At 47.1% G+C, this 267906-nt stretch overlaps 2 protein-coding genes across 2 annotated transcripts; one reads left to right on the top strand and one right to left on the bottom strand.

Moving 5' to 3' along the window:
• Positions 1–60072: 60072 nt before the first annotated feature.
• On the bottom strand, positions 60073–240026 carry LOC120927566 (inactive peptidyl-prolyl cis-trans isomerase FKBP6-like). Its single transcript, XM_040338332.1, has 7 exons — positions 239884–240026; positions 187385–187474; positions 187106–187308; positions 186802–186921; positions 126986–127180; positions 111561–111670; positions 60073–61152 (listed from the first exon to the last, which is right to left on the bottom strand). The coding sequence occupies exons 1-7, from the start codon at positions 239972–239974 to the stop codon at positions 61074–61076; spliced, it is 888 nt and encodes a 295-aa protein (XP_040194266.1). The 5' UTR covers positions 239975–240026; the 3' UTR covers positions 60073–61073.
• LOC120928742 (golgin subfamily A member 6-like protein 22) lies at positions 83933–103588 on the top strand (the record flags this gene model as incomplete). The annotated part of the gene is made up of 3 exons (XM_040339732.1): positions 83933–84046; positions 96456–97343; positions 103163–103588. Coding segments are annotated over exons 1-3 (1428 nt in total), but the record flags the coding sequence as incomplete, so codon positions are not given.
• Positions 240027–267906: the final 27880 nt, after the last annotated feature.

The following is a 267906-nucleotide window of genomic DNA, read 5'->3' on the forward strand; positions in this document are numbered from 1 at the left end:
CCAAGGTAAGAAAGGCTGAAAGACGATGACCACTGAACAAGACACACAAGCTGCAACGTCAAGACTGTGCCAATAAATATCTCAAGAAAGATTTTTCTAAGGTTTTATGGACTGCTGAAATGAGAGTGAGTCTTGATGGGCCAGATGGAAGAGCCCGTGGCTGGATTGGTAAAGGGCAGGGAGCTCCAGTCCGACTCAGACGCCAGCAAGGTGGTGGTGGAGTACTGGTTTGGGCTGGTATCATCAAAGATGAGCTTGTGGGGCCTTTTCGGATTGAGGATGGAGTCAAGCTCAACTCCCAGTCCTACTGCCAGATTATGGAAGAGACCTTCTTCAAGCAGTGGTACAGGAAAAAGTCACCATCCTTCAAGAAAAACATGATTTTCATGCAGGACAATGCTCCATCACACGTGTCAAAGTACTCCACAGCGTGGCTGGCAAGAAAGGGTATTAAATAAAAAAAAGTAATGACATGGCCTCCTTGTTCACCTGATCTGAACCCCATTGAGAACCTGTGGTCCATCATCAAATGTGGGATTTACAAGGAGGGAAAACAGTACACCTCTCTGAACAGTGTCTGGCAGGCTGTGGTTGCTGCTGCACGCAATGTTGATGGTGAACAGATCAAAACACTGACAGAATCCATGGATGTCAGGCTTTTGAGTGTCCTTGCAAAGAAAGGTGGCTATATTGGTCACTGATTTGTTTTTGTTTTGTTTTTAAATGTCAGAAATGTGTATTTGTGAATGTTGAGATGTTATATTGGTTTCACTGTTAAAAATAAATCATTGAAATGGCTATCTATTTATTTTTTGGTTAAGTTGCCTAATAATTCTGCACAGTAATAGTAGTCACCTGCACACACAGATATCCCCCGAAAATAACTAACACTAAAAACAAACTAAAAACTACTTCCAAAAAAATTCAGCTTTGATATTAATGAGTTTTTGGGGTTCATTGAGAACATGGTTGTTGTTCAATAATAAAATGAATCCTCAAAAAATACAACTTGCCTAATAATTATGCACTACCTGTATACTTCTAGCATCAATACCATATTATGGTTATACAATCTGACAGGTGCGCTTTATATGTTGTCCATTTTTATATCTACATTTTGTTGTTGAAATGTTATTAATCATTGTGCACATATTTACCTTCCTGAATGAGGCTCACAGGACCACTCTCTTCCTCCTGCTCTTCTGCTTGAGAAGTTGGGGTGGTGGGGGGGGGAAGCTCCTCAGCTTGCTCCTCAACAGGAGCTGGGGTTGGGGAGTGGGAGGGCCCTGGCTGCTCCTCCTCATCCATGTCCTCCTCTGCCGCATCCTCCTCTGCCGCATCCTCCTCCTCCTCCTCATCGGCCTGGCGCCTTCTGCGCTTGGCGCGGACAACTGGCATTGGAGCTCCTATAATAACACAATGTTCATATATTATAAAAATGTTTTCTAATGACGTATGCAAATTCTGTGTACTGTGCTGTATTGTATATGAATACAAATTGATTTATATAGACAGTTAACCAATGGGACAATGTTATATTAAAGGGTCTTGTGGGCACTACAGGGGACTGAGCGTGAGCTGGGATGCAACCATGTTAAAATGAGCTGTTTTTGTCTCCTTTGTTTTGTTCAGACCATCTCATGTTAAAAAAAGGGCCTGATGGAGCACACGGGATTACTATAACAACCCCACTCCTAACACAGGAATTTAGTGGTAATCTATATATATAAAACTCAACGTGTGTGTGTGCATAAATGTATGTATGTATGTATGTATGTATGTATGTTCCAGCATCACGTACAAACGGCTAAAGATATTTATATGAAACTTGGCACACAGGTTACTTATATGTCAGCCACAAACATAGGATAGGTGGTTTAAACCTTACCCACCCCCACTTGCCATGGTCGGGGTTTTTCTTTAAAGTCCCATGCAAAGCAATGGGAAAATTATGTTCCCACATAACTTCTGTGTTCCTGTCTGCTGCCCCATGTCTTTTTTCAACAGTACTATGAATACCTTGGCCGGTGGTGATATATGTTAGCACAACATGGCATCTTGGTTAACAACATCTGACCTTACATGAATTACATATGACCTTACATAACTGTCACCAAAGGAGCTGCGGTGGCTCCACGCGATTGCCACTGCACTGACAACTGATTCACCTCTGCAGCTAGGGGTTCGGATCCCGCTCTCGGCTACCTGTGAATTGAGTTTGGTGGTCTCAGCCCCGCCACTGGTGGGTGTGCTATGCGAGGTTGGGTTGGGAGGACCCCCTCACACCCGCCATTGCCAACCGGGGCATGGAGAAAGGTGGCAGATTGCCTCTGGGGGAGGCCTCCCAACTCCTGCAGGCCGGCTCCTCTCTCTTTCGAGTTCACGCACAAAATACACTTTTTTAAAAAAAAACATAACTGTCAACAATAACTTACCTGGATGATATTTAGCCCGAAGACGTCTGACATTACCCATTTGGCGCCTCTTGAGGTCAGACCACTTCTTAACAATGGCCTTGTGGTCATGTTGGCCGCCAAAGTCAGCGATTAGGGCGCTGACCACAGCCCTTTTCTGTGGCTGCCGCCGCAGGTCATCATATCCTGTTTCCAGGAACTTCTGCAAGATGAAGAACAAAGTATATTGTAATACTTCTGTTGACAGCCTTATGGATATATGACGTAAATGTATGCTATTCAACAATTGGAAGCATTCTCGCCTTATTAATCAATGACAGGGGTAACATGAAAGATTTTATATCCTGCCATTTCGGTCGCCACCTTTTTTGCATAAATATAGCAGCCATTATCATTTGCATAATTATGAATATATTATTAACAACACAGGATACACGTATAGGGGAGATATGCGTTGCTAACTCTTTTCCCTGTCAGGAGCCTAACGCCCCGGGGGGTCAGAGACGGGACCTTTTTCGGAGGACCACTGACGTATGTACCAGTCGCAGTTTTTTGTGATGTCACTCTTTAGGTGTGTGCACATTTTTCACTGCATCCGGGTGGAGTTTTTGGGTTGTGTTTTGCACGCCACAGGCTTTTCAACAGGAAAAAAACAGCTGGAGGCAGAATGGTTGCAAAACACTACGTGTTTGTTACTTAACTCTGGGTTTCAAGACCAGTCCACCTCCAGCTGTTGCAAAACTACTACTCCCATCAGCCACGGTCTGTCAGTGCATGCTAAGAATTTTACTTTTGCTGCATTTAGGGTGCCACAGTTTAGAGACCCGTGCATAAAGGCCTGAAAAATGGGGGCCTGCAGAACTTACAATACTAGAAGTGCCAGCATTCCCAGGCATGCTGGAAGTTGTAGTTCTGCAACATCTAAAGGGCAATATGTATTCGAACGTCCTTGGGCCTTGAGGACACTGAAGTCAGGACGTTCGCATACGTCCTATGTCCAAAAAATTTTTAAATTCATTATGCTAAATAACAAGGAAAAGTGCCAATATACACATTTGCCAACCAGGGTGTCTGCAGCTGTCCAGGCATGCTGGGACTTGTAGTTTTGTAAAAGCAGGAGACACATTTTTTGTGAAATACTAATATATGATCATATATACTAACTTTTAAACTAGACTTAAATGCTGGGCTGGGCTGGGACTTGTAGTTTTGTAAAAGCAGGAGACACATTTTTGGTTAAATACTAATATCTGATCATATATACTAACTTTTAAACTAGACTTAAATGCAGTTGAAGATGATGAAATAACAGTGGTCAAAATACTTACACAAATCAGCAACTTTTCCTCAGACTTAGTGAAATTGCTTCCAACCATGTTGCTGTGTGATTGCGCTGCGATCATAAGTTGGAAACTGGCAAGGCTCCAGGAAATGGTCGCGTGTTGTTCGCGTGTTGATTGCGCTGCTTGGACCGAGATGGGTCCATATGGCTTCGGCTGTATGGACCACAGTAACTCTTTTCCCTGTCAGGAGCCTAGGAGCCTAACGCCCCGGGGGGTCAGAGACGGGACCTTTTCGGAGGACCACTGACGTATGCAACCGTCGCAGTTTTTTGTGATGTCACTCTTTAGGTGTGTGCAAATTTTTCCTTGCACCGGGTGGAGTTTTTGGGTTGTGTTTTGCACGCCACAGGCTTTTCAACAGAAAATAACCAGCTGGAGGCAGAATGGTTGCAAAACACTACGGGTTTGTTACCTAACTCTGGGTTTCAAGACCAGTCCACCTCCAGCTGTTGCAAAACTACTACTCCCATCAGCCACGGTCTTTCAGTGCATGCTAAGATTTTTACTTTTGCTGCATCTAGGGTGCCACAGTTTAGAGACCCGTGCATAAAGGCCTGAAAAATGTGGGCCTGCAGAACTTACAATACTAGAAGTGCCAGCATTCCCAGGCATGCTGGAAGTTGTAGTTCTGCAACATCTAAAGGGCAATATGTATTCGAACGTCCTTGGGCCTTGAGGACACTGAAGTCAGGACGTTCGCATACGTCCTATGTCCAAAAAAATTTTAAATTCATTATGCTAAATAACAAGGAAAAGTGCCTAAATACACATTTGCCAACCAGGGTGTCTGCAGCTGTCCAGGCATGCTGGGACTTGTAGTTTTGTAAAAGCAGGAGACACATTTTTGGTTAAATACTAATATCTGATCATATATACTAACTTTTAAACTAGACTTAAATGCAGTTGAAGATGATGAAATAACAGTGGTCAAAATACTTACACAAATCAGCAACTTTTCCTCAGACTTTGAGAAATTGCTTCCCACCATGTTGCTGTAATATTGGGAAACTGGCAAGGCTCCAGGAAATGGTCGCGTGTTGTTCGCGCAATTGCGCATGCGCGATCGAAAAATCGCAATCGCAATATGTATTTTGGTTAAAATATCATACATATTCGATTTCAGAGTGCTGCTACAGCAGTTTTCGAAATATCTGCAATAAATTTCGCATTCGCATGTTGCGATATTTCGATAAAATATCAGGAATATTCTGAGCCAATCAGAGCGCTCCTCCAGCATATCTCGAAATTGCGCAATAAATATCGCATTCGCATGTTGCGATATTTCGATAAAATATCACGAATATTCTGAGCCAATCAGAGCGCTCCTCCAGCATATCTCGAAATTGCGCAATAAATATCGCATTCGCATGTTGCGATATTTCGATAAAATATCACGAATATTCTGAGCCAATCAGAGCGCTCCTCCAGCATATCTCGAAATTGCGCAATAAATATCGCATTCGCATGTTGCGATATTTCGATAAAATATCACGAATATTCTAAGCCAATCAGAGCGCTCCTACCGCAGTTATTAAAAAATCGCAATTATTTTCGCATTCGCAATAGCGAAAAATCGCATTCAATTAATTTCGATAAAATATCACGAATATTCGAATTTAGCGAATATATCTCGAATATTCGAATATATATTCGAGATATATCGCGAAATCGAATATGGCATATTCTGCTCAACACTATCTAGGATCCCAATCGACTCCAATGTTGAATAGGTCTATGGAACTCCTAAGGCATTCATATGGATATTACGAAACCAATTCATAGGAAGCCCGCCAGATGGTAATAATGGACACTTCCAAATGATGATGATAAATCATCCAGGCAATTCAGGATGTGCAAAACAAGAAAAAATAGACAAGGGTGCACATAGCGTGAATCCGTAAAACGTTACCTTGCAGTATTTATTAAAAGTTTACACTCACATTTAGGTGAACATAACAAGCGCTTTAAAATAAGTCCAGCAGTGGGGTCAATGTTCTGTCCCGACGCGTTTTGTTCCCTTGAACGTCATCTGGGGCATCTGACCTTTACAGACTTAATTAGTACAATAGACACAAAACAGTATTAGCATCACACAATGGACAATGGAATATCTTAGGAGCCTGACTCCATTAACACATCAACAGTCCATTGACCTGTTCATAAGGAACAACTTGTAATATTTCAAGATCTCCTGCAAAACATGAATTATCATTAATGTCCCATCTCATGTAATCCGAGATATCAGTTCTCAGTCATCCTATGCCCAAAAGGGACTAGACCCAAGAGTCATTGCTGAAGCTGGCACAGGAGTACCCCACATCCTTCAAATGTCTCTGGGTGTCACGGGCCATTCCGTTACATCTCTCCCCTTCCGGTGGGAGACAAACACAGGAGGGAACCCCAAACGGGTTGACTCCGAAGTTAGTCAGTAGTTCCAGTCCTCCAATGCTGGTATCCATACAGTACCCCAAATAAATTTCTCCAAACAGAGCATTACTTACCCATCTAACCTCTGCCTCTCTCAGAGAACATGCCTGCCACTGGGGAGAGGCCTGGACTGGCCCTTCTCCCTGGAGTCCTTTCAGCCACTGGAGAGAAGACAGGGTGACTGGGCTCAGTCCATCATGCTGTTGGGGGATCTGGGCCAACTGCCCCCCCATCCCTGGGGTATACCAGTGGAGACTGAAGTCCCATCCACTGGTGGTAGGTGAAAATCCCCCGGTGCTTGCAAAGCAAAGCTGACATCCTCCTGTCTCAGTGCCGAACCATTTTCTGGGGTTGTGTCAGTGAAGACTGAAGTCCTATCCACTACCCCAGGAACTCCCTCTTCAGTTAGTTGAGAGCAGAGGCTTGTGGCACTCTGCTCTGTTGCCAGCTCTTCTGCTGGGTTGCTGTGAGGGGAGACCACAGTCCCATCCACTACTACAGGAACTCCCTCTTCTGCTAGTTGAGAGCAGAGGCTTGTGACACTCTGCTCTGTTGCCAGCTCTTCTGCTGGGTTGCTGTGAGGCAGCGGTCAGCAGCATCCTGCCCGGCTGCCAGTGATTCGGCTGGGAGTAAAAGCTTTACAACCTCAGCTTGTTGCTGGAGAGAGGGGCCAACCGCCCTGTCTCCCTGCAACTCCACATCATCCGCTTCGGCTTTAGGGATGACAATTTCCATATTTTCCACTGCCGATTCATCAGCCAGGACTTCAGATTTGTCATCTGAAATTTCCTCCTGGTTCCAGGCAAAGGGAGCCTCAACCTGCTGCTGAGCAGAGTCTAGCAGCTGTCTGTAGGCGATCTCCAGCTCCCATTCCTGAATGGTCAGAAACTCCAAATCTTTCTGTAACCAGTGCCCTTCCGAGACATTCAATTTTTGCTCTCTGTGCTCCATTATTTCCTCCAAGCGCCACTCCCGGTCATCCCTAAAGTCAGGATCACTGGTCATCCTCCAATACAATAATCCCAGGCCATCATAGTCAAAGCCTTACGTGGAGCTGTCATCTGCTGACCACGGGAACTCTTGGGCTACATACCACCGGAGGGCTCTGTAGCTTTCGTCCAACCGCATCTCTGCCCGGATCAGCCTGCTTAACTCTGCTGTCCACTCCTGCTTCGGATGTTCCCCCTAACAATGGAATTCGTACGTCATACTGCGGCCAGTACCTTACATGGATGGAGGGGAGGACCTTTCCCTGGTGTTGCTGCTCAAGAGCTAGCGCTTCCTTCCAGAGTTGGCAACGAATGAAATCCGACCATCCCAGCAGGGCCTCCTCTGATACTGGTCCTCTGTGCTGTATCCGCATCTCTTGTAACCTCCTTCTGCATTCCTCTTCCATGGAGACTGGTATCTGTACCTCTCCTCTCTCTTCAGTTGGTGCTGCTGTGACTTCTGCTGCTGCAGCACCTCTTTGATGTAGCCAAGTGGCATCCACAGCCGCTATAACCAGGTCTACGATCTCCGGTGGAGGATTAGGACCATACTGTGCCAGTCCTCGTTTAACAGCCCGATCAAAACTTTCTTTCTCGGGTGTCCTGTCTGTTACGCTGGGCCTCTCAGCTCTATCCATTTCGACAAGTTCTGCGATAATGTCACTTTTCTTACGGTTGCTGGCCGGTCTGCCCCGGCTCTCCAGTAAGTCCTTGAGGGAAGAGAGCTTCAGACGTGCATACTGAGCATCCATTGTCCTGTGTCCTTGTAGCTGTTCTTCTGGCGATGGAACCATCCCACTGCTGTGCCACCACTTGTAAACGGTCACCACCGTTTACGATATTCCATTCCATCGCCCCATGACAGCTTATCCGACAATCCAGCCGACAGGCACGACCCATTCCATTTACCAGAATAACGAGACAACACACAGCTATGTTACTGGTTCCAAAATGAATGAATACTTTTAATTTTAACTTAGCTTTCTTATATACAGTTACAAAGCATGCTACAGTAGTTACAGGGACAATGAAACTCTCCACCCCCAATATCACACAATGGGGCTTCAGTACACATTCAGATGGGCTAATTACTAATCATTATCCAGACATTCTGGCTCCGCATTTAGAGGAGGTAATTACTACAAGTTGAGAAGTCACATTCCACATCCTATCATTAATAGACTTTTCACATAAAACAGTGTCATTAGCATCCACAATAAAAGGTCTTTCTGAAGCCAGACTCAATTAGCACCTCAAAAAGTTAGGCATTCATATGGATATTACGAAACCAATTCATAGGAAGCCCGCCAGATGGTAATAATGGACACTTCCAAATGATGATGATAAATCATCCAGGCAATTCAGGATGTGCAAAACAAGAAAAAATAGACAAGGGTGCACATAGCGTGAATCCGTAAAACGTTACCTTGCAGTATTTATTAAAAGTTTACACTCACATTTAGGTGAACATAACAAGCGCTTTAAAATAAGTCCAGCAGTGGGGTCAATGTTCTGTCCCGACGCGTTTCGTTCCCTTGAACGTCATCTGGGGCATCTGACCTTTACAGACTTAATTAGTACAATAGACACAAAACAGTATTAGCATCACACAATGGACAATGGAATATCTTAGGAGCCCTACTCCATTAACACCTCAACAGTCCATTGACCTGTTCAACTTGTGTATTTCAAGATCTCCTGCAAAACATGAATTATCATTAATGTCCCATCTCATGTAATCCGAGATATCAGTTCTCAGTCATCCTATGCCCAAAAGGGACATAGGATGACCCTAGACCCAAGAGTCATTGCTGAAGCTGGCACAGGAGTACCCCACATCCTTCAAAAGTCCCTGGGTGTCACGGGCCATTCCGCTACACACGCCGTTTACCGTAGATGGGGAAATTGATAGATTTCCATTGTTCAGTCCCATAAGACATCTTACAGAGACCAAACATAAAATGTTAATCTCTCTGTATTTTACAGGATATTGCAATTAATATTTGTCAAAGCAACCATTGTTTGGCAACAGCAACTCAACATTCTAAAACAAATTCAGCTAAAGGTATAGGCAACGCACAGATTTACATTAAAGAATACCCATTATAACCTGCTTATATTGAAAAGTACGACCGAAAATGCTGTGTAAACACATGGACCCGGATTCTCAGAGGACTTACGATGGCGCAGCGCCATGTAAGCCGTTGTAAGTCCTAATCCGAGCCGTCGTATCTATGTGCCTGATTCATAGAATCAGTTACGCATAGATATCCATTAGATCCGACAGGCGTAAGTCTCTTACGCCGTCAGATCTAAACTGCATTTTTTTTGACGGCTAGGTGGCGCTTCCGTCGAAATCCGCGTCGAATATGCAAATTAGCCAGATACGCGAATTTCCGAAAGTACGCGCGGCCGACGCAGTAAAGTTACAACGTTTACGTTAGGCTTTTCTCAGCGTATAGTTGCCCCTGCTATATGAGGCGCAGCCAATGTTAAGTATGGCCGTCGTTCCCGCGTCGAAATTTGAAAAAGTTACGTCGTTTGCGTAAGTCGTCCGTGAATGGGGCTGGACGGCATTTACGTTCACGTCGAAACCTTGCAACGTCTTTTGGAGCAATGCACACTGGGATATTTTACGGATGGCGCATGCGCAGTTCGTTCGGCGCGGGGACACGCTTAATTTAAATGCTACACGCCCCCTACCCGCCAAATTTGAATTCCGCCGGGTGATTTACGCTACGCCGCCGCAACTTACGGAGCAAGTGCTTTGAGAATACAGCACTTGCACATGTAAGTTGCGGCGGCGTAACGTAAATCGGATACGTTACGCCGCCGCAACAGATACGCCGATCTACGAGAATCTGGGCCATGATATCAGACTAACTACTATTAGAACCCAGATCCAAAAAAACAATGCAGATGCAGTAAAGACTTGTTATTCATTGCAAATTATCAGCAAACGTGCCTCTTAAAGCAGAGTTCCACCCTAAAGTGGAACTTCCGCTCACCGGATTCCTCCCCCCCTCTGGTGCCACAATTGCCACCTTTCAGGGGGTGCAGATACCTGTATAAATACTGGTATTTGCACCCAGTTCCGGATAGAGATATCCACAGGATCATGCCCCCCCCCCCCCGCTGTGTTCTGGGAAACACACAGTTCCCTGAACACAACAGGGACCAGTGAAAATGCGCAGCGGGAGCAGCCGAGAGATGAGCGATTGCTTGTCTTCTGCTGCCGACATCGCAGGCACCCTGGACAGGTAAGTGTGCATTTATTATCAATAACAATTTTATTGGTCAAAGGTTCAAGTGTACATAACATACAGCCATTCAGTGTTATTAAAAGTCAGTAGCTGCAGCATTTGTAGCTGCTGGCTTTTCATATTTTGTGTTTAGGTGGACCTCCGTTTTATCAGCTCAAGCATCAGAATGGGATTTAGGGCCCATTTGGACTTCTGCGCTTTGATAAAATGTGTATTTTACCGTAGTGCGCAGCAGCACACATACTGCAGCACATTTAGCAGTAATGGCCAACACAAACTAATGTTAAAGCATCACAAAGCACATGTCGTGCGCAGTGGTGCACTGGTTTCCCAAAAAGGGTTGTGTGCGTTTTTGGTGTGTTGCATCTGCAGCCCATTCATAATGAATGGGCTGCCTTAACATAATACAAGATGATGCACTCTAACAAACCCTAATAAAATCTAAATGAGCCCTTAAAACCCAACTCAAGCCTAATTTTGAAATTGTGAAGAAAATCGATTAATTTGAACCGCGCTCTCTCTCAAAAAAAACTTAAAGTGCAAATGCTAAAAGTGCATCAAACAGTGTCAGCAAACACAATCGTAAATGATACATAATAAATATATATATATATATATATATAATTAGGCAGATTCAGAGAGACTTACGCCAAAGTATCAGTAGATACGCCGCCGTAAGTCTGAATGTGCGCCGTCGTATCTATGCGCTCATTCTTAAAATGAGATACGCCTGAATATTGCCAAGATACGACCGACGTAAGTCTCCTACGCCGTCGTATCTTGGGTGCATATTTACGCTGGCCGCAAGGGGCGCTTCCGTTGATTTACGCGTTGAATATGTAAATTAGCTAGATACGCCGATTCACAAACGTACTTGCGCCAGTCGCTGTAATCTACGTAGTTTTTCCGGCGTAAAGTTAAACCACCAAAAAGCTGGTCTAAGTCGTTTAGCATATGGACGTCGGAAGTGCCGTCGGATTTTACATTGTTTACATAAGTCGTACGTAAATGGGGCTGGGTGTAAGTTAGGTTCATGTCGTACGCATTGAGCCGTCGTATCGTAGGGAGTATTTGCGACGTGATTCTGAGCATGCGCACGCATGCGCCGTTCGTTCAGCCATGCATTCACATGGGGTCACGATTCATTTGAATACAACATGCCCACTGCCTTGCTACTTTGAATTACACGGGCTTACGCCGGCCCATTTACGTTACGCCGGCGCACATATGGGAGCAAGTGCTTTGTGAATACAGTACTTGCCTCTCAATGTTACGTCGGCGTAGCGCATATGAGATGCGCTACGCCTAACTTAAGATGCGCCTGTCTCTCTGAATATGGCTAAATATATATATAATGCCAGCATGGAAATTCTCACAACCTCAGCGATGATCCGAACAGATGTCAAATAATTAGTGGAAAAGAGCAAAGAAAAGGAGAAGTATATTGCGATTTATTAAAAAAATATATTAAAAACAAGTCTCACTTGCAGCTTGAACATTCATCTGTTGGAAATGCCGTATGCGCTCCAGCTGCGTTACAAATGGCGGAAGAGATGTATCACGATTAAGCGACCCTACGCGTTACATTAGCACGCTCTGATGTCATCAGGGGTCATGTGATCGTATACGTCACTTCTCTATTTATACAAGTCCGCCGAATAAGGATCTAGTTCAATCCTTACATCATTTTCCATAAAGAGCTCTTATATCATACAAGTGTATATAACAATAAAAACTAATTAAATCAGAGTGAATTAATTACATTTAAATTAGAAATTAAAAAAGTATATTTTATGCATTTTCTTTAAATACAGCCATCTTGTGGACAAAAAAACAAATGGTAGGAGAATATTTTAAGAAGAAAAAAAAAAGATTACCAATTCAGCCATCTAGTGGCGAAAAAAGAGAATGGATTCAAATAGAATGGATTCACATTTTACAATATAAAGTTATACAAACACACATTCTTAATAATTAGATAAATAATTTAAATCTAGATCTACATGTATTCCCGCAGGAGTGAGTGTGTTTAATTTATAGATCCATTCAGTTGAATTTTTTTTATATTTTCTGGATCATATTCCCTCCCCTCCAGTCTATTTTATCAATCCCAAAAAATGTTGCCACGCTAGGATCCTTGTTATGATATATCCTGAAGTGGTTGGAATGGCTGTGTTTTGGGAACCAGTTTTCAATATTGTTTAAATGTTTATTAACCACTTCCATACCGGGCACTTACGCCCCTTCCTGCCCAAGCCAATTTTCAGCTTTCAGCACTGTCGCACTTTGAATGACAATTGCGCGGTCGTGCTACACTGTACCCAAACAATTTTTTTATCATTTTGTTCCCACAAATAGAGCTTTCTTTTGGTGGTATTTGATCACCTCTGCGGTTTTTATTTTTTGCGCTATAAACAAAAGAAGAGTGACAATTTAAAAAAAAAAACACTATTTTTTACTTTTTTATTTAATAAATATCACAATTTTTTAAAAAAAAAACGTTTTTTTTCCCTCAGTTTAGGCCGATACGTATTCTTCTACATATTTTTGGTAAAAAAAATCGCAATGATCATATATTGATTGGTTTGCGCAAAAGTTATAGCGTTTACAAAATAGCTGATAGATTTATGGCATTTTTATTTTATACATTTTTTTACTAGTATTGGCGGCGATTTGCGATTTTTTTACTGTCACTGTGACATTGCGGCGAACACATCGGACACTTTTGACACGTTTTTGGCGCCATTCACATTTATACAGCGATTAATGCGATAAATATGCACTAATTACTGTATAAATGTGACTGGCATTCAAGGGGTTAACACTAGGGGGTGAGGGAGGGGTTAATATGTATACCTGTATTGTGTTCTAACTGTGGGGGAAGGGGGTGACTGGGGGAGGTGACCGATCTATGTCCCTATGTACAAGGAACACAGATCGGTCTCCTCTCTCCCCTGACAGGACGTGGAGCTCTGTGTTTACACACAGAGCTCCACGTCCCTGCTCTGTCGTTACCGATCGCGGGTACCTGGCGGACATCGCGACCGCCAGGCACGCGCATCGGCATCTCGGGGACGCGCGCGCGCCCCCCAGTGGCCGCAGGAATACAGGACGTCAATTGACGTCCTGTTGAATATTCAGAGTCACCGTGGAGCCGTCATTTGACGATGGCCCGGTACTCTAGTGGTTAATGCGGGTACATAAGTTCCTTTTAGTGCATCCCACGTATTGTAGCCCGCATGGGCAAATAATGAGGCAAGTTACATAGGTCGATTTACATGTGATGAATTTATCAATTTTATATTCACTACCTGTGCTAAATTATGTGAATTTTGATACTTTTCTAACATTTTTCCTCGCCAATTTACATGCTTTACATTTTTTACAGTACTAAAACCGTTACATCCAAGAAAGTACCAATTTTCTTTGGAGGGTTTAATACATTTAGATAAACCTAGGGCGGTTAGGAAACAAGTTAAATAATGTCTTATCTCTCAACAGTAATGGCCAAAGTTTCAAAATGATCTTCTCTAGACTTTTATAATCTCAACAAAAATTTGTCAAAAAAGCTATAAAATCCAATTCTGATTTATTTTTAGGTTTGTCCTCTAAAAGTCATTTTCTGTCCATCTCCAAGGTCTGCAATTGAATAGACCTAAGGTCTTGATCACGATATCCCTTTTCTTTAAATTTATTAACCCCAATCTCGTACTGGTGATCACAATTGCGTCTGATCCTTATTAGTTGGCCTTTTGGAACCCCACCCAACCACCTAGGGTGGTGACAACTAGCCATGGGGATATAGCTATTTCTGTCAGTCCCTTTGAAATAGGTCTTGGTTTGGATGCGCCCATTCACCTTTACCAAGACTAAACCAAGGAAATGTATTTTGGACGGATCACAATTACCTGTACATTTTAATTCATAACAATTGTTGTTTATGTTTCACATGAATGTTTCCAACGTCTCCACTGTATTATTCCAAAGAATGACAATGTCATCAATGTACCTTTTGTATAAAGAAATTTCAGGTATGGGGGCCCCAAATATACTATGCTCTTCCCATTGACTCATTAATATATTTGCTATACTGGGAGCATATTTAGCTCCCGTAGCCATTCCTTTCACCTGTTTAAAGCATGATCCCTCATGCCAAAAAATTATTATTAGACATGGCTAGTTCCAATCAGGAACCGCTTTTGTTCCCTTTTAAGGTCGTACTTAAAATCAAAGGCTCTTTTTGTGGTTAATAAAATAAGTATAATTGTATAAGATTGATATAAAGTGATTTAACATCAATGGTGACAATTAATGTACTATCATATATTGGAACATTTTTTAGCAGATTCATGAGATGCTTACTATCTCTCAAGTAGGAGGGATATGTTTGAATGATGGGCTGTAAAAAATAGTCAATATATTCACCTATTCTAGAGAAAATGGAGTTAATGCCACTAATAATTGGTCTGCCCGGTGGACATTCCAAATTTTTGTGTATTTTCGGCAATAGATAAATGACAGGAAGCTTCAGAGCATCAGGAATAAGGTATCTAGCCTCTTTTTCAGTGACGATCCCTTTTACTTTATTGTATTGTACGTATTTTAGAGAGGCTTTAAGTTTTTCGGTGGGGTCTCCCTTTATTTTCTAATAGGTATTGGTGTCACCTACCAGTCTATTAAGTTCTCCGATTTAATCCTCTTTTTTAAAAACCACAATACCACCACCTTTATCTGCTGGTCGAATAGCTATATTTCTTCTTTTTTCTAATGCCTCTATTCCTTTTTGAATGTTGCCTTTCCTATTGCCACTTTTGGTTTTTATCAATTGAATGTCCTGCTCAACCATAACTTTAAACGTCTCCAAAAAAAATGATTGGACAACTTTTAGGATTAAATAAGGTTTTCAGCAAAAAAATAATAATTTTAATATTACGTTTTCTGACAAATTTATCCGTATCAAAAAAAGCATCAAGTTTATTTAGTCCCCTATCAGGGGCATATTTTAGACCTAACTCAAGAACCCTTAATTAAAGCGAATGTCCGCTGAAAAAAAAATATTAAAAGCCAGCAGCTACAAATACTGCAGCTGCTGACTTTTAATATTAGGACACTTATCTGTCCTGGAGTCCAGCGCCGTCTGCAGCAGAGGACGAGCAATCGCTCGTCACTCTGCTGCCCCCCCCCCCCGCCATCCTCAGTGAGGGAACCAGGAAGTGAAGCACTCCGGCTTCACTGCCCGGTTCCCTACGGCGCATGCGCGAGTCGCGATACGCCTGCCGATTGTACTGGGAGCCGAGTGTTCCCAGAACACAACGGGGGGGGGGGGGGGGAGGCGACGTCATTCCCGCAGTCTGCCTGAGACTGTGTGGCCGGAAGTGGGTGCAAATACCTGTCTTTAGAAAGGTGTCAAATGTGACACCGGAGGGGGAAGGGTTCCGATCAGCGGGAGTTCGACTTTAGGGTGGAGCTCCGCTTTAATTCATTTAGAGTAAACACTTCCTCACTTAAATTAAATATCCCTTTTCCCACTACTCTCTCTTTCTTTTTAGTCTTCCTTCCTCCTCTCTTTTCTCTGTGCGGATTCTTTGTGCCCCTTGTTGCTGCCAGATAGGTGTCTCCCATTGTTGCCAATGTGGAGCCGGCTGCTGGCCATAATGGGTTCACTGGTACTGATTGAACCCTCCAATTCCCTCTCTGACCAGAGTATCCCCTGTTTGGATTCCAGCCCCCTCTTGTGGATGGATCTCCAAGTCCTCTCCTCTGAAAACCCCTATAGGGGTGATGACCTCTGTGGGAGTCCTCATCTTGGTAAAGGGGCTGGGAACGATTCTGTACAGGGACTTCATAATCCACATAATTATTTCCATAATGATTCCTATTGGGGGTAGGGTAAGATGGGACATTTGAATTCACCATCGCTCCTCTTCCACCATCACCTTCCCGATTGGAATACCTGAGGGCTGGATGTGTTCCAACCTCTCTGAAGAAGAATCCATAGACTGAGTCAGAGCCACTTCAATCAATTCCTCCTGCCATTTATATACTCTATTTTCCCTATAATCTTTTAAATCTCTTTGGTATTTCTTTAATTTCTTTCATTTGGTGTCTTTATCTAATTTTTTTAACTGTTTTTGTACCTGAATATTTTTTTTTCTTTATATAACAAATTTTGAAATTACAGAAGTACAGAAGGAGCAATAAAATCCTGACAAAGAATCTCACCCACTAAACTAGAAAAAAATATTTTCTCTTGTTTGTGTCCCTATTGAAGAGATCTCTCCTCATATTCTGCCTAAGGGAGAAATTTCCGAAATGGGGTCACAAAGAGCAATGTAACAACTGTTTCCTACTTTATAAAAAAAAAATCGTTTTACTGATATATTTCCCACCCTTTGTTTTTGACACTGCTTGGGGACGTCCCACTTGTCAAGATTTAAGGAGCTGTGTCCGTCCATGGACGATAAGAGAAAATAGGATTTTTTGTACTCACCGTAAAATCCCTTTCCCTGAGTCCATGGACGGACACAGCACCCACCCCTCCTTTTTAGGTTTGTACTGCTTGTTACAAACTGAGGCTGCATGCTGCAGTGAGGAGGGTTATCTCTGGATGGACCGCCCCCTGGGCGGGGCTGTTCAACTCTGTTAATGTAACATGTATTTAATTATCTAACATGTTTCTGCCTAGTCCTCTCCTGTAAACAGGGAACATAACCCACTTGTCAAGAGTACAAAAAATCCTATTTTAACTTCACCCCAAAAGAAGCAGAGCTCCTCAACGGAGGAGGTGCAACTTTAAACAGCCACCTGCAATAACTAGCAGCCGAAAGAAGCATCAGAAGATGCACTCACAGCAACCATGTAAATTCTGGAAAAAGCGTGAACCGACGACCAAGTCGCCGCCTCGCACACCTGTGAGAACGACGCATGATGTCGGAAAAAAACCAGGAAGCACCAATTACCCTGGTCGCAAGTGCCGTGACCAGAAAGGGGGGGCCCGCCCCTTAAGAGCATAGGCCTGTATGACAGCCTGCCTGATCCACCAAGAAATGGTGGTCGACGAGACGGCCAGGCCCTTTTGTGGACCAGACACAGACACAAAAGAGAGTCAGATCGCCGAAACAGAGCCGTAGCAGGCTGGTATACCCGTAAAGCGCATACCACGCCTAAAGTATGAAAGGCAACCTCCGTAGGATGCGTCGGCCTAAGACATAAGGATGGAAGAACAATGTCCTTATTCCGGCGAAAGGCCGAAACCACCTTCGGAAGAAGGGAAGGTCGCGGGCGCATCACCACCTAATCCTTATGGAGGATCAAGCATGGCGGCTTGCAAGACAAGACCGCCAACTCAGAAACCCCTCTAACAGAGGTAAAGGCCACTAAAGGGGCCACCTTGTGAGATAGTGTCAAGAGAAAATCTCTCTGATGTTTCCAAAAGGAAGGTTCCTCGAGAACTGAGAGCACCAGAGTTAAAACTCATGGGTGAAGAGATGGGCCAAGAGGGGAAAGTATATGACAAACCCCCTGCACAAAAAAGGGACCCACCAGGAAACGGGCCGCAAAATCTGCCCCCAAACGGTGCTTAAAGCAATTTTTAGATCCACTCTAAGCTGTAAAAACAGCAGGACCCTGGACACCGAGTACGTCCGTGGCGTCATTCTATCTTTACGCACCAAGAGATGTAGGCCTGCCAGGTGCGACGGTAGATCCTCCGGAAGAAGAGTAGCGTGCCCTCAGCATTGTTGAGATGACCGAGTCGGAAAGACCCCGTTCTCTTAAAGTCTGGCTTCCAATAGCCAGTGACTGTACAACAGGAGGAAGTATGGGACCTCGAGACAGAGGGACCTCACGCCCTGGCAATCGCAAGGGTACCTCCGCTACCAGGCGCCCGATATCGGTGTACCAAGGACGCGGAGGCCAATCTGGAGCGATTAGAATCATCGGGATCTCTTCAGCCTCCACTCTGTGGAGCAGCCGAGGAAGCAACTAAGGAAGCCACTACAATAGAGGAACGGCAAAAAGTCGCCGATACAGACCCCACAGGGCCACCAGCACGACTGACGCGTCTGTACCAGATCACCAGACCTGGCCACTAACTTTGACACCCTTGCGGTGGAGACGAGCGGCCAGGAGATCCATGCCCTGTAAGGCTCACCTCCTGCAAGGGAGCCGAAACACCCCAAGCACAAAGACCAGTCACCCTGGTCCAGCATCTGGCGACTCCAGTAGTCCGCCTGCCGGTATACCTGATGGTAGACCGAAGCCACGGCCGTGGCGTTGTCTGGCTGAAACCAGATCGGACGACATTGCAACCTCCTCGACCACGAGGAGAAGCATAGCCTGATTGCCTATAATAGTAGGACAATGAATGGTAGACAGGGTCCACAGCACCTGCTATTCCCAGGCGGGCTCCCCTCTCATCACGAAGAACAGAAAAAACACAGTGACATGCGCAAAACAGGACATGCATGTATGCGTCCCTGATGTCCGAGGACGCCAGGAGATACCCCAGATGGAGCGCAGCTACCACCGAACGAATGTATTCCATGCGGAACTACCCGACGTTCACAAAGGTATTCAGGGCCTGGGGCCAATAGAAAACCCCCAAACCTCTCGTCCTGCAGGAAAGGTAAAATTACCCCGCAACTTAGCAAGTCCCACACTGCCCAAGGCAGACCGACGGGCCGGGAGAGAAAGACACGAGGAAAGAACTTTGTTCTGTGGATAGGAGGAAACCCTATCTAGTACTCCGAAGAGACCACCTCGCAGACCCCCTGGTCCGAGAGCAGGGAGGTTTCACTGAATTCTGAACCTGCAAGCCGCCCCCCCACCTAGAGACAGGGAGGGAAGGCTACATACATTGGCGGGATTTGGGTGCCGGTGTGATTGGCTTATGCACCCAGGGACGGATTAGTCCCCCAGCTGGGCCTTTGTCGGCCTGGGAGGGTTGCCCATAAATAATACATACACATTTAGCCAGATTCAGAGAGACTAGATACGCCGCGTAAGTCCATGGATGCGCCGTCTTCTTGTAATAAGATACGCCTGAATTTCAGGTTCCTATGACCGACGTAAGTCTCCTACGCCGTTGTATCTTGGGTGCATATTTACGATGACCGCTAGGGGCGCTTCCATTAATTTACGCGTTAAATATGTAAATGAGCTAGATACGCCGATTCACGAATGTAATTGCGCCCGGCGCATGAGTATACGCCTTTTATGTAAGGCGTATGTCCGGCGTAAAGATAAACCACCTCTATAGGTGGTGCAGCCAATGCAAAGGTATGGACAACGGAACAGCCGTCGGATTTTACATCGTTTACGTAAGTCGTACGTGAATGGGGCTGGGCGTAGGTTACGTTCACGTCATTACCATTGAGCCGTCGTATCTTACGGCGTAAATTCGACGTGATTGTGAGCATGCGCCGTTTGTTCGGGGCTTCATTTACATGGGGTCAAGATTAATTTAAATACAACACGCCCACTACCTGCCTACGTTGAATTAGGCGGGCTTACGCCGGCCTATTTACGCTACGCCGACGTAACTTAGGGAGCAAGTGCTTTGTGAATACTGTACTTGCCTCTCTATTTTACGTTGGAGTATAGCATATGAGCTGCGCTACGCCCGCTTAACTATACGCCGCTGTACCTGAATCCGGCTAATAGTGTGTATGTATATTATGTAGGTGTATGCACACATACCTTTGGAGGAAACCGGAGTACCCGGAGGAAACCCACGCACACACAGGGAGCGACAATGCAAGCTTTAGGCAGATTGGTGTCAGTGTCCGGATTCGAACCAATGACTCTCTTGCTGCCAAGTAATGTAGTTAACCACTACACCACTGTGTGCATAAAACCATTCTGAAACAGAAGTCCTGGATAACAAGGGCACAGCATTCAATAAAGCATCACAGACCTATATGAGGCCCTGGACCAGCTGGTCCGCTAGCCTAATAACTTCGGGAGAGAGTCGGTGCTCCTTCACTGTCTGGTGCAAAATGCTCACTCTGTGAGTGACTGAGACCCCAGAGTAGTGGCCACAAGACAGACCCCAGCATGGTAAACATGGAAAGGGTCAATAATTCGGATCTTCTATCAGTCAGATACACACAAGCAGAGCCTCTCGCAATAGGGAGAGTGGTCACCTATACATGACACCTGGAGGGTCCACCACTGGAGAAGAAGCCCACCTCTTGAAAGGGCTCTCCTCAAAGGGGCACTGAACCGCCCGGTGGTGAGGGACTACAAAAGCCCTCAGCGGCTTTTCTCATTCCGCATCTAAGAAATTAACAAAGAAGGGCACAGAAGGAAAAAACCTACACAGAGCGGTCTGATTTGTGTGATCCAAAAAAGACCGAGCCCTCGGCGGAAACCCAGCTGCACTATCCAGCAGTGAGAAGCGCACCCATAAATGCCTTATCCTGCACCGACCCAGGTACCTGGTCCGCGGCTCCATAACAGAGCATTCCCCAGGGGATAACGGGGGGAGGGGGCACTCTTTTAACCCCCGCCCGTCTGCAGTCAGCCCCCACCCTAGCACAAAAGTGTCCAAGGCTAACAATAAAGCCTATGTGGGAATCCCAGGTGCTAACACCTGCTGCTACCACCAGCATGCTGGGGAAGGACCCAAATACTGACTCCAAATATTAAAATATTTACATAGTGTGAATGTACAACATGTAGGTGCATCAGCATGCAGCCTCCACCTGTCCTTACAATAAACTGAAGCCCCTAAGGCAATATTCAGGGCATCTCACCCACTTGCTGCGCTGACCAGGGGTACCCAGGGGACTCAACTCAGGAGGAGACTGCCCAGTGCTGCCGACCGCTCTCAGCACACGGCACGTGGAGAGGAAAAGAACCGTGAAGGACTTTGCGGCATCTGAAGGGACCTGTGTGCGCCGTAGGATACAGCACTAGGGGTCAGGACTGCACAAAGATGGCCACTGAGCGTTCAGAACGTGGCCACAGGAAAATGGCTGACCGCAATGTAACCTGCGCAATAGCGTGGCTACGACAAAATGGCCACCAATGGAAGTTTTCAATGTAATTGAAAACCTCCCAAAACGCTGCATTTAAACAGGAAAAGCCTCCTAGGGCTTTTACAGTGAAAACCCCTCACATGAAAGTACCCAGTACAACAAGAAAAAACGCTAGATAACACAGCCCCCTCAGGAAGGCCCCCCGGACAGCGGCTTTAGCAATGCAGCAGAGAGAAAGGAGCAGGGAAGGGAGGAGAAAAGGACCCCCGAACCCCAGGAATGCCCAGCCGTACCAACCCACCGAAGCGGGAGGGACTGTACTTACCCATTGAAGCGAGGACTCACTGACGCATTCCTGACAGAACTACAAACACAATGGAGGTAGCTGTCGGAGACAACACCACAGCACAGTCATATGTGGACCTCGGAGCAAAGCTCGCCGGCCACCCCAGGAGCCATGGAGTATAGCGTGGCAGACCCAGCCTCTTTGAAAAGGTGTGCCCACGCTCGCTGGTCAGACTGAGTAGACTACAAGGATCTATATTATCCAGCCTGTCTCTCAGCCGACAGTTGAAAGAAGATTCTTCAAGAAAAAGTACAAAAATAATAAAATAAAATAAAGTTTCTCCAAAAGGGCGCTGGGCCCAAAGGGAGCCATACGTCAATCTCCTTTGCTAGGCAGAACGAAACAAAGTGCACTTGAAATTGAAATCGCTGTAGATCCGAGGGGGAGATGCAAGGCAAATAAAAAACAGCATTTTAGCCTGCACATGATTAGATAATAAAATCAGCAGAGCTGCCCCTCATTTCAGATCTACAGCACTTGTAGTGCAACGTGAATTTGCCTTTCATAAATGTAACGGGAGGGCCGCGGGACCCAGAAGCTCTTAGAAAGCATGAGCCAGAAAATAATGGACAGTCAGAATATATCTTGGACTACCTGAGTTGGGACTATTATGTAATTATTATCCACAATATATTCCAGGATATCTGTGGAGAACTGGTTGCTGTTTGTTGATTCTGAACTCAACAGGTTAATTGAAAGAGTGACTCATTCATAATGTGAGGACACATACTGTTAGGTGTTAATGTCATCAAATCCAGCCCACTTGTCTGTCTTGTGTGATGTAAATGAATCTAGGGTGGCTTCTGAGGATCTTTCATTGTGGCTTGTGCTTAATGACCCTGTATTGTGTGAAGGTCTATTGATGATAAGTGTGTATTGTGAGTTAGCAGACAGCCTAAAGGTCAGGTGTCTGAATTATCAGCTGTAGTTAATTGGCTCATGTAAATTATGTCAGAGCTGGAGCCAGAATGTCTACTTAAAGATGTGTATTGGGGCTCGTTAGGAACCGTTGTGTGATGATGTGGGTGGAGTTGGGTCAATGTTTATTTGGTTACTGCAGTATTCTTTTTGTGTATATGAGCCTGCTTTCTCAATAAAGATGGTATTTTCTGTTGAATCCCAAACAGAGCTGTGACTCGTATGGGGGAATTTGTATGGGTCGTGTTTACCGGATTGTGGAGTGTCGATAGCTGCCTTGGGTTCAGGAATGGAATATCCTAAACGGCTTTAACCCCTGTCCCATTTGGGGTTCCGTTACAATAAATAACCCCCAGTATCTTTGTATTTCCCTTATGTTTCCTAGTTGTGTGATTTATACTGAAGCCAAGTGACCTGTGATCAGTGTTTCATAAATTGCCCTGTATTTCCACATCCGTGATCAGGACTGTACTGTTGGTAATCATTAGATCTAGTAAGGATTTATTTCTAGTTGGTGCATCTACCATCTGACCCATGAAATTGTCCTGCAAGACATTTAGGAACTGGCGAGCCTTAGCCTTAAAAGTGTGAAGGTAGGAATCTTATAAGTACTAAGTCACTAGCCAGAGATGAACTTTTGGTAGCGAGTTTGAGAAAAAAAAAGGTAAATACTAGATTAAAAACTATAAGACCGAATAAAGCAAGACAAAATTGGCTAAGAAAAAAAAAAACACTAAAGTTTAAAAGTACCCTATAACCTATATCTTCAAAACTTCTTGTGTGCTTAGCACTGTGGTGTGTCTTGTAGCAAAAAAGGATATAATGTAGTATATATTAAAAGATCCAAGGAAATTATCCACCAAGATTATATATATATATTGTGGTAATGGGACCCCGTGCTACCTTAAAGATTGCTGGTTTACGCCAGATTTTGGAGAGAAAGACACACTGATTACACAGCTGTGTGTTTGGCTATTTAGTTCTGACCTCACTATGGCTCAGAGCCCCACCCAACAGACAGGAAGTCTGTTCCTGGGAGTCACGTGGACTCCTATCCCTTTGAGAAGAGTCAGAGGCTGTATGCATGTCTGCAGGAGGCAGATGTCATTGGTGATTAAGCAGCAAGGCCTTGATCAGGAGTAAGCTAGGTGTGAGCTTGTCATGATTTGTGTAGTGGCTTCGGTCACCTGCTGGTGGCACTATTACTTCCAGCAACAAAGGGTGCAATTCTGGTGGCCACCAGCGGGTGTCTCCCAGTAGATGGACTTCATTAATCAAGCTGCACTTGATGTGAGCTGCTGGAAGTATATAAGGCCCCCCTTCACTGAGGTTCAGGGCTTCAGTATCCTCTCTGCTAGCCTTGTTCCTGCCTGAATATGTTTCTGATCCGCTTTCTGCCCTGTCCTGGACTCTGTTTCCTGTACCTTGTACCCAGTCCCTGAGTCTTGTCCCCTGATTCCAGCTTCCCCTTGCCACTGCTCCCTCCATTTGGCTGCCTTGTCTCTTCGCTCATTCCTGCTTTGATTATGTATATATGCTCTTGTTTTTGTATATATTAGTTAGTTAGTTAGATTAGGTGTTTTGAGGGTTGCTGTGTTTTCTTGTATGCTTTGCTTGTTTTTGGTTTGCTGTTGTTTGGTTTGCACGTGTGCCTTTTATCTTTAATAAATATATATTTCTCATCTACTTTTGTGCCTGTTTCCTTAAGTGCAGCCCACTGATCTGTTTAAACCTGTGTTGGATATCCCTCACAGAATACTGAAGCCCTACAAACAGGTCGGCTGCACTTGGGAATTGGTTCTGGGCACTTGCTATTGCAAAAAAAAAAATGCATCTGGAAGATATTCTGTATCTGTCGCTCCTGGCAACAGATGACAGAAATTTCTGTTATCAGGAATTGAGTGAATACACTAGAGAGCAGTTATTGGAATGTATCCGTATAGCTCATGTTTTTGTTGATCAAGGCAGTTTTCTGTTTGAGGACGTGCATCCATTGGTTCGGATCTGTACAGAGTTGGCCCTATCTGATGCCTCTCCTGGACGTGATCACTATACACCTCCTTTTAGTGCAGCTCAGGTAGAGTCTTTGGTGTGGCTGTTGGAAGATGACTCAGCCTTTTTCCATGAGCAGTACTCAGCTTGTCCTCAACAGGTGCTTGCAGCATGCATTGATTCTGTGCAGTCTCTGGTCAGACAAGCAGCGTGCAAACCTGATTTTGTGAAACCATTATTACAGGCCTGGTCAAGTTTGTTGTAATCAGCCCCTGTCAGCTCCCAACCATCCATTTCTTTGTCTAGACACCAGCCTGCTGGGATGTCTTCCTCTCCTGTACCCCCAATTCCCACTTTCGCTGAACAATACACCCTGCTTACGATGAAGTACCAGACCCTTGTTTCCTCCTGCTGCACTTACCCTGCCTTTAACTCTTCTGCTTCTTCTAGGCTGCCTCCATGAGTTCCACCAAAATCCCCTTCAAAGTCTGCACCCTGTTTCACCATCCCTCCGCTCTTCACCTCTACCAGCTGTATCCATTACCTCCAGTGCTACATCCATATACAAATCCTCAGTGGCGAAACCAAAGAAAGTTTTTTTCCAACCCATTCAATCCTGCCACTATCCCAATCTGCATCCACATCAGCCAACTTGCTTCAGCCTGTTCTCGTATCAGCGGAGTTGCTCCAGCCTGAATCCTTGCCAGCCAACCTGCCCCGGTCCATCCTCACGTCAGCTGATCCAGAACATGACGACCCACCTTATCCTGCCAACTCTTTGCCTGCTGTCCAGTCTGAAATCCCAGTACCTGCTGCCCAGTTTGAAGTTCCAGTACCTGTTATCCAGTCCGATGTACCTGCTGTTCTGCCAGCACCTGCTCTTCTGTCTGATGTGCCAGTGCCTGTGCCTGTTGCCCAGTCTCAAGTTCCAGTACCTGCTGTCCGGTTTGAAGTTCCAGTACCTGCTCTCCAGTTCGATGCACCCGTTGTTCTGCCTGATGTGCCAGCGCCTGTGCCTGCTGCCCAGTCTAAAGTTCCAGGCCCTGCTGCCCGGTTTGAAGTTCCAGTACCCGCTATACAGTCCGATGCACCTGCTGTTCAGCCTGTTGTGCCAGCACCTGCTGTTCAGCCTGTTGTGCCAGCACCTGCTGTTCAGCCTGTTGTGCCAGCACCTGCTGTTCAGCCTGTTGTGCCAGCACCTGCTGTTCAGCTTGTTGTGCCAGCACCTGCTGTTCTGCCTGATGTGCCAACACCTGTGCAAACTGCCCAGTCTGAAGTTCCAGTTCCCGCAATCCAGTCCGATGCACCCGCTGTTCAGTCTGCTGCCCAGCTTGATGAGCCGTCTGCTGCCCAGCCTGATCTGCCACCGTCTGCTGCCCAGCCTGATCTGCCACTGTCTGCTGACCAGCCTGAGGTGTTCCTGTCTGCTGCCCAGCCTGGCGTCCCGGTGCCTGTCTTCCAGCCTGGTGTCCCGGTGCCTGTCTTCCAGCCTGGCGTCCCGGTTTCTGCCTCACGGCCTGATTCCTGCTATCCGGCCTGGCATCCCGGTTCCTGCCTTCCAGCCTGGCATCTCGGTTCCTGCCTTCCAGCTTGGCGTCCTGAATCCTGCCTTCCAGCCTGATGTGCCTGTCTTCCAGCCTGGTGTCCCGGTTCCTGCCTTCCAGCCTGGTGTCCCCGTTCCTGCCTTCCAGCCTGGTTCGTGCCTTCCAGCCTGATGTGCCAGTCTTCCAGCCTGATGCGCCTGCTTTCCAGTTCCTGGTGCTCAGCTTGCCGCTGATTCTCCCATTTGATTTTCAGCCTGACTATGATGCTCTTGTGTTGTCGGCCCCCGAGAGGTTTATACATGTTGCCCTGCCTGTTTTCATCTCCAGATCCAAACTTCCAGACCCTGGTGGGGGCATGTCTCCCAATGGATTAAGAGACTCTGACTGGAAAAGTGCACAGTCATAGGGAAGACTTTTCCGCATCCACATGCACTACCAGGTAAAGGGCAGAATGGAGTGTCCGGAGGTCACTTCTTGGGGGGGACTGTCATGATCCGTGTTGTGGCTTTGGTCACCTGCTGGTGGCACTATTACTTCCAGCAACAAAGGGTGCCATTCTGGTGGCCACCAGCAGGTGTCTCCCAGTAGATGGACTCTTCATTAATCAAGCTGCACTTGATGTGAGCTGCTGGAAGTATATAAGGCCGCCCTTCACTGAGGTTCATGGCTTCAGTATCCTCTCTGCTAGCCTTGTTCCTGCCTGACCTGATCTGTTGCCTGAATATGTTTCTGATCCGCTTTCTGCCCTGTCCTGGACTTTGTTTACTTTACCTTGTACCCAGTCCCTGAGTCTTGTCCCCTGATTCCAGCTCCCCCTTGCCACTGCTAACTCCATCTGGCTGCCTGTTCCCTCTTGTCTCTCATCCCTGCTTTGATTATGTATATAAGCTCTTGTTTTTGTATATATTAGTTAGATTAGGTGTTTTGAGGGCTGCTGTGTTTTCTTGTATGCTTTGCTTGTTTTTGGTTTGCACGTGTGCCTTTATCTTTAATAAATATATATTTCTCACCTACCTTTGTGCCTGTTTCTCTAAGTGCAGCCCACTGATCTTTTTAAACCTGTGTTGGATGCCTGTGTTAGGCATCCCTGACAGAGCTTAACTCTAGAAAACGCTGTTTGTTCTGAGGAGCAGACTAAAGGCCTGAAACAGCCGGATTGCAAGAATGAAAGCCAGGAGGCTAAAGTGTTAAGTATGCAAGATACAGTAATGGTGGAATCCCCTGTGAGGGTTACTGATGTATTTGTGAACTTTTTGTGCTTTTAAATAAAAGTGGGCTACCAGGCCCTTAAAAATTCAGTTCTGGACTGGCGTACTCACTAAAAACGCACCTACCGCTGGAGTCTGATCACCCCAATCTTACATATGGTGGACATCTTACATATTGCTTCGGGCAGTTTTGGAGAAGTTCCAGATCCTCGCATACCGAAAAAACAGTGAGTAGAAAGAAACTGTGTATTGCAGCAATACTGTGATGAGCAGCCAATGTGAATGAAAAGTCAATGTTTTTTTCGGTGAACTGCTGTTAGCTGTGTGTGGCAGCCAGGTGAACTGCATTGCACAGCTCAATTGATGGACAGTGTTGCATACGGGTGGTGTACCTGTGGAAGTGAGCTCAGCATGGCCTTAGGAAGGTCCAGTGAATGGATGGTTCAAGCGGAATCGCAAAGAGTAAAGTCTGCATGTGAAAGTGTGCTGTTTGCAAGTCTTCGAGACAGTACCTCAAATTTTCCTGTGTTAAAAGGAACTGTTGAAAAACGTTGTTGGCCTGATTGCAGAGATGGGGCGGTCAAAACGCAAAAAGGAAGCAATGTTTGCTGAGATGAGAGACAGAACCTTGTGGCTGGAGGGGTTGTAACCGACAGAACAAGCCCCAGACTGGTGCAAGATGCACTTGGCCGCACTGAACGAAGCTAAAGGGGAAGTGCATGCTGTTGCCCCTAGCAACGCTGGTGCAAGCTGGCCAGCTATCAATGTGCAAAGTGTTAAGAACCAAGTGCGCTGTTTGCGGTGCAGTGAGTGGGGGCATGAAGTTTCCAAGTGCCCTTTGTCCCAGGCTTCAGCAAAGCAAAGGTATGAGAAGCCTGCTCTGAGTGTAAAAAGTGAGCAGATGGGTGCAGTTGCCCATAGCAAAACGCCTATGATATCAGGTCGATGGACCGCAAGACAAAGATATTGCCTACAGAGGGTCGTAGCAAGTTTAAAGCATCACCGCTTTCTAGAGAGAGGAATCTACGTGTGTGGGAGAGCCAGCAAAGTGCAGCTGGGAGAGCACCGTTTCCATTAGCAACAGGAGAAAGTCGCCAAACACCATGCCTGGAATGTGGTCAACTGGGACATGGAATATTTACTTGCCCAAGGCTCCGGAACACCACCAGCGAGTCTGGAAAGGCTGCAGTGTCACCTTGTGGCCACTTGGAGGCAGTATAGTTTGTGTGGATGCAGCTGAGAGACAGCGCACTCAAATGAAGCCAGAGTTACCTGCTGCAGGATATGGTAAGACTGTTGCAGTTTGTGGGACTGTTCCAAGTGAAGTGGCAGTGTGTCCGGTGGGGAGATCTGCAGAAGGTGTAAAAATGGACTTGCTGCAGTGTGCTACCCAGATCAGTAGGGAGACACGGGTGAAAACCCTGCTTGCAGCAAGGTCAAGGACTAAAAAGGACATATGGACTCTGTGTGCACCTAAGGTAATCAAGCAGAGTGCTAGGGGTGACCAAAACAGTTGGTGTGCCATGTTCCCTAGGGACAGTGACATGTGCTGCAGAGTTGCCCAGGGAAACCTCCAAGGAGCCTGCAGTGGTGAGGCCAGTGGTTTCCCAGGGAAACTGTGAAGCTGCCTGTCATGGACCTTGGAGTAATGGAGTGGTTACTGAGCTATATTGAGACATTTCCATTATGAGATAAGCCTGTTTAAAGCCTTTGTGATTATCAGGTGTGGGTGTCTTCTGTCGGAGACAGCCCGTCTGAAGATGTATGTGTTTATGCTAAGGGACTTTGTATTGTTCTAAAGGTCAGAAGCCTGTCAGCTGTATTGAATTAGCATTCTATTGTCTAAAGCAATGTAACCTCTCAGAGGTAGTAATTAAGTAGACCGGGTTATTGTGTTCATTGATTACTCCCTGGGGCTTCTGTCTCAATACACAAGTCTTTCTATCCAAGCTATTGGACCAATCCCTGTTGACAATTTCAAGTCCTCATTTGCATGGTCAAGGAGGACTTGAGTGAAGACTGCATATACTTTACAATTGACCAATAGGAAAGCGGTTGTTGGGAGTGGGATGTTCCAAAATTCTGTATAAAAGTGTGCTGTGTACTTGAAAATAAAGAGTCCTGTTTGAACTTACATACAGCCTGCCTGGTGTTTGTTCTTAATGGGTCTGAACGGCACATAGCTGTAGTTTGGATCCTGGAACCTTGGATGACTGGACCATCAGACGCTGCAATCTGCAAGCTGACTCACTGGTAGTAGAGGAGTGTCGGGAGAGCAGGACCTGGGCGAGCAAGGATCTTGTCACACTGCCCTAATGGGCAGAAGGATTCCTTTGGAGAGGAAGGGTGGTGTGCTGAGTGGCACGCAGGGTGCCATGTTTTATGACAAAAGAAAACCCGATAGAGCTTATAAAACTGCTGTTTATGAAGATATTGCTGATTATACATGTACTTATGGTGATGTGTTCGCTAGTAATGAGGTAGGGGGATCGCTAAGCAGGATATGCGATTCCCCTTAGCAAAAGTATAGAAGGCTGCAGAGGTGTCCTTAGAAACCTCCAGGGAGCTCTGTGTGTTGGAGCCAGAGGTTGTCTGGGACAACTGTGATGCCGCTCTGATGGATAAGAGGGTACTTGACCATGGTGATGAGAAAAATGTTAAAACTCAAATGTTTGAAATTACTTGTAGTGATAATGGGTTACTGCGGTCTGTCACTGCTGCCAGAAAAAGTCCTTATGAGTTTAATGAAGCGCCACCCAAGCAAAGTGGTGAAGTTATGTTATTGCAGCCTGCTGTGTTTAAAAATGTGTCTGCTGTGGAGCCACTCTGTCTTGTGTCTCCTTTGGCAGTTGGAGCCGTACTGCATAGTACCTCTGATGGGAGCACAGAAAAAGTAGACTGGGACAGATGGGCCATAAGTTTGTTGGCTTTATTGAAAGAAGGCTCAGTGGGTAACAGTGGAGTGGACACAAGTTCTGCTATGCTAAATGGAGGCTGCAGGGCCAGTAGACACAGGTGCGTTGGCATTTGCAGAAGTTAACCCTCTCCAGTTGGAAGGATCTGAAAAGGGCGCATACATGGCAGAGGTTTTGTCCACAGCAAAAGAGATGAGGAATGTTGAGCGTCAGGTTGATGGGGTAATGGATAGCGATTTGGAATCGCTCAGTGTTGCTGAAAGTGAGAGGATGAATGTGATACATGCGACTTAGGTAGTCTGCTTGCCAGTTTTCTACGCCCGGAATGTACATGGCCGATAGAGCCGACACGCGTCGCTCTGCCCACTGCAGGATGTGTGCGACTTCCAAAGCTGCAGCCTCGTTTTTCCTTGATGGTTGACATTCGCTACTGCTGTGGCATTGTCCGACTGGATCCTGACTGGGCGCCGCTGCAGCTTCCGTGACCATGTGGAGAGGCACCGCCTGATCACCCGAAGTTCCAGCACATTGATCGGCAGACAGGATTCCTCCTGCATCCAGCACTGCCTTAAAAGTGGCCACCATGAGACTCAGGACACGCATGCAAAAGCAAAGTGACGACCACTTGCGGGATGCCAACAGCTTCACCGCAGCCTGAAGAGTCTGTAGCTTTGCAAACCCACTGGTCAAAAAGGAGGGACGGCAACCGAGTTGCAAACTCCAGAAGGCGACCCTCCACCCGAGCGGGGGCAAACCTTCATGCAGTCGTAGATTTGCTTGCAGGATTGCGAAACCAGGGACGCTTCTGTCCCTCAGCAGGTACCTTGTCGGCCTGGGAACGCTTACCTGCAGACCTGGGCTGACGGGAAAAAAAACGCTTCTGATCGGAAAAGGAGGGGCCTGGCCTACGGCGAGGCTCCTTACCTTTTCTGGATTGTGGGAGCAGCATACGCTTACCTTCAGTAACATTCTTAATAATGTCAACCAGCGAGGCTCCAATTAGCCCCTCCCCCTTGAAGGGAAAATCTGCCAGGGCCTTCTTAGATGCCTGATCCGCAGACCAGCATTTTAGCCAAATTTGGCGAAGTAGCACCACAGCAGATACTGAGGCTCTAGAAAGCAAAGGAGCATAAAGCTGCATCGCAGACATACTTAAGGCCATGCACCAACTGGTCTGGCAGTTCCAAGCAGATTGGGGAAGCCTGTTGCTTTTCCAACTCTTGGTGCAACAATTTTGCTCATTCAGTAAATGTCTGGGACACCAGGGCCATGGCCAATATTGGCCGCAATGCTGAACCCACCACCGTGAACATGGACCGGGCGACCGCCTCAGCTCTCCTATCGTCGGGGTCCCCTCCACCGGAATCTTGGTTACCTTGTTTAACCTGGAGCCCGGGGGAGATGTCCATTTCTTCAGGAAACTCTCCTCAAAGGGGTACCGTACCGCCATGCGTTTTGGGACCGAAAAAGTCCACTGCAGCCATTCCCATTCTTTGTAAATAAACTTATCAAAGATAGGCAGGGAAACACCCGAACCGTGGGGGTCGGCTTGTGGGACCCAAAAGGGACCGGACAACTCTGTAGATGCCCCTGCTGTATCCTCCATTTTTAGGGTATCCCGCACCGGTGTGATAAGTGCTCCTACAAGTGCCCTTTGCTGTGCTGACCCGGACACGGATTCATCCTCACTGTTTCCTCTGAAACGTCAGAACAGGGGCCGTGTGCCATAGCTAGGCCCGAGTCTGAATCGGAGCTTTCCCGCACAGAGCTTCCACCCTGGCAACAAAGGACTCCAGGACTGCCGACAAAGCGTCCCTAGGCACCGCAGGGGAACCGGTTGCCACCGCAGAGATGTCTGGGGAAGAAGCGACAGCTCCTGACACCATGCTGACCCACCCCCACCTGACACCCGTTAGGGACCACAGGCCAGGTACACCAAAAGTACACCCTCCTAGCTGCCACAAACTGAGGAGACCCCCCGCAGGACTCACCACCCTGGCCCAGGTACTGCGCTGTGCCGTCCGCTCTCCCTCACAAGGTGTTCTGTGCATTTTGCGTCGTTCCAGAGGGATAACCAGTGCTAGAGGCAAAAACAAACTGACACTACAAAAAAATGGCTGTCGGCCGCCTCAGCAAGAAGATGGCTCCAGAAAGATGGCCGCCGAACTTCCTGACTTAAGGCTACATGAAAATGGCCGCCGGACTTCCCGACTAATACTCCAGGAAAATGGTGCGGCCACGCTGACCCTCCGCGCAGCGGTCTGACACAATGTGCACACCAGAACACCCCACTATGCCCAAATATAGGAAAGTGAACTGCGGAACCCAAACACCCAGCGGAGACCCCCGTTCAGACGCGCAGCAGCCCAAGCATGGGGAGGAGGGAAGGCACGGGAAGAGAAGAAGAGGAGAATGAGAGACCCCCAATTTGACCTTCCAGGGAATGCCCAGCTGCTCTGTCCTGCCGAGGCAGACGGAACCATACTTCCCCTCCCGTAAAGGACTGCTGGACACATTCCGTGGACAGACCTATCACCCGAGTGGTACGGAGTGGCTGTCGGCCACGGCACACTGTGACACGGACAGCAGTAGCCCGGTCATATGCGTGCCTCGAAGCATATAGCTCGCCGGCCGCCCCTGCATCAGGCGGGGCCTGTCGTGGCCGACCTAATGTGTAAATAAGACCTGCTCACGCTCGATGGCCGGGCTGGGGAGACTACCAGGATCTATATTATCCAGCCCCTCACCCAGCCCGGCTGTTGATAGTAGATCACAGGAATCAAAAAGCAGAAACAATTTTAAATCTCCAGGACCAATGGTCCCCACCGGGAGCCAGCTCCTTCTCCTACACTAGGCAGAAAAAAAATGAGCTGCTGGATGTAGTGTGAGGGGTTATAGCCAGTAGGACCACCCCCATGGCGGTACTGTGCAATTTTGCTGTTTTTAACATGTTCTGCCTAATCCTCTCCTGAAGATGGCAATATAACCCTAAGGTCAAGATTAAAGTGCTCCATCTCCTGGTCCGATCACGCCCCCATCAATTTGTCCCCTGACCTGAACGCCCCCGCCCTCAGGCCCTATAACTGGCGACTGAACGACTTCCTACTGAAACATGCCCCCTCGAGGACGGAATTAGAGAATACCCTGCAGTTTTACTTTAACGAGAATGACACGCCTGATGTCTCCACCGCCACGCTGTGGGCTTCCCATAAGTGATCAGAGGGCACTGTATGGCTCTCCCCTCGGCCCTCAAGAGGGACGCTGAGTCTGCCAAAAAGCAGGCGGAAGTGCAGCTTCAGGCCTTAGAATCCCGCCTGCAATCCTCCCCTTCTATTACACTCCTTAAACGCATCGCCTTCGTGCGGTCGATGCTTCGGGACCTTGCGCTGGGCCGCGTCGAGAAAGCTCCGTTTCGCCTTCGGCAGGTGTATTATGACAAAGGCAACAAGGCGCAAGCACTACTAGCAAGGAAACTCTCAGATCGCTCGCTCGCTTGTATCCACCCCATACCAGGTACAAGACAGATCGGGTAACATCCCCAAAGTATAGCGGACGCATTCGCTGAATTCTATGCAGACCTGTATAATAGACCGGAAGTTCCCCACACCCCCCCCTGACTTGCCCGACAGGATGACGCAATACCTCACCCATGCGGGCATCCCCCGGTTACAGCCGGCTGACCTTGTCGCTCTCAACGCCCCTATCACTGACGAAGAACTGACCCTGTCCATTAAGGCCTTGCCTGCCCACAAATCCCCGGGCCCGGACGAGTTGCCGTACGAATACTACAAGACCTTTCTTCCCATACTTCTCCCGTGCATGACCAAGCTTTTCAACGCATTCCTTCAGCAGACCCCTATTCCGCCGGACATGCAACGCTCCTACATTACCCTGATCCCCAAACCCGACAAAGATCCCTCATTATGCGCCAGTTACAGGCCGATAGCCCTGCTGAACTCGGACCTTAAGATATTTACAAAGGTCCTCTCGCTCCGTCTAAACGTAGTCTTACCCTCCTTGGTCCATAAAGACCAGGTGGGTTTTGTCCCCCTCTGTCTTATTGATGTGGCGGGCAGGGAGGGCTCAGAATCTCTGCTCCTGAGCCTAGACGCGGAAAAGGCATTTGACCGCCTTGGCTGGCCCTTCATGCTTGCCACATTGAGACACATGGGGTTCAGGGGACCTTTCCTTCAGGCGGTCCGGCACCTTTATACCAACCCAGTCTCGCAGATGAAGACCCCTTTCGCTACCTCGTCCACCTTTCCCGTCACCAACGGGACCCGCCAAGGGTGCCCGCTCTCCCCCCTTCTTTTTGCCCTTTGCGTCGACGATTCACGGCAACCCGAGCATTCAGGGAATCCCAGTGAAAGGGAGGGAGTTTAAAATCTCCCTCTTTGCTGATGACATTATTCTTACCCTGACACACCCTCGCATCTCCCTACCTAACCTTCACGTGGAACTTGAACGCTACGGGGCCCTCTCGGGATACAAAACTAACACCTCCAAGTCTATGGCCATGCCGCTTAATTTGCCCGAACCGGAGATCCTCCATCTGCAGTCAGTTTTCCCGTACCACTGGGAGCGAGCCTCCTTGAAATATCTGGGGGTCCACCTGACCCCGACCTTCGCTTCTTTATACCAGGCCAATTTCCCTCCTCTATATAGTTCGATCAGGGGGTTGATCCATAAATGGAAACCCCACCAGATATCCCTCCTGGGCCGGATAGCGGCTGTCAAAATGGTCATTCTCCCCAAATTGTTGTATCTCTTCCAGTCCCGGTCCCCTATGCCCATTTGTGCACCCTGCAGGCGGATCTCCTCCGATACGTGTGGAACTACAAACGCCACAGGATCCCACGCTCGGTCATGATGGCTGCGCGAACTGAGGGAGGCTTGGCGTTCCCCGACCTGGTTAAATATTACCAAGCATCCCAATTGCGGGCGGTAGTATCGTGGTTTCCCCAGAGGTCCTACAACAAGTGGACAGAGGTGGAAAAAATCTGGTTAGCACCGGTACACCATAACAACCTTCTCTGGAATGCGAATGTGGAGGTCGAGCCCGGAATGTTGCTGGGCTCCATGCAGCAGCTCCGTCGTCTATGGAAAAAACTGGCTCATGACTATAAACTTAAGTCTGATAGCTCTCTGCTGACCTCCTTTCTCTATAACCCCAGAATCCCAACGAGTCTCACCCACCCGATGTCGTGGCCCTGGGCCTCGCGAAATCTCATTCATTTTGGACACCTGGTGGACCCTAGGTCTCGCACCCTGCACTCCTTTACTGACCTCCAAGCCAAACATAACCTCCCACGACAGGCTTTTTTCAGCTACTTACAGATCCGCCACTACGCCCACACAATAGCCCCTCGTTTCCAATTCTTGAAACCATCCCCATTTGAGCGTATTATGCTTGAGGGCACAGCACGTAAGGGCCTAATATCAGACATATACCGAATCCTGAATGAGTACTCCATACAAGACAGGGGTAAACACGCCTACATGCTTCGCTGGGAGAGGTGATCTCGGAGGAGGCGTGGGGGGCGGTCTGAAGGCAGGCGGCCAAAAGTTCTATATGTACCCTTTACAGGGAGAACACGTACAAAGTGCTTTCCTTTTGGTACCTGACTCCGGACGTACTCCACAGGATTTACCCTTCTACCTCTGCAGCCAATCCCGGGACACTTAGTTCCACATATATTGGACTTGTCCCCTGATTGTCCCGTTTTGGACTCCGACACAGGAGCTCCTGTCCCGCCTCTTTGAGGTACCCATACCCCTCTCCCCGAAGCTATTTCTTCTAGGCATTTCTCAACCTCACATAGCCAAACCCTATAAGAAGCTACTTAGACTTATTCTTACAGCTGCGAGGTGCTTGATTGCTCTCCACTGGAAGAAGCCACTACCCTCATCCTAAGAGGCCCTCTATGCCAGGGTCAAGGATGTAGAACTCATGGAAAAGATGACGGCCAGGATCCGGGACAGGTTGGATGACCATGACCTTGTCTGGGAGAGGTGGCATGTCAGGGAGGACCCGCCGTGAGCCGATGACCAGACCACCGAGGTACATTGCCACCTTCACTCCTCTAGCCTGCCTTCTCTCCCCCCCCCCCCTTTGCTCTGTTTCCTTTTCTTGTTTTCCTTCTCTTTGATTCTCAGCTACTTTAGAAGTTTCTAAGTGTATGAATAACCATGAAACTACTATGGCACGGTCCCGTACCATTTGACTCTATTGAGATATCTCCGCTACTGGTGGAGGGGCCGGCGGTGGATAGTGAGGGTGTTAGTCCTTCCCCTTTAGTATGCTGGCCCAGCCTTGGACTGGCGCTAGCACTTATTGTTGAATTTTTGTACTCTTTCCTACGTTTGGAATGCTACTATGTTTTGTATTGAACTTTTACAAAATAAAAAATTGTTATTTGAAAAAAATAAAAATAAAAAGATTAAAGTGCTGTGTCAGTCAATGAACGAAAGAGAAAACTTTTGTAGTGCACCTGTCCCCCAAAGCTCCCCTTTTACTTACCTGACCCCGGTCTTTCCAGCGACGAGAACGAGCCCAGCAGCTCCAGCCATTGGCTCTCACTGCTGTCAATCAAATCCAGTGACACAAAAGACGGGGGCGGGGCCAAGTCCTGCTGTCTGTGTCAAAGGACATAGCAGCAGGACTCGGGAGTGCGCCCGTATGAGTGCCCACATGGAAAGCGGCTCTCCGTAGGGGCACTCAATGCGGCGGAGGGGGATCCAGGAGCAGTAAGTATAACATGTTTGTAAAGTTTTTTTTTTTCTCTAAATAACAATCACTTTAAGGACAACAAAACTGGAGCTTTATGGAATGTGTCCAATCACATGAAGGTAGCGATATGTAACCCATGATCTAAGAATACATACCATATCTTGAAATACTGTACAGGACACAGGTAACCTATTCGTACACCGTGGGTTACAGGCATGTAACTTCAGGCGATAGGACACTGTCAAGCTTTTGAGGACCTAGCCCCCTGAGGCACCTACCCTAAAACTCTGCCCCGCTTTGGGAGTTGTCACCTCTGTAACAAGCAATACAGAATAAACCAAGGAGAAGAAAGAGTGGCCTGTGTCCTGTACTGCCAAAAGGTCCAAAAACTCAACAGGGTTCAAGGACCCAAGTCCAGAGTGACACTGAAAAAACCTTGTGGCCAAAATGTGGCCTGATGGGAAGATGCCAGGGTCTGTCTGCTAAAAGTCTGAGTAGGTCTGTGTACCAGGATCTTCTGGGCCAGTTCAGTGTTAATTACAGTCTTCCTCTCTTGCTCCATTTTGTGGAGAAGCGGAGGCAGAATATGCAGTGTATACTAGAGGATCCCTGGTACTGGCAACAATTAGGAGGTAGCTTCTTGTTGTATATGGAGACTAGGCAGTCCACATCAGTAATCCCCCATCTTTGGCATATCAGAATCAACATTTCTGGTTGAAGAGACTATTCCCCTTGGTCCAAGAGGTGGCAGCTGAGATAATCCGATGGCCATTTGTCCAATTCTGGGATGTGACTGACTCAAAATGAAATAACCATTAAGCCAAATCTTACTGTGGGATTTCTCTTGGATCTCAGTTGTCGAGCATGAGCTCATAGAGAAAGAACTTTCTTTTCTGGGGGAAAGAATTTCGTCTGGGATGTGTCCAGGATCAGACCCAAGTAGCCAAAGAGAAGGGTAGATATCAGATTTGTTGAAATTAACCACCTAGGCAAAAGCTTGGAGCAGCTGAATTGCCTTGCAGACATCTTGTTATAGCTGCAAGGGACACAAATCCTTCAGAAGATCATCTAGATAGCCTGTGACGTGGATGCCCTGAGTAGGGCAAGCAAGGGTGCCAAGACCTTTGTAAACACCAAGAAAGCAAGGAATAGACAGGAGACTGTCCGCCACTGCAAAGTGTAGAAATCACTGAGGAGGTGGGTAAATAGGATCTTGTATATCCACGGATGTCATGCATTCCCATTGCCTCACAGAGACAATAAATTACAAGTGAAATGCTGGAATTTGCAAGAATTTGTTAAGGGATGTTAAGGCCAGAATAGGACGGATGACACCATTGGGCTTTGGTACTGTTAACAAGTTTAAGTGGAATCCTTTGAACCTGTCTTATGGCGGTACAGACACAACTCCCTGGCACAATAGGTAGTTCAGGGCATTCTGTAAATCTAACTGAGGTTGTAAAGGTTGTTGTTTGTTTACAACTTTTTATTAACCAGTTGGTAACCGCCCTATAGCCAAAATACGGCTACAGAGCGGTTACTGTACTCTAGGAGGGCGTCAATGTACGTCCTCCCAGAGACTGCGTTGTGCGCGCCCGAGCGGGCGCGCACACGCGATCGCCGGTGCTCGCCGGGTCTACGGGACCCGCAGCAACAGCACTCGCGGTAAGGAGCCAATGGACGCGGCTCCTTACCACGTGATCGCGCCGTCCAATGACGGCGCGATCACATTTGTAAACAAACCCTGCGGCTGGGTCAGATGCAGGTCATTTCTCTCCTCTCCTCACACCGTTGCAGCGTGAGAGGAGAGGAGAGAGATTTTTCAAATCAATAGTAAGTGCCCAGCAATCCCCAGCAGTCCCCAGCAGTGCCCAGCAGTGCCCCAGCAGTGCCCCAGCAGTGCCATCTGTCCCCTAGGAAGTGCCATCTGTCCCCCAGGAAGTGCCATCTGTGCCCCAGGCAGTGCCATCTGTGCCCCACTAGTGCCATCTGTGCCCCACTAGTGCCATCTGTGCCACCTGTGCCCCACAAGTGCCCCAACAGTGCCACCTGTCCTACACCAGTGAACACCAGTGCCACAAAAGTAAAAAGTAAAAGTAAAAACACTGCCACATCAGTGCCACAACACTGCCACCTGTGCCCATAAGTGCCACCTGTGCCCATAAGTGCCACCTGTGCCCATAAGTGCCCACAAGTGCCGCCTGTGCCCACGAGTGCCGCCTGTGCCCACGAGTGCCGCCTGTGCCACACCAGTGCCGCCTGTGCCACACCAGTGCCGCCTGTGCCACACCAGTGCCGCCTGTACCAAACCAGTGCCGCACCAGTGTCATCTGAGCCACACCAGTGTCATCTGAACCACATCAGTGCCGCCTGTGCCCATCAGTGCCACCTGTGCCCATCAGTGCCGCCTGTGCCCATCAGTGCCACCTGTGCCACACCAGTGCCGCCTGTACCAAACCAGTGCCGCCTGTACCAAACCAGTGCCGCACCAGTGTCATCTGAGCCACACCAGTGCCACACCAGTGTCATCTTTGCCACATCAGTGCCGCCTGTTCCCATCAGTGCCACCTGTGCCCATCAGTGCCGCCTGTGCCCATCAGTGCCACCTGTGCCACACCAGTGCCGCCTGTACCAAACCAGTGCCGCCTGTACCAAACCAGTGCCGCACCAGTGTCATCTGAGCCACACCAGTGCCACACCAGTGTCATCTGAGCCACATCAGTGCCGCCTGTGCCCATCAGTGCCACCTGTGCCCATCAGTGCCACCTGTGCCCACCAGTGCTCATCTGCACCCCACCAGTGCTCATCTGCACCCCACCAGTGCTCATCTGCACCCCACCAGTGCTCATCTGCGCCCCACCAGTGCCATCTGCGCCCCACCAGTGCCATCTGCGCCCCACCAGTGCCATCTGTGCCCCACCAGTGCCATCTGTGCCCCACCAGTGCCACACCAGTTCCACCTGCACCACTGCAGTGACGCCTGTGCCCACCAGTGCCGCCTGCTAATCAGTGACCCCAGAGCCACAGCAGTGCAACCAGAGCCACACCAGTGCCACATTTGCCCATCAGTTACACCTGCGCCACTGCAGTGCCACTAGTGCCCACCAGTGTTCTGCAGTCCAGCCTCACTAGCCACCAGTATGGCAAAAAATTTTTTTACCACCGAGCAGGCCTTCCAGAAACTATGGGCGTCTGATGACAGCTGTGAGGAGTCTCTGTCCGATTCCGATTCGGCCTATGAGCCCGTAACAGGAAGCGGGTCTGATACTGATTCAGAGGAGGAACCTGTGCCCGTTAAAAGAAGGCGTTCTGGCGTGGAGCAGCCTACTACTAGTGCAGTGCCGTCCACCTCGCAAGCAGTGCCGTCCACCTCGCGAGCAGTGCCGTCCACCTCGCAAGCAGTGCCGTCCACCCCGCAAGCAGTGCCGTCCACCCCGCAAGCAGTGCCGTCCACCCCGCAAGCAGTGCCGTCCACCCCGCAAGCAGTGCCGTCCACCCCGCAAGCAGTGCAACAAAGGTCAGGCACCAGTAGGGTGTCCTCTCTGCCCCAAAGGGATAGGGGCCATGCCAGCCTTCCCTATGGCCTTCAAAACCCCCTGTGGCTGCCTTCGAATTCTGGAGCATCAAGTATCCCCCCTTTCACCGCCCAACCAGGTGTACAGGTGAACACCGATAATTTTGACACGATTGATTTTTTTCATTTAGTTTTTACAGACGAATTATTGTCATCTATTGTGGCCCAGTGCAATCTCTACGCTCAGCAATTTATTCTAAGCAACCCCGATTCCAGCTATGCCCGCCCCTTTCATTGGAGAGACCTGACCGTAGAGGAGTTTAAAATATTCTTAGGCCTGACCTTCAATATGGGTCTCTCAAAAAAAAACAAAGGGTACGCCTATTGGTCTACCAAAGCCATCCACCACATGCCCGTCTTCTCATCCCGTATGCCCAGATCCCGATACTTCATGATTCTACGGTTCCTCCACTATAATGACAACACCCAGTGCCCTCCCCGAAATGACCCTGCCTTTGACAAATTATTTAAAATTCGGCCACTTCTAAATTTTTTTTCTGAAAAATTCCCCCAGTTATATACCCCTCAACAAAATATTTCAATAGATGAGTCCCTTGTAAAATTCCACGGCAGGCTGGGCTTTAAACAATTCATCCCAAGCAAAAGGGCCCGATATGGGGTGAAGATGTACAAACTGTGTGACCGAGACACGGGGTACATCTACTCCTTCATTGTTTACGAAGGGAAGGACTCCCAACTACATCCCCCCGAATACATCGGAACAAGTGGAAAAGTCGTCTGGGAGCTCATCTATCCACTACTTGGAAAAGGATACCACCTTTACGTGGACAATTTTTATACTAGCTTGCCCCTGTTTAGAAATCTTTACCGGAGAGACACCCCAGCATGTGGCACAGTGAGAATAAACAGAAAGGGCTTCCCCCAAAAATTGGTGAATCAGAAGCTGAGACGAGGAGAGACGACGTCTTTACGGAACCAGGAGCTATTGGCTGTCAAGTGGAGGGACAGACGAGATGTCCACATGCTCACCACCATCCACAATGACACCTACGTGGAAGTCCCCAAAAGAAGCGGCCCAGTGCAGAAACCATCTTGTGTCTACGACTACAATTTATTTATGGGTGGCGTAGACTTCAATGACCAGATGATTGAACCCTATCTTCCCTCCCGAAAATCCCGTCACTGGTATAAAAAAGTGTCCATTTACTTTTTCAGTTTGGCCTTCTATAACTCTTATGTTATCTACAAAAAAGCAACACAGAATCCCGTTCCATATCTACTCTACCAAGAAGACGTTATCACCGCCCTTTTGTTCCCTGAAATGCCACCAGACATTCTTCGCACTGATTGCGTGAGCAGACTTCACGAACGGCACTTTCCTGACAAAATCCCCCCCCGTCGAACAGGTGCAGCCCGTCAGAAGAAATGTCGGGTGTGCGCCAGAGGAGGAGTCAGAAGAGACACAACAGTTTATTGTCCCGATTGTCCCTCCCAACCAGGCCTCTGTTTAGGTGCATGTTTCCGCCGTTACCACACTATTGAAAATTATTAGATAAACAAAATTCAAATTCCCTGTCATTTTCCTCCACACCCCTTATGCCACTGCACTGTACCTACCTCTGCCTTCTCCGTTACCGACCCTGGACTGTTTTATACGACCACGATTTTGCCTAATGCTAAAAATACCTCTGCTTTCTCTGGAACTGACCCTGGCTTGTTATACGACCACTCTTTTGCCTAACCCTAAACTGTACCTACATCTGCCTGCTCTGGAATTGACCCTGGACTGTTTGACCACGTTTTTTGCCTGCCCCTTGGATTGATCTTTTACCCTGCTATGCTAGTGGGAACACAGGAGTCTCACACATGTGAGGGGCTCCAGAATTGTTTTTCTGGATGAAAAAAATAATTTTTTAGTTTTCTCATTCCCAGATTAGGGTCTGGTTGCCCGGAGGCTTCAAAGAGATTTGGGTGGGAGAAGCCTCTACCCCTGTCCCCATTCTTTCCTGGCCTTACTACCAGGACCAATATTTTGGCACTGCTGGCTATGTACCGACTATGAACAATATTGCTGCCTGGACAATTCCATTCATTGTCGCTGACCACGTTCCTGCCTGCTGCCTGGATCAGGGCTCTCCTCCTGTGGACAATTGCACTACTAAAAACACAGGTAATCCTTTTTTTTTGTACCCATTACTCAGCAGAATGTATTTTAGGGTGTAATTCTTGGTATGTACATGCTGTGTTAGAAATATGAAGGGCCTTCAAAAATGTGATAGATTGTAAGGAAATTGGATGTGTAATTTGTGTCCCTACAACACCTGATGGTGCTTCTTGGATGTTGGGTCTCTATGTGGCCAGGCTGTGTAAAAGTCTCACACATGTGGTATCGCCATACTCAGGAGGAGCAGCAGAATATATTTTGGGGTGTAATTTTTGCTATGTACATGCTATGTGTTGGAAATATCCTATAAATGGACAACTTTGTGTAAAAAAAATGCGTTTTCATTTTTTTTCCACATTTTCCAAAAACATCTGCAAAAAAATGAACTGTTCAAAAGACTCATTATGCCTCATAGATTATACGTTGGGGTGTTAGCTTTCCAAAATGGGGTCACTTTGTGGGCGTTTCCATTGTCCTGGTGCTCCAGGGCCTTCAAAAGTGTAATAGGTGGTTGAGAGATTAGATGTGTAATTTATGCTCCTAGAATGCTTGAAGTTGCTACTTCGGTGTTGGGCCTCTGTATGTGGCCACGCTGTGTAAAAGTCTCACACATGTGGTATCGCCATACTCAGGAGGAGCAGCAGAATACATTTTGGGGTGTAATTTTTGCTATGTACATGCTATGTGTTGGAAATATCCTATAAATGGACAACTTTGTGTAAAAAAAATGCGTTTTAATTTTTTTTCCACATTTTCCAAAAACATCTGCAAAAAAATAAACTGTTCAAAAGACTCATTATGCCTCATAGATTATACGTTGGGGTGTTAGCTTTCCAAAATGGGGTCACTTTGTGGGCGTTTCCATTGTCCTGGTGCTCCAGGGCCTTCAAAAGTGTAATAGGTGGTTGAGAGATTAGATGTGTAATTTATGCTCCTAGAATGCTTGAAGTTGCTACTTCGGTGTTGGGCCTCTGTATGTGGCCACGCTGTGTAAAAGTCTCACACATGTGGTATCGCCATACTCAGGAGGAGCAGCAGAATATATTTTGGGGTGTAATTTTTGCTATGTACATGCTATGTGTTGGAAATATCCTATAAATGGACAACTTTGTGTAAAAAAAATGCGTTTTCATTTTTTTTTCCACATTTTCCAAAAACATCTGCAAAAAAATGAACTGTTCAAAAGACTCATTATGCCTCATAGATTATACGTTGGGGTGTTAGCTTTCCAAAATGGGGTCACTTTGTGGGCGTTTCCATTGTCCTGGTGCTCCAGGGCCTTCAAAAGTGTAATAGGTGGTTGAGAGATTAGATGTGTAATTTATGCTCCTAGAATGCTTGAAGTTGCTACTTCGGTGTTGGGCCTCTGTATGTGGCCACGCTGTGTAAAAGTCTCACACATGTGGTATCGCCATACTCAGGAGGAGCAGCAGAATATATTTTGGGGTGTAATTTTTGCTATGTACATGCTATGTGTTGGAAATATCCTATAAATGGACAACTTTGTGTAAAAAAAATGCGTTTTCATTTTTTTTCCACATTTTCCAAAAACATCTGCAAAAAAATGAACTGTTCAAAAGACTCATTATGCCTCATAGATTATATGTTGGGGTGTTAGCTTTCCAAAATGGGGTCACTTTGTGGGCGTTTCCATTGTCCTGGTGCTCCAGGGCCTTCAAAAGTGTAATAGGTGGTTGAGAGATTAGATGTGTAATTTATGCTCCTAGAATGCTTGAAGTTGCTACTTCGGTGTTGGGCCTCTGTATGTGGCCACGCTGTGTAAAAGTCTCACACATGTGGTATCGCCATACTCAGGAGGAGCAGCAGAATATATTTTGGGGTGTAATTTTTGCTATGTACATGCTATGTGTTGGAAATATCCTATAAATGGACAACTTTGTGTAAAAAAAATGCGTTTTCATTTTTTTTCCACATTTTCCAAAAACATCTGCAAAAAAATGAACTGTTCAAAAGACTCATTATGCCTCATAGATTATACGTTGGGGTGTTAGCTTTCCAAAATGGGGTCACTTTGTGGGCGTTTCCATTGTCCTGGTGCTCCAGGGCCTTCAAAAGTGTAATAGGTGGTTGAGAGATTAGATGTGTAATTTATGCTCCTAGAATGCTTGAAGTTGCTACTTCGGTGTTGGGCCTCTGTATGTGGCCACGCTGTGTAAAAGTCTCACACATGTGGTATCGCCATACTCAGGAGGAGCAGCAGAATATATTTTGGGGTGTCATTTGTGGAATATACATGCCATGTGAGAGAAATAACCTGTTATAATGACAATATTGGTATGAAAAAAAAAAAAAAAAAAAAATCTTAATTTTGCAAAGAATTGTGGGAAAAAATGGCAACTTCAAAAAACTAACTATGACTCTTACTAACTACCTTGGAATGTCTACTTTCCAAAAAGGGGTCATTTGGGGGGTATTTGTACTTTATTGGCTTGTTAGGGTCTCAAGAAATGAGAGAAGCTGTCAGTACTTCAGGTGTGATCAAATTGTTCAATTTTCAGAAATTGGTACCAAAGCTTGTAGACCCTATAACTTTCACCCAGACTAAATAATATCCAAATTTTTTTTTTTTTTTTACCAAAAATATGTAGCAGTATGCATTTTAGGCCAAATGTATGAGGAAAATTACTTTTTTACAAAATGATATGATAGAAATGAAGAAAAATTCATTTTTTTACAAAATTTTCGTTCTTTTTTCATTAATAGCGGGGAAAAAAAAAACGCAGAGGTGATCAAATACCACCAAAAGAAAGCTCTATTTGTGGGAAAAAAAGGACAAAAATTTCATTTGGTTACAGTGTTGTATGACTGAGTTATTGTCATTCAAAACGTGAGAGCACCAAAAGCTGAAAATTGGTCTGGTTATTAAGGGTGTTTAAGTGCCCAGTTGTCAAGTGGTTAAGGTTTAAACGTAATAAAAGAAGTACAAAACATAGCCAATTGGGAATACACTGGCTCTAAAAGAGGCACTGCAGTCCACTCATATAATTTGTAATAAAAACATCTTTGCCATTCTGAAGCTTCCCTCCAACCACTTTGCATATTTTATATATATACTGTGATTCTGTACTTTCCAAATATACTGCAGAAAGCTACCTCCACTGAGTCTAGCGGCAGCCATTTTAAATGTGGGCAGCTGAAGCTGCTGCTTGTTCACTTCCTGGATTTACACAGGAGGTACCCCTCCAGCTCTCATTGGCCCCCTTATGACTCATCACCCCCTACCATCCTGGCAAACTCTCACAGGAGTGAGGGAGAGAGTGGGCTGAATAAGGTATTTACTGGCAGAAAAAAAAAATTCTTACTATCTGAAATTAAAAAACAAGGGCAGACGATTTAATTGATGGAAAGATGAAAAAATTACTGAAGGTCCACTTTAAGTACAAAAGTGAAAAAAAAAACATAACTTTACTAGGTCCTAAAGGCACTCTATACACCACTGCACACCGAGGATGAGGCCAGTGATCTAAATCTTAGGCTGATGTATCCCCTGTGGTAAGGTTGAGATACACTGCCCTAGATTCGTAGGTAAATATATAAAGAAGAATGGCAGCGTTGACTAAATACCAGGAATCCAAAAGAGACTGGTGGAACATTTCCATTTAAAGAGAATAGCTTTCCTTGCATAAGGTAAAAAGAGACCTAACAGGGTTCTAAGCAACCTAATAGGGGCCAAGGAGTTGACCAGTCCCAGTATACATGTCTCTCTACTGTTAATGGTACCGGTATAGTCGTTATTGTGAAAATTAAATGTGAGAACTCACCCCCAAGGAGTTCTAATCCCTTGACAAAGCCAGAATATGTGGTTAAAGTCAGCCGTGCATCTCCAGGAACTCGAAAGAATGGAGGGGTATATCCTGTGCAAGAGTTTTAATTGGATTAAACAGGCCCTGGTGGAAACTATCTGCAACATGGGATAATCGAAATTCTCACTTTCAAGCTCTGGAGCCTCTTTACGTCATCTAGCAAGTAAACAAACCCGTCATGTATAGAGGGCAATAAGGCCTTATAAATGGTAAATAGCGCTTTATGAAGGGAGTTGTCGTGTAGGAGGTTTTCCAGCCCAGATAAGGTGAGAGATAACTAGGATGTATCAAATTGGACGAGGTTGTAACTAGGATGTATCAAATTGGACGAGGTTGTAGAGTTCTGGGCCCAGATTCACGTATCTGGGCGTATCTTTGTGCGGGCGTAGCGTATCCCATTTACGATACGCCGCCGCAAGTTAGACAAGCAAGTGCAGTATTCACAAAGCAATTGCTCCGTAAGTTGTGGCGGCGTAGTGTAAATGGGCCGGCGTAATTCAAAGTAGGCTGGTAGGGGGCGTGTTGTATGGAAATGAATCGTGACCCCACGTAAATGACGTGCCTAACGAACGGGGCGCATGCTCAGTATCACGTCGAATTTACTCCCTAAGATACGCCGGCTCAATGCCTGTGACGTGAACGTAACCTACGCACAGCCCCATTCACGTTCGACTTACGTAAACGACGTAAAAAGATACGCTTGTTCCGACGCCCATACTTTGCATTACCTGCGCCTCATATAGCAGGGGTAACTTTACGCCGGACGTAAGCGGCGTAGCGGGCGCAAGTACGTTCGTGAATCGGCGTATCTAGCTCATTTGCATATTCGACGCGGAAATATACGGAAGCGCCCCTAGCGGCCAGTGTAAATATGCACCCCAAGATACGACTGCGTAGGAGACTTACGTCGCTCTTATCTTGCCCGAATTCTAGCGCAACTGATTCTAAGAATCAGGCGCATAGATACGACGGCGCACATTCGGACATACGACGGCATATCAGTAGATACGCCATCGTAAGTCCTTTGAGAATCTGGCCCCAGAACTCTAATTTTGCACTTCTTAGAAACCACTGATTGAACCCACAGGTTCTAGGACATCTGTGACTCAGAGAGAGGCAAACTGTAACAGATGTTCAACACCTCCCCCCCCTTTAGGAGAGCTCCCTTTCATTTTGAAGCGGGAAGTCTTGTGCCGAATGGAAGAAATGTACTAACCTGGGTTTCATAAAACAAGAAATTTGCGCTAACCCTATATGATAAAAAAAATTGTGGTAATCTAAACTAGAAGGCTGCAATAAACAGTGTATACACACATAGAATACATGAACAAAGGAAAAAACTGCACCAACTTTCACCTAGCAAGCGTGCCAGATGTACATAACATAAAATAACATATGAATCAATCATAAAAAATGTCCCAAGAGTGAATAGGCTTGTTAGTGTTAATCAACTGAGACGAACAGCACCGCAGTGAAATTTCAACCATCCGTGAACCGCCACCACATAGACGGCCTCTTACCAGATTGATAAGAAAAATCAGCCTCAAGCAGATATCATCTCCATCAGTGGGTTTAAACACAAGGTTATACACAGGGTCCAGGAATCGCCAGATCAAATCCTCCAATAAGAGACAGCTACCTCCTTCACCAGAATGGTCCGTGGATCATAAATGAAAGAACGGACCATAGCATAATACCGCTTAAGAGGTTTTTAATAAGAATAAAAGATTGTACTTACAAACAAGCAAATCGTAAAAACATGTAAAACAATGCCGGCCGGCACTAGTGGAGCCCTTCCTCCTTCGCATCGAGCGCGGTGACGTCCCAGGCGCGTTTCGTCATAGGTTGACGTTTTAGACGTCATAGGTTGACATTTTTGGGACTGATGCACCATCCTTTTCACATGTCATTGAGCGTGCCCACCGCACCCCTCCGCGTCCCCCACCTTCTGGAGCAGACCCACGATCCATTATAGCAAGGATCCTCAACTTCCAAGACAAAGTTGCTATTATGCGCCTGGCCCGGGAAAAGGGTCCACTTAAATACAATGGCAACACCATCTCAGTGTACCCCGATTTTTTAGCAGATGTCCAGCGATAACGCACCTCCTTTGCGGCAGTGAAGGCCCACCTGCGTACGGAGGGCCTCTCCTACGCCATGCTTTTTCCCGCCAAGCTGCACGTCATTTATGAGGGTAAAGCGCATTTCTACAACAACCCCAAGGAGGCTATGGCCTGGCTCAATGATCGATACAGAGTTCTTCCTGGGCACAGGGCTGCCTAATATCTGTGGTCCTAGGCCCCTGCATTCTCCTCTATGTTTGCCTTGAACTGATTATGGATATGTCCATCCTTCCATTTTGGAGAACTCATTTGCCTTGACTGCACTGTCTGATCCGAATTTTCATGAAGGTATGGTACGCCTCCCTGCAATAGGCCCGAGAACTATTACCCTGTCATTTTGAATCCTATTAGACTGAACTTCCTCCTTATTAACAGGCCTATTCCCCTACAGCTTCTGCCGGTTGTTTACTCTGCAATCTACTGCACCCGCTGTTGGACTGTGATGCTTTTCACCCCTACAATGCTGCTCGGAAGTCACTCTGGACTCCACTACACCCCCCATACCAGTTAGTAGCGAGGCCACAGTACAGCTCTCCCTCAGTTTAAGGAGGGGGGTTTTCATTTTACAGTTCAGGGATCCAAGGCTCGCTATGTTGGGGTTGGCCGAGCGGGGAGGGGGGGCAAGGGATTTTATCTAGACTTTCTTGGTGTTTTTTTCTCTTTTTTTTCTGTTTCTTTTTGCACTTTTTGACTCCTATATTTTTTCTCAGGTTGCTGCCTATGGCAGACTTTTAATGTTTTTTATTATTTTATTGCTGGCTCATGATGTTCTGATGGCGGATCCACGCACTTTTTTTACTCATGTGCGTGTATGTGCTTCAGATGGCGCGGCCTGTCTGGTCATTCATATTTTTGTATGCATGTTACTTTGTGCTTATTTACTACTGTATGTTTTACAATGGCAAAGCCCCTAAGGATAGTCTCCTGGAATACTAGAGGTCTGAATGCACCCCAGAAGAGATCCCTGGTCTTTTCAGTATTAAAACAATGTCGCCCGCACATCATCTGCCTCCAAGAGCCTCACCTTGAAGGTTCTAAAACAAGGGCCCTAAAACACCCGAGGTTGTCGAACTCCTATCATGCCACTCATACTAATTACTCCAGGGGGTTTCCATCCTTCTAGCCAAATCTCTCCCGGCTGAGACGGTACAAGTTAAAACCGACCCCTACGGGCGGTTTATTGTTCTTACTTTGCAAATTTCTACTGTGACCTTTACCCTGGTGAACATTTATGTGCTCCCCCACCCCCCGTTTCCGGTGGAGGTACTCTCTAGCCCAGTGTTTTTCAACTCCGGTCCTCAAGGCACACCAACAGGTCATGTTTTCAGGATTTCCTTTAGATGAAACGGCTGTGGTGATTACTAAGGCAGTGAAACTGATCAAATCACCTGTGCAAAATAATGGAAAGCCTGAAAACATGACCTGTTGGTGTGCCTTGAGGGGTTTCTGATCATGCCCCTCTCTCAGTGGACCTCCTCCTCCTCCCAGGTTTGGGACCTGCTATTTGGCGCCTGAACTCATACTGGTTGGAGGACGAGGTAGTGCAGGGAGAATGCAGGACAGGCATCAAACTATTGGAGGGATAATCTGGGAAAAGTAGACCCTTCCACTGAATGGGACGCGTTTAAGACAACTCTGAGGGGCACTTTCATGTCCATCACAGGGGTCTTGCGCAAAAATAATCAGATGCTTACAGAGGAACTTGAGACTGTTATGGTACGTGCTGAGTCTGCTTATGCCTCTAACACGAGGGAGGCATGGTTACAGAGCCGTAGGGAGTATGAACTCTGTCTGTTAGATCTCACGCAAAAACGCATGTTGCATGCCACACAAAAATCGTTTGAACATGGTAATAAAGCCGGACGTCTCTTGGCATATCTGACTAGACCTGACCACTCTCCCATTTCCATCCCACGTATCCTTACTGCTCAAGGCCCCATCAGTGACAACCCAGGGGATATCCTGGACTCCTTTTTATGCTTTTACAAAGACCTGTATACCTCCCAATTGAATGACTACTTGGTTGACTTATCTCTCCCCTCCTTGTCAACGGAGAGGCGTGAAGTGCTGGATGCACCCAACTCGGTTGAGGAAATTGCTGCAGCCAATTCACAAATGCCTGCACATAAGACTCCGGGCTTAGACGGTTTCTCGACTGAATGGTACTCACAATTTAAAGACCTTTTGTGCCCCTTTCTTTTGCGAACCTATAACAAAGCTCTAGATGTCGGGATCCTCCCCCCAACGATGCGAGAGGCTTTGATTGTACTTCTATTAAAACCCCGTAAGGACCCACTTAAATGCGAATCTTACCGTCCAATTTCTCCTATTAATGTGGACGTTAAGATTCTGGCAAAAATATTGGCAAATCGTTTGAACACTGTAGTCACGTCCTCGGTCAATAGTGACCAAGGGGGCTTTATCGCCGGCAGGTCCACCAGAATGAATATCCGCAGGCTGTTTCAAAACCTGCAATATCCACACGACTGTCCTCCTACTCGTGCTATTGTGTCTTTGGACACTTGCAAGGCATTCGACAGTGTGGAATGGCCATATCTTTTTCAGGTGTTACAGATGTATGGCTTTGGCCCCCGTGCTGTAGCATGGATAAAACGCCTTTACACCTCCCCTGTAGCTCGGGTGTGGGTCAATTCCTCTATCACTGGCCCCTTTCCGATTACTAGGAGCACGCGACAGGGGTGCCCGTTGTCGCCCCTCTTGTTTTCCCTGGCCATGGAGCCGCTTGCGGTTCGCATTCGCTCCTCCCCTTCGATTAAAGGACTCCCAATTGCTAATATAGAGGAGCGCATTTCACTTTATCACTTTATGATACTAATGAATCACTTCAGGCCCTGTTGGTGGAGATTAATACCTTTGGAGACTATTCTGGCTTCCGGGTGAATTGGGATAAGTCTAGTCTTTTCCTCCTAGATGTGGCTGAGCCTCCCCTGATTCACCCGGATTCCAAGCTTCAAGTGGTATCCTCCTTTAGGTACCTTGGGGTTCTGGTACAGACCCCTTTATCTTTATATGTCGCCAATAACTTAGATCCTCTATTGGTCCGCCTTCGGGAGCAGACCAAGCAGTGGATGGATCTGCCTCTGGATCTTATGGGGAGGGCCAACGTCCTCAAAATGATCTACCTACAGAGATTACTCTATATCCTTGCCAATTCCCCTTGCAAAATACCTAAATCTATTTTAAACGCATAGATTCAATATGTACTACTTTTCTGTGGAAGGGTGGCTCCCCCAAGGTAGCACTTTAAACACTACGGTTGCCAGTGCACTTGGCAGGCCTGGCATTTCCCAACTTTTCTATATTATTTGGCATCCCAGTTGGTGCACATCCACGATTGGCTGTGCCCGGTTCCGGCCAATGCCTGTACCTCCACGGAGGGAGCCATCGCATCTTCTCTGGAAACCCTACATAATATTATCTACAGAGGCCAGGTCCCCGATCGCCCCGGAACCTCCCTACTTGCCACTTCTCTTTCCTCTTTTCGTTATATTGTCACTAAAATATCCAGGTACACCTGGCTAAAATCTCCCAACAACCCCCTGTGGTTTAACCCCAATCTGCAGGAACTATACTCCCTTCCTGATCCAAATCGCTGGTACTCCAAGGGGGTTAAATATTTATGCCTCCTGTACAATGCTCAGGGCTTAAAATCTTTTTCTCAGCTACGTTTAGATTTCGATTTACCAAGATCGTACCTATTTTATTACTACCAGCTCAGGCACGCTATCCGTGCCCAGTTTGGCTTCCTGGATGATCCCACTGACCTATATGGGAAAATATGAAATATGAAAATATGGGATGACGCTCTAGAGGCCACAGATGAAGGAGAATCTTGTCTCCTGATACTGCTGGACCTAAGCGCGGCTTTTGACACTGTAGACCACGGACTACTACTGGCTAGGCTAGCTGAAGTAGCCGGAGTCGCTGAATGTGTTTTACCCTGGTTCTCCTCCTTCTTGGAAAACCGATCACAAATAGTGAAACTGGGGTCTTTCACTTCTGAAAAACGTACGGTGTCATGCGGAGTCCCTCAGGGATCTCCCTCATCGCCCGTATTGTTTAATATCTATCTTCGCCCTCTCTTTGAAATCATCAGTAACCAGAAGTTACCGTATTTATCGGCGTATACCGCGCACTATTTTGCCCTGAAAATCAGGGCAAAATCGTGGGTGCGCGATATACGCCGATACCCGATTTCCCGCCATGAGTTTGAATACTGCGCCCGCATATAGCGAGCGCAGTACACTCGTGAATCTTCGGCCAGTCTCGGCGCCTCTCGTACTGACGTCCTGACGTCCTGAGCGTTCAGGACGTCAGTGCGAGAGGCGCCCGAGCCTGCCCGAAGATTCACGAGTGTACTGCGCTCGCTATATGCGGGCGCAGTATTCAAAGTCGTGGCGGGAAACGAGCGGGAGGACGCCGCCGAAGGACGCCGGACCCGCCGAAGATGGACACCGAACCCGCCGAAGATGGACACCGGACCCGCCGAAGATGGACACCGGACCCGCCGAAGATGGACGCCCGACCCGCCGAAGACGGACGCCCGACCCGCCGAAGACGGACGCCCGACCCGCCGAAGACGGACGCCCGACCCGCCGAAGAGGACACCCGACGAGGCCGCAGAAGGACGCCGCGCAAGACATCAAAACTAAGTACAAAACAACAAAAAATCTTTTTTTCCCACAGGATTGGGGGCCACTTTGGGGGTGCGCGGTATACGCCAGAGCGCGTTATACCGCGATAAATACGGTACTTTATCACTCCTATGCAGACGACACACAACTGTATTTCCGCATCTGCAACAAAAAGGATCATTCTCTTGGACTAGAGAAATGCCTCACTCTAATAGATAACTGGATGACAAACAGTTATCTTAAACTCAATGGTTCGAAAACAGAACTTCTCCTGTTTCACGCTAACCGGAAAAATCACCCCGCGTCAACATGGACTCCCCCACCCATTCTGGGTAAAACTATCACCCCTAGCACCAAAGTCAAAAGTCTCGGAGTCATTTTCGATACCTACATGACAATGGATGCACAAATAGGGTCAGTAGTCAGCGGATCCCACCATCTGCTGCGCCTACTACGCAGACTCACGCCCTTTATCCCGAAAGAGGACATTGCAGTCGTGGTGGGAACAATCATCAATTCCAGACTCGACTACGCAAATGCCCTCTATCTAGGACTCCCCAAATACCAAATCACTCGTCTGCAAGTCGTTCAAAATACGGCCGCTCGACTAGTGACTGAGAAAAAACAATGGGAATCAATCTCACCTTCACTGAGATCCCTTCATTGGTTGCCAGTAAAAGACAGAATCACTTTCAAGGCACTCTGCCTAATACATAAGTGTATTCAAGGCAACGCCCCACAATATCTATGCGAAAAAATAAAAGCCCATAAAAGTACAAATCATTAGTAAGACCTCATCTGGAATATGCAGTTCAGTTTTGGGCACCAGTTCTCAAAAAGGACATCGGAGAACTGGAGAAAGTGCAGAGAAGGGCAACCAAACTGATAAGAGGCATGGAGGAGCTCAGCTATGAGGAAAGATTAGAGGAACTGAATTTATTCACTCTTGAGAAGAGGAGAATAAGGGGGGATATGATCAACATGTACAAATATATAAGAGGTCCATACAGTGAACTTGGTGTTGAGTTATTCACTTTACGGTCAACACTGAGGACAAGGGGGCACTCTTTACGTCTAGAGGAAAAGAGATTTCACCTCCAAATACGGAAAGGTTTCTTCACAGTAAGAGCTGTGAAAATGTGGAACAGACTCCCTCCAGAGGTGGTTCTGGCCAGCTCAGTAGATTGCTTTAAGAAAGGCCTGGATTCTTTCCTAAATGTACAGAATATAACTTGAGTATTAAGATTTGTAGGTAAAGTTGATCCAGGGTAAATCCGATTGCCTCTCGGGGGATCAGGAAGGAATTTTTTCCCCTGCTGTAGCAAATTGGATCATGCTCTGCTGGGGTTTTTTGCCTTCCTCTGGATCAACTGTGGGAATGGAGTTGGGTGTATAGGATTTTACTGTGTTTTTTATTTTTGTTTTTTTATTTTTTGTGGTTGAACTGGATGGACTTGTGTCTTTTTTCAACCTGACTAACTATGTAACTATGTAACCCCAATCGCATTCTGCGATCCACCAATCAAAACCTCCTCCAGATACAAGTCCAAAGGAGATCGAAGATTTGCAGTCCAGGGACCTCGCCTGTGGAATGCACTACCAACCACCATCCGACTGGAGTCAGACCACTTGGCCTTCAGGAGAAAGATTAAAACCCATCTCTTCTTAGGTCAAGGGGTTCCTTACCCATGAAATGGATACAGTGCCCAGAGGCGATTCAGTTCGCATGTGTTGCGCTTTACAAGTCTCTCTCTCTCACCTGCCCCCATTGAAAAAACTGCTCAGACAGATCCCACTAAACTTGTCTCCACCTATTATGCAGCCCTAATGACTGACTTTAACCCCAGGTTTCACAAAGCTTAGGTAAAATGGACCTCTCTGGACATCTCCCTGGTAGACGAGGACTGGTCAGAATTTAGTGATACATATAAAACCTCTGTTATTGCTTCCCGGGACCGCATCATACAGGTCAAAATTTTCCATCAAACCCACCTCACTCCGGCTAGGTTACACAGGATGGGTCTCCTGCCCTCAGCTGCCTGTTTCCGCAGCTGTGGCCCGGTAGTCCAGGACTTCTGGGAAGAAGTGGGTGCTTTCATCTCATCGGCGCTAGGCCTCCCAAACATAATCCACCCCAAGAACTGCCTATTAGGCATTTTTGGCGAATTACACCCATCATCACATGCCAAGAGACTGCTCCGTATACTCTATGTTAAAAAAGCAATTTTACTGTCCTGGAAGGGCACACAGACCTCTCTGAAATCCCTCTGGTTAAAACGTATTAATGACGCTATCCCACTGTATAAACGTACTTTTGAACTCCGGAAACGGAACAAAACCTTCCACAAAATTTGGGGTAGATGGTTGGCTAGACCGCTAACCCTCTCCCAGCACTGATTGTACTACACTTGCTTGACCATTGATGGGCCGTGCCTCACGGATCTCTAATGTCTGGACCTCCGCTTTTGCTATATCCAGGTATTATACCTGAGCCTTTTACCACTGTGCCTACTTTATATTTTGCACTGATGTCAGTTTCTATGTATGAGCGTATTGCCTAACGTTTATGACCAGGTTGTCTGGTGGGGTTTTTTTTTGTATGTTTTTCTGTTTGTTGGTTTGTCTTAAACCTAATAAAAAAAAAAGCTGATAGACTTTCAACAAAATTCAAGTAGTTCTGAAACCTGCTAGAAGCTTGTTTAAAGTGACAATGAGCACACCCATTAGGATTTGTGTTCAACATTTACAAACTGGAGCTGAATGGTACTTTAACCACATCCCGCCCAGTCAATAGTAAATCGACGTCCGGGAAGTGGTTGTTATCCTGACTGGACGTCTACTGACGTCCAGCAGGATAACATGCCGGCACGCGCCCATGGGGGTGCGCAGGGCGGCGATCGGTGATGAGGGGTGTCAGTCTGATACCCTGCATCTCCGATCTCGGTAAAGAGCCTCCGGCGGAGGCTCTTTACCACGTGATCAGCCGTGTCCAATCACGGCTGATCACGATGTAAACAGGAAGAGCCGTTGATCGGCTCTTCCTCACTCGCGTCTCACATACGCGAGTAGAGGAGAGCAGATCGGCGGCTCTCTTGACAGGGGGGGTTTGCGCTCATTGTTTATCAGCGCAGCCCCCCCCCTCGAATACCCACACTGGACCACCAGGGAAGAGGATGGCCAGGAACATCCCCCATGGCCATCAAAAATGTAAAAAAAAAAAAAAAGCACAATAGATGCCAATCAGTGCCCACAAATGGGCACTGATTGGCAACATGGGCACTGATTGTCAAAAATTAGTAAATAGACAAGTGATGCCCAGCAATGCCATCAGTGCCACCCCTCAGTGCCCATCCATGCCCAGTGCCCATCTGTGCCACCCATGAGTGCCACCTGAGTGCCCATCAGTGCCACCTATGAGAGCTCATCGGTGCCGCCATATCAGTGCCTGTAATTGAAGAAGAAAACACTTATTTACACTACTTCTATCTACTTTATTTTCCACATTTTTTAGTTGTTGTGCAAAAAATAAAAATCGCAGAGGTGATCAAATCCCACCAAAAGAAAGCTCGATTTGTGGGAACAAAATTATAAAAAAAATAGTTTGGGTACAGTGTAGCATGACCGCGCAATTGTCATTCAAAGTGTGACAGAGCTGAAAGCTAAAAATTGGCTTGGGCAGGAAGGTGCGTAAGTGCCTGGTATGGAAGTGGTTAAAAGCTTCAACGTTTTCTGGGAGCTCTGCAAAGCTTGCTGTTTACACTGCTGAAGCCCAGGTGAATCATAGGTTTTGAAGTTAGAGCCTACAGGAGCTCTGCATTTAGAAAAGCTAGGGGCAACGGAGGAGGATGGTTTGAAAGTTTTATACCTTTGACCTCTTTTATGAATTGGTCAAATGCCTCACCATACAGATATTTTCCTTGTCTCATGTTGGTTGAGCATTTATCTAGTCCAGTTAGCTGCAGATTGGCACATAGAAATAGCAGCAAGAGCTGGTTGCAGGGCTGGGCTTTTAGAAGCGTCTCAAATGGTCTATCTGCAGGACCTTTGGAAAAAAAAAACATCTTTAACAAGTGACATGTTTGGTTAGAAGAGAAACTGCAGGGTCAACCATAGGAACAGCCTACTTATTTGCAAGCTTTTTCCCCTGGATAGAGTTCAGCAAAGATTGTGGGGCGAGCGAGAATTCTTTCAGAAGTGACCCAATTGTCATAGACTGCAAATTCTACCTGTTCATGAACAGGGAATGTTTTACAGGTCTCTGTGCCAAAGGGGGCATTGAGAGAGTTAGGAGTGTCAGGTTGTACAATGGCAAGCCTTTTATGAAAAGAGGCAATGAGCATTTCAAAGTTTGCAAGCAAGTTGCATGTAGCTCCCTCTTCAAAATAGTGACAATGTGGGGGAAAAAGTATCTGTGGCTTCGTCTAATACTGCCTCAATATCCTCTTCATCCCCTTCTAGGTCTGCGTCTTCCAAGACTGGTACATATTGGGATCCGATTTCAGTTGAGAAATGGGAGTGGGACATTCTTGAGTCCTGGACAAAGCTCCTTAACATGCAGTATATTTAAAGGGTCACTAAAGGAAAAAAATTGTTTAGCGGAAATGACTTTACAGGGTATAGAGACATAATAGTTAATGGTTTGTAAAACGAAACTGGATTGGTGCTGAGGGGTCTTAGACACACAGTAATCACACCTCCTTGATTAGTCACCACAGTGAGAAATCTCCCAGTACTGTGGTGATCAGAAAACAGACAACCAGGAAGTGTCCAGAACAGAGAGGAATTACAGCAACATCAAAGCAAAAACGAACAATGAGGACATGAAACCAGAACTGCAGTAAGGTAAAGGAAGCTATTTAGCTAAAAAAAAAAAAAAATTCTTTAGTGACCCTTTAAGGCTGAAATCTGTACAATAAATTGTGACATAGATGCAGAGAATTGTTTTAGTCAAATAAGCCGCTTGCATGCCTGACTGGTCATGCTCTGGTGCAAGGGACGTATCGGTGCTCTCAAGTTGAGTGGGCCTTCAGAACAAAATGTTCACCTGCTGTTTTTCTTTGGCTTCCATTTGCTGAACAAGGCCCAACTGTCAGAGTTACAGGATCACCCTGTGAGACTTGTCCACGAAGCAAAGCTTTGCCCTTCACAGTGGGTATACCATAGAAGGGGCCTTTAAGGACTGGGTTCCACAGCAATGAACCACAGCCCTGGACTTGTACAGCACTTGCGGCTGACTAAATGCATTGCACCAAGTGTTAAGGTGAACACCCAGATCAAGTACATTAACCACTTCCTTACTAGGCACTTGAACCCCCCCTCCTGCCCAGACCTATTGTCAGCTTTCAGCGCTGATGCATTTTGAATGACAATTGCGCAGTCATACAACACTGTACCCATCACTGTCTCAGTGACTCGGGTGATCATGCAAAGGGGAGGACGTCTGACGTCCTCCCGGAATTTGGGGTCTGCACTGTGGCCTTCATTCAGATATAGCGCATGCGCCAAGTGGTTAAGCAACATTGCAGGCCATCCTCACAGCATGGGATCTGGGTATGGCTCCCAAAGTTTTATGGATGTTGCACAGATCCAGATACATTGCTTTTGCATAAGCATTAAAAGGACACTGTCCTCAAATGCTTACCAGTGTCCAATCATCTGAAGGTACCCACCTATAATCCATGGCATATGAATAAGTTGCCTGTGTTCTGTACTGTACGATTAAGATAGTAAATTTAGGCTGAAGCTGGAGTTTTAAGGAATTGTTCACTTCCAAACGTTTTCATTCTTTTAACTAGGTATTAATGTAGTTTTATTCCTCGTGTATGCCTTACCTTGTAACGATGGGCTTAGACGCTGTGGCAGCAGTTTGTAATGTCATGGCTGATCATTCTCGCTTTGTACATGTGTTACTTTAGCTACCTTGGTCCTATGTACCAAAGGAACAGGACGACTTCATATTATGTTTTTTACAGCATCCAATGCATTCCTCATCCCCTCTGCGTTGCATCACAAATGTAGGAGTGCTACTGTGCAAACACATCATCTAGCTGCAAAAAATTAACTGTCTGAATGCTCTGCCTGCTCGTGTATGTGTGAGATTTAATAACTGTGCAACTCTCATCTGCACCAGTGCTAAACGAAGTGACTAATGGATTGTGGGAAATATAGTTCCTTCACAGAATGGTTAAGTCCCACACTACACTACATACAGGGCAACAAATGACATTCTGAAACTAGATGATCAATGCAAATCGAATGCAGGTAAAAATAAAGTGTAAGTAGGTAAGTTTACCATGTCTATAAAGCTATGATGTTAAGGTGTGGTGCAAAGCATGGGGTTTGCCCATTGACATTCATTTTCAATAGCATCTCAGTGCGCATAACACAGATAAAACAAACCCAACTGACAATTAGTGTACTGAAACATGTGATAAACACTTATTTGTGGAGTGCTGAAAAAAGGCAGGGATGTTTCTGTTATATGGACACACATTGAGGGCCAATATAAAATTAAAGGGCATGTTCAAATGTACATGCCAAACACACACGCAAAAACAAGTGCACACATGTGAATGGGTCCCGAAGGTACTATGCACTCCAAGTTGAAGCAATTGGGAATTTCTTTATTTGTGTTTACCATAGTCTGTAGGAGATATTTAGTATCAAAATCTGAAACAAAAGACTCACCAAGCACACAATATATTCATAAATGCCTAACAGATGCAACGTTTATTATTCTTTGCAAAAATCAATTTTAAACAAAATATTTGAAATTGACAAAATGGTTTGCAGTTTCTGCTTTTTCAGACAAGAATGTCAAGGAGACAGAACTACTAAACAAAAAACATTTTAAGTGGACCAAACAAACATGCCTGTACATATTGCTCTCGGGCATACTGAAAAGTCATGTCGACCAAATTAGCCAGTCAGAATTTATCTTTTACTAGCCTGACTGCAGTACACTAAAATTTACTGATGTGTGCCACTTCACCTAAAGACTGTTTCACATAAAGAATTCTCTGTAAATTGCTCTTTGAATAAGTCTATTATGTGTCACTGGGAAAAATGTAGGAAGTCATCAATTATAGGATATGCATACCAATAGATGGTATATTTCTAAAGACATCTGAAAATAGAGTTACATTTAGTGTTATTGATCACCGAACTCAACGAAGGAGCATGGAGAAAAACAATTGCCCCAACATGTACTTATTAGGTAAAGCTCTCATGTAAGAGGCATACGTCGTGAAATCATGGAATTTTTAGAGGATGACGATAAAAAGAAGAAAACAAAAAAAAAAAAAAAACATAACTTGAATATAACCATCTTTCAAGACATAAAAAATGTTAAGTCACCTATACACTCTACTTTAGAAAAGAGTGGAAATAAAAAAATACTAAAATTTACAAAAAACTACACCAATCGTAGTAGAAAAGGTAACATGAGGACTGCAACATCCACTCTCTGCTCTCTTATTGTTATGACACAATACACAACATTATATATACCTTGAAATTTAGGTATTAATGCAAGGTAACAAGAACACTGTTGTCTTAAGAAAAAACTATGAACATATACTGTCCCCTTAAAGTTGTCAAGTCTTTGTAACTTGACAGGTGAACTCCAAAGAAGCAAGGCGCAGAGAAGCAAACGACTGTACTGCTTGATCTTACTTGATGATGACCTTCAGCATTATAACATTATGCAGTTTTGGATGACTTTGGGGCAAACATACGAAGACAGAGTGCTCTCTGTTGATCCATGTATTCCCTGTAACAACTGAAGGAGAGAAAGTATAGCATGAGAGAGGAGCAACAGCAATGAAAATGTTATTACAGAAAATTGTGAAAACTTTTTTATTCACCCACAAAAAATAAAAATACAAATTTACTTAACCACTTAAGGACCGGACCAATATGTTGCTAAATGACCCAAGGGTTTTTTACAATTCGGCACTGCGTCGCTTTAACAGACGATTGCGCGGTCGTGCGACGTGGCTCCCAAACAAAATTGGCGTTGTTTTTTTCCCACAAATAGAGCTTTCTTTTGGTGGTATTTGATCACCTCTGCGGTTTTTATTTTTTGCGCTATAAACAAAAATAGAGCGACAATTTTGAAAAAAATGCAATATTTTTTACTTTTTGCTATAATAAATATCCCCCAAAAACATATATAATTTAATTTTTTTTCCTCAGTTTAGGCCGATACGTATTCTTCTACCTATTTTTGGTAAAAAAAAAAAAAAATTGCAATAAGCTTTTATCGATTGGTTTGCGCAAAATTTATAGCGTTTACAAAATAGGGGATAGTTTTATTATTTTTTTTTTTTTTTTACTACTAATGGCGGACACTTCGGACAATTTTGACACATTTTTGGGACCATTGTCATTTTCACAGCAAAAAATGCATTTAAATTGCATTGTTTATTGTGAAAATGACAGTTGCCGATTCGGAGTTAACCACAGGGGGCGCTGTAGGAGTTAGGGTTCACCTAGTGTGTGTTTTCAACTGTAGGGGGGTGTGGCTGTAGGACTGACGTCATCGATCGAGTCTCCCTATAAAAGGGATCACTCGATCGATGCAGCCGCCACAGTGAAGCACGGGGAAGCCGTGTTTACATACGGCTCTCCCCGTTCTTCATCTCCGGGGAGCGACTATAAACGAATAGCCACGCCGTCGTCCCGGATCGCTCCCCGCGGGTATCCGACCACCGCATGTAGCGGGGGGGGGGGGGGGGGCCCGATCCTGTGAGGATCCGTATATGTCTTATCCACTTGCTCAGCGGGGATCGCTCCGTTGATCCCCGCTGAGCCGGCAGATGACAGGGCGGTTCCCGCACACTGTGCAGGGACCGCCCTGTCAGAGCTCTCCCCTATGGGGGGGGATCGGATGAACACGGACCGTCTGTCCGTGTTCACACGATCAGCTCTGCAGACGGATGGAAAAATAGGATTTTCCTCAGTTTGCAGAATCAGAGCATTGCGGACACCGATGAGATCGGGTGTCAGCGGATGTGCTATCTCACAAGGATTAATGTATTTCCCTTTTTCTTCCGTAAATGGATGGATGAAAAAGCGGACATACGGTCTGCATGTGTGAAAGGGGCCTTAGGCAGAAAGAATGGGTGAGGACGCAACACCACCTTGTCCTTATGAATAATTAAGTATAGCTCTTTACAGGAAAAAGCAGCCAATTCTGATACGCTTCTTGCAGGGGTTTCCACAATTAAGAACACCAATTTCCTTGTCAAAAGAAGCAAAAGAACATTCTGCATCGGATCAAAAGGCTGTCTCTGTAAAACGGACAGAACCAAATTCAAATCCCATGGGCACAAGGGTGACCTAATTGGCGGCACTATACACGTTACCCCTTGTATAAAAGGCCCGGATAAAAGAATTCGAAGCAAGCGGCCTTTGAAAAAGCACTGACAAGGCCGAAACCTGACCCTTGATAGTGTTCAAGGCCAGCTTAATTTCTACCCCCAACTGAATTCTACCTATGACATACTTCCGAGGATGCCATCTTTTGGTTCGACACCAAGAAACATAGGCTTTCCAGACCCTATAATAAATGGTCCTGAAGACTAGCTTCATTGCATTAATCAAGAAAGTCACTACTGAACCTGAAAGCCCCTGACTCTTTAAAACGTGTGTTTTTGTAAGGCAGGATGGAACACCGAGAGCAGGTCCAGTCAAAAGGAAGAGTCCAATGATTCCCTACTGCCATCTTTACGATCTGTGCATACCAGGATCTTCTGGGCCATGCCGGGGCAACTAGAATTACCAACTTCCGTTCCTCTTTGATTCTGTGAAGAAGCGCGGTAGTAGCTGGACTCTGGGAACCTATAAATCGGTAAAAAACCGATTGCACTGGGTCACCAACGCATCTGTCCCGTATGCGAGTGGATCCCTTGAACTTGACACAAAGCAGGAACAAAAATTGGCTCTGGACAGCCGCACTCTGACTAAGCACTGACTAAGCACTAGCGAAACACGTCAGAAGTCGGGTTTTATTTTATTTTGCTGTGACTTGAAGTGCTGTCCTCCTTTTAATGAAGGCTACAATTTGTTCAGAGTGCGGCTGTCCAGAGACAATTTTTGTTCCTGCTTTGCTAAGTGCATTGCCTGCATCTGAGTTGTCGGCAGCGGAGGATATTCATCTGGGTTCCCACCTGGAGAGGCTACTCCCTTTTTTCCCAGATCTATGTCCGGGGTACCCCATTTTTGGCATATGGCGGGGTGTAGAGCCCATTTACCCCGGAGAAATTTGTTGACGGCTCAAAAGATCCGCCAGCCAATTCTCCACCCCTGGAATGAAGACTGCAGATAGACAAGGTGCATGCTCCTCTGCCCGGGCTACAATATGATTCACTTCCTTCTGAGCTGCCCGGCTTCTGGTGCCCCCTTGGCTATTGATATAGGCCACAGCTGTGGCATTGTCGGACTGTATCCTAACAGGACATCCCAGCAACCTGAATGTCCAGGCTATTAGGGCCAGACATGCCGCCCGAATCTCTAGGATGTTGATGGGCAGAGTCAACCACCAATTGAGAATCTGGCACACCCTTATGCAGCGTGCACACGACCGTTATAAAGTTGGAAAAACGACGAGAAAAAATCGTCCAGAAAAATGCTCTGGCGCATATACACGACCGTTTTTCACGACCAATTAAAAAAACAGTCGTGTGTACGCGGTATAAGGGTCAGACACATGGGGTAATCCAAGGTATGAGTCTCCTTGTTCCAGGCGGACAGAATGCTGTTCTGTAACGAATGAATGAAACTGGGCATAGAGAACCGATTTGAACAATGCTACCATTTTCCCTAGCAACCTCATGCAAAAACGAATGGAAGGACCCTTCCTTGTCCTGACCACCTCTCTTATAGCGTTGACCTTTGTCTGAGGCAAAAAACACTGTTCTTTGAGCGGTGTCTATAATCAGACCAAGATAAGCCAGCCTACGTATCGGACACAGGAATGATTTTTCTAGGTTGAGAATCCAACTCGGATGCTCCAGGTACTTGACCGTGCTGGACACACCCTGGTTTAACCGAGATACTGGCTGGTCTACCAGCAGCAGGTCGTTCAGGTATGCCATTATCGCTATACCATGGCCCCTTAGTCTTGCTAGAACCGGGGCCAGAACTTAAATATAGAACAGGAACATAACCCACAAGTCAAGAATATAAGCAGCCGTGTCAGTCCATGGATGAAAGAGAAAATTAATGCCCCATCGTTTGTGTCAGTGGTAGCAATTGTGCCCCATCATTGGTGGCATTGGGAGGAATGGTGTTCCAGCACTGGTGTCATTGGGCCCCATTGTTGGTGTCATTGGGAGGAATTGTGCCCCATCATTGGGAGGAATTGTGTTCTAGAATTGGTGTAATTGGGAGGAATTGTGTGCCATCATTGGGAGGAACTGTGCCCCTTCATTATGCCCCACTGTTGGAATTATTGGATGAAATAGTGCCCCAAGGGCTGGATAAAAGCAAGCAATGGGCCACATCTGTTCCCCCAGGCCACTGTTTGGAGACCACTAAACTCACAGCAAGAGGTTCTGGGTTTGGGAAAACCCAGGAGGGCAGGAGAAGGTCTGTTAATCTGTGTGATGGCACAGGACAGAAAAGAGGGAGCAGCTGAATGTGCCTGAGGCAAGGGATTAACATGTTCCTAGAGAGCTTGTGGGTTGACGGAGTCAAGCTTAGTGGGCCTGGTTAAGACAGAAGCAGATGAAGAAAACCATCACAATTTTAAGTGTTATGCCGCGTACAGACGGTCATTTTTTGTGATGAAAAAAAATGACGTTTTATGTGATTAAAAAAAACCGACATTTTTGAAACTTCATTTTCAAAAACGATGTAGCATACACACTATCTTTTTTCACAATGCTCTAGCAAAGCGAGGTTACGTTTCACCACTTTTTTCCATTGAAGCTCGCTTCATAACTAGCTTCTGGGCATGCGCGGGTTGAAAAACGTAATTTTAAACGACGTTTTTTGCTACACACGGTCAATTTCTGTGAAGTAAAAAATGACGTTTTGAAAAACGACACAAAAAATTCAAGCATGTTCGAATTTTTTTTGGTCGTTTTTTTTAAGACATAAACAACGTTTTTGCCCACACATGATCATTTTAAATGACGTTTTTTAAAATGTCGTTTTTTTTCATCACAAAAAACGACCGTCTGTATGCGGCATAAGGATTCAGACATCTATCCAACATGCTCTTTTAGGAAGATCTAACCCAGTGGTGCAGAGAGAATTTGTAAAGGGCCCTAACTCGCTCCGTTACGGTTTGACTGATAAAAAAAAAAAAATCACAACCAACAGAAGACAAGCACAGAACCTGCCAGAAAACAATAGGAATTTTGACCAACCTATAAATTCCTCATGTTGATATACAGTACACAGGATCTATAGTCATACACCATGGGTTATATGTCGCTATCCTGGGGTAGTTGGACACTGGCAACACCCTTTGCTGGAAACACCCTCCAGCGCACGCTCATAAACCTACCCACCCAGTAAGAGCAATAAGGAAAGGGAAGGACCTGTGCTCTGTACGGTTCTAGAATTTTCAGGGAAAATCCCCATCTTAAGAATACAGGATTTGTAGAGGATCTGTACAGGATCTCGGAGTCATCTTCGACACCTACATGACAATGGATGCACAAATAGGGTCAGTAGTGGAGACTCACTCCCTTTATCCCCAAAAAAGACATAGCAGTCGTAGTGGGGACACTTATCAACTACAGACTTGACTATGCAAATGCCCTCTATCTTGGACTCCCAAAATACCAAATCACTCGTCTGCAAGTCGTTCAAAATACGGCCGCTCGACTTGTGACTGGGAAAAAAACATGGGAATCAATCTCACCTTCGTTGAGATCCCTTCGTTGGTTGCCCGTAAAAGACAGAATCACTTTCAAAGCACTCTGTCAAACGCATAAGTGTATTCTGAGAAATGCCCCCCAATATCTATGCAAGAAACTAAAATCTCACAACACCAATTGCATTCTGCAATCCACCAACCAAAATCTACTCCAGATACCCAAAGCCAGATACAAGTCCAAAGGAGAACGAAGATTTGCGGTCCAAGGACCCAGACTATGGAACGCTCTACCAACCACCATCCGATTGGAGGTAAACCACCTGGCCTTCAGGAGAAAGATCAAGACCCATCTCTTCTGAGGCCCCAGGAAAGGATACCAAGCGCTCAGAGGCGATTCAGTTTGCATGTGTTGCGCTATAAGTTACTCACTCACTGTAGTCATTGGGATGTCCCCAATCAATAACCTGAGAGATGAGCAACAAATTTAACAAACAATTTAACAAACAACTGCAAAGATGCCCACAAGAAAACAAAGGTCAACAGACTCAAAACACTATTCATATGACAGATTGAAGTACATTGTGGTCGAAGCCAACATCAGTAGAGACCTGAAAATTCACCTGGTAAAACTTTGAGAGGGTATGGACCGAAAACCTGGTGGTGGCTCCTGTGAAACAGATGCCTGACACTGAAAGAGCCAAGAAACACCAACAGATCCGGAGCAGTGGGCCCTGATAGAGAAGGTGTGAATGACAGAATCAGTAATGCCCCTGTTTTTTAGAACCTAGAATTCAATAGCAATGCTGTTAAAGCCAACAAATGAGAAGCATGGTAGAATAGAGAGCCTTGTGATCGTTTTGAAGAAGTCAAGGCTTGCCGATCAGGAGTCTGAGTATGTCTGTGTAGGACGTTCTCTTGGGCCAGTTTGGGACGATAAGGATCACTGGAATGTGTGTGTCCTCTGTTGAAGCCAGTGGTGCAACAGATCACCATTGATCCGAACGGGTCACCCCCTTCGGATCGGCACACACTGTGATCCGCGCATCGGCCTGGCTCCGGAGCCGTGGCCATAACATTAGGAAAGGCCGCGGCTTCGGCCTAGCTCTGGAGCCGCGGCCATCTTGGTACACCCGGCGGCAGCCCTCCTTTCCGTTTACACCCACAGAGGAGGAGCCCGGACTCGTGGGACACACACACCGCTGGAAGTCATACTACTGGGGGGGGGGGGGTGTCTGTACTACCTGGGGGGGGGGTGTCTGTACTACCTGGGGGGGGGGGGTGTCTGCACTACCTGGGGGGGGTGTCTGCACTACCTGGGGGGGGGTGTGTCTGCACTACCTGGGGGGGGGGTGTCTGCACTACCTGGGGGGGGGGGTGTCTGCACTACCTGGGGGGGGGGGGTCTGTACCAAGGGGGTTCTTTAATGCACCGGGTGACACCGACCCTAGTGACGCCACTGCAGTGGGGGAGATGTGAAAATTACAGTGGGGGGGGGGGGTGTGGATATTGCAGTGGGGGGGGGGGGGAGATGTGGATATTAGTGGGGAGATGTGGATATTTCAGTGGGGGGGTGGGGGGTATGTGGATTTTACTGTGGGGCGGGGGATATTACAGTGGGGGAGAGATGTGGATATTACAGTGGGGGAGAATTTTTTTTTTTAACGATCCGAAAAATGATCCGATCCGTCACTCTGATCCGAGGAACGATCCGAACCGTGAGTTTTTTGATCCGTTGCACCCCTAGTTGAAGCCATCAATCCATATTCCTGCTGGCCACATGGAATAACACACCACATTCCTATTTATAACCTCTACAAAAAAATGTTTTTGATACTGGGACAGGGAACTATACATATTGATCTTCACATTAGAACACTTTTCATTTTTATTTTTAAATCAACTAAAAATTATTAGATCCCCATTAAAAAGTAAAATTCTTTTTTTCTTTATAAAAGGGTATTTATAAGGCCACTATAATTCAACATATAATTACAACAAATATAAATTGTAAAAACAAATGCTCAAATATACAATCTTTCACCAGGGAACACCATGTGATGAGCATGCAAGATACTACTGATAAAGAAAACAAATCTTTCAGATATACATAAAATACGCTGAAGGGTGTGGCTTTTGTCTGGAACGCACCATATGATCAGCGTGTGGAAAACGTACTTGTTAATGTGGATATAGCAATTTTTAATTGATTCAAAAATAAATACAAAAAGTTTTAGGATGCGAAGATAAATATGCATGGTTCATTTATTAGATTTAGCGCCTTAGAAGTTCCAATATCAAAATCGAAGATTTTTGCCTGGCTGGACAGAAGTGGTAGACGAACAAGAGGAGGGTTCCGTTTGTCCCACATTATGAGAATGCTGAGCTACAGGAGTCTGGGTGGAGCGGAGTGAAGGAAACCATCTCAAAAAGGGGGCCACTATGAGGTCCAGAACCCTCATGCAAAGCAAGCCCAGAGATAAATGGCTTTGAGAATGTCAGGTTTCTGTTGTAGTAAGCCCTCTTAGAATGTCAACCCAGGGTTTCCCAGGGCATGAAGCCCGAGCCTGCTTCTTCATCAGGGCCCCAGATGGTTCGGATGGACTTGCAGCAAGCTGGAAACAGGTCGTCTCCACCTTGATTCAGCAGTGGGCAGCAGAGAGGATGACAGAACTCTTACAGATTTTGCACCCCTCTGTGCAACCGCAGCACCCCCTCGTTTCTGCCTCCCCTGGTCTTGGCAAACTCTGGGAGGTGACGCCAGCCCTCCTCCAGACCCTGCAAATTTTGCTTTCCAGCTCCACCCCCAGCTCAGGTAAGGGGAGTGCTCTTTGATATAACAGCGGGTGGGGGGTTCAACTTCTGATCGTGTGGGGGGCTCTTGACATCTGCTTAGAATGAGAATAAATCAATTCTATGCCAGTTGAAATGGAGATTTGCACACGGCTGGCATAATATATTATTAATACCAGCCAGTAATAATCAAATGCAGAGGCAATTATTTAATATGATAAAGAGTAGATACATTTATATTATCTTACAGATACAACCAGCCTTTTGAGGGCAACCATAACGCTGATTCGGCCTGTATTGAATATGAGTTTGACACCCCTGCTTTAAATTTTGAAAGAAAAGACTGTGGCTGAAGAGTCTTTCAGCATTAGCATCAGCATCAGGAAGTTAGGCATTGCATTACATGGATGCCCCGAGATCTTCCCAGGAGCAGTACAAGAGTCTTTGTGAATACTCTTGGTGCAAAAGAGGAGCAATATTTGCTGTCACGCAGCTATCTGTTCAGGGTTTTTTAAGTCCTAAATGTGGTATATGCCTCAGTTCAGTTTTGGGATCATGAAAAGGTTAGAGGAAATTAAAGATTAGACCCAAAAGTCTGGGATTTCTCTGATCCAGAATCTCACAAAGTCCAACAGTTGCCAAGCCTGGAGACACACACACACACACACACACACACACACAAGAGTGAGGATGCCCCTTCATTTTGAAGAGGGCTTCTGGGCAGGCTTGGAGGATTTTTTAGGGCTCAAGGTTTTGGGATGATGAGATGGACTCTTACTTTTAAAACGACGCCTCTGGGAATAGCAGAAGGACCCCTTTCAGTGAGAAGAGGCAACAGCCATAGTAGTAGCTTTAGGCTGCGTTTTTTGTTTTTGTGGTAGAAGTACTTACCTCCCAGTAACTTTCTAGATAAAGGAAAACCAAGCCAAAAAAATAAAAATAAAATAAACCTTAGCTATACTTGCCAGTAACGGTATTTTTACGAGTCTTTCAGCACAGCCCCTGGAGAGAGCACAGCTCCACCCACTTTCCAGGAAACACTGCAGTAATTTCTTTAAAGCCTGGCCACTGCCACCATGGCCTCAGTCGTTATTGATCACCTCCAGCCAGGCTGAAATTATATAATCAGAACATAGAAATAACACCATATTAACATTCATAAACAAGGGAGGGTCATCGGTGCTGTCCTGAAAGTCATAGAAATACCATTACCGGTAAGTCTAAGGTTTTCTCACCTTGTCTTTCAGGACAGCACTTGGAGATAAGCGCATACTTACTCTTAGGGTGGGACCGCCGCCTGCAGGACCTTTCTGCCAAACGATTGCTCTGCTGCCAAGAGCAGGTCCATCCTATAGTGATGAGTGAAGATGGAAAAACTCATCCATGTGGCCGCCTTGCAGATTCGCCCTAGTAAAGCTCTAGCTCATTCCGCCCAAGACGTTGCTACAGCCTGTGTTGAAGGTACCACTATCCCTGCAGCCCTATAGGCGGCTTTGTGAATAGCCATCTGAAGCAAACTTCCAATCATGCTTTTAGAAGCTTCGTAACCCTTACACGCCACCGAAAACAAAAAACAGAGAATTGGACTTTCTAAACTCTTACCTTCAGATAGTGTAGAACGCATCTCTTTACGTCCAGATTAGGATATGCTCTCTCTTTATGGCATGTTGGAATCTGACAGAACGTTGGCAGAACTATTTCTTGGGATCTGTGAAAAACTAACGCGACCTTCAGCAAAAACCCTGGGTCTGTCCTCAGCACTACCCCGTCTGGAAAAACGATCAAAAAAGGCTCAATGATAGATAATGCCTGTAGTTCGCTGACTCTTCTAGCTGAGGTGACTGCTACCAACAGTGTTCGTTTTAATGACCAATATTTAATTGTGGCTTCTTCTGGTGGTTCAAAAGGTCTTCTAGTCAGACCCTGCAAAACTACTGAAAATTCCATTTGGGGAAAAACTTAAATGGTACTGGCCTAGCCCTAGCTAGTGCCTTAAAAAACCTGATGATCAAAGGGTCTTGCGATAACCTTCCCCCTAAAAAAACTGACAGCGCAGCTACCTGAACTTTTTAAAAGGTACTGGCTGCCAAACCCTTCTCCATTCTGCCATGAAGAAATTCAAAAACAGAAATGTCCTCCTGTGGAGAGCAACTTTTTGACACACATAAAGCATTTCCACATTTTAAAATAAATGGTCCTTGTGACCTTCTTCCTGATATTTAGCAGGGTACAAACTAAACCTTCGGACAAGCCCTTTCTCCTCAGGATTTGCTCCTCAGAATGACACAGGAGGCCCTGAAATGTCAGGAGTTATTGACAGTTATTTTGTATTTCTTCCATCGCACCAACTGTTGTCACCATCTCACCAAGCTGCTTGCCGATGGTCTTGTAGCCCATTCCAACCTTGTGTAGGTGTACAATATTGTCCATGACATCCTTGAACAGCTCTTTGGTCTTGGCCATTGGGGGGAGATTGCTTCTCTTGACAGGTGTCTTTTATACAGGCAACAAGCTGAGATTAAAGAGTACTTCCTTTAGGAGAGCACTCCTAATTTCAGTTTGTTATCTGTATAGAAGACTTCTGGGAGCCATAAAATAGGATTTTTGTACTCACCGTAAAAACCATTTCTCTGAGTTCATGGACGGACACAGCAGCATTGACCTTAGGGTTATATATCCTTCCTTTCAGGAGAGACTAGGCAGAAAAAACAGCACTTCAAGTGTTAAAAACACTTCTCAGTATAGCACCTCCCAGGGGGCAGGTCCCCCGGGTACATCCCACTCTGCATCATGCAGCCCCAGTTCGTAAACAAGCAGTACAAACAAAGGAGGGGAGGGTGCTGTGTCCGTCCATGAACTCCGAGAAATGGATTTTACGGTGAGTACAAAAATCCTATTTTCTCTTCCGTTCATGGACGGACACAGCAGCATTGACCTTAGGGACGTCCCCAAAGGGTAAATCCACCAAGGCCTTCTTTGAGGACTAGTCCGTAGACCAGCACTTCAGCCACACAAGGCGGCGCAGTACCACCGCATAGGCGGAAGCCCTGGGAAGCAAGAGCGTAACCAGGACCGACTCAGACAAATTTTAGACCCAGAACTAATTGTTCAGCCATGTCCTTGCAGGTCTCGGAAGCCTCCAGCTCCTGCAGCAAAAACGTTGCCCGTACAGTCAGAGTCCGTGACACCAGAGCCCCGGCCAAAACCGGTCTCACAGCCGAACCCCCTACCGTGAAGATGGAGCGGGCCACAGCCTCCATTCTCCCATCCGCGGGGTCCTCAAAGGCAGGAGCTCCATCCACATGGTGGTTAGCTCAACCTGGACACGGGAGGGTCCACGAACGGAGGAGAGACACACTTTACTAAAAAGGTCCTCCACAAAGGGATAACGGGTCGCAATGCAAAAACTGTCTGCGACGTATCCCATTCCTTGTAGAACTGTCCCAAAAAAGGAACACAAGGAAAACATTGTCATTGCGTGGCGGTTTACGGGACCCAAATAGGACTGGCACAGCAGGTGCCCCCGCCCCATCCTCAAGTACTGAGTATCACGCCTGCAGAAAAAATAGCTCCAACAATTCCAATCAGTAAGCGACCCTGAATCAGAGTCGCTCTCACTGTGCGCGTGGGTTAAGCCCGCATCATCTGACAATACAAAGTGTCAGAGATATCCCCAGAAGCAGGCCAGGGAGGGGGGCGCTAATATACCCCCCATCCGGCCACCAGTCGCTTCAAACCTGGCTAGAAAAAACGCCACCGACATTGCCATAGCAGATGTGGCAGGGGGAGGGGCAGCAAGGGTTAACTCAGGCGTTCAGGGGAAGAAGTACCTGTCCAGGCTCCATAATGCCCCCCCACTGTGTCACCTAACTGCAAAGCAGAAATACCCACGGTCAACACCCGGCCGTTACAGAGTATGGGGGCCCCCAGGGAAACTTACCACCTCACCCGGTGCAGCGCGGTCTGAGAGGAGCCTAAGTTGTGCTGAGAAGCCGGCTGCGCTGCGTCTGTCCCTCAGGCAGATTCGCGGTCATTTCTGCAGCGCTAAAGCGGCCACACGAGGCCAAACGAAATTTCAAGATGGCCGCCGAATGTGTAAAAAACAGCACAGGACCACAAGAACATGGCCGCCGAGCTACATAAAGCAGGACTCCGGCAAAATGGCGGCCATTGCGCATTTAAAAAGACAGTGACACAGCATAACAGCACAGCACAAAATTCACACCACAGCCACAAAAAGGCCCTGCAGTGAACACACACAGGCCCTGCTACGCACACAGGTCTAGGTGTACCAGAGACCCCAGAAAAATCCCCCCTCACAGCCGCTACCCAAATGGGAAAGGAGGGAGAGGAAATAAGGGAGAGAGGAAAGCAGGGCAAGCCCTCAGTCGACCTCCCAGGGGAAAATTCCAGCCAGACCACTTACCTGAGTAAGGGGCCACTACTTACCCGTCCTGCGACCACCGGCTGGAGGTATCCCAGACAGATCCAACGTCCGCTAAACGGCATGGCTGTCGGCCAGACACACTGACAAAGCCATAAAAGACTGGTCATATGTGTGCCCTAGAACAAGATGTTCCCCGGCCGCCCCTGGAGCAACGGGGCCTGTCGTGGACATCCCAAAGCTGAGCTAAGGGCCGGCACACGCTCGATGGCCGAACATGGGGGGACTACAAGAGTCAAGACCCAGTCGGCTGTTGATAGAAGAATCACAGGACTCAAAATGCAGGAACAAAATAATAAAAAGCGAGAAAAGTTGCAAGGAAAAAATCAGGACTGGACTCCAGAAGTGCCTGACCTCTCCTGTCGTTAGGCAGGAAAAAAACTGAGGCTGCTAGAGCAGGGTGTGGGTTATACCCGGGGGGCCACGCCCCCTGGGAGGAGCTGCATTGAGGAATGTGTTAACACTTAAAGTGCTTTTTTTCTGCCTAAACTCTCCTAAAGGAAGCGGATATAACCCTACTGTCAAAGGATGCTGTGTCCGTCCATGAACGGAAGAGAAAACACCACAGCAAACCAAGCTTCACCCCAAACTAGAGTTCAACGGAGGAACTTCAACCTTAAACAGCCGCCTGTAAAACCTTGCGGCATCCGAAGATGCACTCACATCCACCTTGTAAAACTTTGAGAAGGTGTGGATTGACGACCAGGTTGCTGCCTTACACTCCTGTAAAACAGACGCTTTATGGCGGAAAGCCCAAGAGGCACCAATCGCCCTGGTCGAATGCGCCGTAACCTGAAAGGGAGGCAGCCGCCCCTTTAGGGCATAGGCCTCGAGCACAACCTGTCTGATCCAACTAGAAATGGTGGCCGACGAGACCACCAGACCTTTCTTAGGACCAGTCACCGTCACGAACAGTGAGTCCGACTTCCAAAACGGAGCCGTAGCAGACAAGTACACCCGTAGGGCCCGAACCACGTCCAAGGAATGCAAAGTGGCCTCCTTTGGATTTTTCAGCCGAGGACATAAGGATGGCAAAACAATGTCCTCATTAATATGAAAAGCCGAAACAACCTTTGGAAGGAATGATGGCTGCGGCCGCAGCACCACCTTATCCTCATGGATGACTAAGTAAGGAGCCTTGCAAGACAAGGCCGCCAGTTCAGAAACCTGTCTGACCGAAGTAATTGCCACCAGAAAAACCACCTTCTGAGACAAAGTCAGTAAAGGAATCTTCCGAATGTCCTTAAACAAAGCTTCTTGAAGCACCAAAATAACTAAATTCAAGTCCCATGGAGGCAGTGGAGGACTCACAGGAGGGGCCACATGCCGAACCCCCTGCACAAACGTATGCACCAAGGAGTGCGCCGCCAAGGGTCGCTGAAAGTAAACAGCTAGAGCCGAGATCTGACTCTTAACCGTACTTAAGGCGAGAGCCTGATCCACTCCACGCTGTAAAAACAGCAGAATCCGGGATATCACGTATGTACGGGGGTGCCACTTCATCTCTTCACACAGAGATGTAGGCCTTCCATGTAGGATGGTAAATCTTTCGTGAAGTAGACTTCCGTGCTCGTAGCATGGTAGAGATCACAGAGCCCAACAGACCTCAGTCCTTCAGCACCTGGCTCTCAACAGCCACCCCGTCAAAGCCAGCGACTGTAAAGCAGGGTGAAAGATGGGACCTTGCGACAGAAGGTCTTCTCTCAATCTGGGGCGATCAGGATTATTGGTATTCCCGCGGCTTCCACCCTGCGCAGCAGGCGAGGAAGAAGCTGAAGGGGAGGAAAAGCGTATATTAGGCGATAGCGACCCCAAGGCACCACCAGCGCGTCTGACGCGTCCGCCCACGGGTCCTTCGACCTGGTCACAAATCGTGACACCTTCCGACTGAGACGAGACGCTAGAAGGTCCACGTCTGGAGTGCCCCATTTTTGGCACAGACTCTGAAACACCCAGAACCCTCATGCAAAAGCGAAGCTACGCCCATCTCTGGGTCGTCAACCGCTGCACTGCAGATTGCAGAGTCTGCAGCTTTTCCGCTGGGAGAAAAACTCGCCTACGAGGAATCCAGGACCAAGCCTAGATATTCCAGCCGCTGAGATGGTACCAGCACTGACTTCTGGATATTCAGCAGCCAACCGAATTCTTGGAGGGTCCGACAGGCAATAGACACGTCCTCTTCTAATTCTGAGCTTGAGAAAGCTCTCAGAAGAAGGTCGTCCAGGTGTCCCACGTTAGCGATCCCGCGCTGCCGCAGCAGGGCCAGGATCGGGGCGAGCACCTTGGTGAAAACCCGTGGTGCCGAAGCCAGGCCGAACGGGAGGGCCACAAATTGAAAATGGTCCTCCCCGACCGCAAAACACAGAAACCTCTGGTGTTTCCTGCATATTGGGATATGCAGGTACGCATCCTTGATATCCAAGGATGCTAGGAAATCCCCCTGATGGAGCGCTGCCATTACTGAGCGAATCGACTCCATCCTGAATTTTTGCACTTTGACAAAGCAATTGAGGGCCATGAGGTCCAGGACTAGACGAACCCCATCCTTCTTGGGGACTACAAACAGATTGGAGTAAAACCCCTGAAACCGTTCCGTTGAGGGAACCGGTACAACCACCCCCCTGCCCAGCAGATCCTGGACAGCTCCTGACAGGTCCTTCAGGCGATCCGGAGAAAGCCGGAGGTTGGAGGGAAAAAATCTGTTTGGTGGACAAGAGAGAAACTCTAAGGCCCCGTACACACGACCGAGTTTCTCGGCAGAATTCAGCCAGAAACTCGGTCGGAGCTGGATTCTGCCGAGAAACTCGGTCGTGTGTACACTTTTCAGCGAGGAAGCCGACGAGGAACTCGTCGGGCCGAAAAGAGAACATGTTCTCTATTTCCTCGTTTTTCAATGAGGAAAGTCGGCCCGCCGAGATCTCGGCGGCTTCCACACTGAACTCGACGAGGAACTCGATGTGTTTGGCACGTCGAGTTCCTTGGACGTGTGTACAGGGCCTATCTTGTACCCCGAGGAAACTACTTCGCAAACCCAAACCCAGGGGCGCTTTTGCCCTTCAGTGGACTTGGCAGTGCACTTGGCAGGCGAAAAAAAAACCGCCTGGGGGCAGTAAATGAGGGCCCTTGCTTACTGCGAGGCTCCTTACCCTTCCCAGATTGCGGGAGCAGAGTGCTCTTACCGCCTGTGGCATCTTTTATGATGTCATCCAGGGACGCCCCAAAAAGCCGTTGACCCTTAAAGGGTAAGTCCACCAGGGACTTCTTAGAGGACTGGTCCGCAGACCAACACTTTAGGCACACATGGCGTAGTACCACCGCGTATGGCGGAGGCCCAGGAGAGCAAGGGGAGCGTATCCAGGGCTGACTCACAGACGAATTTCAGACCTTGCACCAACTGGTCGGCCAGGTCCACACAGCTCAGAAGCATTATGCGCCTCCAGCTCCTGTACCAGGGACTTAGCACGTTCGGTAAGTGTCTGCGACACCAGAGCCCCGTCCAAAACCGGTCTCACTGACAACCCCACCACTGTGAATAAGGAGCGGGCCACAGCCTCAGCTCTCTTATTTGCGGGGTCCTTAAAGGCGGGAGCCCCTTCCACAGGCAGCGTGGTGGCCTTGTTCAGCCTGAACACCGGAGGGTCCACTGACGAAGGACATACCCTTTTGAGGAGGATTTCCTAAAAAAGTGGGTAACGGACCGCAAAGTATTTTGGTACTGCAAAAACTTTTTGCGGCCGATCCCATTCCTTGTATAACAGTTCGTCCAGATACGGAACACAAGGAAACACTTTTGCGGTGCAGGGTGGCTTGCGCAACCCAAAAGGGACGGGCATGTCTGATGCCTCCGCCAAATCCTCCAGTTTTTGAGTTTCCCGCACCGCAGTGATAAGAGCTTCAACAAATTCCTTATCCTGCTTCGACCCTGAAGCAGAGTCATCCTCACTGTCCGCGTGGGCCAAGTCTGCATCATCTGACACGACAGAACCAGGGCCAAATGCAGAAGCAGCACCTGATTCTGCGTCAGAGACATCCCCAGAAGCAGGCTCAGGGAGGGGGCGCATTTTACCCCCCTTCTGGCCACTTGCCGCTTCAATCCTGGCAACAAACGCCTCCAGGACTGCCATCATAGCATCCAACGAGGCCACAGGAGCAGGGGCAGTAAGGGTTAACTCTGGCATGGTTGGGGTAGAAGCCTCTGGTTCAGACTCCATGCTGTCCCACCTAAATATGCCACCCTAGTACTGCAGAAAAAACGTGACCCACTGGCCACCCTCCCGGCTTTCACAGAGAGCAGGGGACCCCCGGGGACTCACCACCCAGAACCAGGCTGTACCACTGTGCAGAGCTGAGTGCTGTCCGTGCTGTGTCGTTCCCTCAGGAAGAAAAAACTGCGGTGTTGGCGCCGTTATTCCAGACACTAGAGGCCAAAACTTTTTCAAGATGGCCGCCGACATGGAGAAAAACAGAATGCGGGCTACAAGAAAATGGCCGCCAACATATAGAACCGCGGCTCCGGCAAAATGGTGGCCGTACACGTGTTAAACACACAGTGAAACACAGCAGACACTGTCACAGCACCATCACAATAAAAACACACAGCACCAGCACAATAAAAAATACAGTGCAGCACAGCCCCCCGGCAGTAGCAGAGCACCCCCTCAGGTGGACCCCCCACCTCACAGCCGCCATCCAGAACGGGGAAGGAGGGAGAGAGGAAAGCAGGGCGGACCCTCAGTCGACCTCCCCAGGAATGCACCAGCCGAAAACACCCTACCGAGGCAAGGGGATACTACTTGCCAATCCTGCGACCACCGGCTGGAGGCATTCCAGACAGACCCAACGTCCGCAGGTAGATATGGCATGGCTTTCGGCCCGGCACACTGTGACACAGCCATAGAGACCGGTCATATGTGTGCCCTGTAGCATATAGCTCACCGGCCGCCCCTGGAGCAACGGGGCATGTCGTGAACGGCCTAGCTAAAGACCGGCACACGCACGATGGCCGAACATGGGGGGACTACAAGGATCAAGATCCAGCCTGTCACCCAGTCGGCAGTTGATAGTAGATCCCAGGATCCAAAAATGCAGGAACAAAATCAAATAAAGCGGAAAAACGCTAAAAATCTCCAGAGCACATGGGCTACAGAAAGGCCATGTCCTCTCCTGACGCTAGGCAGATTAAAATTGAGGCTGGATGTTCCAGAGAGTGGGATGTACCCAGGGGACACGCCCCCTGGGAGGTGCTGTACTGAGAGACGTGTTTTTAACACTTAAAGTGCTGTTTTTTTCTGCCTAGTCTCTCCTAGAAGGAAGGTATATAACCTAAAGTCAATGCTGCTGTGTCCGTCCATGAACGGAAAAGAAATAAACATTTTAAAAAGTGTAAAAAAAATAAATAAATAATACAAGCTAAAGCGCCCCAGTCCCCACATGTTCGCACGCTGACGATAACGTATATATGTACGTCGCGCCAGCATATGTAAAAGATGTTAAAACCACACGTCAGGAATCACTGCAAACGTTAGAGCAAGAGCAATAATTCTAGCCCAGGACCACCTCTGTAACTCTAATCACCGCCCCATAGCCGAATTACGATTACAAGGCAGTTCCTTAACCGTGCCCCGTGGGGCGCGCACACGGATCGCGGTAAAATTCTGCTGAAAGCGGACGTTTACCACATGATCGCTCCGTCCAATGACGGAGTGATCACATGTAAACAAACCGGCGTCATTTGATGACGCCGGTTCCTCCCTCCTCTCTCTGTACCGATCGGTACAGTGTGAGAGGAGAGAGCGGGTGTCAGCAGCGCTGTGGGCTGGATCTGTGACTATTGCAGTCACAAATCCAGCCATTCCTTCAATACCCCCTGCGCAGTACTCTGCAATACCCCCTGCGCAATATACTCTGCAATACCCCCTGCGCAATATACTCTGCAATACCCCCTGCGCAATATACTCTGCAATACCCCCTGCGCAATATACTCTGCAATACCCCCTGCGCAATATACTCTGCAATACCCCCTGCGCAATATACTCTGCAATACCCCCTGCGCAATATACTCTGCAATACCCCCTGCGCAATATACTCTGCAATACCCCCTGCGCAATATACTCTGCAATACCCCCTGCGCAATATACTCTGCAATACCCCCTGCGCAATATACTCTGCAATACCCCCTGCGCAATATACTCTGCAATACCCCCTGCGCAATATACTCTGCAATACCCCCTGCGCAATATACTCTGCAATACCCCCTGCGCAATATACTCTGCAATACCCCCTGCGCAATATACTCTGCAATACCCCCTGCGCAATATACTCTGCAATACCCCCTGCGCAATATACTCTGCAATACCCCCTGCGCAATATACTCTGCAATACCCCCTGCGCAATATACTCTGCAATACCCCCTGCGCAATACTCTGCAATACCCCCTGCGCAATACTCTGCAATACCCCCTGCGCAATACCCCCTGGGCAATAATATGCAATACCCCCTGCGCAATAATATGCAATACCCCCTGCGCAATATACTCTGCAATACCCCCTGCGCAATATATTCTGCAATACCCCCTGCGCAATACTCTGCAATACCCCCTGCGCAATACTCTGCAATAACCCCTGCGCAATACTCTGCAATAACCCCTGCGCAATACTCTGCAATAACCCCTGCGCAATATACTCTGCAATACCCCCTGCGCAATATACTCTGCAATACCCCCTGCGCAATATACTCTGCAATACCCCCTGCGCAATATACTCTGCAATACCCCCTGGGCAATAATATGCAATACCCCCTGGGCAATAATATGCAATACCCCCTGCGCAATATACTCTGCAGTACCCCCTGCGCAATACTCTGCAATACCCCCTGGGCAATACTCTGCAATACCCCCTGGGCAATACTCTGCAATACCCCCTGGGCAATATACTCTGCAATACCCCCTGCGCAATATACTCTGCAATACCCCCTGGGCAATACTCTGCAATACCCCCTGCGCAATAATATGCAATACCCCCTGCGCAATATACTCTGCATCACCCCCTGCGCAATAATATGCAATACCCCCTGCGCAATATACTCTGCAATACCCCCTGCGCAATATACTCTGCAATACCCCCTGGGCAATACTCTGCAATACCCCCTGCGCAATAATATGCAATACCCCCTGCGCAATATACTCTGCATCACCCCCTGCGCAATAATATGCAATACCCCCTGCGCAATATACTCTGCAATACCCCCAGCGCAATATACTCTGCAATACCCCCTGCGCAATATACTCTGCAATACCCCCTGCGCAATATACTCTGCAATACTCCCTGCGCAATATACTCTGCAATACCCCCTGCGCAATATACTCTGCAATACCCCCTGGGCAATAATATGCAATACCCCTTGGGCAATACTCTGCAATACCCCCTGCACAATACTCTGCAATACCCCCTGCACAATACTCTGCAATACCCCCTGCACAATACTCTGCAATACCCCCTGCACAATACTCTGCAATACCCCCTGCACAATACTCTGCAATACCCCCTGCACAATACTCTGCAATACCCCCTGCACAATACTCTGCAATACCCCCCGCACAATACTCTGCAATACCCCCTGCACAATACTCTGCAATACCCCCTGCACAATACTCTGCAATACCCCCTGCACAATACTCTGCAATACCCCCTGCAATACCCCTGCACAATTTTCAGATATTGGCACCATAGCTTGTGGACGCTATAACTTTCACAAAGACCAAATAATATTCACCAACTTGTACTTATTTTTATCAAAGATATGTAGCAGTATACATTTTGGCCAAAATTTATGAAGAAAAATTACAAATTTGCTAAATTTTACATCAGTCTTTTTTTTTCTTTTATAGCGCAAAAAATAAAAAACCCAAACGGTGATTAAATATCACCAAAACAAAGCTCTATTTGTGGGGAAAAAAGGACGAAAATGTAATTTGGGTACAGTGTTGTATGTCTAAGTAATTGTCATTCAAAATGTGAGAGCACCGAAAGCTGAAAATTGGTCTGGTTATTAAGGGGGTTTAAGTGCCCAGTGGTCAAGTGGTTAATATTCTAGAAAAAATATATTTTACATGTAGGAGCAAAAAGCCAGACTACGCCTGGGCTGGAAGTGTTTAATCATGTCTGATGATTGAATTGACCAGAAAAATGTGGCCTTTGGAGTCATCCTTAATGGTTGCAACAAGATCGGCACAAATGGATGGAGACTCCTTCTTGACTAAATCCGTGATACAATCAGCAGAAAAAAAAAAAAGTTTTATCCAGGATTCGCTTAACTTTTCTTTGCAAACAGGACACTTTCTTTACCGGAGCTCTTAGCCTTGACAAACAGAAGCATTAACCACAGAACCACGCTTAAAACAGCAGGCTACAAATGTAAAACACCCCAGTGCACCTCAGTCCACAATAAATCCCTCTGCTTAACCAGTTCCCGACCCCCGCATGTACATATACGTCCACAATATGGCACGTACAGGCACATGGGCGTACACGTACGTCCTCGCCTATTAGCGGGTGGGGGGTCCGATCGGGACCCCCCCCGCTACATGCGGAGGTCGGGTCCGCTCGGGGAGCGATCCGGGACCACGGCGCGGCTATTTGTTTATAGCCGCTCCGTCGCGATCGCTCCCCGGAGCTGAAGAACGAGGAGAGCCGTGTGTAAACACGGCTTCCCCGTCCTTCACTATGGCGGCGCATCGATCGCGTCATTCCCTTTATAGGGAAGACACGATCGATGACGTCATTCCTACAGCCACACCCCCAAACAGTTGTAAACACATACTAGGTGCACCCTAACTCCTACAGCGCCACCTGTGGTTAACTCCCAAACTGCAACTGTCATTTGCACAATAAAGAATGCAATTTAAATGCATTTTTTGCTGTGAAAATGACAATGGTCCCAAAAATGTGTCAAAATTGTCCGAAGTGTCCGCCATAATGTCGCAGTCACGAAAAAAATTGCTGATCGCCGCCATTAGTAGTAAAAAAAAAATAAAAAATAAAAATGCAATAAAACTATCCCCTATTTTGTAAACACTATAAATTTTGCGCAAACCAATCGATAAACGCTTATTGCGATTTTTTTTACTAAAAATAGGTAGAAGAATATGTATCGGCCTAAACTGAGGAAAAAAAATGTTTTTATATATGTTTTTGGGGGATATTTATTACAGCAAAAAGTAAAAAATATTGCTTTTTTTTCAAAATTGTCGCTCTATTTTTGTTTATAGCGCAAAAACTAAAAACCGCAGATGTGATCAAATACCACCAAAAGAAATCTCTATTTGTGGGGAAAAAAGGACGCCAATTTTGTTTGGGAGCCACGTCGCACGACCGCGCAATTGTCTGTTAAAGCGACGCAGTCCCGAACTGTAAAAACACCTTGGGTCTTTAGGCTGCATATTGGTCCGGGGCTTAAGTGGTTAAAAGGTGTGGGTGTGTATGGGGGGGTGATAACCCAGAAGAGAAAACGGCCCACAGTTAAAAATAAAATAAAAAAAAAAAAAAATTGGCCTTGATGGTGCCTTGGCTTGCCCCCTTATCCACTGCACTTTCCTCCATTGCAGGGCACACTGCGGTCACCTGGCTGGGAGAAAGCTGGTTCGCAAAAAAAAAAAAAAAAAACGCAGCTGTGCCGACCAGGAACCGGAAAGAAAAGCACCAGGTGACCCTGCCTGCTCTTCCTGTGCACTGTACTGGATGTGGTCGAGGGCCTTCCCCAGCCACCAGAACAATGGCGGCTACTCAGCCTTACGCCGCCACTGACCCGTAATGCGGGAGACAAGCGGGGGGCCTCCGCACGACCACTGCCCATCTGACAAAAATTGGGCAGCACTCATGGGCAGTACAGGCTTTTCCCCCTAGCACAGAAGGGGGAGAGAAAGCCCACGGGGACAAGTGGGAGGATCACAGTCTCCTTGAACAAAAGAAAAAACAGGTGAGAACCTCTTGTCTCCCAAGATAGCCCTGAGAGATCATGGCTCCTACCGGCTGGAAAAAATTGAAGGAAGCTGCGTGGAAGTCTCCTGTTAAAGATTTTGATAAGGCTTTTCCTGTTGTGGGAGGAGCCACGAAATCTCAGTTGCTGTCCTGAGAGACATTTTTAGGAAATTCGATTTTTTCTTTTTTGGGGGGGTGATTTAGCAGAAAGTAAAGCGATTGTTAAACAACCCATCCAGTTTAAAATAAAAATAGAAGGCAGCGACAGTGAGAGAGAACAAAAATATCCAGGAAAACCCATTTAAAAAAGTTATAAATTGATTTGCTTTTTAATGCGTGAAATAATCAAATATTTGATCCCCTTTTAATCAGCTAGATTGCTGGTTTCCAGGTGTCTTCTATACAGGCAACAAGCTCAGATTAGAGGCACTCTCTTAAAAGAAAGTGCTACTATTCTCAGCTTGTTACCTGTATAAAAGACATCTGTCCACAAAAGCCATTAGATTCCAATCTCTCCACCATGACCAAAACCAAAGCGCTATCCAAGGATGTCAGGGACAAGATTGTAGACCTACACAAGGGTGGAATGGGCTACATGACCATCGTCAAACAGCTTGATGAGAGGATGACTACAGTTGGTGTGATTAGTAGCAAATAGAAGAAACAAAAAATACCTGTCAATTTCCCTCGGTCTGGGTCTCCATGCAATATCCACCTCGTGGAGTTTCAATGATCAAGAGAACCGTGTGGAATCAGCCCAGAACTACACGGAAGAATCTTGTCAATGAACTCAAGGCAGCTGGGACTACAGTAGTACCTTGGATTACGAGCATAATCTGTTCCAGAATCATCCAAAGCTGCGGAGGAGGGAGGGAAGGCATAAATTAGGCGATAGTGACCCCAAGGTGCCACCAACGCGTCTGACGCATCCGCCCACGGGGCTCTCGACCTGGCCACGAACCGTGGCACCTTCCGGTTGAGACGGGATGCTAGAAGGTCCACGTCTGGAGTGCCCCACTTTTGGCACAGACTCTGAAACACCTCCGGGTGGAGAGACCACTCCCCTTGGTCCAGAGTTGTGCGACTTAGGAAGTCGGCTTGCCAATTCTGAACTCCCGGAATGTACACGGCCGATAGAGCCGGAACGGACCTTTCGGCCCACCGAAGGATGTGTGCGACCTCTGTCGCTGCAGCTGAGCTCCTTGTGCCTCCCTGATGATTGACGTACGCCACGGCTGCGGCGTTGTCGGACTGGATCCTGCAGCTCCAGGGACCACCTGGCAAGGCACAGCTTGATTGCTCGGAGCTCCAGAATATTGATCGGTAGGCGGGATTCCTCCTGAGTCCAACGCCCCTGGGCTGACTGGGTGCCCCAAACGCCCCCCCAACCGGAGAGGCTGGCATCCGTCGTAACCACTGTCCAGCGGCGCGGTAGAAAAGACTTACCGGTCCGAAGCGCCGGAGATGTCAGCCACCACACCAGGGAAGACTTGACCAGATGGCTAAACTGAATCTGGTAATCCAGAGAAGACGGGAGCTTGTCCCAACGAGACAGAACTTCCTTCTGTCGCTCCCTGGTGTGGAATTGGGCATACGGGACCGCCTCGAAAGAGGCCACCATCAGACCCAGAAATCTCATGCAGAAACGAAGAGACGACCACTTCTGGGTCGACAACTGCGTCACTGCAGATTGCAGGGTCTTCAGTTTTTCCGTTTGGAGGAATACTCTCTCCTCCGCGGAGTCCAGGACTAGTCCCAAGTATTCCAGTCTCTGGGACGGAACTAACACTGACTTCTGGATATTCAGAAGCCAGCCAAACTCTTGGAGAGTCTGACACGTGATAGACACGTCTTATTCTAATTCTGAGGAAGCTCCCAGGAGAAGGTCGTCCAGATATCCCACGATAGCGATCCCTCGCTGCCTCAGCAGGGCTAGTATCGGGGCGAGCACCTTGGTGAAAACCCGCGGTGCCGAGGCCAAGCCGAACGGGAGGGCCACAAATTGAAAATGGTCCTCCCCGATTTGTCCAAATAAGGAACACAGGGAAAACACTTTTGCAGGGCGTGGCGTTTTGCGGAACACAAAAGGGACTGGCACATCAGGTGCCTCCGCCACATCCTCAAGTTTCTGAGTATCACGCACCGCAGAAATAAGAGCTCCAACAAATTTCTTATCAGCGACTGACCCTGAAGCAGAGCCATCGTCACTGTCCACGTGGGTTAAGCCCGCATCATCTGACATTACAGAACCAGAGGCCGAAGCCAATTTCCTAATACCAAATGAAACTATTGAGAGGCTATGTTTTAGTGCAGAGACTGCACAGACATGACCATCACATAATATACCAGCAAAAAAACTGGAGCATTGCTGGAGGGGTTATGCCTGGGAGGAGGATTTCCTGTCTTTAATTGCCAGTATCTAATCACCTAAAGGTGGCAGCATAATCCCATCGTAATAGACATAACAAGAATATTCTGTGTCCTGGGATGATGTATGAAAAAGAAAAATACAAAACAATAGGGACACAGGTCATTGCTTTAGTCCATTGCTTTAATACTTTGATTTATTGCTCAGATTTTTCATTATAAACTATCAAATGGAAATTTTTTAAAAAATACAGTCACTTAACTTGTATAAAAGACCTCTGTAAATCAATAGTGATAATAACTTGAAGTAAGCAGCAAAACAATATTGCGTCCGATTACACAAACACTATCAATGTTAATTATATAGATGCGCTAACCCACTCAGTGAACAAAATGAAACAATTTTATAGTTATAACACAAAGTGCAAAGCTAATGAAATTACAAAAGGGCAAAGTAAAAGTGATACGTGCAATAAACTAATTAAGAGCCCATATATATTACTGTATTTATTGGCGTATAACACTCACTTTTTTACCCTGAAAATAGAGGGTAAACTGTGCCTGCGTTTTATACGCACCTCCCTCTTAAAGTTAGGGTGCGTATTATACGCCGATAAATACGGTATATAAATCAGCAGAGCAAGTCCAGCCTATTAGATGCTACTTCAATGTCCATCCACCAAAAAGTGACTTGTACAATAAAGTTAATCTGGACAGTATGGATCAATGCTGATCTCTTACTGCCTCTTTACCACCACTTCGGTGCACCTCCACCACACCTGTGAGCACACTTACCAGAAGGTGCAGCAACAAAATATTGTCTCAACCATGTATATTGTTGTCTTCGGGTAGCACCAGCCCCTCCCACATGTTCCAGAAGGTAACGGATCTTGCCACAGATAATACACTTTTGAATTCCAAACCTCTCACCACCCAGGGTTGCCACACAATAGCCACAATCAAATTACATGCAATAATAAAAAGCCTCCATAGATTTATGCACTAACAGGCTTTTATTCGCATACAAATAGTGCACTTGCATATAAAAGACAATTGGGCCGATTTACCAAGCCTTTGCGCCATGAATCATGGAGCAAAGGCAGGAGTAACAGCCATTTTGACATTTACTAAAGAAATACGCCGACAGAGCAGTGTATTTCTTTATTTACTATAATGCCTAGTGCGCCCAGGAGAGGGCGCATGGTGCGCCTCTATAGAGCTGGCGTACGGCATTTAGAAATGTAAATAGGAGTTAGGGCGGGAGTGTATTAGGGGGAGGGTGTGGGTTGATGTCAGGAAGTGTAGTGACATGTGTTTGTTGATGTTTTATGGGCCGAATTGAAAGTGAAAGTGATTTTTCTGAAAACATCGCAACACGCGGCAAGTACGCCTAAACACTCGGGGAGGTTTATTTGGATACTGCGCATGCGTGCACGGCAATTACGTCCTTCCACGTACGCTGTCTCACTACGCCGGGAAAATCTTGGTAAATTCCAAGCGGCGTAGCTGTATTTGCGCTGGTTGAGACGGCGCATGTGAATGGCCGAACTGTTTTCAGCTCACGCTGACCATGAAGGGGAACTCAGCGCCAAATTTCAAACAAAAAAACGGCGCAGGTTCCCCTGCAGTGGCACATCAGGCCCTTCAGTTTGGTCTGGATCATAAGGGGTTAACCTACGCTGAAAAAAACAGCATGGGGTTCCCCTAAGATCCAGACCAAACCCTTAGCCAAAGCACACAGTCTGGCCGGACAGGAATGGGGGTGGGGACGAGCGAGCGCCCCCCCCCTCCTGAGCCGTTCCAGACCGCATGCCCTCAACATGGGGGAGTGTGTGCTTTGGGGCAGGGTGCCCCCCCACCCCAAAACACTCTTGTCCCCATGTCGATAGGGACAAGGGCCTCTTCCCGACAACCCTTGCCGTTGGTTGTCGGGGAATGCGGGCGGGGGCTTATCGGAATCTGGGAGCCCCCTTCAATAAGGTGGCCCCCAGATGCCGGTCCCCCACCCTATATGAATGAGTATGGGATAATTTATTAGTCAGCTGGGGGGTCTTCTGCCGGGCCCCCCCCCTTTCTTCTTTAAGCTCTTTTACAAGGGGGGGTGTAGGCACAGTCTTCTCTCTTCCTCCGGGCTTCGTAGTTTTCTGCCGGGGGGGGGGGGGGGGCTACTCATCCGGGCTTTTCTGCTGCCTTCCGCCGGGGCCCCCCACCCCCTTTAAGCTCTTTTTGATTCGGGGGGGGCATCCGGGCTTCGTCGTTTTCTGCCGGGGGCCAGGGCTTCTCTTCGCTGTGTTCTCTGTTCCCTCTTCTGCCTGTCTCCTCCACGGTGCCCAGGGCTTCTTTCCGCTATCTTCTTCCTTCTTCTGTTCCATTCGATGTTGACACGACGAGCTCTCCCTCTGTAATGGCGTCTGAACGGACCACGTCGACTTATATAGGCATAGGGCGTGGTCACCGGGTGATGCCACCCTGCGACCCCAACCTTTGTGACATCACATTCCCATCAGAAGAGGCAACAGAGAAGAAAGCGGAAAGAAGCCCTGGGCTCCGGAGGAGACAGGCAGAAGAGGGAACAGAGAAGAAAGCGGAAAGAAGCCCTGGGCTCCGCGGAGGAGACAGGCAGAAGAGGGAACAGAGAACACAGCGGAGAGAAGCCCTTGCCCCTGGCAGAAAACGGCGAAGCCCGCGCCCCCCCCGAATGTAAAAGAGCTTAAAGGAGGTGGGGGGCCTCGGCGGAAGGCAGCGGAGAAGCCCGGATGAGTGGCGCCCCCCCCCCCAGCAGAACACTACAAAGCCCGGGGCCTCGGCGGAAGAGAGAAGACCGGGCCTACACCCCCCCCCTTGTAAAAGAGCTTAAAGAAGAAAGGGGGGACCCGGCAGAAGACCCCCCAGCTGACTAATAAATTTGAACAATCTGTGTGGCGTTTTTTTTACTTTACATTTTTCCACCAGGTGAATGGGTAGGGGGGACGATGTACCCCATACTCATTCACATAGGGTGGGGGGCCGGCATCTGGGGGCCACCTTATTGAAGGGGGCTCCCAGATTCTGATAAGGCCCCCGCCCGCATACCCCGACAACCAACGGCAAGGGTTGTCGGGAAGAGGCCCTTGTCCCCATCGACATGGGGACAAGAGTGTTTTGGGGAGGGGGGGCAGATAAAAATCGCTGATCACCACCATTACTAGTAAAAAAAAAAACATTTAAGAAAAATGCCATAAAACGAACCCCTATTTTGTAGACGCTATAACTTTTGCGCATTTTGCGATTTTTTTGAACCAAAAGTATGTAGAAGAATACATATCGGCCTAAACTGAGGCAAACATTTTTTTTATTGATTTTTGGGGATATTTATTATAGCAAAAAGTAAAGAATATTATTTTTTTTGTTTAAATTGTCGTCTATTTTTGTTAATAGCGCAAAAAATAAAAAAGGTGATGAAATACCACCAAAAGAAAGCTCTATTTGTGGGGAAAAAAGGACGTCAATTTTGTTTGGGAGCCACGTCGCACGACCGCGCAATCGTCAGTTAAAACGACGCTGTGCCGAATCGCAAAAAGTGGCCTGTTCATTGACCAGCAAGTGGTTAAAAAATAACAAAACAATAAAAAGTTTGCCCAATTTTTGGTGATAATGTGAAAGATGATGTTACACCGAGTAAATAGATACCTAACTTGACACGCTTTAATATTGCACACACTCATGGAATGGCGCCAAACTTCAGGACTTTCAAATCTCCATAGGCAACGCTTTTTTTTTTTTTTACAGGTTACCAGTTAGAGTTACAGAGGAGGTCTAGTGCTAAAAGTATTGCTCTCGCTCTAACGCACGCGTCAATACCTCACACGTTGGCGTTTACATATGTGGGCGGGACTTACATGCGTGTTCGCTTCTGAGTGCGAGCTACTAGGGACAGGGGCATTTAATTATTATTATTATTTTTTTTACGTAATAATTCAAAGACCTCACATCTGTCCTTCAGGCTGGAAAGCATGCGATCGAAAAAAAACAAAAAAAAAAACAGAGATCTCATGCTTTCAACCGCGATTGCAGCTTTGTTCATGCTTCTGCCTCTGCATTTCTGGTGAACTGAGCATGCCCAGGGACTTAGAATTTTTGATGTTGCTTTTTGTGTCTCAGAGCGTGTTTTTTTGGGTTAGTAATTTGAGGAGATCAACAGGTGTAACAAGCGCACCCAATGTAAAGACTGAACTTTGTCCATGTGTTTTCAATTGCGTCATTAACACACAAGCCTATGTTATATAAAGCGTGTTTATAGCATTTGCTAGCTACCCTGAAAGAGGGCAGGTTGTGTGTGTGGGGGGCTGGCAAGAATGTCTTTGCAAAAAGATATGTTTTTGATCAAGGTTTTTTTTTTGTCAATGTGTTTTTATTTTTTATGGCGTTCACTCACTTTGATATATTTGTGCTGCATTATTTTGCAAAATATTTCTCAAGATGTTGTGACTAATGTTTCATTCCTGTGTATGTGTCTCTATTGTATTTTTTTCCAAAGCATAAACCATATTCTGTTTAATGTCTCAAATGAACCTGTTTATTTTTATTTTTTATATTTATTTTTGTTTAAATTTTTATTTTTTTCCTTGTTTTGTTGACCAATAAAATTACTTTCAAATTTTGAAGTTTGTTTTTTGTTACTTTTTCATGCTACAAATTTTGACAGCTGCAGCTGAATTAGGGCTGATTGGTTACAACAATCAGTTGTGATTTTTGTCTGGAAGCTTTTTTCCTGGTGTGAATGCATGAAATGTTTGATGTCATGTTTAGTCACCAGGAAAGGGAAAATACAGCGCGGTAAGTATTATTTCCTTTTTACTGTAGTGGGCCTCAGCCTCAGTCAAGTACCCCTGACAGGACATATTTTGTGGATTTATCTCATTAAGAATTGCTGTCCAGACTGTCTTTTAAAGCACATGTGCAAGATGAAGGAAAACCTGCAAACATGGCCTGTTGGGGGGTGGAGGGTGTATTGGTGGACAGGCTTGAAGTGCTGATTTACAGCATTGTGCTTAAATCTAGCGCAATGCAATCCTATTCTAATTGTGGGTGTTTGAGGGAAGCCAAGTGAGTGTTAGAACCCCTGCTTGTGTTTTTTGGGTTGGGCTTTGTGTCCCTTTTCTTAAAATTGGCTTCACTTCCTGTCACACAGCTGAACAGGAAGTGAGGTTAAAATCCTACCAATGTGTTTTCTTGGGGACACAGGTCAATCTAACTAGTGTCCCCATTAAGCAAATTGCACTCCAGCACTGCTGTGTACACATCAAATGATTATTTAGTTTGGGGTTTAGTAAAGGCAAAGCCACTCTGCAGTAGAAGTGTAGTCGCTGAAAATCAGAGGGGAAGCACTGATGGTTTTAACGTCCAATCCTGTAGAAGCAACGTGTTTTTTTTTTTTCTTCCTTGCTTGTCCACTTGTAGTGCAAAGTGGATTTGACTTTAGGAAATGGACCCCAAAGTCCAAGATCCCGAATACTTTGGGGTGTACACAGCAAAATGCTAGAGTGCAATTTACATAATGGGAAACTATTTAGATTGATCTCTGTGTCCCAGAGAAAAGATATTAGTACGGTTTTACCCTCACTTCCTGTTTGGCTATGTGACAGAAAGTGAATGAATTTGAATTAGAAAGTGACAACATTTGTGAGGTGTCTTCACCCTATCAGGGGTGCAGACATCCCCAATAAATGAGCAGATGATACTTATTTGCAAATTAAGAAACATTTTTATTTAACATTGGGTGGTGTTTGTGGGGGTCCCTAACACACATTCATACATATTAGCAATGCTGTATCCTGGCCTATTGGCATGGTTATATTTTCTTAGTCATCTCAATAAAATTATCAGAAATTTGTGCTTAAAGTAGAACTATAATCAACACTTTTTTTCCTTTCATTTTGGATGGAGGGAGGGAGGGTTATAGCCCTTGTCAGTTTATTTTGTACCATCCCTGTCCAATTGGGGAGATTTGCCTTCACTTCCTGCCCCATAGCCAAACAGGAAGTGAGAGAAAAACTATGCAAATTAAGGGAATCTAGTGCCCCCCCTCCCCCCCAGAACTAGTGTGTGTGTGTGTCCCCCTGAAAATTTCTGGGCGGGTACTAAAAAAAACAGGGTGTGGCCTTGACAGGAAGTGTGGGTTATTTTTCTATTAGGAGGTGCAGAAGTTTAGTCAGGCCTAGGACAGCACAAAACCTAAATATACTACTGCATATTAGGGCTTATTTAGACAGGATCCGATTTACAGCATGTTTTTAGATTGTGGAAGGAAACCCACGCAGGCAAAGGGAGAACATGCAAACTCCAGGCAGATGGTGTCACGGGTGGGATTCGAACCAGCGACCCTTTTTAGGTAAAAGTACTATCCACTACACCACTGTGCTGAACGAACATGATCGCGGCTGAAAGGATGAGATCAGTGGGGTTTTTTTCCGATCTCATGCTTTCCAGCCTGGAGGATAGATGTGGGGTCTTATTAACCCCGCCTCGCTCCATAAAGAGGACCTGTCACACACTAGTCCTATTACAAGGGATGTTTACATTCCTTGTAATAGGAATAGAAGTGATAAAAAAATAAAAAAAAATGTAAAACGCCCCTGTCCCTAGTAGCTCGCACTCAGAAGCAAACACGCATGTAAGTCCCGTCCACATATGTAAACACCGTTCAAACCACACATGTGAGGTATTGACGCGTGCGTTAGAGCGAGAGCAAACATTTTAGCACTAGACCTCCTCTGTTACTCTGAACTGGTAACCTGTAAAAAAAATTCAAGCGTTGCCTATGGAGATTGTTAAGTCCCGAATTTTGGCGCCATTCCATGAGTGTGCAATATTAAAGCGTGACAAGTTAGGTATCTATTTACTCGGTGTAACATCATCTTTCACATTATCCCTAAAAATTGGGCTAACTTTACTGCTTTGTTATTTTTTAATTCATTATTGGGCCCAAAAAAAAAGCGTTTGAAAAATTATTGCGCAAATACCGTTGGAAATAAAATAAAAAATGACCGCCACTTTATTCCCAAGGGTGTCTGCTAAAAAATATATATAATGTTTGGGGGTCCTGAGTAATTTCCCAGGAAAAAAATATAAATTTTTTACATGAAGGAGAGAAGTGCCAGAAAAGGCGCGGTATGGAAGTGGTTAAAGTGAAACAATAAAAGTGAAATATTCCTTTACATTTCCTACAGGGGGGGGGGTATAACATGCCTGTGAAGCGCATGTTTCCCGTGCTTAGAACTGTAACTGTACAAGATGTCATTTCTGAAGTGAAAAAAAAAGTTATTTAAAAGTAATCATGGCTATAAAGAATACAGTCATTGCTCATTAAAAAAATAAAAAAAAAATAACAAAATGCGTGGGGGTCCCAATTTCAATTACCAGGCCCTTCAGGTCTGGTGTGGATATTAAGGGGAACCCCTCTCCGTAAAAAAAAAAAAAATGACGTGAGGTTCCCCCTAAACATCCATACCAGGCCCTTCAGGTCTGGTATGGATTTTTTTTTTTATTCATATCAGGAAACCGGTCCACACGAACCACATAATAATAACAATGGTTACAACTCAAGGCACATGTGAAGAGCATAGAGTATTAATGACAACGTTGCGCAGAACTATTTCAGGTATGTGCAAAACTTGGGGTGCATAACTAATATGCACTCCCCTGGAAAGAATGTCGAGGATCCATTTTCCAGAGAGTAACATACTACCCTCTCGTCCGAGTCGCGGTAGCATGGTCCGCGGAGCCCGGCAACCCGCTTTTTTTTTTATGAGTAGAAAAACAAATTCAAATAAAAAGAGTGTGAAAGAAAGAATGTGCCCGTGGGCACATAGAGCCTAATAGAGCGAGAAAGAAGGGGGGAAGAGGTAGTAGAGGGGGGGGGGGGCCAAGGGGGGGGGGGGGGGGGGTCCGCGAGCATGGTCCCCTCGCCGTCAAAGACAGGGGCAGTTGCACATCGCATCAGACAGTCAAGTGATGTTGCTAGTTCCTATAAGGTAGAGCGTCAGTTTGGTCAACTCCTCTGAGGGCCTGGCCCTCCGCTGAGTATTTGAACATGTTCCAGGACTGCCACGTCTTGGAGTAGGCCTTACTCCTCTCTTGACTTGTGAGGATTAGGTCCTCCATTTGGTTAATGTCCTCGACCTTCTTTAGGCACATGGCGACGGTCGGTGGACCCAGACTTCCAGAGGAGTGGAACGCAGGCCTTTGCCACGTCAAGCAGGTGTCTGATTTTTTGTAAATATTGGCCGGGGTGTCAGTGGCATGCAGGAGGAAGTATGCCGGGTTTAGCCGGGACCAGTCTGTCAGTGAATTTTTGGACTTTCTACGGACTTCCCCCCCAGTAGGGCTGTAACCTTGGACAAGACCAGAAAATGTGGAGAAGAGAGCCCCTCTCCCTTTGGCATCTCCAGCACAAATCCGAAGTGGAAGGGAAAAACTTGTGTAATAGCACCGGAGAAGGTACCGTCCCCCCTTATCAGTTTTCGTGTCAACATGCGTCCAGGGGACCCTAGCAGAGATGAGGATGGAAACCCCTCTTGATTTAGCCTCAGTGTACATTGAGTGATACGTTAGCGGGTAGAACCTGTTCTTCAGAAGTGGGAAACTATTCTCTCTAAAGTAAGTTTCCTGTAAATAAACTATGTCAGCTTTCATGCATCTCATGTCATGTAGTAACATCTTCCTCTTTTCGGGTGTGTTAAGACCCTTTGGATTTAGCGAAATTACATTAAGGGTGTCCATGCCCGCGGATCAGGGAGGGAGAGCGGAGGGGGTAGGGAAGAAGGGAGGGCGGGTATGAGGGTGGGTAGGGGGATGGGGAGAGAGCGGGCAGAAGTACAAGAGGTGGGTCTGCCCAGTGAAGGAAAGGAGAGGAAAACGCAAAGAAAAGAAGGGGGGGAAGAAAGAAGCTGTCACCAGGGGTGCAGCTCTGAAATAAGTGCTAAAGTAGCCAAACAGGCGAATACGCTCGCCACAAAAATTCTACATATTGAGCGTGGACCTAAGTGGGTCGGTGGGTAGACGGAGCCGGGGAGCGAGCTCCCGAACCTCTCCGTCCACTCCCGCAAACAATTAGTGATGCATCTCATACCGGTATAAAACATAGATAGGCAAATAACATGTCCAATGGAGGACAGACAACATAACAACCTCAGCAGCAATATATATGCATAGTATTGACGGAGCTATAAAATGTGCAAGTTAAAGCAACAAATAAAACAGGAACAGCAATCTGCATATATATTAATCATTCTACCATAGCAGGAAAGCATGTGGGGTAGGAGTAATTATACACCCATCCCCTCCCAGGCTGGGCGCCCGCAGGAGGCCCAGAGTCCCCCCCAAGGTCCGCAGCAAGGAGGCACCACACATCCACCGCTGTGCAGTACCCCTCATTGCCCCCAATGCTCACCCCGGGTGTAATCCCGGCTTCTATATGGCCCCTCACCTCAAAAAAGGGCACCCCATCCCCCCACAGGTGAAAATACCCCCCCCCCCCCCCCCGGGTCCACACCGACAATGGGGGCGCACTCCCCGCCACCCCATACCCCAGGGAACGACACCCGGTGCAGTTGCAGCAAGCCCAGGAGTTCAGTCACGGCACATCATGGGGGGGGGAGCCACATAGTTCATCCACCTCGCCTCCAATGACATCCACTCCCCCGGTTCGATCGTCCCCACATCCCCCCAACAAGATAAGGCAAGGTGCAGCATACGTAGTGAGAATCTGACCTGCAATGAAAGTCTCGGGCAGGGGTCCAAGCAGCATACCCTGCTTCCAGGCCAAGCGACAGGGGAGTCCCCAGTCAAAGAGGCCTCAGCTGCATGCCAGCGTCCGCGTGTTCCCCCCGGGCAGAGAACGGGGGGGACATCCATGAAACAGGACATGGCGGGCAAACAAGAGGCAGACCCCAGGGGGGAGGGGGAAGGAGGGGAGGGAGAGGGGTGCCGGACCCCAAAGAGCCTCACGGCAATCTCTCACGGTCTCATCGGGAGCGGGCTCCAACCGCGGGGGGGGGGGCAACAATCATGGAAACAAGAATGGGACCTCAGCTAGCTTCAATGGAGGGGCAGACATCCACACTGTCTACTCACGGCGCTCTCCTTTCGACGCGGTTCTGTGTCTCCGTCGGCCCCTCTGGTGGCGTGGCGGGTGGTAGGGGGCCCCGGAATGCAGATACATCCGAGCAGCCAGCCGGGCGTGGGATGATCTGCAGTCAGTCCGGTACCGGGATCGGTTCTGCCTCCAGGAAGCGGAAGAGGGCCAGGAGGTCTGCAGCGTTAATGCAGAGGTGTCCTTCCTGAAGGTGACTGCTAAAGGATATCCCCAGCGATAGGTGAGTCCCTTCTGTTTTGCGAGATCCAGGACTGGACGCAGCATGGCCCTTCTCTTCAGCGTCACTCTAGACAGATCGGGTAGGATCCTTACACGTGTCCCCGCCGTCGCCACATCTCCATGCACGGCAGAGGACATTTTCTTTCTGCAGGTATCGGTGGAATCTGCATACCACATCACGCGGTCTGCTGGTCTCGGGCCCAGGGCCCTATGGACTCTGTCTAACTCGATGGTGGCCTCCTCCAGACCCGAAGAAGAAGAAGAAGCCGGAGAAGAAGAAGAAGAAGAAGAAGAAGAAGCCGGAGAAGAAGAAGAAGAAGAAGAAGAAGAAGCCGGAGAAGAAGAAGAAGAAGAAGAAGAAGAAGAAGCCGGAGAAGAAGAAGAAGAAGAAGAAGAAGAAGAAGCCGGAGAAGAAGAAGAAGAAGAAGAAGAAGAAGAAGAAGAAGAAGAAGAAGAAGAAGAAGAAGAAGAAGAAGAAGAAGAAGAAGAAGAAGAAGAAGAAGAAGAAGAAGAAGAAGAAGAAGAAGAAGAAGAAGAAGAAGAAGAAGAAGAAGAAGAAGAAGAAGAAGAAGAAGAAGAAGAAGAAGAAGAAGAAGAAGAAGAAGAAGAAGAAGAAGAAGAAGAAGAAGAAGAAGAAGAAGAAGAAGAAGAAGAAGAAGAAGAAGAAGAAGAAGAAGAAGAAGAAGAAGAAGAAGAAGAAGAAGAAGAAGAAGAAGAAGAAGAAGAAGAAGAAGAAGAAGAAGAAGAAGAAGAAGAAGAAGAAGAAGAAGAAGAAGAAGAAGAAGCCGGAGAAGAAGAAGAAGAAGAAGAAGCCGGAGAAGAAGAAGAAGAAGAAGCCGGAGAAGAAGAAGAAGAAGAAGAAGAAGAAGAAGCCGGAGAAGAAGAAGAAGAAGCCGGAGAAGAAGAAGAAGAAGCCGGAGAAGAAGAAGAAGAAGCCGGAGAAGAAGAAGAAGAAGAAGAAGCCGGAGAAGAAGAAGAAGAAGAAGAAGCCGGAGAAGAAGAAGAAGAAGAAGAAGCCGGAGAAGAAGAAGCCGGAGAAGAAGAAGAAGAAGAAGAAGAAGAAGAAGAAGAAGAAGAAGAAGAAGAAGCCGGAGAAGAAGAAGAAGAAGAAGAAGCCGGAGAAGAAGAAGAAGAAGAAGCCGGAGAAGAAGAAGAAGAAGAAGAAGAAGAAGAAGAAGCCGGAGAAGAAGAAGAAGAAGCCGGAGAAGAAGAAGAAGAAGCCGGAGAAGAAGAAGAAGAAGCCGGAGAAGAAGAAGAAGAAGAAGAAGAAGAAGAAGAAGAAGAAGAAGAAGAAGAAGAAGAAGAAGAAGATATTAATAAAGGAATTGTCAAAAACCGGCTACTGTTATTTGAAATTTTTGACAATTTTTTGGTGAAATGGTAGAGGTACAATGTACCCCATTACCATTTCACACAGGGGGGGGCCGGGATCTGGGGGTCCCCTTTGTTAAAGGGGTCTTCCAGATTTCGATAAGCCCCCTGCCCGCAGACCCCCACAACCACCGGGCAAGGGATGTGGGGATAAGGCCCTTGTCCCCATCAACATGGGGACATCCTCCCCATGTTGAGGGCATGTGGCCTGGTACGGTTCAGGAGAGGGCGCACTCTGTCCCCCCCTCTTTTCTGCTCCCGGCCAGGTTAACGTGCTCGGATAAGGGTCTGGTGTGGATTTTTGGGCAGTACCCCTCATTGCCCCCAATGCTCACCCCGGGTGTAATCCCGGCTTCTATATGGCCCCTCACCTCAAAAAAGGGCACCCCATCCCCCCACAGGTGAAAATATCCCCCCCCCCCCGGTCCACACCGACAATGGGGGCGCACTCCCCGCCACCCCATACCCCAGGGAACGACACCCGGTGCAGTTGCAGCAAGCCCAGGAGTTCAGTCACGGCACATCATGGGGGGGGGGGGGGAGCCACATAGTTCATCCACCTCGCCTCCAATGACATCCACTCCCCCGGTTCGATCGTCCCCACATCCCCCCCCAACAAGATAAGGCAAGGTGCAGCATACGTAGTGAGAATCTGACCTGCAATGAAAGTCTCGGGCAGGGGTCCAAGCAGCATACCCTGCTTCCAGGCCAAGCGACAGGGGAGTCCCCAGTCAAAGAGGCCTCAGCTGCATGCCAGCGTCCGCGTGTTCCCCCCGGGCAGAGAACGGGGGGGACATCCATGAAACAGGACAAGGCGGGCAAACAAGAGGCAGACCCCAGGGGGGAGGGGGAAGGAGGGGAGGGAGAGGGGTGCCGGACCCCAAAGAGCCTCACGGCAATCTCTCACGGTCTCATCGGGAGCGGGCTCCAACCGCGGGGGGGGGGCAACAATCATGGAAACAAGAATGGGACCTCAGCTAGCTTCAATGGAGGGGCAGACATCCACACTGTCTACTCACGGCGCTCTCCTTTCGACGCGGTTCTGTGTCTCCGTCGGCCCCTCTGGTGGCGTGGCGGGCGGTAGGGGGCCCCGGAATGCAGATACATCCGAGCAGCCAGCCGGGCGTGGGATGATCTGCAGTCAGTCCGGTACCGGGATCGGTTCTGCCTCCAGGAAGCGGAAGAGGGCCAGGAGGTCTGCAGCGTTAATGCAGAGGTGTCCTTCCTGAAGGTGACTGCTAAAGGATATCCCCAGCGATAGGTGAGTCCCTTCTGTTTTGCGAGATCCAGGACTGGACGCAGCATGGCCCTTCTCTTCAGCGTCACTCTAGACAGATCGGGTAGGATCCTTACACGTGTCCCCGCCGTCGCCACATCTCCATGCACGGCAGAGGACATTTTCTTTCTGCAGGTATTGGTGGAATCTGCATACCACATCACGCGGTCTGCTGGTCTCGGGCCCAGGGCCCTATGGACTCTGTCTAACTCGATGGTGGCCTCCTCCAGACCCGAAGAAGAAGAAGAAGCCGGAGAAGAAGAAGAAGAAGAAGAAGAAGAAGAAGAAGAAGAAGCCGGAGAAGAAGAAGAAGAAGAAGAAGAAGAAGAAGAAGAAGCCGGAGAAGAAGAAGAAGAAGAAGAAGAAGAAGAAGAAGCCGGAGAAGAAGAAGAAGAAGAAGAAGAAGAAGAAGCCGGAGAAGAAGAAGAAGAAGAAGAAGCCGGAGAAGAAGAAGAAGAAGAAGAAGCCGGAGAAGAAGAAGAAGAAGAAGCCGGAGAAGAAGAAGAAGAAGAAGCCGGAGAAGAAGAAGAAGAAGAAGCCGGAGAAGAAGAAGAAGAAGAAGCCGGAGAAGAAGAAGAAGAAGAAGAAGAAGAAGAAGAAGAAGAAGCCGGAGAAGAAGAAGAAGAAGCCGGAGAAGAAGAAGAAGAAGCCGGAGAAGAAGAAGAAGAAGCCGGAGAAGAAGAAGAAGAAGCCGGAGAAGAAGAAGAAGAAGAAGAAGAAGAAGAAGAAGAAGAAGAAGAAGAAGAAGAAGAAGAAGAAGATATTAATAAAGGAATTGTCAAAAACCGGCTACTGTTATTTGAAATTTTTGACAATTTTTTGGTGAAATGGTAGAGGTACAATGTACCCCATTACCATTTCACACAGGGGGGGGCCGGGATCTGGGGGTCCCCTTTGTTAAAGGGGTCTTCCAGATTTCGATAAGCCCCCTGCCCGCAGACCCCCACAACCACCGGGCAAGGGATGTGGGGATAAGGCCCTTGTCCCCATCAACATGGGGACATCCTCCCCATGTTGAGGGCATGTGGCCTGGTACGGTTCAGGAGAGGGCGCACTCTGTCCCCCCCTCTTTTCTGCTCCCGGCCAGGTTAACGTGCTCGGATAAGGGTCTGGTGTGGATTTTTGGGCAGTACCCCTCATTGCCCCCAATGCTCACCCCGGGTGTAATCCCGGCTTCTATATGGCCCCTCACCTCAAAAAAGGGCACCTCATCCCCCCACAGGTGAAAATATCCCCCCCCCCCCCCGGTCCACACCGACAATGGGGGCGCACTCCCCGCCACCCCATACCCCAGGGAACGACACCCGGTGCAGTTGCAGCAAGCCCAGGAGTTCAGTCACGGCACATCATGGGGGGGGGGGGGGGGAGCCACATAGTTCATCCACCTCGCCTCCAATGACATCCACTCCCCCGGTTCGATCGTCCCCACATCCCCCCCCAACAAGATAAGGCAAGGTGCAGCATACGTAGTGAGAATCTGACCTGCAATGAAAGTCTCGGGCAGGGGTCCAAGCAGCATACCCTGCTTCCAGGCCAAGCGACAGGGGAGTCCCCAGTCAAAGAGGCCTCAGCTGCATGCCAGCGTCCGCGTGTTCCCCCCCGGGCAGAGAACGGGGGGGACATCCATGAAACAGGACATGGCGGGCAAACAAGAGGCAGACCCCAGGGGGGAGGGGGAAGGAGGGGAGGGAGAGGGGTGCCGGACCCCAAAGAGCCTCACGGCAATCTCTCACGGTCTCATCGGGAGCGGGCTCCAACCGCGGGGGGGGGGGGCCAAAAATCATGGAAACAAGAATGGGACCTCAGCTAGCTTCAATGGAGGGGCAGACATCCACACTGTCTACTCACGGCGCTCTCCTTTCGACGCGGTTCTGTGTCTCCGTCGGCCCCTCTGGTGGCGTGGCGGGCGGTAGGGGGCCCCGGAATGCAGATACATCCGAGCAGCCAGCCGGGCGTGGGATGATCTGCAGCCAGTCCGGTACCGGGATCGGTTCTGCCTCCAGGAAGCGGAAGAGGGCCAGGAGGTCTGCAGCGTTAATGCGGAGGTTTCCTTCCTGAAGGTGACTGCTAAAGGATATCCCCAGCGATAGGTGAGTCCCTTCTGTTTTGCGAGATCCAGGACTGGACGCAGCATGGCCCTTCTCTTCAGCGTCACTCTAGACAGATCGCGTAGGATCCTTACACGTGTACCCGCCGTCGCCACATCTCCATGCACGGCAGAGGACATTTTCTTTCTGCAGGTATCGGTGGAATCTGCATACCACATCACACGGTCTGCTGGTCTCGGGCCCAGGGCCCTATGGACTCTGTCTAACTCGATGGTGGCCTCCTCCAGACCCGAAGAAGACGCCGGTGAAGAAGAAGAAGACGCCGATGAAGAAGAAGAAGCAGCCGGTGAAGAAGAAGCCGGAGAAGAAGAAGAAGAAGAAGCTGGAGGAGAAGAAGAAGAAGCCGGAGAAGAAGAAGAAGAAGAAGAAGAAGAAGAAGAAGAAGAAGAAGAAGAAGAAGAAGAAGAAGAAGAAGAAGAAGAAGAAGAAGAAGAAGAAGAAGAAGAAGAAGAAGAAGAAGAAGAAGAAGAAGAAGAAGAAGAAGAAGAAGAAGAAGAAGAAGAAGAAGCCGGAGAAGAAGCCGGAGAAGAAGAAGAAGAAGAAGAAGAAGAAGAAGAAGCCGGAGAAGAAGAAGAAGAAGAAGAAGAAGCCGGAGAAGAAGAAGAAGAAGCCGAAGAAGAAGAAGAAGCCGAAGAAGAAGACGCCGAAGAAGAAGCCGGAGAAGAAGAAGAAGAAGAAGAAGAAGCCAGAGAAGAAGAAGAAGCCAGAGAAGAAGAAGAAGAAGAAGAAGAAGCCAGAGAAGAAGAAGAAGAAGAAGCCAGAGAAGAAGAAGAAGCCAGAGAAGAAGAAGAAGCCAGAGAAGAAGAAGAAGCCAGAGAAGAAGAAGAAGCCAGAGAAGAAGAAGAAGCCAGAGAAGAAGAAGAAGCCAGAGAAGAAGAAGAAGCCAAAGAAGAAGAAGAAGCCAGAGAAGAAGAAGAAGCCAGAGAAGAAGAAGAAGAAGAAGCCAGAGAAGAAGAAGAAGAAGAAGCCAGAGAAGAAGAAGAAGAAGAAGCCAGAGAAGAAGAAGAAGAAGAAGCCAGAGAAGAAGAAGAAGCCAGAGAAGAAGAAGAAGCCAGAGAAGAAGAAGAAGCCAGAGAAGAAGAAGAAGCCAGAGAAGAAGAAGAAGCCAGAGAAGAAGAAGAAGCCAGAGAAGAAGAAGAAGCCAGAGAAGAAGAAGACGACGCCGGTGAAGAAGAATTAGAAGCCGGTGAAGAAGAAGAAGACGCCGGTGAAGAAGAAGCCGGAGAAGAAGAAGAAGAAGCCGGTGAAGAAGAAGACGAAGCCGGTGAAGAAGAAGACGACGCCGGTGAAGAAGAAGACGACGCCGGTGAAGAAGAAGACGACGCCGGTGAAGAAGAAGACGACGCCGGTGAAGAAGAAGCCGGAGAAGAAGAAGAAGCCGGTGAAGAAGAAGACGACGCCGGTGAAGAAGAAGCCGGAGAAGAAGAAGACGCCGGTGAAGAAGAAGCCGGAGAAGAAGAAGAAGAAGCCGAAGAAGAAGAAGCCGGAGAAGAAGAAGAAGAAGCCGGAGAAGAAGAAGAAGAAGCCGGAGAAGAAGAAGCCGGAGAAGAAGAAGAAGAAGCCGGAGAAGAAGAAGAAGAAGCCGGAGAAGAAGAAGAAGCCGGAGAAGAAGAAGAAGACGCCGAAGAAGAAGAAGCCGGTGAAGAAGAAGAAGACGCCGAAGAAGAAGAAGCCGGTGAAGAAGAAGAAGACGCCGGTGAAGAAGAAGAAGAAGAAGCCAGAGGAAGAAGAAGAAGCCAGAAGAAGACGCCGGTGAAGAAGAAGAAGAAGACGCCGGTGAAGAAGAAGAAGAAGAAGAAGAAGACGCCGGTGAAGAAGAAGAAGAAGAAGAAGAAGAAGACGCCGGTGGTGAAGAAGAAGAAGAAGAAGAAGAAGCCGGTGAAGAAGAAGAAGACGCCGGAGAAGAAGAAGAAGAAGAAGAAGAAGAAGCCGGTGAAGAAGAAGCCAGAAGAAGACGCCGGTGAAGAAGAAGAAGAAGACGCCGGTGAAGAAGAAGAAGAAGACGCCGGTGAAGAAGAAGAAGAAGAAGAAGCCGGTGAAGAAGCCGGTGAAGAAGAAGAAGAAGCCGGTGAAGAAGAAGAAGAAGAAGAAGAAGCCGGTGAAGAAGAAGAAGAAGAAGAAGAAGCCGGTGAAGAAGAAGAAGACGCCGGAGAAGAAGAAGAAGAAGAAGACGAAGAAGAAGCCGGTGAAGAAGAAGAAGAAGACGCCGGAGAAGAAGAAGAAGACGCCGGAGAAGAAGAAGAAGAAGAAGAAGAAGAAGAAGAAGCCGGAGAAGAAGAAGAAGAAGAAGAAGAAGAAGAAGAAGAAGAAGAAGAAGAAGCCGGAGAAGAAGAAGAAGAAGAAGCCGGAGAAGAAGAAGAAGAAGAAGCCGGAGAAGCCGGAGAAGAAGAAGAAGAAGAAGCCGGAGAAGAAGAAGAAGAAGAAGCCGGAGAAGAAGAAGAAGAAGAAGCCGGAGAAGAAGAAGAAGAAGAAGCCGGAGAAGAAGAAGAAGAAGAAGCCGGAGAAGAAGAAGAAGAAGAAGCCGGAGAAGAAGAAGAAGAAGAAGCCGGAGAAGAAGAAGAAGAAGAAGCCGGAGAAGAAGAAGAAGAAGCCGGAGAAGAAGAAGAAGAAGAAGAAGCCGGAGAAGAAGAAGAAGAAGAAGAAGAAGAAGAAGAAGAAGAAGAAGAAGCCGGAGAAGAAGAAGAAGAAGCCGAAGAAGAAGAAGAAGAAGCCGAAGAAGAAGAAGCCGGAGAAGAAGAAGAAGAAGCCGGAGAAGAAGAAGAAGAAGCCGGAGAAGAAGAAGAAGAAGCCGGAGAAGAAGAAGAAGAAGCCGGAGAAGAAGAAGACGCCGGAGAAGAAGAAGAAGACGCCGAAGAAGAAGAAGAAGACGCCGAAGAAGAAGAAGAAGACGCCGAAGAAGAAGAAGCCGGTGAAGAAGAAGAAGACGCCGAAGAAGAAGAAGCCGGTGAAGAAGAAGAAGAAGACGCCGGTGAAGAAGAAGAAGAAGAAGCCAGAGGAAGAAGAAGAAGCCAGAAGAAGACGCCGGTGAAGAAGAAGAAGAAGACGCCGGTGAAGAAGAAGAAGAAGAAGAAGAAGAAGACGCCGGTGGTGAAGAAGAAGAAGAAGAAGAAGACGACGCCGGTGGTGAAGAAGAAGAAGAAGAAGAAGAAGCCGGTGAAGAAGAAGAAGACGCCGGAGAAGAAGAAGAAGAAGAAGAAGAAGAAGCCGGTGAAGAAGAAGAAGAAGAAGCCAGAGGAAGAAGAAGAAGCCAGAAGAAGACGCCGGTGAAGAAGAAGAAGAAGAAGACGCCGGTGAAGAAGAAGAAGAAGAAGCCGGTGAAGAAGCCGGTGAAGAAGAAGAAGAAGCCGGTGAAGAAGAAGAAGAAGAAGAAGAAGAAGCCGGTGAAGAAGAAGAAGACGCCGGAGAAGAAGAAGAAGAAGAAGAAGAAGACGAAGAAGAAGCCGGTGAAGAAGAAGCCGGTGAAGAAGAAGAAGACGCCGGAGAAGAAGAAGAAGAAGAAGAAGACGCCGGAGAAGAAGAAGAAGAAGAAGAAGCCGGAGAAGAAGAAGAAGAAGAAGAAGAAGAAGAAGAAGCCGGAGAAGAAGAAGAAGAAGGATAAGAAGAAGACGACGACGACGGAGAAGAAGAAGACGCCGGTGAAGAAGACGCCGGTGAAGAAGACGAAGAAGACGCCGGTGAAGACGAAGAAGAAGACGGTGAAGAATGAAGAAGAAGACGGTGAAGAAGACGGTGAAGAAGAAGAAGACGGTGAAGAAGAAGAAGAAGACGGTGAAGAAGAAGAAGAAGACGGTGAAGAATGAAGAAGAAGAAGAAGACGCCGGTGAAGAATGAAGAAGAAAAAGAAGATGAAGAAGACGGTGAAGAATGAAGAAGAAGACGCCGGTGAAGAATGAAGAAGAAGAAGAAGAAGAAGATGAAGACGAAGAAGACGACGCCGACGGTGAAGAAGAAGAAGAAGACGAAGAAGACGACGCCGACGGTGAAGAAGAAGAAGAAGAAGAAGAAGAAGAAGAAGAAGAAGAAGAAGAAGAAGATATTAATAAAGGAATTGTCAAAAACCGGCTACTGTCATTTGAAATTTTTGACACTTTTTTGGTGAAATGGTAGAGGTACAATGTACCCCATTACCATTTCACACAGGGGGGGGCCGGGATCTGGGGGTCCCCTTTGTTAAAGGGGTCTTCCAGATTTCGATAAGCCCCCTGCCCGCAGACCCCCACAACTACCGGGCAAGGGATGTGGGGATGAGGCCCTTGTCCCCATCAAGAAGAAGAAGAAGAAGAAGACGCCGGAGAAGAAGAAGAAGAAGAAGAAGACGCCGGAGAAGAAGAAGAAGAAGAAGAAGAAGACGCCGAAGAAGAAGAAGACGCCGGAGAAGAAGAAGCCGCCGAAGAAGAAGAAGAAGCCGCCGAAGAAGAAGAAGAAGAAGAAGAAGACGCCGGAGAAGAAGAAGAAGAAGACGCCGGAGAAGAAGAAGAAGAAGAAGAAGAAGAAGAAGACGCCGGAGAAGAAGAAGAAGAAGAAGAAGAAGAAGAAGAAGACGCCGGAGAAGAAGAAGAAGAAGAAGAAGACGCCGGAGAAGAAGAAGAAGACGCCGGAGAAGAAGAAGAAGAAGAAGAAGACGCCGGAGAAGAAGAAGAAGAAGAAGAAGACGCCGGAGAAGAAGAAGAAGAAGAAGAAGAAGAAGAAGAAGAAGAAGAAGAAGAAGAAGAAGAAGAAGAAGCCGGAGAAGAAGAAGAAGAAGAAGAAGAAGAAGAAGCCGGAGAAGAAGAAGAAGAAGGATAAGAAGAAGACGACGACGACGACGGAGAAGAAGAAGACGCCGGTGAAGAAGACGCCGGTGAAGAAGACGAAGAAGACGCCGGTGAAGACGAAGAAGAAGACGGTGAAGAATGAAGAAGAAGACGGTGAAGAAGACGGTGAAGAAGAAGAAGACGGTGAAGAAGAAGAAGAAGACGGTGAAGAAGAAGAAGAAGACGGTGAAGAATGAAGAAGAAGAAGAAGACGCCGGTGAAGAATGAAGAAGAAAAAGAAGATGAAGAAGACGGTGAAGAATGAAGAAGAAGACGCCGGTGAAGAATGAAGAAGAAGAAGAAGAAGAAGAAGATGAAGACGAAGAAGACGACGCCGACGGTGAAGAAGAAGAAGAAGACGAAGAAGACGACGCCGACGGTGAAGAAGAAGAAGAAGAAGAAGAAGAAGAAGAAGAAGAAGAAGAAGAAGAAGAAGAAGAAGAAGAAGAAGAAATTAATAAAGGAATTGTCAAAAACCGGCTACTGTCATTTGAAATTTTTGACACTTTTTTGGTGAAATGGTAGAGGTACAATGTACCCCATTACCATTTCACACAGGGGGGGGCCGGGATCTGGGGGTCCCCTTTGTTAAAGGGGTCTTCCAGATTTCGATAAGCCCCCTGCCCGCAGACCCCCACAACTACCGGGCAAGGGATGTGGGGATGAGGCCCTTGTCCCCATCAAGAAGAAGAAGAAGAAGAAGAAGACGCCGGAGAAGAAGAAGAAGAAGAAGACGCCGGAGAAGAAGAAGAAGAAGACGCCGGAGAAGAAGAAGAAGAAGAAGAAGAAGAAGACGCCGGAGAAGAAGAAGCCGCCGAAGAAGAAGAAGAAGAAGAAGACGCCGGAGAAGAAGAAGAAGAAGACGCCGGAGAAGAAGAAGAAGAAGAAGAAGAAGACGCCGAAGAAGAAGAAGAAGAAGAAGAAGAAGACGCCGGAGAAGAAGAAGAAGAAGACGCCGGAGAAGAAGAAGAAGAAGAAGAAGAAGAAGAAGAAGAAGAAGAAGAAGACGCCGGAGAAGAAGAAGAAGAAGAAGAAGACGCCGGAGAAGAAGAAGAAGAAGAAGAAGACGCCGGAGAAGAAGAAGAAGACGCCGGAGAAGAAGAAGAAGAAGAAGCCGGAGAAGAAGAAGAAGAAGCCGGAGAAGAAGAAGAAGACGCCGGAGAAGAAGAAGAAGAAGAAGAAGACGCCGGAGAAGAAGAAGAAGAAGCCGCCGAAGAAGAAGAAGAAGAAGACGCCGGAGAAGAAGAAGACGCCGGAGAAGAAGAAGACGCCGGAGAAGAAGAAGACGCCGGAGAAGAAGAAGACGCCGGAGAAGAAGAAGAAGAAGACGCCGGAGAAGAAGAAGAAGAAGAAGAAGAAGAAGAAGAAGAAGAAGAAGAAGAAGACGCCGGAGAAGAAGAAGAAGAAGAAGAAGACGCCGGAGAAGAAGAAGAAGAAGAAGAAGACGCCGGAGAAGAAGAAGAAGAAGAAGAAGAAGAAGAAGAAGAAGAAGAAGAAGAAGAAGAAGCCGGAGAAGAAGAAGAAGAAGAAGAAGAAGAAGAAGAAGCCGGAGAAGAAGAAGAAGAAGGATAAGAAGAAGACGACGACGACGACGGAGAAGAAGAAGACGCCGGTGAAGAAGACGCCGGTGAAGAAGACGAAGAAGACGCCGGTGAAGACGAAGAAGAAGACGGTGAAGAATGAAGAAGAAGACGGTGAAGAAGACGGTGAAGAAGAAGAAGACGGTGAAGAAGAAGAAGAAGACGGTGAAGAAGAAGAAGAAGACGGAGAAGAAGAAGAAGAAGAAGCCGGAGAAGAAGAAGAAGACACCGGAGAAGAAGAAGAAGACGCCGGAGAAGAAGAAGAAGAAGCCGCCGAAGAAGAAGAAGAAGAAGAAGACGCCGGAGAAGAAGAAGACGCCGGAGAAGAAGAAGACGCCGGAGAAGAAGAAGACGCCGGAGAAGAAGAAGAAGAAGACGCCGGAGAAGAAGAAGAAGAAGAAGAAGAAGCCGGAGAAGAAGAAGAAGAAGAAGAAGAAGAAGAAGAAGAAGACGCCGGAGAAGAAGAAGAAGAAGAAGACGCCGGAGAAGAAGAAGAAGAAGAAGAAGACGCCGGAGAAGAAGAAGAAGAAGAAGAAGAAGAAGAAGAAGCCGAAGAAGAAGAAGAAGAAGAAGAAGCCGAAGAAGAAGAAGAAGAAGAAGAAGAAGAAGAAGAAGAAGAAGAAGCCGAAGAAGAAGAAGAAGAAGCCGGAGAAGAAGAAGAAGACGCCGGAGAAGAAGAAGAAGACGCCGGAGAAGAAGAAGAAGACGCCGGAGAAGAAGAAGAAGAAGACGCCGGAGAAGAAGAAGAAGAAGACGCCGGAGAAGAAGAAGAAGAAGAAGAAGAAGAAGAAGAAGAAGAAGAAGAAGAAGAAGAAGAAGAAGAAGAAGAAGAAGAAGACGCCGGAGAAGAAGAAGAAGAAGAAGAAGAAGAAGAAGACGCCGGAGAAGAAGAAGACACCGGAGAAGAAGAAGAAGAAGAAGAAGAAGCCAGTGAAGAAGACGAAGAGCCTATGGACTCTGTCTAACTCGATGGTGGCCTCCTCCAGACCCGAAGAAGAAGACGCCGGTGAAGAAGAAGACGCCGGTGAAGAAGAAGAAGACGCCGGTGAAGAAGAAGAAGACGCCGGTGAAGAAGAAGAGAAGAAGAAGACGCTGGTGAAGAAGAAGAAGAAGCCGGTGAAGAAGAAGAAGAAGCCGGTGAAGAAGAAGAAGAAGACGAAGACCCTATGGACTCTGTCTAACTCAATGGTGGCCTCCTCCAGACCCGAAGAAGAAGCCGGTGAAGAAGAAGACGACGCCGGTGAAGAAGAAGAAGACGCCGGAGAAGAAGAAGAAGACGAAGAGCCTATGGACTCTGTCTAACTCGATGGTGGCCTCCTCCAGACCCGAAGAAGACGCCGGTGAAGAAGAAGAAGAAGAAGAAGAAGAAGAAGAAGAAGAAGACGATGCCGGTGAAGAAGAAGAAGAAGAAGAAGAAGAAGAAGAAGAAGAAGACGATGCCGGTGAAGAAGAAGAAGAAGAAGAAGAAGAAGAAGCCGGTGAAGAAGAAGAAGAAGAAGAAGCCGGTGAAGAAGAAGAAGAAGAAGAAGAAGAAGCCGGAGAAGAAGAAGAAGAAGAAGAAGAAGAAGAAGAAGAAGCCGGAGAAGAAGAAGAAGAAGAAGAAGCCGGAGAAGAAGAAGAAGAAGAAGAAGCCGGAGAAGAAGAAGAAGAAGAAGAAGAAGAAGAAGAAGAAGCCGGAGAAGAAGAAGAAGAAGAAGAAGAAGAAGAAGACGCCGGAGAAGAAGAAGAAGAAGAAGACGCCGGAGAAGAAGAAGAAGAAGAAGAAGAAGAAGAAGAAGAAGAAGAAGAAGACGACGACGGAGAAGAAGAAGACGCCGGTGAAGAAGACGCCGGTGAAGAAGACGAAGAAGACGCCGGTGAAGAAGAAGAAGAAGAAGACGGTGAAGAATGAAGAAGACGGTGAAGAAGACGGTGAAGAAGAAGAAGAAGACGGTGAAGAATGAAGAAGAAGACGGTGAAGAAGACGGTGAAGAAGAAGAAGAAGACGGTGAAGAAGAAGAAGACGGTGAAGAATGAAGAAGAAGAAGACGACGCCGGTGAAGAATGAAGAAGAAGAAGATGAAGAAGAAGAAGAAGAAGACGGTGAAGAATGAAGAAGAAGAAGACGACGCCGGTGAAGAATGAAGAAGAAGAAGATGAAGACGACGCCCGACGGTGAAGAAGAAGAAGACGAAGAAGACGACGCCCGACGGTGAAGAAGAAGAAGAAGAAGAAGAAGAAGAAGAAGAAGAAGAAGAAGAAGAAGAAGAAGAAGAAGATATTAATAAAGGAATTGTCAAAAACCGGCTACTGTCATTTGAAATTTTTGACACTTTTTTGGTGAAATGGTAGAGGTACAATGTACCCCATTACCATTTCACACAGGGGGGGGCCGGGATCTTGATCTTCCAGATTTCGATAAGCCCCCTGCCCGCAGACCCCCACAACCACCGGGCAAGGGATGTGGGGATGAGGCCCTTGTCCCCATCAACATGGGGACATCCTCCCCATGTTGAGGGCATGTGGCCTGGTACGGTTCAGGAGAGGGTGCACTCTGTCCCCCCCTCTTTTCTGCGGCCGGCCAGGTTAACGTGCTCGGATAAGGGTCTGGTGTGGATTTTTGGGGGGACTCCACACGTTTTTATTTTTTTTTATTTGGGGTGCAGTTCCCCTTAAAATCCACACCAGACCTGAAGGGCCTGGTATGGATATTTGGGGGGAACCCCACGTCATTTTTTTTTTTACGGCGGGGGTTCCCCTTAATATTCATACCAGACCTGAAGGGCCTGGTAATTGGATTTGGGGGGACCCCCACGTTTTTTTATTTTTATTTTATGAATGAATTCTCTCAGAATTGCCGGGAGCCGGACAATTCATTATAGCCGCGAGTGAATTTTAAATGTCTTTTTTTCCTTCAGAATGTAATTTTTTGCAGGGACAGTTGTAAGTATGGGAAACATGCGCTATTTCACATGCCGACTTTACACCCCCCCTAGGTACGAAATTTAAAGGAATATTTCACTTTTATTGTTTCACTTTAAGCATTATTAAATTCACTGCTCCCGAAAAAACGTCCATTTAAAAAAATAAAAAAAGCATTGATACATGTCCCCTGGGGCAGGACAAAACTTGCATATTAACCTTTAAAATTAACACTTTTGATTTCTCCCATAGACTTCTATAGGGAGTTTGGCGGCGGCTTTACATATTACTTGCATTGCGCCGGCTGCTAAGTCGGTTCAAGCGCCTAATTAAGGCTTCATCCAGCGCACTAAGCCATGAATCGGCGCAGCGCATTGATAATGGTAAATCAGCCCCAATATGTAAGCCTATAGTAACAATGCTCCTTCGTTCGCACGGCACTCCAGACTGAGGCTGTGCGTGAGGACATCACTACCTCAACTCTGACATGTTATGCTCAATAACATTATCAGGTCCTGAAAGGTAACCTTGCCGACTGATATGCGTTAAAACTCAGAACTATGCGCTCATGAGTTGCAGTGCAGCTCACTGCCAGAAATAGAACAGGCACTTCTTTGGTGCATCAGACAGTCTATTTAAATGAACGGGCTGCCTTACATGCCACTCATTGTGAATAAGCCCTAAAAGGATGCTTCTTACCTTTCCCAGTCTTCGGCTCAAAGCCAGTTTATCTGCACATTTTATGATATTCTTTTTAAATAAAAAAAATTCAAATAGGTGTGCCATTACCATAAAAGCTTCTGTCAAAGTGCCTCTCTCTGGTGACTGGTTCCCGATTGCTATATCTGACAGAGCCGCTGTCAAATACAACACTTTAATAGAACCAGTGGCAAGCAAAGGTTCTGCAATTAAATATTGTATCTAGAAACCAATCTACAGCATGAAACATTGGGCTGTGTAGAGTTTATATACAGATGGCAGGCAGGAGAGGTTAAAAAATACATACCTGTACCAAAGATTGATCAGTTAAAACTAAAAAAGGAAAATCAGCTTAAGCCCAGGTTCACACTGAGATGCGGGAATGAAGCCCTGCGAGTTCAGCGGAACTCGCACGATTTCACGCCCGCCTGTCAGTTCTGAATTCGGCCTTGATTTCAGACATTTGTGCAGGTTTCTGCACAGATGTCAATGTAAATCGCAGCCCCGAAAATTGCAAAAAGTAGTACAGAAACACATTTTTAAAAACGGTGCAGCACCGCAAATGCAGCGTTGCACTGATTAGGATGGTGCCATTGCCGGCAATTGCCACTGATTTGACATGCGATTTGAAATGTCAAATCGTACCAATGTGAACCAGGGCTTAAAGATTACAAATTTATAAAAATAACAATTATATACCTCGACAGTCTCTTCAATTCACCGTTAATTTCAGAGTTAAACGGCTTCAACCTCTGAGCTCCTAAAAGGAATGTACGAGCCTTTTCATACTCTTTCAACTCAAGACATGCCTGACATAGGAAGGTAAAAAAAATAAAAAAGATAACAGTTGTATATGTATCATACTTAACGTACATATGTAGTAAAGAGATTAAATACAATAAGGCAAGCATACAAAAGTCATGGGCAGAACAAAGATGAGGAGACTGGATGATTTTTATCCTAAATAAATTACTAAAATATATTTATATTATAATGATATTTAGGTTTACCCAGTTTTGCAAAAAAATAGGATTTTTTCATCATGATTTCCAACATCCCACAGGGTATCAGGAAGCATGATAGATCCCCCATAGTTTGGAGCAGAAATGGGTTGAGGATGGGGAAGAGCTTAAAGGGGTTGCAAAGGTTTGTTTTTTATTTTCTAAATAGGTTCCTTTAAGCTAGTACATTGTTGGTTCACTTACCTTTTCCTTCGCTTTCCCTTCTAATTTTTTTTTCTTTGTCTGAATTTCTCACTTCCTGTTCCTCCTCAGTAAGCTTGCCCCCATCATCTGAGCCATTCTGGCTGGGGGTTAGTCAGCGTGCTCGCCCCCTCCCTTGGGACTAGTGTGTTGCCCCGCAGGGATGAACACACGGCTCGGATGATGGGGGCAAGCTTACTGAGAAGGAACAGGAAGTGAGAAATTCAGACAAAGAAAAAAAACATTTAGAAAAGAAATTGAAGGAAAGGGTAAGTGAACCAACAATGCACTAGCTTAAAGGAACCTATTTAAAAAATAAAAAACGAACCTTTACAAATTCTTTAAGCTCTTCAAGCTCTGCTCCAAACTAGGAGGCTCAGGGGAAGGGGATCTATCATGCCTCCTGACACCCTGCGGGATGTTGGAAATCATGACAGCTATCCTGTGCTCTAACCCAGCTAGGGCTGAGGACAGTTCATCCTTAGTGATAAAGGGTGAGGCAGCAGCATTGTCTGTAGGCACAACACCATATAGGCACAGCGGCTCAGATTGTCCGGAAGCCTCTGGTCTTTCAGGGGTTACAACACTAGGGATACGACTAGGTTCATCAGGAACTATTAATGACATAGGTTTGCCCTTCCCTGTAGTGTTTGTCCCTCACCTCTTTTTGGTTTGCCCTTCCCTGTAGTGTTTGTCCCTCACCTCTTTTTGGAAGACATTCAATAGGAAGAAGGAAGACCCTTTACTAGGGCTCACCAAGCCCCTATGTAACAATCCTGCTAAGCACCTTTAGCCTGTCAAGCAACACCTGGTGACTCACGTGACAAGGGTAAGGAGAACTTAACTGCTGAAAATGCCTGTTCAGAGCCTGCTCTGTGTGCCACAGCTGCACCACGTTTGGCTTACACAGCTTATATAAGCATGTGCATTGTGTCCTGGTGAACGGGCATAGCTGTATTTGCGTACGATGCAAATCTTCGTACGACTAGATAAAGGCAACTGTGTACGTACGGTGAAACCGTGTGCGCCATGGCCGCCAAACTCCTAAATCCAGCGGCGCTTTTGCAAATGCACGTGTGTCACGCCCACCAAACAGCAACTGCTGAGCACAGCGGCAATCTTGCAAACGCACATTGGCCATTAACGATCGTGCGCCATCATACAGATAAAAAACAGCCAGACAAACACCCACAGCTAGCCCAAAACCCCCGTATGGTGCCTGCTAGGGGTGCAACGGATCGTCACCGATCCGTGATCCGAACGGGTCGCCCCGTTCGGATCGGCACACCCCGTGATCCGCGGAGCGCTCCGGAGCCTAGGCCTAGGAAAGTCCCCGGCTTCGGCCTAGCTCCGGAGCGGCGGCCATCTTGCTCCACCCAGTCTGCTTGCCAGAGCCCAGCGTGACACGCCTCCCCGGGGAGGCGTGTCACGCTGTGCACTGGGCTCTGGCAAGCAGACTTGGAGAGGGAATGTTAGTAAAGCACTGGTTGAGAGGAGGGGAAAAAAAAAAGAGCACAGTAGCAATTCACAAGGGTGGATTAAAGAGGCTGTTTGGACAGGACTTGTTAAAAGTACAATCTTGCTGTTTTTACAGCAAGATTATTTACTATTACTGCATGTTATTTCCCCCCAGTTCTGCAGTTCTGACAATGACTATAAAGTGTGTGTGTGATTATATATATATATATATATATATATATATATATATATATATATATATATATATATATATAGATATATATAGATATATATATATATATATATGAAGGGGGGGGTGTTTTCCTCGCGCTAGGAGAATGAATGTAAATAAATTTCAAGTGAATAAATGAATAAATAAGTAAATGGTGAGTAATTCCAGCAGCAACGCTAAACATGTGATATACACACAGAAGATAAAAAGAAAAAAGATGAGTTGCGCTAGGAGTCGCAACTTAATGCGAGAATAATATTAAATAAATAAATAAATAAATAAATAAATGAATAAATAAATAAATAGCTAGTGCAAAAATAGCAGAAATGATGCCCAAATAATATGAAAAAACCTTTCGGAGTAAATACAACAATCCGCTACTTGGGACCAAGCACTTAGAAAACTTTGTTAGTCCATTAAAGGTGCATACTAATCAATTGTTAAATAGTCCCAAATGAGAGGGGAAATCAACAGCAGAACCCCAAAACATATGAATGTCCAAATAAATGGGCAAAAACAGTTGCAGAGTAATGAAATAATCCAAGTATTGAACAGCCACTGGTCTCTGTTCAGAAGAAACATATATTCCCACCGAGAGGTAAGTAAGGGTGTGCTCTTACCAGATCCACGATCAAAGAAGGCATGTCAATCCACTCAGGTCATGGAGAAAGCTTGGTCACCGCTGACAGGCAGGATGTCCTCTCCAGTGTGCTTACGACTCCACATCCATTCGGAGAACCAAGGGAAGAAATAGGCTCAGAATGTGAAGTACCGTCAAGTGTTTATTAAAAATTGTGCAGCATATACACAGCGGTACATGTAAATTTAAAATTGCCGGCTAAAAACAAGCAAATACAAATGCAAATAAAAAACGTGCGCCCGTGCATCCGGGGTCTTACGTGACCCCGGATGCACGGGCGCACGTTTTTTATTTGCATAAAGTCGTAAGCACACTGGAGAGGACATCCTGCCTGTCAGCGGTGACCGAGCTTTCTCCATGACCTGAGTGGATTGACATGCCTTCTTTGATCGTGGATCTGGTAAGAGCACACCCTTACTTACCTCTCGGTGGGAATATATGTTTCTTCTGACCAGAGACCAGTGGCTGTTCAATACTTGGATTATTTCATTACTCTGCAACTGTTTTTGCCCATTTATTTGGACATTCATATGTTTTGGGGTTCTGCTGTTGATTTCCCCTCTCATTTGGGACTATTTAACAATTGATTAGTATATGCACCTTTAATGGACTAACAAAGTTTTCTAAGTGCTTGGTCCCAAGTAGCGGATTGTTGTATTTACTCCGAAAGGTTTTTTCATATTATTTGGGCATCATTTCTGCTATTTTTGCACTAGCACTTTATTTATTCATTTATTTAATATTATTCTCGCATCATAATGTTGGCAGGGGCCCCACATAGAACGCTAATAGAAGTTCTGGAGGCAAATTAATTTGCATATAAGTGCCCGACTATAGACCTACACAATAAAGGTGTGGAGGACAACAAAGGCATTGCTGGGATATCTTGGAATATCTGAATTTGCTCCCCTTTGGTACAATAAAAACCTCCCAGAAGTTGAGGGGGTGGAGAGATGTAATATCTGGGAGAGACAGGGAATTACACGATAGGTCCATTTGTATGAGGGGAATACTATGAAGTCGTTTTCAGATTTAAGACAAGAATACAATATCCCAAATAACACTTTCTTCAAATACCTTCAGATCAGACATGCCATTCAGACTCAGTTTAAGTCCCACCCACTAACCAGGGCCCAGACCCCTGTTCTTAATAAAATAGCCCAAAAAACCTCAACAAAAGGGTTTATTTCAGAATTATATAATAGTTTGGGGGACAGGGCCATAAACCAAAAGGGTATTCTTAGAAGCAGAGAAAGATGGGAACGGGACTTGGGACCGATAACGCACGAGAGATGGAACAAGATTCTGAGCAGAGGGGGTTTAGTATCTATCGCCCCGGCACAGAGACTGTCTCACCTCTTTTTGCTCCATAGGGTCTATTACACCCCCAAAAAAATGCTTCAATTTGGTTGGAAAACGAGCGATCAATGCCCTAGATGTAATGCCACAGGAGACCTTGTCCATATGTTCTGGAGATGTCCCAAACTTTTTAGATATTGGACAGAGGTCATCAATAAGCTCAATAATATTTTTGGGACATCTTTGGTGCTAGATGCTAGAACCTGTCTCCTGGGAGATATGGAAGATGATAGACTTTCTCCGGGTACATTGGAGGGTGTGCTGAGAGGCCTATTCCAGGCACGCAAATTAATCGCCCAGCGATGGCAGGCGCATGACCCTCCATCAGTTAGGAACTGGATCGGAACAATAAACAGGTTGATAGAGAGTGAGAGAGTGGCATTTATCAAACAAGGAAACCACAAAAGGCTTGAGAAAGTGTGGGGACCTTGGTTGAGATGCACAGGCCTCCCTTTGTAGAGGCCTTTCCATCCATGGAAGCCAGGAACCTTTAAACAATTAAAAACTAAAACAAGCCGTATTTGACCTTGGTTCCTCCCTAAAAAAGCGACTATAATTGAGATCTGTATGAGGGGAGACTCTCTCCCATTTTTGACTGCCTTTTTTTTTTTTTTTCTTCTTCCTTTCTTTTCTTTCTAATTTGGATCAGGATGACATGGGTGCTGCCTGGGAGGGGGGGGGGGGGGGGGTGGGAACGGGAGGGGGGGGGATGGAGGGTTGGGGGGGCGGCGGAGAGATAGGACAATATATTATATATACGTAGCTTAAGAATAGTTTTTTCGGCTGTATGTATCACGCGCATCATCTATATAGATGTGATTTTTTTTTGTAATACACTGTATCTTGGGGGGAAAAAAAAGAATACAAAATAAAAATATTAAATAAGAAAAAAAATATTATTCTCGCATTAAGTTGCGACTCCTAGCGCAACTCATCTTTTTTCTTTATATATATATATATATATATATATATATATATATATATATATATATATATATATATATATACATACATACATACATACATTTTTTTTTTTTGGACTGATGAAAAGGGACTTTTTTTGCTGATCCGAAAATGATCCGATCCGTGACTCCTGATCCGAGGATCGATCCGATCCGTGAGTTTTTTGATCCGTTGCACCCCTAGTGCCTGCACACAGGTGTCCAGCCTTTAGCTAGCTTGACTGATTGTTACAATCACTGGGACACCCCACAATAATAAAATAAAAAGGGGTTTCACTTACCCGTCCAGGCGCAGGGCCACTTTGAAACCAAGGGCCCAATCTTCACCCTTCATGGTGGATTCCTGTCACTAGGACGTTCAAGGACTGGGTACCCTTTCATGTTTAAGGTCCACCCCCTTGGACCTGTACAGCACCCTGCAGGAAATTCCTTAGCGCTGTAGTGATCAAGATTTCCCCTCCGCAGGGTAGAGTGCCCAAAGGTCGCTTACAGGCAAAACCTTGCTGAATATCGAATCTTCTTTGTGAGGCTCGGGTACCATTGATCTAGGTCTGAAAGCCTGTGTCAAAATGGATCCGATCAGTCAATCCCTTGATTCATTTTTGGAACCGTTTTTTGGGAATAAAGACCTGGACCTCAGAGAGCTCACACACCCTGCCATTCACCTTGCAGACACTGGTAAAAAAAAATGTGTTTCCTGTATGGGAGGGTTTATATAGGGGATCAATTCCTGTCTAAAGACTTTGGTCTACCAGTGTCCATTCACCTAATGAAGTATAACCCAGCAGGTAATGAATATTAGCACGACTGTGTCCCATGATGTATGAAAAAAAAAAAAAAAAACACAGATCTCCATAAGGACATTTTGAAATAATGCACTTGGGAAAACAGCATCCAAGAGATTTCTCCCTTCTCCTTTCCAGTTTAAGCGATAACTTGAACCAGACTATAAAGGAATAAATACCCAACAACCACCTTTGTGATCCACAATCAATCATTTTCAAAAATAAACAAAAATGCATACAAATAATGGACCACATATCTTTTGGCAGCAATATCACCCAGCTGGTCAATATAAAAACCAAGATGCCGTAGATGGAGACCTGATCATTTACACTGTATCCAGGAGAAGAATTTTTCCGGATTTTAGTGTACCACCTTCAAGGTGTGGGGCTCTCAGACCAATACATTTATTTGTGTCATTATTCCATAAAAATAATAAAGCATGTGATGTAGTTAAACAGAATTTCTTTTGAGGCTCAAAGGCAGTGGTTTAGTGATCATGAATCTTCAACATTTTCCAACACAAAGAAAATGAGCTGCAAGATAACACAGCCAGAGCCAAATAAATGGTTCCCAACAGTGCAATGGGTTGGAAGTTCTTGCATGAACCCGAATTTTGCCCTTTAAGTGGATGTGAACCCAATTCATTAAAAGAGCTGGGCACATCTCTGTAGTGTCTTATCTCTCTCCAAAGCACTAAGTCCAGTAGCCTAACTTCTGATAAGTTCTAAGATGGGAGATAAAAGCAGCCTGAAGTTTGTGTTGGGGGAGGTTGCTATAAAGATATTAGCACAGAGCTCTGCACATTACTTCCTTTGCCAATATGAAGAGGTGGTATGTGCCTTTCCTCTAATCAGCTGTCTTGGCTGTATGTCAATAATCCACTCCCAGTGCTGAACAGAAAGGGAAAATCTGTAACACGATGTGCACTTTTTGTAAAGTATATATAAAGCTGAAAACATGTAGGGAGATTTGGTTTCATCCCTGTGTATCATCTGAGACTGTTCACTTCACTGGGTATACATGAGGGTTACATCCACTTTAAGACCAACATAACTCTTTTAAAGATGCAATGCATGGGAGGGCGTGGCCAGCACGGCATGTGAACAGACGCTGGTTCACAGAGCTCCGCACTGATCCTGCAATTATCCGGTTTCCGGCACCTCAAACACCCGGATTTTTTCACCCTGGACGGTAGGGGAACCTCCCCCCAGCACCCTGCATTGCTCGGCTCACTCCCGGAGGGCATGATGACCCGCGGACAGAGGCAAGACGGTCCGAGGCTGGAAATCCAAGATGGCGCCGCCACGCCATCAGCCCAGAGAGCGCGCGGAGGGGACAGGGGGAAAGAAACTGTGAGTAAAGCCCCAAAAAAGAACAAGGAGGGCTCCGGTGACCCCCCCAAAGATATGAGGTACTATGCCCAGAAATTAACAGGGAAACCCCCCGGAAACGAGCGCGCAGCCCATGGATGATTGTGCCCCACACAGTGACACTGAGATGGAGGAGGGAGAGAATGTACAGGGAGCAGGGGCCATATTGGATCACACATCTTTTTTCTTTATATATATATATATATATATATATATATATATATATATATATATATATATATATATATATATATATATATATATATATATATATACATACATACATACATACATACATACATTTTTTTTTTTTGGACTGATGAAAAGGGACTTTTTTTGCTGATCCGAAAATGATCCGATCCGTGACTCCTGATCCGAGGATCGATCCGATCCGTGAGTTTTTTGATCCGTTGCACCCCTAGTGCCTGCACACAGGTGTCCAGCCTTTAGCTAGCTTGACTGATTGTTACAATCACTGGGACACCCCACAATAATAAAATAAAAAGGGGTTTCACTTACCCGTCCAGGCGCAGGGCCACTTTGAAACCAAGGGCCCAATCTTCACCCTTCATGGTGGATTCCTGTCACTAGGACGTTCAAGGACTGGGTACCCTTTCATGTTTAAGGTCCACCCCCTTGGACCTGTACAGCACCCTGCAGGAAATTCCTTAGCGCTGTAGTGATCAAGATTTCCCCTCCGCAGGGTAGAGTGCCCAAAGGTCGCTTACAGGCAAAACCTTGCTGAATATCGAATCTTCTTTGTGAGGCTCGGGTACCATTGATCTAGGTCTGAAAGCCTGTGTCAAAATGGATCCGATCAGTCAATCCCTTGATTCATTTTTGGAACCGTTTTTTGGGAATAAAGACCTGGAGCTCAGAGAGCTCACACACCCTGCCATTCACCTTGCAGACACTGGTAAAAAAAAATGTGTTTCCTGTATGGGAGGGTTTATATAGGGGATCAATTCCTGTCTAAAGACTTTGGTCTACCAGTGTCCATTCACCTAATGAAGTATAACCCAGCAGGTAATGAATATTAGCACGACTGTGTCCCATGATGTATGAAAAAAAAAAAAAAAAAACACAGATCTCCATAAGGACATTTTGAAATAATGCACTTGGGAAAACAGCATCCAAGAGATTTCTCCCTTCTCCTTTCCAGTTTAAGCGATAACTTGAACCAGACTATAAAGGAATAAATACCCAACAACCACCTTTGTGATCCACAATCAATCATTTTCAAAAATAAACAAAAATGCATACAAATAATGGACCACATATCTTTTGGCAGCAATATCACCCAGCTGGTCAATATAAAAACCAAGATGCCGTAGATGGAGACCTGATCAATTACACTGTATCCAGGAGAAGAATTTTTCCGGATTTTAGTGTACCACCTTCAAGGTGTGGGGCTCTCAGACCAATACATTTATTTGTGTCATTATTCCATAAAAATAATAAAGCATGTGATGTAGTTAAACAGAATTTCTTTTGAGGCTCAAAGGCAGTGGTTTAGTGATCATGAATCTTCAACATTTTCCAACACAAAGAAAATGAGCTGCAAGATAACACAGCCAGAGCCAAATAAATGGTTCCCAACAGTGCAATGGGTTGGAAGTTCTTGCATGAACCCGAATTTTGCCCTTTAAGTGGATGTGAACCCAATTCATTAAAAGAGCTGGGCACATCTCTGTAGTGTCTTATCTCTCTCCAAAGCACTAAGTCCAGTAGCCTAACTTCTGATAAGTTCTAAGATGGGAGATAAAAGCAGCCTGAAGTTTGTGTTGGGGGAGGTTGCTATAAAGATATTAGCACAGAGCTCTGCACATTACTTCCTTTGCCAATATGAAGAGGTGGTATGTGCCTTTCCTCTAATCAGCTGTCTTGGCTGTATGTCAATAATCCACTCCCAGTGCTGAACAGAAAGGGAAAATCTGTAACACGATGTGCACTTTTTGTAAAGTATATATAAAGCTGAAAACATGTAGGGAGATTTGGTTTCATCCCTGTGTATCATCTGAGACTGTTCACTTCACTGGGTATACATGAGGGTTACATCCACTTTAAGACCAACATAACTCTTTTAAAGATGCAATGCATGGGAGGGCGTGGCCAGCACGGCATGTGAACAGACGCTGGTTCACAGAGCTCCGCACTGATCCTGCAATTATCCGGTTTCCGGCACCTCAAACACCCGGATTTTTTCACCCTGGACGGTAGGGGAACCTCCCCCCAGCACCCTGCATTGCTCGGCTCACTCCCGGAGGGCATGATGACCCGCGGACAGAGGCAAGACGGTCCGAGGCTGGAAATCCAAGATGGCGCCGCCACGCCATCAGCCCAGAGAGCGCGCGGAGGGGACAGGGGGAAAGAAACTGTGAGTAAAGCCCCAAAAAAGAACAAGGAGGGCTCCGGTGACCCCCCCAAAGATATGAGGTACTATGCCCAGAAATTAACAGGGAAACCCCCGGAAACGAGCGCGCAGCCCATGGATGATTGTGCCCCACACAGTGACACTGAGATGGAGGAGGGAGAGAATGTACAGGGAGCAGGGGCCATATTGGATCACACTGAGAGCAACGCAGGGCTGCAGTGGGATACTGAGGAGCCTGAAGTGGAGGGGGGTGACCAGCCCACTCTTGCTGCTATACTAAAGGCAGTGAATAAATGTACAGCCTCTGTAAATGGACTGCGGCTCAGATTTGGAAGTTTGGAGGAGGAGGTAGGCCTGATCAGACATGACATACAGAAAATGAGGGAGAGGACCACGGCTGTGGAGGGAAGGATCAGTGACCTGGAAGACAGAATGCCCCCATTGATTAGGGAAACCCAGAACACCTCGAGACTGGCCAGAGCGGTTGATATGCGCGCAGAGGATTTTGAGAACCGTCTCAGACGCAATAATGTTCGCATAGTCGGACTGCCAGAAAAGGTGGAGGGCCGTGACCCCACACAGTTTGTGGAGCAATGGATGGCCGAGGTGTTCGGCAAGGACTCTTTTACTCACTTGTATGCGGTTGAGAGAGCCCACAGGGTGCCAACTAGGCCTCTCCCGCCGGGCAACCCCCCCCGCCCGATCCTGGCCCGCCTGCTGAATTACAGGGACAGAGAAATTATACTGCGGCTGGCTAGGGAAAAGAAGAATGTCCAGTTTAACAGTACCCGGGTCTCATTCTATCCGGACTTCTCTGCGGCGGTACAGAAAAGCCGTGCCCGGTTCACAGAAATAAAGAAACGCCTGCAGAAGGTGCAGGCCCCTTATGCCATGTTATACCCTGCGAGACTCAGAGTCATTTTGAATGGTCAGGCTCACTTTTTTGAACACCCTGCTGACGCCTCGGACTGGCTGGATGCTAACGAAGGGGCACTACGACAGGTTAGGAGGCCCCATGCGGAAGAGGACTGATACTTGCTCACATTAGCACACGACTTACCAAAGTTGTCCCTTGGATGAGGGCTCTGCCGGAAACACACAATATCCTTTTTTCTGTTGCTCTGAAATGCGAGTTCGGAAACACTGTTATTGTTGCACCCAGTACTGAGGAGAGCAGTGGCGGCGGCCACTGGTGCTGCTTACCTGGAAGGTCACAGGGACCTGTTGTCCCACAGGTTTAGGGGCTGCCCGTTGGCACCCCACAGTTTGAGTTTGCAAAGGCCCTGGGAGCAGGGGGGCACGCACCCTTTCCAGGCGGTTGGCCTGCAGCGGAAGAAATTAGCGACGTGCCCGGATGCACGGATGTCTATCTTTGCTCTCTACGTTGCTTCAAATTACTCCAGAGCTTTTTTTGTCTTATTTTCACTTTTCTCTTTTTTTTCTCATGGGAGGTCAAGCCTTTCCCTTTGCACCTGGCATGTCAGCCTGTTTCAATTGCCAGCCCGGAGGGGCGACTCATCTTTTTCTAATAAGGGGGTGGTGGGAGGCGGGAATGTTGGAGTTTTTACCCAGTCCGGTAACATGCAACGACCCCCCTGATGGCGAAGGTAACTGTATTGTCATGGAATGTTAGGGGACTGCAAGACCCGTTGAAAAGAACTATGGTCTCGTCCCTGATGAGAAAACAGCTGCCTGCTATTTGTGCCCTTCAGGAGACTCATCTGACCCCTGACTCTGTGTCCTGCATGGGATACCGGTGGGTGGGGAGGGCGTATCACTCCACTCACACCTCGTATTCTAGGGGGGTGAGTGTGCTGATACATAGCTCATTGGACTATGAGGAATTACAGGCTGAGGTTGATGCTGATGGTCGTTATGTCTTTATTATGTGCAAGTTGTTTGATTTCAAATGTATTCTTGCTTTTGTGTATGTACCCCCCCCCTTATAACAACCAGGTACTGAGGGCTCTGGTTCAGTTCCAGGTGGGATTCCCGGAGGTGCCATTGTATGCCTTCGGGGATTTCAACTGTTACATGGACCCTCTGGTGGATAAACATCCACCGGGCGGGGACGGGAGGGGGACCCGCCGGACGGCTCTTAGGAAATTAGCGGAGGAGGTGGGGTGGGGAGACCCCTGGAGAGCTAGACACCCAGGGGATAAACAATTTTCATGCTTTTCTAAAACTTATTCATCCCTGTCTAGGATTGATTTATGTCTGTGCTCACACAATGCAGAGAAATATATTTCAGAAATGAGGTACGGTTTGAGAAGTGTATCCGATCACTCCCCGTTGATAGTGTCCCTGGAGGTGCGTCCCCCTTCGACGGTGGCCAAGGCCCCGTGGAAGTTGAATGCCTTCTGGTTGAGCCTTTTCCCATCACACGAGCACATTGAGGCCCGCATTGAGGAATACTGGCGCTTACATGCAGACACTAATGATGTGGCGGTCACTTGGGAGGCCTTCAAGGCTGTCCTGAGGGGCTTGTTTATCACTGAGATCCAGGCCGTTAAGGGGCGGACAAATGCACTTAGGGAAGGGGTAGAACGAATGGCGGAAAACCTTGAGGCCAAATTTATTACAGACCCTTCGGACTCAAACAGGGAGGCGTGGTTGTCGGCGCAGGATGCCCTGTACCGGGTCACGACCTCGGGAGCAGAGAGGAAACGCTTTTTCCAAAAGGCGGCTTACTATGAGGAGGGTGAACACACGGGCCGTATGCTAGCCACCATTGCCCATGCCCAGCAGACGTCTCCCTCCATAGGAGCGCTACGCGCCTCAGGTGGGGGGGTGACGAACTCCCCAGACCAGGTCCTGGGGGAGCTGGTCGGGTTTTACTCCTCCCTCTATGAGTCCAGGGGCACATACTCCTTGGACTCGTTGGGGGATTATCTGGAACCTGTCCTGTTACCGCAACTGTCGACCTCTGATGGGGAGATGCTGGAGGCACCTCTGACCTTGGGTGAGCTGCAGATGGCGACTAGCCTTTTCCCTAATTCAAAGGCCCCTGGAGATGATGGCCTCCCTGCGGAGGTATACAAACAATACGGGGAACTGATGCTCCCACACCTCTTGAGGGTATTTAATGCCGCAAGGGAGGTGGGCACTCTCCCCAAGTCGATGACCAGGGCAAACATTGTCTTGATCCTCAAACCCGACAAAGACCCGCTTGACCCGGGATCCTACAGACCGATTTCCCTATTGCAGAACGATGTAAAGATTCTCGCCAAGGTCCTGGCGGTCAGGCTGAATGGTGCCATTTCTAATATTATTCATTCTGACCAGTCGGGGTTTATGCCGCAGAAATCGACGGCGATAAACTTGAGGAGACTCTTTCTCAATATGCAATCGCAGGCGGACAACATGGGAGACAGAGCCCTACTATCTCTTGACGCACACAAAGCGTTTGATAGTGTTGAATGGGAGTATCTTTGGGCGGTGATGCGAAAATTTGGGTTTGGAGAGGGCTTCATTTCCTGGGTCCGACTCCTATACTCTTCCCCGGTGGCGGCGATAAGGGTGGGCGGTTGGGTGTCGCGCACTTTTGACTTGCACAGGGGCGCGAGGCAGGGGTGCCCATTGTCGCCTCTCCTCTTTGCCCTGGCCATTGAACCTCTTGCGGTCATGATTCGGGCAGACCCTTTGATTCAGGGATTCCATTTTGGAGACCTGCACGAGAAAATTATGATGTATGCTGACGATACCATGCTGCTTCTAGGGGACACGGCCGGGTCGTTGACGCAGGCCATGACGGTGGTCCGACGGTTCGGCGTTTACTCGGGCCTGACTATTAACTGGACCAAGTCCTCCTTGCTACTGCTTGATCGACAATCTATCCCGCCCGTGAATAATATACAAGATATCCCGGTCTCTGAATCTTTTCGGTACCTGGGTATCCAAGTCACGGCATGCCCACTAGACTACATTAAACTCAACCTTACCCCGCTGATTAATCGCTGTAGGGACCGGGTCAAGGTGTGGAGCAAACTTAAACTGTCACTGGTTGGGAGGGTGAATCTAATAAAAATGATTCTTATGCCACAACTGCTATACATATTGCATAACTCCCCGATGGTCATCCCTCTAAAAAAATTTAGATTAATTCCCTCTTCCGCTCATTAATCTGGTTAGCAAAGCCTCCCAGGGTCAAATTGGAACAACTGCAATGTCCAAAGGAGGCCGGCGGATTGGCATTGCCCAACCCCTGGCTCTATTATTTAGCCTCCCAGGCGCAGCATATTGCGAGAGTGTCTGCCCCCCAAAGGGACCTCCAGCTGAACCTGAAGGACTCTTCGGTTCGCCTGCTCAGGTTCACGACCGGGGCGGAGGTGGCGGAGGGATTGGAAGCATTGCAGTATGCGAAATCCAACAGACGGTTTCCCACATATGTCCTCATGCAAAAGGTCTGGAACAAGATCAGGATGATGCAAGGCGTGACAGGGTTCACAAAATACAGCCCCATATGGGACAACCTACACTACCGAGAGATAGCTAAGATACCGTACGGATCGAGATGGAAAGGGCATGGCATATCCGTAATGTCACACATAGTAAGGGCGGGCAGGCTGAGACCTTTTGCAGAACTCAGGGAGGACTTTCAACTCCCTGCGTCCATGCAATTTTACTACCTACAACTTAAACATGCATTCGATGCACAGCAGGAGGATGACATATGGGCGTTGAATGTAGCCCCGGTATTTAATTACTTATTAGAAGTGTCCACATATAAGGGTTTTATATCCAACTGCTACGCTATGCTGCTAAACCTCTTCCTACCGGGTGCCCTGCATAAGGCGGTGGCGCAGTGGGAAAGGGATGTGGGTGCGTTTGAGGATGAGCAGTGGGAAGAGGCCTTGCTGGCGATCCCCGCCTGCTCCCTGAACGTGGCACATAGACTATCACAACTTTACATCCTGCTACGGGTACACTATACGCCGGCCCGGCTGGCGCGGATGGGACTGGAGGTGGACCCCTGCTGTACTAGATGCTGCAGGGACCATGGTGACCTCATTCACCTTCTGTGGCGATGCCCGAAGCTCCACTTGTACTGGTCGGGGGTGGTGGATTCGATTAATAAGGCCTTTCAGGCCCAAGTCCCTTTGGATCCCAAGGTCTGTCTTCTGGGGATCACGGAGGGTATCCTGGCAGAGGCTATCCCTAGACAGGCTATAGGCAGGGCTCTGTTCCAGGCCCGCCTAATGATACTAAGACACTGGAAGGACACTGAACCCCCAACAGTGCAGGAATGGATTACACAAATGGGAGTCACTCTTAGATTAGAGAAGGTGGTATATCAGAAACGAGGGTCGAGCAGTAAATATGAAAAGTTATGGGCGAAGTGGCTGGATGTTCCTGGGTTGGCCCCAATAGATTTGGTATATGATAGACTGTTCTAAGGCCGCTGCCGGCTGAATAGGGGACGTCCTTACGGGCCTCGGAAGGGATAGGGAAGGAATTGTCTCCTGGAATCCTTATAAGGTGTTGGGGATTTGACTGTAATACACTGTTTTGTTTTTATGTGTACTCTCCCATGCAATTTTCAATTTTCTAAAAAGCTCTGGAGAATGTAAACTGTATTCATTTTATACATGCTCAATAAAAAACCTTTGTTTGAGAAAAAAAAAAAAGATGCAATGCATGCCAACGCATGTGTTTTAGTAGGAATGACCCACCAATTGGATGCGACTTGCTTCATTCTCCAAAGCTATGACTCATTTAAACAATTTACAAGCCATAATTACCTGTCCGCATCGAAACAGAGCTTTAACATTCTTGTTGTCTATGGCCAGAGCCTTCTCACCCCACTCTAGACTGCTGCTGGGACGTTCTAACCTCAAGTATGTGAGTGCCAAATTCAAATTTATAGGTAGACGAGCTGCTTCAAGCTGTCTTCTTTCTTCCTCTGACTTTCCACAGCGTGATAGAGAAGAGGATGCCTACATGTGTAAAGAAATAAGAAACATTTAAATAATTTCAATTCACGTTTATAAATCAGCACCAACACAAAATCAGAGAAGGCATTCATTAGAGAGTTTTCATCTATGGAGTTAGATTCACTCCTTACGAGAGAGTTAAAAATTTTAGGATTCAGGTAAATTTATCTGCCATTTGGACAAGCAGGGACAAAGATACCCTAATAGTTACATAAACCCCAAAAAATCCTGGTGGAGGTTCTAAACAATTCTTATTCTACTACAAAATGTTTCTTTCTTGTCTATTGAGAGACATTAATGCCGTGAATACACAGTCGGAATTTCTGACAAATGTTCGATGGGAGCTTGTTGTGGGAAATTCCGACCGTGTGCATGCTTCATCGGACATTTGCTGGCGGAATTTCCAACAACAAAAATTTGACAACTGGTTCTCAGATTTTCCGACAACAAAACTTGTTTGAGAGTGTGTACACAATTCTGACGCACAAAATTCCACGTTTGCTCGGAATCAAGCAAAAGAGCCGCACTGGCTATTGAACTTCATTTTTCTCAGCTTGTCGTACGTCACCCCGTTCTTGACGTTCGCAATTTCCGACAAAAGTTGTGTGACCATGTGTATGCAAGACAAGTTTGAGCCAACATTCGTTGTCGGAATGTCTGATCGTCTGCAAGCGGCAAAAGTTTTTCACCTTCAGCAATTTTTTTATCTTTCCATCTATAAATCTTCTGCCCTTGTTTAACTTTGGATAGTAAAACATTTTTTTTCTGCCAGTAAATACTTTATACAGCCCACTTCCTGTTTTTTGTCTCGTAAAAAGCCTAAGCTTACGACATCATGCACAGCTCTCTCTCTCACTCTCGTGAGAGTTTTCCAGGAATGGAGGGGGGATAAGTTAAGAGGGCCAATGAGAGCTGCAAGTGTGCCTCTGTAAATCCAGGAAGTGAACATTTAGCAGCTTCAGCTGCCCACAGCTAAAATGGTTGCAGCCAGACTCAGTGGAGGGAGATTTCTGCTGCATATTTAGCAAGAACAGAATCACAGTATATATAAAATAATAATATATAAAATAATTAAAATAAAGTGGTTGGAGGGAAGCTTTAGAATGGCAAAAAAAATGTTATTACAAATTATGTGAGCAGACTGCAGTTCCTCTAAACTGTCCCCTGCAAAAAAAGTAGACTTAACTGGAAGGAGAACCCCTCATTTTATCCGCATGCCTCGTTTTTTGTTCGTGTCCTAGAAGTCTGATGGACTAACCTATTTTTGCTAGCATCTCTTCCAAGAATTTTCTTCTTCATTCAAAGTCCGTTTTCTCTGATGACTCACTTTGAGTGAGTCAAGCACTAGGAGCTAAATTTATTACATACAGTAGGCCTCTCAATGTCTTTAAAATATCCTGTTCCTGATGGTTTTTGCCACACAAGAAAGTGAACTCTGTGGGACTGTGCACTGACTGGATCATAAAGGAAGCTTTTTCTATAAAGCATTGAGGAAGTACCCCTTCACTGCTGTTCCCATTTGCAAAGAGCCACGTAGTACTTTAGTCAGTTCCGTCATCTAAATGTGCTTTAGCTCCTTCAGATACGGACAGATCTAGTCTATATCTGAAATCACCCAATTATCTGATGATCCTGAAAGCAGAGACCACAAACACGCCATGCCTTCTCCCATAGTTTAAGTATCCAAATTATTAATGGCCTTGGCAGCTTCTGAGCCATCAGCCTCAGACTATCTGATTCTGAGTCGCTCCAGTCTTTGATAAACTTGCCCCTGGCAAATCAAAGAAAAGACACCAGGTGGCTTCTATTTAGAGAGACCATTAGGCTCCTAGCCATGCAGTGCACACCACTCTAGGGGCTCAACCTATTACTTCTAGCAGTATTGTTACCAGTCTTGGATCCATTATAGCCCCCAAAGTCACAGACATTCCCACCTCACCCACTCTTCCAACACTTTCTCTATAAGGATAAACACCCTGACAAACGGTATGCTTCGCTCAAGCGCCTATTAGCCTTATATCAGTTTGAGGAGCCTTTAGTACAAAAAAAATACATTTTTTTAGTCATACCACCTGTAAAGTAATTTTCTTTGAATGCATCATGGGACACAGAGTTAAGGCTATTATTCATTACCTACTGGGTTATATGCCCACTCTAGGTGAATGGACACTGGTAGACAAAGTGTTACACAGGAAGTCCGCCCCTATATAACCCCTCCTATATAGGAAGTACTTCAGTTTTGTAGCAAGCACTAAATCCTCAAAAGAGGGGAGGGACCTCTGTGTTCCATGATATATTCAAAGACAATGATTTTAGAGGAAAGTATGGCGGAAAAAAAAAATAGGATTTTTGTACTCACCGTAAAATCCTTTTCTCCGAGTTCATGGACGGACACAGCACTCTCTTGACAAAGTGGGTATTCGGCCTTCAACTAGGAGAGGACTAGGCAGAAACGGGTTAATGTTTAAACACAAACAAACTGTACAGTACCGCCCCTGGGGCGGTCCCTTTAGGTACAACCCCTCTCCTTGCCTCATGCAGCTCAGTTCGTCAAAAAGCAGTACAAACAGAGAAAAGGAGGGGTGGGTGCTGTGTCCATCCATGAACTCAGAGAAAATGATTTTACAGTGAGTACAAAAATCCTATTTTCTCTTTCGTTCATGGACGGACACAGCACTCTTGACAAAGTGGGACATCCCAAAAAAAGGGGTGGGAACAGCATTAAAAACAAAACTTCACCCCAAAACAAAACAGGGCTCCTCAACGGAGGAGTTGCAACTTTTAAACAGCCGCCTGCAAAACGCTGCAGCCGAAGGAAGCATCCGAAGATGTACTCATATCAGGCGTGCAAAAATTCAGCGAAAGTGTGAATGGACGACCAGGTCGCCGCCCTACAGATGGTGGCAAACCTGACTGCCAGGCCCTCCCTAGGCCCAGCCACCGAAAACAAACCGCGAGTCTGATCTCCGGAACAGAGCAGTGGTCGACAAGTATACGCTTATTGCTCGGACAACGTCCAAAGAATGCCACGCCGCCCCATCAGGATGCGACGGACTAGGACACACTGATGGAAGCACAATGTCCCCACAAAGAGGAAAAATCGAAATGACCTTAACCACTTTCAGCCCAAGGACGTCATATGACGTCCTGGACTTTCAGTGTGGATATCTGAAAGATGCCTGCAGCCACAGGCATCATTCAGATATCCATCTCTTCAGCCGGCGAATCCCTGCACTATAAGAACGATCATAGCGGCCGCCATCTGGTGCTTCTCCGGGCTATCCTTTGCCATCGAAGACAGGGAGAAACGATCCGCCGGCATACGATGGAAACCATAGAGTAGACTGGTGACCAGATGGTCACCAGTCATCTCTATGATCGTCGGAGGCCCGGGCACGATGTTAGGACGTCACGCCCGGGTCCTGGAATGTAAACACAGCCGCAATCGCGGCTGAAAGCATTAGATCGGTGAATTTTTTTTCACGATCTAATGCTTTCCAGCCTGGAGGAGAGATGTGGGGTCTTATTGACCCTGCATCTCTCCATAAAGAGTACCTGTCACAGTGATTCCTATTATAAGGGATGTTTACATTCCTTGTAATAGGAATAAAAGTGATCAAAAAAAAAAAGTGTAAAAATAAAAAAAATTTAGTAAAATAAAATATATATATATATATATATATATATATATATATATATTTTTTTAAACGTCCCTATCCCCGGTAGCTCGCGCTCAGAAGCGAACACACACGTAAGTCCCGCCCACATATGTAAACGCTGTTGAAACCACACATGTGAGGTATCGCCGCGTGCGTTAGAGCGCCAGAAACAATTCTAGCACTAAACCTCCTCTGTAACTGTAAATTTGTAAAACGAAATAAGCGACGCCTATGGAGATTTTTAAGTACTGACGTTTGGCGCCATTCCGAGTGTGCGCAATTTTAAAGCGTGACATGTTAGGTATCTATTTACTCGGCGCGGAACCTTGCGACAGAAGGCCCTCTCATAGTGGCAGACGCCAGAGAACGTCTGTCACCAGACGCACTAGGTCGGCGTACCAGGGACGCCAAGGCCAACCGGGAGCAATCAGGATGCCTTCGATCTCCACTCTGCGAACAGATGTGGAAAAAACTTCAGAAGAGGAAAGGCATAGATAAGCCTATCCCGACCCCACGGTGTCACCAACGCGTCTGACGCGTCTGCCCAGGGGTCCTTGACCTGGCCACAAACCTCAATACATTCCGATTGAGATGAGAAACCATGATGTCCCCGTCTGGCGGGTCCATTTCCGGTGAGTGAGACGAAAAAACACAACCGGGTGTAGAGACCATTCTCCTTGGTCCAGCATCTGACGACTCAGGTAGTCCTTTTGCCAGTTTCCCAAGCTCGGAAAGAATACGGGCCGAGAGAGCCGGCACGCTCTGCACAGCCCACCTCAGGAAGTGAGTGACCTGTGAAGCAGCCGCCGCACTTGTCCCGTCTTGATGGTTGACATACGCCACCGCTGTGGTGTCGTCCGACTAGATCCTGACTGGACGCCCCTGTAGCCTCCGGGACCGCGCAGAGAGGCACAGCCGGATCGCACTGAGTTGCAAGACATTGATCGGCAGGCAGGAGTCCTCCGGAGTCCAGCGACCCTGGGTCGACTGAGCCCCCCAGACTACCCCCCAACCGGAAAGGCTGGCGTCCGTAGTGACCACCATCTAGTGAAAGGGAAGGAACCATATACCGGACAGAAGTGCCAGTGATGTCAGCCACCAAACCAGGGAGGTCCTGACTAGGTGGCTCATCCGGAGTTGACAAACCAGGGACGATGGACACTTGTCCCATGTGGACAGAATTTTCCCCTGCAACACATTTAAGTGTGAAATGGAGCAAACGGTACCATCTCGAAGGAGGCTACCACGAGACCCAGGACTCGCAAGCAAAGGCGGAATGACGACTAACTTTGGGATGCCAGCTGCCGCACTGCAGCCTGAAGGGACTGCAACTTTTCCCCAAGGAGGAAATTGTTCGCCTCCGAGGAGGCAGAAACAACCCCAGAACACTAGGCGTTGAGCCGGCACCAGTACGGAATTCTGAGAGTCCAGCCCCCAACCAAAGTCACGGAGGGCCAGATTGGTCATAGATACGCTCACCTCTCACTCAGAAGGGCCAGAAAAAAATCTGTTTGGTGGACAAGAGCTAAACTATCTTGTACCCCGATCAAATTACCTCGCAAACACACCAGTCGGGGATCAGAGATGTCCACCGAGCACCGAATTTGTGAAGACAGTCTGGACACCAGGAGGGTCCGCTATTGGGGGAGAGGTTCATCTTTTCAGGAACTCTCCTTTAAAAGGGCAACAGACCACCAAATTACTTGAGCCCAAAAATACCTTCTGTGGGATTTCCCAATCCTTGTACAAAAGCTTATCAAGCTAAGATACACAAGGAAACCCTTAGTAGAGCGGGCCGGCTTACTGAACCCGAAGGGGACCACATCTCTGCCACATCGCAGAATTCCCCATCCTTAACATATCACTCACTGCTGTGAACAGATCACATGCCAGAACCATTATTTTTGCGATGACCCGGAGACACCCTCACTGTCCGATCCGTCTCGGCCCTTGTCCCCTGACGCATCAGAACCAGGTCATCAGTAGTAGTCGGGTCTGGCCCCACTACAGAGTTGTCCCCGGAAGACGGCAGGGGGAGAGGGCATTATTACTCCCTAATAAAACAAGGAAAAACTGTGCTAATTAAACTATAACAATCAGAACATATTCAACAAATTAATAAACTAATTGAGTATAAAGGAAGGAAGCAGCTTGCGTGCCATACACAAAACAATATAGACAACAAGGGGTCAAAGCTGCGCCACTGCACCAAAAACTTCTAGTCCACTGAAACTAAAATATGTTAAACCATATATGTACAGTCCAAAAGATGCACTTTTCACAGTGCACACAAATGAATCTGGTCTTGTGAGATATGCTCCCAAACTTCACACCACCGTGACAGATACTACACACTTAAGTGAAGACCCGCCACCAGGTATCAAAGCCGCTTACCAGACAGGGCAAGCTTGATTAGCAATCGCTATAGCCCAGCCGCGGCCTTTAAAAGTTGTAGTGAACTCACAGGTTACAGATTCCTGGAAATTACTTCTTTCACATCCGCAGACTACACCGAATGACCATGTGTAAAAAGAGGATGCACCATAGCATAATTCCGCATAACACGTTTATTAAAAAGAGTAAGTTATACTTACAAGACACAAGTAAAATCATTCATGTAAAACAGATGCCGGCCGGCAAACGAACGGAGCCCTTCCTCCTCGGCGTGGTGACGTCACTGCGCATCCACCCAAACGCGTTTCGTCATAAGTCAGATGTTTTCAATGCGCCGCTTCCACCCTGGCAACAAAACTGCCAGGACCGATGACATAGCGTCCACTGACACAGCAGGTGCAGGGGCAGCAGCTGCCAATCCGGGGGTCACTGGGGAGGAGGCATCCGCTTCCGACGCTATACGCGTCTGACACCCCTGGGGAAGCAATGGCCAGGTACACAGCTCACCCTCCTAACCGCTGCAGAAAGAACGAGGACCCCCCCCCAGAGGACTCACCACCCGAACGGTACTGCCCCGTTGCCACTCCACCGTTGCCGTGTCACATAGCCACATTGTAGCGTGGCTGTGCAGTTCACGCCATATGACAGACACCAGAGGCCAAAGAACTCCCCCAAAAAGGACACTGAGCGGTCGCACTGTAAACAGACACGCGGCCACAAGAAAATGGTGGCTGTGAACAACAGAGCACAAAATGCTGCCAAAATGGCCGTCGGAAAAATCCGCTAGTAGGCCGCAAACACCCGGGGCCTCCTTACAGAGGCCCCTACACAATAAGACAGCAGAAACCGCACCCCAGGAGGCCGGAGCAGCCACTCAACCCCCCACTAACGGATAGAACTCCTCCCGGGCGGACCCCCAGCACATGCAGCCAGCCTGGCTCAAAGGCCCAGGTAGGAGGGAAGGGAGGGAGGAAAGGCAGGGTGGTATCCCCTAATTGACCCCCCCCCAGGAATGCCCAGCTAAGTCCGCCTGCCGAGGCAGGGGAGCCATTACTCACTCGTCCTTTGTGGATACGCTGGAAGGCATTCCGGACAGGTCCATCTCCTGCGCGGTAACGGGAGTGGGTGTCAGCCCGGCACACTGCGATTCAAGCATGGAGCCCAGTCATATGTGTGCCCTGGAGCATGTAGCTCGCCGGCCTCCCCTGGAGTATCGGGGCACGTCGTGGACAACCCAGCGCGTAGCTAGAGGTCGGCACACACTCGATGGCTGAAGCTGGTGGGACTACAAGGATCTGGGATTCAGCCTGTTGCCCAGTCGGCAGTTGATAGTAGATTCCCAGGAACAAAAAGTAGAGAAAAATAGAAAAAAAAATAACACAGACCATGGGCCCGAAGGGAGCCATGTCCACCTCCTATACTAGGCAGAAAAAAACTGAGCTGCATGAGGCAGGATGAGGGGTTGTACCTAGAGGGACCACCCCAGGGGCGGTACTGTACAGTTTGTTTGATGTGTTTAAAAATTAACCTGTTTCTGCCTAGTCCTCTCCTAGTTGAAGGCTGAATACCCACTTTGTCAAGAGTCCTGTGTCCGTCCATTAACGAAAGAGAAAATCCTATTTTATTCATCATATATCACAGGACACAGAGTTAGGCTATTATGCATTACCTACTGGGCCATCTCAGAGCAATAGCCTTGATGGTGAGACACCAATGCCAGACAAAAACGTCAGCCTGTAGTACACTAATCTTCGGCTGCTCTAACATCTACCTGATAAAATATTGTGAACGTATACACTAAAGACCAGGTAGCAGCCTTACAAATCTGAGCAACAGATACCTGATGGCAAAAAGCCCAAGAGGTTCCTACACGCATGGTAGAATAACCATGCGAGGAGAGGAGCCGCCTTACGTTTCAGACCATTGGCCTGAATGACCAACTGGCAGACACAGTTGGCAAAAAAGGAGTCTGACATGGATAAGACACACTCATTACAAGCTAGAAAACTGACCATCCCACATTTCGACCAAATTAATATTAGGTTGAGTTGCCCACTATCTCAACCCCCAAGATATTGTTAATTCCTTTGAGGAATACTACACCGACCTATATAATCCCAGGATCCCTCATAAGCCTCCCCCGCCTGATTTGGTAGATCGCATGAATCATTATCTAGAGCAGAATGGGGTTCCCCAACTCCAGCCCTCGGACCTCCTCTCTCTCAATGCGCCATCACAGAGGAAAAAACTTACGATGACTATCAAAACCCTACCCACTCATAAATCCGCTGGCCTGGATGGCCTACCATATGAGTACTACAAATCCTTCCTTTCCCTGTTGCTTCCGCACATGTGTAAACTCTTCAATGCTTTCCTTCAGCAAACCCCCCATTCCAAACTGACATGTAGAGATCCTCTCTCACCCTGATCCCAAAACCAGACAGACAATACCCTTCCCGATGTGCCAGTTATAGGCCCATAGCCCTTTTGAACTAAAAAATACTTACTGAACTCCTCTCAATCCATGTGAATGGTGTATTACCCTCCCTGATCCATAAAGATCAGGTGGGCTGTGTTCCTATCCGCCAAGCAGGAGATAACACCAGAAAAGTCATAGGACTTGACTGATGTGGCAAACAGACAGCCAGGAATCCCTAATTCCTGCGTGCCATCCAACACCTTTACACCAACCCTACACCCAAAGTGAAAACCCCATTTGCATTCTCATCCTCTTTTCCAGTTACTAAATGGTAATTGCCAAGGATGTGCTCTTTCACCCTTATTATTTGCAATATGTGTTGAACCTTTGGCAGCATCTATTAGTAGGAATTCGGACATTCGGGCATATCGCTTAGAGGGAGGGAATTAAAAAAATTCCGTTGTTTGCGGATGATATTTTACAAATTTTGACCCAGCCTAGGATCTCCCTACTGAATTTAATGCCAAGCTTGACAAATATGGGGCCCTCTTGGGATATAAAATAAATGCATCTGTGACAGACTCACCCAGGACAGAGGCTTTCGGAGGGGACTGAATGCTAGCCTTTTGCCTTGAGATCATGGGCCCTGGCTTTTGGGGGAACGGTGCTCTTTGTGAGCTGTATGCCTGGGGACCCTGTATATGCCATATTAGAGTGACTGATTCATACTGTTGGGACATGCAGTGTAAGGAGATGCTAATGCCGTCACCTCCAGCCATCTGTCTGTTCTCTTTGCCAATTGACCCTGCTATTGTGTGAAGATGTCCTATGTTTACACTTATGATAATGTGTATTGAATAGCAGGTGAAGAATCCGGACATTCGGGCATATAGTTTAGAGTGAGGGAATTTAAAAAATTCCGTTTGCGGATGATATTTTACAAATTTTGACCCAGCCTAGGATCTCCATACCGAATTTACATGCTGAGTTTGACAACTATGGGGCCCTCTTGGGATAAAAAATAAATGCATCCAAGTCAGAGGCCCTTCCAATGAATATTCCCGAGGATGACATTCACCACTTAAAGACCCGTTTCCCCAATAACTGGAAACTTACTGCCCTGAAATACCCAGGGATTTGCATTACCCCAACATTTACCACCTTGTACCAAGGTTAATCACCCCTTAGATTTAGATCAATTAGGGGAACTGGTGCAAAAAGTGGAAGTCCCATTATATTTATTTTCTGGGGCGTATTGCCTCTGTCAAGATGGCAATCCTCCCTGGGGGGCGTGTCCAAGATGGCGCTGGGAGCGGACGTGTAGTGGCTGAGCTCCCGCTCTGAGATCCCTTCCTACCTTTATCCGAGTGAGGAAACCGAGCTGATTCCCTGCCCCTTCTTGCCCTGTCTCCCGGGGAATGCGCCGGAACAACAACGGCTATCAGACACGTCGGAAAGCCGCCGCTGCGAGCCCTCTGCCGAAGTCCGGACCTAAACCACCTGCTCCGGCCTGCCACATGGCAGCTCAAACAACTCTCCACGGGATGGCGCAATCCAGGCTGGGTCGGCGGCGTTCGAGGCCCTAATGGCGGCGATCACTATCTGCCAATCTACCCTCACGGTGAAGATTGACCATGTGCAGGCGGAGACAGCTCTCATTCGCCGCAACCTAGACACGTTCAGAGACCGCGTTTCGGAGGCAGAGAGACGAGTCGCGGACCTGGAGGACACCCAGAGGGATCACCACGCAGACCTCCAATCCCTGAAGGCCAGGGTTAGGGTTCTTGAGCACAGGGCGGAGGACACCGAGAACCGAAAACACCGAAACAATCTCCGGGTGCTGGGACTCCCTGAGGGGGCGGAGGGAGCGGACCCAGTCGCCTTTATGGAACAGATGCTTCCTATCCTCCTGCCCGGAGCCCGATTCTCCCCTCACATTTCCATCGAGAGGGCCTTATACCGGCGACCAGAGGCCCAATGGGGGCGCCGCCGCGCACCTTCATCTTTAAACTTCTTCACTACCGGGACAGAGACACCGTCCTCCGAGCTGCACGCCTTCAAGGGGAGCTAAAATTCCAAAACACCAGGCTCCTGATCTTCCCGGACTACTCGGTGGAGACACAGTGCCAACGCAAGTCCTTTGACCACGTCCACGCCATGCTGAGGGACCGGGGAATCAAGTACAGCATGCTCTTTCCTGCCAAGCTGCGGGTCCAAGATGGCAAGAGGGTGCAATACTTCACTTCCCCGAGTGATGCTGCGGCTTGGGCCGAATCCCTGCCATGCTGAGACAACTGGGATCTCATTCGCTTCGTTCTTTCACTACATGACTGCGAGTAGGCTCCTGGGGGGGCTCCCCGAGGGGGGCTGGGGGTGTCATCTGCCTGACCGGGGGAGTTTGTCTGGGTCCCGTTTTAAGGGCCATCCTGTCCCCCAAGGCTGCTGCGGGGTCCATTAACTGCTCTCTCCTGGATAGAGGAAACGGACCTCCTGTGTTCCCGCAGCCCTACAGACTTCTGGGGGTTAGGGGGGTTTACATCCCTGTTTTCCATGTCTGACTGCCGCTGCCCCCCCCCCCCTCATCGGGACCGGTGATGCGACTGGATCCCTTCCCCATGCCCTCCTACATTCCCCCCTCCTGCTGGTTTTGCTTGTGGGGGTACCCTCCCCTCTCTCTAGGAGCTGGATTTACCCGTTTGACTTTGACTCCCCTTTGGGAGATTCTGATACTGTTCTCTAAGCACTGCGCCCCTGGGGCTCCGGGTGATCCACACACTTTATCCTGCTGCGGATGCTCAGGTTTTGCGGTTTTGTTAAACAGGGGCGGGTAGCCGCTTGTACACTGCCCTCATGTCTGGCCTGAGGGCCGAGGTTTGTTTTGGGATGCAAGCCCTCGTCAGTGTTTGGGGGGGTGGCGGGGGGAGTTGGGTGGCCCTGTTACAGTTGAATGTTACATGACAGTACTGCTTATATTTTTTATTTTGATTGCATTGTTGGTGGGCTGGGGCCCTTCCTCTGGCCGTGTTTCAGCCCGGGGAACGGCTCGTGGCTCCGACATTTTATTGCTCCTTCTGTGATTTCCCTCACGGGTGTCTTTGGCGACTCTTGATGTCCTCTCCTGGAACACACGGGGCTTGAACTTCCCTATCAAGAGATCTATTGTGTTTCAATTTATCAAAAAGCACAGCCCCCACGTTTGTGTGTTACAGGAGACGCATCTGGTGGGAAGTAGAACCCTCAGCCTTAAGAGGCCATGGGTGGGTCATCACTACCACTCCACATACTCTAATTATGCCAGGGGGGTCAGTGTTCTGGTACTCAAGTCACTCCCCTTTAAACTCCTTGATCTAGTTCTTGATCCTGATGGTAGGTTTGTGCTGGTTCACGCTTTGATTTACAATCTCCCGTGGGTGCTGGTGGGTTTGTATCTGCCGCCTCCTTGGGGGTCCTGGGTGCGCTCGCAGCCAAGTTGGCGCAGTTCCCCTGTGACAATGTGGTCCTGATGGGTGACTTCAACCTGGTCCCGGACACTGGCATGGACCGGTTCACCTCATCGGGCACTACCCGCCAAGGACTAGCGGAGTGGGCAGACACGTATGGCCTCACGGACGTCTGGCGGTGGAGACACCCGGCATCTCGGGCCTTCCCCTGCCATTCGGCCACTCATAGATCTTTTTCCCGAATTGACCTGGCCTATGTGGGGGCGCCTGTCCTGCCCAGAGTTTGTGACATTGCCATTCTCCCCCGCGGGATTTCGGACCACGCCCCTTTGCTCCTATCCCTGACCTTGACGACTGACTCGAACAGCACCCAGTGTAGACTATCCAGGTTCTGAGTCTTGGACCCGGGAGGTGGAGCCCAGGTTCCACGACACACTACGGTCTTACTGGACGAATAGCCCGGGTACGGCTGCGGAGACCACGGTATGGGATGCCTTCAAGGCCTCCTCCCGGGGGCACTACCAGTCGATAATTGCGGGGGTGTGGAGGAAGCGCAGGGCGGTGCTCACTGACGTGGAAGGGGAGGCGGTCAGGCAGGAGGCTCTGTATGTTCGCACCAGTGACCCTCAACACTACTCCCGCCTCCAATCCCTGACGCAACAGGCTGTCCTTTTGCGGACGGCCTTGACGCAGAAGAAGCATCATCAATCCCAGCGCATTTTTGAACAGGGGGAGTGGACGGGGAGGCTACTGGCCTGGTTGTCCAGGGAGCAGTAGGGTACGACCGCCATCGCACAGATCAGGGACGGGGACGGGGCCCTCCACTCAACTCCACTGAAGATCAATCAAGGTTTTGCTGATTACTATCAGCATCTATATAGCTCCAGGGTGGTATACGAACTGTCCGATTTGGTGAGGCGGTGGATGTCCCTGTTCTCACTCCCTCCTCTGTGCGCAAGTTAGACGCCCCAATCAGACTGGAGGAGATACAGGCGGCTTTAAAAATGATGCAGGGGGGCAAGACTCCGGGACCGGACGGGTTCCAGGTTGAATTTTATAAAGCTTATGTGGAAGACCTGGGCCCTAGGTTACAAATCGCTTTTCTCTCAGGCTTCGGAGTCCAGAGTTCTCCCAGACTCAATGTGCGAGGCAGTAATTGTGGTTATCCCCAAGTCCGGTAAGGACCCCACCCTTTGCTCTTCATACCGTCCCATATCTCTCCTCAATGTCGACGCGAAGGTCCTCGCCAACAGGCTGAATACGGTCATCACGGCCCTGGTCCACCCGGATCAGAAGGGCTTTATGCCGGGTCGCGGTACTAATATTAACCTTCGGCGCTTGCATACCCACCTGGCGATTGCCGGTCCCGACGACCCCGGGGTGGTAGCCTCACTCGACGCCGAGAAGGCTTTCAACTCAATCGAGTGGGGCTATCTCTGGACGGTTCAGTCTCGGTTCGGTTTTGGTCCCCGTTTTTTGTCCTGGATACAAATGTTGTATGCTCGCCTCAGGGCAGGTATCCGCACCAACGGGACCTTGTCGGCCTCCTTCTCCTTGGAGAGGGGGACCAGGCAGGGCTGTCCGCTGTCACCGGCACTGTTTGCCCTGGCATTGGAACCGTTGGCTGCTCATATCCGATGCGACCCAGGGGTCCGGGGGGGTTAAGGTGGGTCCCCTGGAGGAGAAAGTCACTCTACGCCGACGTCACCCTGCTGTACCTGGCGGATGCTTCTGCCTCCCTGCGCAACGCGTTGTCCCACTTCGAGACGTTCGGCAGGTTTTCGGGTATACGTATTGTCGGTGCTGTTCCCACTCCACCCGTCGCTGATCCGTATGGACTCTCATACACACCTGTGCTGGGTCGAAGAATTCACCTACCTAGGAGTGAGGGTGGGCCTTGAATTGGGGTCATACATGGGGAAGAATGTCCTCCCGGTGTTGGACCATCTGACCAAACGGTGTGCGACGTGGCGTAACCTCCCCCTTTCACCGGTGGGACGAGGGAACCTCATCAAGATGGTAATCCTCCCCAAATTACTGTACTTCTTTCGTCAGACCCCAGTCCTTATTCCGAGGTTGTTGTTTCGGAGGCTTGACAGCATAGTGACGGCTTTTGTTTGGGCGGGCAACCCTCCCCGGGTGGCTAGGCGTATTCTCCATCTCCCCTTGTCGGGGGATGGGTTGGCCCTCCCGAACTTCTTTGCTTACAACTGGGCGGCAGTCCCAATGACGGTCCGGTGGTGGTTTTCCCAACCGCGACGGAACCCGGCGGTCACTCTAGAGGCTGCCCTGTTGGCTCCTACGCTGCCCTGGTGTTTCGTGGTTGCAGGGCTCATCCTTCCGTTACGAGGCCCATGGCGACAGTTGTTCGGGTGTGGGCAACGTCTAGGGCTAGACTTCTGAAGCCTAACACCGCATCCCCCACTTTGGGGGAATCCTCTTCTCCCCCACCTGAATACGGTCCCCGACCCGGTGGTGTGGCTTGGCAGGGCGTCCTTACCCTCCGGCATGTGATGCAGGGTGGAGTGGTGATGTTCTTCCAGGAGCTGAGCCGGATCTACAAAGTCCCATCCTCCCTCCGTTTTAGATACACACAGTTGCGACATGCCCTTGCGGCCCAGTTTCCAGAACCGGTGACGCTTGAATCGGATTTGATCGAGCGTCTTCTGATTTTAGGTGTTATGGGGAAGCCCCTCTCGTCCCTTTACCTACGACTCACGTTGGCGTATGACACCAACACAGCGGGGGTCCTATCTAAATGGAACACTGATATCCCAGATCTGGATGAGGTTTGGGAGGACTGTGTCTCTTCCTACCTTCCGTCCATGATCGCCTCTAGGGACCGATCTATTCAATTAAAATTTTTGCACAGGGCCTACTATACCCCGCTGGCTAAGATCTACCTCTCCAGGAGCCCGTTGTGCACCAGATGCTCGGTAGATACGGGTTCGTTCTTCCATATGGTCTGGTCCTGCCCCAAGCTGGGCCTGTACTGGCGGGAGGTGGCGGAGGTGCTCTCGGATTGCTGCGGGGTGGAGCTCATGCTGGACCCGAGACTGTTCCCCCTTAGTTACTTGGGTGAAGTTGAAGGAGATAGGTATACCAAGTTATGCATCACCTTTGCACTGTTCTATGCCAGAAGGGAGATATTGCTCCGATGGCGGGGCCCTGACCTCCCCACTGTGTCCTCCTGGCTGGGAACGATTAATAGAGTGTTGCCACTGTATAGAATAACGTACGAGAGCAGGAACTGTCCAACGAAATTTGATAAAATCTGGTCGAGATGGATTGACTCACCTGGTTGAATCCCTGAACGTCCCCTTGTAATGTGAGCTGTGCATTGTGATTGTACTTGTGGGGCGGCTTGGGTCCCTCTCCCCCACCCCCCTTTTTCTTTTTTCCTTCCCTCACGTCTTTGTCTCCCATCCTCCTCTACCCCCCTCGCTCCCCCTTCTGGGAGTGGGGGGGGGGGTGATGATGCGGGGAGGACATCCGTGTGGTCCCTCTCTGAAGTGCTCTCTCTTGATTGGCGACTGTCTATAGCTTTGCTCCCACTTTATACATCGCCGGGTTGTTATCCCATCACTGCTGTATTGAATTTTGGTTGTGACTCTATGCAATCGTTTTGTTTTCTTTTTGTACTGTCATTGGTTTGTGTGAATGTTTTTTGTCTTCAAAATAAAAAAACTTTTACAGTGAAAAAAAAAAGGCCATCCTTCCTAAGCTGTTGTACCTGTTTCAAACACTACCTGTTCCTGTCCCTTACAAACACCTTCAAAAACTACAAGCTAACTTAATACGCTAGGTTTGGAACTATAAGAGACATAGGATATGTATATCAGTATTAATGGCGTTGCGCACCGATGGGGGTCTAACGTTCCCCAACTTCATCAAATATTACAAAGCGGCCGAACTAAGCGCGATAGTCTCCTGGTATCCCCAATGTTTCTATAATAAATGGACGGAAATAAAAAAAAAAAAAATGGTTGGTGCCTATACATCCAAACAACTTACTCTGGAATGCAAAGGTAGACTCTAGTCTATTGTTGGGGTCTATGTCCCAGCTTCGTGAACATGAGCTCAAATCTGAAAAATCACTGCTGACCTCCTTCCTCTGCAACCCTAAGGTGCCCGATAGCCTCACCCATCATGTCATCACCCTGGGTGTCACGGAATTTATTCCACTTTGGACACTTGGTAGACCCTAGATCCCGAAAATTGCTGGCACTTCCTGAACTGTGCGATAAATATGAACTACCTGGCCAGGTGTTTTACGTATACCTGCAGATTCGCCACTATGCCCAATCTAGAACTCAAAACTTGCAATTTTCCACACCATCCCCTTTTGAATGCATTATATTGGAGGGCTCCACGCGCATGAGTCTGATCTTCGATATTTAAATCGGATACTAAATGCCTACTTCGTTGGGAAAGGGTACATGGTGAAGAAATTCCATTGAGACCTGGCAGGCAATCTGGACTCATGTGCGCCATGTCATTTACCCCTCTAGTTCTAATCAATGCTGGCACTGCCAGGGAGATAAAGGCACCCTTTTCCACATTTATTGGGACGGTCTTTTAATAGCTCCATTCTGGCATCCAATTCTTCCAACTAGGCCTCTCCCCATTGAAAATAGCCAAACCCTATAAGAAGCTACTTAAACATCCTTACAGCCGCATGCTACCTTGTTGCCCTCAACTGGAAGAGGCGCTCTCCACCTTCCCCAGATGCTCTGTATGCTAGGGTCAAGGATGTGGAGCTCATGGAGAAAATGAACGCTAGAATACGGGATAGACTGGAAGACTACGATAAGATCTGGGAGCTGTGGCATCTCAGGGAGGACCCCCCTTGAACCTGTGGCAGAGCTAAATGTGATGACACTCTACTTTTCATTTTCTTCCTCCCCCTTCCTATTAACCCCTTTACTCTCTGTACCTTATTTTAGGTCATGTCCGATTTCTTATAGCACGATATTGTTCTAATGTTCCAGCAGAGATATTATACAGCTATGTTATTTGCAGTTGATATTTCCATGTTTCTCTCACGATGTCATTACTGTCAACAAAACGTATACTGTGAACTTTGTAAATGACCCTTCCTTTCTCATTCCATTTCAAACATTCACAGTATTTTTTTTAACTTTTTCTCTTCGGTCATAACTAATAAAACGTGTTTGTTTGTTTTTTCAAATGAGTCTGATCCTCAGATCTCTGCAGATCTAGACAAATAAACTGTCTGCGTGGACAACGTCCAAAGAATGCAGTCTCTCTTCCGCTGAACGAGGGGGTAGAAAAAAAAAAAAAAAGGCGGCAAACCAATGTCATGATTTCAATGAAAGGCTGACACCACCTTTGTCAATAAGGATGGAATAGGACGCAATACCACCTTTCCAAGGTGAAGGATTATTTATGGTTCCCTACATGAAATTGCCCCCAATTCCGACACTCTGCTAGCCGAGGTGATGGCCATCAGGAAGGCTAGCTTGCGTGACAGCCAGACTAATGTAAATTCCTTGATAGGTTTAAATGGTTGTTTCTGTAACACAGACAGCACCAACAAGGACCCAAGGACACAAAGGGGACCTAATGGGGGGAAAGCAAATGAGTTGCCCACTGCATAAAGGTTCGGACCAGTTTTAGGAGGCTAAAGGCCTTTGGAAGAATACTGACAGGGCTAAAATCTGACCTCTGATTGCACTCAAAGACAATCTGATTTCCACAGCCGACTATGGAAAAGAGAATTCTCCCAATCAAGTATCTCCAAGGATGCCATTTTCTGGCTTCACACCAAGCAATACAATTCTTCCAGACCTTATAATAGATCTTCTTAGTGACCGCTTTCCTAGCATTCACTAGAGACAACACTGGTCCTGAGATGCCACGATCTTTCAGCACCCTGGCTTCAATAGCCATGCTGTCAAATTTAGACTGTAAATTGGGGTGGAATAGAGGACCTTGAGACAGTAGATCGGGGCAGCGCGGAAGATTCCATGGTCCATCTATTGCCAATCTCTGGGACCCAGGGGCTTCTGGGCCATGCTGGTGCCACCAGAATGACTGGAACCCTCTCTCTCGGAACACTGTGCAACAAATGTGGAACACTGTGCAACAAATGTGGAAGGAGAGGGCTTCGGGGAGAAAGCATAAACCAGGGAGTACTGGCTCCATGAACTACCAGAGCATGTGCTCCGATTGCCAGGGGATCCCTTGTTTGGGACACAAACTGATGTAGCTTGTTGTTGACCCTGGATGACAAAAGATCAACATCTGGCCAACCCCAATGCTGGCAAATTACCTGGAACACCCTTGGGTGTAGGGACCATTCCCCCCCCCCGGGCAGATCTGCTGGCGACTGAGATCATCTGCCTTCCAGTTCTCTACCCCAGGACATGGACTGCCGATAGAACCGACATGTCTCTCTGCCCAGGCTAGGATGTGGTTCACCACCTTCTGAGCTGAATGACCCCTGGTACCACCCTGGGGGTTTATATAGGTCACTGCAGTGGCATTGTCGGACTGAATCTTGATAGGGCAGGCCTGAAGCTTCACCATCCAGCTCGCAACTCCAGGATGTTGATGGGCAGGCTCTGTTATGCCCTTGACCATCTCCCCTGGGCTGTGAACCCTCTAGGGTCGCTCACCAGCCTGAGAGACTGGTGTCTGTGGTCAGTACTCTCCAAACACCAGCTTAGGCTTAAGCGCACCCGAGGAGATAAGAACATGGGATAATCAAGGGGTTGCCCTCTCCTGTTCCAAGCCAACAAGATGTCCTGTTGTATAAGCCTGGAATGGAAATGGGCATAGGGCACTGCCTCCGTGGACACCATCCTTCCTAGAATGGTGGGTTGCCTGGGGACCCTTATTTGATGCACCTGATCCTTCAGGGCACATATCCTTATGGGTGGCAAACATACTCTTGCCCGGACTGTATCTAGAATCAGACCTAAATACTTGAAACTTTGAGCTGATCTCAGTGCTGACTTTTCGGTATTTAAGACTCAAACCAAGCTTTCCAAAAACCGCACTGTGTAGGCTCTGTTCTAGAGCCTGTAGTGAGAGATCTCTGAGCAGGAGATCATCCAGATAGCCGAGCACCAAGATTCCCTGGGCCCTTAACCACCTCGCGCACGGCTACAGCGTGAGCCTTTTGTCGGGAGGGCGTCAATAGCCCAATCACAGTGGCCATCTGTGTGTCGAAATGTAAACATATAAGATCATCTCCCATTGACAGACTGCAAGTGAGGAGGGAGAGCTTCTGTGCTGCAGCGCAAGTGATTTATTTTATACACCATCACATACAGTGCCCACACCAGTGTCAATCAGCGTCACAGTGCCATCAGTGCACATTTGAGCCATCAGTGCCCATCTGTGCCATCAGTCAGTGCCATCAATCAGTGCACATCTAAACCAGTGGGGTGTCACCTCAGCGCCAAAAGGTTAGGACTCATGCCCTTCAGAACCCTTTGGGGGCGCTCTCCTAATTCAGGAGAAGCCAACATTCCCCCTTCCACTACACAGCCAGGAGTCCATGTGGACACAGAATTTTTCCCAGTTCCCATTTTAACGATTACATTTTTACAGAGAACATGCTAGCATCAATTGTGGCCCAATGGAACCTGTATGCTTGATTTATTTTAAAGTAACTCAATGTCCTATTATTCCTGTATCTATGAGAGACCCAACAGTGGAAGAGTTTAAGATTTTTTTGGGCCTCATATTCTGTATGGGACTCACCCCAAAAAATGACTTACGTTCCTATTGTCAACCCACCCCATGTCAATCGTCTCCGTGGTAATGCTCAGAACCAAATATCTTATGGACTATAAGGTTCCTACATTTCAATGGCAATACCCAGTGCCCTCCCCGAAATGAGCCAAATTATGGCACGCGTTACAAAATTCAGCCACTTCCAAATAATTTTTCTGAAAAATTCTCCCAGTTGTTTACCTTGGACCAACACATATGTGTGGATAAGTCGCTTGTAAAATTTAGCAGCAGGCTGGGAATCAAGCAATTTATTCCCAGAAAATAGGCCCGCCTTCACCGGAGGAAGACGCCAGCATGTGGCACCGTGAGAAACAGGAAGGGCTTTCCTTAACCACTTAAGACCCGGACCAAAATGCGGCTAAAGGACCTTGCCCCTTTTTGCGATTCGTCGTGCTACGTGGCTCCCAAACAAAATTGGCGTCCTTTTTTTCCCACAAATAGAGCTTTCTTTTGGTGGTATTTGAAAAAAATGCAATATTTTTTACTTTTTGCTATAATAAATACCCCCCAAAAATATATATATATATAAAAAAAAAAAATCCTCAGTTTAGGCCGATACGTATTTGTCTACCTATTTTTGGTAAAAAAAAAAAAAAAAAAACGCAATAAGCGTTTATCGGTTGGTTTGTGCAAAATTTATAGCGTTTACAAAATAGGGGATAGTTTTATTGCATTTTTTCCAATGGTATTTGCGCAATCATTTTTCTAACGCCTTTTTTTTTTGGCCCAAAAAAAAAACACGGTCCATGAATTAAAAAATAACAAAACAGTAAAGTTAGCCCAATTTTTAGGGATAATGTGAAAGATGTTACACCGAGTAAATAGATACCTAACTTGTCACGCTTTAATATTGTACACACTCAGGGAATGGCGCCAAACTTCGGGGACATAAAAATATCCATAGGCGATGCTTGTTGTTTTTTATACAGGTGACCAGTTCAGAGTTACAGAGGAGGTCTAGGGCTAGAATTATTGCTCTCGCTCTAACGCATGCGTCAATACCTCACATGTGTGGTTTGAATGGTGTTTACATATGTGGGGACTTACATGCATATTCGCTTCTGAGTGCGAGCTTCTAGGGACAGGGGCATTTTTTTTTTTTTTTAGCTCATATTTTTCTGCTTGCACTTTTTTGTCACTTTTTTGATTCTGGATCACTTTTCTTCCTATTACAAGGAATGTAAACATCCCTTGTAATAGGACTAGTGTGTGACAGGTCCTCTTTATGGAGAGAGGCGGGGTCAATAAGGCTGGAAAGCATGGTATTGAAAAAAAAAAAAAGATCTCATGCTTTCAGCTTCAATCATGTTCGTTCAGCACAGTGGTGTAGTGTATAGCACTTTGACCTAGCAGCAAAAGGGTCGCTGGTTCGAATCCTGCCCGTGACACCATCTGCATGGAGTTTGCTCTCCCTGTGCCTGCGTGGGTTTCCTCCCACAATATAAAAACATGCTGTAAATCGGATCCGGTCTAAATAAGCCCTAATATGCAGTAGCATATTTAGGTTTTGTGCTGCCCTAGGCCTGACTACATTTCTGCACCTCCTAATAGAAAAATGACCCACCCCTTCCTGTCAAAGCCACACCCTGTTTTTGTATCACCCGCCCAGGAATTTTCAGGGCACACACACACACTAGTTCTGGGGGGGGGAGGGGGTTACTGGACTCCCTGAATTTGCATAGTTTTTCTCTCACTTCCTGTTTGGCTATGGGGCAGGAAGTGAAGGCAAATCTCCCCAATTGGACACAGATAATACAAAATAAACTGACAGGGCCTATAACCCTACCTCACTCTATCCAAAATTAAAGAAAATAAAAAGTGTTGATTATAGTTCTAGTCAGGGGCGGACTGACCATTGAATCACTCGGGCACTGCCCGAGGGCCCCATGCCACTAGGGGGCCCCATCAGGGTTGCCAGGCTCAGTAAAACCAGGGACAGTATGTAAAAATCTGTGTTTTTTTAGATCTGTCCCTAATATGTCCGAAACTGACATGCTTTTAATGTGAATATCCCAAGATATTAGCTGCCTCTGCACTGCCTCCTGGCGTGGTGGCCATCTGTAAGCCAGAGGGGCCCCATAATCTTCTTTTATTACCCGGGGGCCCCATGAGTGGTCAGTCCGCCCCTGGTTCTAGTTTAAGCACAAATTTCATAGAGTTTTATTGAGTCCTAAGAAAATATAACCATGCCAATAGGCCAGGATACAGCGTTGCTAATATGTATGAATGTGTGTGTTGGGCACCCCACAAACACCACCCAATGTTAACAAAAAAATTATTAATTTGCAAATAAGTATCTGCTCATTTTTTGGGGATGTGTGCACCCCTGATAGTGACAACATTTGTGAGGTGTCTTCACCCTAATTCAAATTCATTCACTTCCTGTCACATAGCCAAACAGGAAGTGAGGGTAAAACCTTACTAATATCTTTTCTTGGGGACACAGAGATCAATCTAAATAGTTTCCCATTATGTAAATTGCACTCTAGCATTTTGCTGTGTACACCCCAAATTTTTAGGGATCTTGGATTTTGGGGTCCATTTACTAAAGGCAAATCCACTTTGCACTACAAGTGCAAAGCAAGGAAGAAAACAAAAAACAACTTTGCTTCTACAGGATTGGATGTTAAAACCATCAGTGCTTCCTCTCTCATTTTCAGCAACTATGCTTGTACTTGCAGAGTGGCTTTGTCTTTACTAAACCCCAAACTAAATAATCACTTGGGGCAGGGATCCTCAAACTACGGCCCTCCAGCTGTTGTAGAACTACACATCCCATGAGGCCTTGTAATGCACTGACATTCACAGACATGACTAGGCATGATGGGAATTGTAGTTCCTGAACAACTGGAGGGCCGTAGTTTGAAGACCCATGATTTGGGGTGTACACAGCAGTGCTGGAGTGCAATTTGCTTAATGGGGACACTAGTTAGATTGACCTGTGTCCCCAGGAAAAGACACTGGTAGGGTTTTAACCTCACTTCCTGTTCAGCTGTGTGACAGGAAGTGAAGCCAATTTTAAGAAAAGGGACACAAAGCTCAACCCAAAAAAAAACACAAGCAGGGGTTCTAACACTCACTTGGCTTCCCTCAAACACCCACAATTTGAATAGGATTGCCTTGCGCTAGATTTAAGCACAGTGCTGTAAATCAGCACTTCAAACCCCCCCAACAGGCCATGCTTGCAGGTTTTCCTTCATCTTGCACATGTGCTTTAAAAGACAGTCTGGACAGCAATTCTTGATAAGAGAAATCCACAAAACATGTCCTGTCGGGGGTACTTGAGGGCTGAGGACCACTGCAGTAAAAAGAAAATACTTACCACTTTGTCTTTAAAGTCATGGAGAATAAACATGGCAAACATTTCATGATTACACACCAGGAAAGAAGCTTAGACAAAAATCACACATAATTTGTTAGGCCCAAACCTATTTCAGCTGCAGCTGTCAAAATATGTAGCATGAAAAAGTAACAAAAAACAAACTTCAAAAATGTAAAGTAAGTTTTATTGGTCAACAAAACAAGGAAAGCAAAAAAAGACAAACAAACACACACACAAACAAAAATACATTTCAATAATCACAATAAACATAGGTTAACCGTCCCAACAGCTTCAGACATTTTTATCAAAATAAGGCAGCAGAGACAAATACATCAAAGTGAACATCATTTAAAAATAAACAAAAGCCATTGGCAAAATAAAACAAAAACATGCATCAAACAACATTTGTTTTTAGCAACAGCATTTCTGCCTGCTTGCCCCTATGAGGGCAGCTGAGGTCTGATCGATCTCCGCTTTTTATAACAGTGCTAGTAATGAAGCAATTGAAATCACATGAACAAATTGCAGTCTCTAGTTTGGGTGAGCTTTTTAAGTGCTTCCACCTAGTATTAACCCAACCATGCTTCTATGACCATCCAAGTGATTTTCACCTTTTAAAAAGAAAGGATAATATTTTTCTAAGTGTCTGAGCAGACTCAGTTCATCACATATGTAGGAACAAAGCTGCAATGGCATGAGAGCTTTTTTTTTTTTTTTTTTCCCTGAATTCATGCTTTCCAGCCTGAAGGGGAGGTCTTAGTGAATTATTACGTAACAAAACTAAAGAATAATAATTAAAATTCCCCCCACCTTACAGACAGAAGTAAACACGTACATTTAATAATCTATTTGTGGGAAAAAAAAGGTTGCCAATTTTGTTTGGGAGCCACGTCGCACGACTGCGCAATTGTCAGTTAAAGCAACGCCGTGCCGAATCACAAAAACTGGCCCGGTCATTGACCAGCAATATGGTCCGGGGCTCAAGTGGTTAAAAATTAACAAAACACTAAAGTTAGCCCAATTTTTGGTGATAATGTGAAAGATGATGTTACACCGAGTAAATAGATACCTTACATGTCACGCTTTACTATTGCAAACACGCCTGGAATGGGGCCAAAATTCAGTAATTGAAAATCCCCCATAGGCGACCTTTTTTTTTAATTTTCAGGTTACCAGTTTATAGTTACAAAGAAGGTCTAGTGCTAAAAGTATTGCTCTTGCTCTAACGCACGCGTCAATACCTCACATGTGTGGTTTGAACTATGTTTATATATGTGGGCGGGACTTGTGCAAGTCCCGCCCACATATGTAAACACCGTTCAAACCACACGTGAGGTATTGACGCGTGCGTTAGAGCGAGAGTAATACTTTTAGCACAAGACTTTCTCTGTAGCTATAAACTGGTAACCTGAAAAAAAATTTTTTTCAAGTACTGAATTTTGGCCCCATTCCAGGAGTGTTTGCAATAGTAAAGCGTGACATGTAAGGTATCTATTTACTCGGTGTAACATCATCTTTCACATTATCACCAAAAATTGGGCTAACTTTAGTGTTTTGTTAATTTGTAACCACTTGAGCCCCGGACCATATTGCTGGTCAATGACCGGGCCAGTTTTTGTGATTTGCACGGCGTCGCTTTAACTGACAATTGCGCAGTCGTGCGACGTGGCTCCCAAACAAAATTGGCAGCCTTTTTTTTCCCACAAAGAGAGCTTTATTTTGGTGGTATTTGATCACCTCTGCGTTTTTTTTTTTTTTTTTTTAGAGCTATAACCAAAAATAGAGCGACAATTTAAAAAAAAAAAAAAAAGAATAATTTTGACTTTTTGCTATAATAAATATCCCCAAAAATATATATTCTAAGAAATAAAAAAATCCCTCAGTTTAGGCCGATACATATTCTACATCTTTTTGGTTCCAAAAAATCGCAAATAGCGTTTGATTGGTTTTGGCAAAAGTTATAGCGTCTACAAAATATGGCATTTTGGTTATTTTTTTTTTTTAAACTAGTTATTGTGGCGATCAGCGATTTTTATCGGTACTGCGACATTATGGCGGACACATCGGACACTTTTTTGGAACCATTGGCATTTTTCGAGCGATCAGTGCTATAAAAATGCATTGCTTACTATAAAAATGCCACTGGCAGGGAAGGGGTTAACACTAGGTGCGATGGAGGGGTTAAATATGTTCCCTGGGTGTGTTCTAACTGAAGGGGGGGTGGGACTGACATGGGTAAATGACAGATCGCTGTTCATGAAGGGTAATTCCAGACCAAAAAAAAATAAATAAAAAAAAAGGGGGTTCCCCTCCAGGTGCATACCAGGCTCTTAGGCTTGGTCTGGAACATAAGGGGTTAAACCCGCGCAGAAAACCAGCGTGGGGTCCCCCCCAAGATCCAAACCAAGCACTTATCCCAGGCACGCAGTCTGGCCGGACAGGAATGGGGGTGGGGACGAGCGAGCGCCCCCCCCTCCTGAGCCGTACCAGACCACATGCCCTCAACATGGGGGAGTGTGTGCTGTGGGGGAGGGGGGCACTGCCCCCCCACCCCAAAGCACTCTTGTCCCCATGTTGATAGGGACAAGAGCCTCTTCCCGACAACCCTGGCCGTTGGTTGTCGGGGTATGCGGGCGGGGGGCTTATCAGAATCTGAGAGGCCCCTTTAATAAGGTGGCCCCCAGATTCCGGCCCCCCACCCTATGTGAATGAGTATGGGGTACATTGTACCCCTACCCATTCACCTGGGGGGGAAAAAATGTAAATAAATAAAACACCACACATGAATAAATAAATTTATTAGCCAGCCGGGGGTCTTCTGCCGGGGCCCCCCACCACCACCCCATTAGGCCCCGGGCTTCGCCGTCTTCTGCCGGGACCCCCTTCACCATGAGGCTCCTGCCTATGGGGGAGGGCTCCGGGCTTCGTCGCTTTCTGCGGGGGGGTTCACCTACCCCCCCGTCTTCTGCGCCGTATTTCGCCGGGACCCCCTTCACCATGAGGCTTCCTGCCTATGGGGGAGGGTCCCGGGCTTCGTCGGTTTCTGCGGGGGGGGGCACCTGCCCTCCCCCGTCTTCAGCGCCGTATTTCGCGGGGACAACCTTCACCATGAGGCTTCCTGCCTATGGGGGAGGGTCCCGGGCTTCGTCGGTTTCTGCGGGGGGGCACCTGCCCTCCCCCGTCTTCAGCCGGGACCCCCTTCACCATGAGGCTTCCTGCCTATGGGGGAGGGTCCCGGGCTTCGTCGGTTTCTGCGGGGGGGGCACCTGCCCTCTCCCATCTTCAGCGCCGTATTTCGCCGGGACCCCCTTCACCATGAGGCTTCCTGCCTATGGGGGAGGGTCCCGGGATTCGTCGGTTTCTGCGGGGGGGGGCACCTGCCCTCTCCCGTCTTCAGCACCGTATTTCGCCGGGACCCCCTTCACCATGAGGCTTCCTGCCTATGGGGGAGGGTCCCGGGCTTTGTCGGTTTCTGCGGGGGGGGGGCACCTGCCCTCTCCCGTCTTCAGCACCGTATTTCGACAATGTTTTCCGCCAGAGGGCGCCATCCTCCGGGCTTCTGCGGTGCCTTCCGCTTCTGCCTGGCTCCTCCGCGGAGCCCAGGGCTTGTCTTCTCCCTTCTCTTCCATTCGATGTTGACACGGCGAGGTCCGACGCTGGAGTGCCGTGTGAGCGATGGGCATTGACTTATATAGGGCAATGCCACCATGTGACCTCAACCCATATGACATCACATTCCCATCATGCCCAGGGAATGTGATGTCACATGGGTTGAGGTCACATGGTGGCATTGCCCTATATAAGTCAATGCCCGTCGCTCACACAGCATGTCAGCGCGGAACCTCGTTGTGTCAACATCCAATGGAAGAGAATGGAGAACACAGCGGAGACAAGCCCTGGGCTCCCGGAGGAGACAGGCAGAAGGAACAGAGAAGAAAGAAGAGGGAAGAAAGCCCTGGCTCCGCGGGGGAGCCAGGCAGAAGAGGGAACAGAGAAGAAAACCATGGGCTCCCGGGGGAGACAGGCAGAAGGAACAGAGAAGAAAGAAGAGGGAAGAAAGCCCTGGCTCCGCGGGGGAGCCAGGCAGAAGAGGGAGCAGAGAAAAGACCGGGAGTTGGCGCACCCCCTGCAGAAGACCGGAACCCTGGCGGAAGGCACCGGAAAGACCGGGGGATAGGCGCCATCCCCCGGCAGAACTCGCCGAAGTCCGGATGCCCCCCCTAATGTAAAAGAGCTTAAATGGGGTGGGGGCCCCCGGGGGAAGGCTCCGGAGAGGACCGAGGGATGGTGCCCTCCCCCGGCAGAAATCACCGAAGCCCAGGGTCCCGGCGGAAGATCGGGAAAGAAGAAACCCCCCCCTTGTGAAAGAGCTAAAGAAGAAAGGGGGCGGCCCGGAGCTGATTAATAAATTTTATTCTGTGTGGTGTGTTTATTTTACTTTACACTTTTCCCCAGATGAATGGGTAGAGGTACGATGTACCCCATACTCATTCACATAGGGTGGGGGGCCGGCATCTGGGGGACCCCTTATTAAAGGGGGCTCACAGATTCCGATTAGCCCCCGCCCGCATACCCCGACAACCAATGGCAAGGGTTGTCGGGAAGAGGCTCTTGTCCCTATCGACATGGGGACAAGAGTGCTGTGGGGTGGGGGGGGGCAGTGCCCCCTCCCCCACAGCACACACTCCCCCATGTTGAGGGCATGCGGTCTGGTACGGCTCAGGGAGGGGGGGGCGCTCGCTCGTCCCCACCCCCATTCCTGCCCGGGCCAGACTGCGTGCCTGGGATGAGGGCTTGGTTTGGATCTTGGGGGGGAACCCCGTGCCGATTTAACCCCTCACGTTCCGGACCAAGCCTAAGAGCCTAATGTACCCCTGGAGGGGGACCCGCGCCGATTTCAAGTTTGAAATTTGGCGCGGAGTTCCCCTTCATGGCTGAAAACAGCTCGGAGATTCCCGTGCGCCGCGTCACGCAGCGCAATCACGGGTACGCCGCTTGGTATTTACCAAGATTTTCTCGGCGTACTGACAAGGCGCACGGGAATCCCTGACATTTCTCTCTACGCATGCCCAGTATGCAAATGAACCTCCCCGAGGTTCAGGCGCACTGTGTAAGCGTACGGGATCTGTTTTCAAAAAACACTTTCACTTTGGCCCGCCAAACACTTTAAAACACATGTCACTTCACTTCCCCTGCATCACCCCAACCCCCCCCCTAATAAACTCCCGCCCGAATCCCCAATATTTACATTTCAAAGTGCAGTGCGCCAGGTTATAGTGGTGCACAATGCGCCCTCTCCTGGGCGCACTGAGCACATTAGTAACTACTGAAATACACTGCACTAGCAGCGTATTTCAATAGTAAATGTCAAAACGGCTGCTACTCCTGCTTTTACTCCATGAGTCATGGCTTAAAGGCTTGGTAAATCAGCCCCATAGTGTGTGTATGTATATTATGTAGATGTATGCACACATGCCTTTGGAGGAAACCGGAGTACCCGGAGGAAACCCACGCAGACACAGGGAGCGACAATGCAAGCTCCAGGCAGATTGGCGTCAGTGTCCGGATTCGAACCAATGACTCTCTTGCTGCCAAGTAATGGAGTTAAGCACTACACCACCGTGTGCATAAAACCATTCTGAAACAGAAGCCCTTAATAACAAGAACGCAGCATTCAATGAAGCATTACAGAGCTATATGAGGCCCTGGACCAGCTGGTCCGCTAGCCTAATAACCTCAGGAGAGAGTCGGTGCTCCTCCACTGTCTGGTGCAAAATGCTCACTCTGAGTTGTATACAGCACTAGGGGTCAGGACTACTCCAAGATGGCCGCTGAGCGTTCAGAACGCGGCCACAGGAAAATGGTTGGCGCAATGTAAGCTGCGCCATAGCGTGGCTATGACAAAATGGCCACCAATGGGAGTTTTCAATGTAATTGAAAAACCTCCCAAAAAATGGCGCCAGCGCCGACTGAGACCCCAGAGTAGTGGCCACAATAGGCAGCAAGCCAGACCCCAGCATGGTAAACATGGAACGGGTCAGTACTTCGGATCTTCTATCAGTCAGATCCATACAAGCGGGTTTTCCTGCCCGGCGGTGAGGGACTACAAAAGCCCTCAGCGGCTTTGCTTATTCCGCATCTCAGAAATTATCAAAGGAGGGCACAGAAAGAAAAAACCTACACAGCGGTCTGATTTGTGTGATCCAAAAAAGACCGAGCCCTCGGCGGAAACCCAGCTGCACTATCCAGCTTAGGAGAGTCCCTTGCAGCAGTAAAAAGCGCACACCCATTAATTAATGCCTTATTCTGCTTTTTTTTTTTTTTTTTTTTTTTTTTTTAACTAGGTACCTGGTCCATGGCTTCATAACAGAGCATTCCCCAGGGGATAACGGGGGAAGGGGGCACTCTTTTACCGCCCGCAGTCCATCCCAACCCTGGCACAAACGTGTCCAGGACTAACAATAAAAACTCTGTGGGAATCCCAGGTTCTAACACCTGCTGCCACCACCAGCATGCGGGGAAGGACCCAGATACTGACTCCAAATATTAATTTGTAATCAGAGTCTTCGAGTAAGGGATGCGGTAACCCTAATAACCAATGGCCTGAGTGTGTGCCTTTGGCCCGCTGGTAGGTACGCCTGAAAGAGGTCATACCCTGAATAAGAAAAAGTACAATGAGAATATATGAAAGATGAGGGAATGGGTGGGTGGGACCCAGAAACCGACGGCGACCCAGCCCTGACCGGGAGGGAGTCTTAAGTACCCTCAGACTCCTCCCACAAATACAGGCTGGCCTGCGGCCAGCCTTCTAACTTGTACTCAGAGTCTTCGAGTAAGGGATGCGATAACCCTAATAACCAATGGCCTGAGTGTGTGCCTTTGGCCCGCTGGTAGGTACGCCTGAAAGAGGGCAAAAAAGACCCATACTAAGGTGGAGAGGGGTAGATAAGCGACCAGCAAGTAAAGCTGAACACGCCCGGATGGCAACCGTATGCATACCCGATAAGTAGCCGTTATGAGCGGAGAAGCTACCGACTTATGACCTGGGAAAGAAGGAAGCCCCTGCCGAACGCGTGAAGCAGCCCCTGAACTCGACCAATGCCCTGAAAAAGATTGGTTCGAGCCTGCTGCCTGCGACAACCCAGCCAAGAGCCTGAAGCGTTAATGATACGAGGATACTTGGGGGCAACTGAACCAGAACTGGCCCGAGAAGCCCGTGCAACCATGCCTAACAACGAAACTACAACCGGACGCCAGACTTAGCTCCATGAGGAAACCCCTCAACCCCTGGCCTACCCATACTTGATATGGAAAGTGAGCGCGTGAGTTGCAAAAATTGACAACCGACAGGAGCCTGAAGTGCTGGATACCTAATGGATAAGATGACGGAGCAGAAGGACGAGGCCCATGCGCTACGGCAGCAACAACCTAACATGGAACCATGTCGACACACAAAACCCGTTCCTACCGGATAGACTCGGCTGAAAATAGCCATAGAAGGGACATCAGAGAATCGGGAATGGGAGATTCCACCACCACCTCCGACAAGGAACACCCATGACACAGTCATAAACCAGAAGGTCTGCTAGACCGGACCCAAAGGGATGAGGACATGGCCGGCAGAAATGGAAGAGCAGGAACTGGGGGTGTGCAGACACAACCTAGACAAGACAGAAAACAGACATGCAACAACAACACCCTATGAGCCTACCTATATATGAGCAGAACATCAAGACCGCTGCGCATGAATGACCCCGATGACACCCCCCAACCCCCCAGTGTGACTGGCACGTGAGCCTGAGTAACCTGCCGCGCAGAGACAGGCAAATTAACTGAACACTCAAGGCTAGTGTACCCACGGACGGTGGTGGGTAATCGTATAGGTGTAATGAATGAACGTGCAACGTATGATGTATGTAAACAGGCGAGAAGATTGTGGTCAACAATCAATTAAAAAACGAAAACCTCAGCCCGTAAGAATCTGAAGACGTGACAGATCCTGAGATATGAGCACTAGCTAATCAACCCAGATGCAACGTGGACAAAGTACAATGAGACATGGTCACCACGGAGACGACAACACCAAGACAAACACACACAGACAGGAATTGTGGGGCAGCAACGCTAAAACAGAAATCGTGGGGGCAGCAATGCTATGACAGAAATTAAGGGGGACAGAACTCGTGGGGGCAACAGAAATGCTGAGACTGAAAACTTATGGAAAAACCTGGGGCAGAAATGGTATGGGAGACCCGCTGAACCTGAATTCTGAGGCAAAAAATAAATAGGACAAAATAAAGACAAAAACCTGGGGCATACATGGTATGAGAGCGACACTGAGCCTGAAATGCTGAGACAGAAACACGACAGACAGAAATAAGACAAAACGTGGGGGTCGTAGTGCCCAGACAAAAAACATGGGGGCCGTAGTGCCCAGACAGAAAACGTGGGGGCCGCCGTGCCCAGACAGAAAACGCGGGTGGCCGCAGTGCCCAGACAGAAAGCGTGGGCAGAAAAGCTATGGCAGAAACGCTAAGACAGAAAACCAGGGGCAGAGACGCTATGACAGAAAACCTGGGGCAGAAACCCTATGACCGAAAACCTGGGGCAGAAACCCTATGACCGAAAACCTGGGGCAGAAATCCTATGACCGAAAACCTGGGGCAGAAACGCTATGACAGCAAAAACCTGGGGCAGACACGCTATGACAGCAAAAACCTGGGGCAGACACGCTATGACAGCAAAAACCTGGGGCAGACACGCTATGACAGCAAAAACCTGGGGCAGACACGCTATGACAGCAAAAACCTGGGGCAGACACGCTATGACAGCAAAAACCTGGGGCAAACGTAATGACAGAAACCTGAGGCAGAATGGTCTGACCGAAACCCCAGCCTGGAATGCTGAGGCAAAATCTGGCAGAAACCTGGGCATAAATGGTACGAGAGAAAGCTGCGCCTGCAACACTGAGGCAGATATGTAATGACAAATGTTGAAACAGAAATCGTGCAGCCCGAACACTATGACAGCAAACCTGGGGGCAGAAACGTATGATACTAGCAATGTAAATGCATGAGCGACTACCATGAGAAACGCATGAGCGACTACCATGAGAAACGTCACCGAATGACCGACTACCATGCGAAACCGTAACGTATGCGAAAATGCCATGAGCCACGTGAATGCATGAGAAACGTCATCGCCTGCGCAACCACTATGAGAAACGTCATCGCCTGAGCAACCACCATGAGCAACGTCATCGCATGAGAAACGTCATCGCATGAGAAACGTCATCGCATGAGAAACGTCATCGCATGAGAACATATTGACAACCAGGGACAGAAACGTAATGACAAAAACAAAACCAGGGACAGCAACGCAAAAACCGAAACCAGGGACAGAAACGTAATGGCAGACATGAATGTACCCCCCCCCCCCCCCCCGTGAGAACCGTAATCGCATGGGAACCGTAAACGCATGAGCAACTACCATGAAACGTAATCGCATGAGAAACTACCATGTGGCTTCCTGAAGATTGGGTATTTTTGGTTTCCGGGGGGAGTGGCTTAGGTATGGCGGAGTGAGGGAGCGAGAGAGGAGCCCCTAACGAAACCACAGCGTGCACACAACAGAAGGACCGGCAAAAGCAGGCTATACTTCCCGATCGTAGCGGCTCATGTCGCGCAGAGGCACAAGGAGGTGTACTGGTCTATCGGGTGTCTCAACCCGATCATATATCACCCGCTACCTCAGAGCGAAGGAGGGCTGTTCCTCGCAAACAGACGCCGGTGACGCAACTACAGACGCCACAGACGCGGCTCGGGAGATGGCGGGGAGGCGAGATTCCCTACCAGAGGTGTCATCACAAGCGCCCGCAGTCACACACACGCTGGATAGAGGTATGTCCAGAGGGGGAGGGGCATAGGACAGCTGGAGCCTTCCGCTGATACACCGAGAATGAAGGAGGTGGGAGCAAAGGTATGCCTTGGTAATTCAAAGGACACACAGACTCAGGAACAAGAAGCTGCACTTGACATTAGACAGCTTAGTGTGCTAATACAGGCACTCCCCACGAAGGAGGACATACTAACAATGACAACCAGCATAATGGGGACTTTGCAAGCGGAGATAGAGGAAGTTCGCTCTGGAGTGACGAGGGGAGAGCTTAAAATTAATAACTTAGAAGAGCAAAATCTCATTATGGGGCGCAAAATGGCGAATATGGAAGATGAGCTTAAGAGACAGTATCAGCAGATAGCTATGATACAATTGCATGCAGAGGAAGCTGAAGACAGGAGCGGGAGGAACAATATCAGAATAAAGGGGGTCCAAGAAAGTCTAGAAGGGTCTGCACTGCGAGAAATGGTTATGTCTATATTAAACCGAGTCTTGAAAAATCCCCCAGAGACAGTGATCGAATTAGATCGGGTACATAAAGTCCCTACCACCCGATACTCTGCACAATCAAATCCTAGAGATGTGGTTTGTAGGATACATTTCTATAGGATTAAGGAAGACATAATGAGAATTGCATGGAAGGAGGGAACAATAAAGTGGGAGGGGGGGGGACATACAGATCTTCCCAGATCTCTGCCGGCAAACAAAATGGAGGCGACGGATGCTAAAACCCCTATTAGAGCTCATACGCACCAAAGAGGCTACATATAGATGGGGATACCCTTTAGCAATTATTGCGAAGAAAGAAGGGCAGAGTTTCAACCTGAGGGTCCCCGCCCAATTAACAGAATTTTTTCAGTTTCTGGGAGCAGACCCTATAAATGTTCCTAACTGGTTAGAACTGCCGACAGTAATAGACAGATTCCCTATATAGGCTCCCTATTGTGATAACACACAGGAACTATATGAGAGACTAGAGGGCAGGGAGAAAAGAAGGGAGAAGAGAGAAAAGGAGAGAGCCGGACGTTGAACAGAGGGAGAGGGAAAGGAAGAAGGAAAGAGAAAGAGATGTAAAGAACCATATTATGATGAACAAACCCCAAAAGGATAATGGAACATTTTTTGGAAAATTTTTCCTTTTTTTTTATTTTTTTTGCTTGGGGCTTGGACTCCCTTTTTGTAGGTTTTTTTTGGGTTTCCTTTTCTGAGAAACTGAGGGGAATAGGAAAACTGACTCTTTTTCCTTTTTTTTTTTTTTGCATCTCTGATCGGGGGCCTTTTTTTTTTTTTTTTTTGTGGAGAGAAGGGGAAAGGGATACAGAGGCAGAAGGGATGTGGGGGAAGACAAGTATGGATATAGCAGCCATATAGACAGAGACGGTAGGAGGGTAAGGGCTGGAATAAGAATAAAGCGCACAAAACACATAAAGGGGATAGGCGGACAAGGTGTGGCAGATAAACGGACGATTGAAGTCCGTCAGGAATTAGATTATCCTCCATTTTCCCATTCCCCTTGATCTCCTCTGGGTGGGGGGGGGGGGGGGGGGTTTACATTTTTTTATTTTTTTTTCTTTCCTTTTTTTTTTGGTGGAGTTTTCTATTTTTGGATATATAAAATGATATGTGACATTGTATGATATTATATAATATTATAAGTACCGGCATCATATACGTGGTGAAAATGAGGTAAACGATATACGTTATAGGTAATTACCGAGGCCCAATAAGGGGGAGGGTCGATTTGTGTATTTGTTTGCTTGGTTTTTTTTTTTTTTTTTTTGCTGGGGAGGTGGGCAAAAATGTTGCCATAGTAAGAGTAGGAGGGGAAGGATAAGAGGAGATGGGGAGGGGGATGGGGAAGGGGAAGAGGAGGGGGGGGTAGGGCACGAAAGGTATAATAGAAAATTTACACATTAAAAAGCACGTTAATACACGGGACAACAGCTCTTACAGCCTTTTCTTTTTTTTTATATATAGTTGCTGTGAGGATTTTGAATAAGAGTATACTAAATGGTATACTAATTACACTAATTACACCAATACACTGGCAGGGACACGAAGAGATGGGACAGAGATGGGGGGAGGGGGTAAAGTAGAGAAGATTAAAGGGTGGAAGGGTCAAGGGGCCTCGGATAAAGGATGGAATTATGAACAATGGGCCAGAGCAGTGGAACATATAAGGGTACTAAGGATTTTGGATTCATATCTCTCAGGGGGTAAAAGGAGTAAGAAAGGAAGTCCTTTTTCTTGTTTTTTTTTTTTTTTTGTTTTTTTTTGTTTTTTTGGTTTGTTTTGTTATATATAGGGAGGGTGGGAACAGAAAGAATGTAAAAGAATGTAAATAAGCAGTATAACAGTCAAATATGAAGGTATATAAGTATACGTCATTTTGTTAAGATTGGTTGATACAGTAGGGGGTACAGATGGGGGTCTAGAGTTGGAGATGAGAAGAAAGATCTGTGGCAGTTGCATGCCCTTACTTTCTGCGAGTGTTTTTCCCTGTTTTTTTTTTCTCTCTTTTCTTCTCTTTCTGGGTCATTTTTATGACTAGCTGGCCTGGGACTGTACAAATGATATAATGAGGTTGCAGATCTACGCCAGCTGGACAAGATATCGATTAAACTAAGGATGAGGGGCGAAATGGCTATTACTTAACTAGTTAATTTAAAATCAGTTTGAGGATATTAGGAATCTATAGTAATTAGATATAGGGTCATCTGGGGTTCTCATTCCCTTTTCTCTCTCTTTTTTTTTTTTTTTTTTGTGTTGTCTGTATTTTTCGGTTTCTCTGTTATTGGGGTAGGATCATCCACACTGCACTTACTTTGCAGAAGCAAAGAATGTAAAAGATTGAAGGAATGTATACACAGTATACAGTAGGCAGAATGTATAAGAATGTATAAGAATGTATAAGAATGAAGGTATTTAAAAGGAAGAAGGTGAGTGCAGTATGGGAAAGGGGTGAATAGCCCTACAATAAAATAAGACTAGCTAGTGTGCACGCGGGTAAACACGGGGGGGGCTCCGGAGGCGCCCCACGCTCTGTACTGCATATACACTCTCCCCACCTATAAGGCCTCTCCTCCAGGAGGAGGTAAGCTAGAGGCGTTCAAAAAGAAAGGGGGTCTTTTTTTTTTTTTTTCTCCCCCCTCTATCATTCTCCTTTTTCATACCAGGGGCGCCGTAGACTGATACGAGGTCAGCCAGGTGGTGAAGGGAGGATAGGGGGGGGGGGAAAATACTACTCGGGAACTGGGATGAGTGACCAGCCTCCGAGGTACGGGGAGGGGTTATCTTTTTTTTTTTTTTTTTTTTCTTTCCCTTTTCTCTCTTTCCCGCTCTCTCTCCTCCCTCTCTCGCCATCTCTCTTTTCCAGTTGCTCCGGGCCCCCCCCTTCTCTGATCCCATTTGGTGAGACGTCTGGGTCTCACAGGAAGCTCCAGGGGGATCCGTATTACGCCCCCTCTCATCAGAGGAGTTAGTAGATCAACGGATGGGGGAGAGGGGAGGGAGAGAGGATAAAATGGAGACAGTCAACTTTACGTCCTATAATGTAAAGGGCCTAAATAGTCCAGAAAAACGTAACAAACTAATGGCGGAATTGGGCAGAATTAAAGCACAGGTAATCTTCCTGCAAGAAACACATTTTAGAAATGATAAAATCCCAAAATTGGGAAATTATAGGTATCCAATTGTATATCATGGGGCCTCTCAGACATCTAAAGCGAACGGAGTAGCAATTATGCTCTCAAAACAAATGTTCTGGAAAGAATCCGAGGTAATAAAAGATGAGGCAGGATGGATGTTAATAGTAAAGGGATGGCTAGGGGACCAAAAGATTACTCTTGTAAATCTATACTTACCCAATGAGGATCCCATATCTGCCCTGGTTAGATATCTGGAAATGGTCCAACAAAAAAGAGAGGGGGTCCTAATTGTAGGAGGAGATCTGAATATAGACTTAGAACCGGCACTGGATGTTTCAAAAGGGGTATCTCATTTATCCAGCAGAAAACTACGAAAAGCAAAACGCATATTACAGGAGTTACAACTGATAGATAGCTGGAGGATCCTGCATGTTCAGGAAAAAGATTACAGTTTTTTCTCTGCCAAACACAAGACATATACGAGAATTGATTATGTCTTGGTTGATCAGAATATTCTTTTGCGTCTGCGAGATGCATCACTGGGATCGTTTACCATATCCGATCATGCGCCCACTAATTGTAGCATAGAATGGGGGGAGAGGAGTCCACGCGAATGGAACTGGAAAATAAATGAGACCCTTTTGAAAGACCCAGAGTACGAGAAGCAGCTGACACGGGAATTAGAGATCTTTTTTTCAATCAATGATTCGGGTGAAACGAAGCCAATGTTTATATGGGAGGCACATAAGTGCTACTTGAGAGGGGTTCTCATATCGTTGGGGGCACACAGAAAACGCTCTCTGGGTGCTAAACTGGACAGTCTGCTGGGAGAGATTCGAATGTTGGAAACAGCGCATAAAAAAGCTCAGACGCAGCGGCTCGAGGAGCAGCTGACGGGCTTACGAGAAAAATTGAATCTTATGTTAACAGACAAGGCGAAAGCTAAACTGAATCGTTGTAGAAGAACCTATTATGAATACGGGAATAAACCCAGCAGACTGTTGGTAACGCACTCAGGGAAACGAGAACCCGGAATCAGATTGAAAAAATCAAGACTCAAGGAGATGTGATGGTTAGCTCTACGCAGCAAATCGCAGAAACATTTAGAGACTATTACTCAAATTTGTATCAACTAGAGAGACAGTCACCAAGGGCAAAAATGCACGACAGAGAAGAAAGGATAAAAGAATATTTAAGGGCCTCAGGGATGCCTAGGATATCGACTGAAGATGCAGAGAAAATAGATAGCCCTATCACAGTAGAAGAGTTTTGCGGTGCCCTTAGATCACTGAAACCGGGTAAGGCCCCAGGCCCCGATGGGTATACACTACGTTATTATAAAATCTTTTCAGAAAAGCTAGCGCCTAAATTTGTTGCGGCGTTTAACTCGATACGAGAGGGACAGAAGATGTTGGCAGAAACTTTAATGGCCGAAATAACAGTAATTCCGAAGGAGGGGAAGGACCCTGCTCAATGTGCGAGCTATCGCCCAATATCCCTTCTAAACGTAGATCTAAAAATCTTTGCGAGGATATTGGCCGATAGACTATTGACACACATTCCTATGTTGATACACGCAGACCAGGTAGGGTTCACTCCGGGCCGAGAAGGTCGAGAAAATACTCAAAGAGTCTTAAGTACAATACATCTATCTCAGCAACGAAAACTTCCGTTAATATTGGTTTCCGCAGATGCGGAAAAAGCCTTTGATAGGGTGGAATGGGGTTTTTAAAAGCTGTACTACAACACATAGGACTAGGGAGGGGGTTACAGAACTGGATTACAAGTCTTTATTCTTGCCCGACAGCAAGAGTAAAGATAAATGGGATAAAATCGGACTCTTTCCCCATCCAGAATGGAACTCGACAGGGATGTCCCCTCTCCCCTATTATATTTATCCTCTCCCTGGAACCATTTTTGAGAACAGTCAGAGCGAGCACAGATATAAGGGGTATTCAAGATAAGGGGGACGAGTATAAAGTGGCAGCATATGCCGATGATCTATTGTTCACAATAACTTCCCCAACAACATCGCTACCATGTCTATTTGCAGAAATAAAAAGATATGGGGAAATATCAAATTTCAAAGTGAACTATAATAAGTCGGAGGCTATGGGAGTGGAGGTAGACAGTCGGAAACAGCAGCAACTGATAGCCGATTGCTCTCTAAGATGGACAGACTCCCACGTAGAATACCTGGGGACTAAGATACCTAAAAAATTAAGCAGAATTCTTGAATTAAATTTCGTCCCATTGATAAAACAAATAAAACTCGATTTACAAAAATGGGATAAAGAAACCTTCTCTTGGTTCGGCAGAATCAACATAGTTAAAATGAATGTGATGCCAAGAATACTCTATTTATTTCAAACCTTACCGATAAAAATACCGACCGGTTTTCTGACAGATATGAGAACTAGAATTATGAAGTTCATATGGGCAGGCAAACCTGCTAGAGTACGAAGAAACATACTGACCTTATCGAAGGAAAAAGGAGGAGTTGGACTCCCAGACCCAATGGGTTATTATGAGGCCTCGCACTTAGTACGTGTAGTGGACTGGTGCACACAGCAGGCAGACAAACCATGGGTAAACATGGAACGCGAGACGAGTAACATCCCGTTAGAAGGACTGGTGTGGCTAGCAGAAAGTAAAATACCTCAGTCTGCAAAAAAACACCCAACAATAAATGCTACACTTAGCGTCGTCAGAAAGATGTGTAAAAAAATAGAGTTGCTGAAACAGATCGGCCCTATGACACCTATTCTGGGTAACCCGAGCTTTGAGCCAGGTCTGAAAGACCGGGGTTTTAACAATTTGAGACGGAAAGGCATCAGCAGACTGACACACTTCATGATAGACAATCATGTGATGCAAAATGAGGAGATGGAGCAGGTCTATGGTGAGGACATAGATTTATGGAGACGTAATCAGCTGAGAACGTACATAGGATCTCTAAAAATACGAATGGAAGATATAGGTGTACCGTCGAAATTTGAGGAAATATGCTTAAAAAGGGAACCAATGAGACATATGTTATCATATATGTATAATTTAATTAACGAAGCAAATGCACCCCAAGAACTAGTCTTCATACAGGCGTGGGAGAGGGACCTGGACACAATGTTTTAAGAAACACAGAAAAATAAGATCTTTTCATTTACACACAAAGCGTCAATGGCATCCAGGTATCAGGAGGGAGGATATAAAGTTCTGACTAGGTGGTACAGAACACCAATGATATTAAATCGGATCTTCCCAAGTACATCAAAAATCTGCTGGAGATGTCAGAAAGAGGAGGGCACCATGATGCACATGTTTTGGAGCTGTCAAAAACTAAAAGAGTTTTGGAATATGGTCTCGGATATCACTCGGGAAATCACCGGGGTGAATCTGGGAGACAGACCGGCAGCATATCTATTATTTGATATCCCAATGTCTCTGGAAAAATATAAGCAATCTTTGCTAAGACATCTGTTAACAGCTGCGAAGGCCTGTATACCAATATTATGGAAGAGTACAGCTCTACCAACAAGGTCACAATGGCTTAGCAGAATAAATGAGATTCAGTTGATGGAAAATCTAACGATGGGAATCCGAGAACGAGAGGAGGAATATCGGAGGACTTGGATTCCATATACGGAGTATAGAGATCGGAATCCCTAGGGAGGGGGGAGGAGAGAGAGAGAGAGAGAGAGAGAGAGAGAAATTATGTTTTTTTTTTTTTTTTCCCCCTATTTTTGTTTTTGCTAGAGGGGGGGAGGGGGAGAAGAAAGATGGAAATTATCCTGATTAAACCCAGAGAAGATGGTAACTCAAGGAAGTAATGACCTACAAAGGATAGTAATGTAACCAATGAGAGATTGGGCTGATATGGTGTAGGTTGTAGAAATTGCAAATATTTAATGTGAGTTGATTAACGGATGTTACAGATGGAAAATATGACAAAATAGCTGTATTATGTTTTTCTTCTTTTTGTTGTATGTGAAAAAAGATAAGAAAAGTTAAATAAAGAATTATAAAAAAAAAAAGAAACTACCATGTGAAACGTGATTGCATGACAAAATCGCATGAGACACAAAATCGCATGAAACACAAAATCGCATGAGAAATACCATGTGAAATGTAAATCGGATGAGAACCGTAACCGCATGACCAAATCGCATGAGACACACAATCGCATGAGAAAATACCATGTGAAACGTGATCGCATGAGAAACGTAACCGCATGAGAAATACCATGAGACACAAAAATCGCATGAGAAACGTAGTCGCATGAGAAACAATGTCGCATGATAAACAATGTCGCATGAGAAACCATGTCGCATGAGAAACATAAAGCAACCAGACACCTGAGACAGGGGGAGAAGCATGACACATTGACAGTAGTGAATACAGAGCTGGATGTAAAATATGGAGTCAATATACACATGAATGGAGCTGAATGTGTATCGCAAGGAATACACATAAAGATAGAATGCTGTATGGCCAGAGCTGGCAGCCACAGATCCTACCCCTCCCCTAAGTATCCCCCAAGAACAAGCGGACCTCGTACTACCCTTCCCCCCCCCCGACTGGGGGACCCCCACAACCACTGAGCCAAGCCCCCCCCAGTTGCCAAGAGCAAGGCACACGCTCCCCCTGCAAACCTCCACCGCAAAGCGAGGAGCGAACCCCCGAGCCGTGAGGAGGGAGGAAGCAACTCCTGCTCTGCTGCAGCCATCCGCCGCCGGATCGTGCGACTCCTGCAGCGCCTGTCGGCACCGACGTCATACGCGGAAGTCCCCCCCATGCTACTCGGGGAGCGCGTGGACAAACAACCGGGCGGGCGGTAAGAGGAGGACCTAGACGAGCACCGGACACACGCCAGAGAAGCATGCAGGTAGGGTGGAAAGATGTGGGGAAGGAAACAAACACCAACAGAGTGTGAGGGAGGTTGGATGGCCCCCCTCGTGTGCTCGGAGAATTGTAGTGCTCCCGTGTGAGCCCGCAGATGCCCAGTGTGAAAGGCGGCTCCCGCTCCCCCCATACCGCCTGATACTCGCCCAGGGAGAAGCTGGTGGGTCCGAACCACTCGTGGAGCCGCCATGAGCAGGCGGACGAACCCTCCCTCCTCCAAAGCGACAGCTGAAAGCATCTGCTGACGCTGACATGACACGCCCCCCTCCTACCCAGAAACCGATGGCGACCCAGCCCTGACCGGGAGGGAGTCTTAAGTACCCTCAGACTCCTCTCACAAATACAGGCTGGCCTGCGGCCAGCCTTCTAACTAATATTTACATAGTGTGTATTATAAAATGCACACCTGTCCTTACAAATAAACAAAAGCTCCTAAAGCCCTATTCAGGGCCTCTCACCCACTTGCTGCGCTGACCAGGGGTAACCAGGGGATTCACCTCAGGAGCAGACTGCCCATCGCTGCCGTCCGCTCTCAGCACACAGCGTGTGAGAGAAAAAGAACCATGAGGTAACTGTGCGGCATCTGCAGGGACCCGTGTTTAAACAGGAAAAGCCTCCTAGGGCTTTTTTATTTAAGGATAAGACACAGATACAGCATAAAAAGGAAAACCGTTACAGGTGTCACCAGTCAGTCAGCGTCTAACTACTCGCTGAAGTATAATCATAAACATCTGTGCTCATCACAGGTCTTTTTAACAGTGAAAAGCCCCTCACAGCAAAGCCCAATACAAAAAAAAAAGGCCAGATAACAGTCCCCTCAGGAAGGCCCCCTCCCCCTGACAGCGGCAATGTTAGCAATGCAGCAAGGGAAAAGGAGCAGGGAAGGGAGGAGAAGAGGACCCCCGAACCCCAGCCGTACCAACCCACCGAAGCAGGAGGGACTGTACTTACCCGTCCAAGCGAGGACTTGCTGACGCATTCCTGACAGAACTACAACCGCAATGGAGGTAGCTGTCGGCCTGGTCCACTGTGAGTGAGACAACACCACAGCCCAGTCATATGTGGACCTTGGAGCAAAGCTCACCGGCCACCCCAGGAGTCATGGGGTATGGTGTGGAAGACCCAGCCTCTTTGCAAAGGTGTGTCCACGCTTGCTGGTCGGACTGAGTAGACTACAAGGATCTATATTATCCAGCCTGTCTCTCAGCCGACAGTTGAAAGAAGATTCAAGAAAAAAGTAAAATAAAATTTCTCCTCAGGGCGCTGGGCCCAAAGGGAGCCATACGTCCTTCTCCTTGCTAGGCAGAACGAAACTGAGGCTGCATACTGCAGGGAGGAGGGTTATGTCTGGAGGGACATAACTCTGTTAAAGTAACATGTATTTAATTATATAACAGGCTTCTGCCTAGTCCTCTCCTGTAAACAGGGAACATAACCGACTTGTCAAGATTTAAGGAGCTGTGTCCGTCCATGGACGAGAAGAGAAAGGATCAATTTATATGTTTTTTTTTTTTTTTTTTCATTTGGCCATCTACATTTCCTATATAATTGACCGCAACTCCACCCAAAGCCTCCAACCCTTCCTTGGCTGACAAGAGGAAATTATCACTGCCCTTATATTTCCGAACGGTCCCCCAGAAAACATTCAATCCGATGTTCTTAGTAGACTCTCCGGATGCCATTTTCCTGATAAAATCTCTCCCAGACCAAACAGGTCAAAGATGTCAGAAAAAAGCAGAGATAGTTTCTTACCGGTAACTTTGTTTCCAGTAGTCTTCCAAGGCAGCTATTGAGAGATGGAGCTCCTCCTCACAATCAGGAAACACATTGCCTTTGAATTTTTTCCTCCTTAAGAGGCAGACGTCCCTGGTCAGTCTTCCCCGAGAACTGAAGGCCGGAATCTGAAACAATATAAAATACACAACACAACCCCACAAGGTTAGACAATTTAGGGTGGGGGTCGTGATGCCTTGGAAGACTACTGGAAACAGAGTTACCAGTAAAAAACAAACTCTGCTTTTTCTTCCAAGTCAGCCCTTGAGAGGATAACCAAGAACTCACCAGATCTAGGGTGGGACAACGGCTTGGAGGACTATCCTACCAAAAGCCTGGTCCTGGCTGGAAATCAGATCCAGTCTGTAATGCTGAACAACCATCGAGAATCTTGACCAGATTGCAGCCCTGCAAATTTGTTCTGGAATGGCTCCTGCCTTTTCTGCCTAAGAGGCTGCTGAAGCACTTGTTGAATGAGCTTGAAGTTCTTTTGGTGGTGTTATCTCCATAACACTGTAGCACTCCAGTATGGCTGCCTTGATCCATCTGGCTATTGTCTTTTTGTATTTTGCTAATGCCGTGCAAAAACGAGAGACCAACGGGTCCTCTTGTAGTGTCTGTTCCAGATACACCGACAGTGCTGCAATCTGAACCTTTAGTGTACCGAGCGCTAGCCCTTTATCAGCGCCCTGCTGTAAAAATTCAAGGATGGTCGTGTATCCATTTTTAGTCCCTTTGTTTTAAGTGCACCAACTGTTAAACTTCCTCCAGGTCTTTCTGTAGATGGCTCTGGTGTTTGGCTTCCTAGCGCTCAGAAGCGTTGCCATCACTTTCTCTGAGAGTCCTTTCCATCTCAAGATATCCTCAGTAACCAGGCCTCCCATTTGAAACTTTGTTTTAGGCCTGTCAGGGGACCCTGACACATCAGGTCTGCCCTATGAGGTAGAAGCCACGGCTCTTCTGCCGAGAGACTGAGGAGTTGAGAGAACCAGGCTCTCTTGGGACAGTATGGTGCGATCAATACAAGTTCTGTCTGTTCCTGTAGGAACTTCTTCACCACCCTCGGAATCAGATGAACCGGAGGGAAGGCCTAGCATAGTTTGAAATTCCAAGGATTTTGGAGAGCGTCTATCCCTAGAGGCTGATCTTGCTGGTTTAGCGAAAAGAAACGCTTCACCTGAGCAAACAGGTCTATATATGTTTGGGATCCCCCAGCAGGCTGTAATTTCCCTGAACACCTCCGGTTGTAATACCCAATCCTCTTGAGAGATCTTCTGGCGGCTGAGGAAGTCCGCTACTTGGTTGTCTTCTCCTTTTAGATGGACTGCTCCCAGTGACAGCAGGTTCCCATCTGCATATTTGATTGGAGATGTGGCTTAAGAATGAGCTTCTTGTGCCCCCTTGCTTGTTCACATAAGCCACAGCTGTGGCGTTGTCCGAAAGTATCAGGATGTGATGACTTCTTAGTTGGTTCTGAAAGAATTCTATGGCCTTGGCTACCGCCATAAGCTCTCTCCAGTTTGAGGATGTCTTGGCTTCCTCCGGGGGCAGGTTGCCCTGCTAGGTGAGCTCCCCAACCTCAACTGCTTGCGTCTGTGGTCAATTTCCGTGAGATCAGAAATGACCAAGTTAGACCCCGATTTAAATTTGCGTGGACCCTCCACCACCACAGCGACCTCTTTACGGATGTCGGAAGCAATACCGACCTGTCCAAATCTTCTCTTTGGTTCCTTAAGAGAAAATATTTGAAGTGGCCTTAGATGGTACTTTGCCCACTGGACTGCTGGTATTAATGATGTCATCAGACCTAGAACCGACTTCAGCCATCTGATTATGGGGAGGTTGTTCTGTACCGAGCTCACCCTCTTGATGAGGTTTTGGATCTTCTCCTGTGGTAGGGAAGTCTTCTGTTCTACGGAGTTGAGTAGATGTCCCAAGAACTGGATGTTTTGGGGATGACACAGATTGGACTTTTCTATGTTCAAGATCCAGCCCAGACTTGAGCCATAGTTGAGCTTCTGTAAGATCTTTTATCAGTTGTGCTTTTGATGGAGCTGTGAACAGTAGGTCATCCAAGCATGGTATTACAGTCATCTTCTTCAACCTTAGAGGGGCCAGAGCTTCCACCAACACCTTGGTGAATATCCTTTGTGACGAGGATAACCCGAAAGGAAGAGCTCTGCTCTGGAAGAGGTATTCCTTTCCCTCTATCTTCACTGCTAACCTTAGATATTTCTGGGATTCTTCTCGGATGGGAATGTGGAGGTTTTGCTTTCCTGAGGTCTATGGTCGCCGTGAATGTTTCTGGTTGCAGAATGTTTTTGACCAAGAATATGGATTTGTATTGTATCGCTTGGTTCAAGGGCTTTAGATTTAGTATCAATCGAAACTTCCCGGAAGGTTTTTTGATCACGAAAACATGGGTAAAAACCCCTTTTTTTCCCCTTCTCTGGGACTGGAGTAAGGACCCTCTGATCCACCTAGCAACAGTGGAAGAGCCTTGGCTTTTTCTGGATCCCTGGGAAGTTTTAATAGAAATCTCTCTGGAGGATGACAATTGAATTCCAGAAAGTAGCCCCTTGCGATAATGTCCAAAATAAAATTGATTGGTTGTCGTCTTCTGCCATTGAGGTAGGAAGGTAGCCAGTCTTCCCCCTCGGGCACGCTGTCGTCATTGCTTGGTTGTTTGGTTAGAAGAGCCAAAGAGGACATTGCGCTTTGCATTCCCGTTGTGACCCGTCCAGTTTTTCTTAGGGTAATCTTTCTTCTTGGGGACGTTCTCTTCATCCACGAAAAAAACTTGTGTAGGCTTGCGTTTTTCAGCAGGAAAGGTTTTCTTCCTATCCGCTGTTCTTTCCAAGGCCTCGTCTAGGCCTGAACCAAAACGAAAATCCTCAGTAAAATGGGAGATTGCACAACTTCGTTTTTGATGCAGAGTCCCCTGTCTAGATTTTCATCCAAATCACACATCTTGCTGCGACTGCTAGTCCTCCTGACCTTGCTTCTAGTTTGACAGACTTTTGCGGATGCATCCGCAATATATCCAATTGCCTTGGAGAGAACTGGAAGCGTCTTCAGAATCTCCTCCCTAGGTGTCACATTTTTAATATGGTTTTGTAATTGGGATAACCAAAAATTCAAGATTTCTTGCCACGGTGGCTAGCGCTGGCTTTAGGCTGGTGATGCTCGTCTCCCAAGCTCTTTTTAAGATGATGTCGCCCCTCTTATCCATGCAATCTTTAACCACTTAAGACCCGGACCTTTAGGCAGGTAAAAGGACCTGGCCAGTTTTTGCGATTCGGCACTGCGTCGCTTTAACTGACAATTGCACGGTCGTGCAATGTGGCTCCCAAACAAAATTGGCGTCCCTTTTTCCCACAAAGTAGAGCTTTCTTTTGGTGGTATTTGATCACCTCTGCGGTTTTAATTTTTTGCGCTATAAACAAAAATAGAGCGACAATTAAAAAAAAAAAATGCAATATTTTACACTTTTTGCTATAATAAATATCCCCCCAAAAATAAAATGTTTTCCTCAGTTTAGGCCGATACGTAATATTCTACCTATTTTTGGTAAAAAATAAAAAAAAATAAAAAAAAAAACGCAATGAGCGTTTATCAATTGGTTTGCGCAAAATGTATAGAGTTTACAAAATAGGATATAGTTTTATTGCATTTTTATTCATTATTTTTTTTACCATTAATGGCGGCGATCAGCAATTTTTTTCGTGACTGCGACATTATGGCGGACACATCGGACAATTTTGACACATTTTTGGGACCATTGTCATTTTCACAGCAAAAAATGCATTAAAAATGCATTGTTTACTGTGAAAATGACAATTGCAGTTTGGGAGTTAACCACTGGAGGGCGCTGAAGGGGTCAAATGTGACCTCATCTGCGTTTCCAACTGTAGGGGGGCGGGGCTGGATGTGTGACGTCATTGATCTTGTTTCCCTACATTAGGGAACACACGATCAATGACAGCGCCACAGTGAAGAACGAGGAAGCTGTGTTTACACACAGCTCTCCCCGTTCTTCAGCTCCGGGGACCGATCGTGGGACTCCAGCGGCGATCGGGTCCGCGGGTCCCGGGGCTTGAAACCGGGTCGCGGGCGCGCGGCTGGACACTTAAAGAGGACGTACAGGTACGTGCTTGTGCCCAGCCGTGCCATTCTGCCAACGTATATCTGCAGGAGGCGGTCCTTAAGTGGTTAAGGTGTCCCATATGTTCAAATGCTAAAGAAGATTTTTTTGAAACCTTAGAAAGTGGCGCATCCAACTTGGTATATTTGTTCCACACTTCTTTTAAATCGTCACTGAAAGGAAATCGCTTCTTGCGCCTGGCCGCAAAGAAGGGTTTATTTTCCGGGTCTGCCCATTTGTTTTTCTCGGTATCTGACGTCGCCGGATGAACTGGGAATACTTTGGATTTTTTCTTCCTCAGACCTTGGTACATCAGGTCATGTTTGGAAGGCTTTTTCATGCTCAATCTCCAAAGTCCAATGGTCCCAAGCAAATCATCCACATCTTCTAGAGATAATTTGTATTTGGGTCCCTTTCTTTCTTCTCTCCTATCTTCCTGCTCTGAGTCCGAGCTGTCGGTGACCATAACGCTAGCTACGCTGCTGCCCGCTCGCTCCCTCACCGATTTATGAGACCCTGAGGCGACTTCTGACCTAGGTAAGACCATGGGAGAGGAACTGCTGAAGGTTTAACACTTTGCACACCGCTTTCTAAGAGTAGGCTTTGGCTCTTTAGGCGGTTTCACCTGCCAAAAGATAACACACAGGGGGACCTATGGAGGTGAGAAAACAAACACACTCCACCATACATTACCAACGTGCAGACCCAGCGACACTAGTAACCCCCCTGGCCCCAGCTTGCTAGTGTACCATCATCACCTAGCTGCTGTCCCATAAAAATGGATACAAATGTCACCCACTGGTGCCTACCTGCATCCTGCTGGTGCTTTCGCCTCCTGGAGCCTGCGCCGACAGAATATCATCCTCTTCCAGCATCCCGGAACAATCGTGGGTTACGAGCTGTAGCCTGCAGCCATCCACGCCAAAATACAGCACCAGAAGGCCATTCCCGCTCTCTGCGCCTCTAAGGGGATTGGACCTCGTCCGCCCCCGGAAGTGACGCCCCGCATCTTCCGGGTCAAACAAGGCTCCAGCCGTGGGTGCCCGCCGCCCCCCGCCGGAGGCAGTCAAGGTGACGGCGTATCAGCAAAACAGTGCAGCGCAAACACAATACAAAATATAAATATAAAAGTTATCATATTAGATCAAAAGTCCATAAGTGAATGTGTAGAAGAAAAATCCAAATGAATTTCATTAAACGGTGCAGATTCAGACCAAAGAAAGATCCTCCACCAAGAACAGATGGCCTCTCACCTCAATCATTCGACCCTCAAGGAGTCACAGAGCATGGTATACAATCATGGATCCTGATATCAGTCAGCAGGTCAATAGACAACTCCGGATGGCAATAATGGTCTCAAAAGGGTATCAGCAATGATGGACATGTGAAAGAAAAAGGAGAGATCTAATGCTCCCAGTAGCAAAAAGGGCATTTATTAAAACAAATTAAAATCCACTCATATGGCTCAGCACTCAGAACCGAGTGCAGGTTCACAGGCAGAAAACGCTAACAAGCGTGTACAGCATGAAGGTGAAGCGGCAATCGCGGGTGACATGGACACGTAACTCCTCCCCTCGTACGTTACGTCCCGTGGGCGGGACTTCCTCAGCCTAGGGCAAGGAGATAGCGTTGACGTCCCGCTGGCACAAGAATATATAACAAGCTAAGGCGTTGTTATAGCAACCGCCATAAACAAATCAATCAGGCCAATCAAGGCAGTCTGATACAAACCGCATCATATAACAGAGCTACTAGAAAGCAAAGGCCACAGAGGGACCCCGGCTCAATAGCCACTCAATAAATCAAGGATCAAAACGACAATCGATCCGGCCACTGATTGGACAGGAAGTATCCTTAAAATATTTTATTTAAAAATAAAATAACATAACAATATAAATATAAAAAAACGAAACGAAGGAGGGGGGAGATGGATAATAATCTCCATGACACACACTGTTGCATAGCTCATGCAGACTGTGCAATCAACCCCTTCGAAAAAAATAAAAATAAAACGGTTTAAATATATATAAAAAAGCACAAATACTGTATTTATCGGGGTATTGTGCGCTCCGGCGTATAGCGCGCACCCCTAAAGTGAACCCGCATTCCTGTAAAAAAAAAAAAAAGAAGATTTTAGTACTTACAGTTTTGGTGTCTTGCGCGTCGGCCTCGTCAGGTCCGGCGTCCGTCTGCGGCTTCGGTGGTGTCCTCCTCACGCTGAGTTTGAACTACTGCGCCGGCATATACCGAGCGTAATACCTTTAAAGAAACGAAAGTTCAAAAAACAAAATGACCTCATCAAAAAGGAAGTAGAGAGAATCCAACACAACCTGAAAGTAACTAAGCAGTCTAAATTTCACCGTGATCTCAAAGATTGGGACAAGGGGGAAATTTTTGACCTTACAATACGCAGGAATAGGAGTAGGTCACGTAGGGGATGACAGAACTCTAGAGGGAACAGGTCACCCCAAGACACCTATGAAGACGATAATCTCCCCAAACAGGTCACTTTTTTAGAAAAGGGTGCGGGGGGGGGGGGGAGCGGACCCAAGGGGCAGACAGAATCCAGACGACACAAGCAATTACAAACAACCGAGAGGACAACAACAGGCAGACAGGGGGCGAACTTCGGGGAAAACGGGACCAAGTACCAGAAGCCAGAAGAGCCAAAGGGGACACTGAGGGAACAGGGAGGTATGGTAGACATGAAAATTATTAATCTTTCCACTTTTCCATTGGAGGCAAGGCACACTAACCTTCTACAAAAAGGTATGTCCTTCTCTCCAATGAGTACAATGGATGAGTTTGTGGTCTATAAGGACATAGTACTTTTCATTCGAAAAGTTTTCCTTAGACAGCTACATACATACAACCATGATCGTGAGAACCCTGATACCAATGTCACTGACAATGATGAGGAAATACTACAAATGCTCAACTCTCTATTGGAGGAAAATGAGCAATATGATGAGGAAGAATCTACTATTCACACTATTCAATAACACTATTCAAAAGATCAGCCAATCTTAGAATAAGATCAACCAAGATGCCACCGTTATACAAAAATAAATGGCTCAGTGTTTTTCTCGATCTGATACGCACCGATCTAGGTAAAATAGATTGGGCAAAAAAAGATAAAGATAATTTATATTCAGACGAGAGATGTGCCATACGTGAATTAACCTCGGCCAAGAAACTCATCATCAAACGGAGTGACAAGGGAGGAAATGTGGTCCTCCTTGATGAGGACATATATGTCAAGGAAGTCAATTGACTCTTGAGCGATGAAAAAACATATAAAAAATTGACTGGCAACCCTCTCCCTGCACTTGTGTCCTCCCTTAACCAGAAATTGAAATTAGCAAAGGAGGAGGGCCTTTTGGGCAAAAAAGAGCTAGAATACCTTAGAGTTAGTGACTTTAACATACCTACCTTCTACATTATCCCGAAGGTGCACAAATCTCTACAGGAACCACCTGAAAGACCAATAGTCTCAGCCATAAGAGGACCCCTTGAACGAATAGGGAAATACCTAGACAGCATAATGAAGGATATGGTCACTGACCTCCAATCATATGTCCAGGACACGCGTGATGTACTGGCATCTATTGCCAAGATCAAGCTGGAAGAGGATGTACTGTTGGTGGGGATAGATGTGGAATCCCTATATACTTCCATACCCCACGAATGGGGACTCAAGGCCGTGCAATATTTTTTGGAGAAACATTATCCACAATGTGGACCACAGAATGAATTCATTCTGGAACTCCTTCTTTTTGCCTTGGAAAACAACTTCTTCCAGTTTGACAATAAATATTACCAACAAACCAGAGGCACCTCCATGGGAGCACCCTGGGCACCAGCATATGCGTGTCTACATCTGGGCATGTGGGAGGAGGATCTGGTGTACCGTCATCCAATGTACCTGGGCCAGGTACACACCTGGCTCAGGTACATTGATGACGTCCTGATGGTATGGAGGGGGGACTGTGCCTCCCTGGAGGTCTTCCTGTCAACTCTTAATGAAAATAATCATAACATTAAACTAACTTTTGTCCATGACAGGAAGACGATTTCTTTCCTTGATCTTAACATCAGTGTAGATGGTGATACCCTGACCACCTGCACCTTTAGAAAGGAAACAGCCTCCAACACGCTATTGAGAGCAGAGAGCTACCACCCTCAAAAACTAAAAGATGGGATCCCAGTAGGACAATTCCTTAGAATTAAAAGAAATTGCTCCAACCCCAAAGAATATCAGAAGGAAAGCAGGGACCTGTACCTTCGTTTTAGGGAAAGGGGATATTCCCATCGGCAGCTCAGGCGAGCAAAAAGTAGAGCAGGGAAACGAGTACGTAGTGACTTAATCCAGCCAAAAAAAACAACTCTGGAGTCTACCGTACCGGGACCAGTGAGGTTGGTCACTCAATATGGGGCACAATGGGAAGTAGTTAGAAAAACACTTGAAAAACATTGGTCAGTACTAACCAACACCCCAGGTTTAGCTAAAATAGTTGGTCCCACCCCCCTAATGACGGCCAAAAGGGCCAAAAATCTGGGTGATATACTTATACACTCTGAGTTCACGCGATCTCAGGATGTCAATTGGCTGTCCAACTACCCCAGAAGTAAGGGCATGTTCCCTTGTGGTCACTGCCAACTCTGCCCCTTTATAGAAAGAACAAATACCTTCAGTGACAGTGGTCATAAACAAAATTATGTCATTAAAGATCTGATCAATTGTGCCTCCTCATGTGTGATATACATGCTAACCTGCCCTTGTAATAAAATATATATTGGCAAAACGAAACGCCAAATGAGGGTGAGATTGGGAGAGCATATGCGAGAAATCAAGGAGAAGAACCCAGAGAAACCACTCGCTAAACATTTTGCCCAATTCCACGATGGAAAACTGAGTGGGATGAAAGTGAAGGGAATCTTCTCTCTTAATCTCTCACCAAGAAGAGGAGACTTTGATCAGATCTTACTGCAGAAGGAAAAGATGTGGATATTCCGTCTCAATTCTCTCGTACCGCTGGGGTTAAATAATGAACTAAACTTTCAACCTTTCCTGCCATCATAGACTTTTAAAACCAATTCCCCCTGCTAGATAGCGTCCGTATACAAAGTGGGACACATGTAGAAATTAATGGGACAGACGATATTCCTTCTGTTTACCCATTCACAACCTATAACATCATTTTAAATTCCCACGTACGGCTGGGGTTAAATAATGAATTAAATTTTCAAACCTTTTTGCTACCATAGACTTTCAAAATCAATCTCTCCTGTGAGACAACATCCGTATACAAAGCGGGACATATGTAAAAACGAATGGGATAGGCGACATTCTCTCTGCTTACCCATTCATAACATATGCCAGCAGTACATCTTCTTCCAGCTTGATTAATCTCTCCTGTCAGACAATATCCGTATACAAAGCGGGACATATGTAAAAACGAATGGGATAGGCGACATTTTCTCTGCTTACCCATTCACAACATATGACATATGACGACAGCTATTGCTATTTAATTTACATACATATTTTAATTCACATACATATTTTATGTGAATAATTAACATCTTTTCTATATAGGCTTCATTTACTCATATATTCTCTTAAATTCATTAGCTAATTTGTCTCTGGCACTCCTAACACAGAGAGAATATGCAATGATACATATAAAACATGGAAAATTATCCATGTCAATACGCTGCATGATATTTCCCCCTCCGTGTACTTTATCCTTGTGGATAGGTGAAAATATGTGAGCAAAGACTTGCTGTGTGAGCATTAGTGCTGATCAGAAACACATTCCTACACAATTACTATTGTCCTTGTTTTTTTCTTTTTCTTTCCTCTTCTCTCAATTAACTAATCAACGATCGCAATCAGGGAAGGACACCATAAAGAGGAAACCCTGATGTGCATCGATACGCCCAGACGAAGCTATGCATTGACCATGCGAAACTAGTCGGCGAGGATCTTTTTATTTGACTATCCGGCTGTCCTACAGACTCGCATGTCTGTGTGATTCTCATATGATGAGGCTTAAGAAGCTGTCTGAGACTTTATGAAAATACAACTGAAAGCAGAGCAAAAATACTAGGCAACCAGTGAAGGATATAGAACATGATCTGATTCCTGTTACAAACCCATGGATGTGAGTTTTTGGGGATAGCAGCAAAACAAGCTACGAAGCTAATCACTGCAACGGTGTATGCCATACATGAAACAACATCCCCATAGTATGAGGATATCAGCTTGTCTATGTGCTATCTATACTCGAACAGATCCCCCTGCATGATTGCAAATGGCTGGAGAATCTTTCCCAACCAGCCTAACTGGATACACAGACGCTGCGATCTCTCCATCTGTGGACTATAATCACGAACGGCAGAAGCAAACACCTGAATGATCCAGGACTGGTAAAGTACCCACTGTGAATTAATGCTCCTCTCTTTTATATTCTGTGAGAACGCATTATCTGGAAAACATTGAAATCATATGCTGGATTTTCAGGGACCCCTTTGAAATATATGTGGGTCTTTCTGCCTTAGGAGTCCAATCTTTTTCAGGCACCGTTGCAATTATTGCATTTTCACTTTGTAAGGACGTATACAGGTAGCTTCCTGTCCCTTATTTTGCCAAAGATATGTGAATATCCATCAGCCACTATTGCCTTATATCAACTAGCAGAGATACAATACTACAGGTTTGAATCCATATGTAGCGGAGTACATTCAACATCGATTATATGAGGATATACACAGGGTTTCCTGCTCCCTCTTCGATTACTGCAAGATTGCTACATTGACTCTTCTTTCTTCTATCTGCAAGATTGCTACATTGACTCTTCTTTCTTCTATCTCTGCCACCTCTGGTTTCTTACTTTTCTCAGCAGCTCGAGCTTCAGATGAGACTGGAGGGATAATATATTTTTTCTATTTTTCAATAAGTTGGTTTATTGGTTTAATTTCATTCAGGGATTTCCCTGTAATATATATCCCTCCACACTATCCGATATCCGGATAGCCTCTGTATTTATATGTTTTGTATATATTTTTTCTTTATTGTCGGTATGTGGAAGCTGCCTTGCTGGTCTCAATATACCTTATAGTAGGTGAACTGCACTGCAGCCAATCTTTTAATAATATTGTTCCTTATCCAATCAAGTTCTTCCACTATATGTATTATCAGTATTTAATTATAAATTTTCTACTTTTGAATAATTATTTAGTCAGTTGTATTTCCTTATAGTCCTTCTTTTTGGTTTGATCCTCTTGTTCAAACAATTTTTTCATATATGCAGTTATAGGACTGGAAACCTGACCTATTTACATATTTAACAATTACAAGCCTCATATCTTTATATCTACTATACACTCGTGTATAGTCTGGCAGGCTCGGCTCCTCTCGCGGTCACGTCCTGTACGTCCAGGACGTGACTGCGAGAGGAGCCGAGCCTGCCCGACTATACACGAGTGTACTGCGCTCGGTATATGCCGGCGCAGTAGTTCAAACTCTGCGCGGGAAGCGGGTATCGGCGTATATCGCGCACCCACGATTTTGCCTTGAATTTCAGGGCAAAAAAGTGTGGGGTATACGCCGATAAATACGGTAAGTAAAATCAAAATTACCACATATACAAAGTATATATGGAAAAAAAACACATCAGCCGCGATCACCCCTTCACAATACAAAATTGCAAGTTATACAGCTTCAATTATATGAACCTATTAACAGACAGACATGATAAAATATAAAATCATCTATTCAAAATAAAACAAATTTAAATAAAACTCAACATTTAATCCTGCTGCCGAGGAGACCTTGGTCCCATAAAAACAATAGGATTCACGGCGACTCAATTGGCGGATGTAATGTCCGCCTCGCCAGCGCTTAGAGACTTTCAATCCCCCAAAATTTCAGGCTTTTAGGGTCTCAGTGGTGGTTCCTGAAATGTTTGGAGACACTGAGATTTGATACCTCTCTTAATGTTGCCAATGTGCTCACCTACCCTTATATGAAGCGCACGAGAGGTGCGCCCCACATATTGGAGGCCACATCCACATTCAAGCATGTAAACCACACCCACTGTGGTACATGTAATCAACGGTTTAATGGGATATTCAGTCTGTGTAACAAAAAGATTTCCGCTTTTTAATGTTAGCTTTGACATGCTTGCAAGTCGCACAGCGACCACAAGCATAAGAACCAGACAAAAAGTTAAAAAGTTTAGGTTGAGCTAGGGTCGGTGGGTCCACCACTCCAGGGGCTAGACAGTCCCTCAAAGAAGGAGCCTTCCTGTAGATGAACTGGGGACAGTCAGGCAGAGGCGTACCTAGAGCATTTGGCACCCGGGGCGGTTCCAATATCGGGCACCCCCCACGTTAAAATGTAAAAACACCCCACTGTGCCCCCTGCATACCTCTGCATCCTTCAATATCTTTTTGTTACTACTGTGTACCCCTCTCCACAACTGCACCTCTGGACCACTTTACATTGCACAGCACCCTGCATCACTGGACCCCTTTACATTACACAGCCCCCCTGCATCACTGGACCCCTTTACATTACACAGCCCCCTGCATCATTGGACCCCTTTACATTACACAGCCCCCCTGCATCACTGGACCCCTTTACATTACACAGCCCCCTGCATCACTGGACCCCTTTACATCACATAGCCCCCTGCACTTATGGACCCTTTTACATTACACAGCACCCTGCACCTCTTTACATTACACAGCCCCTGCACCACTGGACCCCTTTACATCACATAGCCCTCTGGACCCCTTTACATTACACAGCACCCTGCACCTCTGGACCCCTTTACATTACACAGCACTCTGCACCTCTGGACCCCTTTACATTACACAGCACCCTGCATTACTGGACGCCTTTACATTACACAGCACCCTGCACCTCTTTACATTACACAGCCCCTGCACCACTGGACCCCTTTACATTACACAGCACCCTGCACCTCTGGACCCCTTTACATTACACAGCACCCTGCATCACTGGACCCCTTTACATTACACAGCACCCTGCATCACTGGACCCCTTTACATCTCATAGCCCCCTGCACCTCTGGACCCTTTTACATTACACAGCCCCCTGCACCACTGGACCCCTTTACATCACATAGTCCCCTGCACCTCTGGACCCCTTTACATTACACAGCACCCTGCATCACTGGACCCCTTTACATTACACAGCACCCTGCACCTCTTTACATTACACAGCCCCTGCACCACTGGACCCCTTTACATCACACAGCCCCCTGCACCTCTGGACCCCTTTACATTACACAGCACCCTGCACCCCTTTACATTACACAGCACCCTGCATCACTGGACCCCTTTACATTACACAGCACCCTGCATCACTGGACCCCTTTACATTACACAGCACCCTGCACCACTGGACCCCTTTACATCACATAGCCCCCTGCACCTCTGGACCCCTTTACATCTCATAGCACCCTGCATCTCTGGACCCTTTTACATTACACAGCGCCATGCATCACTGCACCCCTTTTACATTACACAGCCGCCTGCACCTCTGCACCACTTTACATCACATAGCCCCCTACACCTCTGGATCCTTTTACACTACACAGCCCTCTGCACCCCTTTACATTACAAAGCACCCTGCACCTCTGGACCCCTTTACATTACACAGCCCCCTGCACCACTGGACCCCTTTACATTACACAGCCCCCTGCACCACTGGACCCCTTTACATTACACAGCCCCCTGCATCACTGCACCCCTTTTACATTACACAGCCGCCTGCACCCCTTTACATCACATAGCCCCCTGAACCTCTGGACCCTTTTACATTACACAGCACCCTGCATCACTGGACCCTTTTACATTACACAGCACCCTGCATCACTGGCCCCCTTTACATCTCATAGCCCCCTGCACCTCTGGACCCTTTCACATTACACAGCACCCTGCATCACTGCACCCCTTTTTCATTACACAGCCACCTGCACCTCTGGACCCCTGCATGTTACACAGACCCCCTTCAGTGCAGAAACCCCCTCAGTGCAACCCCCCAGTGCAAACACCCCAGTGCAAACCCCCCCTTAGTACAACCCCTCCCCCTCAGTGAAAACCCCCTCAGTGCAAACACCCCCTTAGTACAACCCCCCCCCCCCCTCAGTGAAAACCCCCTCAGTGCAAACACCCCCTTAGTACAACCCCCCCCCCTTCAGTGCAAACACCCCCCCTTCAGTGAAATCCCCCCAGGTGCAAACACCACCCCTCCCCATTCAGTACCTCAGATCATCGCAGGCAGCGCCACGGCACATAGACAGAAGGTCCCCTCGGCCCCTCCCCCTCTGTACACACAGAGGAGGGGGCTGTGCCTGTGTGCCGACTGCCGAGCACCGCTAACAGCCCGTGGCTGTGAGAGGAGGGGATAGATGGTGCTGAGGTGTCACCCCACAACCCCCCCTCCTCTGTACCGCGGCGCTCCGATTCCGATTTTTTTAGCTATCGGGATGGTGTCACCCCTCTAGCGGGTGTCACCCGGGTGCGGACCGCACCCCCCTAGCAACGCCTCTGCAGTCAGGAAGGGTCGGGCCCAAAATTCTATCACCCTTCAGAATTGGCCAATGTTTGGTCACAATTCTCTTGAATTTTTTATGTTGGATATTGTAATCCAACAACATTTTGTAGGTGCCAACTACTTCCTTTTTCGAAGTCTGGGGTTTATCGGCTATGATAGTCCTTTCAATGGCCCTTACTTTCTCGATCTCCAGCTGGATGGAGGGTCGAGAATATCCCTTGGAAGTGAATCTGGTCGCAAATTCTTGCGACTGTAACAGAAAGTCAGACTCAAGTGTGCAATTTCTGACAAATTGTCCTCTCGGGATGTTACACAGCCATAAAACTTATGATGGCAACTGGTGAGAGGAGTATATCCATTCCGACCCGTTACTTTAAAATGATTTCTGGTATGCAATTTAGATTTTTTGAATATTTCTAAATCCAAAAAAGTGACTTGATCATGGCAAACCGTCCAGGTAAGGATTATATTCAGTCCGTTTTCATCAGTTTTGTCCGATCGTGTGTACAGGGCCCAAGTCGGAGCGACTTGCGTCGCTCCTATTAGAACGGTTCTATTGCATAGAATGGGACGCAACTGGGTCGTCCCAGTGTGAACCGGCTCTAAAAGTTTCCTGATTTATTTTACTTTATAATATATGTATGTAGTAGTCCGAAATCAATATGCATCAGCTGTATTGTATAACTTAGTCCACAAGCACCAGATCCTGTTAAATGTATTGGGGCATACCTTGGCCTCATAACTGATGTGGAAACATGGGTCTATAATTTTTTCTTCCAAGGACATCATAAATAATTACCAATTATGAACTTTTGCATTCTCAAAAAGCACAAGGTGGACATTAACTGCAGAACTTTCAATAGGCAATTTATCATCTGTTTTGTCACCATAAAACACACCTTGAAGGGATCCTGAAGTCTAGGTTAGTATGGCCACCTGGCTGTAAAGTAGTAAGCCCTAGACTCATTGTCCTGGACTATCACCTTCTAGAAGTATTGGAATACATCTTACCGAGGGAGTTGACTTCAAAAGAATGCAAGCACAGCTGAGACTACCTGTCTTTTAAAAACAGCTGGTGACCTAAACCGACCAGTGTCTTGAGTGCCACCTGTTGACTGAAAGATATGTGAAAGGGAGTGTCTCTACCTGGATAGGTGGGAAAAATGGATAAAGGGCTGGCTTCTGCAAGAGTGAGATATAGATATCGATAGATAGATAGATAGATAGATAGATAGATAGATAGATAGATAGAAGATATATATGAGCAAGATACAGAGACGTGCTTTAAGCACAAGGTTGTCTGTAACGTAGCTCCAATATTTCTTTATCTGTAACTTTTTATTTCTATAATTGTCTGTCCATTGGCAACACTTTGTATTTTATTTGTAACATCATTGCTTTTAAAGTTTTACCAGCTACATTATTTTGTTCCATTTGCTTAATAGCAAACTATTCTCTTCTGGGTACATAAATTTGAGATTTAGGACTGTTGTTATTTATTAACTTAATGGTAAGAGCTGCATCAAGATTGGCTTGATTCTGATATAGACAAAAGGTTGTAATCGCTTATATTTATCAAGCAAATAAGTGTGGTAAGGTGGTATAATCGCAAAAACATAACTCAGCTTAAATAAAGGTTGTGGTGAACATTTCCATCTGACCTAGCACTTACCCGTTTATACCTATCCTTGGCATCATGAAATCGGTCTCGTTTAAAGAGGTAATTGCCAAACTTTCTCTCAGTAGTAGCAATTTCCAAGACCTTTTGTAAAGGAAATATTGCCTGATGGTTCTGCAAAACCAAACAGTTTAGTGTAATTAAGCTTTTTACACAGAAGAAGACAAATAAAACACTGACACTAAAGTAGGGGACAAAAAATAAATAAAATGAGATTACAGTCTTAAATTTTCTGTACAATGACAGTAACATTTGAAGTTTGAAACAACTTTATTTTTCATACATAAAAGTCACTTACCGGGGACAGAACAAAAAAAGAGTCTGAAACTGCTGTATCTAGGAAGTCCATCATCTCTACTTCAAACAAGACGGTAGCGGAGGGAGGGATAAGTGGAGGGCAACCTAATGCACCATAGGCATATGCGGGCGAGTAAAGGAACCGCGATAGCTCTCCTTTTTGCATTGTCAGTACACCTACCTCCATACCTAGAAGTGTGATATCTGCAAGAAAAAGCTCACTGAAATACATTCGATATGGCAAATGTGTTGCTAGCATAGGGGAATAAAATGGCTTTACCTTCTCCAAGTTTCATCAGCCGGGGGTTACGTCGAAACCAATTTGTGTCAAAGGGTTTATCAGAATGTTCTAAGTATCCCGAGTACTTTGCTGTGGATAATAAAAAATAAATCAATATGCGCACCACACAACAAATGATTATACAAGTAATAAAAAGGCAGTTTATCAGTTTACTTTTAGGAATGTCCCATTTTGTAGAAGAGGAATTAGAACTTCAAAGCAGCCTGGAAATAGTCTAGCAATGATTGCAAAGGGATCTCAGTACTTTACAGCCACTCACTCACATCAACATTAAACTAGAGGTCGACCGATATATCGGTCGGCCGATATATCGGCCGATATTTGACCGTTTTTAAGAGATCGGCATCGGCCGATTATTGTAAAAAAATCGGCCGATTTTCGGCTGCCACACTAAGTCCCGCTCCACCTACAGCGGCACAAGAAATGAATCCCTCAGCCACGCTGCTGGTAGTCTGCGCGCCGGCCCCGCCCCCCCTTTACCTCGGCGGGCTGTAGCAGAAAGCAAACATGTCACAAGCCCGAGCAGCTGCAGTAGTTGTCTGTGCGGAGATCACACTTGTAATGCTTCCTGCATGCTGGGACGGTGGCGGGATTACTGAACATGGGCTCTAGGCTACAGCTCCAGCCGTAGCCTAGAGCCCATGTTCAGTAATCTCGCCACCGTCCCAGCATGCAGGAAGCTTTTGTGATCTCTTCGCACAGACAACTACTGCAGCTGCCGAGGTAGGGGGGCGGGGCCGGCGCGCAGGCTGAGGCTACCAGCAGCGTGGCTGAGGGATTCATTTCTCGTGCTGCTGGAGGCTGGCAGCCTGATACTGGGGTAATGTACAGTATTCATATTATCTATGATAGGTGCCTCGGCTCTCTAGTGATAGTACTCTACTCACGTGGGAGCTCACAGGTGTCATCCAATGGGCAGTGCTGGAGGGAACAGTGTGTACATGTCAGAGCACACCCCTCTCCTGTATACAAACTCATATACATACTCCTGTATACACACACATTTTATATATATCCATCCCCCACCCACGGCCAGCTCCATCCATCCATCCCCCTCTACAAAGCATCTCGCACCCACGGCCAGCTCCATCCATCCACCCCCCTCTACAAAGCATCTCCCACCCACGGCCAGCTCCATCCATCCACCCCCCTCTACAAAGCATCTCCCACCCACGGCCAGCTCCATCCATCCACCCCCCTCTACAAAGCATCTCCCACCCACGGCCAGCTCCATCCATCCACCCCCCTCTACAAAGCATCTCCCACCCACGGCCAGCTCCATCCATCCACCCCCCTCTACAAAGCATCTCCCACCCACGGCCAGCTCCATCCATCCACCCCCCTCTACAAAGCATCTCCCACCCACGGCCAGCTCCATCCATCCACCCCCCTCTACAAAGCATCTCCCACCCACGGCCAGCTCCATCCATCCACCCCCCTCTACAAAGCATCTCCCACCCACGGCCAGCTCCATCCATCTCCCCCTCCACAATGCATTCCCCACCCACGGCCAGCTCCATCCATCCATCCCCCTCCACAACGCATCACTCACAGCCAGCTCCATCCATCCACCCCCCTCCCTCCATCCACAGCCAGCACCATCCATCCACCCCCCTCCCTCCATCCACAGCCAGCACCATCCATCCACCCCCCTCCCTCCATCCACAGCCAGCACCATCCATCTCTTCCCCTCCACAATGCATCCCCCACCCACGGCCAGCTCCATCCATCCATCCCCCTCCACAATGCATCCCCCACCCACGGCCAGCTCCATCAATCCACCCCCTTCCCTCCATCCACAGCCAGCACCATCCATCTCTTCCCCTCCACGGCCAGCAACATCCAGCCATCCCCCTCCACAACGCATCTCCCACCCACGGCCAGCACCATCCATCTATCCCCCTCCACAACGCATCCCCCACCCACGGCCAGCATCATCCATCCCCCTCCACAACACATCCACCGCCAGCAACATCCAGCCATCCCCCTCCACAATGCATCCCCCACCCACGGCCAGCTCCATCCATCCATCCCCCTCCACAATGCATCCCCCACCCACGGCCAGCTCCATCAATCCACCCCCTTCCCTCCATCCACAGCCAGCACCATCCATCTCTTCCCCTCCACGGCCAGCAACATCCAGCCACCCCCCTCCACAACGCATCTCCCACCCACGGCCAGCACCATCCATCTATCCCCCTCCACAACGCATCCCCCACCCACGGCCAGCATCATCCATCCCCCTCCACAACACATCCACCGCCAGCAACATCCAGCCATCCCCCTCCACAATGCATCCCCCACGCACAGCCAGCACCATCTTTCCCCCCTCCACAGCGCATCTCCCACCCACGCCCAGCACCATCCATCCTCCTCCACAATGCATCCCAATCCAAAAATCGGCCCAAAATATCGGCCGCAAAAATCGGCATCATATATCGGCCATCGGCTGCCCCGATTTCGAAATATCGGCATCGGCATCGGCCAGAGAAAAACCCATATCGGTCGACCTCTACATTAAACCACAAGGAACACTTTGAAAACATATCAGATCTCAACGGGAAAAAATCTCATGCTGGATATCTATACTGAAATGGACTGGGTAATGTGTTGGAATGAAAGGATGGCACATTTGATGGAAATGAAAATTATCCACCTACAGAGGGCAGAATTCAAACACACCCCGAAAATCGAAGTGAAAAAATTATGCAGCAAGCTAGTCCATTTTGCTGAAATTTCATTGCAACAACTCAAAATGTTCCTCAGTAATTTGTATGGCCCCTAAGTGCTTGTATGCATGCCTGACAACCAATCAAGGCATGTTCCTAATGAGATGACGGATGGTGTCCTGGGGTATTTCCTTCTAGATCTGGACCAGAGCACCACTGAGCTCCTGAACAGACTGAGGTGCAACTTGGCGGCACCAGATGGACCGAAACATAATGTCCCAGAGGTGTTCTTTTGGATTTAGGTCAGGTGAGCGTGGGGGCCATTCAATGGTATCAATTTCTTCATTCTCCAGGAACTGGCTGCATGCTCTCGCCACATGAGGCCGGGCATTGTCGTGCACCAGGAGGAACCCAGGACCCACTGCACCAGCGTAGGGTTCAACAATGGGTCCAAGGATTTCATCCTGATACCTAATGGCAGTCAGGGTGCCATTGTGTAGCCTGTAGAGGTCTGTGCGACCCTCCATAGATATGCCTCCCCAGACCATCACTGGCCCACCATCAAACCGGTCATGCTGAAGAATGTTACAGGCAGCATAAACTTCTCCACGGCTTCTCCAGACCCTTTCACGTCTGTCACATATGCTCCTGGTGAACCTGCTCTCATCTGTGAAAAGCATGGGGTACCAGTGGCAGAACTGCCGATTCTGGTGTTCAATGGAAAACGCCAATCGAGCCCCATAGTGTCCGGCAGTGAGCACAGATCACACTAGAGGACGTCGGGCCCTCAGGCCTCCCCCACGAAGCCTGCTGGAGGGCATTTTGTAGGGCTCTGGCAGTGCTTATCCTGTTCCTCCTTGCACAAAGGAGCAGATACCAGTCCTGCTGATGGGTTAAGGACCTTCTACGGCTCTGTCCAGCTCTCCTAGAGTAACTGCCCGTCTCCTGGAATGTCCTCCATGCTCTTGAGACTGTGCTGGGAGACACAGCAAATCTTCTGGCAATGACACATATTGATGTGTCATCCTGGAGGAGTTGGACTGCCTGTGCAACTGTAACAGGCGCTCCTCGCCGCCTCCTCTTCCCTGTAGTGCGTTCCACGCTGGAATTATGACATCGCCCGGCGCTGCATGCGTTCCACTGTGCGCCGGGAATCGGCAGGTTTCTTGAATTAGTGCTATGCACTACACCTGCCTTGTACCTGTCTCCTGCCTATAAAAGGCATTCAGGTTATACACAGACAGCGTTCTATTATTGTCGGCCATAGCTGGCCTGGCTGCAAGGAACTACAGGTGAATAAATGTAAAAAGGCTTCTGCGCTACTGAGTAACGTATTCCTACATAAACAGAGTCAATAATTGAAGCAATTATGTAGTGTATACACAGCAACAAAAATATAACAATGGTGAATAGGTTATTGCACAAAAAAGTCCATATTAAATAAAATATGCAGACACGTAAAATACAATAACATAATAAGGTGTAAATAGCAAGGGATAGTGATCAAAGTAGAGTGAATAAATCTAGGAGGATTCCACTAGAAAATAAGAGTGACAAAGTCCATAAGTGAAGATTGCAAATAGGCTGCTATACATAAGGAGGTATCCACTACTCCCAAGAGGAATGAAACTCCACCAAAGACAGCAATCTGGTCTCCCAGAACTCTCACCTCAATGAGGGGTAAAATCAGCAATAAATGGTAATTTCACCACACATCAGTCTCCTCGGTCTCTTCTGGTAATGCGAATGAAAAAAACTGGTCCCTTATCAGAGTACCTATATTGCTCAAACCCGGGGAACAGGGGGGACAAAACGAGGGCCTCCAATAGTGTAGTAAGTAAACTGGGCATTTATTGAATAAAGTTGCGCTTACATGTAAAAGGAGTATAAAATTGAACAGTGGCGTCCTCAGCGCCCTCTCACGTCACTCCTGGTGTACGTCTGTCCACGGCCAATCCCTACGCGTTACGACACGGTCACGTGTCTGAAGACAACTTTATTCAATAAATGCCCTGTTTGACTTACTACACTATTGGAGGCCCTCGTTTTGTCCTTCCTGTTCCCCGGGTTTGAGCAATATAGGTACTCTGATAAGGGACCAGTTTTTCCATTCGCCCTACCAGGAGAGACCGAGGAGACTGATGTGTGGTGAAATTACCATTTATTGCTGATTTTACCCCTTTGAGGTGAGAGTTCTGGGAGACCAGATTGCTGTCTATGGTGGAGTTTCATTCCTCTTGGGAGTAGTGGATACCTCTTACGTATAGCAGCCTATTTGCAATCTTCACTTATGGACTTTGTCACTCTTATTTTCTAGTGGAATCCTCCTAGATTTATTCACTCTACTTTGATCACCATCACTTGCTATTTACACCTTATTATTAGATTACTGTATTATTTTACGTGTCTGCGTATTTTATTTAATATGGACTTTTTTGCGCAATAACCTATTCACCAAGGAACTACAGGTACCATCAATCCCAGGCTGGAAACCAGGGCCGAAGCAAATAATCGATTAATCGACAACTTCTCGATTATGAAATTAATTACAATTTTCATAATCGATTAAATCGGGCAGTAACAATGGGGTTAAAAAAAAAAAGCTAAAATTAGCCCTTTATGGACTGGAGGATGACGAGTGGGAGGATGCGCTTGACGCCTGTAAAAAGGTGTCTAACAAGTTGTCTGACCGACTCACGCACCTCTACATACTACACCGTTCCTACCTGACTCCTATTCGACTGTGCAGATACAAGCCCAATTATAATCCCCTATGTCCCAGATGTAGTAGCCCCTCCAGCACATTCTTTCATCTATTGTGGTTGTGTCCAGTGATACAGGACTACTGGACTCAGATTGTTAGGTTCATCCATGATGAAATGGGGGGGGTCTCCCTTGTCATTAGGGCCGAAACAACTAATCGATTAATCGACAACTAATCGATTATGAAATTAATTGATTACAATTTTCATAATCGATTAATCGGCCAGTAACATAATGGGGTTAAAAAAACTAAAATTAGCCTTTTATAGTGCAAAAAAGCAAATTGCTACTGTAAATATTACTTTCACCACTGTCCCATAGTAAAAAAATTAACCCCTTACAATAGCGATTATTTGCTCTTTTTGTACTTATTTTTGTTTTTTTTACCCCATTATGTTACTTAACATCTCAGACCTGGGTTCACACCTCTGTTTTTTGCAGAAACAAACTACAGTTCATTTACATGTTATCCTATGGGACACGTTTACATTCATGATTTTTTTTTGGCTGCTATGTATTTGGAAAGGGCAAGGACTTAACGCAAAACAGTGCTATTTTTTTTTTCTTTTTTGGTTCAATATACTTCAATGGAGAAGCTGCAGAAAAGCATGTAATGTGTTTTTGTGGCAATTTGTGTTTTGTAATCTGCCCAACAACAAATTGGCTCCAAAAAAATGTAAAAATGCTATTTTTTTTTTTTTTTAAGGCTATTATCCGATTAATCGAAATAATAATCGTCCAACTAATCGATTATGAAGATAATCGTTAGTTGCAGCCCTACTTGTCATTATGCCCAAAACAGTGTATACTGGGGATATTCCCGGATCCGGATTCAGATAAATTCCATAAATTATTTCTCCAAGCGTCGCTCTTTATTGCCAGGTTACTTATAGCAAGAAAATGGCTTCAAGCTGCTCCCCGACTATTCGGGAGGGGATTGGCGCGGTAAATAATGTCTTGCCGTATAAAAAAGAAATCTATGTACATAGGGGTTGCCCTGCAAAGTATGGCAAGATCTGGGATGGTTGGCTTGATAATGCGGCTACCTGCAATGACGTGCTCGACTAACATCCCCTGTGCTAGGCTTTGGTATTCCCTTATCTCACCACGCTGTGCGTGTCAAATCATCTGCTGCCAGAATCTCTCTTTGCGATACTTTGGCTTGGTGTTCTCCTCTACTTCACTTCGGTTTGATGTCAATATGCCTGGAACATCGGTAGTTTTTATTCTTGTTTTTTGTATGACCCGCTTACATACGTTTGTATATCATGTAATAACTGTACAAATGTATAAGCTGTACACTGCCTTCACTCTTTCCAATAAAACACCACGTTTGTAAAAAAAAAAAAAAAAAAAAAAAATTAGCCCTTTATAGTACAAAAAAACAAATGGCTACTGTAAATATTACCGTATTTATCGGTGTATAACGCGCACCGGCGTATAACGCGCACCCCAATTTTAAGAGGGAATTTTCTGGAATAACTCGTTTTTTTTAGTCCAAATAGTAAATGCTGTTAAAATTAAAAATAAGATAAGCAACAATGTGCAGCAATGTACAGCAAGCAACTCAGAAAGTATATTCTAGCTGGGTTTCCCTCCACATAGTTGAATGCCAGTTTGGTTCAGGGGGATTGGAATAAGGTAAAAACACTTATCTTCTTTGCTCCTGCAGGCTTTCTCTGCATTGTATGGCAGGCCCCCCTTAGTTGCTTCTTTTTACTGCCTGAAAGATTCTTAATGTCACCGTAGTGTACAGTAGTCCTGCACTGAAAGCAGGAGAGAGTGCTGGTTGCCAGGGGAGTTGGTGACAGTGCGGAATGAGGTAAGTATCTTTCTGGAAGGAACTGGGGGCAACTGTGAGGAATGGAAGGAGGGGGACGAGCGCCCCCTCACCGAGCCGTCATCTCCACTCGGCTCTCACTCGGCTGTCACGTTACACACGCACAGTCCCGCCTCCGCCATCGGCATTGGACCATCTCCTGTGACAGACAGAACACTGGTCCAATGCTGGTGGCGGAGGCGGGACTGTGCGTGTGTGACGTGAGCTTCATAGGAGTCATTCTACCGCACGCCATATGGGATGTACACAGCAGAGCCTGCAGATGGCACTGGAAGGGAGAGACACGAAGTTTGCCTGCTATTGGAGCTGGGCTCTTCCTCCGAACGCCACACACCCCCGCTACGGGATTGGCTGCAGCCCGTGACGTCATGCACACCCTCGTGTATTTCCCAAACACGCTGCCATGAAAGCCCCTCCTCTCCAGTCACGGCTCGGTGATTTCCAGCGGGCGCTCGTCCCCCTCCTTCAGCTCAGAGGTATGCTATCGGCGTATAGCGCGCACCCGTGATTTTCCCCCTATTTTCAGGGGGGGAAAAGTGCGCGGTATACGCCGATAAATACGGTACTTTCACTGTCCCACAGTAAAAAAAATGAACCTTACAGTAGCGATTATTTGCTCTTTTTGTACTTATTTTTGTTTTTTTAACCCCATTATGTTACTAAACATCTCAGGCCTGGGTTCGCACCTCTGTTTTTTGGTGCTTTTTGCAGAAACACACTACAGTTCATTTACATGTTTTCCTATGGGACACGTTCACATCCATGATTTTTTTACCAGCTGCTGCGTATTTGGAAAGGGCAAGGATTTTAAACGCAAAACGGTGCTATTGTGTTTTTTTTTGGGTTCAATATACTTCAAGGGAGAAGCTGCAGAAAAGCATGTAATGTGTTTTTGCAGCAATTTGTGTTTTGTAATCTGCCCAACAACAAATTGGCCCAAATTTTTTTTTAAAAATGCAATTTTTTTTTTTTTAAGGCTATTATCCGATCAATTAATCATAACAATAATTGGCCAACTAATCGATTATGAAAAGAATCGTTAGTTGCAGCCCTACTGGAAACCATCCTCTCCTGCATCTGCGCTGCACACCCTAAAGATACCTTCCTTCTTGGATCCCTACATAACGGCATCCCATAGCTGCTGAACAAACAAGACTCAGCGTCTGCAAACGGATAAGTAGCCATTGTGTCACTTGTAGTGCTTTAGACTCCTTTACTACATGAATTGCATCTAATCAAATTGCTGTAATCAATACTGGCTTACTAAGTACTACCATACACCGTGAGATTGTCTGTTGTGTTCTCGGCTACTTATTGTGGAGTATCTTACACTGTCAAAATACCTGTGCTATATTTGCCACTCTTATGCATGACATAAGTGCTACTTGTTTAAGGGCCTATGCCCTAAGTTGTTGAACATGTTCGCCTAAACTTTCCTATGCTAAGGGTTGAAGTATTTCATACCTTCTCCCTTAGTGGCCTAATGCACGACGCTATGTTTAACTGATAATCACTTGCATACAGTTGTTCATTGGAATCTACATGTGTTTGTTATAAATTTAAACGCTAAGCTCTGGTCGCATGTTGTAATACGTCCAAGCTTAGTAGCTCAACGCCTTTCTTTATGTGGGAGAGAGATGATGTAGAGAACGCCCAAACTCTTGTTTGTGTGAAGTGACGCCTGGGGTCCAATACTGAATTCTCACATAAAGAAGTGTATTGAAATCCTTGCTACTGCAGTTGTGGTTCACTCCATTCACCAGTGCTGTTACAGCAACCTTTAGGCTGCATTCACACCTGAGCGTAGCGTCTAAAAGGGTCACCAATGTTAAAAGCAGAAAAACACCCAAATCTGCCTAAAAAAAAGGTCCAGAACTTGTTTGAGCTTCAGGCGTTTTGGAACTTCTGGCTTCAGGCGTTTTGGAGTGGAGATGTGAACCATCTCCATAGAGAATAGATTTTTTCCCCTCCAGCATTTTGTAGCTTCAAGCTACAAAACGCTCAGGTGTGAATGGGGTCTTATAGGGTCCAAGTATCGCCTCGTGCTACCAGTAGTGAAACTGACCCTAGCCAAATGCAAAACTAGTGAAAAACAGTCAGAAAAGATAAGTAGGGAAAAAAAATGTCAGACACCGCCACCTGAAAAAACATTCCTGCTTTAGGCTGGGTTCACACTACTACACTACTTTCATCCTACTTTGCTCTGTGTTCAATGTTTCCCTATGAGAGCGTCTTGTAGCTTCCTACACAAGTCGGTCCGACTTTGAAAATGCTCCCTGTACTACTTTTGGTCCTACATTGATCCTACTTCAGGCCCATTGAATATCATTGAAGTCGGACCAAAGTAGGAGCCTGTTCATGAAAGTAGGATGGATGTAGGACCAATGTAGGATCAATGTAGGACCAATGTAGCAGAGCAAAGTAGGATGAAAGTACTGTAGTAGTGTGAACCCAGCCTCAGGCTGGGTTCACACTTGTCCGACAAACGGTCCTACATTGGGAGCTCATGTAGCATGACGTGTGAAAACCAATGTTTCCCTATGAGAGCGGTCTTAACTGTTCCTACAAAAGTCGGTCCGACTTTGAAAATGCTCCCTGTACTACTTTGGTCCTACATTGATCCTACTTCAGCCCATTGAATATCATTGAAGTCGGACCAAAGTAGGAGCCTTGTCCTAACCATCCGACTTTTGACATCTGACATCCGACATGTGATTACAGCAGCAGTAAAATGAATTTATCTCACTCTGGGATTGTTTTGATTGGTCAAAGAACAAGTCAGACTATCACAAAGTCGGATCAAAGTAGTATCCTGTTCATGAAAGTAGGATGGATGTAGGACCAATGTAGGATAAATGTAGCAGAGCAAAGTAGGATGAAAGTCGTGTAGTAGTGTGAACCCAGCCTGAGAGGTCATCTCATTGTTGCCCATCTAGTGCACCTGTTAATTTCAATTAACAGCAAAGCAGCTGAAATTGATTAACAACCGCCTCTGTATACACCCCTCCCACTCTGCTATTTAACTGCCCAGATCAATATCCCAGGAGTTCTGATTCAAAAGTGTTTCTTTCATTTTTTTTGAGCAGTATGATAGATAGATAGATAGATAGATAGATAGATAGATAGATAGATAGATAGATAGATAGATAGATAGATAAAGACAAAAAGTTGAGTGCACATGCTCAGCTTCATATACAAAGGTTGTCTTTGGAAAACAGACGTATGAGTGCTGCCAGCATTGCTGCAAACGTTTAAGGGGTGGGGGTCAGTCGGTCAGTGTTCAGACCATATGCCACACACTGCATCAAATTGGTCTGCATGGCTGTCGTCCAAGAAGGAAGCCTTTTCTTAGATGATGCAAACATTTTTCTGAAGACAAGCAGACTAAGAACATGGATTACTGAAATCATGTCCTGTGGTCTGATGAGACCAAGATGAACTTATTTGGTTCAAATGGTGTCAAGCCAAGCATGTCTCCAGACCTAGACCTAAACCTAATGAGCATCTGTGGGGCATGCTCAAATGGAAGGTGGAGGAGCGCAAGGTCTCCATACCCACCAGCTCCATAATGTCGTCATGGAGGAGTGGAAGAGGACTCCAGTGGCAACCTGTGAAGCTCTGGTGAACTCCATGCCCAAGAGGGTTAAAGAGGAAGAAAACCCTAATGGGTTTTACTTCTTTAGCCCGCTGCAAAGCCTGCAAATTTAAAGCATAATGGGCTAGTATTCATCACATACTAGCCCATTATGTGCCACTTACCTGCAAAAGAATCCAGCGATATCACGTGTAGGCAGCGTCCATCTTCTGTCCTCTCTTCCTTTCGGGATGTGGACTCCAGCACTGAGATTTGCGGGAGACGCGTGACGTCACTCCCGCACATGCGCACGAGAGCCGCCATTTACGGCAGACTGGGGAAGAAACTGCACTTTGCTTTGTTTTTTCCACACGCATGCGCCGTTAACATTTTCGGCGAACTACAAGTGAAAGGAGAACAGCGCACGTTTAGGATACTAGTATCGGGACAACCCTAGTGTTAAGTAGTGGGTGTACAGCTTGTATAACATTGTACATTTGCGGTCACCTGAAAATAACACACAGCCATTAATGTCTAAACCACTGGCAACTATGTTAGCCGTGGTTTCTATTATGTTACTGCGCACATAAATGCTTAATAAACACAACCTGATTGTTAAAAAAAAAAAACACTGGCAACAAATGCGAGTACAATGTGAGACCCCAAGTGAAAATGTCCAAATTGGGCACAAAGTGTCAATATTTTAATATTTTGTATGGCCATCATTTTCCAGCACTGCCCTTAACCACTTAAGGACCACCTCCTGTAAATATACGTCAGCAGAATGGCACGGCTGGGCAGATGCACGTACTGTACATCTACCCAGCCGTGGGTCGGGGCGCGCGCCCGCGACCCGGTCCGAAGGTCCAGCGATCGGTCCCCGGAACTGAAGAATGGGGAGAGCCGCGTGTAAACGCGGCTTCCCCCGTGCTTCACTGTGGCGGCTGCATCGATCGCGTCATCCCCTTTATAGGGAGACACAATCGATGACGTCACTCCTACAGCCACACCCCCCTACAGTTGTAAACACACACTAGGTGAAACATAACCCCTTCAGCGCCCCCTGTGGTTAACTCCTAAACTGCAACTGTCATTTCCACAATAAACAATGCATTTTTTGCTGTGAAAATGCCAATGATCCCAAAAATGTGTCAAAATTGTCCGAAGTGTCCGCCATAATGTCGCAGTCACGAAAAAAAAAAAAATCGCTGATAGCCACCATTAGTAGTAAAAAAAAAATTTAAGTTCATGGACGGACACAGCAGCATTGACCTTAGGGTTATATATCCTTCCTTTCAGGAGAGACTAGGCAGAAAAAAACAGTACTTCAAGTGTTAAAACACTTTCCTCAGTACAGCACCTCCCAGGGGGCAGGTCACCCAGGTACATCCCACTCTCTGACTCATGCAGCTCCAGTTCGTAACAAGCAGTACAAACAAAAAAGGAGGGGTGGGTGCTGTGTCCGTCCATGAACTCAGAGAAATGGATTTTACGGTGAGTACAAAAATCCTATTTTCTCTTCCGTTCATGGACGGACACAGCAGCATTGACCTTAGGGACGTCCCCAAGCTGTGTCAATTTTTTTTCGAGGGGTGGGAAAAACACAGCAAACCAAGCTTCACCCCAAACAAAACCAGAGTTTCTCAACGGATGAACTCCAACCTTAAACTGCCGCCTGTAAAAGCTTGCGGCCAAAATAGGCATCCGCAGATGCACTCACATCCACCTTGTAAAATTTTGAGAAGGTGTGGATTGACGACCAAGTCGCTGCCTTATACACCTGTAAAACAGACGCTTGATGGCGGAAAGCCCAAGAGGCACCAATCGCCCTGGTCGAATGCGCCGCAACCTGAAAAGGAGGCGCCCGCCCCTTTAGGGCATAGGCCTGAAGCACGACCTGTCTGATCCACCTAGAAATGGTGGCCAACAAGACCGTCAGACCTTTCTTAGGACCAGTCACCGACACGAACAGTGAGTCCGACTTCCGAAACGGACCCGTAGCAGACAAGTACACCCGTAGGGCCCGAACCACGTCCAAAGAATGTAAAGTGGCCTCCTTTGGGTTTTTCGGCCGAGCACATAAAGATGGTAAAACAATGTTCTCATTAATGTGAAAAGCCGAAACAACCTTTGGAAGGAATGACGGCTGCGGCCGCAGCACCACCACCTTATCCTTATGGATGACCAAATAGGGAGCCTTGCAGGACAAGGCCGCCAGTTCAGATACCCGTCTGACCGAGGTAATTGCCACCAGGAAAACCACCTTCTGAGACAGAGTAAACAAGGGGATCTTCCGAATGTCCTCAAACGGGGCCTCTTGAAGCACTGAGAGGACTAAATTTAAGTCCCATGGAGGCAGTGGAGGACGCACAGGAGGGGCCACATAACGAACCCCCTGCACAAACGTAAGCACCAGGGAGTGCGCTGCCAAGGGTCGCTGAAAGTAAACAGCTAGAGCTGAAATCTGACTCTTAACCGTACTTAAGGCGAGAGCCTGATCCACTCCACGCTGTAGAAACAGCAGAATCCGGGTCATCACGTATGTACGGGGGTGCCATTTCATCTCTTCACACAGATGTAGGCCTTCCACGTACGATGGTAAATTTTTTGTGAAGTAGACATCCGTGCTCGTAGCATGGTAGAGATCACCGAGCCCGACAGGCCTCGGTCCTTCAACACCTGGCTCTCAACAGCCACGCCGTTAAAGCCGGCGACTGTAAAGCGGGTGAAAGATCGGACCCTGCGACAGAAGATCTTCTCTCAGGGGTAGACGCCAAGGGACGTCTTCCACCAGACGCACCAGGTCCGCGTACCAGGGACAGGGCGGCCAATCCGGGGCGATCAGGATTGTTGGTATCCCTTCGGCTTCCACTCTGGGCAGCAGGTAAAGAAGAAGCTTCAGGAGGTAAGGCGTCGATTAGGCGATAGTGACCCCATGGCGCCACCAATGCGTCTGATGCGTCCGCCCACGGGTCCTTTGACCTGGCCACGAACCGTGGCACCTTCCGATTGAGACGTGACGCCAGGAGGTCCACGTCTGGAGTGCCCCATTTTCGGCACAGACTCTGAAACACCTCCGGGTGTAGTGACCATTCTCCTTGGTCTAGTGTTTGGCGACTTAGGTAGTCGGCTTGCCAGTTTAGCACCCCCGGAATGTATACGGCCGACAGAGCTGGAACGTACCTTTCAGCCCACCGGAAGATGTGCGCGACTTCCGTCACTGCAGCCGAGCTCCGTGTGCCTCCCTGATGATTGACGTATGCCACGGCCGTGGCGTTGTCGTACTGGATCCTGACTGGTCGGTCCTGCAGACCCAGGGACCACTTGGAGACACAATTTGATCGCTCGGAGCTCCAGTACATTGATTGGCAGGCGGGACTCCTCCTGAGTCCAGCGCCCCTGGGCACCCCAGACACCCCCCCCCAGCCGGAGTGGCTGGCATCCGTCGTGACCACTGTCCAATGGCACGGCAGAAAAGACTCCCCGGTCCGAAGTACCGGAGACGTCAGCCACCACACTAGGAAGGACTTGACCAGTCGACTCACCCGAATCTGGTAATCCAGAGACGAAGGGAGCTTGTCCCAACGTGACAGAATCTTTCTGTAACACTCGGGTGTGGAATTGGGCATACGGAACTGCCTCGAAAGAGGCCACCATCAGACCCAGAACCCTCATGCAAAAGCGAAAGGACGACCACTTCTGGGTCGCCAACCGATGCACCACAGATTGTAGTGTCTGAAGTTTTTCCGTTGGGAGAAAAAAACTCTTGCCTCTAAGGAATCCAGGACTAAACCCCAGGTATTCCAGCCACTGAGACGGTACCAACTTCTACTGACTTCTGGACATTCAGTAGCCAGCCGAATTCTCCGAGGGTCTGGCAAGTGATAGACACATCCTCTTCTAAATCTGAGCTTGAGGAAGCTCTCAGGAGAAGGTCGTCCAGGTATCCTACGATAGCGATCCCGCGCTGCCTCAGCAGGGCCAGAATTGGCCGAACGGGAGGGCCACAAATTGAAAGTGGTCCTCTCTGATCGCAAAACGCAGAAACCTCTGGTGCTTTGCGCATATGGGGATATGCAGGTATGCATCCATGATGTCCAAGGACGCCATAAAATCCCCCTGATGGAGTGCCGCCACTACCGAGCGAATCGACTCCATTCTGAATTTTTGCACTTTGGCAAAACAATTGAGAGCCTTGAGGTCCAGGATTGGACGGACGCCTTCCTTCTTGGGGACTACAAACAGATTGGAGTAAAACCCCTGAAACCGTTCCGTTGATGGAACTGGCACAATCACTCCCCTGACCAGTAGATCCTGGAGAGCCCCTGACAGATAAACTACTTCGCAAACCCAACAGTCTGAAAGAAGAGACCTCAACCGAGCCGCGAATTTGTGAAGCCGGCCCCCCACCCGAGACGCGGGTGGGGGCAGACCTTTATGCAGAAGCAGGTTTGTCCACAGGCTTGTTGGGCTTGCGGTACCAGGTGCGCTTCTGCCCTGCAGGGCGCCTTGAACTTTTTCCTGACGCATTTGGCGGACGAAAAAACCTCTTGGGGGCAGTAAAAGAGGGCCCTTGCTTACGGCAAGGCTCCTTACCCTTCCCAGATTGCTCTTACCGCCTGTGGCATCCTTTATGATGTCATCCAGGGACGCCCCAAAAAGCCGTTCACCCTTAAAGGGTAAATCCATCAAGGCCTTTTTTGAAGACTGGTCCGCAGACCAACACTTCAGCCACACAAGGCGGCGTAGTACCACCGTGTAGGCGGAGGCCCTGGAAAGCAAGGGGAGCATATCCAGGGCCGACTCACAGACAAACTTTAGGCCTTGCACTAACTGGTTAGCCAGGTCCACACAGGTTTCAGAAGCATTCTGTGCCTCCAGCTCCTGCAGCAAGGCCTTTGCCCGTTCGGTAAGTGTCTGACACCAGAGCCCCGGCCAAAACCGGTCTCAACGCCGACACCACCACTGTGAACATGGAGCGGGCCACAGCCTCAGCTCTCCTATCTGCGGGGTCCTTAAATGCGGGAGCCCCTTCCACAGGTAGCCTTGTTCAGTCTGGACACCGGAGGGTCCACTGACGGAGGAGAAACCCACTTTTTTTTTTTAAAAGTCCTCAAAGGGGTAACGGACCACAAAGTATTTTGGAGCAGCAAAAACTTTCTGCGGCTTATCCCATTCCTTGTACAACAGCTTATCCAGATATGGAACACAAGGAAACACTTTCGCGGTGCGGGGTGGCTTGCAGAACATAAAAGGGACCAGCATATCCGATGCAAGAAAATGGCTGCCGTATATAGAAAACACAACTCCGGTAAAATGGCGGCCATACACGTGTTTAAAACAAGTAACACACAGCAGAACATAGCCCAGCACACACAGCAACCCCAGTACAATAAAAAAAAAAATAGCACCTCACCGCTAGCACAGCCCCCCGGTAGTAACAAAGCCCCAGGTGGACCCCCCCCCCCTTACAGCCGCCACCCAGAATGGGGAAGGAGGGAGAGGAAAGAAGGGCGGACCCTTATTCGACCTCCCCAGGAACGCACCAGCCGCACCACCCTGCCAGGGCAAGGGGACACTACTTACCCGTCCTGCAAACACCGGCAGGAGGCATTCCAGACAGACCCAACGTCCGCAGCAGATACGGCATGGCTGTCGGCCCGGCACACTGTGACAAGGCCATAGATACCGGTCATATGTGTGCCCTGGAACATGTAGTTCACCGGCCGCCCCTGGAGCAACGGGGCATGTCGTGGACGGTCTAGCTAAAGGCCGGCACACGCTCGATGGCCGAACATGGGGGGACTACAAGGATCGAGGATCCAGCCTGTCACCCAGTCAGCAGTTGAAAGGCCATGTCTTCTAACGCTAGGCAGAAAAAAACTGGAGCTGCATGAGTCAGAGAGTGGGATGTACCTGGGGGACCCGCCCCCTGGGAGGTGCTGTACTGAGGAAAGTGTTTTAACACTTGAAGTACTGTTTTTTCTGCCTAGTCTCTCCTGAAAGGAAGGATATATAACCCTAAGGTCAATGCTGCTGTGTCCGTCCATGAACGGAAGAGAAATAATGATGGTCATACAAAATAGACACTTTGGGCCCAATTTGGACATTTTCACTTAGAGGTGTACTCACTTTTGTTGCCAGTGGTTTACACATTAATGGCTGTGTTGAGTTATTTTCAGGGGATAGCAAATTTACACTGTTATACAAGCTGTACACCCATAACTTAACACTAGGGTTGTCCCAATACTAGTATTGGTATCGGGACCGATACCGAGCATTTGCGCGAGTACTTGTACTCGCGCAAATGCTCCTGATGCTTCACCCGATGCTTTTTTTATTATTATTATTGTAGAGTGACCGGAGAGGGCGGGAGGAGTCAGTGGCTGGGGAGGGCGGGAGAGTGCGGGCAGAGTTTGGCTGGAGAGGGGGCAGGCAGTTTGGCTGGAGAGGGGACTGGCTGGAGAGGGGACGGGCAGAGTCTGTGGAAGGAAGTGTGGGCGGAGTCTGGCTGGAAAGGGCGGGCACAGTTGGTGGACGGAGTCGGCGGGAGGAGAGCGAGTCCTCACCTGCAGTTAGACTTTGTAAGCTGGCAGGGGCGTAGCCGAATCAGGATCGGTGACCGGTGCTGTCACATTCGGTCGCAGTCAGCGCCTGAACATCCCTACGCTCATCTTGGTACACCCTGCACTCAGCTGCAGTAAGCAGTAGCAGACATCTTGTTACACCCAGCCTGAGCTATATGGGCTGGGTGTAACAAGATATCTGCTTCTGCTTACTGCAGCCGAGTGCAGGCAGGGTGTACCAAGATGGGCATTGCAGCATAGTTTTTTTTTTTTTTTTAATATATATATAAATTCTGTCATTTTTCGCAGCATTTCAGTGCCAGCCACCTGTCAGTGCCCACAAATGCCACCTATCAGTGCAATCAGTACCATCTATCAGTGCCCACAAGTGCCACCTATCAGTGCAATCAGTGCCCACAAGTGCCACCTATCAGTGCAATCAGTGTCACCTGTCCGTGCCATCTATTAGTGCCCATCAGCGCCAGTCAGTGCCCACAAGTGCCACCTGTCAGTGCCAGCCACCTGTCAGTGCCACCTATCAGTCCCCATCTGTCAAACTGCCACGACATTGGAAAAAAAAAAAGTATCGGTATCGGCGAGTACTTGGAAAAAAGTATCAGTACTTGTCTTAAAGTGGCATCGGGACAACCCTACTTAACACTAAAGAAAAATAGGATTTTTGTACTCACCGTAAAATCAATTTCTCTGAGTTCATGGACGGACACAGTAGCAATTGACCTTAGGGTATTATATATCCAGGAGAGACTAGGCAGAAAAAAACAGCACTTCAAGTGTTAAAACACTTTTCAGTACAGCTCCTCCCAGGGGGCGTGGTTCCCCCGGGTATAACCCACTCTCTGACTCAGCAGCTCCAGTTCGTAACAAGCAGTACAAACAAAAAGGAGGGGTGGGTGCTGTGATAGTCCATGAACTCAGAGAAATGGATTTTACGGTGAGTACAAAAATCCTATTTTCTCTTCCGTTCATGGACGGACACAGCAGCAATTGACCTTAGGGACGTCCCCAAGCAGTGTCAAAAAATTTGAGGGGTGGGAAAAAAAACACAGCAATTAAGCTTCACCCCAAACAAATCAGAGTTCCTCAACGGAGGAACTTCAACCTGAAAACAGCCACCTGCAAAACCTTGGAGGCATAGGAGGCATCCGAACATGCACTCACATCCACCTTGTAAAACTTGAAAAGGTGTGGATTGACAACCAGATCGCTGTCTTTACACACCTGTAAAACAGACGCCTGATGGCGGAAAATCCAAGAGGCACCAATTGCCCTGGTCGAATGTGCCGTAACCAGAAAGGGAGGCGCCCACCCCTTTAGGGCATAGGCCTGGAGCATAACCCGTCTGATCCACCTGAAAATGGAGGCCGACGAGACCGCCAGACCTCTCTCAGGACCAGTCACTGACACGAACAGTGAGTCCGATCTCTGGAACGGAGCCGTAGCAGACAAGTACGCCCGTAGGGCTCGAACCACATCCAAGGAAAGTAATGTGGCCTCCTTCGAGTTCTTCGGCTGAGGACATAAGGATAGTAAAACAATGTCCTCATTATAAAAGAGCCCTGCAAGACAAGGCCGCCAGATCAAAAACTCGTCTGACCGAAGGAATGGCTACTAAGAAAGACCACCCTCTGGGACAGAGAGAACAAAGGAATCTCCCGAATGTCCTCAAACGGAGCCCTTTTGAAGCACCGAGAGGACCGAATTCAAGTCCCACGGAGGCAGTGGAGGACCCACAGGAAGGTCACATGCCTGACCCCCTGTACAAACGTACGCACCAGGGAGTGCGTCGCCAAGGGTCACTGAAAATAAACAGCCAGGGCCGAAATCTGACCCATAACGGTACTTAAGGCGAGAGCTTGACCCACTCCCCACTGTCGGAACAGCAGCATCTGGGACAGCACATCTGTGCGGGGGTGTCCTTTCATCTCTGCACACGAAGAGATGTAGGCCTTCCACGTACGATGGCAAATCCTACGTGAAGTAGACTTCCGTGCAAGTAGCATGGTAGAGATTACCGAGTCCGACGGACTCGGACCTCCAGCTCCTGGCTCTCAACAGCCATGCTGTTAAAGCCAGCGACTGCAAAGCAGGGTGAGGGAAAAAAAAAAAAAAAAAAAATCGGACCCTGCGACACAAGATCTACTCACAGGGGTAGAATCCAAGGGACGTCTGCCACCAGACGCACCAGGTCTGCGTACCAGGAAAGGCACGGCCAATCCGGAGCAACCAGGATTGTTGGCATCCCCTCCGCTTCCACTCTGCGCAACAGGTGACGGAGAAGCTTCAGAGGAGGGAAAGCGTAGATTTAGGTGATAGTGACCCCACGGTGCCACCAAGGCGTCTGATGCGTCCGCCCAAGGGTCTCTTGACCTGGCCACGAAACGTGACACCTTCCGATTGAGACGGGACGCCCGAAGGTCCACGCCTGGCGTGCCCCATTTTTGGCACAACTCTGAAAACACTTCCGGGTGCAACGACCATTCTCCCTAGTCCAGTGTTTGGCGACTTAGGTAGTCGGCTTGCCAACTCTGCACCCCCGGAATGTACACGGCCGACAGAGCCGGAGCGTACCTTGTGGCTCACTGGAGGATGTGTGTAACCTCCACCACCGCGGCCGAGCTCCGAGTGCCCCCTTGATGGTAGACATACGCCACAGCCGTGGTGTTGTCGGACTGGATCCTGACCGAACAGTCCTGCAGACCCAGAAACCACTTGGGGAGACGCAGCCTGATAGCCCAGAGATCCAGGACATTGATTGGCAGACAGGACTCTGAGTCTGAATCTGAGTCCAGCGCCCCTGGGCTGACTGGACACTCCAGAACGCCCCCAGCCAGAGAGGCTGGCATCCGTCGTGACCACTGTCCGATAGCACGGCAAAAATAATTTCCCGGTCCGAAGTACCGGAGATGTCAGCCACCACACTAGGGAGGACCTGACCAGGCGACTTCACCCAAGTCTGGTAATCCAGAGACGAAGGGAGCTTTTCCAACGTGACAGAATCACTTTCTGTAACACTCGTTTGTGGAATTGGGCATACGGAACCGCTTCGAAAGAGGCTACCATGGGACCCAGAATTCTCTTGCAAAAGCGAAGCAACGACCACTGCTGGGTCGCTAACCGCTGCACCGCAGATTGCAGTCAATTATATACAATAAAGCGCATGTGGTAAATCCTGTAAAGGAAAAAGAGAGCCCTCTGAGCAATAAGTCCTGTAAGCTAGGTGAGCTTATACCATGAGTGACAGTTTGTTTTACCGGGCAGCCATGCAGGGGGAGCTGAAGCAACACTCCAAGTACATATGATAAAAGAAATAACAAAAAAGAAGCAGGCGCCACTAGGTGAACTGTACAGCTTTTACTCAGTGTTTGAAATAAAAGTACTCACATTAAATTAAGGAATTCAGGCATGTAGTTGTTGTCCTGCGATTCGTCCGGGTCCAACCGATAGATGTGAGTATCCTTGGGTCTCTATCACAGCGCTGGTGTTGTGCTGTGTTTGTAGGTGTAATCTTGCTGGGTCCATACGCTTGATTGTAGGGGTTGTAAGTGTACAGATGTGCCGATGGAGACGCCGGAGCGCACGTTGAAGCGCACGCTTGTGGATGCTATGGTTGCGGGGAGAAAGATGACGTCATCGCCTGGGGACAGCAATGTGCAACGCGTTTCCGTGCATATGCTGTGGTTCGATGGGGAGACGTACACACAGCGCGCACCTTTGTCAAGCTCGACAAAGCTTGACAAAGGTGCGCGCTGTGTGTACGTCTCCCCATCGAACCACAGCATATGCACGGAAACGCGTCGCACATTGCTGTCCCCAGGCGATGACGTCATCTTTCTCCCCGCAACCATAGCATCCACAAGCGTGCGCTTCAACGTGCGCTCCGGCGTCTCCATCGGCACATCTGTACACTTACAACCCCTACAATCAAGCGTATGGACCCAGCAAGATTACACCTACAAACACAGCACAACACCAGCGCTGTGATAGAGACCCAAGGATACTCACATCTATCGGTTGGACCCGGACGAATCGCAGGACAACAACTACATGCCTGAATTCCTTAATTTAATGTGAGTACTTTTATTTCAAACACTGAGTAAAAGCTGTACAGTTCACCTAGTGGCGCCTGCTTCTTTTTTGTTATTTCTTTTACCGCAGATTGCAGTGTCTGGAGTTCTTCCGTCGGGAGAAAACTTACTTCTGAGGAATCCAGGACCAACCCCAGGTATTCCAGTCGCTGAGACGGTACCAGCATTGGACATTCAGTAGCCACCCAAATCTTTTGATGGGGCTGGCAGGTGATGAACCCATCCTCTCCTAAGTCTGAGCTTAAAGAAGCTGTCAGGAGAAAGTCATCCAGGAATCCCACAATAGCGATTCCGCGCTGCCTTAGCAGGGCCAGAATCGGAGCGGGCACCATTGTGAAAAATCGTGGTGCCGAAGCCAGGCGGAAGGGGAGGGCCACAAACTGAAAATGGTCCTCTTCGACCGCAAAACGCAGAAACCTATGGTGTTGAGCCGCCACTACCGAGCGAACAATTCCATCCTGAGGTCCAGGATTGGATGGACCCCCTCCTTTTTTGGGGACTACAAACAGATTGGAGTAAAAAAAAAACGAAACTGTTCCCTTGAAGGAACCGGTATAATCACTTTCCTGATCAGCAGATCCTGACCAGACCCCGACAGGACCACCTGGCGTACCGGAGGAAGCTGGAGGCTGGAAGGAAAAATCTGTTTGGTGGACAAGAGAGAAACTATCTTGTAAACCCGAGGAAACTACCTCGCAAACCCAGCGGTCGGAAAGAGGGATCTCTACCGAGCCGCGCATTCCGCAAAGTCGGCCCCCCACCCGAGTGTCTGGTGGGGGCAGACCTACATGCAGAAGCAGGCTTGTCCGCAGGCTTGTTGGGCTTGCCGTACCAGGTGCGCTTTTGATCTACAGCACGCGCCTTAGCACCCTGGAAAACGCTTTCCTGGGGGAGGTAAAGGAGGGACATTGCTTATGACAAGACTCCTTACCCTTCCCAGATTGTGGGAGCAGAGTGCTTTTACCCCCTGTAGCATCTATAATGATGTCATCCAGGGACGCCCCAAAAAGCCGTGCGCCCTTCAAAGGTAAGTCCCCTAAGGACCTTTTAGAGGTTTGGTCCGCAGATCAACACTTTAGCCACACAAGGTGGCATAGTACCACCGCGTATGCGGAGGCCCTGGAGAGCAAGGGGAGCGTATCCAGGGCCAATTCACAGACAAACTGCAGGCCCTGCACCAACTGGTCAGCCAGGCCCACACAGAGCTCAGAAGCATTATGCGCCTCCAGCTCCTGTAGCAGGGACTTGCCCGCTCGGTAGTTGTCTGTGACACTAGAGCTCCGGTCAAAACCGGTCTCACTGCTGACCCCACTACTGTGAACATGGAGCGGGCCACAGCTGCAGCTCTCCTAGCTGCGGGGTCCATAAAGGCGGGAGCCCCTTCCACAGGTAACTTGGTAGACTTGTTCAGTCTGCACACAGGGGGGTCCGCTGACGGACTTTTTTTTAAAGTCTTCCTCAAAAGGATAACGGACCGCAAAGTATTTTGTTACAGCAAAAACTTTCTGCGGCCGATCCCATTCCTTGTATAATATTTTGTCCAGGTAAGGAACACAAGGAAACACTTTTGCGGTGCGGCGTGCGGAACCTAAAAAGGGACCGGCGTCTCTGATGTCTCCGCCGTCCTCAAGTTTTTGAGTATCCCGCACCGCAGTGATAAAAGCTCCAACAAAACGCCTTATCAAGCGCTGACCCTGAAGCAGAGTCATCCCCACTGACCGTGTGGGCTAAGCCTGCAACATCTGACATGACAGAACCAGAGCCAGCAGCAAGGTCTGGTTCCGTGTCAGAGCCGTCCCCAGAAGCAGGGAGGGGGTTTTTACCCCCCTTCTGGCCGCGTGTCACTTCAATCCTGGCGATAAAAGGGACTGCCGTATGGGCACTACAGAGACCGCAGGGGCACTAAGGGTTAACTCAGGCATGGTTGGGGTAGAAGCCTCTGTTCAGACTCCATCTTGACCCACCGCTATGCCGCCCTAGTACTGCAAGGCAGAGACCCACAGGCCACCCTCCCGACCGCAAAACAGAGAGCAGGGGACCCCCAGGTAACTCACCACCAGGCCAGGCTGTAGTGCTGCTGAAGCGCTGAGAGTGCTGTCCGCTCTGCGCCGTCCCTCAGGAAGCAATTCGCGGGCTGCAAAATGGTGGCCATACACATGTTTAAAGCAACAGTGACACAGCAGAAAACACAGCCCAGCACACAGCAACTCCAGTACAACAAATTAATAAGAAGGGAGAAGCTGCTGCTCCAGGTGAGCACACCTGAGCAATCAATATCCTCTCAGAAACAGGTGGGTGCCTGCAATGCATGAGGCAAAAACTTGAAGGCAGGGTATGGACAGCCGCACACCAATGAATCTTAAAAAAGTAAGCCTTTAACCATCTTACTACCGCACGCCGTCAAATGACGGCGGGCGGTATACCCTATTGTTCTGACAGGACGTCATATGACGTCCTGTCATTTAGATAGGGAATGCGCGCGATCGCGTGCGCGCATCCCTGAACTGTCGGTGGCGGCGTGTCACCGAGACACCGCTCGTCACCGACAGGGGTGAACAGCTGCACGGATGCGCCATTTACCACGTGATCGGCCGTGATGAAGTCACGGCTGATCACGAATGGCAACACCCCATTGTACACGGCGCATGCGCGCGATCGCGCTGCGCGTGCACGTCGGTGGCAGAGTGTTCCCGGGAACACTGCTCGTCACCGACAATGGTACACAGCCATTGGTCAGGGCTGTGTACCACGTGATCAGCTGTGATCCATTCACAGCCTGATCAAACTGTAAACAAACAGTCTGTAACACTGTTGCCAGCTCTTTTTCTCCTCACACATCGTTTCCAGTGTGAGGAGAGAAGAGCTACAATCAGTGAGTTACAGATCTGTGTAGTGTCTCTGCACCAACATCACACCAGTGACCTGCCCCGTCACCCGTCAGTGACCTGCCCTGTCACCGTCACCCATCAGTGACCTGCCCTGTCACCGTCACCCATCAGTGACCTGCCCTGTCACCGTCACCCATCAGTGACCTGCCCTGTCACCCATCAGTGACCCTGCCCTGTCACCCTTCACCCATCAGTGACCATCAGCGGTGCACCCGTCACATCAGTGACCTGCCCTGTCACCCATCACCCATCAGTGACCATCAGCGGTGCACCCAACAGTGACCATCACCCGTCACCGTCCGTGGCATGTCACCCATCAGTGACCATCTCCCGTCACACCATCACCCATCAGTGAACGTCACCTGCCATCCATCGCACAACCCATCAGTGACCATCACCAGCCACCCATCAGTGACCGTCACCTGCCACCCATCGCACAACCCATCGTATACAGCTACCCGCCACACAGCCAAAATGTTGTATACTGGCGAGGAGGCGTTCCAGATCCTCTCAATGACCGATGAGAGCACCGTGGAGTTCTCATCAGATTCCATTTCTGATTCCGAATCGGAAGGTGAACCGATTGAATATAGCAATGATTCTGATGAAGAATGGGTTCCTCCTAAAAGGGCACGGCACTCGGAAAACCAGGCAGCCGCCAGCAACCAGGATTATATTCCTAGGACCAGTACTGCCACCAGCAATAGGCCCAGTACCGGCGCTGCCGCCAGCAATAGGTCCCAGGAACAAAGGCCCAGTACCAGTGCTGCCATCAGTAATAGGCCCCAGGAACAAAGGCCCAGTACCAGCGCTGCCGCCAGCGAAACCCCTCGAACAAATACCCGGGCCCAGTACCAGTGCTGCCACATCACACCCGAGTACCAGCAGAAGAATTTCAACCCCCCCCCCCCCCCCAACTACTGGAGTGTCACGTCCCCCAGGAGCCAGGGCCACTACATTCGTGCCAGATGTTCTTGCCAACCCAACATGGCTGCCTTCTGGATCGGGATCAACAATTATTCCCCCTTTCACAGCACAGCCAGGTGTGCAGGCCAACACCCAAAATTTCTCAGAAGTTGATTACCTTCATCTATTTTTGCCCAACACTTTTTTACAGTTAATTATCGACCAGACAAATTTGTATGCCCAGCAGTATATTGCCAACAACCCCCATTCCTCTTATGCCCGTCCATTTGAGTGAAGAGATGTAAATTTGGAGGAGTTCAAATTGTTTATTGGCCTCACCATAAACATGGGACTTAACAAAAAAAATCAAGGACATTCCTATTTGTCCACCAAACCCATCTACCACCAGCCCATTTATTCTGCCACAATGCCCAGGTCCCGATACCAGATGATTATGAGATTCTTTCATTTTAATGACAATACCCAGTGCCCTCCCCGTAATCATCCAGATTCCGATAAGTTGTATAAGATTCGCCCCCTGATAAATTTCCTTTCCCAACAATTTGCAGAACTCTATGTCCCCGATAAACACATATGTGTGGATGAGTCCCTGGTACCCTTTTCAGGCCGGCTAGGAATAAAACAATATATTCCTAGTAAAAAGGCCAAATATGGAGTAAAATTTTACAAACTTTGTGAGAGAGCCACGGGATATCTGTATGCGTTCCGCATATATCAGAGGTGGGCAAACTACGGCCCGCGGGCCGTATACGGCCCGGCGGACCTTTTAATCCGGCCCCCGGGCGGATCGCTAGAAATCTGAATTTGAAGTCTGAATTTGCAGCCGAAAGAATTGCGGGTGTTAGCCGCACCTCTTTCCCGCCCCCCCGCTGGTGCAGCCGAAGAAACCCGTGGGTGTTAGCCGCGCCTCCTTTCCCGCCCCCCGCTGATTCAGCCGAAGAAGCCATTGGAGCTGGCCACGCTTCCTTTCCCGCCCCCCGCTGACGGCATTCCCAGCCGCCCGTCACCACGTGGAGTGAGTGTCCCCGAATTCAAAAAAGTCCCCCAATTCCCGCCAAGTAATAACCCGGTCCCGACTCCTGACCTCACACTGTGCACACTGCACAGGCTGCTGTAGGAGACCCGAGACGGCCGAGGACTGCAGGCAGCAAAACACTGACAGGACAGAGATTTCATCATCATCATCATCATCAGGTACTTGCTTGTGGGGATGCTGGCAGCAATTGATGGCACACTGGCAGCAATTGATGGCACACTGGTGGCACACTGACAGCAATTGATGGCACACTGGCAGCAATTGATGGCACACTGGCACCAATTGATGGCACACTGGCAGCAATTGATGGAACACTGGCAGCAATTGATGGAACACTGGCAGCAATTGATGGCACACTGGTGGCACACTGGCAGCAATTGATGGCACACTGGCAGCAATTGATGGCACACTGGCAGCAATTGATGGCACACTGGTGGCACACTGGCAGCAATTGATGGCACACTGGCAGCAATTGGTGGCACACTGGCAGCAATTGATGGCACACTGGCAGCAATTGGTGGCACACTGGCAGCAATTGATGGCACACTGGCAGCAATTGATGGCACACTGGTGGCACACTGGCAGCAATTGATGGCACACTGGCAGCAATTGATGGCACACTGGTGGCACACTGGCAGCAATTGATGGCACACTGGCAGCAATTGATGGCACACTGACAGCAATTGATGGCACACTGGCAGCAATTGATGGCACACGGCAGCAATTGATGGCACACTGGCAGCAATTGATGGCACACTGGTTTATGTATGTCTTAGTGATTGATTAACATCACAACTTCATTGATTTGAAATTGATACCCTTATTTTTTGTATGATTTTTGCTTTTGCTCATCACTGCCACACACATGCAGCCATGCATTGCACGTGTGTGGCAGTAATGAGCAAAACTAAAAATCATACAAAAAAAAAGCTATCAATGAAGTTGTGATGTGAATCAATCACTAAGACAAAAAAGACATACATAAACCATAATTTATGACACGGCATACATTGTCGTTTGGCAGGACTTTATGGGGACAATGTCTGCAGTCTCTGATCCTCTCTGGTATCATGTCTGCAGTCTCTGATCCTCTCTGGTATAATGTGCGCAGTCTCTGATCCTCTCTGGTATCATGTCCGCAGTCTCTGATCCTCTCTGGAAATTTGCACTAATATGAGTCACAAATAGTGAAAAATGTTCATTGTTTTGGGAAATTTTGTTTAATAAATTAATTTTTTTTTCTTGTAAGGCAACCTCACTTTTTCATTGTTTAACTATAACAAGTACTCGTACCAGTTGTCCAACAATGATATTTACTGCTTTTTATAAAGAAATAGAATTGATTTTATGCAGTATTGACTTTAGCCTTTTGGCCCGGCCCTCCAAAATATTTTTAGTTTCTCATGTGGCCCCATCGAAAAAATAATTGCCCACCCCTGGCATATATGAAGGAAGAGATTCCCAGCTCCAGCCCCCTGAGTGCCCGGCCTACATGGGCACAGCTGGAAAAATTGTATGGGACCTGGCTTACCCACTCCTGAGAAAAGGATATCATCTTTACCTGGATAACTTTTATACGAGCCTGCCCCTTTTCCGACACTTGTATATTGAAAAAACCCTGGCCTGCGGAACCTCCAGAAAAAATAGGAAGGGCTTCCCACAATCCATTGTGAACAAAAAGCTGCGAAAGGGGGAAAGAGCAACACTGAGGTGCAATGAAGTGCTGGCCTTGAGGTGGAAGGATAACAGAGACGTGCACATGCTGTCCACCATTCACAATGACACTGCAGTTGTTGTTCAACGAAGACGAGGTCCCATTGAAAAGCCGACATGTGTCCAAGATTATAATCTGTACATGGGGGGGGGGGGTGGATTTCAATGACCAAATGATTCAGCCCTATCAATAAGGAGGTCCCGATTCTGGTACAAGAAGGTAGCAATTTATTTTATCCATTTGGCCATTTATAATTCTTACGTAGTCTACTCCAAATCCACTGAAAACCCTGCCCCCTTCCTACACTTCACAGAAGAAATCGTCACAGCCCTCATCTATCCACAAAGACCCCCCTCAGAAACCCTTTGCCCTGATGTCGTAAGCCGACTTCATGGATGCCACTCCCCGTACAACATCCCACCATCTGAAGGAGGCCGAAGACGGCAAAAATGTGTCGCGTGTGCAGCAAAGGAGGAAGTCGAATAGATACCAGCTACCATTGTCCCCGGTGTCCCTCCCAACCTGGCCTTTGCATTGGAGAATGCTTCGAATCTGATCATGAATCCCTAAAATATTAGCCCTTATTTTTAACCATTTCCCCCATCTGACCATTTTCTGACCATTTTCATGCTACTGCCTTCCACGTGAACTGACCCTGGCCTGCTTTTTCACTATGCCTCTGCCTACTGTTTGGACTGCTTCCACGTAAACTGACCCTGGCCTGTTTTTTTACTATGCCTCTGCCTATCGTTTGGACTGCTTCCACGTAAATTGACCCTGGCCTGTTTTATGGACTATGCTTTTGCCTACCGCTTGGACTGCTTCCACGTAAACTGACCCTGGCCTGTTTTTTGACTATGCCTCTGCCTATCGTTTGGACTGCTTCCACGTAAATTGACCCTGGCCTGTATTATGGACTATGCTTTTGCCTACCATTTGGACTGCTTCCACGTGCACTGACCCTGGCCTGTTTTATGGACTACGCTTTTGCCTGCCGCTTGGACTGATCTGTTGCCCTGCTATTGTATTACACAGGGGTCTCACATATGTGAGGGGCTCCAGAATAGTTTTTCCGGATGGACAAAACCTTTTTTTGTTTTCTCCGGGTTTCGTAATTTCCGGATTAGGGTCTGGAGTCCGGAGGCTTCATAGAGATTTGGGTGGGTCGAAGCCTCTACCCCTGTGCACAGGTCTTACCCTGACTGCTGCCTGGACCAGTGCTCTCTTCTGTGGACACTACTAAAAGCACAGGTAAGACTTTTTTTTACCCTTTCCGCAATATAATTTATTTTGGATTGTAATTCTTGGTATGTACATGCTATGTGTTAGAAATATGAAGAACCTTCAAAAATAATAGGTTGCCAGGAAATTATATATGTAATGTATGCTCCTACAACGCCTGATGGTGCTACTTGGATGTTGGGCATCTGTATGTGGCCAAGCTGTGTAAAAGTCTCACACATGTGGTATCCCCATACTCAGGAGGAGTAGCAGAATGTATTTTGGGGTGTCATTTTTGCCATGTATATGCTATGTGTTGGAAATATCTTATAAATGGACAACTTTGTGTAAATAAAATGTGTTTTATGCCTCATAGATTATACGTTGGGGTGTTTGCTTTCCAAAATGCGGTCATTTTGTGGGCAATTCCATTGTCCTGGTGCTCCAGGGCCTTCAAAAGTGTAATAGGTGGTTGAGAAATGAGATGTGCAATTTATGCTCATAGATCGCCTGATGGTGCTACTTCAATGTTGGGCCTTTGTATGTGGCCAGGCTGTGTAAAAGTCCCACACATTTGGTATCCCCATACTCAGGAGGAGCAGCAGAATGTATTTTGGGGTGTAATTTGTTGTATGCATATGCTCTGTGAGAGAAATAACCAGTTAATATGAAAATTTTGTAAAAAAATAAATAAAAAAAATAATAATTCTTCATTTTGCAAAGAATTGTGGGAAAAAAATTACAACTTAAAAAAACTCGCCATGCTACTTATTTAATACCTTGGAATGTCTACTTTCTAAAAAGGGGTCATTTGGGGGGTATTTGTACTTTTCTGACTTGTTAGTATCTCAAGAAATTAGATAGGCCATCAGTACTTCAAGTGTGATCAGATTGATACATGTTCAGGGATTGGCACCATAGTTTGTAGACTCTATAACTTTCACAAAGACCAAATAATATACACCAATTTGGGTTATTTTTACCAAAGATATGTAGCAGTATAAATTTTGGCCAAAATTTATGAAGACATTTTACTAATTTGCTAAATTTTATGACACAAACAAAGAAAAAGGCAATTTTTCATGGGGAAGGAGGGAGAGGAAGGGAGAGAGGAAAGCAGGGCAGACCCTCATTCGACCTCCCCAGGAAAGCACCAGCCATACCACCTTGCCAGGGCAAGAGGCCACTACTTACCCGTCCTGCGACCACCGGCTGTAGGCATTCCGGACAGAACCAACGTCCGCTAAACGGCATGGCTGTCGGACAGACACACTGTGACAAAGCCATAGAGACCGGTCATATGTGTGCCCTGGAACATGTAGTTCCCCCGGCCACCCATGGAGCAACGGGGCATGTTGTGGACAACCCAGAGCTGAGCTGAGGGCCGGCACACGCTCGATGGCCAAACATGGGGGGACTACAAGGATCGAGGATCCAGCCAGTGACCCAGTCGGCAGTTGATAGTAGAATCTCAGGATTCAAAAATGCAGGAACAAAACAAAATAAAAGCAAAAAAAAAAAAAAATCAGAGTACATGGACTCCAGAAGGCCATGTCTGAGGCTAGGCGAAAAAAACTGGTGCTGCCGAGTCAGAGAGTGGGTTATACCCGGGGGAACCACGCCCCCTGGGAGGAGCTGTACTGAAAAGTGTTTTAACACTTGAAGTGAGGTTTTTTCTGCCAAGTCTCTCCTGGAAGGAAGGATATATAATACCCTAAGGTCAATTGCTGCTGTGTCCGCCCATGAACGGAAGAGAAATTACACTTTGCTACAATGTAATCATATGAAATTATATAATAAAATATTTACAAAAATGTGAGGGGTGTACTCACTTTAGTGAGATACTGTGTGTGTGTATATATATACACACTAATAGATATTATATATATATATATATTTACAGTGCCTTGCGAAAGTATTGGGCCCCCTTGAACTTTGCGACCTTTTGCCACATTTCAGGCTTCAAACATAAAGATATAAAACTGTAATTTTTTTTTGAAGAATTAACAAGTGGGACACAATCATGAAGTGGAACGAAATTTATTGGATATTTCAAACTTTTACAGAAAAATTGGGCGTGCAAAATTATTCAGCCCCTTTACTTTCAGTGCAGCAAACTCTCTCCAGAAGTTCAGTGAGGATCTCTGAATGATCCAATGTTGACCAAAATGACTAATGATGATAAATAGAATCCACCTGTGTGTAATCAAGTCTCTGTATAAATGCACCTGCACTGTGATAGTCTCAGAGGTCCGTTTAAAGCGCAGAGAGCATCATGAAGAACAAGGAACACACCAGGCAGGTCCGAGATACTATTGTGGAGAAGTTTAAAGCCGGATTTGGATACAAAAAGATTTCCCAAGCTTTAACCACTTCCATACCGCGCCATAGGAAAATGACGGCGGCAGGAACCCCTCGCCGATCCGGGTGGACATAATACGACGTCCTGTGTTCCCGGCGATCTAGGGCGCGCGCACGCAGCAGCGCTCGTGGTCCGGCACGGGTGCCCGGCGGCTGCGATTGCCGCCGGGCACCCGCGATTGCTGGTAATCACGGCAGGAGTGTGGATCTGTGTGTGTAAACACACAGAACTACCTCCTGTCAGCGGTGACGAGACCAATGTGTGTTCCCAGTACAGAGGAACACACATCGGTCTCCTCCCCTTGAGAGTCCCCTCCCCCCTACAGTTAGAACACACCTTAGGGAACATATTAACCCCTTCCGTGCCCCCTAGTGGTTAACTCCTTCCCTGCCAGTCACATTAACACAGTAATCAATGCATATTTATAGCATTAATCGCTGTATAAATGTGAATGGTCCCAAAGACGTGTCAAAAGTGTCCGATGTGTTCGCCGCAATGTCACGGTCACAGTAAAAAAAAAAAAATAAAAAAAAAAAAATAAATAAAAAAGCAAAATCGCCGCCAATACTAGTTAAAAAAATTAATAAAATAAAAATGCCATAAATCTATCACCTATTTTGTAGACGCTATAACTTTTGCGCAAACCAATCAATATACGATTATTGTGATTTTTTTTTACAAAAATATGTAGAACAGGGGTTGACAAATTTGCTTGGAATCTAGGAGCCAGGTAAAAAAGTTAGGAGCCAGAAAACGCGCCCGTCCCGACGAGCTTGCGCGCAGAAGCGAACACATACGTGAGCAGCACCCGCATATGTAAACAGTGTTCAAACCACACAAGTGAGGTATCGCCGCGATTGGTAGAGCGAGAGCAATAATTCTAGCCCTAGACCTCCTCTAACTCAAAACATGCAACCTGTAGATTTTTTTTAAACGTCGCCTATGAAGATTTTAAAGGGTAAAAGTTTGTCGGCATTCCACGAGCGGACGCAATTTTGAAGCGCGACGTGTTGGGTATGAATTTACTCGGCGTAACATTATCTTTCATAATATAAAAAAAAAATGGGCATAACTTTACTGTTTTATTTTTTAATTAAAAAAAGTGTTATTTTTTAATTAAAAAAAGTGTAATTTTTTCACAAAAAAAGTGCGCTTGTAAGACCGCTGCGCAAATACGGCGTGACAGAAAGTATTGCAACGATCGCCATTTTATTCTCTAGGGTGTTAAGATAAAAAAATATATATAATGTTTGGGGGTTCTAATTAGAGGGAAGAAGACGGCAGTGAAAATAGTGAAAAATGACATTGGAATTGCTGTTTAACTTGTAATGCTTAACTTGTAATACCAACGGCTCACCACCAGATGGCCCCAGCTCACAAAAAAAAAAAATTTTTTTTTTTTTGCCCCCCTTCCAAGCCAAGTCGCCAGGACCCTATTTCTAGTCGCCATGGCGACCTGGCGCCCGGGATTTGTCGAGCCCTGATGTAGAAGAATACGTATCGGCCTAAACTGAGGAAAATAAATGTTTGTTTTTTTTAAAATTGTGATATGTATTAAATAAAAAAAGTAAAAAAGTTTTTTTTTTTTAAATTGTCGCTGTTCTTTTGTTTATAGCGCAAAAAATAAAAACCGCAGAGATGATCAAATACCACCAAATAAAAGCTCTATTTGTGGGGGGAAAAAAACAAAGATTTCGTTTGGTTACAGTGTTGCATAACCACGCAATTTTCATTTAAAGTGCAACAGCACTGAAAACTAAAAATTGGTCTGGGCAGGAAGGGGGTGAAAATGCCCTGTATGGAAGGGGTTAAACATCCCAAGGAGTACTGTGCAAGCGATAATATTGAAATGGGAGTATCAGACCACTGCAAATCTACGAAGACCTGGCCGTCCCTCTAAACTTTCAGCTCATACAAGGAGAAGTTTAAAGTGAATTTTTTCCAGAGCCAAAATATATTACAAAATGTGTATTAGACAATAATGTTAAGCTGCTCCTCGAGGTACAGGGGTGAACTGACTTGTATATAAAGAAGTGCTATAGAGGGCGCTAGAATTAATATATATATGATACCTGCCTGACACTGGTGAATCGATTATAAACCAAATGTGAAAAAGTCTCACGCTCCTATCGATATGGACAATACATATAATATCGCATAAATAAAAGATAATCAAATGTACAAACAGATGAATTTGTTGCCACTGAACTGTGAAAAAAATAGTGAAAAGACACCATATAAAAAACAAAAAATAAAGTTTGTATTGAAAAATAGTCTTAGAAGAAAAAGTTCTGCTAAAGGTGCTCATGCAATCAGATTTCCAGATGGTAGAAAAACAGCCTTCACCAGCTAATTGACTTCACCCGATGTGCTCTGGATATTCAAATGCGCTTACCACAATGTTTGGACCCCTTAATGAAAAGCAGGTCAAATACGCTGAGCAGGTGCAAGTGCCTGCACAATATGTGACAATAACTGGAATGATGGCTTCAATAACGATAACGATATTTGGGACCACAGGAAAAACAAAGAGGGATTCTCATAGTGCATTAGATCAGCTGGATGCAGGGTGGCTTCCTTCTGGCCACCCTGCATCCAGCTGATCTCGGCACCCGCACCTGCACCAGAGCACAGCCCAGCCCAACCGAGCACATTGGAGAATCTGAGCGATATTTTCTGCTCTAAGAGAGAACCGCGCCAGTAGTCCCAGTGCCAGGCAGGCACACATGCAAGTAAGAGGCCAATCAGCAGTTTTTAAACATGTCTTTTAAAATAAATCATAAAGCACTATTAGAATCCCGCTTTGTTTTTCCTGTGGTCCCAAATATCGTTATTGAAGCCATCGTTCGTTATTGTCACATATAGGTAGATTCACAAAGAGTTAGGCCGGCTTATCAGTAGATAAGCCGACCTAACTCTGAATCTACGCCGGCGTTTGTTTAAGTGTATTCTCAAACAGAGATACACTTAAACAAAGCTAAGATAGGCCGACTTGCGCCGTTCTATCTTAGCTTGCAATGTTTCTGATGGCCGCTAGATGGCGCTTCCATTGCGGCCGGCGTAGATTATGTAAATGAGGGGATACACCGATTCACGAACGAACGCCAGGCCTACACCGTTGCATTACGTCGTTTCCGTAAGGCCTTAGGCGGCCTAAAGTTATTCCACCTATGAGGTGGAATAACAATGTTAAAGTATGGCCGCCGTTCCCGCCCCGAGGTTCGAAATTTTCGCGTCATTTGAGCAAGTCGTCCGCGAATCGGGAGTTACGTCGTTTACGTCCGCGTCTAAATCAATAGGCCCGTACGGCCTACTTAGCCGCAATGCGCACTGGGAAATGTAGTCGCCCGGCGCATGCGCAGTGTCAAAAAACGTGAGGTCAAGCCTCATTTCCATACAACACGCCCCCCTCCAAGTCATTTGAATTAGGCGCCCTTACGCCCGCTCGTTTTAGGCTACACCGCCGTAGATTAGCAGGTAAGTAGATTGTGAATCGCTACTAGCCCAACTAATTTACGGTGGTGTAGCCTAAAAAGGCTAGGCCGTCCTAAATTTAGGCCAATCTACGTGAATCTACCTAATAGTGTGCAGGCACTTGCACCTGCTCAGCGTATTTGACCTGCTTTTCATTAAGGGGGTCCAAACATTGTGGTAAGCGCATTTGAATATCCAGAGCACATTGGGTGAAGTCAATTAGCTGGTGAAGGCTGTTTTTCTACCATCTGGAAATCTGATTGCATGATCACCTTTAGCAGAACTTTTTCTTCTAAGACTATTTTTCAATATGAACTTTATTTTTTGTTTTTTATATGGTGTCTTCACTATTTTTTCACAGTTCAGTGGCAACAAATTCATCTGTTTGTACATTTGATTATCTTTATATATGCGATATTATATGTATTGTCCATATCGATAGGAGTGTGAGACCTTTTCACATTTGGTTTATAATAGATTCACCAGTGTAATTCAATACCCGCCGTTCACTTAGGCAGGTATCATATATATTAATTCTAGCGCCTTCTATAGCACTTCTTTACATACAAGGAGAAGACTGATCAGAGATGCAGCCAAGAGGCCCATGATCACTCTGGATGAACTGCAGAGATCTACAGCTGAGGTGGGAGATTGTCCATAGGACAACAGTCGTATACTGCACAAATCTGGCCTTTATGGAAGAGTGGCAAGAAGAAAGCCATTTCTTAAAGATATCCATAAATAGTGTCATTTAAAGTTTGCCACAAGCCTCCTGGGAGACACAAACATGTGGAAAAAGGTGCTCTGGTCAGATGAAACCAAAATCGAACTTTTTGTCAACAATGCAAAACGTTATGTTTGGCGTAAAAGCAACACAGCTCATCACCCTGAACACACCATCCCCACTGTCAAACATGGTGGTGGCAGCATTATGGTTTGGGCCTGCTTTTCTTCAGCAGGGACAGGGAAGATGGTTAAAATGAATGGGAAGATGGATGGAGCCAAATACAGGACCATTCTGGAAGAAAACCTGATGGAGTCTGCAAAAGACCCGAGACTGGGACGGAGATTTGTCTTCCAACAAGACATTGATCCAAAACATAAAGCAAAATCTACAATGGAATGGTTCACAAAAACATATCCAGGTGTTAGAATGGCCAAGTCAAAGTCCAGACCTGAATCCAATCGAGAATCTGTGGAAAGAACTGAAAACTGCTGTTCACAAACGCTCTCCATCCAACCTCACTGAGCTTGAGCGGTTTTGCAAGGAGGAATGGGCAAAAATTTCAGTCTCTCGGTGTGCAAAACTGATAGAGACATACCCCAAGCGACTTACAGCTGTAATCGCAGCAAAAGGTGGCGCTACAAAGTATTAACTTAAGGGGGCTGAATAATTTTGCACGCCCAATTTTTCAGTTTTTTATTTTTTTTTAAAGTTTGAAATATCCAATAAATTTAGTTCCACTTCATGATTGTGTCCCACTTGTTGATTCTTCAAAAAAAAATAGTTTTATATCTTTAAGTTTGAAGCCTGAAATGTGGTAAAAGGTCGCAAAGTTCAAGGGGGCCGAATACTTTCGCAAGGCACTGTATATTACACACACACACACACACACACCTCAAAATTTCAAGTCCTTAGCTACTAGCCAGGCCTTAGGAGTTACTCGCCACCAGTTGGCCCACCAACCCCTACCCTGCACCCCCATTTTCGGTGGTAGTGCTAAATGAGAATGGAAAAGATCATCCAGTACATGCCAGCAAAATTGGTATTAATAGGGGACTTCAATGCGGTTCTCTCAACAGAGCTAGATAGACCAAAACCCCCCAAACAACACTCAACAGAATTATATAATTGGGCACAGGTGATGGGGGTAACGGAAATTTGGCGATGGATGAATCCAGGAGAAAGGGGATATTCATGTTTCTCCACTTCCTATAAGACGGCATCCAGAATAGATTTAGCATTTACTGACTACACGATGCTAGCAGATATCGTTGAAGCCATATATCTCCCAAGTGGTCTTTCGGATCATTCTCCTTTATTTTTGTCAATACATATTCCAATCCCTAAAAATGCATCACTGTGGAGATTAGCCCTGCAATGGGTGAATCACTCAGAGATATTAGGGAAAATGGAATCAATAATTATGGAATACTGGGAGAATAATGCAGGATCAGCTTCAGTAGAGATTGTGTGGGATGCGTTTAAAGCCTATGTACGAGGACAATATATATCAAATATTTCAGCAGTCAATAAAAAACAGAAGGTTAAGGAACAGGAGCTGGAAATACAAATTGAAGTACAAAGGGAGAAATATGGGCAAGATCCCAGCAGCATTAATTTTGATGAAATAATGGCAGCACAAAGAAATTTACACCTACATATGGAAGAAATAACAAGACTGGAAATGCATAGAAATAGGCAGAACATTTTTGAATAGGGAGATAAGGGGGGTAGATTCCTAGCAAGGCTGGCGAAACAAGAGTACCAAGCAACAATTATATCAGAGATAGAGGATTTAAATGGACAGATAGTAAAAGAACCTAAAGAGATATTAGAGGCCTTTAGAGAGTATTACAATATGCTGTATACCTCCTCCCTTCTATCTGGCTTCTGCCGGAGGATATGACGGACCTATTGGACCAGATAGCTCTTGGATGGCTGTCTGATGGCGAGAGGCGAGCATTGGTTCGTCCCATTGTGGTGGAGGAGATTATGGAGGTTATACGTACATTTTCGGGAGGAAAGGCACCGGGCCCGGACGGAATCCCGGTAGAATTTTATAAAAAGTATGGAGCATTAATAGCCCCCAAATTAGCAGAAGTATTTACAAGTGGGTTAATGCAAGGGGCCTTGCCAGAGTCTATGAGAGAGGCACACATAACACTAATATATAAGGAAACAAAAGATCCAAAACTATGTTCATCGTATAGGCCAATTGCACTATTAAACACAGATTTGAAAATATTGACAAAAATATTAACATCTAGAGTACAGCCTTTGCTCAAAAGTATAATAGATTCAGATTAAACAGGATTTATGCCACAGAGAACAACAGATATTAATTTACGAAGGTTGTATACGAATATACATGCACATCATATGTATGAGGGATCAAGGACAGTGGCCTCTTTGGACATTGAGAAGGCTTTTGATACAGTGGAATGGCCATTCCTTTGGGAAATACTCAGGAGGATGGGATTCCCATTAATATTTATAAAGTGGATCCAAATAATTTACGAGAGGCCGGTGTCCGCAGTGAAATTAAGAGGAAGATTGTCGTCCTTCTTCCAACTATATAGAGGCATGAGACAGGGCTGCCCTCTCTCTCCAGCGCTCTTCGCAATTGCAATAGAGCCAGTGGCAGAGGCTCTTAGGACTACATTAAACATCCAGGGACTCCGGGTAGGGGGGCTGGAGGAGAGGGTAGCCCTGTATGCAGATGACATGCTTCTATTTTTGAGAGATGCAGGTCCATCTCTGGAAGGAGCGTTAGAACTGCTGAATGCCTACTCAGTATACACAGGGCTTAAAGTGAACTGGGGGAAATCCATACTGTTCCCTATAGATCAAGGAGCACAAAAAACTGCCGATTCGAATTCACCATTGAAATGGGTATTGGAATTTAAATACTTAGGCATAAAAATATCTAGGCAGGTTGAGGATTTTCGGAAATTCAATTTAGATCCGGAGGTGCAGGAACTTGGGAGGAAAATAAAAATTTGGGCGACATTACCTTTGTCATTGCTAGGACGTATAAATTTGGTAAAGATGAAAGTTCTTCCTAAATTTCTATATGCTTTTAGAAACTCTTCACAGTGGCTGCCTAAAAGCTTCTTTATACAGCTACATGGAATGCTATCTACATTTATATGGGCCAATAAACCAGCTAGAATTAAGTACACTGATGAGACCGGAAGCACAGGGAGGATTGGCATTCCCAGAGTTCCATAAATACTATACAGCTGCACAGTTAGTGACAGCAGGGAGATGGTTAGACTCGGATGGGTATGACTCGGCTACCATGTTGGAAGCAGCAGTGGTCCAATCGGTAGAAGCACTGCAGGGATTGCTGTATAGGGTGATTAAAACAAGGCGAGATTTGACCCCAGCGATGAGAACAACAGTCAAAATATGGAAAGCCGTCATAGGAAGAGAAAGGGAATTTTTTTTATCTCCGAATACTCCATTGTGGAGGAATCCTGAACTACCGCACCTGGATTTAATCCAGGACCCGGGAGCATGGACTAGATGTGGGGTGAAGAAATGATCACAGTTGATACAAAGAGGAAAGTTTCTCTCATATGGGGAAATGAGACAGCTTTGGAACATTTCTGAGAGCTATGCGTTTAGGTACAGGCAGCTTAGTCATGCCTTATTAGCCCAGTTCCCAGAGGGGACTCCACAACTAATATAATCAGATGTAGAACAAATGGTAAAAGGAGGGAAGATGACATTCTCAAATTTTTATGGATATCTAATAAACATTATGCCCTCAGATATAAGTAAACTAAGGGAAAATTGGAAGAGAGAGGTCCCGGGTTTGGAGAACTGGGAGGAAGTGTGGAAGTTCCCAATGCAGATACTGGTATCACTCTGAGATAAATTGATACAATATAAAATTATACACAGAAGTCACTATACACCATATAAGCTACATAAGATCTCACTGACCAATCCTCAGAACTGCTGGAGATGTGCAGATACTCCAGGAGACTTCATGCACATATTTTGGATTTGTCCAAAAAAATAGGATTTTTGTACTCACCGTAAAATCCATTTCTCTGAGTTCATATACGGACACAGCCTTCATTTGACATTAGGGTTATATCCGCTTTCACTAGGAGAGTTTAGGCAGAAAAAAAGCACTTAAAGCGGTCCTCCACCCTAAAGTGGAGTCCCGCTGATCGGAACCCTCCCCCCCTCCGGTGTCACATTTGACACCTTTCAGGGGGGAGGGGGGTGCAGACACCTGTCTAAAGACAGGTATTTGCACCCACTTCCGGCCACACGCTACGGGCGAAAGACGGGCATTCCGTCACATCCCGTCTGTCGCCCGTTGTGTGCTGGGAACACTCGGCTCCCAGCACACAGCGTGTGAGCCAATCGGCGGGCGCAGCGCGACTCGCGCATGCGCCGTAGGGAACCGGGCAGTGAAGCCGCAGCGCTTCACTTCCTGGTTCCCTCAGCGTGGATGGCGGGGGGAGCAGCAGAGTGACGAGCGATCGCTCGTGCTCTGCTGCGATCGGCGCTGGACTCCAGGACAGGTAAGTGTCCTAATATTAAAAGTCAGCAGCTGCAGTATTTGTAGCTGCTGACTTTTAATATTTTGTTCCCATGGCACATCCGCTTTAAAGTGTTAAACACAAACCTCAGTGCAGCTCCTCCCAGGGGGCGTGGCCCCCCGGGTTTAACCCACACCCTGCTCAAGCAGCCTCAGTTCGTAACAAGCAGTACAAACAAAGGAGGGGTGGGTGCTGTGTCCGTCTATGAACTCAGAGAAATGGATTTTACGGTGAGTACAAAAATCCTATTTTCTCTTCCGTTCATAGACGGACACAGCCTTCATTTGACATTAGGGACGTCCCCAAGCAGTGTCAAAAAAATTCGAGGGGTGGGAATATAACACAGCAAAACAGGTTACACCCCAAACAAAAACCGGAGTTGCTCAACGGAGGAACTCCAACCATAAAAGCCGCCTGTAACATCTGCGGCCGAAGGAGGCATCAGAAGATGCACAAACATCCACCTTGTAAGACTTTGAAAAAGTGTGGATCAACGACCAGGTCGTTGCCATACATCCCTGTAACACAGAGGCATGATGCCAGAAGGCACAAGAGGCACCGATCGCCCTGGTCGAATGCGCCGTAACCCAAAAGGGAGGCGCCTGCCCCTTCAGGGCATAGGCCTGAAGCACAATCCGTCGGATCCACCCAGAAAAGGTGGCCGATGAGACTACCAGGCCTCCTTGTAGGACCAGCCACCGACATGAACAGTGAGTCCGACTTCCGGAATCGTAGCAGATAAGTACACTCGTAGGGCCCGAATCACATCCAGAAGATGTAAAGTGGCCGCCTCCTTGCATTTCGGCCGAGGACATAAGGATGGAAGAACAATGTCCACATCAACGTGAAAAGCCGAAACGACCTTGGGGAGAAAAGACGTCTGCGGCCGCAGCACCACCTCATCCTTATGGATGACCAAGTAGGGAGCCTTGCAAGACAAGGCCGCCAGTTCAGACAAACACTCGTCTGATCGAGGTAATTGCTACCGGTAAAAATCACAGTGGAGATGCCCACGCTGAGCCATGGCCACGTGACAACGCAGACCTTCCTGGGCTTGAACCCAGAGTCAATGCATGAAGGGCAGGAACTCTAGCGCTGAGCTAAACCTGCTCCCTTTTTGTGACAGTCAACAAAAACCCTCCCGAATGTCCACAAAGGGAACATCCAGAAGAACCGAAAGGACTAAATTCAAGTCCCATGGGGGTAGTGGAGGGGCCACATGCCAGACCCCCAGAACAGACGTACGCACCAAGGAGTGCGACGCCAAGGCTCATTGAAAGTAACAGCCAGAGCAGAAGACTGACTAACTGTACTAAAGGCGAGAGAGAGCCTGATCCACTCCCAGCTGTAAAAAAAAAAAAACAGCAGAATCCTGGACACCACGTATGTACGAGGGTGCCATTTCATCTCCTAACACACAGAGATGCAGGCCTTCCACGTATGATGTAAATCCTACGTGAGGTAGACTTCCGTGCAGGCAGCACGGTAGAGACCACCGAGCCCAATAGGCCTCGGGCCTTCAGCCCCAGGCTCTCAACAGCCACGCCGCTAAGCCAGTGGCTGTAAAAACAGGGTGGACCCTGTAACAGAAGATCAACCCCCAGGGGAAGATGCTAGGGGCATCTGCCACCAGACGCACCAGGTCCGCGTACCAGGAGCGACGCGGCCAATCTGGGGCAATCAGGATTGATAGAATCCCTTCGGCTTCCACTCTGCGCAGCATGCGAGGATGAAGCTACCGAGGAGGGAAGGTTTAAATTAAACGATAGTGACCCCCAAGGAGTCACCAACGCGCCTGACGCGTCTGCCCACAGGTCCCTTGACCTGGCCAAAAACATGGCACCTTCCGGTTGAGGCGGGACGCTGGAAGGTCCACGCCTGGAGTGCCCCACTTTCGGCACAGACACTGAAAACCCCTGCGGTGGAGAGACCACTCTCCTTGGTCTAGCGCAGTCCGACTTGGGAGTCGGCTCGCCAATTCCGTACTCCCGGAATGTACATGGCCGATAGAGCCGGAACGGACCTTTCGGCCCACCGAAAGATGTGCGCGACCCTCGTCGCTGCAACAGAACTCCGTGTGCCTCCCTGATGGTCGACGTACGCCCCAGCATCGTCGGACAGGGTCCTGAATGGTCGGCCCTGTAGATCCAGGGACCACCAGGCAAGGCAAAGCTTGATCCAGAACATCGATTGGTAGGTGGGACTCCACCTGAGTCCAGCGCCCCAGGGCTGACTGGGTGCCCCAAAAAAAACCTCCCCAATCGGAGAGGCTGGCATCTGTCGCGACCACTGTCCAGTGACATGGCAGAAACGACTTCCCGGCCCGAAGCACCGGAAACGTCAGCCACCACACCAGGGACCAGTTGACTCAACTGAACCTGGTAATCCAGAGATGACGGAAGCTTGTCCTCACGTGACAGCAGTTCCCTCTGTAGCACCCTGGCGTGGAATTGGGCATACGGAACCGCCCCGAAAGAGGCCACCGACAGACCCAGAACCCTCATGCAGAATCGCAGAGATGACCACTACTAGGTCGACAACTGCTGCCCAGCAGATTGCAGAGTCTGAATTTTTTCCGTTAGGAGAAAAAAACTCCCGCCCCGGCAGAATCCAGGACTAGTCCCAGGAAATCCAGTCCCTGAGACGGAATCAACACTGACTTCTGACAAAACAGAAGCCAGCCAAACTCTTGGAGAGTCTGGCACGTGACAGACACGGCTCCACTAATTCAGAGCCCGAAGAAGCTCATAGGAGAATGTCGTCCAGACATCCCATGATAACAAAACACCCGCTGTAACAGCCGGGCCAGTATCGGGATGAGCACCTCGTTGAGAACCCGTGGTGTCGACACCAAGCCGAGCAGGAGGCCAAAAAAGAAAATGGTCCTCCCTGAGCGCAAAGCCCAGAATCTCTGGTGCTTTGAGCATATGGGAACATGCAGGTACGCGTTCATGACATCCAAGGACGCCAGAAAATCCCCATCCTGAAATTTTGCACTTTGACAAAAAAACAAACAAGGGCCTTGAGGCCCAGGATTGGACGGACCCCGTCCTCCTTTGGGGACCACAAACAGATTGGAGAAAAACCCCCCGAGCCTGTTCCACGAGGGAACTGGCATAATCACTCCCCCGACCAGAAGATCCTGGACAGCCCCTGACAGAGCCAACCAGCGAGCCAGAGGGCGGAGGGAAAAAAAACTGTTTTTGTAGACAAGAGAGAAATCCTATCTCGTACCCAGAGGAAACTACCTCGCAACCCCAACGGTCGGAGAGGAGAGACCCCCACCGAGCCGCGAAATCGCGGAGCCAGCCCCCCACCCGAGATGTGAGCGGAGGCAAACCTCCAAGCGGAAGCCGGCTTGCTGCACCAGGGGCGCCTGTGTCCACAGTGGACGTCCTAGCCCCCTGAAAATGTTTTCCTGCCGCACTTGGCGGGCGAAAACAAAACCGCATGGGGAATAGTAAATGAGGGCCCTTGCCTACAGTGAGGCACCTATCCTTTTTCAGATTTGCGGGAGCAGAGTGCTCACACCGCCTGTGGCATCTTTTATGATGACATTCAGAGACACCCACAGGGTAATACCACCAGGGACTACTGAAAAAAACGTCCACAGACCAACCCCCAGCCATACAAGGCAGGGCAGAAAACACCGCGCAGGCGGAGGCCCTGGAGAGCAAGGGGAGCATATCCAGGGTCGACACACAGACAAAACATCTGACCTAATACCAACTGGTCGGTCAGGACCACGCAGGTCATAGAAGCATTCTGCGCCTCCAGCTCCCCGTCCGGGAAATGTCTGCGACACCATAATCCCGGCCAAAACCAGACTCACCTCCGCCCCCCCCCCCCCCCCCCGCTGTGAATATGGAGCGACCACATCCACAGCACCCCTATCAGCGGAGTCCCCAAAAGCAGGAGCCCCTTCCCCAGGTAATGTGGCAGCCTTGTTTCAAAACAAGCTACCCAGCTGAACACAGGGGTGGGCGAGACACCCTGATACAGGAATCCTCCCCAAAAAAGAGGGGACAGACCGCAAGTATTTTGTACTCTGCGACTGATCCCAATCCTTGCACAACATATTCCAGACATGGAACACAAGGAAAACACATATTGCGGTGCGGGGCGGCACGGAACCCAAAAGGGACTGACACCACTGATGCCACCGCCGAATCCACCATAGCTATGGTAACCCGCACTGCAGTGTCAAGAGCCCCAACAACAGCACCATCAAGTGCTGACCCTGAAACAGGGCCATCCTTACAGTCCGTGTGGACTTCAGCCAGCAGCTACTGACAAATAAAAAAAAAAACAGAGCCAGAGGCCTGATTCCCTGTCAGAAAAATTAATTAAAATAATAACATCCCAGAGTGAGGCAGAGGGGGGAAAGTATTGCAACTCCCACATCCTCCAACACTCCCATCCTCAGGGATTGCCAGCACAGCATCCCTGGAGGCCGCAGGAATAGGGACACCAAGGGTTAACAACCCCTAGTACTGGCAGGCTCCACAGGACATCCCCCCAGCCGCCACAGAGAACAGGGAAACCCCCCCCCCCAGAGGACTCACCGTCCGACCAGACCGCCGCTGCCCAGAGCTAAAAACGCTGCCTGTGCCACGCCATCCAAAGGAAAAAATGCAGAGCCGTACGCGCCGTCATCCTAGGCACAAGAGCTGTATCAAGATGGCCGCCGATATGTCTGCGGGCTCCGAGAAAATGGCCGCCGCAATTGCAACTGCGCCATATAACACCGCCGTCAGCGGCAAAATGGCGCCCGAAAACGGCGTTTTTTTTTTTAAAAACACAGCAAAGCCCCAGTGACACATGCAGTACACAGGCCCACAGTACCCCCTCCGCACATATGGCAGGACAAAAACAACAACACAGCACCCACAGCAGTAGCAGCCCCCAGGTCAGACTGAGCCCCCCAAGCGGGCCCCCCACCCAGAAACTGGGAGGGAGAGGAAAAAAGGGAGAGAGGAAAGCAGGGCAAACCCTCAGTCGACCTCCCCAGGGGAAGATTCCAGCCAGACCACTTACCTGAGCAAGAGGCCACTACTTACCCGTCATGCGACCACCGGCTGGAGGTATCCCAGACAGATCCAACGTCCGCTAAACGGCATGGCTGTCGGCCAGACACACTGTGACAAAGCCATAAAAGACCGGTCATATGTGTGCCCTAGAACAAAAAGTTCCCCGGCCGCCCCTGGAGCAACGGGGCCTGTCGTGGACGTCCCAAAGCTGAGCTGAGGGCCGGCACACGCTCGATGGCCGAACATGGGGGTACTACAAGAGTCGAGGACCCAGCCTGTCACCCAGTCGGCTGTTGATAGAAGAATCACAGAATTCCAAAAATGCAGGAACAAAATAACAAAAAACGAGAAAATCGCAAGAAAAAAAAATCTCCAAAGTACAGGAACTCCAGAGTGCCTGACTCTCCTGACGTTAGGCAGGAAAAAACTAAGGCTGCTAGAGCAGGGTGTGGGTTATACCGGGGGGGGGGGGGGGGCACGCCCCCTGGGAGGAGCTGCACTGAGGTTTGTGTTTGTTAACACTTTAAGTGCTTTTTTTCTGCCTAAACTCTCCTAGTGAAAGCGGATATAACCCTAATGTCAAATGAAGGCTGTGTCCGTCTATGAACAGAAGAGAAATAGTAGTGTTCTGGAGAGAGATTCTGAGAATGATTGCAAGAGTGACATCTGTAATCTTGGAGCAAGAAGCGGAAATCTGTCTCTTAGGATTGGTGGGGGGTAATATTGGTTCGAGGGAAAGGAGAACGCAGATAGGCCTGTTGCTGTTTTATGCCAGGAAAGTAATAGTACTAAACTGGAAAAAGCCAGAGGCCCCTTCAGTAGTACAGTGGAAAAATTTAATAAACAGCAATCTGACACTGTATAGAGAGACATATTGCAATAGAGGACACGGGGAGAAATATGAGAAAGTATGGGCAAATTGGATAGAGAAATCTATAACAGCGTTGAGATAAAGGGGGAAAGTGGGAGGTAAATCACACCATTGAAAAAAGGGGGAAAGAGGAATGAATGGTATTGGGTGGAAGGATATTGTATGAATGTTTCGAATAAGTAGAGGAATGTTATTGTAATGTAATTGAAAATGAATGTAATAAAGATGCATGATTTTATGTTTTGTATGAAAAAAAAAAAGAAAAGTTCTTTAAAAAAAATTAATAAAGAGATTTATAAAAAAAAGAAAGGAATTTCTCTGGTTTGGTTTCTCCTTCCCAGTACACCTCTACCTCCAATGCATTTCCCCTTCTCCTTTGCCCACCTCTACCTCTAATTCCTCTTCCTAGCATAACTCTGTCTCCTTACACCCCCCCCCCCCCAATCCAGCACATCTATGCTTTCAATTTCCCCCCCAATCCATTATACCCAAGGCTCCAGATCCACCCCCCTCTCCATCATACATGTGCCTCCAATTCCACCCACCTCCCCTAATCTGGTATACCAATGCCTCCAATTGCACCCCCTCCCCCAATCTATCATACAATATGATAGATTGGGGTGGAATTGGAGGCATAGATGTAACAGATTGGAGAGGGGGGGGTGGAACTGGAGGCACATGTATGATAAAGTAGAGGTGGAATTGGAGGCTTAGGTACTATTTAAACCTATGTCTTCAATTCCACCCCTCCCCCCAAACCATTATACATATGCCTGCTATTAACGGCCCCCTCCACGCAAACCAGCACATCTAGGCTCTCGAATCCCCCCCCCCTTTCCTCACAGCACATCTTGTTTATTCTCCCATTATACCAATGCCTCCAGCACGTGCTGCTTCCAATCATTGCATACTGTCATATTTAATATTTACCATTCTCCTGCTTTAGCCACGTGGGTCAAGTATGGTACTCAACTGAGGGCGGACCAAGTGTGTTCAAGCCCACCCACTTAGTACTGCCCTGCAGAGATATGCACCGCCCCACTTAGCTGTGCGGCAGGAGAGAGGTGGAGGGGGCGGTCCCAGGCGGCTGTTTTAATCTCATTGAAAGCCTGTGATGTGAGCCTATTCTGGGCGGCTGTTTGACTCGCATTGAAAGTCCACAATGTGAGCCTGAGCAGGGTGGGTATATGCGGCAGGAGGGGGGTTTGTCCCAGGCAGTTGTTTTACGCCTATCGCCAAATGTGAGCATCAATGTTGAGGGCTTTGTATGTGTGAGATACAGATATATAAAATTACACACACTTCATCAGGAAGGGCCGATATTAGGATTATGGCTGCAGCCAAGATTTTGATATTAATCTTTAGTGCAGGTGATTTTTTTTTTTGTAAAAGTCATCTGGGGGACTAAAATTTGCATTTGATAAACTGCTGCTCAAATATTGCGTGACAAAAAAGAAAAAAAATTCAGCTACCACAAGTTTATTCTGGATGGCCTGTGCTTTCAGAAAATATATCTCATATGGGGCTTCTTAATAATTTTCAAGCATAAAAAAATAGAGAAGAAAAAAAAAAAACGACATTTTGTACTCACCGTAAAATCCTTCTCTGAAGTCCATGGACGGACACCGCTTCCATATACTCTTGACTGTAGGGATTATGTTCCGTCTATTAGGAGAGCACTAGGCAGACATGTTAATGGTTAAAACATGTAATTTTTAGCAAAGCTGAACAACCCCGCCCAGGGGGCAGTCCGTCTGGTCATAACCCCTCTCACTGCAGTGAGCAGCTCAGTTCGTCAAAAAGCAGTACAAACCTAAAAAGGAGGGGTGGGTGCTGTGTCCGCCCATGGACTTCAGAAAAAAAGATTTAACGGTGAGTACAAAAATCCTATTTTCTCTTTTGTCCATGGACGGACACAGCTTCCTTATACTCTTGACTGTAGGAACGTCCCCAAGCAGTGTCAGAAAAACAAGGGGTGGTAACAGCAATCAAAAAACACAAACTTCACCCCAACACACCAGTTTTCCTCAACGGAGGAGTTGCAACCTTTAAACAGCCGCCTGCAAAACTTTGCGGCCGAAGAAAGCATCCGAAAATGCACTCACATCAACCTTGTAAAACTTAGTAAAGGTGTGAACGGACGACAAGGTCGCGCCCTTGCACACCTGTGAGACAGACGCTTGATGTCGGAAAGCCCAGGAAGCACCAATTGCCCTGGTCGAATGCGCTGTGACAGGAAAGGGAGGCACCCGCCTTTTCAGGGCGCAAGCCTGTATCACGATCAGTCCGATCCACCGAGAAATGGTGTCCGACGAGACCGCCAGGCCTTTCTTTGGACCAGACACCAATACAGTGAGTCTGACCTCCGAAACGGATCTGTAGCAGACAGATACACCCGCAGAGCACGTATCACGTCTAGGGAATGTAACGCAGCCTCCTTGGGATGCGAGAGCCGAGGACACAAGGATGGAAGTACAATGTCCTTATTTAGATGAAAAGCCGAAACCACCTTCGGAAGAAACAAAGGCTGCGGGCGTAGCACCGCTTTATCCCTATGGAGGAACAAGTAGGGGGACTTGCAAGACAGGACGGCCAACTCAGAAACCCATCTAACAGATGTAATGGCCACTAGAAAGGCAACTTTCTGGGAGAGTGTCAGGAGAGGAATCTCTCGGGATTGTTCTCAAAAGGGGGTTTCTGAAGTGCCGAGCACCAGATTCAAATCCCCCCTTGTCGGCCTGGGAACACCTACCTGCGGGCCCTGACTGATAAAAAATACTGCTTCTGCGTGGGGAAAAAAAAAAAAAAAATAGAGGGTTCCTTTCTGGACTGAGGGAGGAGCGTGCTCTTACCCCCATGACATCATTAATGTCATCCAGTGAGGCTCCAATTACTCTCCCTCCCCGGAAGGGCAAATTCACTGCAGTGATAAGTGCTCCAACAAGTGCCTTGTCCTGCACTGACCCGGACATGGAGTCACCCTTACTGTCCGAATGGTCCTGGTCCGCATCCTCTGATCCCTCAGAACAGGGGCACATTCTGCTCACCGAAGGATGCGAGCAACCTCAAATGCTGCAGCCGAGCTTCTTTTTCCTCGATGGTTGACTGGACCCTGACTGGACGTCCCTGAAGCCTCAGAGACCATGTGGAGAGGCACAGTCTGATCGCCCGAAGTTCCAACACATTGACCGGCAGACAGGATTCCTCCTACGTCCATCGATCCGGAGTTGACTGAACACCACAGACACCCCCTCCAGCCGGTCAGGCTGGCGTCCGTCGTGATCACCGTCCAGCAAAAAGGAAGGAGCGACCTCCCGGACTGAAGGGCCTGGAAATCTCAGCCACCATACAAGGGAAGGAAGCCCTGACTAGTTGACTCACCTGGATTTGACAATCCAGGGACAACGGAGACTTGTCCCATTTGGACTGGATTTCCTTCTGCAAGACACGAGTGCGGAATTGAGCATACGGTACCGCATCGAAGGTGGCCACCATGAGACCCAGGACTCGCATGCAGAAGCACAGTGTCGACCACCCGGCGGATGCCAACAGCTTAATTGCCGACCGAAGAGTCTGCAACTTCTCCAAGGGGAGGTAAACTCTTGCCTCTGAGGAGTCCAGAATTAAGCCCAGGTACGCCAAGCGCTGAGTCGGCACCAACACCGACTTCTGTAGGTTCAACACCCAACCAAACTCTTGAAGAGTCTGACTGGCGATCGCCACATCCTCCTCTAATTCTGAGCCCGAAGTGGCTCTGAGCAGGAGGTCGTCCAAGTTGCCCACTATAGCGATTCCTCGCTGTCTCAGCAAGGCCAGAATCAGAGCGAGCACCCACCGCCGACCAGTATGGAGTGGCTGTCTGCCAACCCTGGAGCAATGGGGTATGTCGCGGCCGACCCTGCGCGTAGCTAAAGGTCTGCTCACGCTCAATGGCCAGGCTGGGAAGACTACAAGGATCTATATTATCCAGCCTGTCACCCAGTCGGCAGTTAAAATTAGATCTCAGGATCAAAAAACAAACAAAAAATAAAATTTAAAATAAAAAGGTTTTCCAGGACTAATGGGCCCCTAGGGAGCTGGGTCCTATGCTAGGCAGAAAAAAAAAAACCGAGCTGCTGACTGCAGGGTGAGGGGTTATGACAAGAGGGGGCCCGCCCCCTGAGCGGTGCTGTTCGGCTTTGCTGTGTTACATGTTACTTTAACTATTTAACATGTCTACCTAGCCCTCTCCTGATAAGACGGAACATAACCCTACGGTCAAGATTATTTGGAGCCGTGTCCCTCCATGAACGAAAAAGAAATTAGGGTTTTTACACATTATATGGGAATTGTCAGAATTGGCCCAGACTTGAGGTAGTGAAGGCCCAAAAGCTACTAAAGAACAAGCCTGCAGCTATAAGCATGTGTTTCCCCTTTGACTGCCATGACATATAGGACCAACAGATTAAAGGGCACTTCCAGGCAACAAAGTGAAAGTATTCACACAATTGACACAAATTGCTGAGCCCAATTCCTTACAGAATAGACAAAGACCCCTCCCCATGGTTATTAGGACAGCATAAAGCTGGCCATAGATGGGTCCATATTTTTTTTGTTCAACCAGAGTTGTGGATGTGGCAATCCTCCCTCCTGTGTCATTGTATTCTGAAAGCAGGGAGACTTCCTCATCGTCAAAATACACAGATCAGTGCTGCAAGCTATGGCAAGCAAGAAAAATACAGACAGGGTGGCTGTACAGATGTGGATTGGAAAATCCACTTCTGTTCAACCACAGTGGCCACACATGGATAGAAATTCGGCCAGTCCTTGCTGCACCAGACGAGCTTCGATGGTATATGGCAAGCATTAGAAATGTGCTTTCTGAGGCTTTGCCATTTACCTTCCTCCTCTCCACTGCATGCGTCGCTAAATACATTTAAACAACTATGAGAATCTTCATTGTAATGATCTTTTTTCTTTTTATATCAAAGTGATTGTAAGAGCCCATTCACACAGGGGCAGCACGACTTTGGGGGCGACTCGGCAAGGCGACCTGAAGATGACTTCAGAGGCGACTTGCAAAATGACTTCTGTATAGAAGTCAATGCAAGTCGCCCCCAAAGTCGTACAAGAGACATTTTTCTAAGTCGGAGCGACTTGTGTCGCCCCTATTAGAATGGTTCTATTGAATAGAACAGGACACGACTTGTCAGGTGGCTGTCGCCCCTGACGAGTCACCCCCGTGTGAATGGTCTCTAAAGCTTTGCGTTTTTTTTAAATAACAAACATGTCATACTTGCCTCCACTGTGCAGTTTGTTCTGCACAGAGTGACCCCAAATACCATCTTCTGGGGTCCCTCGCGGCTCCTCCCCGCATCATATAACCCCCTAGGAGAAGGGGGGTTACCTTGCGGGCGCTCTCCCGAGTCCATCATTAGGCGTCCATAGATGCCGAATGTAGGACTCGGCCCCACCCCCGCGTCATTGGATATATTGATAGCAGCGCATCCATTGGCTCCCGCTTCTGTCAATCAAATCCAATCAAGAGCCGAGAATCCAAAGCAGAGGAAGAGCACGTCTCCGCCGTGGGAAATTCCAGGGCATCCTATGCATGAAGGTGAAAAAAATCCTGGCAGTGTTTTTTCACCTTAATGCATAGGCTGCATTAAGATGAAAAAAGTTTTATAGTGTTAGGCTGGCCATACACAGATCAAAATTTGTGCGGTTCAGCAGACATGGAGATATCAATTCATGTATGGATGGGGAGAACGATTGGTAGATCGATATCTATATTCCCACACTGTCGGATTTTTTCCGCTCGATCAGCGCAGCAGGTAATAGCTCATCAGTGTATGTATTCTAGTGGCAGGGAAGCCACCCTGCTGTCAGAATGCAACAGCTGAGTATTCCCCCATCCACATTGAGTGTATGAATGGGGAATTAGGTTTTTTGTTTTTCTTAACCTGCAGTTAAATGAAAAAAAAAATAAACAAAAAAAACACTAAACTATGGGCTGCCTAAGGGGCTGTAAAGGTGGTTTATAGGATCACAAGATTTCAGATCAAGGGAACTACAGAGGAAAGTGGCAGTACAGCAATATCTGGATGAATAGTCCTTGTATGCATTTTACATCTGATAGATAATAGATTGAAGAACACTTTGCTTCACATACCAATTATTGTTGAATCAGGAGGAACAGTGTCCCCATAGCCAGCTCTGATGACTTCTTTCAACACACCTCTGTCTCCCGACACATCTTGCATGTTCAGAGCCAACTTTTCAAACACAGACTAAGACAAAATATAAGGAGTTAATTAGGTTTATTTAATAGGGTTCACAGAGCGACTAACCAATGCACAGCAAAGAGAGATTATATACATATACACACACACACACACACACACACACACACACACACACACATACATACATACATACATACACATATACATATACACACACACACACACACACATACACATATATACACACACACACACACACACACACACACACATACTGAAGTTGGACAAATGTCCAAACATAGATAGAAGCCATTAGTGCAGTCCCAATCAACCAGACAATACCCCATCCCACAGCTCCATGTACACAAAAGAGCAGGGATGCTCGTGCAATCGTAGACCTAATTTGACACACAGCCATGTTAGATCAATGATCTCACAAGCATCCCCATCCCTTTGTGTACATGGAGCTGAGTGGTGGGGAATCCCCTGGCCGCAGCCGATTAAAGGGGTTGTAAAGGAATTGTTTTTTTCCTAAATAGCTTCCTTTACCTTAGTGCAGTCCTCCTTCACTTACCTCATCCTTCGATTTTGCTTTTAAATGTCCTTATTTCTTCCGAGAAATGCTCACTTCCTGTTCTTCTGTCTGTAACTCACCACCGTAATGCAAGACTTTCTCCCTGGTGTGGAGAAAGCCTCTTGAGAAGGAGGGGGCAAGCAGGAGAGTCAGGACACTCTACTTTGCAGATAGAGAAAGGAGCTGTGTGCTAGTGGGCGTCCTGACACTCCTGCTCGCCTCCTCCCCCCTCAAGAGGCTTTCTCCACACCAGGAAGAAAGCCTCACATTACAGTGGTGAGTTAGACAGAAGAACAGGAAGTGAGGATTTCTCAGAAGAAATAAGGACATTTAAAAGCAAAATCGAAGGATGAGGCAAGTGAAGGAGGACTGCATTAAGGTAAAGGAAGCTATTTAGGGGAAAATATTTTTTCCTTTACAACCCCTTTAAACCACCTATTACAGCTTCTGTGTTGAGAACAAACTCAAGCTCATCTCTACTAATGACATGAAATACCCAGTTCTCTTGTTATGAATAATTTAAAATTAAATGCATAACAATCTGGCAGAAAATTACATCTTTAAAACGGCAGGTCCTGGTGGAGTAAATTAACACAACTTTATGCCCATATAACACTTTGCCTAGAAAAGGTTAACCTCACACAGGTGAAAAGAGCATGCAACTTCCCCTTAAGTGTACTTCTAAACAAAACCCTTTTTTGTTTCAGATAGAAGGCTCAGGTTTTTTTTATTGCTGTCTGTGCCCCAATTAGGGAGATTCACCCCTGGTGACTGGTGTAAGAAAGTAAAAAGAAAATCCTAAATTTGAGTTATCCCCAGAACAAGAATTAATAAGAACTCTTCCAAAGCAGGCACTTGTTCCAGAGACAATGGTCTAAGACGGGTATTACCCATTACTCCATCCATACACTGTAAACTAGGGGTGTAACGGATCAAAAAACTCACGGATCGGATCGATCCTCGGATCAGGAGTCACGGATCGGATCATTTTCGGATCAGCGAAAAAAAAAAAAAAAAAGGGTGTTTTCATTGGTCCAAAAAAAAAAAAAAAGTGTGTGTGTGTGTGTGTGTGTGTGTGTGTGTGTGTGTGTGTGTATGTATATATATATATATATATATATATATATATATATATATAATCTGTAAAAACATCAAGATTGTACTTTTAACAAGTCCCAAACAGCCTCACCTGCTTCCTCTTTAATCCACCCCTGAAATGTGCTCTTTCCCCCCCCCCCCCCCTCCTCTCACACCAGTGCTTCTCTGCTAATATTCCCTCTTCATGTCGGCTTGCCAGAGCCCAGTGCACAGCGTGACACGCCTCCCCGGGGAGGCGTGTCACGCTGGGCTCTGGCAGCAGACTGGCCGCCGCTCCGGAGCTAGGCCGAAGCCGGGGACTTTCCTAGGCCTAGGCTCCGGAGCGCTCCGCGGATCGCGGGGTGTGCCGATCCGAACGGGGTGGCCCGTTCGGATCACGGATCGGTGACGATCCGTTGCACCCCTACTGTAAACCAAGCCAAACGTTTACTGTAAATATGCTGTGTATACTGACTGACACTACTTACTGGAGAGTGCAACTCTGACCCCGATTCCAATAAGTCCCCTGAGCCCCCCTTTTTTCTGCACCACTCCTTAAAGGGGGGTTCCACACGCGTTTTTTTTAAAGTTAGCAGCTACAAACACTGTAGCTGCTGACTTTTAATAAGGACAATTACCTGTCCTACTCGCCCGCGATGTCAGCACCCCCCACCCCCAAGGCCGATCCCTGGATCCCAGCAGCTCCCGGCGCCATCATCCTCAGTAAGGGAAACAGGTTGTAAAGCCGTGCGGCTTCACTGCCCGTTTCCTACTGCGCATACGCGAGCCACGCGGCTCTTTGTGAATGGGCCAGCTGCTCTCTGGGATACACACAGTTCACCAGAAGACACCGCGACTAGGACGGAGGAAGAAGATCCACTATGGACGATGAAGAGGCAGATTACGGACTTCAGCATAGCAACCGCTATTTCTGGCAAGTATAAAAAAAAATAGAATTTTTTTTGCACTCAACGTAAAATCCTTTTCTCTGTCGTCCAGGGACGGGCACAGAAAAAGTTTTGTGTGTTACCGGCGCCAAGATAATATCAATATTCTTATTAAGTCTTGCTACAATAAAAGTTGGATTTAGATTTGTGTATTTGTGAAGTAAATTGTGCTAACTTATATAAACATTTTACCACGACTGATCCTGTGAACTTGTTACTCAAAAAAACAAAAAGTATGCACGTTAGGGCTGCGCATCTTCACCGGTCTCACGATTCGATGCGATTACAATTATCAAGTCCACGATTCGATTCCACGATGCATCACGATTGCAGCGCAAGTGCGCATGGTTCTCCCCCCAAAATACTAAAGGAGACGATCAGAGACTGCAGACATGCTACAGGAGATGATCAGAGACTGCAGACATGCTACAGGAGATGATCAGAGACTGCAGGCATGCTACAGGAGATGATCAGAGACTGTGGACATAGTACAGGAGATGGTCGCACGTGTTAAAGAACCCTAATTGGTACACAGACAGCAGTTCAGTTCTACTTCAATAGTTCCCAGATTCAGTCCCAGGAAGCTGAAATCTGATGGGTAACACTGCCCGCTGCACTTTACCCACTGATTTTTTTCAGGCCCCACTCACACCTATGCAGGTGCAACAGAGCAGTTTTGTGGATCACGCTTAGGGCAGCTTAGAAAAAGAAAAAAAAAAAAAAAAAAAAAAAAATCGCTGATCGCCACCATTAGTAGTAAAAAAAAAAAAAATTATAAAAATGCAATAAAAACTATCCCCTATTTTGTAAACGCTATACATTTTGCGCAAACCAACCGATAAACTCTTATTGCGATTTTTTTTTTTTTTTTTTTTTTACCAAAAATAGGTAGAAGAATACGTATCGGCCTAAACTGAGGGGAAAAAAATGTTTTTATATATTTTGGGGGATATTTATTATAGCAAAAAGTAAAAAATATTGCATTTTTTTTTTCAAAATTGTCGCTCTATTTTTGTTTATAGCGCAAAAAATAAAAACCGCAGAGGTGATCAAATTCCACCAAAAGAAAGCTCTATTTGTGGGGGGGAAAAAAAGGAAGCCAATTTTGTTTGGGAGCCACATCGCACAATTGTCTGTTAAAGCGACGCAGTGCCGAATCGCAAAACCTGGCCGGGTCCTTTAGCTGCCTAAAGGTCTGGGTCTTAAGTGGTTAATTCAGGGGTTGACAAAGGCCGCTGAAAGAACACAGCCAAGGCTGAAATCTGTCCCTTAATGGTGCTTAAGGCAAGTTTCTGATCCACTCCACGCTGTAAAAACAGCAGGACCCTAGAAACCGAATAAGTCCGTGGACGCCACCCCATATCTTCACACAAAGATGTAGGCCTTCCAGGTACAATGGTAGATCCTCCTGGAAAAAAAGACTTCCGTGCCCACAGCATGGTTGAGATGACCGAGTCGGAAAGACCTTGGTCCCTCAATACCTGGCTTTCAATAGCCATGCCGTTAAAGCCAGCGACTGTAAAGCAGGATGAAGTATGGGACCTTGAGACGGAATGCCCTCCCGCATCCGCCACCAGGCGTACGAGATTGGCGTACCAAGGACGCCGGGGCCAATCCGATTAGAATCAATGTTATCCCTTCGGCCTCCACTCTGCGGAGCAGCCGAGGAAGCAACTTTAATGGGGGAAAGGCATAAATTAGCCGATACTGCCCCCACGGGGTCACCAACGCGTCTGACGTGTCTGCCCAGGGATCTCTGGACCTGGCCACGAACCGACACTTTGTGGTTGAGGCGAGAGGCCAGATCCATGTCCGATGTGCCCCACATCCTGCAAAGGAGTTGAAACACCTCCGTATGCAGTGACCATTCTCCCTGGTCCAGCATCTGGTGACTCAGGTAGTCTGCCTGCCAGTTTTCTACGCCTGGAATATAGACGGCCCGCTTCTTTCCACCCACCTTAGGATGGGAGCGACCTCGGATGCTGCAGCCGAGCTCCGAGTTCCCCCGATGGTTGACATAAGCCACCACCGTGGCGTTGTCCGAATGGGTCCTGATTGGACGACCTTGCAACCTCCTCGACCACGAGGAGAGACATAGCCTGATCGCCCGAAGTTCCAGGACATTGATCGGCAGATGGGATTCTTCTAGAGTCCATTGACCGAAGGCCGACTGGACCCCCCAACTCGTGAGGCTGGCGTCCATCGTAATCACCGTCCACTGGAAGGGAAGAAACGACTTCCCGGACCGAAGAGCCGGGGATCTCAGCCACCAATTCAGAGAAACTGACTAGGTGGCATACCGGGATGCGACGAAACAGACAATGGATATTTGTTCCATTTGGACAGGATCTCTTTCTGCAATACTCGAGTGTGGAACTGGGCATACAGTAAAGCCTCAAAGGAGGCTACCATTAGACACAGGACTTGCATGCAAAAATGGAGACGACCATTTGCGGAATGCCAATAGCTTCACCACAGACTGAAGAGTCTGCAGTTTTTCCAGGGGAAGAAAGACTCTCGCCTCCGAGGAGTCCAGAATCAACCCTAGGTATTTTAAATGCTGAGTCAGTACCAGGACCGACTTCTGCATGTTTAACACCCACTCGAATTCTCGGAGGGTCTGGCTGGCTATAGACACATCCACCTCTAATTCTGAGCCAGAAGCTGCTCTCAGAAGAAGGTCATCTAAGTAGCCCACGATGGCAATGCCTCGCTGTCTCAGCAAAGCTAGGATCGGTGGGCCACAAACTGATAGTGGTCTTCCCCTATTGCAAACCCCAGAAACCTCTGGTGACTTGTGCAAATTGGGACATGCAAGTCTGCATCCTTGATGTCCAAGGACACCAGAAAGTCCCCCGGATGGAGCGCAGCCACCACCGAGCGAAGGGATTCCATGCGGAACTTCCTTACTCTCACAAAGGCATTCAGGGCCTTGAGGTCCAAAATTGTGGTCCCGAAGGACTAATAAAGTCTAATAAATTTGGGAGGAAGCTGGTGCTCCTCCACAGTCTAGTGCAAAACCTTTACCCATTCAGTAAACGTCTGAGACACCAAGGTGGCAGCCACAATAGGCCGCAATGCAGATCCCAACATGGTAAACATGGAGCGGGTCAGCGCCTCGGACCTCCTATCAGTATGGTCCTTGAAGGCATGGGTCCCTTCTATAGGGATAGTGGTCATCTTATTTAACCGGGGGGTCAACTACCAGAGGAGAAGCCCATTTTTTCAACAGGCTGTCCTCAAAAGGGTAACAGACCGCTAGGCGCTGAGGAACCAGCAGCTTTTCCCATTCCTTATCAATGGACTTGTCAAAAAAAAGACACATAAGGAAAAACCTTCACAGAACGGTCCAACTTGTGGGATCCAAAAAAGACGGATGCCTCAGCTACACTATCCAGCTTAAGGGAGTCCCTTACAGCACCGATAAGCACACTGACAAGTGACCTGTCCTTTACTGACCCAAGGGAGGAGTCTTCCTCACAAGGAAGGTCCTGGTCCACATCCTCTGACAACCCAGAACCGGGGTCCTCTGCCGCAGCCAGGCCCGGGTCTGAGTCAGAGCATTCCCCAGGAGATGGTGGGGGAGGGGGAGTTTGTACCCCCCTTACGCCTGCTTCCACCCTGGCAACAAATGTTTCCAGGACTGCCGACAAAGTGTCCATGGGAACCGCAGGTGCAGGGGCACCAGCTGCCACCTCAGGCATGTTTGGGGAAGAAGGGCCAGATACTGACTCCATAACCATAGACAGCTCTCAGGGACCAATTCAGACCTGAAAAAGCCCACCCTCCTTGCTGCGCTGACCGGGGGATTACCCAGGGGACTCACCAACCCAGCAAAAGACTGCTCAGCGCCGCTGCCCGCCTTCAGTACACAGTGTGTGCTGTGAGGAAAAAACTGATGTAAAGCTATGAGGTAAAAAGTCTGGTAGGAGATATGTGCTGCGCGCCATTCAGAAGCCAGCACTAGAGGCCAAAACCCCACACAAAATGGCCGCCGGACGCCTTAAAGATGACTGGGCATGGCCACAGTAAAATGGCTGACCGCAATAATGAGCTGTGCTATAGCACGGCCATGACAAAATGGCCACCAATGGGATTTCCTAATGTAAATAGACTGCAAAAAAAATTGCGCCGGTGCCGCCAAAATGACGGCGAAACGCTGCAATGTGGATGAGAAGGCTGCAAGGGGGCCTCCCAAGGCAAAGTACACCCCCACAGCCAAAAAATGGGCCCAGACACCCCACAGTCCCCCGGGGGCCCCCCCCCCCCCCCCCACAGGTCCACCCCGGTAGCAGAGGGAAAAATGACAGAGCAGGGAAAGGGAGGATAGGAGGACCCCCTAACCCCAGGAATGACCAGCCATACCGACGCCCCCCCCCCCCCCCGAGGCAGGAAGGACTGTACATAACTGTCCATGCGAGGTACCAGCTGGCACATTCCTGACAGGCATACAACCGCGTTGGAGTAGCTTTCGGCCTGGTCCACTGAGTGAGACAACACCACAGCCCAGTCATGTGTGGACCCTGGAGCAAAAAAATGCCCACCGACCACCCCAGGAGCCATGGGGTATGTCGTGGCAGACCCAGCCCTTAGCAATGGTGTGCTCACGCTCGCTGGCCGGACTGAGGAGACTACAAGGATCTATATATCCAGCCTGTCACTCAGCCGGCAGTTGATTAAAGACTAGAAAATGCATTTCCTGCAGAAAATACGTGGGAATGCTGAATAGATGAATTGCTAAGCCCACACCAAAGCCATTCACCATAACCACGACACTATCTTTAGGACATACAAGTAGTGTTCCTTCAGTACTTATAAAGCCTCTCTTTGATCATTAAAGGGGTTGTAAAGGTAAAACAATTTTTCCCTAAATAGCTTTCTTTACCTTAGTGCAGTCTTCCTTCACTTACCTCATCCTTCGATTCTGCTTTTAAATGTCCTTATTTCTTCTGAGAAATCCTCACTTCCTGTTCTTCTGTCTGTAACTCCACACGGTAATGCTAGGCTTTCTTCCTGGTGTGGAGAAAGCCTCTTGAGGGGGTGAGCAGGAGTGTCAGGATGCCCACTAACAAACGGCTCCTTTCTCCATCTGCAAAGTAGAGTGTCCTGACTTATCTGCTTGACCCCCCTCCCCCTCAAGAGGCTTTCTCCACACCAGGAAGAAAGCCTAGCATTACCGTGTGGAGTTACAGACAGAAGAACAGGAAGTGAGGATTTCTCAGAAGAAATAAGGACATTTAAAAGCAGAATCGAAGGATAAGGTAAGTGAAGGAGGACTGCACTGAGGTAAAGGAAGCTATTTAGGAAAAAAAATTTACCTTTACAACCCCTTTAATCCCCACACCTAATGATTTTGAGAACCCTTCAAACAAGCCTTAAAGCGGAGGTTTACCCTAAAACAATTATATACCGTTACATCCAGCATACTGCTGACATCTACAGTATGCTGGCTTTTTTTTTTTTTTTTTACCGCGCTACATACCTTCTTATAGTTCTTTTCACCCGGCTTCCGGGTTCTCACTGCCCCGGGGAGTAGGCGTTCCTATTAAGATGCGTAGATGATTGACGTGCGGGTAAGGCGCGTCACGTGTTCCGAAAATAGACGATCTGGGACTCTGCATTATACGGCGCCTGCGCAGTCAGCTCTACACGGTAGGCGCCGTATAGCGCCGAGTCCTAGTTCGTCTATTTTCGGAATGCGCGACGTACCTTACCCGCACGTCAATCATCTAGCCCTCTTCATAGGAACGTCTACTCCCAACGGGAGTGAGAACTCGGAGCCGGATGAAAAGAACTATAAGACGGTAAGTACAGCGAAAAAAAAAAAAACAGCATACTGTAGATGTCAGCAGTATGCTGGTTTTAATGGTATATAGATGATTTTTAGGGTGAACCTCCGCTTTAATAAATCCACAACAGTACATGCTATCGAAACAGCGACTTCACCGTGAGAGACACACACAGCCTATGTGAACGTATCGGTATGAAATTTATGTTGATAAACTGTGGGAATGTCAGCGATTTAAAAAATAAGTTCTGTGCGTTTCACTGGGAAATCTGAAGACTTTTTTACATGACAGTCAATGGAAGAAAGTGTGGAACTCTTGTCATTTGGAAGCTCAACCAGCCAAAAGTAAAAGGCGTATCACAAAACTGAGCACATTGCCTGAAACTAGACAAACATACCTACGTTTTGATGTATATTGTGTATGACAAGTAGATCTTGTGGGCATGTGAGCAATTTGTTCCTTCTCTATAAAGATAATTTTTTTTTTAAAGCTCTGTGCTGTAGCGATGACATCATCCACTCTAAGCAGCTCCATAGAAACTCTTTTAATCAATAAAATTTCCTGAAAAAAAATCACTTTCACAAAAACTGTAAAAGATTAGTGATATTTGTTTGGTGTCTGTAGGTGAAAGTATGAAGGAGCTGAAACTTTTGGTAGCGGAAGAATGTTTTAGGGATTTGAAGCATGCTCTCATTGACTTCAATGTTAAAAAAAAAGTATCTAAAAGCTTTATTTTAAAAAGTATAAATAGTAGGGGAAAAAAAGTTGAAGTCCCATCAGTAGCTGAACATTTTAAAAGTTGAATGGTCTTAATAGCTGAAAGTATGCAGAAGTTACGCAGAGCCAAAAAACGTACGGAATAAAATAAAAATTTATAAGAATAATAAAAAACGAATAACAATACTGGCAATGCTATTGAGCATTCCCACTAAAAAATCAAAAATAAAGAAAATCAAAAAGAAAATAAAACAAAAAATTTCTTCAGGGCGCTGGGCCCAAAGGGAGCCACGTCCATCTCCTTTGCTAGGCAGAAAAAAACGAGGCCGCATGCTGCAGGCAGGAGGGTTATGTCCGGAGGGACCGCCCCCTGGGCAGGGCTGTTCAACTCTGTTAAAGTAACATGTATTTAAATATCCAACATGTTCTGCCTAGATTTCTCTTATGAACAGGAACATAACCCACTTGTCAAGACTTGAGAAGGCTGTGTCCGTCCATGGACAACAAGAGAAATTGCATTTTACACAGCGCAACTTCCTCACATTACTATGTCGTAAACAGGGATGAGCTCAACAGTGTTCAGTTCCTAGTCCGAGCCCACCAGGAAGTTGTTCCTGTATCATGCTCCTTACATTAGTGCAGCTGCAGGATGGGGAATGCCTCAGCTGCTAATAAATTGCCACAGAGCAGGGACAGTGTCCTGGGGGTCTTGGACTAGGATCCGAAAATGCCTGGACAAATTTCAGAGTCTCTGGTCACACAAGCACGGCACAACTTCATCTCGGCTTGCAAACATCTTCATCAACAGAAGTCTATGCAAGCTACCCTGAAGTCGCCCCCAAGTAGTGCAGGAACCTTTTTCAAAGTGGAATGTGACTTCAGTTGCTCTGATTAGAACAGTTTAATTGCACTGAATGAGGCACGACTTGCCAGGAGACTAAAGCCACGTGTACACACACACACACACACACACACGATTGGTTCGTCTGATGAAAACGGTCTGATGGACCGTTTTTATCAGACGAACTGATCGTGTGTGGGCCCTATCGGTTTTTTATCCATTGGTGAAAAAAATAGGAACTTGTTTTAAAACTATCTGATGGTTAAAAAACCGATAGAAGAAAAACGATCGTCTGTGGGAAAATCCATTGGTTAAAAATCAACGCATGCTCAGAATCAAGTCGACGCATGCTCAGAAGCATTGAACTTCATTTTTCTCAGCACGTCGTCGTGTTTTAAATCACTGCGTTCTGATACGATCGTTTTTTTAACCGATGGTGTGTAGGCAAGACTGATGAAAGTCAGCTTCATCAGATATCTGATGAAAAAATCCATCAGACCGTTTTCAAACGGATGAACCGATCATGTGTACAGTGGCTTCACATGTGGATTCTCTGACCAGAAGTGCATTCTTTGAACAAAAGTGCCTGAGTTAAAAACAGGAGTTAAGACAGGAGTTAATTATTTTTTTCAATCACTGACCCAGAACAAGCTTGCAGCTAGTAAAGTTGGAACTCTTGATATATAGATTCAGCGGTGCAGCAGACGCTCTCACCTTAGTCTGCTCACCCCAGGGCTAGTGAGAGCAGGACGCTCTCAAACGAGTCGGCTCTCCCCAGGGATAGTGCAGCCAGGCAGGGTCCTCCCAGCTCTCGGCTGCTGCAGACACAGCACAAACAACCAGGACTCCCATAGTTTAACACAGGGGTACATATCCCCCCCCCCCCCAGGCAATTGATCCAGGGTTGCACCGATCGCCCGTTGAGGGGTCAGGAAGGAATTTTTTTTCCCCCGGTCGCTGCAGATTGGCACAGCACGCCTGGGGTTTTTCGCCTTCCTCTGGACCAATCGGGGAGAGAAGACTCAACGAGTGACGGCTCACTCTTCCGCCCATCACCATATAAGACCCCCCCCAATCAACATTACTTCCCTGCGTTTTTTTCTGCGACCATGGGTTACCTAAAATACTCAGCAGAAACAATCCGGGAACTAAAACCATTTGCCTCTATACTCCCAGTTGTCACCAAAAAAGCTCTAAGGAATGAGCGACTGTTGAGAATCAATCGACGATCAACAGTCAAAAACTACGCGCAGGTACCCCAGCCCAAGCGCATAATATGCGCTTTGGTCAACACAAGATTGGCAGTAAAACACTGACAAGAAATCTATGATTTCATCCTTCAACACGATCTAGACTGCCTCTTCATCACAGAAAGCTGGCTGACAGCCTACTGCAACACCATTCTAACAGAATTGGTGCCAGCAAATTATCGCATTCAAATGCAAAACAGAGTGGGGCAAAGAGGGGGGGGCCTGGCGGTGACCCACAAGACTCACCTCTCTATCACCAAACCAGTCCTTCAAAACTCGCTTCCATTCATGGAAACCCTCACTCTGCAGCTGCAAACAAATCCCCAAGATACGGTCCATATGCTACTTTGCTATAGACCACCAGGCCCAAAAACGCACCTTCTCACGGCGTTGACGGAATTCATCTCCACATATACCCTAAACATCAAACACCTTTTGGTGCTTGGGGATTTCAACCTCTGGGCCAACTCCTTCGCTGGACCCCGTAGCCGACGCCTGCATCGACCATCTGGAAGGATTAGGTCTGCAGCAACTAATACAAGGCCCCACTCATGCCTCAGGCCATATGCTCGATCTCATTTTCAAACAAGATTTGGAAATTGACGTCCTGGGAAATGAGCCGCAACCATGGACTGATCACCATGCCATCAAATTCACAATAACCAAAAACGCCAGCCCAAAAAGAAAGACAAAACCGGTGACAACTCACTGGACTAGATCTCAGAACAAGCGCCACTCAGAACTCTTCAAAACAACACTAGGAAACAAAATAAAAACAACCCAACAAAAACAAACAGCCACAGAAACATTTGATGCCATCAACAAGGCGCTACTACAGTCAGCTGACTTAGTAGCACCAAAACGCAAAACTTGCATCCGGAAAAACAACTCCAGCTGGTTTAATGACCAGCTGACGTTGCAAGAGCGTAGAAGAGCTGCGTGGAAAAAGGTGCTCTTCAGATAAAAACCACACCATTTACAAGATAATAACAATGAAATATCACAAAGAAATCTTCACGGCCAAAAAAAATAAATTTCTCCAACATCATCGCAAATGCCCTTAACCGCCCCCGAGAACTCTTCAAGCTGGTCACTCAGACTATGAATCCAGCTTGTTTAGAGGCCCCCAATTCTGATTCACAAGAATTTTGCAATGAATTATCGGATTATTTCATTAATAAAATTGAAAAAAAACGTGAAAGTATTCAGCAAAATGGAACCGTCACTAACTCCCCCCCAAATCACAAACCTAATACCCACATAAATCCGCCGCAATCACCAAAATTTACTCTAAAACCCATTTCCATCGATGCCACTAAAAATATCATCGGGACTCTGCGTAACAGCACAGCACCCAATGATATCATCCCCACAAAACTGCTGAAAGAAAGTGCCGATATACTGGCACCAGCTATCACGCAGCTCATAAACCAATCATTCAAGGAGGGCATGGTGCCCACCTTACTGAAACAAGGTACAATAAAACCAATAAAAAAAAAATAAAAAAATAAAAACTACCCTCGACCCCAAAGACCCAAACAACCGGAGGCCCATAACAGCTCTAAATGTCTTCTCCAAGGTAATGGAGAAAGTAGTTGTACAACAGCTGCAACTGCATTTAGACACCCATAAATTACTCAATCCGTTTCAATCAGGCTTCCGTCCGGGTCGCGGAACAGAAACGGCGCTGCTCAAAATATGGGATGATGCTCTAGAGGCCGCAGACGAAGGAGAATCCTCTCTCCTGATGCTGCTGGACCCAAGCGCGGCTTTTGACACTGTATACCACAGACTACTACTGGCTAGGCTAGCTGAAGTAGCCGGAGTCGCTGAAGGTGTTTTACCCTGGTTCTCCTCCTTCTTGGAAAACCGATCACAAATAGTGAAACTGGGGTCTTTCACTTCTGAAAAACGTACTGTGTCATGCGGAGTCCCTCAGGGATCTCCCTTATCGCCCGTATTGTTTAATATCTATCTTCGCCCTCTCTTTGAAATCATCAGTAACCAGAAGTTACTTTACCACTCCTATGCAGACGACACACAACTGTATTTCCGCATCTGCAACAAAAAGGATCATTCTCTTGGACTAGAGAAATGCCTCACTCTAATAGATAACTGGATGACAAACAGTTATCTTAAACTCAATGGTTCGAAAACAGAACTTCTCCTGTTTCACGCTAACCGGAAAAATCACTCCGCGTCAACATGGACTCCCCCACCTATTCTTGGTAAAACTATCACCCCTAGCACCAAAGTCAAAAGTCTCTGAGTCATTTTCGATACCTACATGACAATGGATGCACAAATAGGGTCAGTAGTCAGCGGATCCCACCATCTGCTGCGCCTACTACGCAGACTCACGCCCTTTATCCCGAAAGAGGACATTGCAGTCGTGGTGGGAACAATCATCAATTAGTAGTCGACTAATTAGGAGTCCAGACTCGACTACGCAAATGCCCTCTATCTAGGACTCTCCAAATACCAAATCACTCGTCTGCAAGTCGTTCAAAATACAGCCGCTCGACTAGTGACTGGGAAAAAAACATGGGAATCAATCTCACCTTCACCGAGATCCCTTCATTGGTTGCCAGTAAAAGACAGAATCACTTTCAAGGCACTCTGTCTAATACATAAGTGTATTCAAGGCAACGCCCCCCAATATCTATGCGAAAAAATAAAAGCCCATAACCCCAATCGCATTCTGCGATCCACCAATCAAAACCTCCTCCAGATACCCAAAGCCAGATACAAGTCCAAAGGAGATCGAAGATTTGCAGTCCAAGGACCCCGCCTGTGGAATGCACTACCAACCACCATCCGACTGGAGTCGGACCACTTGGCCTTCAGGAGAAAGATTAAAACCCATCTCTTCTGAGGTCAGGGGGTTCCTTACCCATGAAATGGATACAGCGCCCAGAGGCGATTCAGTTCACATGTGTTGCGCTTTACAAGTCTCTCACTACAGGGCATAAGTCACCTCAGTGTGAACCGAGCATAATTGTAACATGCTGCAGTTCACAGACTTGAGGCTGCATTCACACCTGAACGTTTTCAGCCAGTAAAACGCCTGAAAAAAGCCAAACAAGCAAAATCCCATTAATTTAAATGGCCCCTGTTCACATATTACTTTTCTTGATTAATTGAGTTGTTACCGTTAAAGCCCTACCCTGGGGGATTTTCTCCTTTTCTATTCCATACAGAGGTGTTGGTAACACATAGGTTTTCCCTTTTGATGTTATTTTGCACTTTTGCTGTTCACATATGAGCGTTTTGTAGCCTGAATGAAAACACCTGAAGCTCAAAAAAGCTATTTTTGGGTAGATTACATGTGTTTTTTTGCTTTTTACATTGGTGGACTTTTGACCTGTGCAAAATTGTGGCAAAAAAACACTGTAAAATGACGTAAAAACATATGACTTTCTGCCTAAAAACGAATCTTGAATGCAGTCTGAATGAAGTGCGATTTCGTGATGCTTCCATGAGAGAGGAACGAAAAAAAAAAAAAAGTAAAGGTAAACCTTGTAAAGCATCATAATACTATATATAACACATCTCATCGTCCCTACACAACATACACCAGGTAACACATGCATTTTAGCATGTGGGTTTTTGTGAACTAGCCCCAATCAACACCAATACTTTATTTAACCAATCCAGCTCTGGAAGATTTTACCCCCTTCAGAACCAGGCTATTTTTTGCTAATCAGCACTGCAATGCTGTTCATAAACTAATTTATATTTATTTTATCCCCACACAAATAAGAGCTTTCTTTTGGTGGTATTTCATCACCAGTCATTTTTCATTTTTTGCAATATAAATGAAAAACGATTTGAAGAAAAAACATTTTTTTTTAGTTTCTGCGATAAAACATATCCAAAAAAAAAAAAAATATATATCAAATGCATACATTTTGGCCAAAATGTATTGTGCTACATGTTTATTAACCAGTTCCCGACCACCGCATGTACATATACGTCCACAATATGGCACGTACAGGCACATGGGCGTATAGGTACGTCCCCGCCTTACCTCGGTTCGGGGGTCCGATCGGGACCCCCTCCGGTACATGCGGCGGCCGGGAACGGTGTACGGGAGGTCCGGGAGGAGGGGGCGGCTATTGGTTTCCAGCCGTCCCCTCTCGATCTCCCTCAGCGAATGAGAATGCAGCAGAGCCCTCCCTGCCTGTGTAACTGTAAACACAGGCAGGGAGGAAGTGACGTTTTCTCCCCTCTGGCGGTCTTTTCGTTTGATTCCAGAGGAGAGAAGACGTCAGTACTGTGAGTTGCACCAACAGCACACTGACACAGCACACATAGGCACATAACCCCCCCCGATCACCCCCCCAGCACCCCCAGATCACCCCCTGTCACAGTGTCACTGATTGCAGTGATCATTTATTTTCTGATCACTGCTTTTAGTGTCAGTGTGACAGAAAAAAGTGTCAGGGCAGTTAGGTTTAGGCCCCTTTAGGTCCAGGGTAGCCCCCTACCCCCCCCCCCCCAATAAAGGTTTAACCCCTGATTGCCCCTAAAGTTAACCCTTTCACCCCTATTGCCAGTGTCACTAAGCGATCGGTTTCTGATCGCTGCATTAGTGTCACTGTTGCCGCTAGGCAGTTAGTTTTTTTTGAGGTTCGCCGCCAGGTTTATATAGCGTTAGGTACCCCCATAAATAAAGGTTTTAACCCCTGATTGCCCCTAGAGTTAACCCTTTCACCCCTATTGCCAGTGTCACTAAGCGATCGGTTTCTGATCGCTGTATTAGTGTCACTGTTGCCGCTAGGCAGTTAGTTTTTTTTGAGGTTCGCCGCCAGGTTTATATAGCGTTAGGTACCCCCATAAATAAAGGTTTTAACCCCTGATTGCCCCTAGAGTTAACCCTTTCACCCCTATTGCCAGTGTCACTAAGCGATCGGTTTCTGATCGCTGTATTAGTGTCACTGTTGCCGCTAGGCAGTTAGTTTTTTTTGAGGTTCGCCGCCAGGTTTATATAGCGTTAGGTACCCCCATAAATAAAGGTTTTAACCCCTGATTGCCCCTAGAGTTAACCCTTTCACCACTGATCACTGTATAAGTGTCACTGGTGACGTGGTTAGCCAGTTAGTTATTTAGTTATTTTAGGTTCGCCACCAGGTTTTTAGAAAGCGTTAGGTACCCCCATATATTACCGAATAAAGGTTTTAACCCCCTGATTGCCCCCTAGTTAACCCTTTCACCAGTGATCACCGTATAAGTGTTACGGTTGACGCTGGTTGGTTAGTTTGCTGTTTATAGCATCAGAGCACCCGCCGTATATAACCCAATAGGTTTAACCCCCTGATCACCCGGCGGGTGATATAAATTTAATTTTAGCGCCAGTCAGGGTCTGCGTCACCCCAGGCAGCGTTAGGTTAGAGCCAGTACCCGCTTACACCCACTCGCTAAGCATACACCCCCCTTAGTGGTATAGGATCTGAACGGATCGATACCTGATCTGATCAGATCTATACTAGCGTACCCAGCAGTTTAGGGTACCCAAAAACGCATTGTTAGCGGAATCAGCCCAGATACCCGCTAGCACCTGCGTTTTCCCCCTCTGCCCAGCCCAACCCACCCAAGTGCAGTATCGATCGATCACTGTCACTTACAAAACACAAGACACATAACTGCAGCGTTCGCAGAGACAGGCCTGATCCCTGCGATCGCTTACAGTTTTTTTTGAAGCGTTTTCTACATTTGCTTTTCTATAGTCAGGTGCTTTTTTTACCTGTGAATCCTTACCATTGTACCACTAAATTTAGAGTCCAAAATGGCAAACCGAAGGTACAATGATAAGCAGGCCTTTGAGTTCATGTGCATGTCAGATAGTGAAGAGGAGGAGGTCACGCATCTGACAGATTCTGGCTCAGAATATGAACCCATTTACGACAGCGGCTCCATGTCAGATAGCTCGCACGACGAAGTTGAGGTCCCTGCTAAGGCCAGGCGTACCCGATCCCATTCTGATGTTGTTGAGCAGCAAGAACCGCAGGACCCTCGTATGGAGCAGAGATCCAGTACTAGCGCCGCTATTCCTTCTGGTGAATTGGCAAGCACCAGCGGCCTAGTACACCCTGGTCGTTTATCCAGCACTGCAGTAACACTTGGTGACGTGGCGAGTCCCATAAGTGCAGTTGAAGCTGGCGATGTGGCAAGCACAAGTAGTGTCCCGCTGCCACCAAGAAAAAGACAGAGACAGGCCCGTCGTGCCCATAGTGCCCTTCCTGTAGAATTTGCCTATCCTGATTGGGTCCCCACCACTTCTACAGCACCTGTACTTCCCCCATTCACTGGCCAACCCGGTATTCAGGTGGATACAGCGAACTTTATGTCACTTGATTTTTATTCGCTGTATTTCACGGAAGATCTCTATAGATCTATTGTGGACCAGACCAATTTATATGCTGGTACTTACATCGCCGCTAACCCCCAGTCTCGCCTTGCCAAAGAATGGAAACCTCTCGAGGTTTCCGAATTTAAGATTTTTCTGGGCCTTACCCTCAACATGGGCATACACAAATTTCCGTCATTGCGGATGTATTGGTCCACACATCCCATTGACCATATGTACATTTTCTCTGCTCACATGGCCAGGAGACGATACGAGGCGATCCTGCGGTTCCTGCATTTCAGTGACAATGCACTTTGTCGTCCACGTGGAGACCCTGAATTTGACCGGCTCTACAAAATTCGGCCCCTCGTAAACCATTTCAACGAACGTTTTGCAGCCTTGTTTAATCCCCAGCAGGTTGTATGCGTTGATGAGTCCCTGATTAAATTTGCTGGCCGCTTGTCTTTCAAACAGTACCTTCCCAGCAAGCGTGCCAGATACGGGGTCAAGCTCTATAAGCTCTGTGACAGGGCCACAGGCTACACATGGAGCTTTAGGGTTTACGAGGGAAAAGATAGTCAGGTAGAGCCGGAAGGATGCCCAGATTACATGGGGAGCGCTGGCAAGATTGTTTGGGACTTGGTGTCACCCTTATTCGGAAAGGGGTACCATTTGTATGTGGACAATTTTTACAGCAGCGTGCCACTTTTTAGCCACTTATTTGATCAACAGATTGGAGCATGTGGCACCGTGCGACCTAATCGCCGGGGCTTCCCCCAGCGGCTTGTAGATGCCCGTGTTAGGCCGGGGGCGAGAGCCTGCTGCAGATGTAAAAATTTGCTCGCTGTGAAGTGGCGGGACAATAGGAATGTTTTCGTTCTTACCACCCTTCACGCAGACACGACAGTCCAAATTCGTACGGCGACTGGTGTTGTGGAGAAACCCCTCTGTGTCCACGAATATAACCTTAATATGGGAGGGGTGGACCTCAACGACCAGTTGATGGCGCCGTATCATATTGCCCGTAAGACGAGACGCTGGTACAAAAAAGTGTCTCTACATTTATTTCAATTGGCTCTACTGAATGCTCATGTCGTATACAGAGCTTCAGGACGGAATGAATCCTTCCTTCAATTCCAGAGGGATATCATCACAGAACTCCTGTATCCAGGCGGTATTGTACCTCACCATCTCCTACCAAATGCAGTAAGCCGACTGCATGAGAGGCATTTTTCTTATGTCCTCCCGAGTACCCCTACCCAACGAGCCCCCCAAAGAAAATGTCGTGTCTGTACCAAGCGCGGATTTAGGCGTGACACCCGTTATTTTTGTCCCAAATGTCCTGGCAATCCTGGTCTTTGTATTGGTGAATGTTTTGAACGCTTCCACACACACGTTAATTATTAGTGTAGGGTGAAACATTTCACAGGCTAGGCACACTCACACAGGGTCTCCCAAGATGCCATCGCATTTTGAGAGACCCAAACCTGGAACCGAAAAGTTGAAGTTACAGTTCACAGTTACAAAAAAAAGTGTTAAAAAAAAAAAAAAAAAAAGTAAAAAATAAAAACACACAAAAAAATATAAAATAAAAAAACCAAAAATAGTTGTCGTTTTATTGTTCTCTCCCTCTCTATTCTCTCTCTATTGTTCTGCTCTTTTTTACTGTATTCTATTCTGCAAAGTTTTATTGTTGTTATGTTTTTTCATGCTTGCTTTTCAGGTATGTAATTTATTTTACTGTTTTCAGGTACGCCATTCAGCTGTTGCGCGGACTTATTTATCTTGACAGCAACAGCGTTTGCTCCCACGATATATAAAGCCGCGACTCCAGTGCTGTAGGAGGTGATTTCACCACCACAGTTAAAAAAAAGAGCATATATGCCGAAGCATGCGGGCAGCAGGGGCGGAGGAGCGATTTTGCTCCTAATGCCGCGTACATACGGTTGACATTCCTACGGAGGCTTTCCCGTGGAAAAGTCTGACCATGTGTACACGGCATAGAAAAGTCCGACCGTGTGTACGCGGCATAGAAAAGTCCGACCGTACGCGGCATAACTTTTTTGCGGGAGGATGCCCCCATGCTTTGGCATATATATATATTTTAGGCACAGGTTGCGTTAAAAAATGTTTTATTTTTTACTATGTTTTTTTATAGGTATTTGCTTTGCAGGTATGGTATGATCTTACTGTTATACTGGAATGTTACTTTGTTTTAATGTTAACCATCATTTGCTTAGCAGGTACGCCATTCAGTTGCAGTGCGGATTTATTTAGCGTGACAGCAACAGCGTTTGCTCCCACGATATATAAAGCCGCGACTCCAATGCTGTAGGAGGTGATTTCACCACTACAGTTCAAAAAAGAGCATATATGCCGGAGCATGGGGGCATTAGGGGCGGAGGAGCGATTTTGCTCCTAATGCCGCGTACATACGGTTGACATTCCTACGGAGGCTTTCCTGTGGAAAAGTCTGACCATGTGTACACGGCATAGAAAAGTCCGACCGTGTGTACGCGGCATAGAAAAGTCCGACCGTACGCGGCATAACTTTTTTGCGGGAGGATGCCCCCATGCTTCGGCATATATAAATGGTGCATGTATGCCCATCATTAGAAGTGGGTGGATGAAGGGAGGTATTCTAATGGTGGGCATACCCACCGATCAATCTTTTTTTTGTTCAGCCAACAGACTGCATGAAAAAAAAAAAGATTACAATACATGTCCAACAAGAACCATCAACGTACTGGTATGTTGCAGGACTTTGAATGGTTATACCAGAATGATGCCTGCGGGTTTAGGCATCATCTTGGTATCATTCTTCTCAGCCAGCGGTCGGCTTTCATGTAAAAGCAGTCCTAGCGGCTAATTAGCCTCTAGACTGCTTTTACATTCAGTGGGAGGGAATGTCCCCCCCCCCAGATATAAACGGCGCCATTGAGAATATGGGAAAGCATTTTATCACACCGATCTTGGTGTGGTCAGATGCTTTGAGGGCAGAGGAAAGATCTAGGGTCTAATAGACCCCATTTAAAAAAAAAAAAAGAGTACCTGTCACTAACTATTGCTATCATAAGGGATATTTACATTCCCTGAGATAACAATAAAAATGGTAAAAAAATAAATAAATGGAAGGAACAGTTAACAAATAAAATAAAAAAAGCGAAATAAATATATAAAAAAATAAAAAAATAAAAAAAAGCATCCCTGTCCCCCCCTGCTCTTGCGCAAAGACGAACGCAAGCGTCGGTCTGGAGTCATATGTAAACAGCAATTGCACCATGCATGTGAGGTATCACCGCGAAGGGCAGATCGAGGGCAGTCATTTTAGCAGTAGACCTACTCTGTAAATCTAATGTGGTAACCTGTAAAGGCTTTTAAAGGCTTTTAAAAATGTATGTAGTTTGTCGCCACTGCGCGTTTGTGCGCAATTTTAAAGTATGTCGTGTTTGGTATCCATGTACTCGGCCTAAGATCATAATTTTTATTTCATCAATAATTTGGGCAATATAGTGTGTTTTAGTGCTTTAAAATAAAAAAAAGTGTATTTTTTCCCCAAAAAATGCGTTTGAAAAAACGCTGCGCAAATACTGTGTGGAAATTTTTTTTGCAACACCTACCATTTTAATCTGTAGGGCCTTTGCTTTAAAAAAATATATAATGTTTGGGGGTTCAACTTTACTTTCTTGCAAAAAAATAATATGTTTTTATGTAAACAAACAGTGTCAGAAAGGGCTTTTTCTTCAAGTGGTTAGAAGAGTGGGTGATGTGTGACATAAGCTTCTAATTGTTGTGCATAAAATGCCAGGACAATTGAAAACCCCCCCAAATGACCCCATTTTGGAAAGTAGACACCCCAAGCTATTTGCTGAGAGGCATCTTAAGTCCATGGAATATTTTAGATTTTGACCCAAGTTGCGGGAAATATAAATATATATATATATATATATATTTTTTTTTGCGCAAAGTTGTCACTAAATGATATATTGCTCAAACATGCCATGGGCATATGTGGAATTACACCCCAAAATGCATTCTGCTGCTTCTCCTGAGTACGGGGATACCACATGTGTGAGACTTTTTGGGAGCCTAGCCGCGTACGGGACCCCAAAAACCAATCACCGCCTTCAGGCTTTCTAAGGGTGTAAATTTTTGATTTCACTCCTCACTACCTATCACAGTTTCGAAGGCCATAAAATGCCAAAATAGCACAAAAAAAACCCAAATGACCCCATTTTGGAAAGAAGACACCCCAAGGAAACTGCTGAGAGGCATGTTGAGTCCATTGATTTTTTTTTTTTTTTGTCCAAAGTGATTGAATAATGAGAAAAAAAAAAAAAAAAAGAAAAATGTGTCACTAAATGATATATTGCTCACACATGCCATGGTTATATGTGGAGTTGCACCCTAAAATACATTCTGCTGCTTCTCCTGAGTACGGGGATACCACATGTTTGGGACTTTTTGGGAGCCTAGCCGCGTACGGGACCCCGAAAACCAAGCACCGCCTTCAGCATTTCTAAGGGCGCAAATTTTTGATTTCACTCCTCACTACCTATCACAGTTTCGAAGGCCATAAAATGCCAAAATAGCACAAAAAAACCCCAAATGACCCCATTTTGGAAAGTAGACACCCCAAGCTATTTGCTGAGAGGCATGTTGAGTCCATGGAATATTTAATTTTTTTGCCCCAAGTGATTGAATCATGACCAAAAAAAATTAAAATAAAAAAATGTACAAAACATTGTCACTAAATGATATATTTCTCACACATGCCATGGTTATATGTGGAATTGCACCCCAAAATACATTCTGCTACTTCTCCTGAGTACGGGGATACCACATGTGTGGGACTTTTTGGGAGCCTAGCCGCGTATGAGACCCCGAAAACCAAGCACCGCCTTCAAGATTTCTAAGGACATAAATTTTTGATTTCACTCACACAAATCTTGAAGGCAGTGCTTGGTTTTCGGGGCCCCGTACGCGGCTAGGCTCCCAAAAAGTCCCACACATGTGGTATCCCCGTACTCAGGAGAAGCAGCAGAATGTATTTTGGGGTGCAATTCCACATATAACCGTGGCATGTGTGAGAAATATATCATTTAGTGACAACGTTTTGTATTTTTTTTTTTTTGGTCATTATTCAGTGACTTGGGGCAAAAAAATTAAATATTCCATGGACTCAACATGCCTCTCAGCAAATAGCTTGGGGTGTCTACTTTCCAAAATGGGGTCATTTGGGGGGGGTTTTGTGCTGTTTTGGCATTTTATTGCCTTCGAAACTGTGATAGGTAGTGAGGAGTGAAATCAAAAATTTATGCCCTTAGAAATCCTGAAGGCGGTGATTGGTTTTCGGGGTCCCGTACGCGGCTAGGCTCCCAAAAAGTCCCACACATGTGGTATCCCCGTACTCAGGAGAAGCAGCAGAATGTATTTTGGGGTGCAATTCCACATATAACCGTGGCATGTGTGAGAAATATATCATTTAGTGACAACGTTTTGTATTTTTTTTTTTTTTGGTCATTATTCAGTGACTTGGGGCAAAAAAATTAAATATTCCATGGACTCAACATGCCTCTCAGCAAATAGCTTGGGGTGTCTACTTTCCAAAATGGGGTCATTTGGGGGGGTTTTGTGCTGTTTTGGCATTTTATTGCCTTCGAAACTGTGATAGGTAGTGAGGAGTGAAATCAAAAATTTATGCCCTTAGAAATCCTGAAGGCGGTGATTGGTTTTCGGGGTCCCGTACGCGGCTAGGCTCCCAAAAAGTCCCACACATGTGGTATCCCCGTACTCAGGAGAAGCAGCAGAATGTATTTTGGGGTGCAATTCCACATATGCCCATGGCATATGTGAGAAATATATCATTTAGTGACAACGTTTTGTAAAAAATTTTTTTTTTTTTTTTTTTGGTCATTATTCAATCACTTGGGGCCATAAAATTAAATATTCCATGGACTCAACATGCCTCTCAGCAAATAGCTTGGGGTGTCTTCTTTCCAAAATGGGGTCATTTGGGGGGGTTGTGTGACATCTTGGCATTTTATGGCCTTCAAAACTGTGATAGGTAGTGATAGGTAGTGAGGAGTGAAATCAAAAATGTATGCCCTTAGAAATCTTGAAGGCGGTGCTTTGTTTTCGGGGCCCCGTACGTGGCTAGGCTCACAAAAAGTCCCACATATGTGGTATCCCCGTACTCGGGAGAAGCAGCAGAATGTCTTTTGGGGTGCAATTCCACATATAACTATGGCATGTGTGAGCAATATATCATTTAGTGACAACTTTGTGCAAAAAAAAATCAGTTTGTCATATTCCCGCAACTTGTGTCAAAATATAAAATATTCCATGGACTCGACATGCCTCTCAGCAAATAGCTTAGGGTGTCTACTTTCCAAAATGGGGTCATTTGGTTTTTTTTTTTTGCTATTTTGGCATTTTATGGCCTTCGAAACCTTGATAGGTAGTGAGGAGTGAAATCAAAAATTTGTGCCCTTAGAAATGCTGAAGGCGGTGCTTGGGTTTTGGGGCCCCGTATGCGGCTAGGCTCCCAAAAAGTCCCACACATGTGGTATCCCCGTACTCAGGAGAAGCAGCAGAATGTATTTTGGGGTGCAATTCCACATATAACCATGGCATGTGTGAGAAATATATCATTTAGTGACAACTTTTTGTAAACATTTTTTTTTTTTTTTTTTTTCGTCATTATTCAATCACTTGGGACAAAAAAATTAAATATTCAATGGACTCAACATGCCTCTCAGCAGTTTCCTTGGGGTGTCTACTTTCCAAAATGGGGTCATTTGGGGGGGTTTTGTACTGCCTTGCCATTTTAGCACCTCAAGAAATGAGATAGGCAGTCATAAAATAAAAGCTGTGTAAATTCCAGAAAATGTACCCTAGTTTGTAGACGCTATAACTTTTGCGAAAACCAATAAATATACGCTTATTGCGATTTTTTTTACTAAAGACATGTGGCTGAATACATTTTGGCCTAAATGTTTGACTAAAATTTAGTTTATTCGATTTTTTTTACTTTTTGTTATAAGAAAAATCATTTTTTTTCAAAATTTACGGTCTTTTTGCGTTTATATCGCAAAAAATAAAAATCGCAGAGGCGATCAAATACCATCAAAATAAAGCTCTATTTGTGGGAAGAAAAGGACGCAAGTTTCGTTTCGGTACAACATTGCATGACCGCGCAATTACCAGTTAAAGCAGCGCATTGCCAAATTGTAAAAACACCTCTGGTCTTTAGACAGCGTATTGGTCCGGAGCTTAAGTGGTTAAAAAATTATAGTGCCTACAAACTACGGTTATTGTTTTTTTTTTTTATACTAATGGCAGCAATCAATGTTTTATAATACAACTGGGATAGTGTGGCAGCAATCTGACACTAAGGCCCCTTTCACACTGGGGCTGCGGTAGCGCTAAAGCATCTCTGAATTTAGCGGCGCTTTAACGCTACAGCATGGACCCCAAATGCCGGAAGGACGTCAATAGAAGTCCTCCCCTTCGCGCGCTCCCTGCAAGGCATGCGCGGCGCGCGCTTTGATCACTAGGGTTGTCCCGATACCGATACTGGTATCGGGACCGATACAGAGCATTTGCGCGAGTACTTGTACTCGCGCAAATGCTCCCGATGCTTCGCCAACACTTTTTTTTTGGCCGGGAGGAGTCAGTGGCTGGGGAAGGCAGGAGAGGGCGGGAGGAGTGCGGGCAGAGTTTGGCTGGAGAGGGGGTGGGCAGCACACGCTGTGAGGTGTCAGGCCGGCGCCCCCCTTCCGTGACTGAAGAGGACTGAGGATTGAGCGCAGAGCGGGCGGCATGGTGGAGGCAGCAGCAGCAAATGAATATTTGCTTAACAGCCTCTCACTGAAGGATAGAGGGCGCTGGGCCCATACAAATTATGTGTACAGTGCCATGCACCAATCAGCTAAGATTGGCAATTAATTAACAATCCCTATTGGATAAAAAATATATAACAAATATCATCAAATAGAGTCCCATATATTGCAGACAGCGCTGCACATTGAGAAAAAAACACACAGCGTGAAATTCCAATGTGATCAATGATAATAAACGGAAAAAGTCCCAAACAATAAAGAAAATTTTGCAATCCACTTCGTTAGTTGTGATTTTCGTATAAGGAGAGAAAGTGCCACCACCGCTCTTAATATCTTCAATTCCACCCAAGGTGCTTGATATATAATATGCTCTTACCAAAGCTAGTTGACCATTTTAATGAAAAGATGGTCACACCAGCTTATGCAGGATTGTGCCTGCGCACATGAGGATATGGACAAACCGATATACAGATCCAGGAGCTCCACATGTGATATTATGCAAGAGAAGAAAGCCAGGAAGACCAATAGCGTGATAACGTTTATTTAAAAATCTTAAAAAACATAAAAACAGCCAAATGGCCTCTTACTTTAGGGGGTGCCCACCCGGCACTGAGGCTGCGGACTCGTTACCGCCAATCTGCGGTTTCAAATTTGGGATTCGAAGGGGGGTGGAAGCCGCCGCTATCTCACCGCCAATGGATCCTTGCCGACACTCCACAGCGCAGGGGGGACATCACGTGACCAGGACTGCCTCTGACGTACGTTTCGTTATGGTAACGTCATCAGGGGGGCGCCCTGATTGTATTCTGAGCTGAGGTGCACTGCACAGCATTACAGGTCTGAAGGGGGGGTGTCTTTATTGTAGTGGGGGGGTCTCTATTGTAGTGGGGGGGGTCTCTATTGTAGTGGGGGGGGTCTATTGTAGTGGGGGGGGTCTCTATTGTAGTGGGGGGGGTCTCTATTGTAGTGGGGGGGGTCTCTATTGTAGTGGGGGGGGTCTCTATTGTAGTGGGGGGGGTCTCTATTGTAGTGGGGGGGTCTCTATTGTAGTGGGGGGGTCTCTATTGTAGTGGGGGGTCTCTATTGTAATGGGGGGGTCTCTATTGTAGTGGGGGGAGTCTCTATTGTAGTGGGGGGGAGTCTCTATTGTAGTGGGGGGGAGTCTCTATTGTAGGTGGGGGGGAGTCTCTATTGTAGGGGGGGGGGAGTCTCTATTGTAGGGGGGGGGGGGTCTCTATTGTAGGGGGGGGGGTCTCTATTGTAGGGGGGGGTCTCTATTGTAGTGGGGGGGGGGTCTCTATTGTAGTGGGGGGGGTCTCTATTGTAGTGGGGGGGGTCTCTATTGTAGTGGGGGGGGGTCTCTATTGTAGTGGGGGGGGGTCTCTATTGTAGTGGGGGGGTCTCTATTGTAGTGGGGGGGTCTCTATTGTAGTGGGGGGGTCTCTATTGTAGTGGGGGGGGAGTCTCTATTGTAGGGGGGGGGGAGTCTCTATTGTAGGGGGGGGGGGGGGGAGTCTCTATTGTAGGGGGGGGTCTCTATTGTAGTGGGGGGGGGTCTCTATTGTAGTGGGGGTGTCTCTATTGTAGGGGGGGGGGTCTCTATTGTAGGGGGGGTCTCTATTGTAGGGGGGGGTCTCTATTGTAGGGGGGGGTCTCTATTGTAGTGGGGGGGGGTGAGTCTCTATTGTAGTGGGGGGGGGAGTCTCTATTGTAGTGGGGGGGGGAGTCTCTATTGTAGTGGGGGGGGGGGAGTCTCTATTGTAGTGGGGGGGGGGAGTCTCTATTGTAGTGGGGGGGGAGTCTCTATTGTAGTGGGGGGGGAGTCTCTATTGTAGTGGGGGGGGGGGGGAGTCTCTATTGTAGTGGGGGGGGGGGGGGGGGAGTCTCTATTGTAGTGGGGGGGGGGGGAGTCTCTATTGTAGTGGGGGGGGGGTCTATTGTAGTGGGGGGGGGGAGTCTCTATTGTAGTGGGGGGGGGGGAAGTCTCTATTGTAGTGGGGGGGGAGTCTCTATTGTAGTGGGGGGGAGTCTCTATTGTAGTGGGGGGGAGTCTCTATTGTAGTGGGGGGGGGGAGTCTCTATTGTAGTGGGGGGGGTGGAGTCTCTATTGTAGTGGGGGGGGTGGAGTCTCTATTGTAGTGGGGGGGGGTGGAGTCTCTATTGTAGTGGGGGGGGGTGGAGTCTCTATTGTAGTGGGGGGGGGTGGAGTCTCTATTGTAGTGGGGGGGGGGGGAGTCTCTATTGTAGTGGGGGGGGGGGGGGTCTCTATTGTAGTGGGGGGGGAGTCTCTATTGTAGTGGGGGGGGGAGTCTCTATTGTAGTGGGGGGGGAGTCTCTATTGTAGTGGGGGGGAGTCTCTATTGTAGTGGGGGGGAGTCTCTATTGTAGTGGGGGGGAGTCTCTATTGTAGTGGGGGGGAGTCTCTATTGTAGTGGGGGGGAGTCTCTATTGTAGTGGGGGGGAGTCTCTATTGTAGTGGGGGGGAGTCTCTATTGTAGTGGGGGGGGGGGAGTCTCCATTGTAGTGGGGGGGGGGGAGTCTCCATTGTAGTGGGGGGGGGGG

The sequence above is a fragment of the Rana temporaria genome, chromosome 2, assembly GCF_905171775.1.
Source record: "Rana temporaria chromosome 2, aRanTem1.1, whole genome shotgun sequence".
Lineage (NCBI taxonomy): Eukaryota > Metazoa > Chordata > Amphibia > Anura > Ranidae > Rana > Rana temporaria.

Excerpts from the sequence above, each read along its gene's own strand:
- LOC120927566 (XM_040338332.1), bottom strand. The coding sequence starts at position 239,974 with ATGCAAGATGTGTCGGGAGACAGAGGTGTGTTGAAAGAAGTCATCAGA. Across the intron at positions 186,922-187,105 it reads CTTTTTTTGTTCTGTCCCCG|AACCATCAGGCAATATTTCC; the intron begins GTAAGTGACTTT and ends TTGGTTTTGCAG. Across the intron at positions 127,181-186,801 it reads CCAAGGATAGGTATAAACGG|GCATCCTCTTCTCTATCACG; the intron begins GTAAGTGCTAGG and ends TTACACATGTAG.